The 283,468-nt window shown below is 47.4% G+C and overlaps 16 protein-coding genes and 2 long non-coding RNA genes across 31 annotated transcripts; 7 read left to right on the forward strand and 11 right to left on the reverse strand.

The window, feature by feature from the left end:
• Positions 1 to 1,401: 1,401 nt before the first annotated feature.
• On the reverse strand, positions 1,402 to 26,713 carry Uvrag (UV-resistance associated gene). 3 transcript variants are annotated; one of them, XM_089543899.1, is made up of 14 exons: positions 26,327 to 26,713; positions 25,977 to 26,091; positions 25,830 to 25,864; positions 25,663 to 25,726; positions 22,492 to 22,595; positions 18,653 to 18,742; positions 16,060 to 16,157; positions 13,656 to 13,888; positions 11,240 to 11,412; positions 9,120 to 9,183; positions 7,409 to 7,574; positions 6,883 to 6,961; positions 5,551 to 5,639; positions 1,402 to 2,922 (listed from the first exon to the last, which is right to left on the reverse strand). In XM_089543899.1, exons 1-14 carry the CDS (start codon positions 26,393 to 26,395, stop codon positions 2,307 to 2,309), a joined length of 1,995 nt encoding a protein of 664 aa, XP_089400025.1. In that variant the 5' UTR covers positions 26,396 to 26,713; the 3' UTR covers positions 1,402 to 2,306. The 3 variants fall into 3 exon arrangements, with proteins under 3 accessions (XP_089400025.1, XP_089400024.1, XP_089400027.1); XM_089543898.1 differs by having other exon boundaries at positions 16,060 to 16,160; positions 26,327 to 26,712; XM_089543901.1 differs by lacking the exon at positions 22,492 to 22,595 and having other exon boundaries at positions 16,060 to 16,160; positions 25,616 to 25,726.
• Positions 26,714 to 26,867: 154 nt separating this feature from the next.
• On the forward strand, positions 26,868 to 30,314 carry Lamtor4 (Late endosomal/lysosomal adaptor, MAPK and MTOR activator 4). The gene is made up of 3 exons (XM_089543902.1): positions 26,868 to 27,086; positions 27,466 to 27,586; positions 30,139 to 30,314. Exons 1-3 carry the CDS (start codon positions 27,009 to 27,011, stop codon positions 30,234 to 30,236), a joined length of 297 nt encoding a protein of 98 aa, XP_089400028.1. The 5' UTR covers positions 26,868 to 27,008; the 3' UTR covers positions 30,237 to 30,314.
• A 4,801-nt stretch (positions 30,315 to 35,115) lies between these two features.
• On the reverse strand, positions 35,116 to 60,928 carry drongo (Arf GTPase activating protein drongo). 4 transcript variants are annotated; one of them, XM_089543904.1, is made up of 8 exons: positions 55,965 to 56,150; positions 52,724 to 52,817; positions 45,976 to 46,311; positions 43,552 to 43,708; positions 43,313 to 43,384; positions 40,899 to 41,240; positions 38,216 to 38,640; positions 35,116 to 36,517 (listed from the first exon to the last, which is right to left on the reverse strand). In XM_089543904.1, exons 1-8 carry the CDS (start codon positions 56,126 to 56,128, stop codon positions 36,473 to 36,475), a joined length of 1,635 nt encoding a protein of 544 aa, XP_089400030.1. In that variant the 5' UTR covers positions 56,129 to 56,150; the 3' UTR covers positions 35,116 to 36,472. The 4 variants fall into 4 exon arrangements, with proteins under 4 accessions (XP_089400030.1, XP_089400029.1, XP_089400032.1 ...); XM_089543903.1 differs by having other exon boundaries at positions 38,216 to 38,643; positions 55,965 to 56,149; XM_089543906.1 differs by lacking the exons at positions 52,724 to 52,817; positions 55,965 to 56,150 and adding an exon at positions 60,823 to 60,928 and having other exon boundaries at positions 38,216 to 38,643.
• A 4,247-nt stretch (positions 60,929 to 65,175) lies between these two features.
• LOC149341740 (uncharacterized) lies at positions 65,176 to 70,294 on the forward strand. Its single transcript, XM_089543907.1, has 2 exons — positions 65,176 to 66,915; positions 68,222 to 70,294. The coding sequence occupies exons 1-2, from the start codon at positions 65,680 to 65,682 to the stop codon at positions 68,756 to 68,758; spliced, it is 1,773 nt and encodes a 590-aa protein (XP_089400033.1). The 5' UTR covers positions 65,176 to 65,679; the 3' UTR covers positions 68,759 to 70,294.
• Positions 70,295 to 70,913: 619 nt separating this feature from the next.
• Positions 70,914 to 76,024, forward strand: LOC149341741 (uncharacterized). The gene is made up of 3 exons (XM_089546696.1): positions 70,914 to 71,156; positions 74,837 to 75,030; positions 75,646 to 76,024. Exons 1-3 carry the CDS (start codon positions 70,914 to 70,916, stop codon positions 76,022 to 76,024), a joined length of 816 nt encoding a protein of 271 aa, XP_089402822.1.
• Positions 76,025 to 78,049: 2,025 nt separating this feature from the next.
• Positions 78,050 to 80,905, reverse strand: LOC149341742 (uncharacterized). Its single transcript, XM_089542018.1, has 4 exons — positions 80,771 to 80,905; positions 79,949 to 80,339; positions 79,211 to 79,471; positions 78,050 to 78,328 (listed from the first exon to the last, which is right to left on the reverse strand). Exons 2-4 carry the CDS (start codon positions 80,321 to 80,323, stop codon positions 78,173 to 78,175), a joined length of 792 nt encoding a protein of 263 aa, XP_089398144.1. The 5' UTR covers positions 80,324 to 80,339; positions 80,771 to 80,905; the 3' UTR covers positions 78,050 to 78,172.
• Positions 80,906 to 85,433: 4,528 nt separating this feature from the next.
• On the reverse strand, positions 85,434 to 91,851 carry LOC149341743 (uncharacterized). 2 transcript variants are annotated; one of them, XM_089542019.1, is made up of 3 exons: positions 91,591 to 91,851; positions 86,587 to 87,052; positions 85,434 to 85,963 (listed from the first exon to the last, which is right to left on the reverse strand). In XM_089542019.1, exons 1-3 carry the CDS (start codon positions 91,748 to 91,750, stop codon positions 85,666 to 85,668), a joined length of 924 nt encoding a protein of 307 aa, XP_089398145.1. In that variant the 5' UTR covers positions 91,751 to 91,851; the 3' UTR covers positions 85,434 to 85,665. The 2 variants fall into 2 exon arrangements, with proteins under 2 accessions (XP_089398145.1, XP_089398147.1); XM_089542021.1 differs by having other exon boundaries at positions 86,587 to 87,047; positions 91,591 to 91,690.
• Positions 91,852 to 97,066: 5,215 nt separating this feature from the next.
• Positions 97,067 to 99,739, forward strand: LOC149341744 (uncharacterized). The gene is made up of 2 exons (XM_089546697.1): positions 97,067 to 97,541; positions 99,503 to 99,739. Exons 1-2 carry the CDS (start codon positions 97,067 to 97,069, stop codon positions 99,724 to 99,726), a joined length of 699 nt encoding a protein of 232 aa, XP_089402823.1. The 3' UTR covers positions 99,727 to 99,739.
• Positions 99,740 to 100,409: 670 nt separating this feature from the next.
• Positions 100,410 to 107,436, reverse strand: LOC149341745 (uncharacterized). Its single transcript, XM_089542022.1, has 3 exons — positions 107,339 to 107,436; positions 103,802 to 104,022; positions 100,410 to 102,244 (listed from the first exon to the last, which is right to left on the reverse strand). The coding sequence occupies exons 2-3, from the start codon at positions 103,928 to 103,930 to the stop codon at positions 101,831 to 101,833; spliced, it is 543 nt and encodes a 180-aa protein (XP_089398148.1). The 5' UTR covers positions 103,931 to 104,022; positions 107,339 to 107,436; the 3' UTR covers positions 100,410 to 101,830.
• Positions 107,437 to 109,385: 1,949 nt separating this feature from the next.
• On the reverse strand, positions 109,386 to 117,472 carry LOC149341746 (uncharacterized). Its single transcript, XM_089543908.1, has 2 exons — positions 117,097 to 117,472; positions 109,386 to 113,254 (listed from the first exon to the last, which is right to left on the reverse strand). Exons 1-2 carry the CDS (start codon positions 117,168 to 117,170, stop codon positions 112,489 to 112,491), a joined length of 840 nt encoding a protein of 279 aa, XP_089400034.1. The 5' UTR covers positions 117,171 to 117,472; the 3' UTR covers positions 109,386 to 112,488.
• Positions 117,473 to 121,449: 3,977 nt separating this feature from the next.
• LOC149341747 (uncharacterized) lies at positions 121,450 to 138,886 on the forward strand. The gene is made up of 2 exons (XR_016282960.1): positions 121,450 to 121,593; positions 138,311 to 138,886. It is a non-coding gene; the product is annotated as an uncharacterized LOC149341747 (long non-coding RNA).
• LOC149341748 (uncharacterized) lies at positions 123,955 to 131,028 on the reverse strand. Its single transcript, XM_089543921.1, has 2 exons — positions 130,865 to 131,028; positions 123,955 to 127,438 (listed from the first exon to the last, which is right to left on the reverse strand). The coding sequence occupies exon 2, from the start codon at positions 127,423 to 127,425 to the stop codon at positions 126,727 to 126,729; it is 699 nt and encodes a 232-aa protein (XP_089400047.1). The 5' UTR covers positions 127,426 to 127,438; positions 130,865 to 131,028; the 3' UTR covers positions 123,955 to 126,726.
• LOC149341749 ((3R)-3-hydroxyacyl-CoA dehydrogenase-like) lies at positions 132,905 to 153,578 on the reverse strand. 4 transcript variants are annotated; one of them, XM_089543914.1, is made up of 5 exons: positions 153,455 to 153,578; positions 138,351 to 138,527; positions 137,386 to 137,582; positions 136,701 to 136,858; positions 132,905 to 133,452 (listed from the first exon to the last, which is right to left on the reverse strand). In XM_089543914.1, the coding sequence occupies exons 2-5, from the start codon at positions 138,517 to 138,519 to the stop codon at positions 133,212 to 133,214; spliced, it is 765 nt and encodes a 254-aa protein (XP_089400040.1). In that variant the 5' UTR covers positions 138,520 to 138,527; positions 153,455 to 153,578; the 3' UTR covers positions 132,905 to 133,211. The 4 variants fall into 4 exon arrangements, with proteins under 4 accessions (XP_089400040.1, XP_089400041.1, XP_089400038.1 ...); XM_089543915.1 differs by lacking the exon at positions 153,455 to 153,578 and adding an exon at positions 149,696 to 149,756; XM_089543912.1 differs by lacking the exon at positions 153,455 to 153,578 and adding an exon at positions 147,368 to 149,063.
• Positions 153,496 to 157,524, reverse strand: LOC149341750 (uncharacterized). The gene is made up of 3 exons (XM_089546698.1): positions 156,673 to 157,524; positions 153,796 to 153,802; positions 153,496 to 153,710 (listed from the first exon to the last, which is right to left on the reverse strand). The coding sequence occupies exons 1-3, from the start codon at positions 157,153 to 157,155 to the stop codon at positions 153,496 to 153,498; spliced, it is 705 nt and encodes a 234-aa protein (XP_089402824.1). The 5' UTR covers positions 157,156 to 157,524.
• Positions 157,525 to 171,348: 13,824 nt separating this feature from the next.
• On the forward strand, positions 171,349 to 178,216 carry LOC149341751 (uncharacterized). Of its 2 annotated transcripts, none has more exons than XM_089543910.1 (3): positions 171,349 to 171,762; positions 175,584 to 176,044; positions 176,666 to 178,216. In XM_089543910.1, exons 1-3 carry the CDS (start codon positions 171,733 to 171,735, stop codon positions 176,955 to 176,957), a joined length of 783 nt encoding a protein of 260 aa, XP_089400036.1. In that variant the 5' UTR covers positions 171,349 to 171,732; the 3' UTR covers positions 176,958 to 178,216. The 2 variants fall into 2 exon arrangements, with proteins under 2 accessions (XP_089400036.1, XP_089400035.1); XM_089543909.1 differs by having other exon boundaries at positions 171,352 to 171,762; positions 175,579 to 176,044; positions 176,666 to 178,213.
• Positions 178,217 to 181,263: 3,047 nt separating this feature from the next.
• Positions 181,264 to 189,676, forward strand: LOC149341752 (uncharacterized). Its single transcript, XR_016282959.1, has 2 exons — positions 181,264 to 181,817; positions 186,796 to 189,676. It is a non-coding gene; the product is annotated as an uncharacterized LOC149341752 (long non-coding RNA).
• Positions 189,677 to 193,094: 3,418 nt separating this feature from the next.
• On the reverse strand, positions 193,095 to 205,765 carry LOC149341753 (uncharacterized). Its single transcript, XM_089543920.1, has 2 exons — positions 205,451 to 205,765; positions 193,095 to 194,533 (listed from the first exon to the last, which is right to left on the reverse strand). Exons 1-2 carry the CDS (start codon positions 205,522 to 205,524, stop codon positions 193,768 to 193,770), a joined length of 840 nt encoding a protein of 279 aa, XP_089400046.1. The 5' UTR covers positions 205,525 to 205,765; the 3' UTR covers positions 193,095 to 193,767.
• A 15,742-nt stretch (positions 205,766 to 221,507) lies between these two features.
• Positions 221,508 to 247,406, reverse strand: LOC149341754 ((3R)-3-hydroxyacyl-CoA dehydrogenase-like). Of its 4 annotated transcripts, XM_089543917.1 has the most exons (6): positions 247,209 to 247,406; positions 240,010 to 240,186; positions 239,044 to 239,240; positions 238,358 to 238,515; positions 235,143 to 235,433; positions 223,281 to 223,407 (listed from the first exon to the last, which is right to left on the reverse strand). In XM_089543917.1, the coding sequence occupies exons 2-5, from the start codon at positions 240,176 to 240,178 to the stop codon at positions 235,193 to 235,195; spliced, it is 765 nt and encodes a 254-aa protein (XP_089400043.1). In that variant the 5' UTR covers positions 240,179 to 240,186; positions 247,209 to 247,406; the 3' UTR covers positions 223,281 to 223,407; positions 235,143 to 235,192. The 4 variants fall into 4 exon arrangements, with proteins under 4 accessions (XP_089400045.1, XP_089400044.1, XP_089400043.1 ...); XM_089543916.1 differs by lacking the exon at positions 247,209 to 247,406 and having other exon boundaries at positions 240,010 to 240,289; XM_089543919.1 differs by lacking the exons at positions 235,143 to 235,433; positions 238,358 to 238,515; positions 239,044 to 239,240; positions 240,010 to 240,186; positions 247,209 to 247,406 and adding an exon at positions 232,199 to 232,377 and having other exon boundaries at positions 221,508 to 223,407.
• Positions 247,407 to 283,468: the final 36,062 nt, after the last annotated feature.

Raw genomic sequence — 283,468 nt, forward strand, 5'->3', positions numbered from 1 at the left:
GTTGCCATGCATCACCCTCGATGCAACCTCGCTGCAGCTAAGCGAAACGCACGTGTGTTCTTTTACTGAACACGACGGAGGTGTGCGCGCGATGTTTAGCGGTTGCTGTCACAACGTGCATAATGCTGCACGCACGTGTGTACTTTTTAGTTAACCGGCTTCAAGTATTGTTATAACTTTATTAGTCCAAAGGAAAGACGCCGGTGAAGGACCCGTCAAGAGCACGGTGGTCGAGAGATGCAAAGTACGTGCCAGCGAGGGCCGCCGTCCCCACGCTAGTCGCCACCTCGGGTGGCCAATCACTTTCCATCAGAGTCGGGCCCGTGCGGGGCATCGTTCTCATCGACGAGTGGAATAATTTGAGTATCTCCGCCGTTTACCGCAAAGCGCAAGCCATCGTCGCGCAAGCCGTCGTCTGCTTGCATGGCGGCTGCAGCTGCACCATTTCGGCACCGAGGAGATGCACAGTTTTTTTTAACTTTCCTGAACTAGACCTGCACAACGTCTGCACTTTTTTCAAAAGAATGACGTCGTGTATACGGCGGCATCTTGCACCGCTGGAACGAATGGCGAAGTGCAGAACCTCGAAAAAAAAAAAAAGCAGTTCACGTAATGCAGGAGAATCGAACGGACCTCATATCTCGGATCGCGAAAGTGCACTCATGTAGAAAAAAATTCAGAGAGCGGACAGTCTACGAAATCTCGCCCTAGAAACTGCGTAGAGAGGTCCGTTGGTAACCCCTCTTTTTAGTGGCGCTACCAGCGTTAGCGCGTATGCGCAGCTAATCTCTAATGCAGTTCCTGGGCCGATATCCTGCAGAGCGTCCGTTCTGTATAAATTTTTCTTTATGAGTAAACTCTTCCTCAAAGTCGGGCTACACAGTACCAATATTCGTGTAAAATTTGTGGGCCAACCGTTTGTGCAGCAAGTTCCGGATGCTGTCATACAATCCAGCTTTTCGTGCAGCATAAACCTACTAGCTAAGTTACAGCCTAGCTCATGACTGGGATTCAAAACGGTGACCTACGTACCCCCAATTCTATGTCTTTACAAATCTTCATATGAACATTGTGGCTCAACCGTTTATCCCAGAGTGTTCGTGGTGGCATACATTAGTTAAGTAGTCTAGCTCACGGCAGGGATTTGAACCAGCGACCTATGTTAGGTGTGTTAACACTCGATATTCGATTGATGCCTTAGCATCGGCTTATTTCTTTTACATCTGATGCCTCTATGCTTCCGTGATTCCAAGACAGTCACAGAAGTTAGTTCTTCGGTATTTTCATGCTACAATACATACATGTTGCAAAGGACCATAACAGCAGATTTTGGGGCTGCCGAAAGGCACACCCTCACTGGCATAAGTAAAAAGAGATGAACGATGAACTTAGACACAGGCGGCATAGTTTGTCCACTTTTAATTTCAACTTCACAAGCAACCAAAGTCAATGCAAGTATGTTTATTTTTATGACTAGTATGAGCGATTACTTTGTTTCAGTTTACCTGCAATGTTCTTGTGCCCAAGCACTCATTAAAGAAAAAAATATATCACAATAACTCTACCTCGTATGGGGGCAAATGCCCTAATTAGCGAACAAATGTTGCCGCATTATGCACTGTCATGACGCCTAGCAACAACATGGCAGTCCACATGAAACACTTTATCAATGGAATCACAGTTGAATCTAGTGTGTCCGCACATGTCCTGCCAATTAGTGCAAAATTAACAAGCGATGAGCCAATAAACATCTCGCAGAAGGGGCCCACTCATAACCAAATAACACATCTGCAGAATATGCTAGTAAAAGCTTATATCACAAATCCTCAAACTTACTATAACTGGCACTCTTCTATGTGAATTTACAATGAGTGTGAACAGGCCATAATCTTTATATCTGCAAGTAACAGGCACATTTGGTGTCACTACTGGTATGACTCGGGCCACAGGAGACCATTCATTATCAAAAGAAAAAGGTGCCTGCACATGCAACTGTTATAGCATCTATGCTCATGTGAAGGCAGGCAAGCAAGGCAGATTACACCTTAAGGTTCCTTGACGACGAAGTCATATTGAAGGCATATATAACAAATAGCTCTGTGCACTCATAATATTTGCATATAGCCTAAGCATTCAACTGGAAACGAAAATAAAGAACAAGAAAGCTGCCCGCAACAGCATCTGGTATTCCTTTTGCACCAACACAGAAAAAACAATACACTGTTCCAAATGAAATGCGAGTTCTATGTGGTGGCTTTCACAACTCAAAACTATAACCAGTTCGTTTTTAAATCAGCAATGATACGCTAAGGCTTGGGGCTTGGTCCATTAGATGATGACACAGATGAGTATGTCCGAAAGCTGCGCACCACACTGGCCAGCTGCTCCGTCCTTGCTGTGAGGTCTGCGTCGAACAACGTGTCCACGGCCACTTCCACGACGCCGTCGCCACTGTTAAGTGACCCACTCTCTTCTGTTGCATCATACACGATGGGTGGCACGGGTAGCAGATCGTCGGCCGCCACCTGCCTCTCCTTGAGTGTTGAGCGCGCCTCGAATGCTCTCAGGTTTGGCTCACTGAGGCGGTAGCTGCTCTGCAGGCTTGGGAATTTGACGGGAAGCACCGCGTTCCTCTTGTCCTCGCACTCAGCGCCTGCACTCTGGAGGCTGTCTAGCCCTTTGTCCAGGGAGCTGCTCAGCTTCTGTGGGGCAGCAGCTGTGCTCAGCTCTTCCTCGATCGTTGGCTCTTCCTCGCACTTGAAAATATGTTCCATGTCAGGGCCTTTCATTGTGGGTGGTGAGAGCACCTCTTCTGACGATGGGTGTTCCAGTCCAGAGCCAATATTGTTGTTGTTGTTTTTGATGGGCACAGGTAAAGAGGAAGCCGGCACAGGTACTGGTGCACTGCTCGGCTGGTTGTTCCTTCGAGTAAGGAAAAGAAAGCAAGCAAGCAATAAGCGGCTGCAAATCAACTCACTGCACGAAGCTAGGAGCTTTGCCATGTACAGTGACTAGCAAAGATGAGCAAAGAAACAGCTCTGCTAGATTTAAGTGTAGCAACCAGCGATGTCAGCAGCAAACAACACCAATGCTTTTGTTGGATGTAGTAAAAATTAAAGGCACACTGAGGACAAGTCCACTGAGTTATTCTTACCAGTAGAAAATTGATTCTCAGGCTCCTTCTGGGCATGGTAATGTCTGTCTGGCAGCAGAGACACATTTATGTCTGAGAAGGTTGAATTCGAAAATTTTCCTGTCATTCCATTCAAACTCTTGGCGTCTACACCAAGTAGGGCGAGTATCTAGGTACCATTTTGAAGTGAATGGCACTGTAGCATAGCCTCTGGGATTCACACCCCAAATTCATTGTACTAGATGCAAAATTTTTTCTTGCAAAATTGGCCAGAGATGACAACACCAGCATTTAATTTTTTGGTCTTTTCTAGCTCATAAAAGCTCCATTTCCGGTGAGAGTAGTCTTTTTAGATTTAGAATGCCGCAGTCTATTGATACAGGTCAACTTCAATTTGTCCTCAATGTCCTTTTATACTCATTTCAGCATGCATGTTGCTAGAATTTACTGCATATGCTTGCTCCACTAAAAAGGGCACAAAACAGCATTCAAGTGCAAGCCTTCAGCATTTGGTTTACATCTGGAGGAAGGTAATGCCGAGCTAAGCAAACCTCCAACTGTGGTGAACAAATTGAATGTGAACTGAATTTCCTCGACTAGGCAACTTTACTCAGCAATAAGTAGGCACTTGACAAAGTAAACAGGCAGCAGAAGCAAGAGCAGGTAGCAGAGAGTGAACAACAAATGACTAAACTGTCACTAAAAGCAAAATGGAAAGTGAGACAACCAATGCATGTTGAACTTAGAAAAGCGCAATAAAAAGACAGGGACAAGAGGAAGAAGAAGCACGCAGGACAAACGCTTGACATCAACTAGTTCTTTACTCGGGAAAAAACACATATATACAGATACATAGAGGGCGGAAACAAATTATTAACCAAACAATGAATCGGCTTTATCACAAGTGTGTTTAGCGTGAACAGGTATCAAGGTAGGCAATTTCCTTGCGTGATAAGGTCAGGGAAGGAGTGCTGACACAATTTTCAGCTTTCTTTACAATACGATAGGCCTCTATAATTTCTCTGTGAAGCCTTTCTTTTCCTTTACCGCACGTGCGTGTGGCATTGAACTGCGGCTCATTTGCTTTGCATTTTTTACAAGACTTGCAGTGTTCTGCTAGGTGTCCATCCGTTGCTACAGCTTGCACAGCACGACGGTGTTCCCTCAACCTATCGTTCAGGCACCTGCCTGTCTGGCCAATGTACGATTTCTTGCACGAGAGCGGAATCTTGTAGACCACCCCTGTGACGCAGGTTGTGAAACGGGTGGCATGCTTCGTTGTGCACCCAGGATGGTCATTCACCTCGTTGACAGCTCGACACATTTGTGAGAGCTTATTGGGCGCTGAAAACACGACGGATACCCCGCACTTCTCGGCCACTTTTTTAAGCCGGTGCGACACGTTGTGTATGTAGGGTATCACCGCCGGACGCCTAGTCTGGGGTGCCTTTTCTTTTCGCTTCCCAGAGTTTAGCTCCTTCACTAGGCTTTCAACCACAGAGGCGATGATTTCTTGTGGGAAACCAGCCCTTTTCAGGCGCTGTGACTGCATCTGCTGGTTTCCCACAAGAAATCATCGCCTCTGTGGTTGAAAGCCTAGTGAAGGAGCTAAACTCTGGGAAGCGAAAAGAAAAGGCACCCCAGACTAGGCGTCCGGCGGTGATACCCTACATACACAACGTGTCGCACCGGCTTAAAAAAGTGGCCGAGAAGTGCGGGGTATCCGTCGTGTTTTCAGCGCCCAATAAGCTCTCACAAATGTGTCGAGCTGTCAACGAGGTGAATGACCATCCTGGGTGCACAACGAAGCATGCCCCCCGTTTCACAACCTGCGTCACAGGGGTGGTCTACAAGATTCCGCTCTCGTGCAAGAAATCGTACATTGGCCAGACAGGCAGGTGCCTGAACGATAGGTTGAGGGAACACCGTCGTGCTGTGCAAGCTGTAGCAACGGATGGACACCTAGCAGAACACTGCAAGTCTTGTAAAAAATGCAAAGCAAATGAGCCGCAGTTCAATGCCACACGCACGTGCGGTAAAGGAAAAGAAAGGCTTCACAGAGAAATTATAGAGGCCTATCGTATTGTAAAGAAAGCTGAAAATTGTGTCAGCACTCCTTCCCTGACCTTATCACGCAAGGAAATTGCCTACCTTGATACCTGTTCACGCTAAACACACTTGTGATAAAGCCGATTCATTGTTTGGTTAATAATTTGTTTCCGCCCTCTATGTATCTGTATATATGTGTTTTTTCCCGAGTAAAGAACTAGTTGATGTCAAGCGTTTGTCCTGCGTGCTTCTTCTTCCTCTTGTCCCTGTCTTTTTATTGCGCTTTTCTAAGTTCAACATGTATTACCAACTCGCCCAACTTTCTGCATTGCTTGACAACCAATGCAGCAACACCAGGCATTACTCACTGCTTTATGCTGTAATACTCGTAGAGCCCGTAAAGATTGTGCAGGGTAGCCCGAAGGTCTTTGGTGACCATGTTGCAATGGCACCTCAGCTTCAGCAAAAAAGGCAAGGAGAATGCAACACACTTAGGCAAACAGAAGGACATGGATTACAGCAGGCAGTTTTACAACTGGCAAACTTTGATGTGCTGCCGACTAGGGAACAAAATGTTGCGGACAGAACAGCTACCACTGATGGCACAGCACTAGATGTGAGCAACTGTCCAGCACACTTATTTGTAGCCAGGTTGCACTTGGTCAGCTGCAAGTGTGTACCAGAAGGGCAGCTAATCTAATTCACACATGTATGCATATGCACACGCATAAGCACTGTGTTTTGAACTCTTGTTAAAATGGCCAACCAGCTCTCAAGTGGCAGAATTTTAATATTCAAAGCTCAAGAACATAAAAGCATCAGTTACTGGGAGACCCCCCCAAAAAACAAAAGAAAGCACAAAAAGACAGATGGACAGCCTGCAACGTGATGTGACAAATCTGCATTATACGAGGATTGGCTTTGCATTTTCACTTTCACGAAAATTGCCTTCGCGGCATCTTTGAATTTAATTTCGCCAACGGTTTTTCATTAAGCTGCTATGTGGGCTTATGGTGGGCAAAGGCCTTGTGGAGGGTGGTGGTGGGTGGGCGGAGGCTTGTAGGTGGGAGACGCACTTTAACCGAAGAGTGGTTCACAAACTACAAGGTGGAGGGCCCCCTCTTTCTCTCTCTCTCTCACACACACACACGCGGGCACACACACACAAATAAAGAGGGGCATAGAAGACCAAATGTCGGCAAAGGTCAGTGTTTACCACAACACCATTCTGAGCAAGACCATAATAAGTTGTGCCAAACAAGACACAAGAGGTCTTCAACAAAGTGTAAACAGAACGGAAATCTCAAACTCTCTACATCACTGTCTCCTTCACGAAAGGCACACTTTAGTGAAGCATCCCTTCGCAGAACATACGCCACAAGCTTGTGCTCCGGAGAAAGGCTGCTCCAAGCGTGAACTCGGCGCTGTGTGACCGATATTACATTGTCAACAATGCACCAGAAACATCTTAAAGAAAGCAGCCTTTTGCAACCTAGGAGGTGTTTAAAACATGCTCAATGCTGGATGCATGCTTTCATTCGGTGCCACCTGTTACACACTCTCTTAAATTGTTAAGCAAATGTTTTTTCAGGCATGCTTAATTCACTGCTATTAACAAATACTGTCCAGCTTTTGGCACCACTCTATGAACTGCATCATGCAGTTATTGCTAACAGCAGGCATTGACCAACGTCCAATACCTGGGCAATGTTGCGGTTGAGGAGGTAGACACTGTAGTTGAACATCATACGTTCCTTTCCTTTCATATATAGTGGAAACCTGTAATTTTCACAGAAGAGAACAAGCAAAGCACACGTTAATCGAAAACTTCCAAGCTCAATGCAGACTGTAACAACAACTTCAAAGAACTGGAGTAACCAGCCATGCCACATTGGCTGAGGCCAACTTGCCTTCCCTTCTTACAAACTGCCATGTTTGCTAGTATAATGAATGCACTATAACATAGATGCAGTGAGCACATCTGCTTTATTTTTGTTGTCAAGAGATACTTTTCAGATGCTCGTAAATATTGGGAAAAAATAAAGAGCATTTATGGTGAAAAATATGTTCTCTCTCTCTCTACTCTGGTAAGCACAGTTATGAGAGCTCAGCTGCATGCTACTAAAAATTCTGCAGAGCCCCCGACATATACAAAATCCTAGAGTTAGCAGTCATTATGAAGGCATGCGACACAATAGGAAATGAATAACAGCACAAGAAGCTCACTCGCGCTCTTTGTCCGAAAAGTGTTCTATGAGGTTGTCTCGCACAGAGGACATTGACCCGAGGTGAATAAGGGGATAACGCAGTGGCACATCCAGGAAGTGGGCCATCATCAGCAGTGTGTGCGTGACGTAGCCAAGGGCAACGGATATCATCTGGTCTTCTCGATCTAGGGAAAGGAAAAAGCCACAGCTTGGTGCAAAACCACTGCAAGCTGCCTTCACATTCATTCTTTCGCTCAGTTAAGCACACCCTGGGTAGGCATAGGGCCTCAAATAATGCGATAAGAAAAGAAAATAACTGCAACTAGTGTACACCTGAGCATTCCCGTACAGCCAGAACAAAAGCTGCACGGCTTTTTGAAACTGTTGTGGTTGAAGAAAAATTGCCCAGATCTAGGGATTCAACTTGCCAGACTAGGACTGTCACTGCCAACTCAGTTAACCAGTGTGGCTAATTGATGGCAGGATGGAGTTGAATTTAGCAAAGACTCAGGGGCATTTACAGAGTTCCTTAATGTAGAATAACTTCCTTGCAAAAGCAGTCTTTGTTAGAAGCTTACTTCATATTAGGAGGCTCCCACAACCCCATTGAACTAATATTAAGAGAGAACAGAAGGGCAGCCATTCAATAGCACTTCTTTAAATCTATAAATTCGTTCATTTCACCAAAAGAACACATCAAGCCATTTATAAAAAAAAATTCTGCTGGTATAATTCTTGGTTGCTTAGTGCTAGTACAACACTACTGATGAAAAAAAAGACAGACTCACACAAACTAAGTGCAAACTCACACTTGTTTATTAGACGTGTGTTTCATGCATGATATATATTTTTTGAAACATGCTCTGTCCCGTTTTATTATTTTCCTGATGATGCACCTGTAGCTGCCTCTCTCTTTATCCCTTTATTCCCCTTCTGATTACTTATAATTCAGTTTCCGTTACGCCAATGGAAGGGTCAACAACGCAGTTTTCAGAAACAACTTCGAAAACTGCATAATCTCTCTTTCTGTCGTTTCACTGCCACATCCTACTATACTGGTATGTATCGTAAAAGACTGGATGATACTAGTGTGGAGCACAATTTGTTGCCGGATTTCCTGGGTGCGTAGTCTCTCCATCATTCCTAGAATATTTGCTTATTCTTTTATTGATACACCTTCCTGACAGGCCAATGTAATATTTGTTGGATGAGATCATAATTTTATAAATGATCCATGAAGTTTGCATTCTACACATTTCTTTCTCTGGGCAATGTTGTACCTACATCGTTGGAATAATAATAATAAAACCGGATAATGCACGCACTGGGAAATCCATGCCATTCAAGAAATACATGTCTAATGAAAAATTGCGAGTTCACGCTTCGTTTGGGCAAAGCTTTTTTCTTGTTTTGTCAGTAGTGTTGTAGTGTTGCAGTGCACAGTAACAAAACTGCAGAACCAACTGGCTGCTGTCTCAGCACTGGCACGCACATTCAGCGATGCTGCCCAGTGTTCTAGGTTGCCTTTTGTTGGCTGGATTAACCTTCAGGTCACCTTCATTCGCAAACACAGCTGTTGTCAGCAATGTGTTAGGGCTAGTATGGGTTCAATATACCAAAAGTAATTTTATGAACACAATCACTACAAGGAAGCACAATAGGTTTGGCAAAACCAGTATTTTTTTTTTTTTTCAGTAAAAGGAACAAAGTTACCAAATAAACACACTTACCAATGAAGTCCTCGCTGTTCGGAAGATGAACAAGGCAGATAGTGTAGCCTTTTTTGTCTGGAAGCTAAAAAAAAAACAGGGCATTCAATAAAACTGTAAACATGAAAAAGCAAATGTAGCTAACTACGCTATGAGATCCAACATTCACTTTGGTTTGATTCTCCTCACGTGTTAATGTCAAAGATGGATGCATGCTTAGGTTATGAAAACCCTTACATAGATTGCAGGCGGTTGCAACAGCTCTGTTCCACCCACATCACTTATGTTCATCAGCTCTGCTCAGTGCACTTAAGAACACCATGAAAATGCAAACCACATTTTCTGCTCCGGACAATCAACTGCTGGCACTCTGCAAGGCAGTGGTATAATACTAGTAGGAGTGGCAGCGGGCAGCCATCAGCACCGTTTCTTATATTACTACAGTCATCAACTCGCTGTTCAGACGTGGCAGGACCCAAAAAATTGCCTGAATAATAAAAAGTCCAAAATATCCTTGAACTTAAAAAAAAAAAAAGAAAGATCACTTTGCTCAGAAAAAAAACGGCTTAAACAAATGAAACTTTCACCATTTCTCACGTACCAGTGGCAAGCGATAACACCTCTTGTATATGAGCTGGATTCATGTTTTCATTATGTCAGCAATACCCTTGTTTGCACTACACCTCACATCACCAATGCCAAAATGTGTGCCATGGTCACGGGTAATGCATGAACTATGCCACGAGGCAATTCTGTGCTAGCCCGCCACAGTGCACACAGCGCAACGAATGCATGAGCCAAGAGCAGAGTTCGTTTCCCTAGGCAGTCACAGTCGCGCAGACTGAAGGTCACAAGAAGTGAATGCCTCTGACTGCAAACAGCCACCACTAACACCACCCCCGCACAACAAGAATCAAAAACAGAGCCACAGTTGTTTCCTGCACATCTTGCTCATCACATTCAGTTTCCCGCAACTTACTTCAATTCTCCAAACTGAAGCCAAAGGCCAAGAGCCAGGGGCATGGCATGATTCTGGTGACTAGTTTGAGGACAATGACAACCCAGAGGCAGAAGAGAGGATTCTGTATAGGTCGCAATGCAAGTTTTGAAAATTCCGGGCCAATCTTGGCAGCAGTAAACCTACACTTTCCTAGTTGATTCCCTTGACAATGAAAACTGCCTTCAAAAGTAATTAGGGCTCTTCCCAAGGAACCTCACATATGAGAACTTCCATCATACCATAGAATCTCTCAAGCTAGGCAACTGTGCACAGCCATAGCTGACATTCTCAATAATTAAGGCGTGACAACAGGATAAAGTGCCAGCAACTGACAACAGCCATACCTGACATTCTTGATTACTGAGACGTGAAAACAGGACAAAATATGAAGGTAGACAACAGGATGAAGCACCTCTACGGCACTTCGTCCAGTTGTCTTCATAATCAAGAATGTCAGGTATGGCTGTGTTCAGTTGGCTAGCTTGAGAGAATCTATGGAATAATGAAGGTTCCCATATGTGAAGTTCCTTAAACAAAAATTAACCAAAACCAACTAGCCCAACAGCAAGTTCTTTAATACCTGACATGCTCCTAAGGCTGTTGCACTAAATGGTATATGCTATCTGTATCCCTCTATCTGCTCCCCTCTTCAATCACTTCGACAACAAGGCCCTTCAACAACTTATGAATTTACCACTGTAAAAGCCAGAATTCGTACAACCAATCTTATTTTTGTGCAACCTATAGAAATACACAAATGACCACCAGTGCATAGCAAAGCTCATGAAAGGTCACAACACTTTTTTTGAAAGACAGAAAAGGCCTTTGTGCCTGTAACAGATCCAGAGCTAGTGGGATATGAAAGAAGCAGCAGCCTCTGGAACAGAAGAGAGCATAAAGAAATGCTTCTATAATTGCTCGCTTTTTCGTATGAAGGCAGCAACTAATTGAGCAATCAATTTAGGAAAAGAAAACATGCTGATTACTCAATTACTGTAGTCCTCAAAAAAAAAAAAGAAAGCAATATTTCCCTATGCTTTCAAAACCTGTTCATTTCCTTTGGACATACCCTAGCAAGCTACTTACCTCCAAATTCACATTTATTCACTCCTAGTACAACGAGAGAGAAAGCAGCACTTACAGGCACCACAGGGTAGATAAAGGCCAACTCAGTAATAAGCTCCTTCTGCCTAAACAGCAACCGCGAAGAAGTCTTCAGGAGGCTCTCCCGAACTTCGAAGTAGTGCCTCCGCCGTTCCACAAGCATGTTCCGCTTCTCCACAAGTTCAGCTGCCATGCTTGCCAGCTGTCGCTCTATGTGGAAAATCAAGCATATTTTGGCTTTACCCAAAAAGGAATACACAAAAGTGTTGAAGCCATTGTCTCCTTGTTAGTAAAACATGAAATCACCAATTTTGAATTGCTACACAGAATCTTTTCAAAAGCGAAGAGTAATTTAAAAGCACTCTTTGTCTACAATGTTGCTTCATTTTTATTCAGATATTTATTCAGAGTACCCGTGAAGGCTCTCAATGTAAGGGTATTACATTGGGGAGAAGCATGAGCGCAAAAATAGCTGCATTAAAAATATGCGATGAATGGAAGCAAGTTCACAGAAAAGTTTATTCAGTGTAAACAACAAACAAAATGTAAGAACAAACGACGTAGAGCCCAAGTGATGTAGTAAAAAGTTAACAAAAAGTAGTAAACAAACAAACGAGTCAGGTCTAAACAAATCAGCAAGGTACAAAACAAGGCAGAGAGCAAAATAAAAGGGGATCGTGTTAACACCTCGTGTGGCTTTTTCCAAGCTTTCAGACCTACAGCTAACAATACGACCGATGCCAAATGGGGAATGCACAAGTGCAATTATGACATTTTGTGTACTTATGCGTGTAATTATGAAATTAATGACACCTACAGTTTTTCTGCAAGCAGCAATCTCACTGACAGTCCTTCCGCAGTCACTGTCCATAAGGCAATGCGGTGTCCTCTTCTCAAAGTATACTACTGACTGCATAAGCATCATGTGCTTGGATTACATATTACACTAGTGAACTTCAATTTAGGGCTTAGTTTCCTATTCCAGCTGAGCTTACACGTGACATGCTACAGCCAAGAGCAAAAGCAATGCTTTGATTAGGTATGTGTAATCAAAGAAGAATCGGTAAGCACGCTAAACAAGGAAAAAGGAGGACAGCCTCTGTGCAAGTGAAAGCACTTATGATAATATAGTGCTTACTGAAATGAAACTGCCTCATTCCCGACTAATTTCAAAGTTACAGGCTGTGCACTGCAAGAGAGTTCCATCCCCGACAATCCCATGTCAGCTCGCCATAACAGCTTTTAGCTCTGCGTAGCAGAATTATTGCTGTACAGATATGACTGCTTCAGAAGTTAGAAACTTATGACAGAAAGGATATAAAGAATAGCACTTACACAGTAAATCGAAGGCAGAGGTAAAATACGAGGGGGTACCCAAAAGAAACCGGACTAAATTTTTTGGTCGGCAAAGCGTCTGTGGTACCGCGTTTTGCCACTAGGAGCGCATAGAACGAACATTCCAGAGTCAGTAAGCCGAGTGCCGTCGTTGAAGGAGGTCAGACTAGTTTAGGCAGAGTTTTAGAGTGACGACTGTTTTGTGTGAATGTCGCTTTTGCAATGGCTGATTTTCGTGAATAGCGTGCGCCGGTGAAATTCTGATTTTTGCTCGGAAAAAGTTGAATAGAAACTCTTTAAATATTAACAAAGACGTACAAGGACGATGCTATGGGGACAACTCAAGTGTTCCTGAATCGAATCCTGAAAGCGACAATCATGCCAATGGAAAACTTCAAATTCACCTCGCCTCAAGAAAGCTCGTCAGATGAAACCAAACCTCAAAACAATGCCGATTTGTTTTTTCGACGTGAGAGGAGTCGTCCATTGAGAATTTGTCCCGCAGGGTCAGACAGTTAGCCAGGCTTTCTACTTGGATGTTTTGAAAAGATTGGGCAACAGTGTGCGGTGGAAGCGGCCAGATTTGTGGCGGTCGGGTGACTGGTTTTTCAATCATTGCAATGCCCCTGCTCACACAGCCCTGTCTCTACGACAGTTTTGGACCAAAAATGGCATGACCCCTATTCCTCAAACCTCATACTCTCCTGACCTTGCCCCGTGCTACTTTCTTTGTTACGTAGAATGAAAAAATAGGTGAATGGAAAGCGTTTCGCTGATGTTGCTAAGGTGAAGAAAAAAAACAACGGAGGCACTGTCAAGCATCACAAAAGATGAATTTAAACAATGTTTTGAAAAATGGAATGAAAGATTCGACAAGCGTATCAATGCAAGTGGGGAATACTTTGAAGGAGATTGAAGGTCTGTGCTTAAAATGTGAACAAATAAGTTCAAACAAAAATAAGTCCGATTTCTTTTGGGTACCCCCTCGTATATATAAAAAAACAGTCACCAACACGACTGCCTCACTGCAGGCGACAGACAGGAATATAAAATATGTTGTAGCGACAAACTAGCGGAAAGAAACGACAACAAAAAAAAAAGAGAAAAAGTAAGGGTACCTTTGTCGGCTAGCTCCTGAGCCTTGGCCTGGCAAACTAGCCGCTCTTTGTCCAGCTGCCTTGTTCTCTCCTCAGTGACTTCCTTCAGAAGACCGATGCGTAGCCGCACCTTCTCCTGCTTGGCAAGACACTCGTGAAGCTGCAGCCGCTGCTGAAGCCGCTTCTCAATGGCTCGGCGGACACGCGACACTGATGCCTGCGTCTGCTTGATGGCTCGCTCAGTCATCATCATCCTGCAGTTAACCAGCGGTGGAAATATTTAGTTGCGGATGCTAACGGGTGCTGCCCTCCTTTATTCTACCATGCCCTAGACCATTCTGGTTAAAACTAATTAGTGATAGAAAATTTATAACCAGTCAGTGCCTTTTAATACACCACTACTCAGTAAATTAGTTCACCTGACATGGCATGAGCCAACAAAATATTGCAAACACGCAAATGATAAGCACAGACAAAAAAAAAAGAGAGACCAAATGCTATTTCAAAATATTTTTGAGTGTGCTCTGATCAGTACATATGAAATTTCATGCAATCCTGAAGCTTTCCCTCCATTTCTTTTTGACACTTCTTTTTCCCTTTCCTTGCATAAACACAGTTGTCCTTTTTGACACTTCTTTTTTCCTTTCCTTGCATAAACACAGTTGTCCTGTTACCAGTGCTCATCTCATTCTCACCCAAACTTGATCTATGGAAGTGTTATATATAGCATTATTTTCATCTTATCCAGTGTGTTTGTGAGCTTTGTAAGCATACAGCTATAATTTGTGGAAAACAAATTACAAATCCAATTGTGCAAATGAACCAGTGTTAGGAAGTGCAACAAACTATGGGCACTTCATCAGTGATGCAAGAGACTCCCTACCTCTGAGACCGCTGAGAAGCCTGCTGTAGTGGTGTATGGTTTAGGTTTATAGGGTTTAACTTCCCAAAGCGACTCACTCAGGCTATGAGGGATGCCGTAGTGAAGGACTCTGGAAATTTCGACCACCTGGGGTTCTTTAACGTGCCCTGACATCACACAATATGGCCCTTAAAATTGCACCTCCATCGAAATTCGGTCGCCACGGCCGGGATCGAACCCACGTCTTTTGGGTCAGCAACCGAGCGCCATAACCACTGAACCACCGCGGCGGCGTAGTGGTATATGTAACATGCACACTGGAAAACAGTGGTTACCTCTTTGATATGTCCCAAAGAGGCTCTAAATCCTTAACATTCTAAACGCTTCCGGGAACTGTACCTAAGGTGCATCTGTAGGGCACATATTAATGTGCACAAGACAAAAAATGTAAGCATACATAAAGGTCATGCAATTATTCTAGTGCAGCCTTTGTCCCACACCACCTGCATCATCATTTTATGCCTAGTAATATTACTCTCGGGCACAGAACAAGCATCCCAATTGATTCTACTCCTTACTGCTCTCATTCTTGTGTGCCATCTATTGCCGCCGCGGTGGCTCAGTGGCTATGGTGCTCGGCTGCTGTCCTGAAAGACGCGGGTTCGATCCCGGCCGCGGCGGTTGAATTTCTTTGGGGGAGAAATTCGAGGCCCGTGTACTTTACGATGTCAGTGCACGTTAAAGAACCCCAGGTGGTCGAAATTTCCGGAGCCCTCCACTACAGCGTCTCTCATAGCCTTAGTCGCTTTGGGACGTTAAACCCCATGAACCAACCAACCTATTCTTCCGTGTCAAGGCCTTTTTCTTGGCAGCATGGCATTAGCAATGCACACACACATGCGCGCAGGAAAAAGCTTTTTATATTACATGCTCTGACATATGAACGATGGCAATGGCATGATTTAAATGGCTAGCACACCCAGTGCAAGCATTCCGTCCACCATCTCTGCTGATGTAGCTGTCTGCTGTCTTGTAACATGGTAACATAGCTACACGGCATTGGGCAACCACCCCGTTCTTTTTCCTCTGCTTTCATGACAACTTGGATGGCACTGTTTTCTGTATTCTTCCTCTTCATCTTTTGCACCCACCTGGATAACCATGTCACACAGCACGAAAAAGACCAACGACCAACTCGCCCAGCTTTCTGTTCTCACCTGGATAACACTGCGTACTGTCGAGGTTACACTAGATATCCCGAAACCCCAAAGGTTGGCACCATGACCACTGAGCGTTTAAAGCCCAAAACAAAGAAACAGAACATGAGCACAAGAAAGCGATGCAAGTTTCATTGGGAGAGCCCGTTTACATGTGCACATTTTAATAAGGTTAAAGAAGTCAACAGAAAGACATGTTACATAAACGGCAGATCTTGCATTTTATGCACCTCAAACCTAGGTAAGGTGCACCGCAGGCGTTTGTTTATGATGGTATGACCAGTACCGCCTACCGTAATGGCAGTGAAATGGCACTTAAGGATGGCTGCACACCTGCGCAACTTACCGCTTTAAGCTGTTCACAGAACAGGAATTCCTTATCACTGTTGGGTCTGAATACAGAACTTCATACACACTATGCCCGGAATGGTCAGCCTTTGGTCCCTGCTGAAATATGAAATAGGAAATGACTGTGAGTGACCACGGCCATTAGTGCCTCCAATGACAATGACAATGTGAATGTGCGCTCTGTCACGTTATGCAGTTGACAAAACCAATGCTAGTGGCTCCAGCAGCACTCATGGCGCTTTCTCCGCATGAGACATCATCCTTATCGCAGAGAAAAATCTACTTTATGAAAGTACTGCCCTTTCATAACAACAAAAATATCCATCAACTGCCTTGCAAAACCGGGAGAATAACGTGGCAGCAGCCAAAATGAGCAGCATTGAGAGATAGTGACTAAAGTGTACACATAAACTCCATTATCACATAAATTCCATTACTTATCACACAGTCAAAAAGTACCATTCCTGCTCCTGGTAAGAAAGCTTGGACAGTAAAAGATGCTCCAAGCAATCAAGAGCGTGAGATGTACTCTCTAAAGGAGCAACGTCACGAGATCATGCAGTCAACACGTCTACATTGTGCAATTTCTAGGTATACATACACTTTCTACAATGTAAAAATAGTAAATATAGCTCATGATATACCTTAATCTAATTTTATTGACTGTGGGCACAACCATCTCGTAAGTGCAGTGCCTCGCAACAAGGACACAAGGGTGATGTAACAGGTTTGCTTTACTTAGCATACACCCTGCAAGGTCTCGTGATGTTAGGTAAGGAGTGTCAATATCAGGGATCTCCTGTCGGTTAGTGAGGACTATTCAACAAGCGCTAGGAAGAAATGATTATCATCATCATCAGCCTAACTATGTTCACTGCAGGACAACGGCTTCTCCCATATCTCTCCAATTAACCCTATCCTGTGCCAGCTTCGGCCACCCTATCCCCGCAAACTGCTTAATCTCGATCACCCAAATCACTTTCTGCCGCCCCGGCTACGGATGCCTTCTCTGGGAATACAGAAAATTACCCCTAACAACCAATGCTTACCTTGCCTTCATATTACACAGCCTGCCCAAGCACATTTCTTCCTCATAATTAACCCACGTTAGTTCCCTGACCCACTCTGCCCACTTATGTTTCTCTCCATAGCTCGCTGCACTGTCCTCAACTAAGCTGAACCCTCTTCATTAGCCCCCACATTTCTGCCCCCTAGGCGAGTACCGGTAATATACAGCTGTTATACACTTTTCTCTCAAGGGATACTGGTAAACGGACATTCATGATCTGAGATTCCTGCCCATTGCACCCCATGCTATTCTTTCTCTTCTGGTTGTTTCACTCTCGCGATCTGGGTCTGCGGTCATTACCTGACCCAAGTAGACAGATTCCCTTACCGCTTCCAGCACCCGGATACCAACAGAAATGATATCCCATGCCTTAACCTGTAGCCAGTATCTCATACTCAAAGCAAAAAAAAAGTGAAAAAAATTCCCTACCAGTACTTGTCTAAGAGCTCAAACATAATATTTGTCACAGAGATGTCACAAAATATACCCAACGCATAAAATGGGTTCACGAAGGAGGCTCAAAAAACAGAATTGAAAATTTCAAAATTTTAAAAATAAAAAAAAATTCAAATACTGCGCCAAATGAAAAGGTGGGAGGTTGACATCGTCAGGAATATATATGCTTTGAAGCCCTCTGGGGAACTGAACGATGTTCGCTGAACAACAATTTGACACGATCTGATTTGTTTTGATTCCACCTTAGCTCCTTGGGATACCTTCGCTACATTACTGCAGGGACAACACTATGCGAGAACATTTGATGGCAAACCTCATCTGGGCACATACTGATATATAGTTCTTTGTGCCATTTTTCAGCCGTTCTCTGCTCCTTATCTAGTTAACCAGTACAAGCGTACAGTTACAGAAATAAGCTGCTGACTTGGACATACTCGTTATTTTTTTCATGATCCATACTGGTTTAGAAAAGACTGCATAATAAATTACCTAGCCCGTATAAATTAGGGACAGCCCAGCCAGAAAGTCTAAAGGAGTCAAACCAGTTTGGGTCCCGAAACACTATTCCAATCATTTCATGCTACCCAGTAAGAATTAAATATAATTGTGTTAAGCAACATTAATTAGGAAGAGTGAATTTTTTTTTTGCTGAAAAGCTTAGGTAAAGAATACATGTGAACTTTTTCACTCCAAAGTAGATGACAAAAATGTCACTCACAATGTATAAGTGAACGTAAAAAGTCAGAGATGGGAAGCTGAGCCCGTGGTACACAGCAGAATCAAAATGGGCAGAACAGCACTACAGCAAGTTTCTCACATAGCTTTTTTCTCTTTGTCCCGACATGGCAAAAAGAAATAAAACAAGATGGAGCCTGAATAATTTACTTAGGCCCATTGCTTTATCAGCCGAAGGACACTGCAGCTGCACCAAGGTGTGTAATAGCACTCTGGCACAATGGATTGCTTTAGAGTCAACCAATTAAAAGCCTTTTATTATATTTTCGTTTCTTTTTCTTTTTGGGAGGGGAGGGGGGGGGGGGGGGGGGGTGCTCAGCATGTCTCATACCTGCACAATGCTGTCAGCAGGTCCGTAAATTCCTTCCGACATGGCAAAAAGAAGAGTGTTGGGGAGGAACTTTCGTCCATCCTTCGGTACCTTTCAAGGAAAAGAAATTGGCATAAAAAATCCCTGTCCAATTTTGGCAATACAGTAAGCTGCAATAACTGTTACCATGCAACAAAACTGACTGCTTTTATGGGGTTACAAAAAAAACGAAAAACAACGGCTCGAATATCAATTGGCATTTTATTGATGAACACATGAAAGGCAAGAAAAGCTGCTTGGTTCAGCACACCAACCAGTACATGCCAAACATACAGAAAGCCACGTGTACACGGGACAGACTGGCCATTGCATGAATGTGCAGTTGAGAGAGCACTTGCCTTCTTCAAACAAACATCAGACTTCATATTTAGCTGCCCACTGTCAGAAGTGTAGGCGCAAACTGTCACCCGAGTGCCAAAGATGAATTGTTCACACATGAAAAATAAACTGTTGGAGAAATACCAGATCCGTGTGATATTCTGAAGCAGGGGAGCACATGTGTGAGACAAGGTTTGCTTGCATTGCACCAGAAAGAGGTGGCACCTTTTCAGAATGGGCGAGCACTCACCGATCAGAGTATGGGTGATAAGGTGCTATTTTATTTTATTTTTATTTTTAACCACCTGCTAGCGGTATGCATTCATGTGCTCTTTAACATAATGCTAGTTGATAGCCCTGAGGTCATTTGTTGTTCTTCTCCATTTCTGGCTTTCATAGCAAATTTCAACTTGCCTCTCAGAGTATTATATAAAGGACTGGGAACTCATGACTTAGTCACGAGATGAAGGTAAACCACAAAGCAGATCCACATTTGAATTTGTCTTCCTTCTTGAACAACTATAGCGTATATATCAGAACATGAATTTACTTTCAAAGATTATAGCCCTTGTAGAATTATTTTTATTTCATCCATTATTTTTCTTTTCTTCTTCACCTCGTGCACCTTTCTGGGACTTGTCGCTCCCTCCCTTACCTCTTACCCTCACAAGAGGAACTTGTCACATGTTCTAATCAAGTTGATTAAAATCTTTGCTCTTCAATAAAGACCTTTCGCTCTTTCTCTGACTTGTGGTCTATGGTGGTTTAACGTCCCAAAGCAACTCAGGCTATGAGGGATGCCGTAGTGAAGGGCTCCGAAAATTTCCACCACCTGGGGTTTTTTAACATGCACTGACATCGCACAGTACACAGGCCTTTAGCATTTCACCTCCATCAAAATGTGACCGCCACGGCAGGGATCAAACCCTCATCTTTCGGGTCAGCAGCTGAGCATCATAGCCACTGAGCCACCACAGCAGCCCTCCTCTGCCTTATGATTGTATACAGATTAGTTATCCTTCATCAGTAAACTTGCTCAGGCATGTCAGCATCAGCAGTGATGTGTACGTTGCATTAAGCTAACAGGTACAACGCAGCACTTGCAACATGCAAAAGGTTTGTGATGGATCGACAACAGCGACACACACTAATCTGCACTATTGCCGCCGCGGTGGCGCAGTGGTTATGGTGCTCGGCTGCTGACCCGAAAGACACGGGTTCGACCCCGGCCGCGGCGGTTGAATTTCTTTGGAGGAGAAATTCTAGAGGCCCGTGTACTGTGCGATGTCAGTGCACGTTAAAGAACCCCAGGTGGTCGAAATTTCCGGAGCCCTCCACTACGGCGTCTCTCATAGCCTTAGTCGCTTTGGGACGTTAAACCCCATAAAACCAAACCTAATCTGCACTCTTCTTTTTTAACCTAAATTTATATGACGATCCCTCTTCTACTTCATATCCCCTACAAAGCTCTTTAATATACCTTTTGCGAAACTCCGGAAGTCAGCTTTCCTGCACACCAAAAACCCCTTTACCATGGCAATGTCGTAGGGGTAGGAGGCGAGTGCAGCTCTTAAGACTTCCTATTCCACACCTTACCATGCTGTGCAGGAACTGATGAACAGTACCGTAACACAGCTGTCTTCTATTCTTCCTTTGTGACTACAGCAGGGAGGGCGTATTGTACATGCAAAGCAATGGCTTGGGAACTTAATCCCTTTATGTCAGCAGCAACAAAAGGCACAGGCATGCAGGAAAGGGGTGCAGCATTAATCGGACAATGCATATCTCTTACAGCCACTGGCAAAAGCTTCTAATGACTCTAAGGTCTCCAGCGCTGCTCCCTATTTCTGACCCAAAAACTAGTTTGGCTGCCATGGTGAAGAGGTTTGCACTATGTCGAGAAGAAGACGTTCAGAGTTTTGTAAAGGGTCCATTAGGTTGCACTTTGCGACATTTTAATGACTGTTTACCTCTTTCATTCGTTCACAAAACAAGTCTCATTCCTTGTATATTCCACTGGCTCACTGCCGCATAAATGGAAGTCCTCTATGTGCTGGAACTGCCCTTTACTTGGTATAAAAGCACAGTGTCATCTGCATAAAGTCATATAACCGCAAATGCCGACTCTTGTGTTGCTTGGTTTCAGTTCCGAACTGTGCTGTGAATTTGCACTGCCTGTCTCTGTTAAGTCTTTGTTTCATAGGTATCTGTCCCTGTTAAGGGGGGACACTGGTCTTGAAAAGAAAATTTTATTAATTTAGTCATAGCTATGAAATTTTAAGGGCACATGTATTTTTGTGCGCTGATTCTAGATATGTCATTTAATTTCATGTAAAACAATTCCTTGAGCACTTATGCACTTTTTATGCAAGTATTTTGCGGAGAGTTTTGAAGAAAATTTGCTGCAGGAAATTCGCTGAAATGTATGCCATTGGGTTCTCTTGACACCAAGGAATACAATAAGGGTAAAATTATCATCCTGGCTCTCATAGAACTTGAGTAATAGGTTACTGAAGCTGCCACTTCAGAAACAGGAATACACACTTTCCTTCTCATTTCAGAAGCGCCAACTTCAAAACTCTATAATAAAAATTTTTTTTTCAAGACCAGTGTCCCCCCTTAAAGGGCAACGGAAGAGTTTATAGAATTCGATGATTTTAGCCGAGCCGAATGCTTGAAGCTTGAAAGGTAAAGCATGCGAAGTCTTTTTGCGCTAGGATTTGAAATGGTGATGTTATCGCCGACTAAAGGGGCATCGGCGTTCAGGCTTCTCTGCATTGCACAGCGACAGGCAGAGGCCCCAGTGATGACGTCACGTATGGTGGAGCTGAGTTTCCAGCGAAGAAGTGGTAGTTTCAAGGATGAAAAAGAATGCCGCCGAAGGTTGAGCTTATGAAGCATTGCTTGGCGGCATCGGAAGACGCATGGCAGCATGTAGACGAAGGCAGTGGACATCTGAAATTTCGCCAGTTTTGAAGTCACCACGAGTTTCCCCGCAGTTATCCAATGCAGTGAGGAGAAGCCTGAAAATCGTCGTGGTTTTAATCGGTGTTTACGTCACCATTTTAAATGCTAGCGCAAAACTACTTTGCACGCATTACCAAGAAGCTTCATAGATTCGAATTCTCAAATAACCTCGAACTGTCAAAAAACCATTTCACCTTCCCTTTAAGCCTTTGTTTCATTGGTATTTTCTTCGCCTAATCATCCGTGCATATCGTGTGATCCCCACCCTATATATATAGAAGCCCCGCTGTCAAATAAGCACCTTCAGTCATCATCCAGGCCACAGTGAGTCTTGGCAGCTCTCTACATGCCTCAGGTCACCACACTTAGCGCACGAACCACACTGTGACCAATGCATGTGACCCTACTCACATTCAACCAACTAGATAATCATGTGTATGACAGTACACCTATAAAGTAAATTTAAGAATGCCTCAAACTAAACCAATCTCTAGAGCTAAAAATACAAAGACTACCTGCTCTCCAAGAAAAGACAGCCCATGAAGATTGACATCCCATTCTATCACACAGGTGGCGCAAGGGTCATTCTTCTTTGTCAGCCAGACTCGCACCACCAATGCTGGGTTGCATGACAGCCAGTCAAAGAAGCAATGTGCACTGAGAGCACAGATTATGCAATCACAAAAGAGTAGCTTATATAAGCTAATGCAGAAATCAAAATGGCAAGCACCTGTCACATCATGTAGGCTGATTCCCATGAACTTCTATCAATGGCACATAAGAAAACTATATATACAATGCAGCACAATGTACAAAGTACACCCAATGCAAAGGTTTTACACATTCCCTGAATGAACTGAATCACTCCTCAACCGACACTAGCACAGAATGCCTTCTCTGACCAAGATGGTTTGCTGTTTGGCTAGCTAATCGAAAGTCATGCTGGTTTAATGACTCAGGATGAGACCTAACATGATGCGTACGTCCTGATGTCTTCGTATTATGTCTAGTCCAAATGCCTTTTAACCACCTGCAAAACTATCATCGTTCCTGAACCCTGTGTTCTCTCACTAATAGCAGTCAATTGCCAAGGCAAAAGAAGTTTCCCTGACAGCTGAATACAAGATTTCCACCTGTCCTAACCATTGTGATGCATCACATCTTGTACTGTGAACTGCATGTAAACAAGGAAGCTAAAACCTAAATGAGCTAAATAAAAAAAATTTGCCAGACACAACTCAGTGTGACCTGTTTGTCACTGATTTTGTTGGTATTTGTTTTCTTTGACCAATGTGAGAGGAAACTGTTGAAACATGAGAGGAAATGGAGTGACTGTTGTGTCATGCGACTGCGCAGAGATTCTCATCCTATGTCACGTGACTAAACTAGATGAGGCAATGCTATCCAGTGACTAAATGTCCTAGAAACAATGCTCACTGTAAAAGAAAAGGGACAATACTTGTAGAGCTCACACATCTACCTATTAACATAAAAAAAAAAGGCTAGCTCATTAGGGCAGCAAAAAATTCTTAGCAAATCGAGCTTTAATAGGGGAGATGTAAATGTTTTGTGTACCCTTGTCCAAATGTGCAATAGTAAATGTAATGCAAACTTAGCAAAAAAAAAACCAAAAACCTTTATACAAATAACATATACAAATAAGAGACTTATCTCTTTCAATTTAAAAAAGCAAGGCATTAATTGGGTGCAGTAAGGTACAGCCCAACAGTAAGATAAGGCCCAAGAACAGAGCAGCAAAGGCTCCTCCAAAGATGTCGCTGTCAGTTGCTTTGTCCCTGCTAGCCACCAGCAATGATGACGGTGATGGTGGCTATACCCTTTTTAATGGGTGCGCCGTGAAGTCTATCGCACGGCCAAGTGAAAAAAAAAGCAAAGAAAAAAACAAACTAGTGAATGCAAGGTGGCTAACCCCAACATTATGACAAGTGGATGAAATTGGTTAGACAGCCTCCTCCGAGGCAGATTCACCGCTTCGGTCATGAGTTGTATCCAACAAGTCACGAATGGGCTCTACGTTTACGATTATTTTCTTTCTGCCATTAACCTGAGTTTATAATCGCATAAATGTAGCAATAGCTCAGAAGCTTCTTTTCTGTGCCAGCAACTAAATTCTAGCAATATACCGTACTGTGCGTTTTTATCGTAAAGACTTTCAAAAATTTTCCCGCCTCAACCGCTCGCTCGTTTGCGGTGAAACTGCGCACAGAGCTTGCACAATATGGTAACTTTTGTATCGTAGCAAGTTTTACAACGGTACTTACTTAGTTGAGCCGTGCATAATGCGAAATCGTAGTTGTCTGCGTAGGGATCGTCGAACCAAAAACCCTCAGACGCCGTTTTTTCGCTGAAAGGCGGCAGTGGCGCCATCTGTTTTCAGCAGTGAAAAGCGTCACGACAAGGTGCCGAGGTAGCCGAGGTGAGCGTTGCATGAAGCGTGTGCCTACACTGTATGCGTGCCCTTTGAATATGCCGTTTTTTTCGGCTAACTGAGCGAAAAGAAATATCAGAACAACTGATTTAACGAGGCTTTACCTTTCAGATGATATTATTTGCAAAATCGCCGCGGCACCTTGTCGTGACGCTTTTCACTGCTGAAAACAGATGGCGCCACTGCCGCCTTTCAGCGAAAACACGGCGTCTGCGGGTTTTGGTTCGACGATCTCTACGCAGACAACTACGATTTCGTATCATGCACAGCTCAACTAAGTAAGTACCGTTGTAAAACTTGCTACGATACAAAAATTACCGTATTGTGCAAGCTCTGTGTGCAGTTTCACCGCAAACGATCGAGCGGTTGAGGCAGGAAAATTTTTGCAAGTCTTTACGATAAAAACGCACAATACGGTATAAATTGTTCCTGAGCAAAAAAGCAGACCTGATGAGCCAGCAAAATTTTCATGATGGGAACACGAAATAGAAATTTAGTGCCTCAATAACACCAGGCTAGAATGAGTTTCAATGACATCTTTGACACCATGCATTCTTCGTGCTTTACTGATCAATGTAATCCAAAAGTAAGCTCCAAAAAATTCATTCAATGTTCACTACAACTCAGATGGTATTAAAAACCGCAAGACTAGCACACAGATTTATATCAACTAGGGAACACATGACGAAGCAGAAAGCAGTAACTGAGCAATTGTAAGGAGCAATTAAAAGGATAAAAATATGTTAGAAGTTAGCTTAAACCAGCCAAGAGGCAGTATGTGCCTTGGGCAACATGCATTCAAATGCTAAGTTTGAAGTATATCAAAAGCAGCTGATGAACAGAAAATCTTAAGATAAACTATATCACTGGAATATTTTCGGTTTAGTAGTGAACATTAACAAAGTACTTCTACTGTTACCAACTTGCCGTGATCTAAATATTACTGCACCACAACAAAAGCAGTGGGTACCAAGAAATAATGCTGTTGAATGAACAAGCAGCATCTTACACAATGACAGTATGCCATAAACAAGTCAGAGCGAAACAAAACTGCGCGAAGAAGACGGGACAAAAGAAAGGCACGAATACACACACACAAAGTGTATTCGTGCCTTTCTTTTGTCCCGTCTTCTTCGAGCAGTTTTGTTTCGCTCTAACCATGAACCGACTAGCCCAACATCATGTCTTACTTCGATAAACAAGTCATCAGAGCAGAATCCACCAGTTAGAAGGATACATTTGGAAGAATTGTTCCTCAGGTTATTGAACTTCGCCATTTGCAGCTGCTGCCACATCGGATTCTGCAAAAGAGAGAGAGAGGGGGGAAAAGCATTGTCTTGAGTCAAATACCTGAAGCAATCTTTTTAAACTGAATTCCCCGCGTGTATAATAGCGATTACTTACCAAATTGTTCTCGGACACTTCACTTGTGTAAATTGCTGGAGAAACAACATCGCGACATTTTGTCAGGTCAAACGACAAGAATCAGGTTCCTCGATAACACTGACAAAACAAGAGCAAGCTTAGTAAAAAGCAGACTGCTCCACTCACCAGCTTCATCTCTGGTAAGGTGAATAGTGTAGAAAAGGCCAAAATATTCTGTCTCTGATATTTCCGGCGCGACAACGTTACGCGCAAATACTGCGGTAAGGTGCCTCAGTCGCCTCTGAAAAGAAAAACACAGATGCTCATTTAGGGAAAAAAAAAAAAAAACAAAGGCACACAAAACCGACAACATGAAATCATGAATGCGCTGCTAACAAGTGGCCAGTGAGGTAAAGCTACGATCAAAAAAAGAAGCAGAATTTTGAAAACGCTGGAGGTGCGCTAGAGGCCACCCGAGTCGGCAGAAACGTAAACTTAAATACGAAGCAGACACGGAAACGTGAACATCATTTTACCTGGTGGCTTAGCAAAGGAATGTGCCTTCTCCGTATGCGTGTGTCGAACGTGTAGTCAGTCAGCTCCATCCTGTTTCGTTTACGGTGCTCCACTTACGCATCTCCACACATCACAGGGAAATGTAAACAGCGGGCGTACACGGCCACTTTCCGTTGCGCGCAAGATCACTTGGCCTCTCGTTGGGCCACGCGTCCCAGGCCAGCGCCCGCTGTTCAAAGCACAAGTTGACTCCCGCTTTCACGCAGTGCGCCGTGGACTTAGCGTGACAGAAGGAGTATCAATCAACTTTCTGAAACACTTTCCTGATTGTGCCATCAGGTTCCTCGCAGACCAACGATGCCAAACACAGCACACCTCCATGAACACCGGAACCGGATGCCACAACTGTAGACTGTAGCCCTGCAGCAGGCAAACAACAGCTTCAATAGCCACAACTTTAGCACTAAATTGCACCAAAAATTGCATTTTCAGTTCTTTGCGTTGAAATTTGAAGTACTTTAACGGCCCTGGTTTGTTTTTTGCCCGAGGTGATAACGGAACACCAAAGCACTTCCTGTCATGCTGGTTCCGGTTGTTGTCGTCTATGCATTCGGTTTGTCGAATTTACGCAAAAAAGCGTTTCTCTGAAGGTCGCTGGATAATTAAGGTCTTGTTTTCGCGTCATCCCGACATACAGTTGAAATGATGCTGTCGTGGATGGAAAAAGTTCCGGACCAAGTTGGCTTCTTGGTGCTAAATGTGGACGGTGGTGTTGTCAGCGTGAGTGCGTCGTTTGTTTACTCCATTCCACGCCCCTTCTCGTTGATAGTTCAGCTGTTCTGTCTTTCTGATCGGCAGGCATGCGTCAGTCAACCAAAATCAAACAAGCCTCCATCAAGATTTAGGCTTTATACTGATAGGCAAAACTCCTTCTCTTTCTATATCAAAACAGTGGTATTTAAACACGAGCCGGTCGTAATGAAGTTTCGTTACATGGTCGTTAGTTCTAGCGTAGTTAATTAAGTAATAATAGTGAGGCATGCCACTCTTATAAGTACAGGAAGGCTAGTAGCCTAGTTATCAAAACGCGTCTACCTTGAGTTGAATGTTATCCACCGCTTGTTGTATACATTCGTGTTTTTCGCTTTCTCGTATGCAGTCGGGAGGTGAGCTTGAAAACGAAGAACGCATTGGTGAGATCATCCGCAGAATGGTCTACTGTGCAGACAAGCGTGACCTGCTGCCTGCAGACAACAGTGACTCCATTAACCGCATGTCAAGTGAGCACTTTTGTGTTGTGTCCCTTCAATTTTGTGCGCTATGGATCCTCATGTTGACTACCCACTGGCCCGAACCCTGACCCTTATGAGCACTCTTCTTTGGTTCACCTTATTTTAGTTTCTTTTGGAAATCAAACGAACTTATTAGTCATATTTCCCGTGGCATGGGCACAACCGCCATTTCGCGCGGAACACAAGCGATCTTTCTGTAGTTTAATAAGAGCAAAAAGTGAGATTTGTGTTTGCTAGTATATTTATCTTCAAAGCATGGTTGCCTTTGTGTTGAACTCGTGCAATTCTTCACTAATGTATAGAGGTAAGGAACACTTGGTACAAGGACAGAAATCGCCAGCACTGGCCTTTGGTGGTCACCAGTTGGCAACGCCATCTGTGACTTGCCACTTCTGTCTCGTTTTGCAATTGATTGATTGAATGGCGTTTATTTTGAGAGAAAGGCAAAAGGCTGCTGCAGGGGGTGGGGGGAATGGGGATAGAATGTTATTCACATGTCGAGGCCCGGGTCAGTGTACTGTTCATTTTTCTATGGCTGGACCCGATCAGAAGGGCTTTAGTCAGCACCCTTACTTCGCCCTGATCAGGCTGCTTTGGCTCTTATGTGCAGCAAATAGGAGTTGTGTTACGGTAATATGTGTGCTCCCGGGAGGGACTGTATGGCCGTGCTCCTGGTTTCGAATACAGTACATCGCCTGAGTAAATGGGCAAGGTCTGCACGGCAGTGGAGCCTTCAGTATGAGCATATTACCACGGTGATGTTGGGCCGTCACCATTTCACCAGAGTATATGGGGTATATGCCGAGTCAGCATAAATCTGATTGATGAAGACCTCTTTGGAATGTGTAAGGCAGGTCTTGCATGAAAAGAGGACCAGTGGAGTTAGTTCTTTGATGCGGGAACAACCTGAAGCACTTAGAGACACACTGGTGTGCATGATAGCTACTGAGGAGGTTGTGTAGCATGCAATATCATACGGGTTTGCCCTGAGGGGTGGGGTAATGAAAAATTGATCATCCCACTTGCTGTAGCAGCAGCAGCGTGTGCCGCCATATTGCCCATGGGCACACCCAGTGTCCATTTGATTTCGATCTGATTACGTGCCTGGGCATGCCTGCGGAGGATGCACTGGATAGCCGTGGAATCCTCCGAGGCAGGGTGAAGACTTTCTGAGTATGCCGCGTATGATTCAGTGAATACTCTGACTGGCTTGATACCAGCGTGTGGGCGGGCGGCAATGGCTCCCCAGATTGTGAGCTGCTCAGTGTGGAGTGGGTACTGGAAGGAACATGGAAGGAAAGTCCCAAGCCAGGACGAGGTGGCCTTGTAGGGTATTTTCCAAGCGAATGTGATGCCGGATGTTGGCCTCGCAGATGATGCCCCGCAGTGGTGACAAGGCAGCAGCGCGATCAAGTGCAGACACCTTGGTGTGCTTAGGGAGCCCAGTGATAGGTCGTGCAGACTTGTGAAGATGTTTGAGATTCTTGATGTCAGTGGGAGAGAATATATATGGGCACTCCATATAAGATCTTTCCCACGCCAACAGCCATAGCTAGGGTGCAACAGGCATGTTGTCTTGCTCCGCCAGACTTGTTAAAGAGGCGATTACTGTGTGTAGCATGGTCAGCCATGCCTGTTGTAATTTGTGCATCTACTTTTGGGGGTTGTTACAAGTGGCATTAGGCAAACCAAGTACTGTCGGTTTCGTTGGGATGTCTTGATTGGTCCGATGTTTACCATCTATTCTAATTAGTTCCGTTTTCTGAAGCGAAAATCACAGGCCTATTTCGGTAAGAGTGGTCTCCAGACTGAGGAGAGCTGCCTGTAATTCGACCTGCATCTTTATCAGTGTAATCTGCCGTTTCAGTCGAGGTAATGACGTCATCAGCTTAGATAGTGAATTGTGCTGCCATGTCACATTGGGGGCCCCCTGCTGCACTGCACATGGCCAAGTTAAACAGCATGGGCCTCAAAATAGAACCCTGGGGGAACTCCCCTATCCAAGTAATAGGTGCTGGAGGTCTGTCCGGGTGCCATGCCCTTTAAACATACTGGACGGGCTTCAAGGAAATTGAGGGGTATTTGAAATTTCGTTCTCGAGTTCTATCTTACTACAGTGCTAAAAAGCAAATGTAGAGGGGAATTGTCACTTGTTATTGCATGAAAATTACTGTGCTGTGTAATTAAATAATGTAATCAATATATGCTGTTTATAATATTTACGCCTATGAATCTGCATTCCACATAAGTGTTACTGCTAATCCTACATAGGAATCAGCTTGTTTTTCACTTTATATTATCCTGTCTTTATCTGATACCCCACTGAGGGTCGTTTAGGTAATGAAATGAAAGCCACTTTGTCACTGCAAGAACAGCTAAAGCAGTTGCATGGGAGATTGGCATTAGGGCTTTGGAACGATTAACTTGCTATCAACTTTGACAAGACAGTGCTTGCGCATTTTTAGTTGCCCATAATTTTGTCATGAAACAACGCCAGTCACACCATTTATTGACACATACCATGGACTTCTTTTTTTCAGTTTACCTTGGAAAATACTACTACGTTGTGACATTGTCTAACCAGAGGATCTACATATCCAAGAGGGAGTACCTGCCTGCTGAGCCTATTGTCGTCTAAGTTATGTTGTACACTAGCTCAGGAGACCTGTATAGAAGACTACAAATTGTGTGAATAAAACCTCATTTTGCTTCTCTACTTGTATACTGCTGTGGAACTTTGAACAAAGGTGCCTGTGTCACAATCCCCATCCACTACATTAAGTGGTGGAAAAATCTGAGAGAACAGTACAAGTTCATAGTAAAGTATTGTGTATTTAAGCTACCTCTGTGCACAGAGCTGTGACATATTAGATTTTTATTCAAAGCAGACCTTTTTGTTTGTTGGTGAAAGAACTGACAAGTAGTTTAGGATGTCCAGCAATGCATGTCGCCTCGAGCGCATGCATATACCCAGGTGTTCTAGTTGCAGCAGAAGCCAGTGCCTTCAAGTGAAGTTATGCGGACTTCGAAGCATGTAGGCAGCCTCGTGTTGCACCGAAAATCTAATCTCTGGAACAATCTTGGCCGATAATGTGTGGCAGCTGGCAGTTGTTTGCGTAGTGTCCGGTGTTGCTCACAGCGATGCTCTGAACTCTGCTTTCACGCAAAATTAAAGCGCTACAAGCCGAGCCAAAGGGCAGACCAGCACTTTCTTTCCCTGTAACCACCGCCTCCTCGGTGCTCAGTAGTGACCAACATGTGGAGGCGGAGGGACCTGGGTTCAATCCCGGCCACATTTCCATGTAGGCGAAACACAAAAGGCGCCATTGTTGACCAATGTTTTGGGGAATCCTTTAAGGTGGAGTGGTTCGTAATAAAGGGGTAATTACTTATTGTCATTCACTAAAGCTGCAGCCGTACGGCTACAAAGGAAAGCTATAGATGACAGTCAATGAGGGCTCCCTTATTGTAAAAGTCTGCTGCGGTGGCGCAGTGCTTATGGCGCTCGGCTGCTGACTTGAAAGATGCAGGTTTGATCCCATCCGCGGCGGTCGAATTTCGATGGAAGCGAAATTCTAGAGGCTGATGCATTGTGCAATGTCAGTGCATGTTAAAGAACCCGAGGTGGCCGAAATTTCCGGAGCCCTTCACTACAGCGTCCCTGATAGCTTTTTGGTACATTAAACCTCCATCAACTATCAATCTGATTGCAAAAGGCGCCAGGTGTGTTGTGTGATATGTCAGTGCACGTTAATTCCAGGTGGTTGAAATCTGGAACCCTCCATTACAGCACCTTTCTGTTCTCATCCCTCACAGGGTAGTTAAGGTGCCCACCGAGAAGTGGAACTGTTACTGCAGGCTACTGAGCCCGGGTATGCGGGTTCGTACCCAGCTGCTTTTAGATGGAGGCGAAACGCAAAAGCCGCCTGTTTGCTATGCGATGTCAGAGTGCATTAGAGATCTCCAGGTGGTAGACCTAATCCTGAAACCCTCCATTACGGCACCTCTTTCCCTTTCTTCCACTCCTTTCTCATCACTTTCCTCATGGCACAGTTGAGGTGTCCACGGAAAAGTGAGACGGTTATTGCGCCAAGTGCTACCACCGCCTTCCATTTTGTATTCGCACACCCTTGCCAGGATTAAGCAGTGGACATGATGAAATCGTAGTGTATACCACGGATACGTTAGACTTTCCTTAGTGCCCCTTTAACCCACTCCTGTTCTGTGAGCGTAAAGCATGACGGTGCAGCGGCTTGCTAAGGCCCTGCAGCGAGCGGCGGTGTGCCGATAAATATAGCAACTGATCTTATTACTGCCTTGAGCGCGCTGTTATCGTGGTGTCTGCAGTGAAGCTGCGCCCACAAGCTGGACTGCCGAAACAGAATTACCGTTGTTGAAGCTCCTCGTGTCACCTAAACAAGGAGTTAATCACGAGACGAAATTGTAAGCCCAAGAATTTCTGCGCCCCTGCCTTGATTGATGGTAAAACATTAAAAAAATTAGGAGAGGTAAGCTTAGCGCATTAATCGGCAAAAGCTGGTTGAAATTTACGGCATTTCTGGCAGGTAAGCAAGGGAACAGCGGTTTGCAATAGGTAGCGAGGTGCTGGAAGTATTAAGAGAATATGTCTACTTAGGGCAGGTAGTGACCGCTGATCCGGATCATGAGAGGGAAATAACTATATTAACAATGGGGTAGAGCGCATATAGCAGGTTTTCTCAGATCATGAATGGCAGCTTACCAATATCCCTCAAGAGAAAAGTATACCACAGTTGTATCGTACTGGTACCCACCTATGGGGCAGAAACGTGGAGGCTAACAAAGAGGGTTCAGCTTAAGGACAACACAGCGAGCTATGGAAAGAAGATTGATAGGTGTAATGTTGAGATCTGAAGCGGGCGGAGTGGATGAGGGGACAAACGCGGGTCAGTGGCATCCAAGTCGAAATCAAGAGGAAGAAATGGGCTTGGGCAGGGCATGTAATGCAAAGGCAAGATAACTGCTTGTCCTTAAAGGTATCGGAGTGGATTCCAAGAGCAGGCAAGCGTAGCAGGGGGCGGCAGAGAGAGAGAAAAGGACGGAAAGGCAGGGAGGTTAACCAGGCGTTGCCCAGTTGGCTACCCTACACTTGGGGAGGGGAACAAAGGGGAAAAAAGGAAAAAGAGCGGCAAGGAAATGAGTCTACTAAGTGACCAGCGACCACTATGTCACAGGGACAGAGGGCGCGCACATAAAGTTAGCTGGGTGGATGAGATTAATTAAGAAGTTTGCGGGGATATGGTGGCGCAACTGGCAAAGGACAGGGTTAATTGGAGAAACATGGGAAAGGTGTTTGCCCTGCAGTGGGCGTAGTCAGGCTGATGATGATGATGATGGTCGGTCTGCCACGTGCATGCAACAAGTCGCTGCAGCGCTGGCACAAGCATATTTAGACATCTTATGCATGTGAGCCAACCTAGCTGACACACAAATAGTAACTTGGCTTTGCTTTTCTGTTTCATGAACGTTTCACTACTTGGCTTCGCCTCTTTTCGAGCACGTTTAGTTTTTTGCCGTTTTTGGCTTTTAATATGGGTGCCTTCACGAGGGCAGCCCCGCAGGCCTTCATGAGGGTGTCCTTACCTTCACCTCAAGGGATTGTCCCCGAGGTGAGGATGAGGGATGGTTAGCGCAGAAAAATTTGATTGAAACACACACGTGGGCGACGCATGATCTGGTTCCACCATATAGAAGTGGTTCCACAAGGAGCCAGCTGCACCCGCGAAGTGGCAAGTGTGTTCGTGCGTGTGCTTGATGGCTGCTGCCATCTGTCGCACGCACTTGTCATTAACATGAACTGCCCGTGTGCTGTAGGGCCAGGCGGTTTCACTTTCAACCAGTCGAGCTGGGGGAGAACGATCACGCATGCGCAGAGCAGCCTTGTGTGCTTTGGTTTATTGGTTTCTTGGGGTTTAACGTCCCAAAGCAACACATGCTATGAGGGACGCCGTACTGAAGGTCTCCGGAAATTTCGACCACCTGGGGTTCTTTAACGTGCACTGACATTGCACAGCACACGGGCCTCAGGGAATTTCGCCTTCATCGAAATTCAGCCGCCGCGGCCGGGATCGAACCTGGGTCTTTCGGGTCAGCAGCCGAGCGCCGTAACCACTGAGCCACTGCGGCGGGGCTGCAGCCTTGTGTGAAGATGCCGGACTGTGTACAAAGCAAACTCTCTTTCTGAAAGTAGGCTGCACTTGGCAGTGATTTTTGTTACAGATGAATTTCGCGGCTTTCATTTTACAAGTAAGCCGATTTTTTAATGCCATATAGCGAATGCAGTAAATAATATTTTGTGAAACGGTGACCTGGGTAGCTAGTCTTTCACCATGCAGACATTTTGCTATCAGTAGTAACATTTTTTTTTCTTGCAATTTCAATCGTAGTGTGCGCCTTCGAAATATGCATTATTTCTACACTCCTACGGGTGTTCACTTGACAAGTTGCTGCATTTTGATGTTGCCATTTTCAACAATTGTGGCATTTGTACGAAATTTTGCATATTCCTGCAAAAATCAATCGCTAGCATTATGCACTGGAAAATTAACACTTTGTCTTTCTTAAGGCCTGAATACACTAGCAATTAGGTGGAAAAAGTTTTCATTTCGATGGAACCAAGAAATGGCACATCAAAGAATTAAATAGCACGCCAAGTTCGTTGAACTCATCTGTACAGTCTCTCTGTGCCCTGGATGCGAGTGGGAGGCATATGGCTATGCAGGGACGGCAAGCGGAAGAAATTGGTGATGGAGCACGTACCCGCTAGAAAATCTATCACAGCCCTTACTTTTCTATCATTGTCCTGATATTAATCGGGATTTTGATGACAGACATTTGTCTAGGCAAAACACATACTATGCACTAGTCGCCACATAATGTATGCAATGACATCAATTCAGAGGTTGGCTTTGGACTCTACGAAGGCTGATGGAGTGCTTTCCCTTGGTGTTGGGCAGTGCTGCTTTCTAATCTTTATCTAAATCTTCAACCTCTTGTTTTGGGCCCTTTGTATGGCAGGTGCAGCACAGCTCCCACAGCGTAGGGTTCGCTTTCGACTCTGCTCCAGCCACCATCCTCTTCAATAAACGTTTACTCACTCACTGTCCCATCCCGCGCGTTCGTCTGCGACGTGCTGACAGCAGTGCAGCCATCGACTGCCGATCATCACTCATCGCCACTCGTCTGAATATATGACGAGTCAAGTGAAGCCTCAGAATGTTCATAAAACTATTGACCTTTTCCTCCACCATACTGGCATTTAGAAGTTGAAGTGATTTTCTTTTTTTGACGAAATTTGATTTTTCAAAATGCCCAATTCATCATACGTTTTCCTGTCCCTGGTGTCCGAAAAATGGGTTGGTGACTCGTACACGTAATCCAATATACTGACCGCGCTGTAGGTCTAAACAACACTGACAAAATGAAGCACACATTAGCATCACATTCCTTCTTGCAGAGGAAAAACAAGCATGAGGCCATTTCTATGAAAGCATGCTATGCTATTTATTGCAGACAAAAAATTGCAATAAAGCATTCTCATGATTCCAGTACTTCCAACAGATATGATACAGAATCTTTTAAAACAAATCTCCAATATGTACATGAAGAAACCGGATGCTCTGAATAGCTTTCAACAAGCCTGGCATCTGCTACTACAGCTTAAATCACTGGGTTCATTTGCATCCTTCAAGGTGGCTGTGTCTGGATGTGCAAAATGTACAGTTTTGCACCACACTTGCACGAGGCCCCTCATAAGACGTGCAGTAAAGGTCGGTGGGCCAGACGATCCCCCTCTGAGAACTTTGCATTCCAATGTTAACTAATCTCTGTCTGCAAAGGCCTTTTGATGAAACTTTGGCTTCGCTGGCTGTAAACAGCAACATGCATGCCACATTCAATATGAAATATATCACACAAGGTACTAAACAAAGAAAAGAACGCAAGAGAATGACTTCAGTGGCCGCTGAAGAGAGCTTCTGTAATTTAATATACCCATCTAATTTCTGTGCCATTGGCGAGGTGGACAGCCTATATAGGAAGCACGGTGAAGAAAACTGTCCACCCATGTAAAGTCACACCTTCCAGAAGTTGCACATGGTTGTGAACATAAGACAAGCCTTGAAGAAAAGAAAAATATAGTTTCTACTGCAGTTCACAACCAACTTGACTTTTTTTCTTTGCACTATCCATTCACTCTTTCTCTCCCCCTTCCCTCACAACTTCTGTAACAAAATGCTCGTAAAGCAGCAGCAGGTAGCTTTCAACTATGTAAAGTCCTAGGAAACAGGAGAGGGAGACGTGTAACAAACATTCACATAACACAGCAGTAAGGCGGCAAAAAAAAAAAATTATGGTTAGACACAACTATATAATGCTTCTCTCCAACATTCGATGCCCACAATGATAAAAAAAGGGAGGAAGAAGAACGCCCTGGACGTTTTTTTTTTCTTTCTTTACTTTCCTCTCTCTCTCTTCCTACCTGCATCTTGTGCACTGACTGTGCTTCTCTCTCTCTCTCAGTGTGGCAAAAAAATTAGACTAGAAGAAGTTGCTGCGTGGCACTCTGTAAAAAAAAAAAAAGCAAAAAAGTAGAATAAACACAGGCAGAGCAGCTGGAGAAGGCATAATCGTTACTCGCCAACGCGGAAACAAGTCCACTTTGTCCAGCGAGAAGATACACAGCTATGTGCAACCTAGGCAAAAGAAGGGGCACTATGTGTAAAAAAAAAAAGTAGGAGAGATGGCGCCGCTTTTCCTTCTTCCTAGTAGCGTGTTGTTCCTGGTCAGTGTCCCTCTTCAAGATGGATGGTTCCAGCTCAGGTTGCAAGCCTGCTATCAGAGGAACGGGTTGCTGGAATTGGCCCTTGGCATGGGACCACTCTGCAATGGGACAGTGTGGAAGCATGCAGGGTAAACGTAAAGGCAGTCCGTTTTTTGCCCCTCTCCCCAGCACATGCGCACACATTGCTCAAAGACACTGCTCAGGAATTACCGAATGAAAATCATGCAAGACAAAATGCACACTCCACAAGTCTAGAAGAGCAAAAAAAGAAAAGAGAAAACACTTCTTCTTGGCATAATGCAATAAGGGGGAAGCCTCAGGTAGCTTAGTTAATGTTTCGACAAGTGGACTTGTGTTTGGGGAGTTCAGTATGCACAGAGTGTTTCAATGCCCCCCCCCCCCCCCCCCCTCCCAAAGTTAAATTAAGCACTGTTGATCTTGCAATAAAGAGCAGCCTAGCATTGCCCACATCATACACTTCAACAGGCATGCCATCAGCTACTGAGTGAGCATTCCACCTAACACACGATATAACACGACATTAAGCCCCATGCCAAAGGTACAGTAGAATCTCGATAATACAATCCCGGTTGATACAAATTCGTAAAATGCTCTCGCCAGAGTGCATCGTGTGCAATGGGCAAAATTTCAGATAAAAACGCGTGAGCAGTAGCTCCACCTTTGAGCACCAAGTACTCGCTCGCTGCCCATTTTTCGAAAGTGCTAAAAAAAAAAACACGCACAAAGAAGGAACAGACAGGGACTAGTGCTCGTCCCTGTCTGTTCCTTCTTTGTGCGTGTTGCTTTACTGCTTTCGAAAAATGTCAGACGTGCGCCAACTAGCCCGATCCACCACTCCTCTGAACTTCGCTGTCCATACATCGCCGACGTTGTGATCAGGGCCCAACGTCGCAGATGCTGTCACCATCAGTCATGCGGTGTGAACACCGCCAGCCAAAAAGAGAGCTGCGTAAATTCTGCACACGAATTTTGCTCATTTCGGATGACACGATTATTTTTCGTGACCCCGTGAGATCTGTATGATCGAGATTTTAGTGTATCCTCATTACCATTACAATGTGGGACTTGATTGACTTTATGCCTTTCTTAGCTGCACTGGCATTACACACCCAAAATCCAAGGGAAAGATAGAGTGAAGACATAATAGAATGGCAGCAAATTTAACCATAGAGATTCTGGCTGACTACCCAGCACCGAGATAAAGAGGAACGAGGGGCAATGCAGGAGCAAAGCAGCAATGAAAAGCATCTAGCAATAAGGCCATTCCTGCACTGCTACCACTTCTGTAATCTGGGACATTGCGCCACTCAGCGGTAACCAAGAGCATATAAAAAGTGCAAGACAGCAGAGAGACGCATTCACTAGCAGCAATATGTGCAGCAACTCATGCTGTATAAAACTACGACAGACAGCAGCATCTAGCATGGTTATTATTTTGTATACATAACTAAGACATACAAGGCAATTCAGAACTGTTTCAAACAAATTTGACGTTGCAGCAATGCAAATAAAGCATCTTCACAGAACAGTTCAGACACCAGGGGTCAAACTTTGTAATGATTACTTTCACAATGCTTTCGGCTTCTTTGCCCCGCTTTGATACTGGAGCTGGCAACTGATTGCTTGTTTCACTATCACTCAAGACATCACAGGCCACAACTACAAAAAGGTAGAATTACCCTTCTACCATTTGGGAAGACTGTAGCAAAATATAGCTCCAGGCTTCTGTTAAGGCAGACTATGGCACTCAAAAAGCCGAGGTGCTTTGTTCTCACCAGAAAAGGATTGGCCGTCGCTGCAGATCCCATCTGCGACCAATCTGCAGCCATGGGCCCTGCTGCCTTGCCCACGGCAGGCCAAGGCGTGGAAGCCGCTGTCGGTGCAACCATGGCCCCGGGTCCTGCTGCCAGTCCACCACTGCCCCACCCCACGTAGCCCACGCCCTTCTGCTGGACCAGGGGCGGAGTGCCGGCCAAGGCAAATCCATTGGGGGAGCCCCCAAACATGGACGCATTCGCTGCCACACCCATGCCGCCTGCCATTCCGTCCAGGCCTCCAAAGAGGCCTCCCGCAGTCGGGGCCACGGCCTCAAAGGGATTTGGCGTCACAAAGGCTGATGCTGTGCTGCTGGGCTGTGCGGGGGCTGCCATGTTCCACACTGGAGCGGCAGCCGCAAACGGGTTGGAGGGAGTGGCGGCAGCTGCTGCGCAAAGTGAACAACAGGGGAGAGGCGATTCCCCAAGTGGCTCAACAGTTTGGCCTCAGAGATCCCTGCTCCCCTTTCAATAACTGCCCTTGGACCTGTCTCAAGGGATGCCATATCAGTAACTGTACTTGGCACAAATACATGCGCAAGGCTCCATTGGGTCTTGTAAGCCTTAATTACAGCAGCCACAGCCTTGGGAATCCTGTTAATGTTTTCAAGAACATGAAAAAGTTCCAGGACACCCATTTGAAAACCACGGGAATACCCAGTCTCATGACCGAAGCACGCAGCTCAGAATGAATGCCTCCAATATAAGCCTACAAAGCAAATTTTGCTTTGAATCACAAGAGGCACAGCAGCATTCATTTCGGTTCTAGAAACAACAGCCTAACAAAAGGCAGAGCTACAAGTGGGCATTCTGAAAGAATAAAGAGCTATGTGTGACAGGCACACCAAACCAGTGATCAGAAATAAAACCAAACAGGCATATGTGAGAAATATAGAAATGCAGCCTGTTCAAAAAGTACAGCCTGATGGTCATGAACAGTTTTTATGTCGTAGCAAAGTACCAAAATGCCTTCACATGCTAAGTGCAGCATTAGAGCCGGAACTACCTTCTAAAGAGCATCATTTTGCCCACAACACTGAAACAAATATTTGAAATCCCGAAAAATTTCGAAAAAATTGATTTACTGATACCTGTTGTATCCTCTTGTATGCTTCGCTTCATATGCTGAGACGAAGTTTCACTGCTGATATTGACCGAGAAGTACTCTTACTAAATTATTTCCTGAACCATGGCATTTGTTCATTGCGGGGAAATATTTCCAGACCGTATTTATCGATTGTAACGCACACCAGATTTTCATTTTTCCCATATAAAAAGCGAATGGCATGAACAAGCGAGCACAGTTTTGGTGCAATGGAAGAACCATGCGGATGGAAGAGAGAAAAACGCGCAGAGACGTTGGCCAGCATCCTAAATGGCATGCAGCTGTAATTTGGTTGGCTGGCAGATGCACAGCCAATGGCCAGTGTTGCCAAGGGCTGGCGCATAGCTCCGGAAAGTGAAACCAAGCAGTCACGACAGTTCTTAGAGGCTGGGACCGTCCATATTTCGTCACACCTTCCATTGCGCGCAAGTCAGAGGTGCATGCAATTCTGCAGCATGCAATTCATGTTTGAGTACGGTGATTTAAAAATTGCTTGCCATGTCAATCATACCTGGATGCGGTCTCCCTTCATGATGCTGTTCGAATTAACCGATGTGAGAAGCACAGTGTCCGAATTAGCAAGCGTCCAACGTCGTATATTTACATTGGCACCGGCTGTTCGAATTATCTGGATTTCAAGATTAGCTGCAGTCAACAAGCTTTTTACTGTATCAACGCACAAAAAGTACCAAGCCGCCAATTTGTGATGCTGATGAGAATAGGGTGTTGCTGGTGTCGACACACTTTTGTACTCAATTCTAACATGCATGTCGTTTTTAGACGAGTTTTTTCCGGTAAAATGGTGCACGTTAGAATCAAGTAAATAAGGTACTCACCTTGTTAAGCAGATTTTTTCAGGACTATTTAATTAATTTTGACCCTGTTTGTTTCCTTGCATTCCTAGGGCCATACTGTAGGTTAAAACTGTTTGTTTCTCAGATTTATAAATTTTAAATTTCTTGTCAACCTTTCTTCTCACTCTAGGTACATCAATGGACAATGCATTGCATCACTAATATTCAAGAAGTTTTTGCTTTGCAAAGAAAAATTCAAGAATGTCTTGACCTGTAGCATGCCAGTAGGAATGCAATATTGTTGAACCAGCCTTCTGCCACATTTTGTTAACTCTGCAGCGTCTTCACAAGATTCAGTCAAAATATGTACCATTGTTTTATACCCACAGAGGCGGCTTGTGTACAGTAACTGTCATGTTTGCCGGGTGCTAACTGCATTAAACATTTACTATTCATTAGCGTTAGAAGCCTTTGTGTACCATGTAGCCATTTGAGCAGCTACAAAGCTTCTGATCGAACACTGCCTATTTGTCAGAATTTTGCAAACTCACTCCTTCAATCACATTTATTGGGGGGGCTTCTCTCTCCATTCCCCTAGAAGAGGAGAAGGAGAATTCCCTATCTCCACCTGCTCTCCTTACAAATGGCGACACCGGCGGATGCTCAATATGCGGCTTCTAATGCAGCACATCAAAACACGCATTTTCGGGTTCAGTGGCCCTCTCTTCCTGATGCGTGAACCCACCTTGAGGCACTGCAAATGCAGGGGGGGCTGGTGCAGCGTAGGCAGGTGGTGGCTGTGGCTGCTGCAGCGATGGCGGTGGCTGTGGGCTCTCCTGGTGGAACAGGTTGTCCAGGTCAGCCAGGGCTGCGTACCGATCTGCCGGAGGCACCTTGGTCTGTGGCTCCCCTCCGCCGGCTGCCGCAGCCAGGGTCACACTTGACGGCGTGCTCGTTGCAGCCAACGGACTGGACATTGGTGGGAAGGAGGCCACAAATCCACCGCCACTTGTGTCCCCAACATGGTTGCTGTTGATGCTGTTCGTCACTACTGTGGGTGCCACGGCAGATGTTGGCTCTCGGTTTCCTGAAAGATCACAGTGTGTCACACCACACGCATTACAACACAACTATACTCCGTCTCATACATGAGGTGCAACACTGTGGAAGGTACGGAAGTAGCCTAAAAAGGGGGGGGGGGTGACATTTGTTTTCTGGCCAAGCAGTAAAGGCACCAGAAAGAGACAGCACACAGTCGGCAATAAGAGCACATTTACTCCAGCTTGCAACAAATGTATCATGTAAAAAGCCTGCAGGCAACGCATTTACTGTTTCTCACCACAAGAAACACATCACTTTTTTATCGTGGATATAGGCAACACAAACAAGAGCGCTAGCCTTGACAGCGCTGTATGTGACGCATGAAATGGAGTAAAACTCCGCTTGCTGACTCCAGTTAACATTCCAGTCCATCAAGTGCAGCTCTAGCAAAACCAAAATGATCCATTCCGAGACTTTCATTATAAAAATTAAAATAATGGGGTTCTCATTTACAGATGTTTACCAATGCAAACACTAGACTACCTGTAAATTTCAAGATAAGAAACTTGATTCACACTAAAAGATGTCGAAATCAAAATGAGCACCCGGCCCACCACAGACTGCGATAGCATGAATGCACACCAATAATAGTTTAATTTATTGGTTCAAATCTCTCGCCATTTTGTGTGGTTTGCAGCATGGTCTGCCCACTGCAAGATTTCCATCGCTGCCTAGAACTGTGCCTTACGCTCAAACTTTTCAGCCTCATGCCTTTCACACTTTGCCTCTGCTTCCCGTAAGCAGTTCAGTCCCGCCTTTCGCTTCTGTCGCATGTACTCGCCATTCTTCCCAATCAGTGTCGGATCATACTGTCACTTATGCAGACGCGCCACTGCTTTGTGCTCATGAATGCCTGCATTCTGGCAAGACCGCCACTTCAGCTCAGCAGCCGCGGCGCGCTTCTCCGCTGCTGTCAGTTCCCGCAAAGGCTCTGGCTCCATCGCATAGCTCCGAATGGCCCAGCACGAATGAGATTGTTCGGTGCTCAGCTGTAACTAAGATGCAGGTGCCAGAAGCCCATGAGCGGGAATGCACGCAGACATGATCTTCATCAAGAATGTACATGAGCGGCAAAAATATTCCGCACACAATGCAAGAACGATGGGCATTGCATCGACAGAAAGCTGGGAAAAAATCCTCCATGCGAGCCCAGCACTGCCACCTCACAGGACACTGCGAGGCTACTGAGTCGGGTGTGAATCTCACGGGATGGATGCGGAGTGAATCGACACACTAATGTGCTGGTAATGTTTCTTGTCCAAAGACGACATTCTGGTAGATGTGATGCACCGCCTACGCTGAGATCACCATATCTGCATGCGTGAATTATACCACCCAATTATATCTACATCGCAATTAAACGCGACCTTCAATCATTTGACTCACACTAGGCCTAATCAGCCGGCCAGTTGGAACCATGCCAATGAAAGGTAAATTCTAGACGTGCAAGCCTGAGAGGATGTCAACTGGCCTCCATCTCGACACGTGTACTGCTCGAGTTGTTTGCTGCAGAGTGTACACAGGCTTTGGGTGCTGCGGCCTTTGTCAGGCAAGAATATTGCCTTTTGCTGCAGCACTCGAAACAGTTGTATATTTCAAAGTCAAATAAATAAATCCTAAAAACATGCCAAACAATCATGCCATGAACCGTTTAATGACCCACAGTGCAATGGTGCATATGCAGCCTATGTCACCACGTGCCGAATGCCGCTGGATACATGTACTTTGTTTTTTATGGCATGTTGTGCCCAAAAGCTCCATAAGGTCACTTCAGGCATTTAATATACAGTAGTGGCATCACTGAGTTTTCAGTTACGATACAGTACGTCAACACAAAATGTCTACAGTGGACAACAGCCATGTCATGAACTCTGAAGGAAGCTTCTCGTACAGTAATAGCTGAAAGAAACTCTGACAAACATGAAGCTTTATAATTTTTCATAATACAAGAAAAAAACACCTTACAGGCCCAACAGTCTCTTCTATGGACCATGACTTACGCATGCAGACTCAAGAAGTGAAGAGGGTTAAGAGAGGGATGGGAAATACTGCACTCACCAGGTGATGAAAAAACTGTGTCGAAATTGGCAAAGTTCCCATTTGCAGAAAAAGCTGAAGGTTTCGCTGGAACTACATAGGGCCAAAAGGGAGTGAAAAAACAAAAAACAAACATGAACCCAGGTTTAATGCTGTGGTCACTTGGCACGGATCGCACACACATAATCAGCCTAGCAACAACAAATTGTGACCATGGCAACCAAGAATGAAAACACGAGGAAGCAGCCAGCTTTGCTAACCTGTGGGTGTAGAGTTGACCGAGGCCGGGCTGAATGGGTCACTATTGAAAGCACCAAAGATGTCGACATTTGACTTGAACATGGGCTGGCTGGTTGTCGTCGTGGCCACAGCTGATGAAATGGGTGTTGGCCAAGTTGCAGAACTAGGTGTTGTGGGCTGCAAAAACAGGAGCAGATGAAAAAAAAAGAAAAAATGTGATCTCAATAAGGCTAAACAACACCAGCATAACGATACAATACTAAACACAGTGAGATATGACAAGCTTCAATAGTACCATTCTCCAGGTTGCTAACAGAAGTGGCCCTTTATTTTCTTTTCTTGGCCTATCCCCGTGCAAAGGAACCTATGCTCCCGTTTATACACCTTGTAGAAAACCAAGGACTCAATTTTCAGGAAAAAAAAAAATGTAAATTGTAGAATAAACTGAGCGAGCTCATTATAAGACGAGTACTACGTCACCAACATGACATACACAGAAGACTTAAGGGTAAAAATGCTGCACAAGACAGAAAATGAAACAATATTTCTAAATGATCAAAATGATCATAAGTTAATCTCCATAGCAAGAAGCATGCATTCCCTTCGTCTGAGGTTGAACAACAAAGTTTACTTTGATAACTTCCTTCAAGCAAATACCTCATATATGCAACATTAAAGGGCAACTGAAGCGGTTTTAGAATTCGATGAGTTTAAGGTTGCCGAATGTGCAAAATGTGGAGGTAACGCCTGCGAAATCGTTTTGCTCTAGCATTTGAAATGGTGGCGTGATCGCCGAATAAATTCGTCGTCGGCGTTCAGCTTTTCTGAAGTGCACAGCGACGGGCAGAGGTGCCGATAATGACATCACGGAAGACAGCACTACGTTTCCAGCGGAGAAACGGTTATTCCATGGATGAAAACCGACGCCATCGAAGGGGAAGCTCACAATGCATTGTTTGGCGCCATCTGACGACGCACAGCAGCATACAGGCGTAGGCAACGGACATCTGAAATTTCGGCAACAATGACGTCACTGACGAGTTTCCTCGCACTCCTCCAACATAGTGAGGAGAAGCTGAAACATCGTCGCGGTTTTAATCGTGATTATGTCACCATTTTAAATGCTAGTGCAAAAATACTTTGCATGCTGTACCTAGAAGCTTGATAGATTCGAATTCTTGAATAACCTCGAATTCTCAAAAAATCGTTTCAGCTTCCCTTTAAAGTATGAAATGATTGGGTATGCAGTGCTTAGTCTAAGTCAGGGTTTCTCCAACTCTTTAACCTCTGGGAACTCCAATGGTGTGCATAACGTGCTGAGGAACCCAGTCTGTCTTGACTCCCATCCCTTCCTGACTAACATGCATGCAAAAAAGAGCATGCAGATGCACTGCACCTCTTGAACGCTGTTAATGATGACTGGCTGCAAAGTGAAACAGTGTTAGTATAAGCAACTACACCATGATTAGTCCCAAAATAAACTGGGTAAAGGGAAGGTTGAGGGCTGGGACGCAAGGATGTACAAGGTGTTTTAGGGAAGCCCACACTAAGTTTTCAAAATAAGGCTTTTGAGGAAAGAGAGGCATTCTAAGATATTGTAATACCAGTGTTGACAAACAAAAAAACCAGACAATCCCATTAACTAGCAATGTATTTGTCTAAACTCTAATATTTAACATTTCAACTGTATTACTGATAGGCGTCTGATTTCAATCAGATTTTCAGCCATACATTATTAACAGCCATATCCTTTTTTTTTTTTAGAATTTCAGGAACTCGATTACCCTCACCGCTGTGGCTTCAACAAATTCAGGCCATTTTTCATGCCAATATAAAATTGTGCGCCTACGAGGAGTGTAAAGTGACATCCATCAAATCCCGAACTTCTCTGGCAATATACCATGTGGCAGAGGAGTGACTGTCTTGTGGCATGCTGCCACAGAGAGAGGCAATTTGATGGATGTCACTCTGCACTCCCTGCAGGCTTGCGGTTTTCTACCAGCTAAAGACATGGTCCAAATCTGTTGAGCCACAATGATGACACTAACTGCACCTTCGAAATTATAAGAACTGTTATAGCTATTACTAAGGGCCGGCTACAAATCTCTAATTGCAATCAGGTGCCTGTCGGCAATTGTTAAAAAGTAAACTATATTCGATTAAGTCAACCACTTTAATCGTTAAACATCATTCACCTGTTTTTTGATGTTCTCCGACACTGGCATTACTATGCTGCAAAAAGCTTGTCTTTACATCAAAAACCCATTAAAAAAATTAGAGGCGGGCTTCTCTGAAACACCTGGTAAATGCACCTTAGGGAACCAAATAAGCACTCCAGAATCCAGTTCCCGAACTCCTGGTCAATGGCACATATATAGATTAGTTTCTCTCAATGGCACTCGTACAGTACAAACTGCTCAGTGGAATCAAGAGGCTCAGCCCACCTGCGACTTGTGAATGACTAGAGGGAGGCTGTTCTTCCCGAGCAGACTGGAGAGCGGCTTGGTGTCGGGCATGACGGCAGAGTTGGAATGCGGCACATGGTTGGTCTGCTGCTGCTGCTGCTGCGGAGGTGGCGCTGGCTGGGGCTGTTGTGCGGCTGCTCTCCCCTGCTGCTGCTGGTCAGCGTGCATTCTCTGCAGGGCTATTTCCGGGTCCACGTACCAGCGCTTGCGTTCATACTTCTCGATCATCAGGTCCCGCGTCCGCTGCTCGTCCCTGGAGTCCGGCTCCATTGGGCAGCGCGAGTCGTACAAGCCCAGCCACACGTACTTGCAATACTGCACAACACAAACAGGCAGATGAGAAAAATCAGTCACTGATGCAAGGACATTTCTCTCAGATCAGCCAGGCGAGAACCTGAGAGAGTTTGCACAGTAGAACCCCACTGTTACATTTCCAAGTGCTGCGTCTTCCCAGCTGCCAAGCTGTGGGCAAGTCTCGCTTTAACTCCTGTAGGAACCCACGCAACAACAACTTGGTCGTTTCATCGAAATTGTGGCAGCACTCCAGCTTTGCACGTCACATATGTCACATCATGCCTTAGTGCTTTACCCCGTGCTAGAATTTTTGACACCATACACTTAGCTCATGTGGTACACTGGCCAAAATAGGGGTCTCTACACTGCTCTACAGCCCGTCAGCACTTGACTGCCTCGGCATTGGTAGCTTCCCGCATGCTGCATCGATGCCGACTGCACTGACGCCCTGCATGCTTACAGGGAGTGAATTTTGTTGCTGCTGCTGGTGCTGTTCCACTGCCACTGCGGCGCGAGCACAAACAACCAAGGGCTCAAAAACAGAACTATGCTAAGAGAGACTGCGCGCAAGCAGCGCTGTACGAGATATGCTTGCATGGACTAGCTCCAAAGATTTTTTTTTCTGCTGTCTTCATTTTTGCTTGTCCACTGCAACTTAAAGAGGCTCAGTTTCTAGAATCCAAAAGATGAGGATTATGTAGAAGTTAAGTGGTCACCGCAAGAACAGCGTGGAAGCTGACGTGTGCTGCAATTTAGCCCAATCTCAGCGTGCTCTCCCCTTGCCACAGAGATGCTCGAGCAGATGGAGAACCATCGCGTTTTGGGCGTTCTGTGCAAAACAATCACAAGAGCAACAAAGCCTGGCAAATTTCAGAGAGGCATGTTACTCTTAAGAGAAATAAAGATAAGTGGCAGATAATGACATGCTATTTTTCAAGTGCTGTATTTGGCCGCTATGTTTCCTCGCTGGTACATATTTTTTCTGTAGTCCCGCTAAAAACTTGACACTGAGGTTCTAAAAAGATTCTAAAATTCTAAAAAGATGGTATAGTACAGTATGTAGGGTTCAATGTCCGAAAGCTGCCCATGGGGGCTACGGGTAATGCCTTAGAGGAGGGTTTTGGATTAATTTAGCTACCTGGGGATCTTTAACATGCACTGATATCACACAGTACATGGATGTTTTTCGCATTTCACCTCCATCGAAACGCGGCTGCTGCAGCATGACAGCAAAAGAAAAGCAAGACCAGGACAAAGAAAAGGACGATGCAAGAGCCAACTCTCACATGTATTTTTTCTGGAAAAACGATCATAAATGGCGATTAAAGAGGCTAAAATGAAAGGAACAACATGTGCAAGTTTAACATGGCCAGCTTGTACTTATAAACACTGTATAGAAAACAAAAAAAGAAACAACACAAGTTATGATCACAGATGAAGCTATATGGTGTTTCTCCACTGGAAATGCATTTAAGAGTCAACGCCTGTGTCCCCTTTCGAAGTCCTGTCATTCCACGCACATTTTTTTTCTTGCAATGCAACTTACTCAGACCAAAATCAAGATATTCAAACATGTCACAGGATTGAACAAAAGGCCAAGATTCAGATTTTCCTTCACCTTTACATATCCCTCAACCGCAATGGAGCATTTTATACAGCCAAGCCCAATATGATCACCTTCAAATCATTTTAGACATGCAGTGACCTGACACACAAAAACAGATACTGTACCTTCGAAGACCAGTGTGATGACAATTGACGATATCCATCAAGAACCACAGTGCAGAATTTAACAGTTATATAGCTAGAATGCATCCTAGAAAATGCTATGAAGACTATAAAGACAGAAGTAATTAAGAAAAAATATATTGCTGATAACCTCAGGTAAGGTTTTTACTCTAGTAAAAAAAGGCAGGTTTAGACAATTTACAAAAATGGCGTCAGTATGATCGATTAAAATACATGCACTTGCTGTTTCATGATAAACTAGGTATGAGAAAACACAATTACATAGAGCCTGTACACCGATGAACCACCCGATCGCATCATAGCAAAAAACTTAGATTATTCCTGCCACACTCAAACCTTCGCTAACTCTTTTTTTTCCAAAAACTGTCCGTGAGTGGAACCGGCTTCCGGCCAGCATTGTAGAATGCCCTACTACTGAAGCATTTATGAATGCTGTCAGAATGCGGTCGGATAGTAATTGATGATTACGGAGTGTTCTTGAGATTTTTTTGGGTTTCTGCACGCAACTTTCCTTCATCTATTTTTGCTCGTGAGTGCATCTCATTTGTTGAAGGCAGCGTGTTGTGCCTTGATTTGTTTTGCGCATGTCACTTATGTTTTTTTTTTCTTCTCCCGCTCCTGCTTACAGCCTCACCTAGAGGCTAGCAGTACTGTGTAAATAAATAAATAAGGTGTGTACAGTCGTGTCCCATTAAAGGGGCTCTGAAGGGACTCTATAAAGCTATGGTACGATAGGGATGGTAAAGGACACCGCTTCACGAATATCCTCCAGCAATAATTTTTTTGACGTGCTTGTAGAAGCTAAGTTATCTGCAGTCAAAATTTGAGTTTCAGCGTCTTCGCGCCTTTCCCCCTCCTCTCGTCACTTTTTGCACACTGGAAGGGCGGCAATCCTCCGCCGGCCCCACCTCCGGGAACAGAGCTGCCCGACATCTGAAACAATTGAACCAACAGCCGCCTCTCAACTTGTATATGCTGCTGTGAGCGACGGAGGAGGATGCGAGCGTGAAAAAGCCACCAGGGAGGGCTTGCCAACTTCCGCGCGTGATTGCGGGTCCTCTGCTGCGTGTGGAAGTGTATTATTTGGCTCAGGCTTTCATGACAACACAATGCAGTGATTGAGCGACTTGATGTGCTCTCCTTGGAAGGTGTTTCAGAGCCCTTTTAATATGACACTCATTAAAGGTGCACTGAAGAGGAATCTGAACTCGTCTTTTTGCAGCGGGAACTCAATCTACACGTTCCAAGCATTCTTAGAAACTTCGATTTATTGCCCTGTGTGGCCGATTTTCGCAATTAAATCAAATTAACGCCCGGCTCCCGCCTTTTTTTTTAATTCTGCCTCGTACAGTGGGCGGAGTCGACCAACGCGGGGAATGCCCTTCACCCAGTCCCGTGGCGGCTTGCCGCTCTGCCATCGGCGGAGTAATACGTAGTAGTCCGTAGAAGCAAATAGTCCGCGCGTATTTTTATTTCTGCGGGCTTATTTTGCGGTTATATTATCTGCAAATGAAACTATTTATTCACGGAAACCTAAAAAACAAAATGAAGCGAAAGCAAAGCCTCCTCGGAGCTAGCTGAAAGGCACTACCCGCGTTGGTAGACTCCGCCCACCGTACGAGGCAGAATTAAAAAAAAAGGCGGGAGCCGGGCGTTAATTCGATTTAATCAGGGAAATCGGCCACACAGGGCAATAAGTTGCAGTTTCTAAGAATGCTAGGAACGTGTAGATCGAGTTCCCGCGGCAAAAAGACGAGTTCTGATTCCTCTTCAGTGCACCTTTAACAACGAACAACTCGAATTATGAACAATTTTCCCAAGGGGGCAGGACTTTCTGAATTAATATTAGCTTCTTTAATATGGAAATTCACAGTTCGGACAGTTGACAGGGTGAAAATGCATAGAGTCCAATTGGGTCCCGGTGTATTTTTGTTGCGTTTTTATTGGCAACGATCTGAACAAACGCTCAAGTACCTCAACCACACGGTTCCTTCCCTCTGTTTTAAGGGCAGTGAAAAGAAGTGAGAATGTGCAGATGCCTTAGTCATGGCCTTTTTTTGCTTCAGGGTTTCGCACATTACACTGGTAAGGCGCCTGGTCGATGCGTCATTCCATTTGCCGCATTACAGAGTAGGCACGAAGGAAGCTTCAGCAGCTTCAATTATGAAATGGGTTCAGAACCTGTCAGCCGACTGAGTACGGATCTGTACTGTTGTGTTGTGTTGGGTTTAATGGCGCATAAGCGGCTAAGACTATCATGCGCCAAGCACAAGGCATAGAAAATTGTTTTTTATAGGATGTGTACCGATCTGCACTAACAATTCACAAGATATGAACAGTCATAGTAGGAGACATGTCAGCACACCATACGACATAATCATGCAACTCACGAAGCTGGTTCTAACTATGCTGCTTTAAAATAATCGCAACCAAAATAATTTGGATTTCGGTTCACAGTGCACCACAATGTATAGAAGCAGACCTTATTCACAAAGTATTTGTTCCAAGTTTTTTTTTTCCTTTCATGATTCGCTATTATGGACGATTCTCTTTATGGACAGTTTTGGTTGGTTGGTTTATGGGGTTTAACGTCCCAAAGCGACTAAGGCTATGAGAGACGCCGTAGAGGAGGGCTCCAGAAATTTCGACCACCTAGGGTTCTTTAACGTGCACTGACATCGCACAGCACACGGGCCTCTAGAATTTCTCCTCCAAAGAAATTCAACCGCCGCGGCCGGGATCGAACCCACGTCTTTCGGGTCAGCAGCCGAGGACCATAACCACTGAGCCACCGCGGCGGCGGACAGTTTTACTAGTAAACTAAAGTGTCTATACTAATGAGGCATGACTGCAAACTCACACTCGTTGCACATTTGTTGCATGAAAGTTCAACTACAAGAACTTAAATTAGAAGAGGCACTACAACAATATTTTAGACTTACCAGGAATGAAGAGTCCAGGCTCAAGTAAGATAAGTAGCCCAGCAACATATATTTACATAGCCCATATATACTCGTTACCATTTTTTCTCAATTGTAAGTCGACCTATTTTAAAATTTGAAAACCAAGACTGGGGGGAGGTCAACTTACAATCGAAACCAAAGCATGGCGCTATAAACAAAGGCGAGACAAACTAGTTATTAGGGATGCTACAGCGTGGTTGCAATTTTATATCTTCTCTATGGCTCAACCCAGAAGCATGCTGTCATTTTGCATAGTTGTTTGGAAGGATTTTTTTTTTTTTTTACTTTTAGCTGTGCACTCGGCACTCATAGGAGTGTCGCAAGTTGATGGAAAGGCCGCTGTTCTAAGAGTGGCAGCACCACCACTTGGAACAGCAGTGCTTCTTATGGTGTCAGCAGCTGATGGGAGAGCCAACGCCGCTTATGCATAGTTTCTCTTAGGCTCTGTTCGACAAACTTTACTTGACTGCCAACCACATTTTATATGTAGTGCTTCGTCAATCACCATTTATGCTCCAGGGCAGTTAACGTTCGGCGCTCGTTCACACCTACATTCAAGATGGCTGTCATTCTTTATGACAAAGAAACGAACAACTGTGCACTGGGCGGCAAGTTCAATGTTTTGGAATGGGTGATACAGGGGTGAAGGCTGCAGCGAGACAAAATTTTCAGCTGTTCCACGCCATATCGTCGTGCGGTTGTTTGCCAAGTGTGGAATTTCATGGGCAATGAAGTGTTGTGGTTGTTTGCGAAGTGGAGTTTCACTGGACGACAACGTTAGGACAACATGCTGTGGGACTGCAGCAGTGACGACAGCGGCAGCGCTAGTAAGGACGATGGCGCAAGTGTGGACAAGTAGTCAAGTGACTAATACATTTTCGTTTCGGAATATGCCCACGGGCTCATCCTTCTTTTTGTTTTTCCTGACATGCGATATGGGGGGGCTGACATTCAAGCCGGCTTACAATTGCGTAAACATGGATTTGATTTGATTTCATTTATGGGGGTTTTACGTCTCAAAGTGACTCAGGCTATGAGAGATGCCGTAGTGAAGGGCTCCGGAGATTTCGGCCACCTGGGGTTTAGTAAACATGGTATGTCATTATGTTCGCCAGAATAATCTTTTACAAAGTGCTGCAACAAAGCCACGACTACAATGTGCCAGAGGGTGTTTTGTACAGAACAATGATAATGGGGCACTGGACAAGCCACGAGCCAAGCCAAGCCACAAGCAGCAGCTGTGCTACACAAAACATGGCCATGTAGGAGTAATCCACATACATTGGTTTTGAGGTATGCTGTGATACTCAGGTCTCAGGAACAGCTACATGTAGCACACAGCTTATTCCAGTGCCAGAATTGAACTATGCCCACCAAAAAGGGGTGAGATGTCTTAACAGAAGAGTTATCAGCTCTACCCATCCAGTAGAAAATGACAGCAAGCCCTTTACCCTTTTTCAAAGCCATACAATGGCAATACACTGAATCCACAGAGAAATGGGCTCCTCAGATCAACACTTTAGCAGGCCCAGCACTACAATCATTTCATCATTTGAAAACGCATGCGAGACTCATTTTTTTTTGTCCAGCCCTCCCCCCACTCCCGACCACTGTCATTCATTCCTTTGCTATCATAAAATATTACAACATTCTTGGCTAACCACAAACATGGCTGTGGGTATGTACACTATTTTACAGGTACCTACTACGGATTTGCTCACCTCGTTCCCTTTGTTTTTTATTTGCTCTATTTCTTCAGGTGTGAAAGTTGTCATGGTGATGGATTTTACTCGGTGTGGAGGGTTTAAACCTCGGCTGAAATGAAAACAGCAAGGAGGAAATAAATGAGCACTGTGACACCTGAAGAAGGGGAAATAAGTGTAGAAAAACTGAACACCAACAGCTGTGCAGCGCAGCCAGGTGAAGCACAGCACAGATGTCAACCTCAAGGTTGACCTTTTAGGTCAACAGAGCGACGGAAGAGCGAAAATAATTCTCTCTACCACACTATGTGCTCTGTGCTCGTGGAGCAACAACTTTTTCTTTCCTTTCTACTTTCTAAAACAAGGTTCAGATTTGAAATTTCAGTGCTCAAGAAAGGGTATGGTTAATTTCCTCAGCATACAGAAATGCTATCCAGCAAGTTTCCATAGAAAGCTTTCAGAGAAATGTCATTTATCATGGTTTTCAATATTGGCTGGTGACAACCTTTGACATTTCAACTCGCACGGCAATGGACATCGAGCAACATGCAATCCGAGAAAGCAAGAAACCAAGACATCTCTGCATCTGTCTGTCAGAAACTGGTGATGCGAACCTAAGAGGCTGCTTGCTCTCATATGCGGTGGAGGCGCACACAAACTTCTCCAGACTGAAACCAAAACTGATAGCATAAAATTGGCTAGCAACTGATTAGCCACACTGCGCTCTATTTATTTTCGAGCTTACAATGCCAATGTCAAGCAAGGCAAAAACATCGTTATGCGAGAACTTTGTGCCTATGCCCTAGAAACATGGCATGCACATGCACCATCATAAACGGGTCGTAAAGGTTATTATGACTTCCCAGGTGTGGACTACAACCACACAACCCAATTGAAGTTTGCTGCAAAGCTGCTGCTATAGCACTACAGTGGTGGTCAGAACCCAAGAGTAAGCAGAGTGCCCTGTGCTTCAAAGGCATTCATAGCACCCCACAAAAGTTGGACAGTATACAACACGTGGCCAAAATTCCAAATCGCCTGATAAACGAGGGCCAAAGACACAACAGACACCACACAGCGCCGTATTTCAACTATGTATTCACTCACGCAATCGTAAAACATACAAAATGCCTGTCAAACAAGAACTGTGTAGTGTGCGTTCAGAAAAGGAGCTGGCCTATAGTTGCAATTACCAGTTTACCAAGCAACTCCATAGCCCTTTTTAAGGTACTTTTTTACTTTTCTTTCACAGTTTGCAAGTCAGAAGAACACGTGGGGAAGGACTGTTGCGATACCGGCATAGCTCAACACGGTCAGTAGACGTCCATCATACGTAAATGGATAGCCAGCTGAAAGTCAGTACTGTGCAGTGTTTACCGCCTACTTTATCCACATTTACTATGCTGTTCTGCAACGCAGCCACATACCAACTAGCCCAAATATCGACATTATTACTTACTACACACTACGGAACTAAAAAAAGTTAATTGGACAATACAATCCTTCAGAAGTCTCTGTGAACATAAAATACTCACCATTGATTTTAAATAAACTATCCACGCGCTGTCACTGGGTAGTACGGCAAGCATTCATAGCTTATGCACAGGCTGATGCCCTGTTTCAGTTTATGCTAAGGCCACGCAAGTTCATCCCATAGATACCTCCTGACCACTACACTGCCTCATAGCTGCTTTGTACATTCAAGTCATTTTCATGTGCAAGCAGTGTTTTTTTTAACAGCCACAGTGATTCATTTTAGTAATATTTATAAGTACAGTTACTTCCCCCAGAGCTCACAGAGCCTGTGAATGGGCAGTCAGTTTAGCAGTTACAGAGAAACTTTCATTTCCTTTGCATTCACTTTAGTGTTCTGTGTTTGGACACCTCACAGGTCTGATAATAAATTTAAACATCACATACTACACATCAAAAGAAGAAAGCATCATGAACCAAAAGCTTGTAAGGTTAAAAAGTGAACATGTTCTAAGAAAAAAAAAAGGAATGAAAGAAAAGCTAAGGTGGTTCTTCAAAGAGGTTTTGGCCTTACTAATAGAATCTAAAGCTAGCACAAGCAGTTTGGAGGCAAGCTGAAATGTCACCTTCAAACAGCAGGGCAAGGCCCTCTCTTTACAGATGGCCTGTCTCCGCTGTGCGGTCTTTCACGAGTTTGGAAGCATTAGCAGTCAACAGAAACAAAGCAGCACAGCTGCTGTTTCGCGTGCTGTACAATACATATCAGTCAAAACCTGAACGATTCTTCCATTTTTTTCCTTTATATTGCAATTAACCGAGTAATTTTAGAGGGGAACTGTTTTCTTTGTGAACGTCATGACAATGTTATCACACCAGCAGCTCTCTAGATATCAGTCAGTAACTCATGGTGATGCATGATTCCAGGTGCAAATTTTAAGCTGGGACCGCTCATAGAAAAATTTCCAAGAGAAGGCATTTGGCTAATTTTAGTTCCTGCTGGTCCCATACTTTGGTCAGTGAATTAGGAATTTTACCTGAACAGTCCCGACCTGTTGGTCACAGCCAGTCAATCTAACAAGGAAGTCTTAATCGAGCTTCCAATTTGAAGCAGTTTCGCTTGAGGGATTTCGCGAGAATACGAAATAAAACAACTGAAGACGCAACTTTCTGTTCACGTCAGTCACTTTTGTGGCCATGTAACAATCTCAATCTCAAAACATTTTAACGAAGAAAACGCACTGTCACCAATAACCGAGCGTACAAGAAAAACACTGACACGGAGGAATGCAGTGACTACGACGGGAAGCGCACGGTTGGGAATTCACAAATTATCGGTTCGACCTCCTGCTCGCTGACAGCGCCAATACCAACCGATAATTTTGAGCACGGATGAACACCCATCCCGCGTCGAGACCGGTCTCTTTCGAAGCTCAAGAGCCCGCCCGATCCTACGCCAAACGACCGAAGGTCACATACACAAATGTCATTTACAGCTACACTAAAACCCCAGTAACATCCCGTATGATTAGTCAACCCCAAATACATCATCCGGCGAGGATATAGCTTGCCAAATGGACGATACACCTACATGGCTACAAGGCAGACTCGCCCATGGTACCGACATCCCCAATTAGTACAGGTTAAGGACCCGTTACAGCCGCCTCCCGAGCACGCGGACACGCACTCGAAAGGAAAATGAATGAAGGGCACACAGTGGCAGACAGAACGTGTAGCCCTAACTACGCATACTTCGAGAGCGATGTTGGCGAGAAGAAAAATCACTTACAGGATTCCGCTGCAAGACGTACAGACAAATGATCCGATAGTCATGTTTATATAAGTTGGCCCCCGCTGATGACAGTCGAAACATTGCTTATTTGCGGGTAATGCAGCGAGTTCTCGAAGAGTTTTTAAATTTTTCTCCTCTTGCGTTCTCTTTCTGGCGGCCATTTTGAATCGCCAGCCGGAAGTTTCTGCGCGCCAGCGATGGCCACGCCAGTAGCGGTTGTTTTCGCTCAAACGGATGTTGGTATTCATCGTCAGACCGCTTTATTTTTCAATAATGTACCTTGAATCACTGACCTAGGCTTTTAATTTGTTGCGTTGGCGCGTTAGATGGCATAACAATGACAGGTTCAATGACATCAGCTGTCTTGCGTGTTTTGGCGGGATTTTCAGAAGCTGCTCTTGGATGAAACAGATGAACGCGCTTGGCGGAGTATCAGGAGTACTTTGAAGCCAGGAAGAAGCAAAAGTTAAAAATATTTGGCACTTCGTAAGAATGTATATTATGTTGGCAAGCCCTTTCGCAGTGCCTGTAGCCTTTGCCGTCGTCCTAGCTGCGTATCTGTACCCGATGTTACTCATGAAAGCTCTCGCTCCTCGAGTGAGCAAGTGTGAGCTTTCGAACGTCTTGAACAAGTGCATCAGCGCATCCGCAGGAGCTGGCCTCGCTCACTGGTTCATCAGGATGGCACCATTGGCAAACGCAATGGTCGAAAAATCCGCTGTCACCTTTCATATACCCGTCGCTGACTACATGACTGCAGCGGGAGTTCTGTTCGCGCATGTCATGAACACTGTCTTCCTTTCCATCAACAAGGACGTGCAAGTGCAGGCAGCGTGCAGACGGACTGTGGAGCGGTTCGTCTTGGGAAACAGGGCATTTACGTACGACGTGAGACCTCTGGCAAGCGTTATCTATATTAAGCTTGCACTTCTGGCCAGCATTCATTTCTTTGTCGAGGGTTTCAATATCGGCGGCACCGTGTACGGTGCTGCGCGTTTATACCTCTCGACTGTGACCAGCCAGACTGTCGTCGCCGTGGTAATGGGCACTATGGGTCTTCGGACGGGGTGTGGCATTTGGAAGACATTGAAAGTCGCGCTCTTATACGCTTCCGCGACACCACTGGGCATCATGTGCGGCCTGGCCGCAGAGGAGAGCGCCGAGTGGATGTCTTTTATGACTCTGGCCATGATTTCTTCCTTGATCGCAGGCTGCTTCTTGGTGGTCTTCATGGAGAATGTAGCTCTACAAGAGATCAACCTCATCTCCAACGGCAAAGGAAACCGTAGCCTGTTCTTCTCCACAGCGGTACTGTTTGTGCTGTGTCTTTATGCACTGTGCGAACTGTGACCTTGTTTTCTCTTCGGGGTGGACTAAACGAGAGAAAAAACGGAAACTCGAGTGACAGTTGGGAGAGTCCTACAGAAGCGATAAAAGGTAGCAACTAGAAATATCAAAGCCGCTTTTTTCCGGGTCACTACTCTGATCAAATGCAGTGGGTTATGTCATTTGTAATAGGCAGCCAAGGTAAACGTTTCCCTTTATCAGAAGACGACACAGATTAGCACAATAAAAAAAAAACTGACAGGACACTTAAGTCTGCTTACGTGCTATGAATGCGAAGGCATTTCGCACTACTGCTGTTTCCGTTGGTGCGTTTGTGGTTTGTGTAACATAGTACGCGTTGGTCACCACCAAATCGCACACAATTCGGAGCTCCGTCGGTTTAGTGCCCACATATGCAGAATTGGTCATTCTCTACGTAACATTCATAGATGGCGGCGAGTCTTCGTGCCTCTACCAGCGCAGTCACTGCACTAGCATGTGGCTGTTCCTGCCACAGCCAGCCAGTAGGGACTTTGCGACCCATGTTATAGTGCCTAGAATATACCAGAGCAACCTCTCGCGCAGCTGGCGCGGCGCCCCTCCGAACTTACCCGAGTTACTACCCGAACTTATCCGAGCTTCCTCCCATTGGCTGCAGCTTGCGCGGCGTTCCTCCGAGCTTAACCGAGTTGCTACCGAGTAACTAGGGTAAGCTCGGGCAGGTGTCCACATCTTCTGTTAACATTTTCTGTTAACACCACGCATTCTGGTGAAAATTTGAAGGAGGACCACGCAACAGATAAGGCTGACGCAGCACGACCCTAAAACCCACTTGTTCCCTGATTGTCAGACAGAAACTCCAAAAACTGCAAAAATGTTCTGCTTTCATAAGTATATGCACGCCGTAAAATGTGGCCGGTGTATAATGCTGATCATTTTTGCCTCAATTCATTAATGAAGTGCCCGCGCCGACAGCTTCGTTTGATTGTACGCCATTGTAAACGATCGCTGTTAGCTCATTGTTTTCGTCTTGTCTCTCCATTGTTCTATCTTCTTTATTTTCCGCTTAGAGGCCATTCGCTCGCTTTGGCGCCTGTATTGCGCTCAATATCTTATCTGCTTTTACTGTGATGCAACCTTAGGTGAATGATTTGTCCGCTTACTCGTTGCTATCGTGGTAACAATTTTATCAGTTATCTCACAAGCGCTCCGAGTATGCGACCTTCATGTGTGGAACTGAGCAGTGTGTACGCGACAGCTGCGTAATGCTATCAGAGGGACACATAAGCAATAAAAAAGAAACACAAATAATGGCCCATTTACTCATTATCATTCACTTGAGTGTTGCTATACGGCTACAGAGGAAAGCTATGCAGCTTTCTCAGAAACTTCATGTTAAAGAAAACTTCGTCCTGGTCCGGGGCTAATTCAATTTTAATTAACAGAAATAATTACTCATGAGTGATTGCTGCATTGATTGAAATCTACTCCTTCTTAGGAACCTTCCTTAATTGCATCGGGAAAAGCAACTCGTTTGTTTATACTTGTAAAAATTTATAGCGGCGATGTATATCTGAGTAAGCAACTCCGGTTAAACACCCAAAACAAAGCGCCGCACATACGGCTTTTCTTCAACTTCAAAGAAGTATTTTGAAAGGTCATCGTACCAGCATTCCGCATACAAATGACACGAATCGTTCGTGCGCGCATAAGGAAACAAAAATCAAAATGTCTCTCAGGTGGAAGCAGATGTTGCACAAAAAGATTACGCCCTGCCTTTGTTCTTTTAAAGGCCGATTCACACGACGGTCCGTTCGGCCGCGGCCCGCGCATCACGTGTTCTTACGGCACTAAAAACTGGCCTGCGATCTGATGACGTCAAGCGGATGCGACAGACCAAAAGAGCAGACGACGCGCTGGGTGTACCACAGCTGCCAGATTATTTTAGTGTTTGACAACGCTGACCGAACTGGTTTTTCCTCCCCACCCATGACTGTGCGACTGAATGGAAGAAAAACTTTATTGAACTGCGGGGGAAGTACTGCGGTGCGGGTGTGACCCTTTGTCCAATTCCCCAATGGCCTGGGCCGTCTTGCTGCCCCAGTTGCCAGAGCTAGCGCACGCATCTTCGCGGGCCGCCGCACCTGAGCCAAAGCCTTCCTTGTCTGACCAGTCCGCGGGCCGACAGCGCGCCTCTCAGTGTGGTGACAAACGAACACGTAGTGCGCGGGCCGCGGGCGAACGGACAGTCGTGTGAATCGGCCTCCGCACTGAGCCCTCCGCAGTTGTAATTTCCGGTATGTCCTTTAGTTGTTATCTCTGATACGCGTGGCTGACAAGCGGTGTGCCAGAGTAAATAGCCAGAGCAGTAAAACGTAATCGGGGACGGCGGGAAGCCTCGCCGAGGGAAGAGTATGGGAAATATGCTTGATTGACGTGCATACATGCAGCGAGCGCTAACACAAGTAATTGCAGGTTATCATGAGCGGCCTTTGTTCGGCCCTGAAGCCTAAGCGTCTGATTATGATGACGATGGTTGTTATCAGCAGGTCAAAGCTTCGGCGCCTCCTTCATTGAAACTCCTGCTGCAAAATGCACGCCCACATATTGCAATACAAGATAAACCACGTACGGGCACTTTTTTTAATTTTTTTCTTAAAAATAGCCACTAATAAAAACAAAAACCGATTCAAATTTCGAACCTGCGCGTGAAGGCATGATCGTAAAACCCAGGCGAATTCTCACTCCCCCCCCATCGGCCTTGCGTTCGTATTGCTGGGAGAGCTGGGCCGCTTCTCCTGCTGCTCTTCGCCCAACACAGCGGGCACTTCCGGTGGCCCACATAACCCCTACACCGCGTCGAGCTGCACCCTCAACCCTCCCACTTGAGCCCCGCCGCGGTGGCTCAGTGGTTACGGCACTTGGCTGCTGGCCCGAAAGACGCGGGTTGTTGGATCCCGGTCGCGGCGGCTGAATTTCGATGGAGGCGAAATTCTAGAGGGCCGTGTACTGTGCGATGTCTGTGCACGTCAAAGAACCCCAGGTGGTCGAAATTTCCGGAGCCCTTCACTACGGCGTCTCTCATAGTCTGAGTCGCTTTGGGACGTTAAACCCCAATAAACCAAACCAAACCTCCCACTTCAGAACCGACCTGCACCTGAGGCGCAAAATAAAGTTTTATCTCCCTCTCGTCCAACGAACTCCGACAACGCTTATGTTCTGATTCTGCGTATGGCGTGTGATTAATGGCTGCAGAAGGCGCGACTTCTGCCTAACAGGTGCGGCGCTAGGAAGCGTTGCACCAATTCTAAGAGAGAAAAAAAAATGTGCATTCAGTGCAGGCGTGCGGGGCCGATTAGACTGTGGTCAATGCGGGGGCGCCGATGCAGGAAAAAAAAAAAACGATTAAGCACCGGGGGATCAAGTCGGACACAGTTTCCCGCGCACACGAGGCGGCTGCTACTATAACCATCGCTGAAACCAAGACAGAAAAGACCAAGACAGAAAAGAATGCAAAAGAACGGATCACCTCACAATCCGGCGTTCCTGGCGGAAGATTGGCCGAAGCAACCGTACTTCTGAACTAATGTTACTCCCCACAACATCCTCTCCTTGCCACTGGTTGCGAAGCTTTCATTCCTTCCCCCTCCCCCTAGCAATGAGAGAGAGAGAGTGAAGGAGAGAGAGAGAAGGACCATACGTGTTGCGGATGCTGAAGCGCCGCAAGGCGGTATTTGCTGTTCTTGCATGCAAGGCAAGGAAACGATGGTGTACATTGTAACATAGCATAAGACACTTCACTCTCCCTCCCTTTATAGAACACGCTGCGCTTCTCCAATACACGAGTGCACGTATCCGGGATGTTCTGGGATTTAAAAACAGCCAGGGTGTAGTTATTTTTCAAAAAACGGGAGCTGTGCGAGGAGAACGAGGGTGGTATAGGTAAGCCAGCGAGGGAAATGAATTAATTCACCATCTCAGGACACGTTTGTGGTTATTAGCAAGATGACCACTGTCACTGCATCGATTTAAAAAAGAAACTACGATTCGTCTGAACCTTGGCACGTTATCTCGTAACACAACGTTGACTTGAGACCATAACAACCGTCCTTAGTTTTCGAGCCCACCAAATCGCCCGAACGCCTCCAGCAGACGCAAACATATTTCCAAGCTTACGGCTGCCCGCGCTTCGGACACGACAGCTGGCGTCTTTCTTCGCTGGATTGTGACCTCAGCTGTTCGCTGCGACCGCGCATTGCGCAATGCCTGCGTCCCAGACTCCGCGTCGCGCACATCTGATCTCTCCCGTGGGCAGCTGCTCAGCTTACGGTGGCGAGCACGTCGCAATCCGAGCGCGTGAGCTGTTCGCTCGCGTTCGTGGCGTGCGAGGGCATCGACGCAGAGGCATTTGACGCCACTGGCCACGGCCGGCTGTTTTCGTGTTCGTGTGCGACCAAGAGCTGATGCGCACGCTCTATGCCAACTTGAAAAAAAAGAAAACACGCTTTGTGAACATATTTCACGCATACTAAAGGAAAGTTACGATTAGGGACGTCCAACGTCCCGGAGCTACACGTGACCGATGAGATATGCAAGAAAGTGAATGACTCCGGATTAATTGCCAGTATCTGCAGTTCTTGAGTAAACAATTGTTAAAGAAATGTTAAAGTGTGGTCACTGTCGAGAGCTTAGTTTTTCGAAGAATGGTAAACGCCCGCAGAGTTGACTCAATTGGTTCGGCGTTGGGCTGCTAAGCCTAACCTAACAACCTAACAACCATACCATATAAAAACGTACACATACTACGAAACATGTTGCGGTCGGGGTAGGGTTGCCTGTATGAGGTCATGTTAAATGTTGATATGGCTACAGAAAACTTTTATTTTAGAAATTTTCTCGAACAGTAAGAGCCTCGCAGGAATGATCAAATATTTTATACCTGAGCGAAAACATCACCCCCCTTCCCACTTGCAGAAAACATCAGGGCGACTCTCGGAGTGGGGGGGATGCAAGACTGAGTGTTTGTTCTGCTATTTATTTATTGAATGTTTTATTTATAAAACATTCTTTTTGTCTGTATTTATTTCATGCTGTTCAGCGGTGCATTTGTTAATGGATATACACCTGAATTTAAATAGGAAGCTTTAAAAAGAAGTACACACGAGGAGAGATTGACTGCACTATAAAAGTTTGCGCAGTCTTTTTCAATTCTGCTAACCATGGTCTTACTACATTACAAAAGTATGCGCGCAGTCTTTTTCAATTCGGCAAACCATGGTCATTAACAGAGGTTGTCAGTCAACGATTTCTGCTGGGACAGCATTGATTTAAGTTACTGAAACTAAATGCTTTGCGACTTGCTACGAAGCCAGTTAACAAGCTCGGCCCCACTGCGCTTTGCATTAATCCTCCTAGAATTGAAGGGTTTGTCAGAAATCTCGTCTGAGTGCAAGCTGTTGGAGTCTGGGAAGGTGGGTTTAAGGAAGAATGTTGGGTGGTCGAACCCCCCCCCCCCCCCCCCCCCCCTCTGTTTTGCTGTCCCTGGCAATTCTGTATAAGAGGTGCACGGGGCTCGAGTATTAGCGTGGTTTCATGTGTTTTCATCTTGCTGCTGTTAGTTGGTATCTAGAAAAAGAAACACGAAAAAGACGCCCTACGCGCGATCGTGTTGAACGTCTCTTACGTACACATCGCATCTGGCTGCTCTTCGGCTTCTTTCTAAACGTCAACGTGCTTCAGTAACTAGCCCGCGACTAAGCGCTGCATGAGTACGCTTTGCCTGTACTGCATCGAAGCGAGTTTTCTCCATCTGTTTCAGCAACTTCGTTAGTGACGCATGTGTTGGCATGAGAAAGAGCGCTGAGTGCCTCTACACATAGGAACCTCGTGTAAAGTGGAAATGCTCGTGTCTGGTTGTGGAGAGCCCGTCGTGGCTATGAAAACGCAACTCAGAGACGGACGACGATCGCCAACAAAAAAGCGGCTCGCGATAGTACATATATCTCCTGCTTTTTGACATGTTATTTCAGCGCGGCGCGTGGTCGAGCCGTTTAATGATGTTCGGATGCACAATTAAGTAATCGCTCCATATTTTATGCAACAGCTACTGCTGCATGACTGTCTTTGGGCCACCACAGCACCGAGGTATCCATACAGTATACGCATTGGAAGTATTGGAAGCATACAGTATAACGCACTGGAAGAATGTACCATTACCTTCAATATTTACGTAACTGTACCTTACAACATTGCAATTCAAAATTTTTATTCAAAAAAGCTGGGCATGGTTCCGCGTTAACCGTAGCGTCAAAAAATTTAATTTGCAGCGCCAGTCCTTAGCCTTTTCTGCCGCATGTGCGTTGCCTGGCGTCGCATAGATATATATGTTCGGAGAAACAAATTGCGTCTGAGCGGGAAATTTAATCCCGGAACGGGAGCCTCAGGCGCCACCCTTCGCCCATCGATGTAATAGGAAGCGGACGAATGTTCGCGCGCTATTGCTCCCCGTTTGCGCCATTCTAGGTCACGCTCTCGTACGCAGTGCACGCTTCGTAGTATAACGCACAGCGGGTGTAGAACGTTTCTCTTGAGTCCCCTAGAGCCCATCGTGCAGTTTTTCTCGCAGGAGGAGGTGTCAAAGGCTGTTGGGATGTTCAGAGCTTAGAACGCCTTCGGAAGATACCAGACAAGGCCACTTTTATTGCTTTCTGTTGAGCTGGGTTCGCCATTGAGCAAATCGTTAGGAAACTCATTGCACTCATCAGCGGTAGAGTCCTCACAGATAGTACGACAGGCTAGCTCACTACTTCATTCATAGTTTACCCTTTACCGAATCTGCTGTCCCTTACTTTGGAAGTACAGGTGCCGTCAAAAGTAAATGGAAGGTAAAATTAACGAAAAAATTTTAATCATAGCCCCCTGAATTAATGCATCCTTGAATATATATGTGCAGCCTAATTGTGATTGTGCGAATTGCAGTGTGCACCAGCAAACATGGACCATTAAGGTTTAGATTTAAAGAAATTAAATTTTTTTGACAAAGTCGCCTTCCATGTACTTTTGACGGCGAGTGTATATAACGTGTGCTATGTAATCGACCAACGAGTGCACTTTCTGGAAGATACACGATACCCAAAGCAACGAATCTCTTACATGAGAACTAGAAACAGTTGTCGAAGAAACGCCCTTTCTGTGCACGTGCGACCGCACTTTTAGACTGCCGCTCTTAATATCGCTATCCTGTCATCCACATGCGAAGTTATCAAACTGTTGCAGGCAGCAGATACACTTTCTAATGGTAACTGCGCTAATTCCACCTAAAGCCCATTCTTCATGGAAACGACCTCATTTCTGCGTATATAAAGTGGTCTTTGCCTAAGAAGCCAGAAAAAAAAAAAAAACTAGAGTGATGCTCACAATAAGATAAACAGCCTCCCCTTTAGAAACTCTGTAACTTGAGTACAAAGCCAGCCTGACACAATTCTACACGGAGAAGAGCATATATGAGTCATCGCCTCATCACTCGCGATCGCGGCCGGCGTATAGGCTTGCACACGCATGGTATTCACGAGCCTACAGGGGGCCTCGGCCCGTCCCATTCAGCCTCTTGACACTAGACGTTTACCGCGAACGGCTTGCAAGAGACGAAGCCTTCGCCTCCTCGCCAGTGCACGGGCATATATGCAGCGGCGGTGGCGGCGGGGGGCGCGCGCGAGCTCCTTTCTTGTCACCCGAGAATTCTCCCACGGACGCGAACCCCTTGGGCGGGGCTGGAAATTTGCCAGGGTCGGCCTCGCACTCCGCGCGCTTTGAACTGCGGGAGCGGTTGCATCACGCGTCTTTCTTTCTTGGCCTTTTCATCGTTCCGGGGGTTCGGGCCTTGACGCCCTTTCGCAGAAGCCCCGAAACGACTCTACAGTCGCGGCCCGCACAGTTGCCGCCCGTCGAAGAGGCGCGCGCTCTTGGTCTGAGCCCGGGCAATCCCTTCCGGGCGTCACCACCGCATTCCGCGAAGCGACTGGCTCAATCCCAGACGCACCACGGGCTTAAGTGGAGCGCTCGGCCGAAAACAACCCCGCTGCGGCTGCGTGTATAACGCGTCTTCCCAGTTATCTATTGCGGCTAACGGAAGAGCCTCTCGTCACCAGCCGGCCGTCTGTCCTCTCCGACGTAGCAGTGAGGCGCACTCGACCGCGCGTCAGCACGGGGCCCACTCCACATCGGAGCCTAGCGGTTATCAGCTCAGTTTTGACAGCGCCAAGTCCGTGAATCGCCGGGACTTTCCTTCTTGCTTATTCCGCTTCTCGAGTGTCTTGGGAGATATATACGCGGGGTCTCAGTCGCTGGCGCGAGCAGACGGCCGTCACTGAACGTCGCAACAGCAGCGATGGCTTCTTCAATGCACAGTTTCCCGCTTCTACTGTCCGTTCTCACAGCCATATGCGCGATGTGTGCTGGTCAGAACAGAGTGTACGCCCGGCTTGACAACCTCGAGAAGCTCATCACCGAAGTGAGGGACCAGTTACACGTGGAGAACAATTTGCGCACCACGCAGACGGTGCACTTTCAGATGGGGCTCGAGAAAGTCCAGAAGCAGCTGGAAGACATGTCTGCAAAGATCGGCAGCTCGGGAGGTGGCGGCGGCAGTGGCGGCGGAGGTTCCGTCGAGGTCAACAGCCGTCTGAGGAGCCTCGAGTCCGCCTTCAACAGCCTCCAAGGTGACGTGGGTGGAAAGGTGGACACGAGCATCGCCAAGCTGACCGAGGTCGAGACCAGGACAGCGCGCATGAAGGACGACATGGACAGCAAACTGAAGAAGGTCATGAACGGCATCAACACGATTTACGACATGAACAAAGAAATGAAGAACACCATGACAAGTTCGCGAGCCGTCGCCGAGTCAACAGCTCCGAGGAGCGATGGTTCCCGGTACGGTGGAACGTCTGACACCTCCCTGTCGTTTCTTGAGGACACCATTGACGATGCTCAGCGAAAGATGCACGAAAAGTTGGACGTGCTCAAGAAGCAGATAAGTACGAAGCTGGAGGGACTCGAAGTGCTCACAAACAACCTGGCCGATCAGAGCAATACCCTGTTGAACGAACTGGAGGCTCTCAGGGACCAATGTCCAGGCACAGGAAGCAACGCGCGCACGTTGGACGCCCCGCCTCCGCCCCCGAGAGCTCCCCGCAATGGAACCGGAAGTTCCGACGTAGCAAACAGGATGTTGCTGGAGATTAAGGTGAGCCAGCTGGAAATGAAGAACGACTTCAGCAAGATGATGAAGGATGTTGAGAACAGCTTGAGCGACTTCAAACAGTGCCGAGAATCCGACAGGACACCCGGAAACAGGTTCGAAGCCAGATCTCCGAAAGGCATCGACGACACTGAGGACAGCCTGGCAGCCTCGGAGAGCATCACGACGTCACGGCGCGCTCCGACTCCTAGTGCGCAGTCCGTGGGCGAGAAATGCGTCACGGCGTCCCACATGATGAGCCCTCGGAACTGCGCAGACCTGCGCACCGGCGGTGCGACGTGCGACGGCGTCTACATTGTATACACGCAGGGCGTGAGGGCGGTGAGGGTCTACTGCGACATGACAACCGACGGAGGAGGATGGACGGTGAGAGCACTCATTTATGATGATTTGGGAAAACATGCGTACGCGGCGCTCACTCGCGTAGAGAATTTTATAGGCGTAGGTAACTTCGTAGAGAGGCGCACTCAGACACACGTTTGCCTACTCACGTGGTAGAACAGCGTCTTCATGCCTCTACAGTGAACTAATCAACTATCCCGACAACAGTTTTCACTATAGGGTGCCGTGACTGAAAATTTAAATGGGGTTCGCGTCTCTGAGTTGCTGCCTGATGTCTCGAACTTATTGTTTTATTTTATGATTTTGTTCTCATCAAATACTTTTCTTTCAACAGAAATTTTCGTTCCTTTCTTAGCCTGATATGTTCGAGCTGGCTAAAGAAACCAAAATAATTTTCGTCAAGGTATTCCTCCTAAATAACCACATTTGGGCGCCTAATTGCGCACAGCCAGTTACTTCATAAAGTATCGCCAAGTATAACAAAGAAAAGGGAAAGGATAGTGTATGGAGTTGCAGCTACGGGCACACACTTATGCGAAGAAAACGCTGGGCCGAGTCACAGACGCTCCTGCATGCCGGCGGCGATAAAATGAAAACGTCTCTGCACTGAAGCTGCCCCTTCCGCTTGGGAAATATTTAAACCATTGGTTCCCAGCATAATGAAGATAAATAGTAATACTTGTCAATAAGACGTTGTAAGAAGTGAGAATAAACGAAGTTTTCCCATCGAGTTTTGGCCGAAAAGTTATCAAACAGAATGTAGTAGCCATGTGCACGCAGGACTGGTAATCTTTGGCATGAGCCATGTGCACGCAGGACTGGTAATCTTTGCTTGACCGCACACACTTAGAAGAATACGCATTTTTTTGCACAAGAGGAAAGCGGGGTTGCGGTTTGGAAGGATGGCGATTGTACCGATGCATGAAAACAAGTCGATACTTTTGTATATTGCTTTTGCAGGCAGATCTAAATGCCCGTTATTCACTTAAATGTCTTGTATACGTTCTCCTTACGCTTCGCTTTTCAGTACGTTGTGGTCGGTGCACTGAGGTTATAGCAGCAGAGATGTCATTTGACCGAGACAGTGATGTTAACCATTTCTGCACTCGACATGAACATGAAATATGCGGTATAGTATGCTTTCAAACTGAGTTCAAAATGTATTGATAACTATGACTGATATTGGGAATGAATGAAGCGAAAAGAGTAATGAGGAAGAAACGAGGCGGACCACAGGCCACTCTGTTCCGTAAGGATGCGAAGCGTTCCGGTGAGCCAAGGAGTGCTCCAATAACTGTTTTCCTCCCCTCCCTCTTCTCCCCATCAACAGGTGCTGATGCGTCGGGGCAACTACACCCAGTGGCCGCTGACCTTCGAGACCGACTGGAACAGCTACAAGCACGGATTCGGCGACGTCGAACGCGAGTTCTGGCTGGGCAACGACCTGATGCACATGCTCTCCACCGAGCACGACATGATGCTGCGCGTCACGCTCGAGTCGTTCGAGGGCGAGCGCATCGACCTGGACTACGACGCGTTCGTCGTGGGCTCCGAGAACGACCACTACCGGCTACGCGTCGGCTCGTACGTGGGGCCGCACCCGCGCGTCGGCAACTCGCTGAGGCGCCACAGCGACCAGCTGTTCAGCACCGCCGAGAGGGACGCCGCCCGTCGCCGCAACAACTGCGCGCACACCCACAAGGCCGGCTGGTGGTTCCACAGCTGCTACAGCGTCCTCCTCACGGGGGAGTACGCGCACGAGCGCAGTGCGCCCACCACCAAGGGCATCCGCTGGCCGGCATGGAAGACAGTGCCCCTCAAGGCGGTCGAGATGAAGATCCGGCCCAAGAACTTCCGCCTGCCCTGAGCACAGAGATCGTCCCGGTGCACGCTTCGTAGAGGAGTCGGACATGCAAGAACTGAGCTACAGTGCCTGACTATACATGTCGCGTTAAAGCTCGAGCAAGACTGTCGCTGAAGAGCAGCCCTGGAGGCAGTGTTCTGTGTTCGTTTTTTTTTTTTCTGATTGCAGCGAACGATGCAGAGCTGAGATACAGCTGCAATGGCTCCATGCGTACGGAGTCGTTTTGAATTGCAGGGGTCTGTGCCGCTTGTCTTTAGAATATAGAGTTCTTCATTTTTAAGGATCTTCTGTAAACTACGCAGTCAAGGAATCTTACTGAATTTTCAGTCATCTGAAGTCATTCGCTCGTAAACAGGTCCAGGATCCTTGGACATCAATTTTAATTGTGAGGCAACTGTAGAAGAGTGTAAGGTACTGTTATGGAAATATTGATCGTAATGGCTCATTCTTCTGATGCGTTGGAAAGTCTTTCTTTTAAAGTTTGTCCATCGATCGCATAGACTAGTTAAGACTGCCACAGGAAACAAATATGGAACGTTTTTGACGACAGCAAAAACGTCATTTGCAAAAAAAATCCAAGCCTGCCGACGGGAGATCTGTGGATGAGTATTGTTATAGCAGAACCTCACGATATATGAGAAAATTGCGTTCATCAACAATTGCCCGTTTATACATCCGCTTGTCCAGAACCTCTATTTCTGGGTATGACTCCATCCGTTGTGTGTGAAAGAGAAATCAGACCATCGGAGTTGATTATTGGTGCATTCTAGCAAGGACGTGAGGGGAGGGGAGATGAGTGAGGGTTGTGAAAACTTTGGAAAACTGAAAAAGAAAGTGGGCAAGTTGTTCGCTTCAACACTGTGCTCTGTGTAGATTAAACACAGGGTGGTGGCCCTGCGCCCATAAAGAACAACCCAAGAGAAGCGAGGACTCGCGAAGCGCGGTTAGCCACCTCCATTAAAGCGAAATCTTTGGATGCTTGGGCAGCAATACCTATTTGATTGGGAACGAAAACCATTGGCCGATATAACGTCATCGCCAGAGTAGCTTTGGAAGGTGTGGCAACCGTCGCACCTTAGTTGGCAGTAAGTAGTGCACGAGCTTCGCACTGATACGTCAACACGTCAAATTGTGTACCGATGAAGTGCTGTATATCCCTGTGCGATAAAAAAGAACCAGCAGCTAGGCCTTATTTTTGTCTGCTGGTAATACCTAGCACGAATTTCGTTATCAGTTGATTTTGTGACTATTAGATCTATTCACTTTGGGCGAAAAACAAGTTTTAAGCAACACACCTCGTTAAATAAACCTTGATATAAGTTGAAAACTGAACATGTATTACCTTGGCAGACAGGCTTATTTGGGATCTGCTATTTCGATGCCTGAGTTTTTTTTTTTTTAATGATGTGTTTCCACTGTTGACTTGTAACTTATTTTTTACTAAGCCCTCGACTATAGCCTTTTGTGCTGTTGGCTGAACTGGAGTTGTACAAGTTTTTGATGTATGATTTAATAAAGCTGTTCTTTCCTTACCTTGAATTGTCCCGAACTTGTCTCCGGTTACTGACCCGCTGTTTTTACGATGCGCGCAATATTGTGATCGGCGTCACTGCTGCGTCTGTATCTACATCTTCATAAGTTCATTGTAAACTCTCTTACTGGTTTGATTCTTGATAAAACCTAGCACGTCGTTGAGCATCCTCCCGCTTGATGCTCTAGAGCCAGTGTTCTTGGCCTGAGCGTTGGCAATGCCTTCATAAATAAAGCGTGCCAGTAGCCCAATTCTGGTAACCGTCACGCTCGACTCCTTGAAGGAGTTAGCGAAGTGCCGTCTTTTAAACAACCCAATTGATGCGTGAATAACGTATCTTCTCAATTACTCGGCGCTAACGGAGGACCCTTTCGCCGCCAGCCAGCCGCCTACTCACCCTCCAATGAGGCACAGTGGGAATGAGGCAGACTGGATTTCGCCCAAGCGTCAACTCACGTCTCCTCGAGACAGAGAGGATATATGTGCATCTCACTTGCAACTGCGCGCTGTTTGTGAGCAACCGGGCCTTTCCTCGTTGCTTGGTGTCCCTCTTGAACTTCTAAAGAGACCTAAACGCGTGGTCGCAGCCATTCTGAGAAATTGGAGATGAGCCTCGCGACGGCAGCGATGGCTCCGTCTGCACACTATGGCCTGCTGCTGCTGTTCGTTTCCACCGCAGTTATCGGGGTTTGCAATGGCCGGAGCCTGGATCACAATCGGTTGGACGGTATCAAGGACATCACCTCCGAATTGCGAGGCCAACTGCGGGTTGAGAACGATTTTCGGACTGCGAAAATGACGAAGTTTCAGACGGCGCTTGAGGAAGTTCAGGAACAGCTGGAAGACATGTCTGCCAGGATCGCCAGCCCGGTGAGTGGCTCTGTGAAGTTTACCAGTAGCCCGAGGACAGCCTTCAGGGTCACGTAAGCAGCAACTTGCTCACGGGAATCGTCAAGCTGACAGAGGCCGGGACTAGTACAGCGCGCATGAAGGACGACCTGAGCAGCGCGATGGAGGTCATGGGGGCCGTATAAGTATAGGACACCCTTTTTTGCAGTTTCTGCTTTTGTGCCACAGGTATATCAAGTGGCCGAGTTCAAAATCCGAATTGAGGCCAGGCTTTGTGCAATTTTATCTCCTTTTTCCTGTCTGTTCTGTACGGAATTTTCCTTGCAAGGATCGTTCACCAGCTGGCCCAACAGTCTGCAATACTCAGTCCCACTGACTGATGTCGCCCGCTTTCCTCTTCCTCTCTTCTCTCTTTCTCTCGCTTGATCTGAGTTGGGTAATTAACATGAACCTTCAGCTCTCCTGAAATATCATATGATTGGTGCAGTTTTCATGGTATTTCATTCCTCGCTATGTGCGGGAAAAAAAATGACGGACCGTTTAGCGTGGTTAGGCCAGATTCGAATGATGTGCGCTAGCAATTCTCACTTCGGTTTCGGCTTTGGTTCGGGGCTCGGGATTCAAGGTCAGACAGGCTTCAGACAAAGTCTTTAGATCTTTAGCAGACATGCGCTGAGTAGAAGGAACAAGACGATACAGGACTGAACGAAGCGCAAAGACAGCTCACGACGTTTCCTCAAGATAAGGTTCTCACGCATGCTCCTTGATGGTTTCCTTCCTGCTTTATATGTCTATTTTTTGCATATTAAATTCAGTCGAAAGTTGCGCTTCGTCCAGTACTGTATCGTCTTGTGTTTTCTACTCAGCGCATTTCTGCTACAGATCTAAAAATGAAACACCAACTAGCCCCACTTGTCGCATTGTTAGTTCAGACAAAGATCGGCGAAATCGGTGAGTGGGTGGCCACTACTACTAGTGCACTCAAACTGGACACTTAAGCTCCACCGGGATAGCTTTAATGGTTATGTCCATATATGCGGACATGGTTATTCACTAGATTACATAGATCGCTGGAAGTCCTCATACAAGACCTGGCACACCGGTGCAGCAGTTAAGTGATGCGCCGTTGCCCTGTGATGGCAGGTGCGGCCACTGGTGGGGCTTGTGAGAACCAGGTTGCTCTTGCCGAGCAACCCCGCATCGCCTGACAGACATATATGCGAAATGGGTGGGTCGGGGCCTTAGCGCAAGTGCGCTAAAAAATAAGTGGACATCATAGCAACGCAGCTAATTTCGGTGCACTTTGAGCTTGTGTTCGAAGGAAATAGGTAATTGTTTGCGTTGCCGTACGCGTTCCACATATCGCAGCCGGAGCCCTGAAATTTGCATACTGACAAAGGCAGCTGCCCCCACAAGGCCGCCGCCATTCGTCTCGCGGTACGAGACGCTTTGCCTAATGGCTCGCTGAGTTATTTAGCGGCAATTAATACAGGCAGACCGCTTTTTTTTTCTTCTGACGGCTGTCTTTCGGCAAAACGTGACATACTCAGAGCCTGGGATTGGAGGAAGTCGAGCAGCTAGGAGCCAAATACGCCAGCCTGGAGATACTAGCGTACGTTCGCAGTAAGGGAACGGAACGAGACATGCTTTTAAGGGGGGCTTTAACTGTTATTCTCGTGTGCACCCAAATGGTCATTGTAAATGGTAAGAAAAACCCGACCTTTCATTTATTGTAATGAATAGAGATAATGTGTTCATTCCGTCATTCAGTTCTGAGTTTCTTCATTGGGAAATGGAATGAGAACTTAACTGTAAAAGCGAACATCAGCGTAACTAGACATAAACAAAGCATAAAAATGTGCCGCGTGCCGTGCCACATAGAAACGAGAAGCTTCGATAATACCCGGGACATTCCAGCGCACCAATGTGTTGAATACTTACGATTTTGTTACTATAGTTTTGATTACCCTGACAATGCCCTTGAAGTCATTCTTAGAAATCGCAAACCCGAAATTGGCAGAGCAGTAAGAGAAAGGTATGCGTTAGCATAGCGATTCCGGTTGTATAAACGATTTGCGTTGATGAAATGAATTCACTTGCGTTTTTGCGACCGGGTTTGAGGAGACGAGGAGTGCAGTCGTCCAACGGTCACAAAGCAAATGTCCCCCAAAGCAGCTTTTAGCAAGACGATAAAAAAATAAGGCAACAAAAATGACGATTGCAGTAGAATGGTGACAACACAACAGATCAATTGCAAAGCTATAATTAAGGACTTGAAGGGTCAGTAACCGTGGAGTATTACGCGATTATTTAGGGCGACAACTGAGACAGGGAGTTTGCTCAGGACTGAATGGCTACAAGTTATGCCGAGGAAGAAACGAAGCTGTGCGCTCGAGTAGGTGAGAAACATTGCTAAAGTTAACGGTTCTAGCAGAAATACGGGTTGGAGTAAACCAAAAGAGGCGCTTTTGGTAATAAACCAAATATTACGAAATATTTATTACGGTTGGATATTACGAAATATTTTGTGAAAAGTATTTCACTTTACATTACGTCTATCAAACGCATGATAAATAGATAAGGTTCGTCTGATGTTCGGATGTAATCGTATAGAGTGTAGTGGGCAGGGGCGGGTCTACGGGTGATTTTTCCGGGGGGCGGTTTCGGGAGGGGGAGGGGATTTTTTTGCGGAGTTCATGTTCCTATTCGGAAAAATAGTTTTTCGCGTGGGTTTCTCATTGAAAATCAAAAGCTATGCTAAAATTCTCTACACTTTTCGCATTTTATATGAACAGGACAGCCGCTTTTTCCAGGCGACATAGGCTATTCTACCAGGTATGGAAATCGCGAACTAGTGGTGCCGAGATTAATTGGTTAATGCGCTTTTATGTGTCCAGCTAGTCAATAAGGCACGCCGCCTAATGAAACGCTCCAGATTTCTCGCCGACCGGGCGCCCTTTAGTGTAGACCAAACTCTCAGCAAACCGGAGTTCTGGCACCAAAGAGTGGCAGCTGGAACTTTCGCGCCAGTTCTGAAAGACGGATTTTTTTGTTGGCATGCCCAGAAATTCTGTACAAGCGCATTTTTCAACGGGGAACAGTGTATGAATACAACTTTTTCATACATCGTAAGATTTCACTGTAACAATCAATGTATCCGCAGATCTGCCTTCGACAGGCTTGTATTTTTTTTTTTTTTTGCTATTAACGTGTTCGCTATCGTCAGAAAACGGTCTCCGTTGGTTATATGTGACAGTCTTAACTACTCGAAACGATGAATGCAGAAACTTTAAAAGAAGGAATTTGCTATACCTCGGAAGAATGGACCATTAGTTTCAATATTTCCATAAAAGTACCTTACAGTCTTCCGCAGTTGCTTTACAGTTAAGCCTGATGTTCAAGAATCCTGGACTTGCGCACTATGCATGCAGTACGTCAGATCGCCTGCGTGTATTACTACTGGCGCACAGGAATTGTAGGCAGGCTTTGGCACCTATATATAGCCTTTTAGAAACAGAACCGATAGAGGAGGATACACTATATATATATAAAAAAAGTATTGCAAAGAAACAACATGGAAAGTTAACAAGCCAGCCACGAAGATCGAGCAATTTTTCTCTTAGAACTCAATACGGATGCTTAACGTCGCCCGCGCTCCGATATAAAGATGAACTTTTGTTTCATGTTTCTCCCCAGCTCAGTCCAACATAATCTGCCTGGGCTCGGAAAGCTTCACCGCGGTGTTTGGCAGCATCCTCGATGCGTACCGACCGACTCTGGAGAGGAACGACCCGCTTTTCATAGGAGACGGAGATCGCTTGGGACTCGTCGACCTGCGTCGCGGGAGAGTGCACGGGCTGAACGGGACCTACTTCAGGGACACCCTGACGGCAAGGTCCCCACTGTCGTCAAGATGCGCGCCTTTTCCGTCAAGCTTAGCTGGTATCAAACAGAAGGTTACGGCGCAAGTTACGACCGACTCAGATGGTCGTTCTAGCGTACGCGCCTGCGCATTGCTTACATGGCGTGATTGGTGAGAGCGCGCGTTTGTATTATTTAGCAAACAACTCCGAGCGTTTCATCCATGCAAAACATCCTTACTAACCAGCAGTTAAATGCGGAAGATAAACAGCGAAAGCATCGAAGCCGACTCACTTTGCCCGGGAGAAAGCCTCACGTGAAGCTATAACTCTGCAGAAAAAGAAAAACCTTCCAGTTGTTTTTAATGTGAAAGCGCAGAGAAGAAGAAATCCTTACGATATGACTGGAAAATTCCTTTAGAGATAGAGGGGGCTAGAGAAAGAGGGTGGCTTGATAGCGATAGCCGCTCGCACGAACCAACCAAGAGATTTGGCAAGCGTTTTTTTTTTTTTTTTTTGCGGACTTGACATTTGATGCCAGGCGGCGATGATATATATATAACATCTGCTTGTTAGTTCGTCTCTTGAAGGGTCTGTTGTGGTGCCGCTGTTGATTTTTTTTTCAACTATTTTTTTTCTTGTTCCAACAGGTGCAACGAATCGCACATGGATCTGTTATTTCCACTCAGAGTGGAAAGACCTCGGATCGTCTATGACGTGCGACACGCGATTCGCGAGTTGCCGCTCAGGGGTGAGGTACACATCAGCATGGACCTCATCGAGCTCGACATTGGTCTCCTAGCCTCTAAGAAGAAGGGGCAGAGTCGCCCTCTGGTGTCGCGTCTGGACATCTCTAAGCTGAACGAGTTCGGAATTACCTTCCACCGAATGGGTGTGTTGGGCGCGATGCTCAACCTGGCCGTCGAGACGGCACACAGTGTGTACGGACAGCCGCTCGAGGACTTTTTCGAGATTCTCCTATGGAGAGCGCTGCAGCGATACGCTGACAACAATCCACTACCTATTTAAATTCTTTGCCGGAAGTATATTTTACTAGTAACTGCTGACAAGTTTAAAAACTAGCTTTCGCGAAGAACGCCGGCTAAAATTGGACCCTGCCTGGAGCTTGCATGGCCGCAATGCGACACACTGTGCCACGTCACTGAATCACTTTTCCAGATCCTTGGGAGGAGGAGGTGGAAAAAACAAAATTATCAACAGCACCCCGAAGAAGGGCGACGGGGATGGGTGGAACTGGTGCTGCATATTCATCTTCCTGAACTGGGCCCCCATTCCAGGGCTCCGTTGGCCGCCATGATCCGACAGGCGCGTGCGGTCAGCCGTCGCTGGTCTATCGGCTTAGTGCGAACAGGATAGCCTCCCAAGAAAAGGAGGCGGGTCGGAGACATGGGTCGGGATATTGGGAATCGGTGGGAAGGGGGAGGCTGTTGCTGTGGAGACCGAGTGGTCTCCCTGCTTCAATAGTCCTCAGAATCTTAAGCGCGATTTTGACTTGGACACACACAGCATTGATAGGGGGCGGGGAGGGGGGAGGGGGGTATTGACGACACAAGGATCGTATGGATCATTGACGCGCAGGATCATATGGTAAGTTGAGGTTATGAAATTGTCTGGTGCATGGGGTTTCCGTTGCAGTGGTATAATCGGAGACTACAGGAAGACCGGCATCTTTCCTGCAGTGGATAAACTCGTCGCGGGGTGGATCGTTATATTAGGGACAGATTTCTTGGTAAGTGCAGTAATGAGCTGCGTGAGGTTGGTGTACCTGTTTGGGTGCTCTTTGGCCATAATTATTGCAACATTCACCTTGGGGAAGGCAGTTTTCGAAAGTCATCCAATACACAATTCTGGCTTGATATTATTTGTCTTATGTATACTTAACTCCTCATTACATACTGACTGAAAACTACCACGAAACAATCCGTACAAATAAACACTGTTATCTTCTAACGGTTTTTGTTTGAGCTTTGTCACGTGCCTTTTTTATCACTTCTGAACAACATCGACGAATCGACGAAGAAGCAGCGCGCACTACAATGTTCTTGCTCACACATCGCTAATACACGAAAGCATCGTACTTTGCTTCCGGTTATTTCAAACCCCTTCTGAGGCATTTCGTCGCGTTAGTATTTCTACCTGTTTCCACAAAGGCGAATAAATAAGAGAGCAGCAAACGAGACACATTCCATCGCTGGTATACAGGACACGGTTGCCGGTCACTTTTACCTATAGGCTTCACGATTGCTCGTATGCCTTGATTTGAACATCACGGCTATTGTTGGCCCGGACATGTAGAAGCCGGGCGTTATTTGAACTACACAGGGCCACCGGACCCATCCACGGACCTGTCACCGCCAGAATTAAGCTCAGTTCTCAAAAGAACTTAAAATCCGCTGTAAATCAGCTTAGCTTCAGTGTGCAGGGAAGTGCAGGGCACTGAACTCATCGTAAGAACATGTTCGTGTCGAAGTCGGAGCAGGAGTGAGGAAACTATAGGTGCAATACGCTACCTATCATTGAGTTCGCATTACATATTGCGAAGAAGCTCCCGACTGCTTTTTGCTCAAGCGTAGCGTCCAACGATCTCGCACAAAATAAATTTTTGAGATATGTGTTCGTGATTATCACAGTGAAAGTCCGGGGGATATCATTCTTGTGGTTCTCTAGCTTGGTGCCGGAAGCACAGCCATCCCCAAAATGTGAGCAGAAAGAGTTGGAACATGTACCCGCCTTGTAGCAAGAACCGCGTTCTCAAAATTATATGGCAGCAGGGAAGCAGATATCCAACGTGCTACGAAATCTGCGCACGAACAACGGGTACATCCGAAGATACTTATTACTCTCAGGGATATGTTCTCTGATACGTGGAGCAAGAATGCCGTTTCAAGCGTACTTCGAGGCTGATTCCCAAAAGCTGTAATTCATGCGTGAACCAGCGCATGTTTCCAGGCACAGTCACTTTTCCGCCTAACCAAAGACATCGATGAGTAACAGTGTAGGCTGGATCGCCAACCTCAGGGCGAGAGGCTAGTGTTTGCAATGCAATGGAAGTGCAGAACTGTATTTGCTATCTATCTTACAGGCCTCCTTTCAAACCAAAAAGTGTCCTTGTCGTCATGAGCGCCCATGAGCAGGCCATGTGCGCGTCCATCTTGCTCAGAAGGGCAGTGGTGCCGTCTCGAGGAACTGCTGCATCACACGTATCATGAGCACCCTGAAGAACTCCATCAGTGGCATGGGCATAAGCTGGTAGACCAGGCTGAGAGCGGTAGTCAACGCTGACGTCACTGGGCCCATTCCGGTCAGCTCCATCTGCAGTGGACGCACACAGCCTTATGAGAGTGATCATCTTACACTGACTGGCCACGAAAAGAGGACATTTCTAGCCGGCCACAAAATACGAAGGGCAAGCTTGTATGTTAGCTAGGCTTTGTTGTAAGCAAAACAAGCATTATGGAGAGAAACGAATGACCCATATAACTAACGCATAGCTCGAGGTGCATTTTATATGCTCTCACGGTAATCTTATGCTATGCTATGAGCCCAAGGCTAGGAACGCTGAACTCCGTACTTCTTTAGTATCTGAATGCGAATGAAAGCAGTAGGTAAGTTTTCTATGAGGAAATATATATTTTCAAAAGGGAAGTCACTACAGCGCCTGAAAACATCATCGAGCACAAGCGCATCGGAACGACTACGCTATAGACGTAACTCCAGCGGTGATAATTAAGGTAATAGTTACTCGTTCGAATCCACGTGAGCGCAGCCGTACATACACAGGGCTTCACATTTGGACTTCGGTTAGGTTTGTGGCTTGTTTTTTTTTTGTTTTTTTCTGGGGGGGGAGGGGGGTTACGTCCCAAAGCGACTCAGGCTATGAGAGACGCCGTAGTGAAGGGTTCCGGAAATTTCGACCACCTGGGGTTCCTTAACGTGCCCTGACATCACACAGTACACGGGCCCCTAGAATTTCGCCGCCCGTGATCGAATTCGCGTCTCACATTTGGATTTCATCGGTGTTGAAGGACATTGTCTCATATAGCTACTATACGAGGCCATCGTATCGCGCTGTCGCTTGCACGTTATTGTAATTTATGGAGTTTCGTCCCAATTTTAATCGGTAGCCAAGGGTCTGGATGACCGCCACACAGGCCTGCATTCCACGGCCGTGACAGCTGCCGCGCAGCACCGCACCTTGAATCCCTGCGTGGACCAGAAGTTGACGTCGGCGATGTACGGCTTCACGGTCTCGTTGCGCACTTTGGGCAGCCGCAGGACCACGTTGGCGCCGAAGAGCTCGAAGCGCGCCTTCATCTCGCCTGACATGAGCCCGCCCGGCAGCTCGTAGTCGAACACGACGTCCGGTTTGCGGATGCCCACGGGGAATGTGATGGTGATCCAGAATGGATCCGTGCAGTCCACATTGATTTCTCCGTTGAAGAATGCCGTGTGCACCTGCACTTTAGGAATAAATAAAAATCGTCAAGCCGTGACATTATTTGTTTCTGGGACTAGACTGATCCCCTTTGGCGCTTAAATTCGGTGATGGTCAAATGTTCTGGGGGATCCCCCAGGGTAAGTAGATTTGTAATAAGGGAGTAATTACAATTTCGCATCCACCCAAGCGCAGCCATACGGCTACAAAAGAAAGCTGTACAGCTTGCATAAAAAGGCCGTAGTTGAAAAAAAAAGAAAGAGAGAAAAAAAGAAAGAGAGAAAAAAAAAGGAAGAGAGAAAAAAGGAAGAGAAAGAGAAAGAAAGAAAGAGAGAGAGAAAGAAAGAAAGAAAGAAAGAAAGAAAGAAAGAAAGAAAGAAAGAAAGAAAGAAAGAAAGAAAGAAAGAAAGAAAGAAAGAAAGAAAGAAAGAAAGAAAGAAAGAAAGAAAGAAAGAAAGAAAGAAAGGAAGAACTAGCGCACTTGCGCTGCTGCTCACGTTCACTCCCCGACCATTCTTGAGCACGATGACACCCAGGTTCTGCTTTCCGCCAATGTAGATGGGTTCGTTCTCCTTGATTCTGTCGCGGTTCTTCTCGAGGAGCGTGCCGACAAGCGTGGTGACCACAGCGTTGCCCAGACACAGCAGCCTGCCCTGGCGTCGCTGCCTCGACAGCGGGGCGCCGCCATGTTGGACGCCCAAGCCATGCTCTGGATTGTGACGACGATGACGATGCGGGTGGTGGGTTCCGCGCAACTCATCGGTGCCGCTGAGGCCGCTGTCGAAGGGTCCGCCAATAGACGCCCCTCCAACCGCCGTCGACACGGAGGCGATCGCGAGCAGCGCCAAGCGAAGAAGGCTTGCGCTAGACATAGAGCTTGCTTGCTTTCTGCAGAGTGCATGTCATCCATATGACTAGTGCACCTTTCTGCTAAAGACCATCACCGTTTACAAGACTTCCAGTACACCCTCTGGTACCCTTGCATTTCTAAGCATTGGGTCTCCCAGCTCTCTTCCTATTAAACGCGCTTCATCCCTGCCAAGACAAAACATACTCGAGTTTACGTTCACTGATTAAGCTTAGCTAATCCCTGTGGCTGCAGATAGCGCGGTGCTGAGAGGCGCAAATTACGATGCTCATTTTTTCTGCTTTGCATCTTGTACGCATCAGTTTTTAGATCTTGTACATTCTATTTTCGTACTCTTTGTTTATGTTTTTTTAGCGCACTTTATGCGGTGTACCAAAAGCAGAGTATATAGGCACTTTAGGGCAGCGTCTTACGAAATGTGTGCGGAAACGACAAAGGCAAAGACACTTACTTGCAGGTCGCCGACTGAGGTGAAGGCGACAAAGGTGTCGTCTGCCGCGGATGTCTCAGTGACAAGATAACAATCAAAGCAACAGGACATCAGGGCATCCTGGGATCAGCGTTCAGCCAAGCTAGACCTCTTGCGCTCGAGGAGCTCGAAAGTAAAGGGACAAAAATGCCAGAAAGAATAGAAATATGGGAGACAGTACAGGAAGGGGCGGAGGAATTATAAACTAAATAAATAGAACTGGTAAATCGATGCTGTGTGCCAATCGACCATGACGAGTGTAAATATATTCCTGTGGATTCAGGCGAACCCCTCTTGTAGACTCAGAAGTGTATTGAATACTGATGAAAAATGCAGACTCGTCGCCAATGGGGACCCTGCGTAATAGGTTGCACTATTTGGCAGCCTGAACAAACTTATCCAGCCCAGCCTGAGCACGTTACTAGGGCATTGGAGAAAATTTCGCCGAAGTGAAGTGTCTTTCTCTCTTCTGTTCTTTCCTTCTTTCTTTTTTTTTTCTTTCTTTCGCTCAAGGACCAGCGGATAAAATACGTCGTCTGTTGTCTAGAGTAGTTCACGCCAGCTTTGATGGTGCCGCTTGAGGTTTGCACTATTTTTGATCTTCAGAAACAAATAGGAGTATGTATTACAGCCGAATGCTATAGTGCTGAGTAGCAACATTCAACCACTTTCATTTTAAGGGGACACTGCCCAACAAACACAAAGCCTCCTCAATATGTCCCCAAAATAGACTATCACGACATTTGGAAACTCCCTATGAAGTACTCATTATTTCCTGAACAGATCCTGAAAACGGGAAGGCATCAAAAGGTTACCTCGCAACTTCGCAGTTCTGGTTTTACACAATGCGTTCTTTCTCACATCTCTCATTACCAAATGATTTTTTTTTCTCTCGTAGTTATGTTCACAAAGTCGGTTGTTTTTTTCTGTTTCACGTACCACTTGTACTGTTTGTTCTGGCCCTTATGTATGAGGAGGTGCGAGCTCCCCAAGCTGCCCTCAAGGCAGCTTTTTTCTCTCGCCCCCTCATGCGCTTAAGTCCGTGGAATAAATGAAATGGAATTAAATGAAATATGAGGGTGTCGAACCGCCAGTGTCTGAAATATTTCTTGCTCCAAGCAAAACTGCACCAATAGTTTTCTGTTCTTAAGGTATACAGTGAGCTGAAATGGAGACAAGCAGCAGACACAAGTATGCACTACGTAATACACAATGCAGTTCTGCGGGGTCTGCATATAAGGATAGCTACTTCATCCCAATGGCGTTACTCCAGTTCTAAGAAATCTGAAAAATGTAGGAGGAATAGAGAGAGAGCAAAAACATAACACAGGTGGAAAGTTAGGACACCTTGAGCAAACATTCCTAGAGCTGTAAAAGGCTTCACATAAGAGTAAAATCATCGAAATTGCCACTTTGGACACCAAAAGAAAAGATATGACGGGCGTACACTGCACATAAGCGGTATCAGGACATCACGTGTCCTGTAAACCGCGCGTATACCGCATTTTTACACCGCGTGAAAAAAATGCGTGTCCTGACACCGCTTATTTGCAGTGTACGCCCCAATTGAAGTCTCATTCGATGCTAAAATCAGAAAATAATGTCAAAATAAAGTGGAATGAGAAATAACTTGTTGATGCTTAGCAGGTGAAGGCTATTTTTCATTCCACTTTGTTTTTGTCATTATTTTCTGATTTTAGCAAAGAATGAGACTCCGATCGGGGCATACACTGCAAATAAATGGTGACAGGAAACGCATTTTTAAAGCTTTAAACTGTATGCGATATGTTAGCAACAAAGAAAAAATATAATGATTTTAGTTCTGTATGCACCTAAAGCAACACACCTTGACGACGTTACCAACAGAAACCAAGGAATGAGACAGAAGGCTACAGCCGTGAGTTTCACTAAGCCTTCTGTCCTATGTTTTTAGTGCATGACGACTTGCCACTCTCTCTGGAAAGGGCCACCGAAGCGATACAATAGAAAACTTTAAAGGATTAAAGCGACGCTTTGCTGAACTTTCGCATGCAGTTAAGGAACATTTACAATATGGCATAGCATTTTTGTGACTCCTAATTCATTTATTTCCTTTGTTCCGCTCTGAGAAACGTCAAACAATACAAGCCACACATTACAACCATACTGTCACTCCGCTAGCAAATCAAGTAGTTGACTGACGCGTACTAAATAAAACGCTGAACAAGAAAGCGGCGATTGAAGGTCAAGTTCCATAAGGAGCCCTTGAAAAAACGGCTGAAAGGCTGTACGTCGCGCAAAGAAAATGATTGTCTGTGGAAAAGAACGAGACGGTGGTCCACGTCTTCCCTTGGCTCCTTCTGCTGCCGATATTCGACGCCCATTGGAGAGCAACCAAAGTGCTCAGCCACTGACATCGGCAGCCGTTCTTTTTTGAAAGGTTTAGGTTTATGTGGGTGTAACGTCCCAAAACGACTCAGGCTATGAGGGACGCCGTAGTGAGGGGCTCCGGAAATTTCCACCACCTGGGGTTCTTTGAAAGGCATGCTTCCGGTGTGACGTCTCGAGCACCATACCACGCGCATTGCTTGATTTGCCTTCTTGCTCAAAGCAAGTCCAGTTCCGGTTGGACAAGACGTTCGAAACTTTCTTGGTAAAGGAGTGTCAAAGGAGTTGCGACCATCACAGTCAGCCGACCTCAGACATTTTACTGTCGTATTATTACGAAACTCTCGACCAGATGAACACCTGAAGGAACTCCGGGAGAACTTCCAGAGCGAGATCAATGTCTTGTTCTTTCAACTTCTTACTGGCGCCTTTAGAAACCTAAATCGTCAGGTTCAACTGCATTTGGACGTCCAGGGAGGCCACTTTAAGTGCAGATTCCTCTGATCCTTTCACTCACACAGTCTTTCCTGCTTTTCATTTCATTTAGGACTGTATTGGCCAAAACGACGTGCGCGGCACTAAGTTTACATCTAACACTGGCTTAAGAAAGCGCTATTGATGAGTCTTTGTTCAATAGCGGATGGTTCAAATGTATTTGTGAAATTTATAATTGGTGTTGTGTGGCTACTAAATGAGGATATTTTTATCTTTTCGGATGAATCCAACAGCAATGTTTAGAGGTACAGTGTGTGCAATTTGTCATGAAAATAAAACGTATGTACTTGTACTCACCCAAACACTTGCCACTCTTTCATTCTAAGCTGCATTCTTTGTACGTGTGCTATACATAAGTACTCAGAAGTACTTGTATTTGGGCGTGTTGGTTCATAACTTTTCAGGAGGACACAGGGGCGCAATAAAAGACACGGACATAGAAGTAGACAGGCTATCGCTTTACAATGTATTTCGTCTGCACTAACGAAGTCCTTTCCTCACGCTGTGCACGCTGGCTTCTTGTCACAGGTCTCAAGGCTGGAAAAGGCAGGCTTCCCTGATTCCCTCATTCTTGCTGTGACGCAGTCCTTGGTCAAAAAATTGAAGGGCAGCAAGCGGAGCAATGCGAAAGACCCAACGAAGTGTTCAAGGCCGGAGGTGGTACCATACGTACATAGAACTTCCCACAACATCAAGAAGGTGGCCAAGAAGTACGGAGTAGAAGTAGTTTTTTCTGCTCCGCAAAAGTTGTCCGGTCTGTGCGCACGCATAAGAAGAAAAGAAAAACGACAAGAGTGTGGCGTAAAACACCGTAAGCCCCACGTAACCTGCAAAAAAAAGAGTTGTATATGAGTTCCCGCTCACTTTCGGGAAGGTTTACGTTGGGCAAACTGGGCGTTGCCTCAACCAGCGCCTTCTGGAGCACAAGAACTCTTTAAAGAAGACAGGCTCCCATCTCCCAGACCATTGCCAAGAATGCACTAAGAAGACTAAGGTCGCCTGTTTTCCACGCTTATCGGACTGTAGAGTATTGTTGAGAAGCCGCGATCAGATTGAACGGGAACTGGTGGAAGCCTATTACATCAGAAAAAAAGGAGATAACTGCATCAGTGATACATCTGTGATACTTCACCGATCTGAAATGGTTTTCTTGGATAGATTTCTGTAATCGCCTAACTTTGGATTTCTTTTGGTGTTATCTGGTACCCACGTGCTTGTGATTCGCACAGTGGCGCTTGGGTAAAGCGAAGGTATATTAACGGTCCACGTCGAAAAAAGCCTGTTGATAGTAAGCGCTCGTCCCTGTCTACTTCTATGTCCGTGTCTTTTATTGCGCCCCTGTGTCCTCCTGAAATGCAATACATAATATGCATGAAAGTCTTGTACATAATACTTATTTCCTCGGCCTCTGAACTGCTATATCTGCAGTGAACATTCTGGGCAGAAGCTATACACAGATGCATGTGCATGTACTACTGAAAGTACTATCGAGAGCAAAAATAACAGACCCCTGCCAGCGCGTGCCGATTTGTGCCAAACTTCATGCAAGCGCCGCTTGACGAAGCACTCCAGATGCTGATACGAGCGCAGTGGCACGCAATGCGTAGCGCTCCTCGAGATGGGCGCACGTCACTGCGCTGGTCTCGGCACTAGGAGCGCTTCGTCAGGCGGTGCTCGCATGCAGTTTGGCGCGGATCGGCACGCGCTGGCAGGTATCTGTTATTTTTGCTCTCGATAGTACATAATTACAATGCAGATTATTTCTGTTCTAGATCAGATGACTTCCAAGTGAACAGAGGAAGTATGCATACACATTACGGGACCTTTAATAAGAACACAACAGAAGCATTCGGTGCAAAAAAAAAAAAAAAAAAAAAAACGATTTCATTCTTGTGCGTAACTTTCCGTTACCAAGAATGTCACAATCGTCGGACGGAGTCGCTGTATTCATGTTGCGGAAAACCCGCCGGCAACGCTTTACCAGCGGATTTCTCTGTACTGTGGAGCATTTTTTTTTACAGTGGCACGGGTACCACGAACTGCCTCCTGTAATCACACGTAGCCGGCTCTTCTCTGCGGTAAAGAATGTTCACGTATGGAACGGTCTCCAGAGCCATCTTGTGGTCGATGCCGCGTCCTTCCCCGGCGCCGGCCAGCAGCAGACCCGTGACGCCCTTCTTGTGGAAGGGGTCGAACAATTCGAGCAGGTGGTACACGATGCCTTCGGCGATGACCTCCTCGTCCGCGTACACAATCCGCAGGAGGGCACGGCCACTGATGTCCGTGCTCACCACTCCATAGCCCACGATAGCTCTGCGAAGAAAAAAAAAAGACAAAGAAGGACACTAAGTCGGAGCATGTTTAACACTTCAGCACGTTCTAGTTACCTGCACGGCACACATGGGGCGTTAAGAGCGCCCTCGAATTGACCTAAACAAAGTTGAAGGAAGGTGCGACGTAGCTGTATAGCACTCGGTATTGAGGAAGTATACAGCGCTCGGCGCGGAGTAGCGCAATCTCGCGTGGTGGATTCGAACTGCTCGCTGCATACATTCGGCTCTACATTTCAACTGATCGTATACAGGTACGCTTTACCACTAGGCCATGTTTACTGTACATTAACGATAATTAATGACTCTACTCGATCGTTATATTAAATATTGATCAGATAGTGATAGTTGAAGGCACGGGATACTTTTAAAACAGTTTTGTGCCATTTCAATTTACTACGTCCCGTTATCTTTTTTAATTACAAATAAGGAGAGGTATTTCACTTTTGGGAATAAATGTTTTTACGAGTTCAACTCAAAACCAGCAGTAGTTTCATGCTACGTGAGACTCGAGGACAAAGCAGGTCTAAGATGCCCACTCGTCTTAATAAATCTTCAATTTTCAGTGAATAACCAATTAAAAAAAAATCAGACAGGTTCACTCACCCGCTGTCATCACCGCGTCGAGCAACCACTACGGCATTCCCCTTCTCGGCCAAGAGCAGCCTTAGGAACTGCTCCCTTCTGAAGCCGAACACGGCCGCGTCGTAGTCGACGATAGCAGAGACCGTGGCACCGTGGTCTTCGGGGAACGGCTGCTCCAGCAGCCGCGTCAGCTGCACGCCATCCACGCTCCGGGGCAGCGAAGACACGTCTGCGGACCCGGGCCGGATGTAGTGGAGGCGCTCTGCCGACACGGCCTCGAAGCCGAAGCGCCGGTAGTACATGGCCACGTGGAATCCGCCGCAGATGAGGAAGGCGTTCCTGTCGTCTCCCAGACGCCGCTCGACGGCCTCCCGCCAGAGCCTCGTGGCCAGTCCGGACTTCTGGTGCTCGGCGCGAACCGCGAACAGCACCACGCACGCAAGCTCCGGGTGCAAATCAATGGCAGCGCAGCTTCCGTGCACCTGGCCTGGAGGGCAAAGCGACGCCCACCAACGCTTTTTAAGGCATAAGTCTTACTTGCCGAGCTGTGCGAAAACCCGTCTGTGTGTGTGTTAACACTCGATGGTACGGTGGTGTGTTAACGCTCCGTGCAGAGGTAGAGTTGCCAGCTGCGTGGAATCGGATTACATAAAGCCGCAGCGCGCTCCGACTGCGTTCATAAAGTAAACGCCTTCGCACACAGAAGCAGTCTTAGGTGTCTCTGCCGACTTCTTTTTTCTTTTTTTGCTGAAAGCGATAGGGACTTTTTGCGGGGCATATGACGCTGTGAGATAGGCGTAACGCACGCGTGGCTCATGTATGTCGTACTTCCAATTAGAATGAGACATCTTTGGTCACGTGATCGATTTCAGCCGGAACATGTGGGATGTGAGAATCGTGGGGTGAGACATTTCGAGGCAGTCTTCTGTCCAACAGTGGCAATTTGGGCTAGTTGGTTCATCACGGAAAACCAAAGCAGCGCAAACAAAACGATGGCGACAGAGAAAGAAAGAGGAAAACACGCGCTGACTGTTTTTGTCTTTCTTTCTCTGCCGCCATCGTTTTGCTTGCGCTGATTTGGCTTTCAGTGTTCTGTAGCTGTCACTGTTCTTCCATCGCCTCCGTGCGGAGCGAAAAGACAAATATATTTATTTTTATTCTAAAATAGTTTGAAAATAATTTGCATATATGTTGTGTTCATGGTTTCATCACGACATATCTATACATCTTCGACATGTAAAATTTTAAACTTTTAATTCGAAAGCATTACTAGTCCCATTAGGAGAAAAGCCGGCGGCGTGTGTTAGTGTGTGTACTCGCAGGTTGTACAGAAAATGCCAGCGATGGTGTGAAAAATAAGGTGAAGTCATCAAGCGGCCGTAAGGCGCGCACAGAGAGCCGAGTACCGCCATTTCAGACAATCATATACATGTCGTACATTTATATACACCCCCCATTGTCTGACCTCAATGGGGCCCCAGTTTTCCCGACTACATTCACACCAAAATTGTGAGCAACCATTTGTTGTACTGCGTTCCGGGTGGTGTCATGCGATTTCTCATTGCATATAGTTGGAGGCAAGCTTGGGGCAGTGATTCGAAGCTACGAAATATGCACCTTCGATTGTATGCTCCCACAGACTCTTTCCCTCTTGTGAGATACCTAGATGTGAGACAGTTGCTACGCCAATTTCTTTCCTTAAAAAAAAAATTCATATGAAAATTGTGATGCAGCCGTTCGTTGTACAGCGTGCCGGATGGTGTCATACGCGCGTGTGTCTGTGTGGATGGTGTGTGTATGGGTGAGTACCAATCCACCAAGGAATAGTAATGCCAGTGGGATAATAATTTTTTGTGCATTATAGTTATCGTAACCAGCATCCGTTACCAATGACAACTAATGCTTCCTTGATGTGCTTGTTTTTTAAAACTGTATAAACTCTTGTGTTGCCTCCCTGTCAATAATTAGGATTGTAGACTCGTCAAGCTGCCCAAGGGCAGCTTTTTTCTACGATTCCTCCATCTGTAGTGCTAGATGGGAAATAAACTTTGATTTGATTTGATAGTATTTGACCTGCGTTATTTGCACACAGAATATTTTGGTTTCCGAATTTAATAGTATTTACTTATTGTTATTATTCCGAATTTCAGTGTTCTAACTACTATGGGCTAATGCTATGTCATTTGTCTAAGTAGTACAAGCCTAGTCGAGCAAAGTTTTTACAGCATTTTGTGTGCACTCGCACCAGCTGTACATGTTATAAGATAGCTTGAAATAACATTTTGAATAGCTTCCCAGAGATTTACGAACCACCCGAAGTGCTTACAAGCCTGACTGTCTAAGTGGCGGCATAACTCGAGCAAATGCGTTGATCAAGTGACTTTGCAGTTGTGAATTCAGTGCTGCCTGTGCTCGCAATACTGTCATTTAGTGGCGTTTCCCGGCAGGCTGAGCCCACAATAACGTGATTATACGCAAGCATTCAGAGTGAGGCCTTCCTTTGCAAACAGCTCTATGAGGTGCAAGACGAGCCACAGTTGCCACAGCTTTCGGGCACACTGAACCACTGAATCATTTTCGGCTACACCAACCGCATGAATGAGGTTTTCATCACACCATTGCATTGGCAGTAGTAAAATGTTAATTGCGACTGCGATATACTGCGACAGAAAGAGATCGAAAACGACGCCAAATCAAACGAGTACAGGATGAACCAAACGCGAATGGCAGAGGATCAAATACGCGCATATCTCACGGAGTAGAAATGCAGACGCTGCTCGTTATCACTTGTCAAAAGCGGCCATCGCACTTTACAGGATATTAAATAAGCGAAGATTTGATCTCTCTTAACTACAATGGTCTCATCCTGTTTGGGGTTCATTTAACGCCGATAGTAATCTTTTTTAAAGCCTACATTTGCCAAACGCAGTTCCGGAGCTAACGTGCTGACGATCAGTGTTTCAGCCAGGAGTTCAAAAAAAAAACGATAACAGATACATCAAAGTTCCCTTGGTCCATGGCATTTGTCCTTGCAGTACAACCGAAAACATTGCTATCGATGCTAGAGCTTGAGGCACGGGTCGCTCGTGCAACGGGGTGCAGTAGAAGTGGCTTTCTTTCCAGAGCAAACAGGCAGGTGTGCAATGTGTGGTCTAAACAAACGCTTCTTTTCAAACCACAGAGGCCATGAGGCGAGCTAAGGCAGTGGGTTTTGAATGCACTGATAAGAAGAACAATGGCTGAAGATCAGCGATCACTTTCAACCGAAAGCACTTGCGAGCGAAACGCAACGTTGCGCTCGGACCTGCAATTACAACATATGCACGCGTTCAAACTAAGGCCTCGAAGTTCTCATTTTAACAATATTGTGCTACAAAATAAACATAATGCAACGTGCCTCATGTGTTCGGCTAGATGGCTGGCCTTCACCGAAAAGACATCGCGTAACGTAGAAATAAACAAATAACACAGACAACACCCGTTTCGATCTGTATATTTGTAAAAGTTCGTATAACTTCTCCCCAGGTGTGTTTAGTTAGTTTATGTACACCCTCCCGCTTTTTTAACCTGAACGCACGAGCGTCGACTGCCCGGTGCAGCGGTGCCGAGCCGAAGCATGCGCGCTGATCATGCCTGTGTAGCTAGCGTCGTCTGCTCGGCTGTTCCGTTTCGTGCGAAGCAACCCCTGCGAAGCAAGTTTTTTGGCAGAGTTCTGCGATTTTGTTACGCGTTCTATCTGCTGTGTGTTGTGGCTCCGGGCTGGTGGAAACGCGTAGAGTTCCAAGCATGTCTCCAGGCCCTGGCTGCATTTGCCGGTAGCGCCTCGAGAGCGTTTGCTTTAGCGAAATTAACGCGGCTGAAGCGAGGATCCCCTTCAGTCAGTTTTTTGTATGTAACGATTGAAACTGGTTTTTTGGAATGCTAGGCTGTCCCCAAACGTATGCTCTTTTCAGAATCACCCACGCTATAGGCAGCAGTTAAAAACAATTGCTCTCAGCTGCTTAGGGCGCCGATGCTTAACAGCCGATGATGGGAAGGGGTTGCGTCGCATTAATCAGAATAGCCTAGCAGACGACCCTTAGTGCAGCAGCATGAATTGTGGGCGTGCCGTTTCCCTCGCTCGCTTTCTCCTCTCGTTCTTCTTCCGGTGCCGCAGCGCCGGACAGTCGACGCTCGCGCGTTCAGGTTAAAAAAGTGGGAGGGTGTACGTAAAGGATAAAGATTGCGTCGAAAATATAGTGGTTTACCATTCTTACCATTTGCTGATATAGATGGATGCCACCCTTTGCAAAATTGCAAAATTGTTTGCACTCGCACGTTTATATGAACCTGCTTGTGAGATTGTAAACCACCAGAAAGGATTTTGTTAATGCGTATTCGTTATCACTAAATCTCCTGCGGTTCACACGGATCCTAAAATCTTAGTGGTTAGTTTTAAAGGGATTCTAGAAGTGTTATAAGACGCGTAACTTAGTAGATTTTAGTGTTGAGTGTTCTCGCTCTCATCTATTTCATCAAAGATGGTTTCACTTTAAACAAAGTACTTCTTACGCACGAATTGCGAGTTCTCTGCACGCTGTGCAACATGCGACTGTTATGCTCAGATGGCGCGGGCAACGGAGCATCACAGCGAAGCCAGCGAGGAATGAAAATGAGCAAAACATGATGTCACCCACATTACATTCCGCGATGTTGCTGAAATAGCGTGCGGTACGCGACGTACCCCTAGCAACTGCACAGGATGCCTCTCACGTGCTGTCTGGCACAAACAGACGTGCCAGCTGGCAGGTTCTGCTCTTTTACTGCTAGCGATTAGATGCGCGGTTCAAGCTGATTGAGCCCTTAGTGGCAATACGCGGCCTTTTAATACGAAATTCCAGTAAGCTATAGGACCACCACAAACGTCTCAACGGCCGGCGCTATGGGAGCGAACCGGAACTTACCGGGATTACCGGAAGCGTGTCATGTAAAACTATGTTCATGAATAGACAATGAGGACGCCGTGACAAAACACGTGACTCTTACCATCATCGTCAACAGCTACGTAGATGCCATCCGGGTCGAACTTCATCAGCGTATCCAGCGCTTCGATGCCCATTTGCAGACCGTAACTCCTGCGAAGCTCAATCACGCCTTTTTTGTCCTGCTCGCGCATTGGGCGAATCGTAAACTTTTCGTCTGCCATTCTAGTCTCCTGAGTCGAGAGCGCCCGTATTAACGCACGGACTTCGGAAAAGTCGAGGCAGCAGAAGTTTCTACAGTGGCCTTTCAGCTCTTCTGCCCCTTCGAAAAGATCGACGCTTGCCAAGGGCGACGCTTTCTTTCGCCCAGACGGGCGATACCACGCGCAAGCGAAATCAGCGCGGGGAGGAGAAAATCTGAAGCGCGCGTGGCGGACTCGAAAAGCCAGCTCACGATCTTCAAGCAATCCTAACGCCTTATTGCGCAAAGAGCAAGTCGAAGCTTTATCTGGCACCCTGCTTGCCCAGCGAGGTACTTACATCCGTTATGAGGAAACCGCGATAGACAAGCCACCGCGGGCTGGGTGCTAATAGCCCGATGATTTCATCTGTCGGCACTGTCCGGCCGGAAGATTGTCTCATGACCGCTATAAATTGGCGACGGTAACGTGGCGCGCTTTCATCGTCTCCGCTGGCCGCGCTTGCTTTGCTCCGTCTAAAGCTCATACAGGGAATTTAGGTGCTAACTACACAGAGGTATCGATAGCGCCCGATAAAGAGTTCTTCGAGAGTGAGATTACAGGTCACAAATGCCTACCTGTTGTTTTGATCAATTTGTACTATAAGAAACAGTGGCGGCCAGTGCTTCTACATATGTTGTTATTGCCGTCCGTGGACATCACTGTTTGCGGCCCATGTGTTACACAGGAAAGGGCCTCGAACGCACGGAGGATAAAATGATGTTTCCATTTAGGAAGAAAACGTATGACCTAACTGGTCTACTAGTGCATATGTACGAAACACATTTAAACCTTTTTTTTTTTGCTGTTGTTGTTTTTGCACAGTAAGGGTTGTGTTTGCGAAAGAGAGGATTGTGTTTCGACTTAATCTATGCTACGCCTGGACAACTACACTGCGGGAATGCACGCGTTCTGCGCCGTCTTTTGTTGCCATGCCAAGGGTTACCCAGCGTTGTCAGTGAACGCACCGGTATTTCCCAGTTACGCTACAGTTGTCTTTTATGCAGTCGCCCGTGAAGGCGAGTAATGGCGTGCGATAACTGACATACGACACGTAATTCATGTTTTCCGCATCTACGTGTCGTGCGAAGATGTAGTCGATGCAGCTGGAAGCGTTAGTGTGTGCTTTCCTATAGGCGCTGCGTCTGTCTTGGTGTTTCTGCAAATAAGGCAATGTCCGGGTATCCATTTGAAGACTACATCCGCAACAAGGTTTTACCACCTGAACTCCGCCGCTTGTTCGGAGGCCACCTACCATCACAAGGCCATGGCATCAGGATGTGCAAAATTATGAGGTCGGAATGGCAGGAGCTTAACCGCCTTCATAGAGATGATTTGCACCTTCAACTACAAGCAGTGTGTGGTCAGCGCCTGTTTGTGCGTCTCTTCCTGGTGTCCGTGTCTTTTTTGCGCTGTTTTAGAATGAATACACTGTGCTGCTTTTTGGTAGCCTTGAAAAATTATTCGAGTACTTCGTATACAAGCCTAGCATTCCAAGGTATTGGACTAGCGTTGGGGAAGGATTTCAGTGCGGACTAGTAGTCTCTAAAGGCTACCTGCGCACGCGAACCTCACACCGATAAGGTTAATTGGAGGGCCAAATGAATAGCGCAAATCTCAGCAGTTGTTGACATTGTTCAGTGCGTCAATTTAAATGCTCTAACGAAAAAAACGAGCGGAAGGACATAGACACAGAGAGGGACACAGGACGTGGCTCATTCAGCTATGGAATCCCAAATGAGGACGTAGATTAATTCTTAAGACTGGAGCCATCTCCATTTACATGATTGTAGCTAGGACACCGCACATATATCCGGTAAAGTGCTAACTCTTGAGCAGCAAATAACATGTCGCAATTTCTAATTATTCACTCTAGAATGAACTTTATTGCAAGATAAATAGAAGCCGTGGTGGATTTGCTGCGTCTCTTTTACAAAGTTTATAACTGGGAAGAGGTTGGAGGTGGTGTAGGGAACACACGATGTATATGGCTTCCATTTCGTTCCAGCAGCGCAGAAACTAATTTTTGCCTTTTATTCTGTGACATCAAACGTAAAATCTGCATTCAAGTCTCTCTTGCTCGCAACGCTACAAACGGAGGCTGTCGTGCCTCTGCTATGACGAGAGCGCTGGAAGTTGCTTGAGGAACTCCCAAACACAGAGGGAGTACAATAGCTAACAGTCATTGCAAGGCGTTCCTCCAAAGTTCGCGAGAGTCTGCGTGTAGTCTGGCGTCCACGAACTTCTTCACCACTTTTCATACGCAGCTCGTCGGGCTCACTAGAGGAAAGGAATCGAAAAGCAGAGGGGATTTACAGGTTTTCAAGATAGGAGGGACGCAAACAATCTTTCATGCTTGCGGAATAGACTCCATGACCCAAACGTCTTTAAATACCTGCAAAAGTACAACGGAGCCTTTATAACCGAAATTCTAAAGCATTCCTCAACTGATGACTTCAAAGCCAGCGGAGGACTTTGGACGGACCGACGCAAATGCATATTTAAATTCGGTTATGACGAACTCACTCACACACAAAAAAACACGCGTGCTGCGCACTGAACCAAACACTAACTTTTTGCTACGTTTTATGCAGGTTATTTCTTAAATTTGTCGCTGTCTAACGAAGGGCCAGCACTAGAAATAAGTTGACAGAACACATCAGTAAGCTCTGTTTTCTGCAGATCCCCGTCCCATTGCAAGTACTCGAAATGTGTTAATCTTAGTGATGGGTCAAATTCAAGAGCGGACTATCCTCCAGACCCTTGGTACTCGAGTATGAGGGATCAATGTACCGCGGAAGTCGTGGAATTTCTGCAGACATTTACGCATTGCAGAATGCATCCTTTGAACCTCATGATATGATTCTAAAGACACGGATCGACAATAAGCCCTTTGCGCTCTTCTTCGATGTGTCCTCAGTCGCTCATACTCGCCATTAATACTTGTGAATTCGTCAGGTATGGGGACTTCCTTGGTGCAACAGCTAAAGTTATCTAGAAGCAGTAACGTGAATCCGCCAATACCAATGTCCATGCCACATTACCTGTTCATGTTGTAGCACAAAACTTTTAAATTGGTAGGTTTGGCTTTGCGTCGAACTCCATTACAGCGTAAGGGAGTTAGATGATGATTATGCATATAAAGCTTGCCCAAGAGTGGAAGCTAAGCCACTAAATGCTCTATAGACAGCACAGCCTTCACATAAGGGAGCTTTTTTTTTCTTGCAAAGTGGCTCACAGAATGGCTCGAACTGCTTTGAACAGTACAGGTAGAATGAGCTGCACCACTGAGAGGGAATCTAGAACGTGCTACTTCTTCAGGTAACACGGGGCAAGCCGGAGAAAAGGAGGTTGAAGTGACAGAAGTGGGGGATGCGAGACAGGACCTTGCACTTGGCTATCAGACCGCTGCCGAAGCGGCTTCTTCAATGCAGAAGCATGCGACACAGCTGAAGGATCACAAGAAAGATTCTGCACTTGAGTGCTTGAATTTCGCCTAACAGACTTGCTTAGCGCAGGCACATATGTTAGAAATTTCAAAGCCCCGTTTCTCTTTCTTGTATGATGCCTTTATACCAAGGAATCCCCGCTTATCTGCGCTATTTGTAGACAGCTATGTTTGGGGAGTTTACGCTTCTAACAACCGGCACATCCTCGCTGCGACGGATTTAAAGCGCCATACTCGCTTACGGTTGCACACCTAGGCGGCCTAGGCTCGAAATGCGATGGGAGCTGGGGTTTATTTATTTATTATTCTTTTTTTTTTGGGGGGGGGGATGAAGGGGCTTTTCAAAAGAACGACGAATTATTCATTGAATGGGGAACTCGAGCGGTTGCATTGCCATGGATACCCTTTGCATGTTCTATCCTGCCAAATGGAAAGAAAAAATATTGGAGGGGACTCTTAACTCTGTCTTAACGACACAACCCGATAGCGGTAATGAGTTGATGCCCGTATATTCCGAATTAGTCATTCTGAACTTTACATTCATATGTCCCCGGGAGCCCTCATACTGCTCCTTGCGCAATGGTGCAGTAGTTAAGCGATGCGCCACTGCCCTGCGATGGCAGATGCTGCCACCTGGTGGGTCGTATGCGACCGAAATTACTCTTTCGGAGCAACCTCTCGCAATCAGCCATTAAGCGCCACTTACCAGTGAGGTTAGTTTTCTCACATTCAGGTGGGGAGGTTGTGATGTCCCTACAAGGTCACATGATCTATAGTTGCCCACCCAGGTTGCCCACCCTACGCCGCCCTAGTTATCGCTCACAATGCCGACAACGCCGACGCCGGATTTTCTGCTTAACGGGGACCTTAACGCTGCCGCGTTAAAAAACATAGGGTAAATAGCGCGAAGGAGAGGGGCTGGTGGATGAAAATGGAGAGAAACATTACAAACGAGTTCTGAGTGCCCTGAATGATGTAATTATCAGAGGTAAAGTTTTTTTTTCCTAGGTAAAGATACAATACGAGACGCTAAAACGGCAACAAGATAAGAAAAATATAGAAGGAAGGAAACGCTGACTTTTTCTTTATAGATACTGTCACCATAGAAAGAAAAAAAAACTAATGAAACTAGAAGTATCTGGCATATTACAGCACACAAACGACATTGTGAAGCAATAGCATTATACCGTCGGCAGTTATTACTTTTGCTTCTTACTTTTGCTCAAGCTGCGCACACATGGCTTCCGTGCAATTGAGCCCCTGCGCTAAGCGGTTCGTGGCCTATATTTTTGTTTCATTGCATTCCTTTGTGAGACAAAAACAAAAATACGTGCTTTGATAGCCGCAGCACCTCCTATTTTTTGAACAGGGCAGAGTAATGAGAAGCAAAAGCAGTATGATCGGGTAAGAGCAGAGCCCGAAAAGAAATTATGCTCACTGGATCATTAAAGGACGGGGAGCGGGAGGGGTGCGCTGTTTTTTTTTTTCACGGTTCTTATTCCTTCTTTCCTAGGCTGACTTTCGTAATGCCTCTATCTCCTCTTTGCTATCATATCCTGAGGCGCCTGTTTGGACCCACGACGATATGCCTGTCACACAGCGGATACGGACGCTAGTGCTTTAAATCTGCTCAGACGCATCTTCAACCTAGACAACCTACCATTGAGTCCAGTTAGGAAAGGAGAATCGGTGACAGGAAGATCAGGAGTTGGTGCGAACTTCTAGATATATCGTGATATGAAGCAGCAAAGGCTATAAGTAGCATTGGTGTTGGACTAATTATCAATGGCGTTTTCCTCCCCAGCGTTCACCTTTGCTCACCTCTAGTCTCCTACCCTCAAATGAGCCCCAATATGAAACGCAGTGTTCTGATCCACTCGAGAACAAATAAACTCGTGGGTCTTTTCATTCTGGTTATCGGACTTCAAGCGCCCGTCCCCGTCGCCACAGGCTCGCGCGTGCGCCGCCAAGAAGGGTTCTTCTGCAGCGGGAACAAGTTCGCCACGGGCCTCCTGCGGACCATCATCAGCGCCAACGTGGAGGTCATTCGGAGAGCGGAGCCCATCCGTCTGGGCGACGCCGACCACTTGGGATTGCTGCGGCTCAAGAACGGCCGGGCTTACAACGTGCACACGGTGCAGCCGTTCGGGCTCATCGACAGCGACTGCACTAGCGAAGAACTGTGGATCAGGGCGGTGATTCCGCTGGCGCTGGACGCGCCAGAGTTCCACTTCGACTGGGAGTTGCCCGGTGGACTGGCCGGTGGTCTGTTCGTGCTTTCTTACGAAAAGGTCGCAGCCAACGTCACCATCGAGGTCCCCAAGGTACGTTGTTGTCAAAAGTAAAGGGACGACAACGCTTTTAGGGACGTCGGGCTGGTTTGCGTGGCTGCTGTAGCTTTTGTTGCGTTTGAAGCTCTTGGGGAGCGAGCACTGCCCATCTTTTTCCCTGGAACGTCGGAGCACCTGGGATGCTACAAAAGCGCCACCGCATAATTCTCGTTCAGCTTTGGTCAAGAGCGCAAAGTGAACTTTTTGCTTCTGACAAATATTGTTGAGAGAACGCAGTCAGGCACGTCAGTAGTGAAAGTTTAGACACACCGGTAACTGGTGATAACGTTCCTAACGGAAATGAGCAAGACACGCCGCCGGCTGAAGCACACGCAGCAGTGTAGATGGCCTTAATACTTTAAGAGGAGACTGGGGACAAAGAGAAGTTATAATTGCAAAGAGACCACTCTTACCGAAAACGGAACTTCTTTGAGCTAGAAAAGATCACAAAATGAAATACAGGTGTCGCCATCACCGGCCGATTTCGCAAGTAAAATGCCTGCGTCGACAACGAATTGCTACGCGGATTCCAGAGGCCACGCTATACCGCCATTCACTTCGAAACGGCGGCAACCCGACCTTTTCGGTAAAAAAATTCACTAGTTTGAACCGGCAGGCAAGAAGATTTTAAAATCAAATTTTTGGGCAATATACGCATATTTTGCTGTTGAATGAACGTAAGCGTAACTAGAAAGAGGCAGAGAATCAATTTTTACTGAGAACACTATCTCTACGGAGTTGCCAGTGTCCCTTTAAAGTAAACATATACACAGGATGCATGTATGTTCGCGTATGTTTTCCAAACAAACGCATGCATACAATGTGACTGCTCGGGAACTTAAATTGAACACATGACGCGGCTCCATCGACCTGCGCAGCGTTACGCGAAATACAAGGTTTTTAGTGTGGAAGAAAGCTGCTCCGGGTAGCTCCTGCATGTATAACCATGGGCCTCGAAAACTCAAAACTTCGTCCGAAGGAGAAAAGAAAAAGGCTCTAAAGCTTGTCCTCGTCAACAGTGCTGCAAGTGTCTCAGCAGCCGGGTTTAAAGAGTGCTACTCACAGTCATAAATTCGATTTTCCATTGTCCATTCCACTCTAAACAGTGTGCATGGTACCGACCTAATAACAAGCATTGCTGTATTCCTGCAGTTCAACACAAGGCAAAGGGCTGTGATGGCACCCGAATGCAATCTGTTCCCTTTTATGCTGGACTGGAATGCTGCTGCAGAACTCACGTGACTTACTAATAACGTTTGGATGAAACGAATGGAATAGAAATCGTTAGCTGAAACATGCGGTTCCATCTTCAGTAGTCGATAAACCGTGCATTTCACGAAGCGAGGTTGCGGGAAAAAATATGTTCCGTCCGGCATTCTGAGTGATGTAATTGTCAGCATCCTCCACAATCTGTGTGTAATGTTTAACGAACGAATGTCGCTATCTTGGTGCACGATGGCCGATTTTGTAGCGAAAGCTACATTGGCCACGAAGTTGCGATTTCGCTGTGGCGGTGCTCCGAGGAGGCACAGAGACCGCCGACCTTGAGCTGTTGCCTAACAACTGCCGCAGCTGGCGGGCGCCGCGCCATCTGGCATGGCGTCCCACCACACGCCTCGCCGCACAGCCACCGCCGCTGTTTGGTATGACGTCACACCGCTTGCCTCGTCGTTGTGCTCACCTCCGCTCGCTTCGCCAGCTGTGTCGCATGCCTGCTTTCGCTACGTATATCCTGGCATAGCCGAGCTAGCCACTGCCAATTTTTTTCCATACTTTCCGTCGCCCGCGACGGAACTGAAATAGAACTGCAATGTTCGCATTGCTCGCAGGTAAGTGTCTTTAGTGCCCCCGGTCATTCTTCTACTGCAGTGGAGTGAACCGGTTTATTAAAAACGCGTTTCCCCTCCTGTGTGTCCCATTTTCATCTGTGCGTATACTTGTTTCTCTCATTGCAGCAAGTGCTGCGGGGCAAGGAGCGCTCGCGCATAGTCGGCTACCGGACAGTGGCCAGCCAGGGCCTGGCCTTCGGCAAGGAGGGCGTCACCAGCGGCATCTCGGGTCTGCTGGCGACAATCTTCACAGCGCTCAACATCGTCTCGCCCAACGTGGTGGCCGACTTGCTTGACATCCTGATACGCCGGCTACTGCAGAGGTACATCCAGACCGTGGCCCTGCCCTTCTAGCGGCCCTGGTGTCTGGCTGGACCCTCCCCTGGATTTGGACGGTTCGTGCGAGCTTTTTTTTCTCCCGAGTTGCGAAAAAAAGTAAAGTGCGTGTATGTACAAGGTTCCCTTAACCTTAAAGTGGATTAAAGCTTTATGGGTATACCCCACTACATGGCTGAAAAGAAAACCGTGTCTCTTGAAGAATATTGCCAGAGGCTGTATCAGTGCTTGTGTGTGCATACGCGGATACAAAGTGCGGTGTTGCTGCTTCATATCGGGCATTTTTAGGAAGTATGCGTAGCAGTCTACGTCCCGGCACCGAGCTCCGCCGTCGCATGTCGTGGCCCTCATCCGCTCTTCGATTTAGACCTTCACGGACTGCCCGTGGTATACACCCATTATACTCCTGGCAGCACTTGCATAACACGCGCTAAACACGCGCTAAACAAGCGGCCAGGTGGGGCAGGTGTAAAATACTTCTGATTGCGGAAAATATCCTTAAAGGAGGATGTGAAATATCCTTATTGCCGATCCTACAATTTCTCTTTTACGTGCCAGACAGCCTGTCTCTACATCTGGGAAAAATTTAAATCCTGTAAGTCGCATGCGGCATAATGAAATAAAAAAAAAGAATGGGAAATAAAATTTTGTCCAGAATTGCTGCACTTGGGCTTTCTGGAGTTATTGCCGCTGTAATTAGGGCCTAGATACAAAAGTACGGGTATGTTTAAACTAAAATAACAAATGCGTTTTCTGGTCTCAGTATGTCGAGGCAACGGATTATATAGCCAGAATGGATTCTTACTGTCGCCCATTTCACAGGGCTCCATTCCTTCGTTGTATATATACATTCAGGCTCGTCAGTCAGGACTGCATGGTTCTTTATTTCCGCTTTACATGATTCCATTGCGGCGTTTTGTGAGCAAACAAGCAAAAACACGTGCGTCATTCTCAAATATTGAATGTGCAAATATTTTCACGTTCATGAGCTTACGTAGCTTCCCTCTGACATCTGAGGACGACTGCCCGCGTTCCTTTAACTGTTTGTCAGGTATGAAATTTTATTACGCGCAAACACGTGCTTTTTTTTCTTAGGCTTTTTTTTAGCTGTTATAAACCCTTGAACCTCGTAGTAGCAGTGCTACAACAAGGCTGGCCGTTATTCGCCTCACTTTCACCCGCAGGTGCCTACTCCGAAACGAGTTTCTCATCACTTGTGTATTTGCATTCATCTTCGCTCAGCTCTGTATTGTCAGATAATTCAAACAAAATGTCCACATCCTGCTCTTGTGCAAGGTATCGGTTCGAAAAGTGCGCACTACCTAGATTACGCTCAAAAACATCCACATCTTTCGCAAGCACTACATACTGAGGCTGATAATGCGAGCTAGTCGCTTAGGGAGAGCGGCGTCAGGCAAAATCTAACTTTACAACTGTTTAATCAAAAACACTGCGCCCTCAAAGGCCAAATAAACGTGTCTATAATTGGAATTAATTAACTAAGGATTGTTTTGAAACGAGTGAATTTATACATTATTTGGCATCGGGAATATATCTTTTCCTATGGGCCTGCAAACACAAACAGTACATCAATGACACCTGCTAGCGAAAAATAAAAATATGCCGCATAGTCTGATATCTCGATACATGGCAGAACACAGAAAAGTGCTTCATGGGTGCACCATTGTTTGTTTTCGCGCAAGAAAAGTACGTGTACCACTGATCGAGCTCAATGCTTCCTTCATCGCAGCAAGTCCACATTTTAAGCGGACAACATTGAAAATATCACTGGATATCTATTTTTCAGCTTTTCGTGCACCAAAGTTATTGCAATGCACTAATCACCACTTCATCGTGCGACAAATTATGTCGGCAACCTCCGGCGCGACATAATTTTGCCAGCACTAACGCCGACTATGATAACTCCCGACGAACTGCGCCGGTGACACCATAAGTGCGGAGCTGGTAATCAAAAAGAAGCTCTACTTTGATGTGCGCTACATTTTGTCACGTCGAGGATGCCCCGCCACGGTGTATTAGACGGTATGCAATTGTAGCCTCCAAGCTCCCGGATACACAAGTGGCGCTTTGTTTTCGAGCCCATGGTCAGAACTCCCGAAGCTCAAAAAGCCAGCGGCGTGGTGGCGACGTAGTTCTTCAGTATGCGAAACAGGATTATCTCGAAGAGCCGCGTCTGCACGGACGGCACCAGGCGTTGGACCAGAGCCAGCACAGAGGTCAGCGCCGTCGTAGCCGGAGGCATGCCTGTGAACTCCAGCCGCAGGTTGTGCGCCCTGCGAACTTCGGCGAAGGGAACCTGCGCCTCGACACCACCTGCGCTGCCTTTGACCTTGGGCGTGATGAGGCCTATGTCGACGTCCAAGGAGTCCACGCTGACCGTGAGCCGGCTGCCGGCGAGCATGCCACCGCCAAATGGCGACGACAGGTCGAACACGATGTACGGCTTCTCGAGGCTAAGCCTGAACACGAGGTTCATGGTCGTCTCGTTGCATTCCCTGCGAAATGTGTCACGTACCTGCACGCGCAGCATAAGTTCTTGTTGGAAGACACGGCATGAAGGCTACTATCTTAATTCTTGCTCCGGACTGCGACTGTTTCGCTGAATATACCCTCACAGAGGCACCTGTCATTTTATATGCCCACAAATAACATTTCTATGCGCCTCGCTTTCGGGCTCAAAACAACCAGGCCCATCGGCGTATGTTTATTTTTTTAACTTTTTTGCTGCCTGTTTTTACTCGCGAGCATCCTTGAGTAAGAGAAAAGTATACAACAGGTGTATCCTACCGGTACTCACCTATGGGGCAGAAACGTGGAGGCTAACTAAGAGGGTTCAGCTTAAGTTAAGGACAACGCAGCGAGCCATGGTAAGAAAATTGATAGGTGTAACGTTAAGAGATCGGAAGCGGGCGGAGTGGGTAAGAGACGAAACGCGCGTTAATGATATCCTAGTTGAAATCAAGAGGAAGAAGTGGGCTTGGGCAGGGCATGTAATGCGAAGGCCAGATAACCGCTGGTCCTTAAGGGTAACGGAGTGGATTCCAAGAGAAGGCAAGCGTAGCAGGGGGCGGCGGAAAATTAGGTGGGCGGATGAGATTAAGATATTTGCGGGAATATGGTGGCCGCGGCTGGCGAAGGACAGCGTGAATTGGAGAGACATGGGAGACGCCTTTGCCCTGCAGTGGGCGTAGTCAGGCTTATGATGATGATGATCCTTGAGTAGACGTTATTTCTCTTATTTACGACACTTGAACGTAAAACCTGCTCGCTACACAAATACTGTGACAGCTCTTTCAGCCCACGCAATGCTTAGATTGACACTTCTTCGTCACATTGAAGCATTACCCTCTATACTATCATTGCGCTTCAGTGGGATGTACCTTCTGTTAGTTTATATATTTATTATTTGGCATTTTGACATTCAGTTGCAATACACTTTGAATTAGACGCAAGGTTGTTTGAAATCAACGAAAAGGCATGACCACAGTGAAGCAAAAGCTTTTCCCTGAGTGTTTGGTGGCGTATTTACGTTGACATACATATTACCAAACAGCCGACCTTATAGAACTTGTAGCCTTAGTTTCTCGTGAGGAACACCTACACATGGCGCGCGGAACACGCTTGTTTCTCGCAAAATCAGGTCACTACAACCGTGGCTGCCCGTACATTAGGAGGCATACGGTTTGAACCCGCTGAAACCGATCCACACGTTTTCTCAATGAGCATAACCGTCGCCCGGCCAGTTTCTCTGTTTGCCAAGGCCTCTCTCGACGAATTCAAATTAATGTACCCATCCTGAATAAACGAAGCAGTTGGATAGGAGACCATTACTGCAATTAGGAGACAATGCTGGTATTCATCGGCACCGGAGCTCGAACCCAGTACGTGCCGATAGCGAGGAGAATGTTTTGCTATTAGTGTATTTGTTTAGGTGCAGTCGCTGCATCCACAATGTTTTCTTAAAGAAGTGTACGGTTCACATGAGAAGTTTATGGCACCTCTCCTACTTTGCTCTCACGGCGTTAGTCTACTGCGTCCCCCAGCAAATGGTCAAGGGAAGAGAGATAGCGACCCTGATGGTGTGCAGGTTGTAGACTCGTCCGTTCCTCAGCCACACGAGGCCCAGGTTCTCGCTGTCTCCCACGCGCAGCGGCTCCGTGCTCTGCAGCAGCTTGCGGTTGGCCTCCATTACGCTGCGCATCAGCTGCGTGAAGCTGTCGTCGCTGCGGCAGATGAAGCGCCACTGGCGACGTACGCGTCGCTTCGGGGTCGGCTCCGCCGGCACCGCCACGCCTTGGGGAAAAGAAAAGGCCGCGTTGTTTTTTTCCTGCCTGCTCGCTGCCATATCATCATCCTGTAGCAAGGGCGATTGCTAAAGCATCCAGTCGCGCTAGGTTCGACGTCATACCGACGATATCTGTGCCGTCGGCACTACCTTTACTGCACGTTCAGTCATGATGGCTTTGGGGTTAGACAAACACTGTATGGGTGCTGCAGCCTTCTATAAACGACCTACTTAAATATACATTCTTTTCAACTACTCTTATTGCACTAGTATAACCGATTTAAAATTTCAGCTTATATCCGCACCTTAGCTTCCAGCGGTAAACTAACACGTCGTTGACTCTAACACACGTTTTTTAATACTTTGGCGTTGGACAACATCTTCATGCTTCCAGACAATCGTTTATCCCGCCACAGCCGTCATAAAGCCCATTATGCAACATTTCAGCAGTCACTTCTGTGCGCACAGCCGGGGCTGGAACCACTTTCCCACCCACATCGCCTCGTTGGCAAACCATCACGAATTCAAAACCGCCATCGAAAATCTTCTTTAACCGTCACCGCCGTACTTCGCGCCCATTCCTCATGTAATAATACCCCATTACGGGGCATTTGAGGAATAACCTAAGTAAATAATAAGTACATTCTTTCCAATTATCGAACCGCAACAGCTGGAGAACAGAGCGGATGAAACATTAGGGCATTCTGGGCATTATTACCGCTTCCCGGGCTCAGCGAGGCGTATAGCCGGTGGTTTAATAGGCAGTTTCTAATCCATGGAGCATGTACTTCTATCGCTAGTTGCTCAACTGGTTAGGAAGCGAACCAGGAAGAATGTGCGTTCTGGTTAATGCAAAGGATGCGTCATTCGTAATGGCCCCATATAATGCATAAAGCATTCGCCCCACGATAGCGACCTTCCGAAAGAACTCATGAAGATATCACTTGGCGATGTTTTGCCGAAGCTTCTGCGCTCGCGGGCGGTTTGACGCAGTCTCCTGAAATGCGAAGAGCAAATCTGTGTGTGTGCTACACCCCGTGCTCGGTAAGAAACTCTCCCTCGAGTACCTCTGTCTCTGTAATGACAGGTATTATTACGGAATGCGAGTATGGAGATATGGTGGTTTGTTATCCATGGAAAGTGGGGTGCAAGGGCTGATGTGATGAGTTCATTCGAGTTCCATTTAATTCTGATTCTTTTTGCACTTGGTTATTGCCCAACGCCCTCGCTGTTACTGGAGTCAGTCAGTCAGATGGACGGATGATAATAATCGAAAAGAATCGAGCAAAAGAATCGTGCCATAGTGGCCTTACACTATTTATGTGCCTTTGTTTATTTATTTTATCTGGGTTTTACGTCCTAAAGCGACTCAGGCTATGAGGGACGCCGTAGTGGGGGGCTCCGGAAAGTTCGACCACCTGGGGTTCTTCAACGTGCACTGACATCGCACAGCACACGGACTTCTGCAATTTCGCCTCCATCGAAATTCGGCCGCCGCGGCCGGGATCGAACCCGTGTCTTTCGGGTCAGCAGCCCAGCGCCGTAACCACTGAGCCACCGCGGAGGGGCCTTTACGTGCCTTTCATCAGCCGCTCAAAAAGTGAGGGTAAAGGCGCTGCTAACTGCTCTGAGAAAAGAGAGCGCGATAAAAGCGACCTCGTTTTGTCTCTTTCCACCTCTACACACTGTTAGAAACATATATTCATGTTAAAGGCAGCACGTGGTAAATAGAATTTTTGAAACGCAAAAGCGTGGACCTTTATCAGTTAAAACTCAAGCGACAGTGAGTGGCTGACTTTTCTAGCTTCATTTCTGCACAAAAAGCATGTCATTCGCTAGGTATAGCTTACCTACAATGCTAAATGCAGAAAGTTACACTTATAGTTTTGCCATTCACCCGTTGCACAATTGTTTTCGTCGTTGACGTCACAGATTCTCTCCGCTTACACGTCGGCTGTTTTCGAATTTTCGAATGCCCGACAACGATTCCTTCCTTGCCTCTCTATACTCCCTTACACCCTCCAGCAACGAAAAAGTGGCTCACACGAGGTTGTCACCATCGACAAACAAATGCGAGTTTTTTTGCTACGTTTTAAAACAAAAATGGTACTACTTAGGCTGCCCTCAGGAGGAGTCCTTGTGATGCGCTTTCATCACGCGTCAAGCAGACGTTTCCGCATTTAGTCTCTATCAAAATGCAGCCACCGCGGCAGGGATTCGATCCTTGATCTTGAGCTCTGCATCTGAATGGCATAGCAAGTCACCGCAAGTGTATATAGTAAAAGAGTAAATAATAAACTGGAAAACTGTACTTGTTTCATCGAGTACTTTACAGGCATCAAACTGTAGTTCATCTTGAGACATTTTAAGCGACAAAAATAAATCTGGAACGATTCATTAGGGTCTACCTCATAGCTCACACAATTTTTTGGTCCGTATAAATAGGATCAACGATTAGCTGACGTCGCCAAGGCATGAAGTACCTATGCGCGCAGCAAGGAGAATCGAGATTATTGTTTGCACTCACCAGCACTGCAGTTTCCAAACAACAACAGCATTGAGAACACAATCAGTAATTGATCAAGCTCGCGATACATAATACAGCTTTCATCCTTATCACCTAGAGTTCCGAGCGGCATAAGGAACAGGATCGCGCGAAGTGCGGCAGATGGAGACCCTGTGCTGTAAGCCTACCCGTGAGGGGTTTCCGCGAAATTATAGCGACGAAAGTTTTGCCAATCTAGAATTTACACTTGGAATACATCAATATTCAGTCTGATTCGCATTTAATTTCTAGAAAAAGAATATCAGGAAGTAGAGTGGAGGCCCGAATACTGGAGTTTGCTCAGGCGTCCTTTAATTTGATTCTAATTCAAAGCGACTGTTGCCCACTTCTGCGGTCAGAGGACTACCGATGTGAGAATTGCTTAAAGATCGGAAAGCCCATTTAGTATCCACAGCTGTGGCCACATGCAGCAGACAGCATATAACAGCATTTAGTCAGATAGAGAGAGAGAGAAAGGGAAAGGGGAAGAAGGAAGAAAGGCAGAGATGCTAAGCAGAAGGGCATAGCGGCTGGCTACCCTGCACGGGGGAAGAGGTATGATGGAACTGAGAAGAGAAAGAGATAAGGAGCGAGGGGTATCGTTACAATTGCTCCTCAAGCCACTCGCTTTGAGGAAGCACAACAATGCCTTGTAGGCCTTGAGGGCAGCCGACTACTGTGATCACAGTCCGAGTATCTTATCCTCTGTTAAAGGGCGAGGATAGAGGCCGTTCAGAGCACAACGCAGAAGCTTTCGGTCGCAAAAGCAGGGCACTCACACAGGAAATGTACGATTGTCTCGTCGCAGCCACATCTTTCACAAGCAGGGCTGTCGGCCTTCCCAATCTGGAATGTGTATTGCTCTGCAAAATCAACACGGAGCCATAGACGTAGCAGCAATGTTGCTTCGTGGCGTGTTATATTATGGGGAAGATGAAGGCTCTGTCCAGGGTCCAATGCCCCAAGGCGAAGGTTTGAAAACTCGCCCGTGTTCCACGCAAAAAGTGTGAGCTCCAGCGCCAACCTGCGAAGCCTACACGCTGCGTCAACTCTTGATACAGGAATATTTACCTGAAGTCCGTCGTTGTGGGCAGATCGGGCAGCCACATTTGCATGGTGGATTGAAAAATCTTATCTTGAGTCATGACATTTCGATATCGCGCAGTGGTACACCTCGCAAATCTGCAACGAGTTGTTCATGCGGCCCGCGTTTAGTGCAACTTGCAGGTCTTGAAGGGCTGCTTTGGAATCTGTGGAAACTGGCCATTAATGAGGAGGTTCTTGGCTGATGAACTCAAGAGCAGCCCTTGGGATGCTCCTTGAGTTTATCGGGAGGAAGTTGAGGAAGTGTGGTAGGTCGTCTTCACCTTCATCAAGATGGACGTCACCGGGTCACCACAGACCCCGTGGAACTGGTTTAGTTAACTGAGCCATCTGTGTGGACATGTAGTCGCAGACATTAAGTGTTTTCGAGAACATTCAAATTCTGCCAAGTTAGGAAGCTCGGAAAGGATGCAAAACGTATCCTCCATGGCTTCTAATGACTCCAACGATCGAGTTGTCGATCGAAGGAGCAGTTGGAAAACCGATATGATGAAATTTGCCGCTCAGCGGTTTACTTTCTAGATGTACTGTATTTACGCTTGTGAGGAAACTTCCATGGAAGAATATCAGCCTTGCAGTCACTACCAGCCCGGTTAATTTTAACGCGACAGCGTTAAGGGTTCCGTTCAACGGCAGAACCGGCGTATACCCATAGGGAGGGCTTGTAATGTGAATCAAACGTTTGCGCATGTCTCAACCGACGGACGGAACTTTATAAAGTTATTGATTCCATGCAAATAAAATCTTCCATAACTTTTACTCGTGATTCGAACGCACAACGCTTAGGTTGCCACCCAGGCACGCTACCACCTAGGCCACGTGGGCCCGATGACTTGGCTTGGGTGCAAAAGGAGGATGTGTGTGTGCTGTCGGCTTAATTTGAAGCTTATAGCAATGGGGTAATTAGTGGTGTGAACTGGAGACGCGCTAGTTAGTGAGATACTGACTAGAGTGACATAATTTGCGTGAATTGCTGTGAGGAAGAGTTGAAAGAGAAGAATGTGGAAATGTGTTCTGATAATTGTGGTAAATGTGTGCATGTGAACAAACAACAGTGACTGTCTGTGAAGAGAAGCCGCTGAAGGGAGCCACTAACGCAGCTGCGTCATACCTTCAAAGACGGAACTGAAGTGTCCCCTTAATATTAGCATAATAAAATTTGTAAAAATTCAATTCAATTCAATTTATTGTCATTCGAAGGTATATCTTCTAATATACAAAGTTAAGCGGATTCATAGCCGAAGGGTAGTTTCGGACGCAAACTACGTACGTGTGAATAGTGGCGCATGAATAGTGCACGCACGAACTCAACAACATAAACAAGGAAAAAAAATTATTGCACATCTCATGCAACCAATAAAAATTAAAAAATGATTTTTTCATACCATAATCAATATTGCATAATTAACGCTATTATGCAAACACCTGAATTGATCTACTGTCTACAGCTTGTGTCAGAATTCAGTTGCGGTGATTAGGCCTCGTGCAAACAACGGAACCCAAACAATGCACTATCAAATCATGTTTCTGTGTAATGCATGTCATTTTATAACTGATGCTGCAAACAATAGCCTCACGCGGAGTGATTTAAACGAGTCTGTTGTGCAATGTACAATTTTAGGAATCCTAGTAACACACTTTTAAGAGCAAGAACAATAATATCGAAATACAGTATATGATATACATTGCACACCTGTTAACCAATGTGTATAGACAGCCTACTACCAGATACATTTATTTTATTTATTACATCACAGCACCATGGTCCAGAAATCTGCGCCTAAAATATTTTTTCAATGCTATTGTTTCATCTATAAAAAGTAGGAGGAACGGCCTGGGGAAGTTGTTCCATTGTTTCACACCTGTGTACCTCAGACGCCGCTGGCCATATTTACTATAAGAGGGTGGTATTAAGTCCAATGTAAAGAACACAGTCTCATATAATACCTTAAAAAGCATCTACGAACTGTGTATGTTTATTTCTAACGAAATAATAACTATGACAACTTTCTTAACACACACCTGAATTGATCTACTGTCTACAGCTTGTGTCAGAATTCAGTTGCGGTGATTAGGCCTCGTGCAAACAACGGAACCCAAACAATGCACTATCTAATCATGTATCTGTGTAATGCATCATTTTATAATTGGTGCTGCAAACAATAGCCTTACGCTCCGCGTAAGGCTATTCTGCAAGTCTGTGCACAATATTGTGCGAGTCTGTTGTGCAATGTACCGTACATGGCACAATGTGTATTGCTCGTTCTGTTCGAAGCGCTGCAATGTTTTACGATTAGAGGAAAAACTTTTTTCGTATTGAATAGTGTACATGAATTTCTCTGTTGCAGTATACATTACTGCACGTGTTTGTATTTCTCTAGCAGTGCTGCAAGTTGACTTTGTTTCTGCTGCGTTAAATTGTGTTGTAATTAATGTTCCCGTTTGTAAACTGCAAGACCGCCCCTGCTGCTGCACCCATGCGAGGATAAGAACCAGTCAGGAGGTCAATCACCTCCTTTTGTCTCCCCTCGTGGGCATTAGCGGTATATTGCCTGAAGGATCAAATAAATAAAATAAAAATTCTTACGCGATGAAAACGTTCGCATAATGATCGCACCTCCGAGTTTCACTGTAACAAAGTAGTTTTTATCCCTGGCGTAATAGATGAACACGTTTCTTTTAGCGCACTGTGTGCAGCTGGTAATAGTGAATACTAGAAGGCGCCTTTTTTTTTGAACGCCGAAGCAGCTACGCGATGCTATAAAAGCGCCATCTCTTGAATGTCAACACTACTATATTCCTAACAATAGGGGATGGGCGGCGTATAATAATGTGCAGCGAGGAATCCGAGAACCAGTGTAAAACACGCTTGAACACACAGGGTTTCTCTCTTCGATATGCCTTGTTAAGGATTGCAGCAACTCGTTGCAGTTGGGCTTCGTGCTGTATGCTGTGATTCGACTAGAGTGAACTCTAGCTGGGCTCTCTTCAAACACATTCTGAACACTCTTTGAAAGCGTTATTGGTCGCCACGCTTTGGCATTGCAAATCATATGGTTGGTACGAGATACGCGTATGCGGGTAAGTTTCAGCGACTTACAGACCGCATTAAGACCCCCAGATAGCGCTCTTTCAATGTCCCGTAACAACAGTTTTTGCATGCGATGTACTTAAAGCAGTTTCGAAGACTACCACAGAGAATCACATTGTTGTCTTCCAGTGGATACCCAGACATTGCCTAACTCCTGCAAACATCCAGGCACAAGCAGCGGCTAGTCGACCTCATACCAATACTACTACTTCTGTCTTTCCATTGTCGGGATGTGGAGTGCACCGTCTTCTGCAGTGCACACTTGTTGGTATGAGCGAAATGATATGGTTTGAGCTAAAGCGTACGAGTCCTGACCTATATTTCATCGATCCAATGTGTTTGGTTTAGAGTTCCTCTGTCTCTCAACAAAGGCGTGGAAACTCTCATTCGCCGGTTTCTGTTGGGAACAGCCTGCACGAAACTCTTTTTACATGGAATTTGCCGCACAGACAGGCCACGATGTATGTGTTGCCTTGAGAGTGAGAGTGTAACCCACCTTTCTTTGGAATGACCAATACGCGGCAATTTTAGGGCGCGATTGAACGGGGGCTTGAACGCCCTTGACAAAAAAAACCATTTCAGATCGATGGAAGACACCTGCGCTGGAAAAATGAGCAGTCATGGCGCTGAAAGGTTCCCTCGAGGACAGCGACATACCTGGTAATTACTACAGTCGGGTACAACACAAGAACGAAGCGGCAAATGCCCCTCAAAGGAGGGCTTCCGGCCTATTTTCACGCCGTCGTGATTAATCCGTTCTTAATCATCTGCCACACTAGTCTCTGTGGCTAATCCACTAGCACAAAAGCTTACAGGTGGGGAAAGGGTAGCAGGTGCAAGGAGATTAACCTCGAAGTCATGAGAGCTGATCGGCGCCTTTGGCTGGAGGGCCTTTTTTGAGGGGCATCTGCCTCTTTGTTCTTCAGTTGTATTCGTCTTTAGTTCATTGCTGCAGCATTTATCCGACAACCAGTTTTCCATATTACCTTCGTAAGTCTGTGATTGTTATCTCATTGTTACGTCCTTATGTCCTTCCTTATTATTTATTTTTCATTTAGTGCATATAGATTGTTTACTCTACAGTTATTATGATTATGCTTACTTACTGCTTAGTGTTCATTTTGCATTTACTGTTAGCCTTTATGGCGTGCGCTTTGTTTTGCAGCTTTCTTTCCTCGAGCATCCTGTGGTCAGTTTTAGTGTGATTTGTTTCCTTACGCGAAAAGGAATAGCTGGGGCCTTTGTCAGACCACAAACCTCTCCTTGCATGCCCATGTAAAAAAAAAAAAAGATTGTTGATCAGACGACTGTATCGACTATTCTCACGCATTTCTATTCGCTTTGGCTTTTCTTTATGAGTGCCAATTGTAGAGCCAATAAAACTTGGAATTATGCGTCAGTGCTTCCAACAAACCCTGGATGAGTCTATTGCTGTGAACAGTTTGTGTGTGTGTGCGTGAGCGTGTGTTTCCATCGGACTAACCCACTTGTGTTAGCTAAGGATTGTGGCATTACATCTCACCATACGCCTGCACGAATCAGACACCCCTGCCAGAAACTGCGATATTTGTGAAAGACGCATTTTTCGTTCGTGCGATATTTCTGTGCCGAAAGGTAGAAGCGAAGGTGGTGACTTTAGGCTCTTTTGGGGCTGTTAATACACTGTTTTTCTACATAAACCTGTGACGAGGACTGACGCCTCTTCACTGGTTACATAAATTAACAAGCGTTTTATTACCCTAACTTGAACCCTCCGCGATCAATCATCCTCTGCAAGCCGGCGTGGATTATGGGCTTGAGTATCGCTAGCTTCAAGCTCGTCGGCGGGCGCTCGAAAAACAAGGTGATGGGCCTGCCCGTGATGGGCCCGAACGTCTTCACTTCGACCTCGACCGATTCCACGTACACGATGTCGAGCGACGTGATCGTCACGTGGCGGTCCGGGTCTGTCCGGTCCACTTGCACGACCACGTCCATCTCGAGTCCGCTGAGAGTATACGAGACGTTCTTCTCCGTGTTGGGCGCGTACAGGAGCGATCGCCTGCGGTGCAGGACGATCGAAGGCGACAGCCTGAGCGGCAGGAAAGCCTCGGCGACGCTCTCGTTGCAGAAGGTCTCCGGCTTCCCTCGCAGCGACAGGGTGTCCAGGTCGTTCAGCGTGACGTTGAGACCCAGGTCTTCACCGACCTTCAGCGGCCTCGGGTCTTCGAGTACCTTCTTGCCGAACGTCAGCAGGAGGTTGACGGTGTTGGTAAACTTCTGAGTGCCCTTGCAGATGTGCTTGGCGATACCCTTTTCACGCGGCTTTGAGGGCGGCCGCGCCCTGGTAGTGGCTGGGGTCGTGGCCGCAGTGTCTTCCTGCGCGGCTGCTTGTTTGGGCAGCAGGAGCGCCAAGTACAGCCCAGCCAGAAAGAGTGTCAAGGTCAGGGCACGCATTGGCGATCGCACGGCTGCCGCTTTTGCAGAGCGCCGATACGTGAGCAGAGGAGGAGGAGGAGACCTGCGAGAGAGAGAGAGAGAGAGAGAGAGAAGTTGAGCTCTGCATAGATTTCGATCGCGACTTCCTGTATCGCGGCTGACGCAGGAGGAAAAACAGAAACCAAAGGCGCGGAGGCGGCTGCGTAAACGAACCATCACGGCGTGATCGCGGCTGCCGTAGCGTTGTTTAGTATGCGTCGCTCGAAGCGCTCTTTGAGGTGAGGCAATGAGGAAAAGGGCACGAGGCACATGCGTGCGACCACTTTTCATGGCTGCCAGTCTGGACGTTATTTAATCCTCGTGGTGTGTTATTTAAGTCATTACGCACGTCGGCACCCGGATGGCTTCAATTTTTTTTTTTTTTTTTGGCGGAGCGGCGAGTCAAAAGAACAGCAGCGTTATTATGTCGATACGTACGCCTTAGTATATACTTGCGTAAAAAATAAATGAACTGGACTGCCGAAGAACCTGTTTTGCATAAATTTCCGAGTTGCCGCAGTCTAGCCAGGCGTGCGTAGGGATTGTAGCTTTTGCATCAGTGCCCAGTGAAAGGTAACGATTTTGCCAGGGCTGTGGCGATGTCGTTTCTTAGTGTTCCTTATCCGATACCCTTGGTAGCCCCTTAATGAAGCCAACGTACCAGGCGGATAATAAGAGCTCTCTAATGACGCGACATTGACCTGGTGTCGTCGACTTATATCTGACTGCATTTGCAGGCTTCGCTTGTTCTATTCGTTTCTGAGCGGCACAAATACACCGGACGATTAGTTTCAGTAAAGAAAAAAAATATTAGGAGTCAACACGGATAAACTGTCTCATCTGCTTTAGTTTTGATCGCAGTATTTCGCTTAGTCCTCCAGCAACAGCATGTAGTTCACAATGCCTAGATCTGTAAAGCATGGTTAGGATAGAGGCACCAGAGGAAAATATGGCCAGAAATGTAGAAACTTGCGACTCTCCAGCATACCGCCATCGATTGCCACTCTCTAAAGCAACAGCGTTGTCCATTCTCTCTTTGCCTCCCTCAAATGTGCTCAGTGTATTGCGTCCACCGCGAGAAAAAATGGCCTTCTCGACTTAAAAGGAATCCGTGGAAGTTGAGGATCTAGAACCAGGAGTTAGGTGCAAGAAACCGCTCGTAAGCGTAGTGCATCCGGTCCATGAACGGCCAGAGGTTCGGTCCTCTCTGGGCAATTGGATTAAGCGACACTGGTTCACCTACAAATGGCTTCGATAATCCTCCCAGGCGTTCATGAATATTTTCGTACACTTATGACGGCGCCATTACTGGTTGCCACCTTGAATTTAGGCTTATTGGCGGATGTTATTACCACCGCACTGGTACCAGCCTATCCCTAACTAAACTTTCGTATACCAATGGCTTTGTGAAGCACGCCAAATGTTCATGACTGTGCAATGTTTGTGCGCAGCTAAACATTGCGGCATCATTGTTCATAAGAAGAGAAAATGAAAAGGGGAAGAAATAATTTTAGTTGAAACTTTCAACGTTACTGCAAAGTCACAATTCTGTGCACGTATAAAGTGAACATTGCACATTTCAGCAGCTCCCGAAGGTTTTCAGCTTCTGTTTACAACACAGTGTCATTTTTAGAGGTTCCTGGTTTAAAAAAGATTCCGTGAAAACCGCCACCGACAGCTAATAAGTTGCTTGCAGACTATGCATATGATATGCAAAAATCGCTCCAGCAGTAAATCAAAGCTTTAATCAAATAGAAACAAAATTCCGCGGAAGTGCGACGTCGGGAGATGTGTTTTGGTCACACAGATTAACACTTCAAGCTATAAATTCGGAAATTATTCGACATTTTGCGAATATTCTTTTTCGTCCCAAGATGACATCGTTTGCTCCCAATTACACGTCACGAGAAAATAAATTTAATGGTTTACTAACGAGTATCAAGTAACACTGAGCCTTTGTTCTTAATACTGCGGTCCTTTCATTCTTATATTTCACCTCTAATACCCGCAATAGCAATTACGATTAATAAAGAAGTTCTTAAGCAGTTCATCTGGACACTATTCATTCAGCTGAATATCACCTTTAGAGAGCAAAAAGTGGCATAGCATAGGAAAAACACGCACTATCGAGCAGCTTGTTTTTTGTATGCGCGATTCACACAGAAATCCGAGTGATACCCTGAGAGAAGAAATCAAGGAAGCAGGAACATTTCTTCCGCGCAAACTGAGAGATTTTGCGAAAAACTTCGGGGCCCTGCGCAATGCATGCAGCGGTTTATATGCGTTGAAAATCGCAACTTCGTATTGCAGGCAGCACCGACAGAGTACAACGACAGTTCAAAAATTATGCTTCCAATGCTTAGCGTCGAGAATTAATTAAACAAAGTAACGCGCTAAAGAAGAAGCTACTTCATTGATATCGACTACTGAATCCGTTTTTGGAATTTTTATTGCACCTCCTATGGCGGTGTATTTAAAGGCGTTCTGCTTTTGAGCACAAGGTCGCCGAGATAATATTCCGGCTACGCGGATCGCATTCAAATGAGGGGCAATGCAATACCTTCGGTGTGCTATGCTATACCAGTGCACGTTTAAGAACCGTGAATAATGTAAAGCAGTCCAGAGTCCTAGATTACGACGCCTCTCACCTACAGCTTCAGCTCGCTTAACTGTATACATTTAACATGAGTGTAATCACCCCCCCCCCCCCCCCCAAAAAAAAAAAAAGTTATTGGCAACCCTATCTTTTGTTCTGTTCCCAACCAAGTACATCAAGTCGTTGAACTGCGCAATTTTTTCCTAATTACTTTACAAATAACTGATTGCTGGAGAAGCATCATCATCATCAGCCTTACTACGCCTACTGCAGGATAAATGCCTCTCCCATATCTCTCCAATGAACCCTATCCCCTGCCAGCTGCGGCCACCCTGTTCCCGCAAACTTCTTAATCTCATCCGCCAACCTAACTTTCTGCCACTCCCTGCTACGCTTCCCTTCTCTTGGAAGCATATAAGCTGTCAACCAAATAAAAAGTAAAGAGGTAAACGTCAAGAAGAAAAATGTTATAAATCACTAATACATCACAAGAAAGAACAAAATTACAGATGCGCCATGGCCCCGCTACTTTAGTTCTTGAGAGAACCGCTTCTAAGGCTAGCCCAAACCTGTGCAAAGTGCAATTACTTTCTTCTTGAGCACCTCATAGACGAACTGCAGCTGTTCGCTTATTTTGCCATATAGGGGCGAAATTCTTCGTCTTAAGAGAGAAAAAAAAACGTCTTTTTTGGGAAAGGACGCATTAAGGTTGGAATTAAGGTAGAGAGCATCATAATTTGGTCCTTGGCCACGACATTACTCTTTTCTGCGATTTCTGAACTTCTCTATAACCTGAAACCGTACATGCTCCCTATTCTGAAGACTTCATGGTTGCTTCTAATTTGCTTTCGGAAAGATTCTGGTGCATGTTCTGTGTTGAGAGTTGCTGAGGCCCAGTAACCACTACAACAGATTGAATAATAACACACACCAGGAAGCTAAAACCATTCGAATTTTTATGCAGGCGTAGCCGCTATGCACAGGAACAAATAATAACGAGGAGTGAGGAAAATAACCGACGTCAGAGCTAAACGAAGGTGAAAATAAAAGCAGCGCTCAAAGCTTAAATATTATTACACCCTAAAGCAAAACGTGCAGTAAAACATCGGTGTGCAGGGAGCAAAAAAGAAACAAGAAGAAAGCCCAAAATCGGCGTCCCCTGAGCTGGCAAGGTGAGCATGGTTTGAAAAGTATCGGGTTGCCTCCGTCCCACAAGAATAAGAACTGGTCATGCGTGCAATTCCATTGAAGTAGCGGCGATTGCATGCTTGCGAGCATTTCCCACTCACCCGACGTTGTTGCTATCACCGCTGCTGCTGGCGCTGTCGCCGTGGTGCTGTTGAGAGTTGTAGTTCTTCCCCATAAGGTCATCTATTCCGCGAACACGCTGCTCGTTCAAAACACGTTAAACGTGCACATAACTGCCACTCACTGGTACATCGCTTCCAACAGCCTTTGGACCCCGGAGGAGGAGTATCTCTGGCAGCAGAGGCCTCAGAACGAAGACCGTTCCACTCTCGGCACACTGTACGCCGGCGACGATTCTCTTGGCCGGTTTTGATTAAGCGTCGCTCATCAATGCGGCGTGTCCGCGTCGTGGCGAAACCACGGCTTCTGCTTCGACTTTCCGGCACGCGCCACTGAAAGACGACGGGGGAGAGAGGGCTGTGTGTGTGTGTGTGTGTGGGCCGGACAACAACGGGACGCATTCAAAGCCGCCGTGCTAACCTTTCGCCCCCTGTGCCCCCCTCCTTTCTTGATGGTTGGCTCTGGCCACCTTGACTGAGTGCCATTTGCCCCGGGGGCGGAAGGAGGGAGATTGGGTTACCCGTTCCGCGAGGACGTCGCAGCACGTGCGACACGTAAGCAGCAAGAGTGCGAATTGCGCGCGCAGATTGTCTATGTATCTGGACTGGATGGAACTGCGGCGGCAGCAGCGAGGCTGGTGATTCAAATGATTTGGCAGAGAACACCGAATAGCTTCGGTCGGAAGCAAGGTCCGAACGAAGGTTGTAACGGGAGTAACAGGATCGCAGATGGAAACAGATAATGGGTGGATGTAGTGTCTACAGCGATCCTCCTCACCTTGGGGGGGGGGGGGGGGGGGGGGGGGGGGGGGTGTTTGCAGCGCGATTTGTGGCACCGGAGAGACCTCAGTAAGTCTTTGCACCGAACATTCTTGGTGTTCATTCATGCCGTTGTGAGCGCAAGAGGGAGGGGGGGGGGGGGGGGGGGTATAAGTTGGAATAAATCGTTATCGAGCGCGAGCGATGTTTTTATGCGAAAAAAAACAGGCACATTTTCTGTATCATTGGGAATGGGGGAACTACAAGTAGATAAAAGTGTGTGGCTAAAAGCAGCAAAGAATGTATAAGGAACGAAGCTGTGGCCCATTTAGCCTCAGACGAACGCGGAGGAAGGAGAACGTTCATGCGGGCTAGTTGTTTCATGGCAGAAAAAGGTTAGTACTGCGGGAATGGGACAGGAGAGGAGTTGGAACAGTTGAAACTCTGCGCCTGGGTTGTCGTTTGTGTTCCTCGTTCTCCTGTCCTTTCCCATTCACGCTGTACTAACTTTTTTTTCTGTGGAGGAAGGACTTCTTTGTAGGCGCAGCCACAGCTTTGGGAGATCCGATGACCGCACAGGTAGACTTTACCCAAGTAGGCAGACGTTTATTTATGTTCTATCTTTATGTTACTTCACAGGACTAATGAAAACTTATGCATGGCAGGAGATTGTGCGCTACATATTCATTGCCACCCCGGAAGCTTATATGTAGGACAGCAGATGTCCTGGGTTTATATCGCGAATGTACTGATGCGGAAGAGTCTGCTCCACACCTTTAGCAAGATTGACTGCTGACGTATTCGGAGAGACTCCTTATTCTCAGTAAGCTCACACAGCCATCGCTTACGTATCGATTGGAAATGAACCCAGAAAGCTAGTGAAAGCGCCGGTGCGAAATGTCAGCGCACTGACCAGAACACACGTCTCTTACGGATTCTGTGTTCGTTGCTATCTGCTACGCAGACTCGCAACTGAATTTTTATGTGTGCCATCTTGCGCTCTTCTCGGCTTTTCTTTTTCGTTCCTTCTTCGTCATTCATCAACCGGCTGTCACGGCAGTGTCTTTTTACGCAACTCATAGAGTGACACGCTGATATCGGGATATTTAAAAGCGCGCTGGTTCATCAGGAAGTCGTCGGTCGCCGGCGCAGAGCCTCAGGCTGCGTTCAGTCAACTCCGCGCAGCACATTTCGAGCAGTGAACTCTGACACGCTAGGCGTTATCGTGTCTGGTGCGAACAAGCAGTTTCCTCTCATGTGTTACGGGATATCGCGTAATACAGACTACCTATGGTTCCTTCTTTTTCAATTTTCGTTCCCAAACAGCTAAAAGAACATGCATATTTCAGAATACTCTAGTGCAGTAAAAAGTATTAAAAAAATCGAGCTTTTGGTTTGATTATCAACTTTCTTTTTTTGCAAAATTTTCCTGTAAACAATTTCTAACAGCGACAGGGCTTGTACCCTGGAGTGCATCTTATCTTATGTCCACCGAATAGCTTCGAAAATTAAGAAATCATTCAGAAAATATTGAAAACATCTCTCTTGAAATTTGTGATCAGTTCTAAAACCCTTATGGGCAACGTTTCCTTTAATGGAAGAAAACAGACTATTCACTGCCAGTACGTTGGCCATAAATGTATGCACTCAGTTCGGCATGCTAAGCAAGACATTTACGCTGTCGCTTAACTATGCAGTGTAATGTCAGTCAGTTTAATGTTCCTCACAAAAATAAACTAGAAAGTGTCTGAAGGAGGCTTGAGCATTACCACATTTTCACGATGAAAGCAACAATGAAACAACGTTCTGAAAACCATGTTTTACAGTGAGACCAACTCCCGAACTGACCTGTACTGAACTTCATTCGTATTAAGTGTAAACTTACTTGATCTTCAAAGGCTGAAGGTAAAAGCTGTCATTAGCGAATGATGCACAGAACCACAGGCTGTATGCACTGACAAGAGTGACAATAAGGTTTCAAAATTTGCCTCCTTTGATAAAATAAGGGGGGATTGTGACCTTTGGGAAAAGATATTTACAAAGTCTCCCTTTCCTGGTCACATTATGCAAAGGGCGAGGCGTGGGACGAAGACAAGGGTCTCCTCGCAAGAAGGGGCAGAAAGTTCGCCTTCTTTCAAGATATATTTGCATTTCTTGCTTTCTTAGTCCTGCAACCCATGTTTTTTCTTTCTCTGTCCGCATTCGCTTCATCGTTACTTCTCTTGCCCCACATCAGCGTACAAGCCATGTGCATGAATAAAATATCAGGCTCTTTGCAGTCTCCCTACATGGTCCTGTTTCATACGACCGTCGTTAGGTAAGTACAAAGCCAAACGGAATAAATGAACGGCCTCCTTAGCACCCTTCATGGTATTGCTAGAACACACGAATTTCACCACTCTGAAAGAAAAGTCGTAACATCGCTGGCGTGTTCGTAGCACACCATACTCGTTCACTTCACGAGCTGTTATCTTCTTATTCGCGAGTACGCATTGCATCGGGTCAGAGCCAGCTTATACGAGCAAGAAACGCCGCGCAATGTTGCGCGACTACGCGCAATGGGAAATTTCGCCAGCGTGTACAGCCGCCGGGCTTGAAGGGAGACCGTGGAGTTCGTGGAACGATCGAGCTTCGAGGCATCGCGGTCGTTAAGCGTGAGCACTGAGCCGAGGCTTTATCCTCGACGCACAAACGCGGGAGAATGCACAAGAAATGAGGAGTGTTCGTGGATCGAAGAGAAACAAGAAAACAGAAAAAGCAGCACACTTTAGTTCGGGTCTGTTGACTCGTACGAAACTTGTTGCTCCCAAACGTATGCGGACCTCTGTGCGACGTACAGTTGCGTCGCTGTCAAAAGAGAAATTAAACGGCCAGCTCTTGCCATCTTAATGTATTACGTTACCTACCCGGACTGTACTCTACGCGAGACGACTGTGCACTCTGTCGACATCTGCTTTGTCTGGCTTTTCCGTTGCATCATTAGTTTACCCGAAACAAGTGCTCGGTGAGGCATAAAGTCCGGCTGTACAGGCATGCTATGATTGTTTGTGTCCCATATTAACTACAGTCATTTATGGGCATCTAGACGTATACGAAAGTTTAACCCTAAAGTGTTAAGAAACAGGCGAGAAAGGCCGGTGTCAGCGTTGATGACCATGAGCGAAAAATTCGCGAAAAAATCGCCAGAGGAGCAACCTAGGTTGGCCACCTAATTGGCCCACCTAGGGCACGTGACCTTTCGGCGCCATCACAACCAGCCTACCGGAATGTGAGCAAATCGCCCGCCGTGGCAGGCAACAGTTAAATTAATGACCGGTCCCAAGAGGTTGCTCGGGACGAGCAGCCTGAATCGCACAAGCCCCACCGATGGCAGCACCTGCCATCGCAGGGCAGAGGCGCACCGCTTAGCCGCTGCGCCGCTGAACCAGGAGAGGTACGAGGAGTCCAAGCGAGCGATGCATGTAAAATAGAGAACGACCAATTCCGCATACGCATATTTACCCATAAACGCTATCACGTCATATCCGGAGAGGAGAATAAACCTGACAATAACAAAAATAAAAACCTTACCGGAAGGTTTCCTCAGACGAAGAGCCCCCTTACCTTCCCCTCCAACTTAGCACGGTCAATAAGCTTGCGTTGCTCACCAGCTCGGGTGGCCAGAAGGGCGGTCTTCCAGGAGGTCGGGATGGATGCTTGAATGGACGGGACGCAAATGAGGTATGTGCATTCCCATATGTAGTGATATAGTGTGGAGGGGCTGGCGCTGCAGGCGGCACAGTATTAAGGGAAGTGGGTGGGGTGGAACAAGCGTACAAACTGGAAGGATGGGAATGAGTTCGTTTGACATCGCCGATGTAAGCGTTGTAAAAGGTCCAGCTCAAAGTAAGAATCCTGGAGGGTGTGTTATGCGGCTTTGCCTGTAGTCCTGTATGGCAGTGGGATAGCCAGGGGGCTCGCATTGGGTGTGAGCGTATGGTTGTGGGTTGGGGAGGCCATCCACCGGCGCCCGGACGCTAAGTTCGCGGGCAAAACGCATGAACGCGTTCATTTCCGTGATGCCCTCTTGCCCAAGACTCCATGTAATGGTGATTGTTGCTGTGGTTCTGATAGCGTAGATAGTACGTGGGCTGAAGATTAAGGAACGTTGACTTTACGGAAGAGTCGCTATGCTGATTGGGATTGTGTACAGATGGTCGTGTGGTCCATGAGCAGGGTGCAGATGTGTGCTATAGTTCTAGATATGGCCAGGAATTCTTCCTCTGTGGTGACGCGAAACGCAAAAGACGCTCGTGTGCTGTGCGATATCAATGCTGGTCGAAATTATTCCGTAGCCTACCACTACGATACCTCTATCTCCATTTCTTATTTCACTCTCTCATTTATAAGTTTACTCAATGCGCAGTTGAGGTGTCCAGAGAAAAATAAAGTTACTGTGCTTTTCTTTCTCCTCCTCCTACTGCGCTTTTCATTTTCTCAAAGCCAATTTTTATATAGAGCCCGCAGCGTAGCATGTGACGTTGCATATAACTTGATTCCACACCACTGATGTGAGTGAGGCGAATGGGAAAGCGCCCCCATTCGACGCGCCTCGGCAGTACAGTGCCGCATGTTCCGTGCCTGCCGTAGCAAACGACGGCTGGCACGCTATAGAAGAAGACGCTTTTTAGGCGGTTTTTCTGGTGGAATTTTTCTTTTCTTCGTGAGTAAGTATCTATGCACAAAAAAAACATGTTTCTGTTGGAAAGTAAAGACGCAGTAAAGAGCTCATTTCTCGGAGAACACCTCCCCCACGTCGTGAGGGAAGGAATGAAGGAAGGAGTTAGAGAAGGAAGAGAGAATGAAGTGCCGTAGTAGAGGCCTCCGGAATCATTTCAACCACCTGGGATTCTTAAACGCGCACTGACATCGCACAGCACACGGGCGTCTTTTGCATTTAGCCTCCACCCAAATGCGGCTGCCGCGGGCGGCACTGAACGTGTTGGAATAGTGCGAATAAAAGGTAGGTAAGGATGAGTTCCTCACGGAGTAAAATGTCTGCATATTGTTCGTCACTTGCATACAAATGGTGGTGAATATGCCGAATTAGCCGTTTCAAGTCTTCATTGCGTGGAAAGGGTATCGAAGTTTCCCTGACCCAGGCAGCCAATTATGTGCCGTTCCTTTCCTCAGAGCCAACGGAGTCTAGGTGGTGGGGGTAAAAATGCTTTACTGACACTTTTAGGAGGTCTTGACAGGCAGGATCCTTATTCTGGGGCTCCGAAGGCGTAGACTGCTGCCCTGGCTCTTGGGACGGGGTCCTTCTGGTCGATACCGTCGGAGCTGCACAGAGCTGCCTCGGATACCTCCTGCGTTGACTTTTCTATGGTGTCTATGCAGCTGTTTCCCTGACTGGCCCATGTCATGTGGTATAAGTCTGTCTTCTCCCTGCAAAACTTACATTTCGAGCCGAATGACTCCCGGTCCATGGCGTGTAGCCTATATGGTGTATTAAAGGTGTTGTTCTGACTTTTACGAAGTGAGATCTCTTCTATTTTATCTAAAGTTTTGTCCGCCGGAGGGTATACCCTGCGGTGCAGCCTGATGTGCTGAAGTATGTCTGTGAAGCTTAGCAGTGGGGTAGGGGGTTCACGGCAACCCGGCAGATTGTCCGGGGAAGAAATGCTCGCGCTTAGGCGCGTGCTCTCTCGTTCCCTGTGGTGACCTGGTCGCCTGGTACTGAACAAGATGCACCCCACTGTATACGCCGACAGGTGTCCATAGTGCAAGGCAAACCCCATCTTATATCCCATTTCATGGTTTATGGCTTTCAGGGTTTAACGCCCCAAAAGTAACTCAGGCTATGAGGGACGCCGTAGTGAAGGGCTCCGGAAATTTCGAACACCTGGTGATCTTTAACGTGCACTGACATCGCACAGTACACGGGCCTCTCGAATTTCGCCTCCATCGAAATGCGGCCGCCGCGGCCGGGATCGAACCCGCGGGGTCAGCAACCGAGCACAATAACCACTAAACTCTCCCCCTTCCCCTCCCCCCCCCCCCCCCCAGCCCCCACGTCGTATATCACATTACATGGGAACGTAGCGACATTGACTTAGTCCTAAAGATTTGAAACTTGAGCGCGCAGCAAAGGGAAGCACTGCTGGCCAGCGACCGCTGCGAGGACCAAATAGGTCTGGTGCAGAGCGCTCAAAAACCGATCTCTTTTGGCGGTTAAAAAGACCGAAGATCTGAAGAATTCTGAAGAAGGTCTGAAGAATTTTTTAGAGCTGAATAAATGTTTCTCCAACCCAAAAGTCTACCAAGAGAGCGATTGCTGCACACCAGACCGAACAACGCAGCAGCAGTTGTAACCAGGGCGATCGACTACAACGAGAACGTACGCGAGGAGGTTAAACTTGCCTACTTGCTGTAGTTAATGCGGAATTCTAGTTGCACAAGAAGCGAGTAATACCTCCGATTGCGGTGCAGTTACGCCGCGCAAGTTTATTCGGAGAGCTGCGGTAATTGACCAGCTTGTCACACGAAACCTTTTACGTGCCTGCTTCAGGGACGTGTAGAATTACAGCCTCCTGTCTCGACTCCAGTCGCTTGTCGCATCGTGTGTCTCCTGGGCAACAAGAGAACACTGTACATTTGACAATGGCTGTGTACAGCCATTGTCAAAAATATACAACCCACCGAGTTTGGTTCCTGTCACGGTTTGGTTCACGTTTCTCAACGGTGAAATGAACACTCGTACTCGCTGCTCCGAAGCCTGAAATTCCAGCCTTGCCGGAGAGTTTCACTACATGACTTTGAAGCAAACCCATAGGGCTGTGTATTTTTGGCAGAGGCTGTAACCAAAACTTTAGGTTTTCATTACACTGTGGCACGGGGATCCGTTATATTGCTCCATGCCGCATAAGCCACGATAATTAGGTCAGTTCAACCACAGTCGTGTGTGTGCGGGTGTCCTATACCTGGCGGGACAAGGTAAACGGTGAACACCGCTAGAGGAATATGGCTTAACAGAAGCTGCAAAGGGGCAAGATGGTTTATAGTTCTGGGAAGTGCTATTAAAGAGTGACGGCGGCACGCAATAATCAAAGCATTGCGTCCACTTTAAAAAGTTTGAGCCATATTTTTATGAGATGAAGGTCCTGGGCAGGTGTTGTGATACAGCTTTAGAAGAAGTGTTGGAATCTTATAATACAAAAAATAGATAAAGTGAATGTATCGACGATATATAAATCTGGAGTGTTCATTAAGTATGGTGCACTTTGAATGGTTTGCGAGAATGTGCGTTGTTTACTGGAATTCATCCTGCATATGTCTTGTTGTTTTGCTTATATTGGCTGGCCCGGTAAGGAACTGAAGCCAGATAGGAATATCATTCTTCCCCCTTTGTGCATGTCCTGTCAGTGCGCTACGCATCTTCCTGAAATGGCTAGAAAAGCATTCAACGACGACAACGACGACCACGCGCGACTTCCTCTGGTCATGTCCGCAACGGTGCTATGCACAAGTAGCAGTGTTTGATAAACAAGCAATTTGTAAAGGCTAAATTTAGATGTGGGTTGTGCAAACTCCGCCTAATTTTGGCATAAGTACTCCTCGCATGCAAAAAGTCAATCTTGCGGCATGCACTGCGTAACTTTATGTGTTCTAGAAACTCAACAGATTCAGTCTGCACTGATTCGTGCGCAAAGTGAGTATATATGTGTTACCAAACTAGGATCGAAAATTTCCGCCCTTTTTTGAAGCGTTTTCCGGAAAAGAAAACTTTCAAGAAGTGGATTCAGAGGCCATGAGAATCATAAGACATCATTTTTTTCATACGCAGCCAGCAGACTGCAAAATTTGTGTGCCGTTTCAGTTCAGAGACCAGCGGGGAGACAAGTGGAAATGGCTCAACGTGCATGAGACGCATACTTGGACCCGTGAATGGGCAGTAACTTAGTATGAGTTTCATGTCATGAAACAGTGAAGTGTGCGTAAAGATGAAACGCTCCTAAAAACTTTTACCTCAGGTCCTTGCGTGCGGTGGGGCTTCATATGCGAGTCAACAATGTGGTATGCATGTATATGGACATTTCCCATTGAATTTTTCATTTTGTTAGGAGACACTTCGTATTATTGACAACATTCAGCTGAATGCACACATGAGCAGGGATCAAGATTTAAAAAAACAAAGCGCAGCATGTGCTTAACAAAGGCAACGATGTCCGTGGTATTAGAAGCATGTAAGATAAGCCACAACAGTGTGAATTAACAAAATACCAACAGACTTGTAGGTTTAAACAGGCGAGCCATGGGTAAATGGATAAATGGCGTATGTTTTGTAATGTTTTGCTCCTAGGGTGAATGAGAATGAACCACTATGTTTGTGCGTCGCTCGAATAGAGCACACATCAACCTGCCCAGGGTAGGGCATGTGATCTCCGTAGAACAGCGCTGCACTGTATGTGGTTGAGCTTGCCAGTCCCAATATATATACAGCAAGAAAATAATCATTGGCCTCTTCGGATTAAGGCCATAAATAAATGCGGTTTTAATTAACTACAAAGAATAAAAGGTTGCACGCAGGCAAGTGATGCTCAGCTGAAACTAAAGGCCCGTTTTTTTTTTTTTCGAGTTTGCTGCAATCCAGGAACTCAGTTTGTAATTATTTATATGAACAGCTTAGTACTCATATAAAAATAGCTCAGAAACCAGCCTATGAACCCACCCTAACCTATTATGCATATGTTCGAAAAGAATGGAATGAAGGACAACTGAGCACAACTGCTAAGGTTCAAAATGGTGACTGAAATCCATGACCCTGGTTGATGAAAGCATCACACGTCAAAACCCCACGAGATGCCTACATCATTACAAAGGTAACTCTCCACTGTCGAGGAACCTCTGCAAGGCGGCTTGGATTATTCGTTGGAGCAACGCGATCTTCCAAGGCATGGCGGGCATTTCGAAAAACGTGGCGAAGGGCGTGCCCGAGAGCGACACGAACGACGTCACCTCCACGTCGATGCCGTCCAGGTTGAGGATGTTGAGCGACGCGATCACCACGCGGCGACTCGGGTCGTTCCGATGCACTCGCACGACAACGTCCAGCTCGAGTCCCCTGAGCGTACCGGAGATGTCCTTCCCTACGTGCGGTAGGAGAGGGCTCCTGAAAGAAGCCACGATCGAAGGCGATAGCCTAAGCGGAAGCCAGGCCTGCGCCACGCTCTCGTTGCAGAACGTCTCCGGCGTTGTCCGCAGCGAAAGCGTGTCGAGACCGCGCAGGGTCACATTGAGACCGAACTTTTCGCCGACGCCGAGAGGGCGGGGCTGCGCCAGCGTACGCCGGCCGAACGTCAGGAGGAGGTTGATGGTGGTGGTAAAGGCCTGCGTACCCAGGCAGATTTGCCTGACCAGAATGGACTCCTGACGTTCGAACGTTTCCACGGCCTCCGCTAGGCCTCTTTCGGGAACCAGGAGTGCCAAGCGGATAAGCAGTGCGAGCGGAAGTGCCAAGGGCAGGACGGGCACCGGCAGGTTTACTGCGGCGTCCCCAGGGCTCCGCCTCATGAGAGGAGGCTCGCTGCAAAGAGAGTAAGCAAAGGCACCACTCCGTATTTTAGAGGACTGACATTTTTGCTAGCAGACATATTGGACCGTCAGTATAGACATACGGACTTTCCAACTAACACACTCGACCACCTTGCACCCACACATTTATCACCCGGCAGACTTAGTGGACCATCCGACGACAGCACGCAGACGTAGAGATTCAAATAGCAGGCTTATTCTCCGACGTCTCTATGTCGTCGTTGGGCTGCATCTGCAAAGATACAGCTCAATTTTTTTTTCGGTCACATCTTCACAGATTGCAAAGTTCGCCAGTATTGGCTTGTTACCAGAGCGCTTTCTGACACTAATGCACACATCGCGATTCAAAGTGCACGCGTATATGGCGTGCCGAACGAGCCATACAATGAGGGAGAACATGTAATATTCTTACTTGAGTATCGAGCGAAAACGCTGCGCATTGTGTGACTGGTGCAGTGAACTTCCGTACACTGGCTGCTCAGTGTTTTGTAATGGCTTCTGGCCGGTTGTCCCCCAAACAAATCGTTTACGGTAGCTGTCGTTCAAAACAGAAAGGGGCAGCTGTTCAAAGGAAGCTGTGCCGCGCGCTCAAGGATGCGATCGTATGATTTGATGCGCGGTGTCCTCAGCGCCGATGTGTTTACATCAGGACTTTCTTTGTGTTCCTCTTGCTTTCGGAATTCTGGGCGAGCATCATTCGGTTTTATACCTACAGGCGTTACGGAAAATAGAAGTACTGTAAGGGGCTTGCCTCTCATACAAGGGCATTTCAAGTTTCAGTTCAAGGCAACATGACCGGGGTGAAAGAATTTGGTAAATGCTTCTTTAAAGAACCCTTCCTATCTGTCGATTTCTGTCGCGCACAGGAGGCTCGGTAACTAAGACATTTAGTTAGGCAAAGCAGAAAATAAAGAGAAAATTGAAAGAAGGTCGCCGTGCTGATACAGGAGGGCTGTTCGTTGATTTATTTTGGATTGGTCTGGTGGTGCAGTTGGTGGTGCAGTTGGTGGTGCAACTAACAATGTTTCGAATGAAACGGCTGTTATATATAACAAGTCCTTTAAGGAAGGAAGATGGGCAAGTTTGCATTTATATAGAGTGTGTGTTGTCTCTTTTCCTTGCGGTTTTGAGCTAGTACTATGTCCTCTCTATATATAACAATCATTTTAAGAATCTTTATTGCTATTCGCTTGATACGAAATATTGTCCTCGTTTTCTCGAGGTAAATGCGCGAAATTCATTCGGCTCATGCCGTTAACTCCTAATCTTCTGCTGTGCTTGACCAGGGGTTCTGGTACTTCGTTCAGAATACGGATGGCACTGTACTCAGCCATTAGGAAAGTTCATATTTTGGCTTCATATTTTGGCGGGAATCATTCGCACCGAAGTGCAGTCAGGTAACTGATTTCTTGTAAACTTTATTTATGCCTGCGTGTCGGATACTAAAAAAAAAGAAAATACGTACAAAGCCCCATCTCATCTTAAACATCTCATCCTCGTTCAGAGCACAAAATATTGTGCACCAAGTTGCGATCCGTGTGAGTGATTTTTCTCTTCCATGAGAGACCTCTCTTCCGACCGCAGGCTGCCATGCTAGCCTCCGCCGTTCGGAAGCATAAAATGTAGCCATCTTACATCTTCGTAAAGGAGGTGCTTTACCAATTTCTTAAGAGGCCGCGGCTTTCACGGTGCGTGTTTCACGGTGCCGTGACAATGATAGGTGAAAAATGACGGAGAGCATTGGAACGACTCTGAGATGACAGCGATGGCAATGACGCCAGCACGACAATGTCTCTGTTTTAGTTGGAAAGGCTGTTTGGGCTATGATGTAAACAAATACGTTCAAGACACTAATCCTTGGAGCGTCCTTTTCTTGTGGTAGGCACAGCCCTACTTTCATACTTCTTTACCTAGCTCCTTGACATGAAAGCGTGCTTCAGGGCAAAACCACTCGCTCTGGGCTTGCACAGTAGGAATTCTGACGCGGCTGCAGCGACGCTGAGTTGACAATGGCAGAGTGAGTAGTAGCTGCTGCCGCTGTACTGTAAACAATGTGACGTTGCCGCAAAAGGCATGTTTTTCTGCCAAGACATCTAGAGCACTGACACAATGCTCGCAAAATGCAAAACGAGCACACATGGACGCGCGTATACGTCGAAAGAAATTCGTTATACATGTATGCTTGCTTTTTTTTTTTTTCAAATTTAGACAAATATACAAGGTCTGTTCTGAAAGTAGTAGGACTGGTTTTTTCCTGGGCGAACGGGCGGACGAGAGGCTGTCTGCGCGTGCAGGATCATTGAAGGGGGATATTGGGAATGCTGGGGAAAATCGGCAGTAGGCTCTCGGCCGTTGAAGAGAGGAGGTCGCTTGTACTGTGAATCCCTGTCGAAACGTCTCGTCACGCAGAATCGTCGAGCATTTACTGGATCAGCGATACGCGATAAAATTTTGAGTAAATCTTGGTAAAACGGGCAAAGAGGCTCACAACATGATTAAGGAGGCCTACGGTGACGCTTCCATGGGTAGATCAGGTGTTTTTTGAGTGGCACAAGCTTTTCCGAGAAGGTAAGGAAAGAGTGGAGGAAGACGACCGCTCCAGACGCCCTTCGACCAGCAAGACCAACGAAAACGTGTAGCGAGTGAAACATTTACTTAACAGTGATCGTAGAATGAGTATCAGAATGATATATAGCTGATGACTTGAGCATTCCTCAAACCCAAGTTTTTGAGATCGTGACAGAAAACTTATCCATGAGGAAAGCGTGCGTGAAGTTGGTGCCGGGAGTGTTGTCAGAGGAGGAAAAGGCCAACCGGTAGGATCTTCTTCATCATGTGAATGAGGACCCCGATTTTTTGCCCAGCACAAGGCGGCAACACTGCCTGAGCACCCCTACAGCCTCGACTTGGCCCCGCCAGACTTTTTTCTATTCCCGAGAATAAAATCGACGCTCGAGGGGAAACATCGCGGATCGGTAGAGGTGGTTCAACAGGCCGTGACGAGGGAGCTAAACAGCATTCCTTTCCAGGCGTTCCTGGAGGCGTACGAAAACTGTAAAACTCATTGGCAGACACGTGCAGGTGCGGAAGTGTGCTACCTTGAAAAATTGTAATCGTTTGTACTATTCTCTAGAGTAATTTTTGTTTAAAAAAATGAGTCCTACTACTTTCAGAACAGACCATGTATACTTTTGTGATAAGCCTATATTCTCGACACCAGGCGCATACAAGCGCCTCCTCTTCTCTCTCCTTACCCGAGGAGCGGTTAAGGACGGTTCGAAAATTAGATGCCTCCCTTCAACGCTTTCTTGAGTTAAGGAAGCATGGAGGGTTCCTCATTTGAGGTAAGGAAACCATATAAGCTACGAATTTGGCCCTTACTGGCGCAGCCCGTGTAGGCTCTCCGTCCCCCGCTCACCTGGCGCGCCCCTGCTGCGGTGTCGCTCGTCTCGGGAGCCGCTCCTCTCGGCCTGCGCATCAATCGTGGGCTGCGCGCGGCTGACTGCTCGCTCTCTTCTGCCGCCGCATGCGCACAATGCGAATTTTGGACCAGACGGGGTTCCGCACACCGAAGGCCTTGGCGGCGATCGAGCGGCCCTTCAAATGGTTCTCCGTCCTCTTCCCGATTTCATAACCGGCGAGCCATCAATGTCGCCTCCCCGCCTCGTCGAGTCGGAGCAAAGCGAAAACACGCGCCACTGAGACGGAGGAGGGGGGTACGAGTCAGAGCGGAGGGCAGCGGTGATGCCGGAGGTACGCAGACTAATCATCTCGGGCGATTACATCGAAGTAAGAATACGCGATATACAATACAAGGGCGAGTCGCATGCCTTGGGCTTTGCAGGTGAAGTGCATACTAGCAATTTAAACGCTACTCTACTATAGCTGCTAATTACGAATATATTTGAAACAATTCTTAATGTCCGCCATGCCTGATAATAAAGCTGTAAAAAACTAAAAAAAAATCCAAATTCTTTATTTCTGCCTTGTAAAGATACAGACAGCGCAGGCGCAGAAAAAGCTGCGAGAGACTGTGGGCTGTGTGAGAGCTGTGTAAAGGCGGAAATAATGCAGACAGACCGTCTTCTGGTTTTTTTAATCGCCAAAAAACGCGCGTTATTTATTCAGATAGCATAGATGACCCGATGTATTTGTATTGCTGTTGCTGCAAAGGCAAAAATGTAATGGGCGTCCTTCGATGTAGCATGAAGCCTTTATATGAGAAAACTGGTTACATCAACTGGACATTTCATCAGCTGCAGGTCATATCACATAGCATTAGTTTGCAGTCTCTTTATCCTTCAAACGCCGGGAGAAATAAATGCGAAATCGTACCATTTCCGGGCGCCTTTGGCTACTTCGTGGCAGCGTTATCCTAAGGTGCGCTGTTGTAAGGCAAACGAGCACATTCTATGTACTCGTGTGCTCGTGGATGTAGACTCAACGGATGGTAGACAGTCTACCAACTTGCCCACGCTTCTACTTTGGTAGCCAGAGGTTCAGAGGGGCAGAAGTTTGAATCAGTTGATCACACATGTTGAAGGAAGGGAGACGCGACTATAGACAAAGAAGCAACGGCCACCGATGCGCCAAGTGCTCAAGGCTGCGCAAGGATGCGGGGAAGAAGAAATCAAGTATAATAGAACGCTTTCCGAATACGTTCGTTCCTGCGTAAGCCAACGGACGGGCTAAAGCAGATGCACGTGCTTGTGTTTCTCTGTTGTTTCTATTCGTTGCCCTTCAACTATCGCTTTGTGCATCCTCCGCATAAACCATCAACTCGATGATGCGTGCGCGTTAGAGAGCTCGCCCTTCTTTCTGCCTGCAGAAGTCATCTGTAATACATCACGTGTCGATGCCAGTGGTCAGTCGCTGCTAATGTGCCATACACTGCGTTTTCGGCTTCGTGCACTCTTGACTTTTCCTTGTGAGCCTTTTCGCCTGATTGTTTCGTACTACAGACACTGACATCCTCGTTTTCCCTCGATCTAGACAGCGCTGTCAGGCGTAGCATTCACCGACTCTTGGTTTCAGTCCTGCATTACAAACAACAAAATTCCCGCAGCAGTGGCATCATAGTGACCAAATCTGGTAGGCTGACATTATGTTTCACTTAGCGTTGTAAGGACACAAAAAGAAGTCACACCCGCTGATGAAATTGACTTTAAGGAACCATAACCCCTGCTACCTTGGCATCCACCGGCTCCATACGGTCCCCGTTTGTTTGCTTCGCAGATTTTTACTGCGTGTCTCAAGACTGCAGCAGTAGAAAACCGTAATGAGATGCTCTTCAGACCGGAAAGCAGGAAATCCATTTAAGGTAGTAGTGAAAACCATGCGGGTGACCCAACAAAGCAGCAAGGCAAGCAAGGATTCTTTAAGCGCACGAACGTACTGGTGTCCCCTTATAGCAATATAATAATCTAATAAATGTAAATGACATCATCACACATCCAGGTCACATGACCCATCGTCGTCAGGTTTATTATTGCTCATAACGAGCACCTTCATCTCTCCCACAGCCCGCACATTCCTATCCGCGCGCCTTATTAAAAAACTCCTGACGCTGAAGCTCGACGTGTAACATTACGGGAACGCCAATAACACTTTTTGTTTATTCTTCCAGCTCTCTCAAAAATACGCGCAATTTTCAGCCCGAACAAAAAGGACCCACTCTAACAAAATGAACAGTGGTCAATAAAAAGTTGCCCGAACTGATACGTCGGTTCTCTTGGCGTGGGCCGCCCACGCCAATCGCAGCGCCGCTACACCCCGCCGTTGACGTCCACCGTGGTGCCGGTGACGAAGGCGCTGTCGGCTCCGCAGAGGAAAGCCACGACCGAGGCCACTTCCTCGGGCCGCGCCGCTCGGCCCAGGGGGATGCCCGCGCTGAACTGCGCCATCTGCGTCTCGCTGAATCCCTTGGACGCCATGGGCGTGTCCGTCAGGCAGGGAGCCACGGCATTGACGCGGATGCCCGTGCCGGCCACGTCCGCCGCTGCGCACCTGGCGGCAAAGCAGAGAGCAGTTGCTGCGAATCAGCGTGGCTATGCGCGGCGAAAGGAAGGGGACAACACAGACGCCTTATCGGCCCGCTTCCCCACAAGACACTCACAAGACATAAGGCAACTACATGGACACGGCTACAAACAAACTGATACCCAAGTCCCTACATATACAGTAAGATTTGTCCTACGCAATACACTCCAGAATGCGTGTGGTGCGGATAGACAGCCGCTCTCTACCACTCCACATGGGGCTGTCGGGCGAGCCCGAGAGAGCCCAAAATTAGAAACCCGTCAGTCAAGCAGTGGGAGAAGCTTCTGTCCTGCTCCGATCCGCAAGATCAGCTTGCGCTGGTTGAGCGGGCCGAGGAGGCAGCAAGAACCAATGGGATCCTGTACCTAGGAACACCACCTGCTGCTCAAGACCCCAACCCCTAAACCCCGTCCCATTCTTCGGAATAAATTTTTGTACTACTACTACTACTCCTACTACTACTACTACTATTACTACTACTACTACTACTACTACTACTACTACTACTACTACTACTACTTTTATTGGTTTATTGGTTTATTGGGGTTTAACGTCCCAAAGCGACTCAGGCTATGAGAGACGCCGTAGTGGAGGGCTTCAGAAATTTCGACCACCTGGGGTTCTTTAACGTGCACTGACATCGCACAGTACACGGGCCTCTAGAATTTCTCCTCCAAAGAAATTCCAGCCGCCGCGGCCGGGATCGAACCCGCGTCTTTTGGGTAAGCAGCCGAGCACCATAACCACTGAGCCACCGCGGCGGCTACTACTACTACTACTACTACTACTACTACTACTACTACTACTACTACTACTACTACTACTACTACTACTACTACTACTACTACTACTACTACTACTACTGCTGCTACTACTACTACTACTACTACTACTACTACTACTACTACTACTACTACTACTACTACTACTACTACTACTACTACTACTACTACTTATCGGGCGAGGAGAGCGCAATATTGCAGCGGAGACAGTAGTTCGTTGGTTCTGCCGTTTGGCTGCTGAGTCCTAAGTCGCGGGATCAGATACCGGCTGCTGCGACCGCATTTCAGTGGAGGCGAAATGCAAAGTAGAATCCTTGTCAAAAATATACAACGCAAGGGGCTTGCTTCCAAGTCGTGTAGTGAGCCTCTTTGGCACATTCGACAGTCCTAAGCTTGGGAGGGTCGAGGACTTAAGTTCTTCCCGCCTTCGTGAGATTAGGGTCCCAGAGTATGCAAGAGGAGCCGCGCTGCAGGGCTCAGAAGCCAACCCCTTGGGTTGTTTACTTTTGACAAAGACTGTACGCCCTTGTTTTGTGCGATGTAACCGTGCGTTAAAAGACCCCAGGTGGCCGAAATTATTCCGGAGCAATTCACTACACCCTCCCCTATAACCAATGTGCAGCATTCGGACGTTAAACTCTACATACCACACCATACAGCACCACATGTACAGCGTACCATTCAGCACTAGCACCAGTCCCAATTTTCTCGACACGACCACGCCAACTATGGCGTTTCTTCCGCTGAACGGGATCCTTAAGGCTCTCACGTTAAAAGCCACTGTCACAAAATACACAACACGCAACGCGCTCGTGTGCTCTTCATTACCGAGGCATCGTTCATTTGCTTCGTTTAAAGCACGATCGCATCGCTATAGGCTCTTTCAGACCAACGGTTTGTGGATTACTCACTACAGCTCAGTAAAAAAACGTCTACACTATTGAGCTTAGGAAGATATGTTTTAAAAAAACTTTTAGCACTTTTATTCTTTGTTCTTTTCCTTCCAGCTTTTAATGAAGAATGTTCAACTTCAAACGTCTGTTAAACACAGTGCTGGGGAAATAATTGTTCGGCTTTCCCAAGTGCATGGAGCTTGCACCTCGATAAGCAGAGGGCAAAGGCAGGTGCAACCGGTAAATACTGCAGTAACAATCTAAGAGCATCAGAAAAGTTTATAAGTTTATTCGTAATTAGTCACGGGCTCAGAGGCTGGTCCGCATGAAGATCATTAGCTTTAAAAAGAATTTTTGAAGCTGGGTATGGAATTGATCGTAAAAACTTCACCGGGGCTTCATTCCAATGCTAAAGTTTTAAAGAGACCAGCTGCGCCGACAATGGAGCTTAAAGGTGCACTGAAGAGGAATCTGAACTCTTCTTTTTACCGCGGGAACTCGATCTACACGTTACGAGCATTCTTAGAAACTTCGAATTATTGTCCTATGAGGCCGATTTCCCGAGTTTGAATTGGATTAAACGTCCCGGCTCCCGCCTTTTTTTGAACTCACCGCAGACGGTAGGAGGAGTCAACCAATGCGTGGAGTGCCTTTCAGGCAGTCGCGTGGCGGCTTCGCTTTCTATTTTATTTTGCCTCTAGGTTTCCGTGAATAAATAGATCCAGTCAGAGACAACACAGCTGCAAATTAATCCCACAGAAATAAAAATACGCGTGGACTCTGTTTTCGCCGATCGCTACGTATCACTCCGCCGATGGCAGAGCAGCAGGTAAGTTCATTTCTGACCGCAGGTAAGGACGTCACCGATTTCGCCATCAATAAGAGTTAAAGCGAAGGCGCCGAGCTCGCCAGTAGTGCCATCGGTCATCGCCCTCACTTTCACAGCCGCCACGTCATATGGCAGGATTGAATTGAATTGAACAAAACTCCCTTTGGAGAAGAAGACCCGAAGCCATTGGTTGGGCAAATGGGATAGGTGTATCGGGCATTTGTGATGCATGGGTAGTTCCGGGTCTTACGGGGTTTATATCATGAGATCGAGTTTACATATGTACATGAAGCTGCACAGAGTTGTGAGTGTGCTGGCGGAGTCATGCGAGATAGAGCCATTTGCACGCTTCTGTAAAAATAAGAACCCGGGGCGAATTTGGAAAACTCTTTGAGGTCGTAGTTAGAGGGTCCTAATTAAAGAATGCATTCACTGCAATTCACTCGTCCAAGACACGAGGGCCAATGCGGTCTTCCTAGAGAAAACTCTCCCCCACCACCCTTAAAACTCACTCCTGCCGAGAACGCGCACAAACGAAATTTACGCTACGACTTTACAGTGCATGTGTGTCGCACTATTATTTGTGCCGAAGTTTAGTGTTCTGTGTTGAGTACACAAACATGCTAGGCAACTACGCATGCGCAGTCAAGTCCTATGCTAGCGAACGTGAAGTCCTTTGCTTCTCTTGTGCAACTGAATCAATGAATATACCTCGTAAAGGTTGACACGGCAGATTTGGAGGCAGAGTATGCGCTGAAACCCGGGTGGTTCTTCCTGGCTGCTGCGCTGGCGATGTTCACTATGCATCCGTCGGCGACCTTTGTTCGCAGCATAGACTGTGCCGCCGCTTGTGTGACCAAGAAGGTGCCCTGCGGTTATCCCCACAGAAGACAATGGGAACTGCTTGTATACTGCGAGCGCCGCTCTTCGGCATGCAAACGCAACGTCAATACAACACTGCCTTCTTCAAACTAATGACAAAGAGGTTGTTTAGGATTGCATGTGCGCCTTTGCCGCATGTTTTCTTCAAACCCACATCTTTTCTGACTAACTGAATATGAAGGCCAAATTATTTACAGGTCACTGTTGCAGCCCCATACAGTACGTGCTGTCGCTTCGCACAAATGTGGCTGCAGCTCGCTGAACCATGAAGATGACGTGTCATATTCTTAAACTTGATGCAACCACGACAACGAAAAGAGAAGCCTGCAGAAGTACTTAATCTCCAGCTCTCGTGCTGCGCATAAATTAGCTCGTTAGCTTACCACACCGGGCATGTCAAAGAAGGCGTTGTGTTATGATCTTTACAAAATTATGAGGCGCAGTACGGGATGATGCAGTTGCATACAAGGAATAACAGGGCAGAGCAAAAGTTCTGAGCTTCGAATTCCCTTACACGGAGGTTGACTCTCATGATTCGGTCGAACTCGTCTACGTCAAGATCCAGGAAGCTCTTTAGAGATCCCAGTATGCCGGCACAATGAACCACAATGGACACCGGCTGATTCTGGATGCTGTCGAAGACCGCCTTCACCGAATTGGGACAGCCGACGTCAACCTGCATCGCCGCATGCTCAGCCGGTCCTGTTGTAGCTAGAAAGAGCGAGAAGATTGTCAATAATATTCTGCAGTACCAGGCCGCACAACTGCAGAGTATAAATGTAACAGTGAGGGCTCGACAAGTGTACGGTCTTATCCCGTGAATAACGCCATAATGCATGCTGCTCAGATGCTTCGTTTGGCATCACATCTAGAACAGGCTAACCACAAAGTCCAAGCGCAAAGGGAAGCATGGAGCAAACATTCGGAGAGCTAGTTTAGACGAACTCGTTTCGATACTTTAGAAACAACATCAACATCCTCTTAACGCTTGCTACACTACGGCGCCTGAAATTGCTTGAAAGAGTGGTACAAAACACAAGGCACTATGAACTTAAGGAGGCAATGCATGCGGAATCGCGTCGCTGGCAACAAGCAAAAAGAGAAAAACATAACGACGAGCATTGTCACACAAATACGTACTCGTGAAGAGACGTTTGCTTCTAAGCTGAATGGTGGAACAACCGATTTTCCGACAAACATGTGCTGCTGAAAATCTCATAAAACAGACGGAAGCAAGACGTAACAAGGCTGAGCATCTATTAGCCGATGAATACACGCATAGGCCTCAGCGTACTAGAATAAAAGTCTGGCTACGCCGTTCCATCTGAATCGATATGTGTTCTGCATTCTCTTCGGGACAAAAGTTTTGCAGCCTCAGTTCACGTAGTGAGATGTGGCCTGATTAAACATCAGTTGGAACTGACTTTCTTTCCCTACAGACTCATACGCGGTTTGTCGCCGAAGGAGCTCCCAGTTTACCTCGCAGAGCAGCCAGCGTCGCATTGGCCGCATCCAGGTCGATGTCCGCCACAACCACCCGAGCTCCCCTCTGGGCCAGGGTGAAGCAGACGGCGCGGCCGATGCCGCTGCCTCCGCCTGTGACCAGCGCCCGACGGCCGCAGAAAGCGTCCGAAGCGGTCCCGTTCATCGCAGCAGCTGCACAGTCCGTCAGATCGTACGATCTGTCAGCTCCGGCTTGGATCCGGCGCACACTTATACCAGAGGTCAGATGCGCAAACAGCAGTCGAGAGCGCATTCAGTCCCGGCGCCACTAAGATATGCGTTTCACGGGCGTGCCAGCTCCGTCCACATCGCATATCAGACGGGTCAGGGATATGTACCTCGCAAAACACCTGTTGCGTTCTTTGGCCTTGCTTCTCGTTAAAGCTGCTCTACATGTCGATCTTTGTGTTTTTGAGAAGACAACTGAACAGTTGTGGCGGCAGTTAATTTGCTTTGTAAAACACAATGGCAGCTGTGAATAAAGAGCCCTTGACAAGCGCACTGCTCCCCGACGTCCTTGGTCTTTCACTCCACTGTCACTAAACTTTCGTTAATTATGTGCATAGCTGAAACGTATGTGTTAAGGCGCAAAGCCCCCAAATACACATGTGTATGCAACCTTAGTCAAAAGTGATACGGTTGCAGTGCTTGCTGCCCCCCTACACGGCTCAAAAACAAGCCGTGTGTTCTGTAGGCGTTGCAGAGCCCCAGTGTTGATGGAATGAATACTTATCATTTAATATACGACGTTTCTCAAACTGAACGTTATCAGTGCAGCCTTCGAACGTAAGTAAGAGTACTTCCTTTATTTATGTTCTTTTTAAAATGCGGGTACGTTCGGCAGTGCCTTCCAGCCGACCAGTGCCGGCCCTGCAGTCCAACTGCTGCCAAGATACGGACACGAAACAAGGCCAAAGCAGAGATAGTGGGCACATACAAAGCAGTTGTTTTTTCAAGAGTGTCCGCGCTCAGAAGTGCGCGTCTGCCAAAGCGAAACTAAAATCAACCACTACATATTTGCCCCGCTCAATGAAAAAGCACCAGTTGAATAACGCTGGACCGGTGATTCTATATACAGGCGGCAAGCCACTGACTTCGTGAACAAAATGAAAGATAATTCTGTTTGTATAAAGCTCACACTTTATTGTTCTAGAATCCTTGATGAAAATGACCCAAAATTTTTTTAGAATTCTTGCTTAAGATGTCCCTGGAGAACTCCCACACTATTCGGCCCGGCGTCGCACAGTGTCTGAATGTTGCAAAGCGGATGGTATTATAACGCTGGGATTCATAAGCTATGAAGCACTTATATGCTGAACAACCAGTCTAAAGAAGAATACTTCGGCAGCAGAGGCCTTGGATCCGCAGTAAGAAAGAGATTCAAAGCTTAGCCGCTCTAACAGAGTTGACAGCAATGCTATTGGCGCGGCCCGAGGAAAGCAAGGAGTAAGATGCCTTTCGAGACCAAGGAAACGTGGACAATGAGGTAGTTTCTCCTCAGCCAAATCACGCGGTTGCTGACGAGTTTCTTTCTGATCATTTTGCACCCTGTTTGCAGGTAACAACATTCGAAACTACTTTGTGGCAGCGGGCTGCGCGGCTCTCCATGGAGTAGAGTGGCCACTGAGGGCTGCTTTACTTTTGCGCTACAGGAGAGAGAGAAGAAAAAAAAAAACACGTGCAGCCTTTTTAAGCGAGATTTGCTAAATCTGAATTCCAGTAACGGTGTGCATTCCCACAGGTGCAAAGCAGAGGTGCGACGAACATAAAATTCTGGCGCAAACCAGATGGGGACCGAAATTCGTAACTTTAAGAAGAGCTGCAATTAAACACGAACACAGAAAGATACAAGGACGAGTGCTCGCTGTTGTCTTTCTCTTTCTGTGTCCGTGTTGAATTACAGCGCTTCCGAAAATGACGTATATGCACCAAATGCAAAGTCGCTTTGGGACGTTAAACCTCGAACACGATACAAAACGTTTGGAAAAGGCAGTACACACTCACACAGCATTCTTTCAGTACACATCTGTTTAGCGCTCGGACTTGATGGTCAGTATGCTGCACTAGAACGCTTAGTTTTCTACTCTTAGGAGAGGGGCGCCTAAGCAGGCTGTTTAAGGCCAGTTTTGACGGTGGCTGTCCAAAAAATCCAAGGTGGTTTTATCAAGGAAAAAGAAGAAAGAAAACAAAAGAGCTACTCGGGCTCAGCAGGGGCAACTAAGTGAAGCGATAACTGCACAAAGAAGATGATGCACTGCGCAAAAACTACAATGAAAATCTCCGAGTACTTGCTGTGGTACGTCCTCACGGTGGCTTGCAGAACAAAGAAAAGACGAGCTTCTCGCGGATTGTAAGACGAATTCTTTATACTGGCCTATGACACTGAGGGAGAAAAAGTTATCTTGTTTAGCAGAGATAAAACAAAGAAAAAATGCTGCCATATTGCCCCTCATCACCACAAGTCCAAGGAACAAAGAAGTACTGGCGTTATCTCGGAAAAGAGCGGGCGGAAGATCAGTCTTAGTCAACCCTTCAACGCAAGAGCAGCAAATAACCGGGGCACTGCCCTTAGGAGAAAATTTATCTTCAAGATAAGAATTTGGGGCGATCATCTTGAAGCTGCAGTCATCCCTTTTTGTTATCTCAGGACGCCCGCCCGTGTCACGTACATGAGATGTCTGCTGGTCAGCTTTTCAGAGTGTCGTGTATGAAGGCCTAAGTACATTAGCAGTAAAAAAATGTCAGTCGATTTGGGTAATTAAGCCAAATGCGGTATGTGCGCTAGCGTGACGTGAATTATGGGCTGTAGATACTAACCACTACGGGGTACCTTTCTACCACCTAACTACCAAGCCAACTTCTTCCGTTTAGCTACTGTGCAAGCATCATTCGAATCACTTCTCCTCCTAACCCATGCTGCTCATTCCGCTTAGCTCGGTGCGCTTAGTGGCGGTTCCCGTCTAATTAGCGCCCCAGGTTCTCGCCTGGTTACCTCCAGTTAAAACTTGTCAAGTAAACCACCTGTAGGGCAGGTGAGAGGTGGCGCAGTGGCACAGGGCAGGTGCTATGGCAGATGTTGCCATCGGTGGTACTTGGGTTGGGTTGCAACCCAGGTTGCTCTTCTCAAGCAGCATCTCATGATTGAATGAGCTGCCGCCTGACACGATGAGCAGGTCACCCACCACCTGGTGAGCAGGCGAGCAGCCTTCCACAAAACCGGCTTCAGACAAACAAACACTCAACGCCCAAATGCGAGGAATGACCACTATAAGTGCGGTAGCAGTTACAGTGGAGCTCAGCACACAAAGGCACACACACTGACACCACACACAAGAGTACGCAGAAACCGGTAACTAAACAATCGCATCATATCACTCCCGTGAAAGAACGATTATTGGGGATACATGAGCCCGCACGAGTTATCTTCCTTCCTTTCCCTCTCACCATGCACCACCGCGGCACAGTGTCTATCGTGTTCAGCTGCTGAACACGATACCGCTGGTTTGCTCTAACTGGCAGCGAAGGCAGCGTTCTGATGCAGGTGATCACACTTAATCCCTAGCATTTATAGGGAGCGGTTGGGGGACTACAAATTATCTCTAGTCTACGCTAGCAAACCTTTAATACAGCATGCTTCGTGCCAAATTGTGCAGCTCTGGAACGTAAAAATCAACCATTCATTCAATCAGCTGAAAAAACTGATCGTCCAGCCTCTCCCATACGTTTGAATTTTAGGATCTCGTGGATGATTTCATGAAAAGGTTTGGCGTAAAGCCCCCTTAGACTGGTCGTGCATAACCTGTCATATCACGCTTTCAAAATGCATAGTCCAGTGCCATCCTGTGCAGTAGAGGCGCCATCTAACCTTATTGAATAGCGACAAATTGAGCAATGAAATTTCCCGTACTGACAGTTGGAGGTCAGGTCGGCCGCGTCTACTTCATGATGTCTATGCGGACACTTCTGTCTGTTCTTTCTATATGCAAAAACAGCGAGAAATGAGCTAGGCCTATTACCACACACATACGCTCACGCGCATGCTCGCACATACTCACGGAAACATGCACGCACACAAATGTACATAATGCGTGTCGTCGCGACATTGTCTCAGATTATAGGCCGGTATCACGAATTTCATTTGCCTTCACGGAGTAAGATAAACAGGACCGCCGACTCCGCCGATAAGAGGGCATCTATTTTTCTACACAAAGAAAGCTTGCTAGAATCATCGTACATGACGGAAGCCAAACGTCACCGAAATGTAGAAAGAAGTATAGGGGAAGTTTTGTTTTTTGAAGCGAAAAGCTTCACTACGAGGGTCGGAGCTGAGCTTTGCGCATGCCTTATGCCGCGACCGAATGACGTCACGCGCAACGCAGCCGCGCTCTACTGCGCATGTGCGCCGCCTTCTCACCGCCGCCACTACTGCGCGCGCTCCTCTCCTCCCTGACGTTTGACCTTTCGTTGTAGCCGCGTGTTTACCACGGTTACTGCGCATGCGCGAGGACGGCTATATAATGCGCTCGCCAGAGAATAGGCGTGCGCATTCACCATGGAAGGAGAAGACAGTGAGGCTGCTGCTAGACGACGCAGAAAAGCTGGGAGTTCGACCGATCCAGAAGAGCTAGCTCGGGAGTTGGCTGAAAAGCAGCGAAGAAATGAAAAGCTCAAAGCTAGAAGAGCGGCCGAAAAGGCCGTAGAGCGGACGCCCGAAGCTTTTCGCTTCTGATATGCAGGCTTAACTGAGCTAAGCCACTGCCAGTTTTTTCCTTTAATTTTTGGTGTTCATCAGTGGGTGATTATCATCATCATCATCAGCCCGACTACGCCGACTGCAGGGCAAAGGCCTCCCTCATGTCTCTCCAATTAACCCTGTTCTTTGCCAGTCGCGGCCACCGTATAGGTGATTAATAAGGTAATTATTTCAAAGATAATTGATAAGAAAAGCAGAAGAAAAAACAACCACATACCGCCGGTGGGATCCGAAAGCACAACCTCCAAATTTCGCGTCCGGCGCTTTGCCAACTGAGCTGTGTCGACGGCTGTCCAATCTTCTGCTTTCGGTGGTATTCATGTCTAGTGTAAACGAATTTTGAGAGAATCGCCGCCGCGGTGGCTCAGTGGTTATGGTGCTCAGCTGCTGACCCGAAATACGCGAGTTCGATCCCGGCCGCGGCGGTTGAATTTCTTTGGAGGAGAAATTCTAGAGGCCCGTGTACTGTGCGATGTCAGTGCACGTTAAAGAACCCCAGGTGGTCTAAATTTCCGGAGCCCTCCACTACGGCGTCTCTCATAGCCTTAGTCGCTTTGGGACGTTAAACCCCATAAACCAACCAACCAACCAAACCAATTTTGAGAGACTTCACCGGCCCCACCCTCATCCGTAGCGGCAGACGTAGTACGTACTTCTTTTTCACTTCTCCCAAACGTGCATCCCTAAAGGAAGCCGAGCGCCAGGCCGGGGGACGCTTGTACCCTTTTGACCGGTGGGTGCCCGGCGGTGGGTTGGTTTCGAACCACCCACCTCCCGCAGCCGAGACGGGCGCTCAAACCACTAGGCAAAGCAACCTGAGCAGCACAAGGCCCACCGCTGGGAGCACCTGCCACAGCAGGGCAGTGGCGCATCGCTTAACCGCTGCAGCACTGCGCCAGGTGAGGTATGAGGACTCTCGGGGATATATGAATGTAAAGTAGATAATGACCTTCTGCATATATGGGAATCAAACCATTACGCTACCGTGTCACACCCTTAGCTTAAGTGTCCCTCTTATTTTTCAGTGCACTAGGTACACGGGCCGCAAGCGTGTGTACTCTTTCAAGAAGGTTTTCGCTTAGTCATGAAGCTTCTCTTGCACCACTTCCTGTGAGTCTAGGTTCGTGGAAAATAGACGACGTCGCAGATTTCTGACTGACGCATAGAGATGAAAGTCGGAAGGAGCGAGATCTGGACTTCAGGGAAAATGTTCCAGTACTCATGACCCAACTTGTTAATTGTTTCAACGGTGTGGGGAGTCATGTAACGCTTTCCTTAGCAATAGACCTCTGTGTTAATGCGAGCTGCTGGCTTCAGCATGTTGACCGGCAATTCACTGAACAGCGCTGTTAATGCTTGTCCCCCTTTCCTTGTAGTCGTCCCGTGTAGGCCTTTTTGCGTACCACAAAACGGAAAGCATAACCCGTCCTACCGATGGATCAGTCTTGCATTATTTTCATCTTAGATGCCGGCTTCATACTCTGGCATTTCGATTACGGCACATATTGATGAGTACAGGTATTCACAGTAATCCAAAACACAAATATTTTCTACATCACAGCTCTGTTGCACAAAAAAGAACCTTTCACAACAGAATTCAGGTTTATATTTGTGTGCCGTCATTGTCCATTAAATACTCTTTCCTTGGTCGGTTCGGATCCCTTGAGGTGCCACTCCGCCATATTATTTGTCACGATAGAGGAAATACTCTTTCCATTGTTTTCTAGACGCACTAGCGTACACATATGTATTTCGCAGGTATGGTGCACAGTATGCACCCCTTTTAAACCGAGATTGATTCGAGATAATGCCAAATTCAGTACTTTTCTTACCTTACGCTATGGGGCAGTTGTAATGATTTTTCGAGGTTGCACATCTGAAGAAAATATTCGTTTGTTTCTTTTAAACTGCATTTTTAATTTATATTGAAATTAAATGCATATCCATGCATAACAGAAAGCATTGACTGAAACAAATTTCGCCGCATAGGCGTCGTATGGGACATCTCTAATATGGCAAACAACAGGAAAACATTGGTTTGAAAAGCGTCTGGAATTCTTCGTTACACGTGAATGTGTGCCGACGATAAAATCCCTGTGTCTTGATATCTTCAGCGAAGTGATCTTTATGAACAAGGCTGCCTGCCCATTTATCTGCGCTGTAACATAAACGCGGCAGACAGACATGATTGTGTGTGAGGGCAATAGGTCCCTGCTGAGTTGCATGAAGATTTTAAACGATTTAGGGTACATCTCAGTGGGCTTTTTTTTTGTTTTGAAGTATTCTTCTACACTTAGTCAGGTTCAGCCTGTGCTATTTAGTGAGCCTTTATTGATCGAACGAAGGATCCATTATGGTTATAGTGAACGAGGCCTACGCTCCTTTTGTGTTTTTTATTTAATGCCTGCATCGCCTTGGTGGCAAAAAAAACATACCTGCACACATTGCTAAATTAAGCACTTAAAGAGTGGAAAATGCATTGTTTGATGCGATTGAGACAATTTCAGGAGATAAAGCATTCCATCCATGAACAGTTCGAACAAAAAAAACGAAGGGCCTGAAGCACAACTCCTAAACGAAAACTCCTTGGCAAAGACGTGGTCCCTTCTCTGTGATATAGTATATGTGGATGGTTTCATATACTGATCTCGAGTTATACCTGTTTGGCAGTGGTAAGCACTATGAAAGAACTTGTGGCAAAGATATTCCCGACGATCCTATAAATCAGGCCGCCCGATTACCAGTTTAGTATTATAGTAGGATACAACTTAAATAATTGAGAAACGATCACGATTGCTGGCAATGCGAAATTTGAGCGCAGCTCTTCATGGCTGGCAGTTGGCGTTCTACGCTGTTAGCCACCCTCCAGGATCTTCCCGGCGCTGCCACGTTCCAGGTGGCGTTTTGCTCTGCTACTTGCACAACCGGTTACGCCGACTACTGCAATGCGGAAGCCAGGAACGGGCGTATAAGAGCTGTGTTCTAAGAAACAGCAGTCGGTAACAGTGAGACATGGTCCGCGACGTCCTGTGTTACTACGCCGACCAATCACAATAGTAAACGGAATCAAATTTTTAATGTTTGGCTGTGTTAAAACAGCCAGACGCATAAAAATTATTGAGCTTATAATTTAGTCGTGCGTTAGCTTCTTGTTTAGGTAACAAGAAAAGTTCTAACAAAAGGACAACTTTTTATATTTTTGTCTTGGAAGAATTCTGTGCGACCGTCCTGAATGTGGGCGGAGCTTCACTTCAGGCTTGAGTTGTATAGGGCTATAGTCATGTTTAGGCGCATGTCATAATTACTAGTTATAAGCCTAACAGCCTTATTTTGAAGTTTTTCCAGGATACTAATTAGGTCCTTTGTGTGTGGGTCCCAGGAAACGCAGGCATTCAAGCATTGATTGCACGTATGTAAAGAATAACTGCTCTTTCATGTCCCTTAGGAAGTGTTTGAAATTGCGCCGTAGGAAGCATTGTATAGATGTTGCCTTATCCCCCCCCCCCCCCCCCAAAAAAAAAAATAAAAAAATAGGTGTCTTGTCCAACGAAATCTGCGGTGAGAAATGCACCTAAATATTTAATCTCTGCGGCTTTGCCTGGAACAACATTACTCACCGTGTATTCAGTACGTTGACGGGTTTTATCTCACGTAAACGTATTTGTTAAGACTAATCGCCATTCCGGAACGTGTACACCAAGTCTACCAAGATGAATGAGGCAGTTGGGGTGTCGATCACCGGCACTGGACAAGAGAACCTTGTCCTAGAAGGGATTGACGGGATCAATCAGAGAAAACTAACGCCACCTCACAACAACAAATGTAAGTTTTCTAACCCAGGCGCATCCATGCATTCTTTAACTTGAATCATGCTTCTGACTCATATTCTACCTAACAGATTTTGTGGCATCTCTAAAAAATTAAAGTTCGATTGTATGAAAAGGTGTTACCTGTATTATCATGCTTTTTAGTACGGGCTCAGCAAGCAGCGCGTAATTGTGACAGCAATTCATTTCAACACTGCTGTTTCAAATCTCGGAGGCCACAAACGATGCGTAGTGGTTAGCTTGAATGTTTTTAGATGGCGCTGCGCTCGCGTACCTGACAACCAGGAAAAAAAAAAGGAAAGCCAGGAAACCGTTTCGACCAGAGAGGAAAGTCTGCTGACCTACAAGCACGCGACGCGAGCATTCACGCATGAACAAACGCCGCCTCCGAGGTCATCGAGGAAACCACTTACCGCACAATGGCCAGCAGACCTTGAGATTGAGTTGTGTCATTTAGCGGCTGTCATCCCGCGTAGGGTTGGTGCCCGTCGTGACCGAGGATGCCAAGAATCGGTGATGTGGCTTATCATTGCAATAAAACAGTGATGGCGGGCAACTTAACTTCTCTCTCATGTAAACATCCAGATTCTCAAAAATGACCGGCGTGGAAAGTTTCACACATTCCGAAACTATAAATAGCCCTTTTTGTCGATCGACCGCAGTTTAATTTAACGCAGAAAGTTCTCCACGCTTATTTCACTTGGTCCCTGTCCGTGTAACCTAAACTGCAACGGTTAGCTAAAGAAATGGTGGCTTGTAGCCAACAGAATGTGTGTAAGTGTCTTCACGTGAACTGTGTATTATACGAAAAAAAAAAAATCATGCGCTTTGCAAAAAGCGCACGCGACAGCAACTTCCAACCATATAGTATTGTAATCTCAAGTTGAAGTGGTTCCAGGTACTTTAAAAATATTCTAGAGCGATATCAGCATATGGTGCATCCTAAAAATTGAAGGCATCTCGGCAAATGCATGGTAAACCGGATGCTTTACCCGCCGCGGTGGCTCAGTGGTTAAAGCGCTCCTCTACTGAGCCGGAGTACCCAGGTTCGAACCCGACCGTGGCGGCCGCGTTTCGATGGAGGCGAAACGCGAAAAAGGCGCCCGTGTGGTTTTGGTTCGCACAACGCTCTTAAGCCTGGCCCGCATGGAGCGTTTTTTACCCGCGAAATCGCGTCGCGCGCCCAACGCCCGCGCCGGCGTCGACGAATTCACTCCCGCATGTTCAGCAGCCGAGCGGCGCGCGCTACGGCCGCGTACGTTGACAAGATGGCTGCGCCCTGCTCGCCCACTTCGGAATGAATACATGTCACCGCTGTATTCTTCGACGCGATAGCTCGCTCAAAAGGTAGCGGTTCGCTTTTACTTCGCACAGCTCGCCCACGCGTAGAGGTATAAGCGATAACTAGCCCTTGTTTTTCAGATAATTTGGCGATTTTCAAGCTCCTAGGCCTAACTAAATACAGTGTGTTTACCTCGCAAGAACGACACCTGGTGAAGCAGTTGTCTAGCTTTTAGTCACTTGCTACATTTTCATCTATTTGCAGTTTTTCTTCTTGGAACGAAAAAAGGCTCGCAATGCACCCATCGTAGTTATCAGTAATTACGGATAAAAAATTTCTTCAACACAGCGTTGATGTGCTTGGCGTCTTTTCACTAGATGGCGCTACCGTTTACGCGGCGCGGCCAGCTAAAAGCGACTCCTCCGAAAGACAACACGCTCCTCGGCCGTTTCGGCCGAGAAACCCCAAGCCCAAGCCTCGGTACTATTGTGAACTAGAACTCGGTACCCTCGGAGCGCCAAATGCCCGTCTTTCCGGGAAGCACGACGCAGTTTTGGTGGTCAAACTACAGTGCCAGAGTACGGCCGCGCATCGAGCGGCCGTGGTCAGAGAGAGCTCACGAGCGCGTCTCTCTCGGCCGGCGTGGCCCCGTCCAGAGTCACGTGACGCCCGCTCCGGCTCTCATTGGCCCTCTGTCGCTGCCCTCTCCCGGCGTCGGCGCGGCGTCGACGTTTTTTTCTGTTTCGACAGAACCCGACGATTTGGCGAAAACGCCCTCTCCGGCGGCAAAAAAACGCTCCGGTGCCGTCGACGCCGACGAATCGCCCGGAAAAACGCTCCATGCGGGCCAGGCTTTAGAAGCTCGTTGCCTCAACCGCCAGCGCGCCCGCCCGCCTTTCAACCATTTCGGCTCCGAAGCACCCTCTGGTACAACTCTTGCTCCATTGGTTGTGACTAGGGCTGTGCGAATATCAAATTTTTCGAATACGAATGGAATACGAATACTTGGTTCCGAATATCGAATCGAATATCGAATAATCAAGGACAGACGCATTTAACCACTACAAAATATGTATTTGAGCACCTAAGAACATCACAGTTCAACTATCAGTGCTGAAATGAGCACAAAAGGTGTGTGTGGCTGCGCAAAAAGTATCGAAGTCTCGAACATTGTTCTTAGAAGAGTGGAAATAGAGAAGATGGCTAGTACACAGCATTGATCAAGGCTAGCTTGCCATAAGCACAAAAGCACGTTGCTGGGATGAAGATAAAAGGTTGTCGTGAAGGAAAACCGGCTCCTCCACATGGTCAGCCAGAAGTAGTTCCCTTCTAGCTGAAACGACTTCTCCAGCCACGGAAAATGCCCTCTCAATTGGCACTGAACTGGCACGTATTGCGAGGTACTTCGTGCACAGCTCTGACTATACCAGCTCGCAGATATAGCCACAAAGAAGCTCACCAGCGCAGTCAGCTACTGCATGGCCCAACGTTACGCATTGCTACGGGCGCCGCCATGTTGTTATGTCTCTGTCGATAAGACTTGCGGACCGCAATGAACGCCAGTACTCGCAATAGAATATTCGGCCAGATACGAATATTCGCGTCGTGTCGAATATTCGAAACAACACGAATACGTGGATTTCGAATCGAATACGAATACTAAAAATATAATATTCGAATTGTATTCGATAATTTGGAATATTCGCACACCCCTAGTTTTGACAAATCGCTTACATTGCCTCACTCGATAGCCGCCGACCGTCTTGCTATCGCCGCTCTCAGCCGCCTTGCGGTTGGTAGCGAATGAGGTATACTTGTTGGAGGGGACGCTCGCATTCACAAACAACCGCATATTCGTCCACACGCTTATCTCTATAACCAGCCTCTGACTCTTTGGAACGTAAAGTTCATTAGCCATAACGTTGGCCATGAGCTCGAGACAGCTTGTTGATGAGCGTGTGATGTGTGTGCTTGCTTGCTTGCTTGCTTTTGCGTCCCACTGGTCACCAGTTACTGTGAGCTCCGTTCACTCCCGTAGAAAGTTTCTAGAGAAACGCCCTACCAGCTTCACGCAAACGCAGGTTGCGCGCATCGTGACACGGCATGCATTGCTCGTCGCTGGTCATTATTCGCTGGTCACTAGGAGCAGCGCCTCAGGCAGTGAACGGAGCGCACAGCGGCTAGAATAACGGGGTAGCACACTCAGGAAGCGCTCAAAGATAAGATCTTCAGAGACAAGCGCTCTACAAACAGGCGCTCGAAACACGAGTGTGTGAACCTCTGCGCGTTGTTTATACGCTGCCAAGCGCTCGTGGGAGGCCTGAACTGAGTTAACCAGAAACTAAGTGTACTCAAATCTATAAACTTAGGGTGGTTTTGGCACTCGGTCCCATCCCGTTAGTTATGCATCGTCTGGCACGCGTTACTATCTGTATACGTGTGTAAGCAGGAGCAATGGGCGACAGTAAGAATCCATTCTGGCTATATAATCCGTTGTCTCGACATACTGAGACCAGGAAACACATTTGTTATTTTTGTTTAAACATACCCGTACTTTTGTATCTAGGCCCTAATTACAGCGGCAATAACTCCAGAAAGCCCAAGTGCAGCAATTCTGGACAAAATTATATTTCCCATTCTTTTTTTATTTCATTATGCCGCATGCGACTTACAGGGTTTAAATTTTTCCCAGATGTAGAGACAGGCTGTCTGGCACGTAAAAGAGAAATTGCAGGATCGGCAATAAGGATATTTCACATCCTCCTTTAAGGATATTTTCCGCAATCAGAAGTATTTTACACCTGCTCCACCTGGCCGCTTTATATGAACTGATCAGGAAAGCGTGACCCCAAAACAACAACGTGCCCACATTCAGCTCGTCGCTTGCGGTCCGATTCCCTTTTCTTGAGGTCTACATGTTCTGCTCTCTGTGCGCTTCGCAACTCTCGCTCTTTCCCCCTCGTCTCATGTCCCCTCCCGAAGACTCCCCTCCTGTCCGCTTTATTATTACTTTTTATTAGTGTCCTCCTTCTACTGGAATCCCTCCGTCTCCTCTATGCCGTGACCACACCGCGCGTCGGACAACGGACAACAAACGTCTCTCAGGATTCTACAAAGGGTCAGCCACATGAACGTTAAGTATCTAAAAATGACGGAGGGCGCTTAAGACTGCTTGCGTGCTGTGAATGCGAAAGCATTTGTGTGTCATCGTGGGCTACTGGTTAACTATATTTTTTAATAGTTAGTATACTAATGTCTCAAAAGAAAAAAAGCTCTCGGGGTGGAGGCCTTTAGGAAAGACCACATGACATACGCGTACATCCCCTGTCAAAAGTATACGGACCAAGAGGTTTAATAACACAATCTGGCGGGCTAGTTGGTGGGAATCCATACGATTTCAGCAGCGCGAACACGGTTAGGAAAAAACAGACAGAAAGGGGGATAGGACAGAGCGCTGAACTATCAACTTTATTTCAAGAATGACCAAGACCCCGCTCTTAAATACACACGCCACGGAAACGCCCACCTGGGGGATCTATCTAATCACAACACAATCAGAGCGCGAACGAGTATATTATCACTTTTTCCCGGGTTATCAAGGATACAAAGAGCATGAGTGCTAACAAAGAAAAGACTAAAAACCGGTGAAAGACATGTAAAAAGCATGGAACAACAGGACTGAGGGTGCATGAAGGTCTGAAGAAAACACAAGCAAAAAGGCTAAAAGCACAGGAATGGCATTGCTACAACACGATGGGATAACACCAACATCGTACCAAGAGGTTTGCTTGTGAGGCCTGCTGCATGCCTCATTATGCGCCCTCAGCGACCGTAATCTCTCGGAAGAGGAATGGTTTCGCGTACTAAATCCTCATAAGCTTTGGACTGCTAAATGTGCTAGGGAGCTTCGCTAAACAACCGAGAAGCAAACCGCTTGGGCTGTACACTTTTTACGGGGTTACATATAAAGCGCCGCTTTAACCAAGCCACCAAGTCACATCCGGGTTCTCACTACAGGTCTGATGATGACATCACTTCTCGTTTGGCAGACGTTACTTGCTGTCCGATGACGTAACTTCTGGTTCCGGGACCACAGTGGCGACACATTTAATTTTCGTCACCACTTTTGGGGTCAACAACGCCGGGCATCCTTGCTGACAAACCATATAAGGCCTTCGCCTTAAAAGGCGAGCGTTTTTCATCACACGAGGCAAATCACAAATGTTGGCAGCAAACAGGCACTGGAATGCAAGTGAAGGCAAGTGAAGTGGTTCAAAAGCAGCTGTATGAAAGCATTCTTGTAATACACTGCAACTGGTGAATGCCTTCCAGACGCTACACACAGCAAGGTAGCTAGGATATGATGATAAACCACAGATATTTAAATATTTTAAATTACTGAGTATTTTAATAATTTACCAGACATTATCATACATGAGATCCCATTCATTTGCACGGGGTGAGGGGGCTGCCACACATAGTACAAGATGGTGACAGGGGACGCGCGTCTTGCATCGCCATATGTGTGTCCCTGTCCGTGGGAGTAAGTTTCGACCAGGTTGTTCTTACCTATAAGTTGCCAATTAAGTAAAAAACGTTTGCTTTCTGCCTTAACCGTCTGCTATTTGCACGAATCAAGGAAAATCCTAGGGATCCTCTTTAGGTACCATGTTTGCCAAAAGTAACCAGGCAGCGGTGTTTTCTTCGCAGCCGTAAAGTGGAGCCCTTACGGCACCCGTAAAGACCAAAACGTCTAGAAAGATAAGTATAAGGGTTGCCTTTACATTGCACACAGATCTAGAGAAACAGCATCCCGAAGGGCTGCGAAAACCATCACCTGTTTAGCGTGTGTTATGCAAGTGCTGCGAGGAGTATAATGGGTGTATACCACGGGCAGTCCGTGAAGGTCTAAATCGAAGAGCGGATGAGGGCCACGACATGCGACGGCGGAGCTCAGTGCCGGGACGTAGACTGCTACGCATACTCCCTAAAAATGCCCGATATGAAGCAACAACGCCGCACTTTGTATCCGCGTATGCACACACAAGCACTCATACAGCCTCTGGCAATATTCTTCAAGAGACACGGTTTTCTTTTCAGCCATGTAGTGGGGTATACCCATAAAGGTTTAATCCCCTGTAAGGTTAAGGGAACCTTGTACGTACACACACTTTACTTCTTTTTGCGCAACTCGGGAGGAAAAAAGGCTGGAACGCACCGTCCAAACCCAGGGGAGGGTAAAGCCAGACACCAGGGCCGCTAGAAGGGCAGGGCCACGGTCTGGATGTACCTCTGCAGCAGCCGGCGTATCAGGATGTCCAGCAAGTCGGCCACCACGTTGGGCGAGACGATGTTGAGCGCTGTGAAGATTGTCGCCAGCAGACCCGAGATGCCGCTGGTGACGCCAGCGGCCAGGCCCTGGCTGGCCACTGTCCGGTAGCCGACTATGCGCGAGGGCTCCTTGCCCCGCAGCACTTGTTGCAATGAGAGAAACAAGTATACGCACAGATAAAAATGGGCCACACGGGAGGGGGAAATGTGTTTTTAATAAACCGGTACACTGTTGCTGTAGAAGAATGACCGGGGGCACTTAAGAGACTTACCTGCGAGCAGTGCGAGAACATTGAAGTTTTATTTCAATTGCGTTCCAATAGTGTTGCAATTCTATTCCAGTTATATTTATATTCTATTCCTTTGTAGTTGCTTCTGTTTTAATTACTAGCACTAACTACTACTGGTTAACATTTCGTATTTTCCTGCCTTTGATAACGTCACACCGTACCGACCAATCATGAGTCGATGAGCCATCTAATGCTTTCGCATTAATGAAGTCTGTAGCAACGGAGCCCTGACGATGCCCTCCATGGAGCTGAACAAGTGCTTGGCTGCGCAAGTCAAGACCAGCCGAAAATTTCTTTCGCTGATTCGGAAAGAGTCATGTGGCAAAATGGCCCAAAAGTTTAAAAACGACTGCATCCTGAAGCCATTTTTGTTTAATTTGATATCTCAGAAAATAAATAATACAATGCACATTGTTTCTTTATGAAAGGTGGCATTGCTGTGGCAGTAATTAAGTCTTAGTCGCATTCCCATTCCGAGAGGGACCTCCTTACTTGTTTTCTTGTTTGTGCCTCTCTGTACACACACTTTTTTGTAATCGACGCAAGCGCATTCGCTCAAAAGTATTTTGTCGCAAAGATAGCGCTACTAAGCACTGCTTTAAAAACGAAACAGTACTGCCGTCTCCTAAGCAGCAGAGCAAAAACAATATGTAAAGCGTACAATGCGTATACAGCAAACTATAGTCAACCTGCAGTTCCCAAGCAGCGCTGAAATCCTTCTCCTGAGCGCCTAAACACTACTGCTATGAGAGGCCCCAGTTTGGCTGGAAAGTTGTAACAATGCTTGCCTTGGCGTTGTCGACGAAACCCAGTTAGCTGACGCGATGGCCACATGGAGCTTCGACTTAAAAACGTAGGCAGGTGGCGTGGAAAAGCCCTGCGAGTGCGTTTAAAAAATGCTTGATCCTTGCTATAGGCTGTGCGTTGAGGTGCTGCTATCGGCACGGTTAACTTCAGTGCAGGTTGCATATAACTTCGAGGCGTGCTTTGTTAAGTAACCCAAACGTTATGCGTGAATGGCAAGTCGCGGGTGGCGGAAAACACGGAAAAAAAAATTGACAGCGGCTTAGGTCGGCTATGCCAGGATATACGTAGTGAAAGCAGGCATGCGACACAGCTGGCGAAGCGAGCGGAGGTGAGCACAACGACGAGGCAAGCGGTGTGACGTCATACCAAACGGCGGCGGCGGCTACGCGGCGAGGCGCGCGGTGTGACGTCATGCCAAATGGCGCGGCGTCCGCCAGCTGCGGCGGTTGTTACGCAACAGCTCAAGGTCGGCGGTCTCTGTGCCTCATCGGAGCACCGCCACAGCGAAATCGCAAGTTCGTGGCCAATGTAGCTTTCGCTACAAAATCGGCCATCGTGCACGAAGATAGCAACATTCGTTCGTAACACAATACACACAGATTGTGGAGGATGCTGGCAATTACATCACTCTCAGAATGCCGGACGGAAGATATTTTTTTCCCTCAACCTCGCATTGTGAAATGCACGGTTTATCGACTGCTGAAGGTGGACCCGCATGTTTCAGCTAACGATTTCTATTCCATTCGTTTCCTCCAAAAGTAAGTCACGTGAGTTCTGCAGCAGCACCCCAGTCCAGCATAAAAGGGAATAGATTGCATTCGGGAGCCCTAACAGCCTTTTGCGCTGTGTTGAACTACAGAAATACAGCAATGCTTGTTATTCGGTCGGTACTACACTGTTTAGAGAGGAATGGACAATGGAAAATCGAATTTATGTCTCTGAGTAGTACTCTCTCATATTAAACCCGACTGGTGAGACACTTGGAGTACTGTTGACGAGGACAAGCTTTAGAGCATTTTTTTTTCTCCTTCGGACGAATTTTTGAGTTTTCGAGCGCCATGGTCATACATGCAGGAGTTTCCCGGAGCAGCTTTCTTCCACACTAAAAACCTTGTATTTTGCGTAACACTGAGCATGTCGATGGAGCCGCGTCATGTGTTCGATTTAAGTTCTCACACTGCGTGCATGCGTTTGTTTGGAAAGCATACGCGAACATACATGCACCCTGTGTATATGTTTATTTAAAGGGACACTGACGACAACTCTGTAGAGATAGTGTTCCAGTAAAAATTTATTCTATACCGCTTTCTAGTTACGCTGACGTTCGTTCAGCAACAAAAGGCACGTATATCGTCCAAAAATTTGATTTAAAAATCTTCTTGCCTGCCGATTCAAACTAGTGAATTTTTTTACCGAAAAGGTCGAGTTGCCGCCGTTTCGAAGTGAATGGCGGTATAGCGTGGCCTCTGGGATCCGCGTTGCAATTCGTTGTCGACGCAGGCATTTTACTTGCGAAATCGGCCGGTGATGGCGACACCTGTATTTCGTTTTGTGACCTTTCCTAGCTCATAGAAGTTCCGTTTACGGTGAGAGCGGTCTCTTTGCAGTTAGAACTTCTCTGTGTCCCCGGTATTCCCTTAAGGTATTAAGGCCGGCTACGCTGCTGCGTGTGCTTCAGCCGGCGGCGTGTCTCGCTCATTTCCGTTAGGAACGTTACCACCAATTACCGGTGTGTCCAAACTTTCACTACTGACGTGCCTGACTGCGTTCTCTCAACAGTATTTGTCAGAAGCAAAAAGTTCACTTTGCGCTCGTGACCAAAGCTGAAGGAGAATTGTGCGGTAGCGCTTTTGTAGCACCCCAGGTGCTCCGACGTTCCAGAGATAAAGACGGGCAGTGTTCGCTCCCCAAGAGCTTCAAACGCGACAAAAGCTACACCAGCCACGCAAACCAGCCCGACATCCCTAAAAGCGTTGTCTTCCCTTTGCATTTCACAACAATAACGTACCTTGGGGACCTCGATGGTGACGTTGGCTGCGACCTTTTCGTAAGACAGCACAAATAGACCACCGGCCAGTCCACCAGGCAACTCCCAGTCGAAGCGGAACTCTGGCGCGTCCAGCGCCAGCGGAATCACCGCCCTGATCCGCAGTTCTTCGCTTGTGCAGTCGCTGTCGATGAGCCCGAACGGCTGCACCGTGTGCACGTTGTAAGCCCGGCCATTCTTGAGCCGCAGCAATCCCAAGTGGTCGGCGTCGCCCAGACGGATGGGCTCCGCTCTGCGGATGACCTCCACGTTGGCGCTGATGATGGTCCGCAGGAGACCCGTGGCGAACTTGTTCCCGCTGCAGAAGAACCCTTCTTGGCGGCGCACGCGCGAGCCTGTGGCGACGGGGACGGGTGGTTGAAGTCCGATAACGATAGTGAAAAGTCTCACTAGTTTATTTGTTGTCGAGTGAATCAGGGCACTGCGTTTCATATTGGTGCTCATTTGAGGGGATGAGACTAGATGTGAGTAAAGGTGAACGCTGGGGAGGAAAACACCACTGATAATTCGTCCAACACCGATACTTATAGCCTTTGCTGCTTCATATCACGATATATCTAGAAGTTCGCACCAACTGCTAGTCTTTATGTCACCGATTCTCCTTTCCGAACTCGACTCAATGGTAGGTTGTCTAAGTTGAAGATGCGTCTGAGCAGATTTAAAGCACCAGCGTCCGTATCCGCTGTGTGACAGGCATATCGTCGTGGGTCCTAACAGGCGCCTCAGGATATGCTAGGAAAGAGGAGATAGAGGCATTACGAAAGTCAGCCTGGGAAAGAGGGAATAAGAACCGTGAAAAAAAAAAAAGTGAACCACCCCCGCCCCCCTTTAATGATCCAGGGAGCATAGTTTCTTTTCGAGCTCTGCTCTCACTCGATCACATTACTTTTGCTTCTCATTATTCTACCCTGTTCAAAAAATAGGACGTGCTGCGGCTGTCAACCACGCGTTTTTGTTTTTGTCTCGCAAAGGAATGCAATGATACAAATATGTAGGCCACGAACCGTTTAGCGCAGGGGCTCAATTGCACGGAAACCATGTGTGCGCAGCTTGAGCAAAGTAAGAAGCAAAAGTAATAGCTGCCGAGGGTATAATGCGATTGCTTCACAATGTCGTTTGTGTGCTGTAATATGCCAGATGTACTTCTAGTTTCATTAGTTTTTTTTCCTGTCTATGACGACCGTATCTATAGAGAAAAACTCAGCGTTTCTATGTTTGTTTATCTAGTTGCCGTTTTAGCGTCTCGTATTGTATCTTTACCAAGAAAAAAAAGTTACCTCTGATAATTACATCATTCAGGGCAGTCAGAACTCGATTGTAATGTTTCTCTCCACATTCATCCACCAGCCCGTTACCTTCCCGCTATTTACCCTATGTTTTTTTTTTAACGCGGCAGCTTTAAAGTCCCCGTTAAGCAGAGAATCCGGCGTCGGTGTTGTCGGCATTGTGAGCGATAACTAGGGCGGCGTAGGGTGGGCAACCTGGGTGGGCAACTATAGATCACGTGACCTTGTGGAGCCATTTCAACCTACCCACCGTGTCGTGAGAAAACTAACCTCACTGGTAAGTGGCACTTAACTCTTTCGCTACCGCGCCCCAGGACATCGTTCGCATATGATCGATTTAAATCGCCCGCGCAAAAACGCTCCTTTTGGAGCGGCGTGGACGTGCTGCGCCATCTAGTTAGCAAGATCAACAACTGCTCTTTCGATTGCAGCCTTGGTTTCAGTGTTTTGTCATAAGGGGGCGCCGTGAAAAATAAAACTTTGAACGGCTTTCCTTTCCTTCCTCCATGGAACGGCCCCAGGTCCACGGTGGAAGAAACAGACTTGGTGTCTGAACGCGGGGCTGCCGCGCCGGCGACTTTTTTGATCGTAGTTTACGCCTCTCTCGGCAGATGGCGTGGATCGTCCCGCGAAGAGTCCACGACATACGACCAGTACGTGACTGTACTGCGTAGCATCATGGCAAGGCATGAGACTGTGGCTCGCTCAAGAGGAGGACGGTCCAGAAAAAAGTGGTGGGATGATGAGGTGAAAGCTGCCTATAAAGCGCGAAGGCTTGCAAACCGCCATCACCGCTATGCTCTGAAGATGCTGACCACAGATGCGGCACTTGCAGCCTGGGGCACCTACCTCGAACGCAAGCACGAAATGCAAGCCATGGTGCAGCGTAAGATTGCCGAGGCAGATCGGCAGACGCTCGGAGAAATTAAGTCTGCTGGTAAAAATGCAGCAGCTAAATTTTGGTCGTACGTAGCGTCTATGGACGGCAGAACACCAGACCCGCTGATCAGAGATGAAGCAACGGGAAAGACGGGCGACCTCCACCGCGTACTGACAGACCACATGAGGCAACTGTACGCAACTGACGGCATGCCATACGTCTTCGAAGGCGTGGAAACACCCGCACGACCTCCGGACGACAGACAGTGGTCGGTTTCGAGTGGAGCGATCGACAGAGCCATTGGCAAAATCAGCGCGCGTACAGCCTGCGGTTTGGATGGCATCCCCGCTGGCCTCGTCAAGTGTCTCGGAGCACAGTCAAGATACCAAATGGCAAATATCTTCGGTGGCATACTGGAAGGTGAACTGATACCAGCAGACTGGCTTCGTGCACGAGTGACACTGATTCCCAAGAGAGGTGGGGACAGCGGCCTTCTGCGGGACTACCGGCCTCTGACAGTGACAAGCGTAATGTACAGAGTATTTACGCAGGTGTTAAAAGTGTGGATGAGTGGCTGGGCGGAGCACAATGGGCATCTGACGGAGCTCCAAAATGGTTTTCGTCGAGACCGGCGGCTGGAAGATAATATTTTTGTCCTCACCCAGTGTACTGAGGTTGCAAGAAGGGAAGCTCGTGGGCTGACCTGCTGTTTTATGGACGTCGCGAAGACGTATGACAGCGTACCGCATGAGCCTCTAATGCAACGCTTAGAGTCATTGGAAATGCCCTCCGCCTGGATCGACGTGCTTCGTCGCCTCTATGCACGCTGCACAGTGGTGGCCACAGTGTGCGGCGTCAGCTCGGAGCCAGTGGTCGTACAGAAGGGGTTGAGGCAGGGCTGCCCGTTGTCCCCTCTTTTGTATATGTTGTACGCTGCAGGGGTGGAGCGCAAGCTGTTGGATGCGCAGTTGGGGTTCACTCTAAGCTACATCAGCGGTGGTGTAAAGGACCGATGGATATTGCCAGGCCTAGTCTTTGCCGATGATGTAGTATTAATGGACCAATGCGGACCTCCAGGCTCTATCAACATATGCGCTGAAACCATGGCACCACTTGGCCTGAGCTTCAACTCAAAGAAGTCGGCGGTGCTGTGTTTTTCAGCGCCGCTGGACGCCGAGCAACCGGTCCACTTACCTAACGGGGACGTCCTCGAGATGGCAACAGAATACCGTTACCTCGGCATTAGGTTCAGCACGCAGCCAGCATATGCAGCAAGACATGAGGAGCACTTGAAGCAAGCTTCGCAGCGAGCGGGAAACATACTGCGAAGGCGGTGCCTATGGGGCTGCAATCGGTTTGTTATGGTCCGCGAGCTGTGGAAAGCAGTGCATGTGCCCGCATTGTCATTTGCGAACGCAGTTATCTGCGTGACATCGCCCACAAGGGAATGGCTTGAGCGTGGTCAACGAGCGGTGGGACGCCTGGCGCCGGGGTGCCATGGGCGGGTGGCTAATGAGGCTGTGCAGGGAGAGCTCGGTTGGTCTACCTTCGAGGCTCGCGAGGCAAGAAGCAAAATAGCCTACGACGGCAGGCTGCGCCTGATGCACAAAAACAGGTGGGCGCGCAGAGTCTTTGACTATGCAAGTCAAAACTGCCTGCGGTCCACATGGGTGAAACGGCTCCAACACCTTCGTCGCAAGTTCGGCTTCTTCAGAAATGAAGTACAAGCCGACAGCGCGAGGAAATGGGCCAAAGCAGTTGATGCCCAAGTGCGTGCGCAGGAGCGAGAGGCGTGGAGGACTGCCATGGAGGGGAAGTCGACGCTGGAAGTGTACCGGGCAGCCAAGCAGGACATCTGCGCCGAGAGCTTCTACGACAACAGTGTAGGCAGCCGCCTGTTGTTTGAGGCACGCGCGGGCGCCATGCCAACGCTTGTGTATCGCAAGCGCTTCGACAATACGGTCGAATGCACCCAGTGCAGAGCCTGCGGAGAGCACGACGAAACAACGGAGCACATCGTCCTACTCTGCGAGAAGCTGCCAACGCCACCGCACGAGGGCGCTACGCTTCCGCAGGCGTTGGGTTTCCGTTCTGCGAACGAGGGCTGCACGGCGGATGCGGCAAACCAGGCGGCGGTTGCAGCGACGAAGCGCCGATTGACAGAGTGGTGGACGCTGGTGCGACACTAGAACAGTACTGTTTCGTCGGTATTTGCGTGTGTTTGCCGCTTCGCGTTTGATAGTGGTGTTTTTATGTGTGTGTATATCCAGCCGGGGCACCTTTGGTAGGCGCCCACCCGTTACAAAGGGAAGGCTACATCATCATCATCATCAACCGTAGCACCCGACGCGGCGCGCGGACCTCCACAAACATTCGCACGCGCGTAAGAATGACAAGTAAATTGCCCGATATATGTCTGTATACTAGACTAAACGTCCGGCAAGCATTTGGAAGCAAGCTTAGGTATATGCTCATGATTATTTCAGCTTAGAAATGCTATTCATACCTAAGCGTGCTTTGATAGTCGTAAACGTCCATATATAGACCACAGTGGAATCGCCCGCGTGTTTATTAGTGCTCAGCTTGTACAAACGCAAAACAATCTGCCTTGTGCGGAATGCAGAATTCTTAGAAAGAAATTTCCAAATACGCGCTATTAAGATGTCAAGAAATCCTAGTCACGCATGTCAAATACGCTAGCTCCCGATAACGGAGGGGGATCGTTGGTTCCCGCTTGGTTTTGTGTCGGGCATTATTGCTCACATAGGTGCTCGCTTTCCAATTCCATATCTGCGCGAAAATAGAGGCCCCACGCAAACTGCGGGCTGCCGCGTGTTCCCGAAATGCACTGTCTCCACTTCTGCTTTGCCGCCACAAGTGTACAGGCACGTGAAGTAAAGTTTGAAGGCCGTGCTCTCGAAATGTCTCATAAAACAACCGGATACACAACAAGACGGATTTTATTTTTCACATTCATGCAGACGTCGCCAACACAATATCACATCGGCGGCCGAATTTCGATGAAGGCGAAATTCTAGAGGCACGTGTGCTGTGCGATGTCACTGCACGTTAAAGAACCCCAGGTGGTCGAAATTTCCGGAGCCCTTCACTACGGCGTCCCTCGTAGCCTGAGTTGCTTTGGGACGTTAAACCCCAATAAACCAAACAAAACCTAAATTCAGGACTGCAGTGCTTTTCAAGGTGTTTGGCATTCTATACACGCTTTGAAAGCTTCCTAAGATGTTGCATTTTCACTTTCGGGTCAATTTTTGTCTGTTTGCAGACCTGCGTCACTCGCATAGAAATGTAATAGTGCAACAAATTTGCCATCATATCTTCTTTATGCTTCTTACATGGGAACGAGAATGTATGCTTTGCTAGCATATAGCTTCAACTGTTACCTCATACGCATTCATGTGTGTGGCATTTTGCTGAAATTCTTTTTCAGCGATCTGCAGCAAAGAAAAAATCCTGAGATTTGGGTGCAGTAGCCCACCTCTTGTCTTACATTGCACAAGTGTGCTTTCAGGCTGAGCATGGACCTCAGTTTCTTCAACAAGGCTCTGTCGGCATGTGGGGCAGGTTGAGCCCTTCAACATTTTTCTGCGCATAAACCCAGCCAGGTAATACACAATGCAGTCAGCAGCCTCTGGCTCTGCACATACCTCACCAAACGCTTCATCGCACTCAACCTCCGCTGCAACCAATCCGTCCAGTTTGCATTTTAGCTGCTGAAGACGAGTCTCCTGTTTTCTGTCCGTTTGGAACGCAAGCTTTAAATCAGCCAACGTAAGCATATGGGTTTCCCGAGCTTCCTCTACCTCGCAGTTCCCAAGCTTGGGTGGTTTGATCAGGCTGTTATATGTTATATAGCATGTTATATAGCTGAAGAAATGTGGGCAAGGAGGGATGGTCTCATTCTGACCGCCTGCTTAGCGGATTGTCCCAAAAAAACGCTCTAATACATCCTGGTTAAATTTTCCAGTCAGTACGTATTGAAGCCACACTGTTTGAGCAAATATCTTGTCAGCTCTAAAGCTGACAAAACTGTGACACGCAAGCCTGCTACAGTCTGCTGTGTCAGAAAATGATCGCGAGATATCCTTCCGGCCACCACTTCCCCCTCCCCCTTGTTGAGCCAGTACAAGGAGGCGAGAACTCTGAGATCTTTGCTGCCTGCACTGATGCCGTCTTTGGGATGATTGCGATTGAGTGCGTCAAACAGATCGTTAAATTTCAAGGTCAATTCTACCGTGCCTTTAACATTCTCCAGTCCCACTGTTTTCCTTTGCGAGTAAAACTCCAGCCCGCTGGCCACACATCGACTGAACAGCTGCGTAGCTAGTTTTACGCGCATCTTCTCCGTGTTCGACGGATTAATATGGGCATATGTGAGCTTGTGGCAAACACGCAAGTGTCCCGGCTGCTTTTGGTCTTGAACAAAAAGCTTATCATAGTGTGCCCATTAGACACGGCCACCAGGAAAGTTTAGAACCTTTTGGGAATGCAGACGGTTGCGCACACACTTCATAAGATGTGGAGCATCCGAAAAGACAAATATGCTACACTTGTCATCAACAGAGAGGAACGAAACAGCTTTTACCCATCACACAATATTTGTATGACGGAAAATATAATGGGCAAAAAAAGACACGTGGCACAAAAACAAGCGCAGCGATCACTACTTCTCCTCCAATTGCAGTCGCCGGCACACACGCCGCCCGCACGCCCGCTGACCCCCTTAAAACCCCTAAATAAACTAAAAGTAGCGACATCTCCTCCCTCCTCCTCCTATGCCGGCGCTCCTTCGCTCGGCGCCGGGCGCCGGGCGCCGACGGTGGCGGCACCTAGGCCGGGAGCAGCTAGCAGACGCTCCCAACCGTCGCCTTTTGGCGCCCGGCAGACCGCGCGCCGAAATGAACTTTGTGTTGCGTTTTGTGACTTGGCTTCGGTCAAAATGACATGATGAAATGAGAGATTGAAAAATCAGTTACTGTAATAACTGCCCAGACCAACGTTGGATTGTTTTATAGAAACTTCTTGTTCTTCGATCGCTTTGACTGCGGAGCACACGTTGGTAGTGGCGCGCGCGAGCGAGCTCGCGACACTACAGTGACTACCATCGCTCGACGGGTAGCTTTCTCGTCGCTCGCGCTTTGGTGCCGCTGCGCCCGCATTATTTTTGTTGCATTTTCTGCCTCCGATTCAGCCGCATTGATATTGTGGCGTGGGAGATACAAGGCACGAAAAAAATATAGAGCGTGACCTTTCATAACTGAAAAAAGAATACACAAGTGTTAACACGTCACCACTCCGCATTAAAAGCCATGAGGAGCTTTTCCGATGTCGAACTTTGGAAATGGTCTGGATCATTGCGCACGCCCCTACGTTAGTGATTCAGTTGACACCACCTATCCACGTTACATAGCTCCACGCAGCGTGATTTTCGCAGGAATTCGCGGCAGCGACGACGGCCTCAACCAAAAATGTCTGAAACTATGTTTTACAGAGGTCCTTGCTTGCATTCTCAAGTATTATCCACGCAGATATCGAGTATTCAAGCGACAGGTGCGTTAATGTGCCTAGGCACAGTAACGTCCGATTTCGGTTTAGAACCCTGCTTGAAAAATACGTTCAGCAATGCGCGCCAACATGAAAGCTAGACATTAATCGCAAGCAGCATGAGCAGCAGGAGCTTCAACAGCAAGTACCACACCTTTGGTGTCGAGTTCGTGAGCGAAGGAGTGCAACTGCAACATAACAAATACGTCTAGCGATGCGTTCAACATGAAAGCAAGACCTGCACCGCGAGCAGCATGAGCAGCGTAGGCTCAAACAGCGAGTACCGCCCCTTTAGTATCGAGTTCGTGAGCCCAGGAGTCCAGCTGCAGCAACACAAATACGGCAAGCAATGCGCGCAACATCAAGCCTGGACCTGCATAGCGAGCAACGTAAACGGCGGGGCTCAAACAACATGCGAACGAGCCTGACTGAAACCAAGCCGACACGCCGCGCAATGCGAGCAACATTAAACCTGCACTTCAGCACGGCTTTCGTACCCGCTAGCGAACGAGTCTATTTAAAATCATGCCAAACGCATTTAGTGCGAAGAAAGACTGCAGCCGCTGGCGCTTCACACCAAATCATCCGAAAAAACACGACTGACAACTGAAAAACGACCACTTATCTCACAAATACACGGATCCACAACATTATCGAAGTTTGCCCGGCCGATCCTGTGCTGCCAAACCTTTCGGCGAGCCGCGTTGCTTTTTCTGGAAGAAATTACGAAAAATCTTTTGCCACTGCCACCTCGGTTGTTGCATCTATACGTGCAACAGAAGCTCGGCATCGCCGCAACACGTAGACACCGTCAAAGATGGAAAAAAAACGCTTCCCGCCAAAACTGTTGCACAGAAAGAAAATGAAGCGCGATTCCCAGCCCCGGCAATGGCGCCGGCGTCTGCTGCGGAGCCAAAAAGCGCGCGCTAACACGTGACTACGGTGCCTCGGCCAATGGGAGGCTCGATTCTCCGGCGGCGCTCCAGGAGAGGAGGAGTGTCGGAAAGTTCAAAGCATTTCGCTACTTTTGTTTCATTGAGGGGCTATAGACCCCCTAATCTGCTAGCGCCATCTCACGACGCTCCCAGAAAACACGAGCCGACGGTCGTCAACATCGCCTGCTGGAAAGGCGTTGTCGTTCAGACACCTAGTATATTCTTCCACCGTGCCCAGGTCCCAGCACATGTCCCAGCAGCATCAGCCGGAGAAAATGGCGTCCACGTCGCCGCGCGCTCCTCGAAAGCCAAAGCTGACACCGAGCACGTCGGCCGGTTTCGGTTTCGTTTTTTGCGACGAAAGCAGCGGTTATTAGTCGGGCAACAATGTACAAACGTCGGATTTTGGTTTCGACAGCGAGACTTCGCCTCGGGAGCCTGGAACGCCAACGCGTACTTGCATGTAAGTTCAGTTTTCGTTCGCTGTGTGCTTTCTGCGGTGCATACAGTTTTTAATTGATGACAGTGGTTTATTTTTGTGCTTCAGGGTCTTGACAACGTATGGAGAAGACAGTTTGCCAAATGCTCAAGGTCGCGTCGCGTTTTTCAACCAAGACGACAGCTAGGTGTCCATATCGGCACATCGCTGCGGAGCGGCGCTCGGAGATTCGCTCGACTTCTCGACTTTTTTTTTATGCTCTTCACGGCGGAAATGATGAAGACCGTGTACCGTGTGCGGAAACACTAATATGTATGCATGGATGAAGATTTTCAGCAAATTCGGCGTGACGGCTCATGGGAAGACGTGAATCTGTTGGATATTCTGATGTTCATTGGAATCATCATATACATTGGAATTGTTGACCTGCCACGACTGTATCTCTACTGAAATACCAGAATAATCTATTCTGGCCCTCTGCCATAAAAAATCTCAAAATTGGTTTTTCGCTTTTTTGTTTGTTTTGTTTGCACGTAACGGACCCGGATGATTCAGTGGCGGCAGCTTCTATTGGCAAGACTTGGAAAGTGCCCTGGCTTTTGAACCACATCGATAAAACTTATTTCATCGATCCTGATGTTTCAGAGCTTGCCTAAAATACCAAATTTGATCAGCTGGCTTTCAGGGAGCAGCTCATTCAACAAATCTTCGGGCATGAGGATGTAAAAGAAGTCCACGCCCCCAATCCTCCCATCCAATCCATTCAAAACCAACCAAAAAGAATGAAAAAAAGAAGAAACTGCAAGCTCGGCTATCAGAGAACAAGGGAGGAACAAAGATAAAACCTTATGTGAAGCACTTGTCAGTCTACCTCTGCTTCACATCTTCACCCCTGATTGCTTTTCACAGTGGCACCACAGTCATGACCCCTGACTTGACAAGCCATGGAAAGTGCAGTAAATTTTTCTCATAGCTGAAACTGTGAATAATGACAGCTATAAACATGTGCAACAGTTTGTATACTCCAGTTTTCCTCTAATCAAGTTCGGGCTTAGTGCAGTCGGTAATTTTTGCTTTTGCTATATACTTTTTTGTATTTTTAGCAAACTTCACAAATAAATGTTCATTTACTCTTGAACACACAAACTCTTCTGTTTGTTTCATTCAGAAGTGTAACAAATAGGCTACAATTTCGTGCATTGCAATATGTGCTGGGTGTATTAGCTCTTGTGAAAAAAATTTTTCTTTCAGCACACTCCAAATTGTGCATTTTTCCGTGGTGCGCACTGAACCAAGCACACATGGTTTCGGTTTTGCTACGTTCTATGCAGGTTACTTTTAAAATTTCTCGCGGTCTAACGAAGGGCCAGGACTAGAAATAAGTTGACTGAACTCATCAGTAAGCTCTGCTTTCTGCAGCTCCTCGTCCCATTGCAAGAATTCGGAATGTGTTAATCTTAGTGATGGGTCCAATTAAAGAGCGGACTATCCTCCAGATCCTTGGTACTCGGGTATGAGGGATCAGTGTACCGCAGAAGTCGTGGAATTTATTCGTACATTTACACATTACTGAATGCATCCTTTGAACCTCATGATATGATTCTAAAGACACAGATCGACGATAAGCCCTTTGCGATCTTCTTCGATGTGCCCTCAGTCGCTCATACTCGCCATTAATACTTGTGAATTCGTCAGGTATGGGGACTTCCTTTGTGCAAGAGACATGGTTATCTGGAAGCAGTGACGTGAATCCGCCAATGTCAATGTCCATGCCACATTACCTGTTTATGTTGCAGCAAAAACTTTTAAATTGGTAGGTTTGGCTTGGCGTCGAACTCCCTTACAGCGTAAGGGAGTTAGATGATGATCATGCATATAAAGCTTGCCCAGGAGTGGAAGCTAAGCCAGTAAATGCTCTACAGACAGCAGAGCCTTCACTTTAGAATGGCTTTTTTTTTTCTTGCGGAATGGCTGACAGAAGGGCTCGAACTGCTTTGAACAGTATAGGTAGAAAGAGCTGCACCACTGAGAGAAAGTCTAGAATGTGGTACTTTTTCAGGTACCTCGGGGGTAAGCCGGAGAGAATGAGGCTGTAATTACACAACTTTGGGATGCGAGACAGGACCTTGAACATGACTATCAGACCGCTGCCGAACAGGCTTCTTCAATGCAGAAGTATGCGACGCAGCTGAAGGATCACAAGCAAGATTCTACACTTAACTGCACGAATTTCGCCGAGCAGACTTGTTTAGCGCGGACACATATGTTGGAGATTTCAAGGCTCCGTTTCTCTTTCTTGCATGATACCTTTCTACCAAGGGATCCCCGCTTATCTGCGCTCTTTGTAGACAGCTGTGTTTTGGGAGTTTGCACTTCCAGCAACCGGCACATCCTCGCTGCGGCAGATTCAAAGCGCCATACTCGCTTCCGGTTGCACACCTAGGCGGCCTAGGCTCAAAACGCGATGGTAGGTGGGGTTTATTTATTTATTATTTCTGTTTGGGGGGTGGGGGGTGGGGGGGGGGGGGAGGATGGAGGATGGAGGGACTTTTAAAAAAAACGACGAATTATTCATTGAATATTGAACTCGAGCGGTTGTATTGCCATGGATACCCTGTGCATGTCATGTCCTGCCAAATGGCAAGAAAAAAAATTGAAGGGGCACCTAACTCCATCTTAACGATATAACGCGATAGCGGTAATGAGTTAATGGCCATATACACAAATTACTCATTCTGAACATTACATTCATATGTCCCTTGGAGCGCTCGTACTGCTCCTTGCACAATGGTGCAGAGTTTAATGGATGCGCCCCAGCCCTGCGATGGCAGGTGCGATGAACCGGTGGGTCCTGTGCGACCGAAATTATTGTTTCTGAGCAACCACTTCTAGTCCTGGCCCTTCGTTAGACCGCGAGAAATTTTAAAAGTAAGCTGCATAAAACGTAGCAAAAACCGAATGCTTGGTTCAGTGCGCAACACGCATATTTTTTTGTGTGTGAGTGAGTTCGTCATAGCCGAATTTAAATATGCATTTGCGTCGGTCCGTCCAAAGACCTCCGCTGGCTTTGAAGTCATCAGTTGTGGCATGCTTTAGAATTTCGGTTATAAAGGCTCCGTTGCACTTTTGCAGGTATTTAAAGACGTTTGGGTCATGGAGTCTATTCCGCAGGCATGAAAAATGGCTGAAGCTTAGCTTAGGTTAAGCCTGGTCAGATGCGAAGCATATTGTCGCCGAGTTGCATATCGAGCACGCCGCTTGGCTAGACGTTCTTCACGCTCTTCATCAGTCTCTGTAGCACGCCGCAACTTTTGCTTCTCATTCCAACGAGCAGCCCTGTCTCCAGGAGGCATCTCTATCCCGTGTACGCCTAGCAGAGGCAGGCGCACCCCCTTGTATACCGCCGCTCCAGCATCACGTGCTCACTACAGCGCACCTAGTGGCAGAAGCAGGAAACACATTGTTCGCGACGCCTCGCGCGACGGCGCGAGCTGGGCCCCGTTTCTCCTATGTCGTTACGTCACGCATCACGTGGTCCTCCTTGGTCGCGACGCCTCGCGCGACGGCGCGAGCTGGGCCCCCATTTCTCATCTGGTGTGACGTCACGCACCACGTGGTCATTCTTGGTCACGACGCCTCGCGCGACGGCGCGAGTTGGGCCCCCGTTTTTCATCTGCTGTGACGTCACGCATCACGTGGTATGACATGGAGGTCACGAAAGGTCAATGGTAACGACACCGCCGCGCTCGAGGAGCTGGGTTGGGCTATTTTAGTATGCTTCGCATAAAAGATTGTTTGCGTCACTCCTATCTTGAAAACCTGTAAATCCTCTCTGCTTTTCGATTCCTTTCCTCTAGTGAGCCCGACGAGCTGCGTATGAAAAGTGGTGAAGAAGTTCGTGGACGCCAGACTACACGCAGACTCTCGCGAACTTTGGAGGAACGCCTTGCAATGACTGTTAGCTATTGTACTCCCTCTGTGTTTGGGAGTTCCTCAAGCAACTTCCAGCGCTCTCTTTATTGCAGCGGCACGACAGCCTCCGTTTGTAGTGTTAGGAACAAGAGAGACTTGAAGGCACATTTTACGTTTGATGTCCCAGAATAAAAGGCAACAATTAGTTTCTGCGCTGCTTAAACGAAATGGAAGCCATGTAAATCATGTGTTTCTGCACCACCGCCAACCTGTTCCCAGTTATTAATTTTGTAAAAGAGACGCAGAAAATCCACCGCGGCTTCTATTTATCCGGCAGTAAAGTTCTTTCTAGAATGAATAATTAGGAATTGCGACATGCTCAATAATTAGAATTTTACCGGATATACATGCGGTGTCCTAACCTATCATGCCTATAGAGATGGCTCCAGTCTTAAAAATTAATCCACGTCCGCATTTGTGATTGCACAGCTGAATGAGCCACGGCCTGTGTCCCTCTCTGTGTCTGCTTCCTTCCGCTGGTTTTTTTCGTTAGAGCATTTATATTGACCCACTGAACAGTGTCAACAACTGCTGAGATTTGCGCTGTTCATTTGTGTGTAGGTAATCTTTAGAGACTCCCAGTACGCACTGAAGTACCTCCCTACCGCTAGTCAGATACCTTGCAACGCTAGGCTTGTATACGAAGTACATGAATTTTTTTCCAAGGCTACCAAAAAGCAGTACAGTGTAGTCTTCAAATGGGTAACCCGGACATGGCCTTATTTCCAGAAACACCAAGGCAGACGCAGCGGCTATAGGAAAGCACACACTAATGCTTCCAGCTGCATCGACTACATCTTCGCACGACACGTAGGTGTGGAAAGCATGAATTACTTGTCGTATGTCAGTTATCGCACGCCATTACTCGCCTTCCTGGGCGACTGCACAAAAGACAACTGCAGCGTAACTGGAAAATGTAGGTGCGTTCATGGACAACGCTTGGCAACCTTTGGCATGGCAACAAAAGACGGCGCAGAGCGCGTGCATTCCCGCAGTGTAGTTGTCCATGGCGTAGCATCGATTACGTCCAAACGTAATTGCTGCGTCAAGAACTTCCTCTCTTTCGCAAACACAACCCTTACTGTGCAAAAACAACAACAGCAAAAAAAAAGGTTTAAATGTGTTTCGTACATATGCACTAGTAGAGCAGTTAGGTCATATGTTTTCTTCCTAAATGGAAACATCATTTTATCTTCCGTGCGTTCGAGGCCCTTTCCTGTGTAACACATGGGCCGCAAACAGTGATGTCCACGGACGGCAATAACAACATATGTAGAAGCACTGGCCGCCACTGTTTCTTATAGTACAAATTGATCAAAACAACAAGTAGGCATTTGTGAACTGTAATCTCACTCTCGAAGAACTCTTTATCGGGCGCTATCGATACCTTTGTGTAGTTAGCACCCAACCCGCTGTGGCTTGTCTATCGCGGTTTCCTGATAATGGATGCAAGTACCTTGCTGGGCAAGCAGGGTTCCAGATAAAGATTAGACTTGCTCTTTGCGCGATAAGGCTTTAAGATTGCTTGAAGAGCGACGGCGTGTGCCGCCTTTTCGTGTCCGCCACGCGCACTTCAGATTTTCCCCTCCCCGCGCTGATCTCGCTTGCTCGTGGTATCGTCCGTCTGGGCGAAACCGTCCAATCTCGACGTTAGTAAACTTTCCTTCGCATGCTGGCGATTGCAAGCGTCGCCCTTGGCAAGCCTCGATCTTTTCAGGGGGTGAGAAGAGCTGAGAGGCCGCTGTAGAAACTTCTCCTGTCTTGACTTTTTCGAAATCCGGGCGTTAATAAGGGCGCTTTCGACTCAGGAGACTAGAATGGCAGACGAAAAGTTTACGATTCGCCCAATGCGCGAGCAAGACAAAGAAGGTGTGATTGAGCTTCGCAGGAGTTACGGTCAGCACATGGGTATCGGAGCGCTGGATACCCTGATGAAGTGCGACCCGGATGGCATCTACGTCGCTGTTGACGATGATGGTAAGAGTCACGTGTTTTGTCACGGCGTCCTCATTGTCTGTTCATGAACATAGTCTGACATGATACGCTTTGGGTAGTAGTAGTGGTGGTGGTTATTTATTGGTGCATTTAATATGGAAGATAAAAGAATGTTTGCTGCCCCGGCATCCCGGTTTGAGAAGTGGTGAAATGAATGCTAATGTTCCAGATCGCTCCCATACCACCGGCCGGTGAGGCGTTTGTGGTGGTCCTAGCTTACCGGAATTTCGTATTAAAAGGCCGCGTATTGCCACTAAGGGCTCAATCAGCTTGAACTGCGCATCTAATCGCTAGCAGTAAAAGAGCAGAACCTGCCAGCTGGCACGTCTGTTTGTACCAGACAGCACGTGAGAGGCAGCCTGTGCAGTTGCTAGGGGTACGTCGCGTACCGCACGCTATTTCAGAAACATCGCGGAATGTAATGTGGGTGACATCATGTTTTGCTCATTTTCATTCCTCGCTGGCTTCGCTGTGATGCTCCGTTACAAGCGTCATCTGAGCATAACAGTCGCATGTTTGCACAGCGTGCAGACTACTCGCAATTCGTGCGTAAGAAGTACTTTGTTTAAAGTGAAACCATCTTTGATGAAATAGATGAGAGCGAGACACTCAACACTAAAATCTACTAAGTTACGCGTCTTATAACACTCCTAGAATCCCTCTAAAACTAACCACTAAGATTTTAGGATGCGTGTGAATCGCATGAGATTTAGTGATAACGAATACGCATTGGCAAAATCCTTTCTGGTGGTTTACAATCTCACAAGCAGGTTCATATAAACGTGCGAGTGCAAACGATTTTGCAATTTTGCAAAGGGTGGCATCCATCTATATCAGCAAATTGTAAGAGTGGTAAACCCTCTATATTTTCGACGCACTCTTTATCCTTTACGTACATAAACTAACTAAACACACCTGGGGAGAAGTTATACGAACTTTTACAAATATACAGATGGAAACGGGTGTTGCCTGTATTTGTTTATTTCTACGTTACGCGATGTCTTTTCAGCGAAGGCCAGCCATCTAGCCGAACACATGAGGCACGCTGCATTATGTTTATTTTGTAGCACAATATTGTTAAAGTGAGAACTTCGAGGCCTTAGTTTGAACGCGTGCATATGTTGTAATTGCAGGTCCGAGCGCAACGTTGCGTTTCGCTCGCAAGTGCTTTCGGTTGAAAGTGATCGCTGATCTTCAGCCATTGTTCTTGTTATCAGTGCATTCAAAACCCACTGCCTTAGCTCCCCTCGTGGCCTCTGTGGTTTGAAAAGAAGCGTTTGTTTAGACCACACATTGCACACCTGCCTGTTTGCTCTGGAAAGAAAGCCACTTCTACTGCACCCCGTTGCACGAGCGACCCGTGCCTAAAGCTCTAGCATCGATAGCATTGTTTTCGGTTGTACTGCAAGGGCAATGCCATGGGCCATGAGGACTTTCCTGTCTCTGTTATCGTGTTTTTGAACTCCTGGCTGAAACACTGATCGTCATCACGTTAGCTCCGGAACTGCGTTTGGCAAATGTAGGCTTTAAACAAAATACTATCAGCGTTAAATGAAACCCAAACAGGATGAGACCATTGTAGTTACGGGATATCAAATCTTCGCTTATTTAATTTCCTGTAAAGTGCGATGGCCGCTTTTGGCAAGTGATAACGAGCAGCGTCTGCATTTCTACTCCGTGAGATATGCGCGTATTTGATCCTCTGCCATTCGCGTTTGGTTCATCCTGTACCCGTTTGATTTGGCGTCGTTTGTGGTACATGTGTTCCATTTTCGACCTCTTTCTGTTGCAGTATATCGCAGTCACAATTAACGCTTTACTACTGCCAGTGCAATGGTGTGATGAAAAGCCTCCTTCATGCGGTTGGTGTAGCCGAAAATGATTCAGTGGTTCAGTGTGCCCGAAAACTGTGGCAGCTGTGGCTCGTCTTGCACCTCATAGAGATGTTTGCAAAGGAAGACCTCACTCTGAATGCTTGCGTATAATCAGGTTATTGTGGGCTCAGCCTGCTGGGAAACGCCACTAAATGACAGTATTGCGAGCACAGGCAGCACTGAATTCACAACTGCAGTCACTGGATCAACGCATTTGCTCTAGTTATGCCGCCACTTAGACATTCAGGCTTGTAAGCACTTCGGGTGGGTCGTAAATATCTGGGAAGCTATTCAAAAATGTTTTTTCAAGTTATCTTATAACATGTACAGCTAATGCGAGTGCATACAAAATGCTGTAAAAATTCTGCTCGACTAGGTTCGTACTACTTAGAAAAATGGCATAGCATTAGCTCATAGTAGTTACTTAAGTTCGGAATAATAACAATGAGTAAATACTATTAAATGCGAACACCAAAATATTCTGTGCGCAAATAACGCAGGTCAAATACTATTAGTTGTCATTGGTAACGGATGCTGGTTACTATAACTATAATACACAAAAAATTACTATCCCGTTAGCGTTACTATTCCTTGGTGGATTGGTACTCACCCATACACACACCATCTACACAGACACACGCGTGTATGACACCATCCAGAACGATGTACAACGAACGGCGGAATCACAATTTTCATATGAAATTGTTTTTTAGGAAAGAAATTGGCGTAGCAACTATCTCACATCTCGGTGTCTCACAAGAGTTAAAGAGTCTGTGAAAGCATAAAATCTAAGGTGCATATTTCGTCGGTTCGAATCCCTGTCGCACGCTAGTCTCCAACTATACGCAAGAGAAATCGCATGACGCCCCCCGGAACGCTGTACTACAAATGGTTGCTCACAATTTTGGTATGAATGTAGTCGGGAAAACTGGGGCCAAAAAGAGGTCAGCCAGTGGGGGGTGTATACAGATGAACGACATGTATATGATTGCCTGAAGTGGCGGTACTCGGCTTGCTGTGTGCGTCTTACGGCCGCTTGATGACTTCACCTTATTTTTCATACCATCGCTGGGATTTTCTGTACAACCTGAGAGTACACACACTAACACACGCCGCCGGCTTTTCTCGGAATGGGACTATTAATGCTTTCGCATTAAAAGTTTAAAATTTTACATGTCGAAGATGTATAGACATGTCGTGATGAAACCATGAACACAACATATATGCAAATTATTTTCAAACTATTTTAGATTAAAAATAACTACATTTGTGTTTTTTCGCTCCGCACGGAGGCGATGGAAGAACAGTGACAACTATAGAACACTGAAAGCCAAATCAGCGCAAACAAAACGATGGCGGCAGAGAAAGAAAGACAAAAACAGTCAGCGCGTGTTTTTCTCTTTCTTTCTCTGTCGCCATCGTTTTGTTTGCGCTGCTTTTGTTTGCCGTGATGAACCAACTAGCCCAAATTGCCGCTCTTGAATAGAGCACTGCCTCGAAATGTCTCACCCCACGATTCTCACATCGCACATGTTCCGGCTGAAATAGATCACGTGACCAAAGATGTCTCACTCTAATAGGAAGTACGACATACATGAGCCACACGTGCGTTACGCCTATCTCACAGCGTCATATGCCCCGCAAAAAGTCCCTATCACTTTCAGCAAAAAAAGAAAAAAGAAGTCGGCAGAGACACCTAAGACTCCTTCCGTGTGAGAAGGCGGTTACTTTATGAACGCAGTCGGAGCGCGCTCCGGCTTTATGCAATCCGATTCCCCGCAGCTGGCAATTCTACCTCTGCATCGAGCATTAACACACCATCGTACGATCGAGTGTTAACACATCCACAGACGGGTTTTCGCACAATGCGGCAAGTAAGACATATGCATTAAAAAGCGTTGGTGGGCGTCGCTTTGCCCCCCAGGCCAGGTGCACGGAAGCTGCGCTGCCATTGATTTGCACCCGGAGCTTGCGTGCGTGATGCTGCACTCAGTTCGCGCCGAGCACCAGAAGTCCGGACTGGCCACGAGGCTCTGGCGGGAGGCCGTCGAGCGGCGTCTGGGAGACGACAGGAACGCCTTCCTCATCTGCGGCGGATTCCACGTGGCCATGTACTACCGGCGCTTCGGCTTCGAGGCCGTGTCGGCAGAGCGCATCCACTACATCCGGCCCGGGTCCGCAGACGTGTCTTCGCTGCCCCGGAGCGTGGATGGCGTGCAGCTGACGCGGCTGCTGGAGCAGCCGTTCCCCGAAGACCACGGTGCCACGGTCTCTGCTATCGTCGACTACGACGCGGCCGTGTTCGGCTTCAGGAGGGAGCAGTTCCTAAAGCTGCTCTTGGCCGAGAAGGGGAATGCCGTAGTGGTTGCTCGACGTGGTGATGACAGCGGGTAAGCAAACTGTTTTAATTTTTTGAATTGTTTATTCATTGAAAATTGAAGATTTATTAAGGCGACTGGACATCTTAGACCTACCTGCTTTGTCCTCGAGTCCCACGTGACATGAAACTACTGCTGGTTTTGAGTTGAACTCGTAAAAACATTCCTTCCCGAAAGTGAAATACCTCTTCGTCTTTGTAATTAAAAAGGTAAAGGGACGTAACAAGTTGAAATGGCATAAAATTGCTTCAAAAGTATCCCGTGCTTTCAACTATTGCTATCTGATTATTATTTAATATAACGATCGAGTAGAGTCATTAATTATCGTTAATGTACAGTAAACATGGCCCAGTGGTAAAGCGTACCTGTATACGTTCAGTTGAAATGTAGAGCCGAATGTATGCAGCGAGCAGTTCGAATCCACCACGCAAGATTGTGCTAATCCGCGCCGAGCGCTGTATACTTCCTCAATACCGAGTGCTACAGCTACGTCGCACCTTCTTTCAACTTTGTTTGGGTCAGTTCAAGGGCGCTCTTAACGCCCCGTGTGTGCCGTGCAGGTAACTAGAACGTGCTGAAGTGTTAAACATGCTCCAACTTAGTGTCCTTCTTTGTCTTTTTTTTTCTTCGCAGAGCTATCGTGGGCTATGGAGTGGTGAGCACGGACATCAGTGGCCGTGCCCTCCTTCGGATTGTGTACGCGGACGAGGAGGTCATCGCCGAAGGCATCGTGTACCACCTGCTCGAATCGTTCGACCCCTTCCACAAGAAGGGCCTCACGGGTCTGCTGCTGGCAGGCGCCGGTGAAGGACGCGGCATCGACCACAAGATGGCTCTGGAGACTGTTCCATACGTGAACATTCTTTACCGCAGAGAAGAGCCGACTACGTGTGATTACAGGAGGCAGTTCGTGGTGCCCGTGTAGTGAGTCAAGAAAGACACATCAATAGTGCCTTCTTAAGCCAGTGTTAGATGTAAACTTAGTGCCGTGCACGTCATTTTACACGTCGTTTTGGCCAATACAGTCCTAAATGAAATGAAAGGCAGAAAAGACTGTGTGAGTGAAAGGATCACAGGTACCTGCACTTGAAGTGACCTTCCTGGACGTCCAAATACAGTTGAACCTGACGCTTTAGGTTTCTAAAGGAGCCAGTAAGAAGTTGAAAGAAAAAGGCATTGATCTCGCTCTGGAAGTTCGCCCGGAGTTCCTTCAGGTGTTCATCTGGTCGCAAGTTTCATAATAATACGACAGTAAAATGTCTGAGGTCGGCTGACTGTGATGGTCGCAACTCCTTTGACAGTCTTTTACCAAGAAAGGTTCGAACGACCTGAACAGGCCTTGCTTTGAGCAAGAAGGCAAATCAAGCAATGCGCGCGGCATGGTGCTCGAGACGTCACACTGGAAGCATACCTTTCAATGAACCCAAGGTGGTCGAAATTTCCAGAGCCCTTCACTACGGCGTCCCTTATAGCCTGAGTCGCTTTGGGACATTACACCCACATAAAGTAAAATAAACTAAACTAAACTAAACTAAACCTTTCAAAAAAAGAACAGTTGCCGATGTCAGTGGCTGCGCACTTTGGTTGCTCACCAATGGGCGTCGAATATCAGCAGCAGAAAGAGCCAAGGGAAGACGTGGGCTACCGTCTCGTTCTCTTGCGCAGACTGCCATTTTATTTGAACAGCGTACAGCCTTTCAGCCGTTTTTTCAAGGGCTCCTTATGGAATTTGACCTTCAATCGCCGCTTTCTTGTTGAGCCTTTTATCTAGTACGCATCAATCAACTATGTGATTTGCTAGTGGAGTGACAGTCTGGTTGTAATGTGTGGATTGTATTGTTTGACATTTCCGAGAGCGGAACAAAGGAAATAAATGATTTAGAAATCACAAAAATGCTATGCCATGCTATAAATGTTCATTAACTGCATGCGCAAGTTCAGCAAAGCGTCGCTTTAATCCTTTCAAGTTTTCTGTTGTATCGCTCTGGTGGCCCTGTCCAGAGAGAGTGGCAAGTCGCCACGCACTGAAAGCGTAGAACAGAATGCTTAATGGAACTCACGGCTGTAGCCTTATGTCTCATTTCTTGGTTTCCGTTGGTAACGTCGTCAAGGTGTGTTGCTTTAGGTGTATGCAGAACTAAAATAACTTTTTTTCTTTTTTTGCTAACATATCGCATAAGGTTTAAAGCTTTAAAATGCGTGTCCTGACACCACTTATCCGCATTGTATGCCCAAGTCGGAGCCTCATTCCTTGCTAAAATAAAAAAAATAATGGCAAAAAATAAAGTGTAATGAGAAATAGCCTGCATCTGCTAAGCATCAACAGGCTATTTCTCATTCCACTTTATTTTGACATTATTTTCTCATTTTAGCATTGAATGAGACTTCGATTGGGGCGTACACTGCAAATAAGTGGTCAGGACATGCATTTTTACACGCTGTGTAAAAATGTGGTATACGCGCGGTTTACAGAAGACGCGGTGTCCTGACACCGCTTATTTACAGTGTACGCCCGTCATATCTTTTCTTTTGGTGTCCAAAGTGGCAATTTGGATGATTTTACTCTTATGTGAAGCCTTTTACAGTTCTTAGAATGTTTGCCCAAGGTGTCCTAACTTTCAACCTGTGTCATATTTTTCCTCCTCTATTTTTCAAATTTCTTAGAACTGGAGTAACGCTATTGGGATGAAGTGGCTATCCTTATATGAGGACCCCGCAGAGCTGCATTGTGTATTACGTGGTGCATACATGTGTCTGCTGCTTGCCTTCATTTCAGTTCACTGTATAGATTAAGAACAGGAAACTATCGGAGCAGTTGTGCTTGGAGCAAGAAATATTTCGGGCACTACCGAATCGACGCCCTGATATTTCATTCCATTTCATTTATTCCACGGACTTAAGCGCATGAGGGGGCAGGAGAAAAAAGCTGCCTTGAGGGCAGCTTGAGGAGCTCGCACCTCCTCATACATAAGGGCCAGAACAAACAGTACAAGTGGTACGTGAAACAGAAAAAAACAACCAAATTTGTGAACACAACTAACAGAGAAAAAAAATAATTTGGTATTGAGAGATGTGACAAAGAACGCACTGTGTCAAACCAGAGCTGCGAAGTTACGAGGTAACCTTTTGATGTCTTCGCGTTTTCAGGATGTGTTCAGGAAATAATGAGTACTTCATAAGGAGTTTCCAAATGTCGTGATGGGCTATTTTGGGGACATTTTGAGGAGGCTTTGTGTTTGTTGGGCAGTGTCCCCTTAAAATGAAAGTTGTTGAATGTTGCTACTCAGCACTATTACAGCATTCGGCTGTAATACATACTCCTATTTGTTTCTGAAGATCAAAAATAGAGCAAACCTCAGGCGACACCATCAAAGCTGGCGTGAACTACTCTAGACAACAGACGACGTGTTTTATCCGCTGTTCCTTGAGCGAGAGAAAGAAAAACAAAGAAAGAAGGAAAGAACAGAAGAGAGAAATACACTTCACTTCGGCGAAATTTTCTACAGTGCCCTAGTAACGTGCTCAGGCTGGGCTGGATAAGTTTGTTCAGGCTGCCAAATAGTGCAACCTATTACGCAGGGTCCCCATTGGCGACGAGTCTGCATTTTTCATCAGTATTCAATACACTTCTGAGTCTACAAGACGGGTTCGCCTGAATCCACAGGAATATATTTACACTCGTCATGGTCGATTGGCACACAGCATCGAATTACCAGTTCTATTTATTTAATTCATAATTCCTCCGTCCCCTCCCGTACTGTCTCCCATATTTCTATTCTTTCTGGCATTTTTGTCCCTTTACTTTCGAGCCCCTCGAGCGCAAGAGGGCTAGCTTGTCTGAACGCTGATACCAGGATTCTCTGATGTCCTGTTGCTTTGATTGTTATCTTGTCACTGAGACATCCGCGGCAGACGACACCTTTGTCGCCTTCACCTCAGTGGGCGACCTGCAAGTAAGTGTCTTTGCCTTTGTCGTTTCCGCACACATTTCGTAAGACGCTGCCCTAAAGTGCCTATATACTCTGCTTTTGGTACACCGCATAAAGTGCGCCCAAAAAAAACATAAACAAAGAGTACGAAAATAGAATGTACAAGATCTAAAAACTGATGCGTACAAGATGCAAAGCAGAAAAAATGAGCATCGTAATTTGCGGCTCTTAGCACCGCGCTAACTGCAGTCACAGGGATTAGCTAGGTTTAATCAGTGAACGTAAACTCGAGTATGTTTTGTCTTGGCAGGGATGAAGCGCGTTTAATAGGAAGAGAGCTGGGAGACCCAATGCTTAGAAATGCAAGGGTACCAGAGGGTGTACTGGAAGTCTTGTAAACGGTGATGGTCTTTAGCAGAAAGGTGCACTAGTCATATGGATGACATGCACTCTGCAGAAAGTTTTTTATTTATTCCTTTCTTTCTTTCCTTCTTTCTTTCTTTCTTTCTTTCTTTCTTTCTTTCTTTCTTTCTTTCTCTCTTTCTTTTCTTCTTTCCTTCTTTCTTTCTTTCTTTTTTTCTCTCCTTTTTTTCTTGCCTTCTTTTTTCCTTTTCTTCTTTCTTTCTTTCTTTCTTTCTTTCTTCCTTTCTTTCTTTCCTTCTTTCTTTCTTTCCTTCTCTCTTCCTTTCTTTCTTTGTCTCTTTCCCTCTTTCTCTGTTTCTTTCCCTCTTTCTTTCTCTCTATGTTCCTTTCTTTCTCTTTCTCTCTTTCTTTCTCTCTTTCTGTTTCTTTCCCTCTTTCTTTCTCTCTTTCTTCCTTTCTTTCTCTCTTCCTCTCTTTCTTTCTTTCTCTCTCTCTTTCTCTCTCTCTCTCTTTCTTTTCTCCCTCTTTCTCTCTCTCTCTTTCTTTTCTCCCTCTTTTTCTCTCTCTTTCTAGCCGCCGCGGTGGCTCAGTGGTTATGGTGCACGGCTGCTGACCCAAAAGACGCGGGTTCGATCCCGGCTGCGGCGGCTGGAATTTGGAGGCGAAATTCTAGAGGCCCGTGTACTGTGCGATGTCAGTGCACGTTAAAGAACCCCAGGTGGTCGAAATTTCCGGAGCCCTCCACTACGGCGTCTCTCATAGCCTTAGTCGCTTTGGGACGTTAAACCCCATAAACCAACCAACCAACCAACCTCTCTCTCTTTCTTTCTTTCTTTCTTTCTTTCTTTCTTTCTTTCTTTCTTTCTTTCTTTCTTTCTTTCTTTCTTTCTTTCTTTCTTTCTTTCTTTCTTTCTTTCTTTCTTTCTTTCTTTCTTTTTTCTCTCTTCCTTTCTTTCTTTTTCCTCTCTTTCCTTCTTTCCTTTTTTCTCTCTTTCTTTTTTTCTTCAGCTACGGCATTTTTATGCAAGCTGTACAGTTTTCTTTTGTAGCCGTATGGCTGCGCTTGGGTGGATGCGAAAGTTTAATTACTCCCTTATTACAAGTCTACTTACCCTGGGGGATCCTCCAGAACATTTGACCATCATCGAATTTAAGCGCCAAAGGGGATCAGTCTAGTCCCAGAAACAAATAATGTCGCGGCTTGACGATTTTTATTTATTCCTAAAGTGCAGGTGCACACGGCATTATTCAACGGAGAAATCAATGTGGACTGCACGGATCCATTCTGGATCACCATCACATTCCCCGTGTGCATCCGCAACCCGGACGTCCTGTTCGACTACGAGCTGCCGGGCGGGCTCATGTCCGGCGAGATGAAGGCGCGCTTCGAGCTCTTCGGCGCCAACGTGGTCCTGCGGCTGCCCAAAGTGCGCAACGAGACCGTCAAGCCGTACATCGCCAACGTCAACTTCTGGTCCACGCAGGGATTCAAGGTGCGATGCTGCGCCGCACCAGTCACGGCCGTGGAATGCAGGCTTGTGTGGCGGTCAATACAGACCCCTCGCTACCATTTAAAATTTACTACGAATCCCCTTAAATTACGAGAATGTGCAAGCGACAGCGCGATGCGATTGTCTCGTATAGTAGCGATATGAGGAAATGTCCTCCAACACCGATGAAGTCCAAATATAAGACGCGGATTCGATCCTGGCCGCGGCGGTCGAATTTTGATGGAGGCGTAATTCTAGGGGCCCGTGTACTGTGCGATGTCAGTAAACGTTAAAGAACCCCAGGAGGTTGAAGTTTCCGGAACCCTTCACTACGGCCTCCCACGTAACCTGAGTCGCTTTGGTGTGTTAAAACCCCAAAACCAAACCTCAAACCAGACCAAAGACCAAATGTGGAGCGCTGTATATGTACGGCTGCACTGAGGTGGATTTGAACGAGTCACTATTGCCTTAACACCGCTGGAGCTACATCTATAGCGCAGTGGTTCCAATTCGGATGACTATCTTTTCAGGAGCCGTACTGACTTCACTTGCGAACAAGGGCGTCCGCAGAATTTTTTGCAGGGGGGGGGCCTCATTGGTTGTTGGCGCCGGAGGGGGGGGGGGGGGGGGGTATGTTCGTAGCAAGAAGGCACTATTTGCGGAGTAAATTTATTTATTTATATACAAATAAAATAAATAAGTAAAATACACACATGAAAGAAAAATTACAAACAGCAAATTAAAGCGAGGCTAGGAGAGATACATTGGAGTTTATCAACGAAGAAACAATTAAAATTAATAAAAATGCAAAAAGATACTATCACTTCGTGGAGAAGAGTGCTCAGTCTTGCTGCATACGGGTTCTCGACACACCCGGATTGATGACCAGCACACAGCACAATATGTTCACAAACACGCAACGACAGTCACTCAGTCAGTCTTCCTTGAACAGAAACTGTAGACGCCTCGGATTTTTCTGGGCGAATTTCGTGATGACACTGGTGACAAATTCATTTCTGTGCTTCATTACACGCTCTCGGTGCACACTCATCATACAAAGGCCGTCCAGTCTGTCGTTTGTCATCGTTGAGCGTAGCCACGTTTTCACTCTCCTCATTGTACTGAAGGAGCGTTCGACCGTACAGGTAGCAACTGGCAAAGCCAGAGCCACCTCAATGGCTTTTGCAACACCAGGGAAGAATGTCTTGGCCTGATGTAGAAGCTCGCAGTAAGTTATTTCTGATGGGTCCCCAGTTTTGTTGCACCACATCTCGTATCAAGAGATGGCCTCTTCCTTGAAGTTGTCGATGCCGTAAAAGCACTGGAGTTCTTCGGCGAGAACAGCGAACTCAACACGGCTCAAGTGCTCATTTTTGATGGATGCAGCTGGAGAAGTTTGAAGCTCCTCTCATTGCTTTCAGAAAAGCGCCGAGCTAAAGAAGCAGTGAGGGAGTCCAAGTACGGCACATATATTGCCACACGGTAGTATTCCTCTGGCGACTGAATCCCGTAGTTGTCTCGGTGGGCCTGACGAGAGACTTGTCTTGGTACAGATATCACCACATTTAAGTGATTGGCTGCCTCCCTTGCTGCATTCATGATGTTAGAGAACTCCTCTACAGCGTTTGTCCGGTGGCCGCGAAAAATACGTTGTAGCTCAGTGATGTGGCCATGCACAGAATGGAAGTCCATGGATACACCTTGCAGAATGTTCGTAGCTGGTTCGAGCCGAGCGCTGTACTTCGCTACAATATGCAAGCAGACGATGAAAGATGAGCTTGTTGTTGCGCAGTAGAGGATGTGAGCTCGTTGTCTAGTTGCAGCGTTCGAGCATGATTCCGTGGACGCGAGCTGCTCGAGTGCTTCGACTATGGCCACGTAATGCTGAGAGAAGATCCTAATAGACTTGTACTTTGCAGACCATCTTGTCTCACACAGCATCGGAATGTTGGGCACCAATTTTCTCCGGAGCACGCTCTCGCGGAAGAAGTTTATGGTTTGTTTGATTATCCCAATTCTGTTTCGAATTTCAGAGACGTCGTTCAAATCGTTGATGACGAGATTTAGTTTGTGACTTGCACAGTGGAAAAATAGTGCCTTCGGGAACTGTTTTTGTATAATTTTGTTCACTCCAGCTTCTTTTCCAGCCATTGTAGAGCATCCATCGTACCCCTGTCCAACGAGGTTCGAAAGAATCAGTCCGACATTCGTCAAAAGCTTCAAGATTGCCGCGGCGATGCAAGCGGAGTTTAATTGCTCCAGCTCTACAAATCCCAAAAACTGCTCTCGAACGCACACTTCGACTTCCGCCTTGTCAATAAAGCGAACGCCTATAGACATCTGCTCTTTTCCTGAAATATCTGCAGTTTCGTCAGCAAGAACGGAAAAAGCAAACGCTTTGTTAGTTTCGGTAACTATCTGCTCTCTCAGGATGTCGCCACAGATTGTGATGATCTCGTTCTGGACGCGGACAGAAGTGTACTTGGCATTGCCAGCAGAAGAAGCGAAGTGCTCCTGAAGTAGAGTATCTCCAGCTTCTACACGAAAGTCAAGCAGATCATTGAAGACTCCACTATCGGACTGCTTGCCGCGAATCGGCAAGTCATGCGTCGCGCAAAAGACAATGGTGGAAACTATTGGAAATAGTTTCCCACGGTTCCTTTCAACTTGCGCGTGCAGTGCTCTGTTCAGCTGCTGTACAACGGGTAGCTGCTTGCCTTTCATCACATCCATAAAGTTCTGTGAGGCCGTCATTGCCTCCTGGTGCCATTGGGATTTTACGTGATCCCTGCACGCCTCGTGCATTTTTCTGTAGTTACTGAAAGCGCGCACGATAAAACTACCTTGAGTACCCCGGTGAACACGCGGAGGAAAAATGACGCAAAAACGACAAAAGGCGCCTTTCGCTGTCGCTGAGTACGCAAGCCAGGGGGCGTAATCTCCCAGCCACTGATGTCGAAAAGGCCTCTTTCCAGGTGTTACATCCTTCTTAAAGTCATATGTGACATTTGGCGACCATGGCTTAGTAAGAAGACGTAACTTCAAAAAGTCCGGTATGCCAGTGAGTTTAGCTTTGCCTAGAAACTCTCCTAAGTCATATTCTTGAGGCAAGTTATTTGTTTTCTTGATGTTGTCTCCGGACTTCGATCCCAAGCAAGGAGAAAGGGAATCGTTTCGGCTTACTGCGTGACCGGAGCTCGCTGGTGGAGTTCCTTCCATGGAGACGACGACGCCGGCTACTGTCCGGTGATGAAAGGTTGCATCGCTCTGGTCAAATCCGGACTTGAATCCCAAGAAAGGAGAAATGGAATCATCTCGGCCTGCTGCATCACCTGAACTCACTGTTGACAGAGTCCCTTCCATGGAGTCGACTACATCAGCTACTGTCCGGTGATAAAAGCTTGCATCACTCTGTTCAAATGCTACACCGTTGTCACATGTCACACCAGAATCTGCAGGGGCGCATTTGGATAATGCTTCGTCAGACAACCGCTGACGCTTGAAGAAGCGTCGAATATCCATCATTCGGGACCGCGCGAGACAAAGCTGGCTATGGAGTTCCTCGGGGTTGGTAGTGTTAAAAATATATACACATTGATTGGAAAAACGGTTGAATGCGTACGTTGAAAACAAAAAATGACTATGTATGCAGCGAAAACTTATTTACAAGATAAATGCACGCTCGCAGCTTCATATACCTCGCTCCATCTTGCTCGCGCAACCGCACAGTCGAGTATTTGCACACACACTACTCGCCGCTCGTCGTTTTCTCGTCCGCTGTCTTGGTTGTTCTCAGCTTCGTTGACAACCGGCCACTAAAAACACCGAAGCACAAACAAAGAGGCGCGCACACGCAAGGAACGCCGCGCGACTTCCGAGGGGAAGGGACACTCGCCACTCCGGTCGGAAAATTTTTTTTGTGTGTTTTTATGAGGTTCAGAGCCCCAAAACGACTCAGGCTATGAGGGACGGACGGTATCTTTACCATGCACTGACATCGCACAGTACATGGGCGCTGTTGGGATTTGAGGCCCAGCCAGAGGTGACAGGCGAGCCAGGCAGGCGCCATCGGGCTGCCTTGACCAAAGGCGCTGGTTTCCGGAGAAGACGCAAGGAACGCTGGTGTGGGGGCGCCTCTGGAGACTGCGTCGCCGTGAACAAAAGCAGCTAATCCCCTTTGCCGAAAATTCTGAAAGCGGCGCTTGTACCGAACTGCGCTCTCCCGTGGATCGGAGGAGACAGCGAGCGGCGGCGGCGCCAACTCATCGCCCGCTTGCCCCTGAGCAGTCCGACAAAGCGGGGATGGACACGGCTGATTTGTCCCTCCCTCCTGAAGAATTCATCGGTGGCCGGGGTGTGCACTGTCTGCCTCCGTGTCGCTATCTCTCTAGAGATCAAAGAAACAGGCACACATCTCAAGACGGCTCGAAACACATGCTCGCCGGTGCCGCTGTATGTCTGCAACGACGCGTCCCCGGACGCGGCACTTTGCAGATGTGACCCAAAGCGTGGACGCAGGGCCGCTTTTACTCTTTTGGCTGAGCGCACCGCCGCCCCTGACGTGCGGCCATCACTCACGGTTCGAGTGAGTGATTTTCCAGGGGGGTGCAGCCGCCCCCCCTTGCCCCCCCCCTCCGGACGCCCATGCTTGCGAAGTATATATTTTCTCATAGAAAACTTACATACTGCTTTTATTCGCATTCAGATACCAAAGAAGTACGGAATTGAGCGTTCCTAGCCTTGGGCTCATAGCATAGCATAAGATTACCGTGGACGTTCATAGCATATAAAATACTCCTCGAGTTAGGCATTGGTTATATGCGATCGTTCGTTTCTATCCCGAGTGCTTGCTTTGCTCGAAAACAAAACCTAGCCAACATGCAGGCCTGCCCCTCGTATTTTGAGGCCGGCTATAAATGTCCTGTTTCCGTGTCCAGTTAGTGTAAGATGGTCACATCTCATCTTTGTGCGTCTACTGCAGATGGAGCTGACCGGAATGGGCCCCGTGACGTCTGCGTTGACTACCGCTCTCAGCCTGGTCTGCCAGCTTATGCCCATGCCACTGATGGAGTTCTTCAGTGTGCTCATGATACGCGTGATGCAGCAGTTCCTCGAGACGGCACCGCTGCCCTTCTGAGCGAGATGGATGCGGACATGGCCTGCTCATGGGCGCGCATGACGACAAGGACACTTTTTGGTTTGAAAGGAGGCCTGTAAGATATATAGCAAATACAGTTCTGCACTTCCACTGCATTGCAAACGCTAGCCTCTCGCCCACAGGTTGGAGATCCAGCTCACACGTACTGTTCGTCATCCATGTTTTTGGTTAGGCGGAAAAGTTATTGTGCCTGGAAACGTGCGCTGGTTCACGCATGAATTACAGCTTTTGGGAATCAGCTTCGAAGTACGCTTGAAACGGCATTCTTGCTCCACGTATCAGGGAACATATCCCTGAGAGCAATAAGTATCTTCGGATGTACCCGTTGTTCGTGCGCAGATTTCGTAGCACGTTGGATATCTGCTTCCCTGCTGCCATATAATTTTGAGAACGCGGTTCTTGCTGCAAGGCGGGCCAGAGTACATGTTCCAACTCTTTCTGCTCACATGTTGGGGATGGCTGTGCTTCCGGCACCAAGCTAGAGAACCACAAGAACGATATCCCCAGGACTTTCACTGTGAGAATCCCAAACACATATCTCAAAAATTTATTTGTGCGAGATCGTTGGACGCTACACCTGAGCAAAAAGCAGTCGGGAGCTTCTTCGCAATATGTAATGCGAACTCTACGATAGGTAGCGTCCTGCACGTATAGTTTCCTCACTCCTGCTCCGACTTCGACATGAATATCTTCTTACGATGAGTTCAGTGCCCTGCACTTCCCTGCACACTGAAGCTAAGCTGATTTACAGCGGATTTTCGGTTCTTTTGCGAACTGAGCTTAATTCTGGCGGTGCCCGGTCCGTGGATGGGCGGGCGAGGTGTGTATTATTTCTTAATTTCTCGCTCGTTTGCATTTGGTGGGCTCTGTGTAGTTCAAATAACGCCCGGCTTCCACATGTTCGGGCCAACAATAGCAGTGATGTTAAAATCAAGGCATACGAGCAATCGTGAAGCCTATAGGTAAAAGTGACCGGCAACCGTGTCCTGTATACCAGCGATGGAATGTGTCTGCTTTGCTGCTCTATTATTTATTCGTCTCTGTAGAAACAAATAGAAATACTAACGCGACGAAATGCCTCAGAAGGGCTTTGAAATAACCGGAAGCAAAATACGATGCTTTCGTGTATTAGCGATGTGTGAGCAAGAACATTGTAGTGCGCGCTGCTTCTTCGTCGATTCGTCGATGTTGTTCAGAAGTGATAAAAAAGGCACGTGACAAAGCTAAAACAAAAACCGGTAGAGGATAACAGTATTTGTTTGTACGGATTGTTTCGTGCTAGTTTTCAAAGTGAATATGCAATGAGGAGTTAAGTGTACATAAGACAAAAAATATCAAGCCAGAATTGTGTATTGGGTGACTTTCAAAAGCTGATTTCCCCAAGGCGAATGTTGCAACAATTGTGGCCAAAGAGCACCCAACCAGGTACACCATCTTTACGCAATACTTTAACTAACAGGGGAGGGCGCTCGCGTCGCAGCGACACCAGCGCCACGGATGGCGTTTTGCTGTGCGCTCGCGGGGGAGAGCCGGTTCTCTTTTGCTGGGGACCGGGAAGCGTGTGGGCGTTCACGCGCAAAGCTCCGCTCTTCGCCCCGGGCGACCTCGTAAAGGAAACATGTTCCCCTCAGCTCGTCCCGTCTGGCCTTGGAGCTTCCCTCTTGTTATACCATGGCCGAACGTTCGCTCGTAACCGTGCTTGTGAGTCGGACATCCTCGATTCCTCAGTGTATTTTGTTGCTAGCTGGCGTTATTGTTATTATAGCAATAAATGCCTTGTTTGTGTCAGCCAGTGTGTCGTTCCTTTGTTCCCGCAGAGCAAGGCCCGCCGTGGTCGCCGTGCGCTCGGTAGCGCTCGCGACCACGGGGTGGGGTCCGCGCAGCTTTGAACTGTGTCAGCCGCGGTTAAACGGGGAGAACGGATTTATCTCCCCTATTTTAAACCCCTTAAAAGTTATTCATTCCATGCAAATAAAATCTTCCATAACTTTTTTGTCGGGATTTGAACGCACAACTCTTAGGTTGCCACGCAGGCACGCTACCACCCAGGCCACGTGGGCCCGATGACTTGGCTTGGGTGCAAGAGGAGGATGTGTGTGTGGTGTCGGCTTAATTTGAAGCTTATAGCAATGTGGTAATTAGTGGTGTGAACTGGAGACGCGCTAGTTAGTGAGATACTGACTAGAGTGACATAATTTGCGTAAATTGCTGTGAGGAAGAGTTGAAAGAGAAGAATGAGGAAATGTGTTCTGATAATTGTGGTAAATGTGTGCATGTGAATAAACAACAGTGACTGTCTGTGAAGGGAAACAGCTGAAGGGAGCCACTGACGCTGCCGCGTCATACCTTCAAAGACGGAACTGAAGTGTCCCCCTAATATTTGCATAATAAAATTTGTAAAAATTCAATTCAATTCAATTTATTGTCATTCGAAGGTATATCTTCTAATATACAAAGTTAATCGGATTCATAGCCGAAGGCTAGTTTCGGACGCAAACTACGTAAGTATGTGTGAATAGTGGCGCATGAATAGTGCACGCACGAACTCAACAACACAAACAAGGAAAAAAAAATTATTGCACATCCCATGCAACCAATAAAAATTAAGAAATGCAACCAGCGTCTTTTTTCATAGCATAGTCAATATTGCATAATTAACGCTATTATGCAAACAAAAGTCTCACAATTTTAAGGAATCCTAGTAACACACTTTTTAGAGCAAAAAAAAATATCATACGGGATATGATATACACTGCACACGTTTTAACCAATGTGTTAAGGTAACCTACTACCAGATACATTTATTTTATTAATTACATCATAGCACCATGGTCAAGAAATCTGGGTGAAAAAGATTTTTTCAATGCTATTGTTTCATCTATAAAAAGAAGGAGGAACGCCCTGGGGAAGTTGTTCCATGGTTACACACCTGTGTACCTCAGACGCCGCGGGCCATAGTCACTATAAGAGGGTGGTATTATGTCCAATGTAAAGAACACAGTTTCATATAAGCAATTAAAAAGCATCTATGAACTATGTATGTTTATTTCTAACGAAATAATAACTATGACAACTTTCTTAAAGTACACCTCAATTGATCTATCTAGAGCTTGTGTCAGACTTCAATTGCGGTGATTAGGCCTCGTGCAAGCAATGGAACCCAAACAAAGCACTACTAAATCATGTTTCTGTGTAATGCATGTCATTTTATAATTGATGCTACAAACAATAGCCTTATGCGGAGCGGTTTAAGCGAGTCTGTTGTGCAATGTACCGTACATGGCACAATGTGTATTGCTTGCTCTGTTCGAGGTGCTGCAATGTTTTACGATTAGGGGAAAAACTTTTTCCGTATTGAATTGTGTACAGGACTTTTTTCTGTTTGAGTATGCATTACTGCACGCGCTTATATTTCTTTAGCAGTGCTTCAAGTTGACTTTGTTGCTGCTAAGTGAAATTGTGTTGTAATTAATGTTCACGTTTGTAAACTGCAAGACCACTCCTGCTGCTGCACTAATGCGAGGATAAGAACCAGTTAGGAGGTCAATCCCCTCCTTTTGTCTCCTCTCGTGGGCAATAGCTGCACATTGCGTGAAGGAGGAAATAAATAAATAAAAAAGAAAGTTGGAGGCTTATCAAGGTTAAGCCCCGTGGATGCGAAGCAGCCTTCGTTTTGCATTCTTTTTATTAACGTCCTTAGCGTTTGGAGGCATCTTGACCGCATACACGCCCGGCGTAAAATGGCGTAAAGACGCTGGCGCGGTTACAGTGAACTAGCGCGGTTGCGGGCACAGAGACTGACGCGACGGCGGGCGCGCGCCGCTTCATCCCTGGCGTGACGTCACATATCACGTGATGCAGCGATGGTGGCGCCACCGCCGCGTCGCGCGCGACGGCGCGAACCGAAGCGTGGAGGTCTACGCCGGGCGACGTCCGACGGCGCGATATGAGGCCCCATCTGCAGCCGGTGTGACGTCATCACGTGACGTCACATCGTGTGATCTCACTTCAAGGTCAATGGTGGCCACCGCCGGGCGTCGCGCGAAGGCCCGAAACTACGTTAATATGCTTCGCATAAAATACTTGCTCGCTAACGCGCTCGCATAATGATCGCACCTCCTGGCTCCACTGTAACAAAGTAGTCTTTATCCCTCGCGTAATAGATGAACCCGATTTTTTTTTGTGTGTGCTCTGTGTACAGCTTCTAATAGTGAATACTAGCAGGCGCCTTTTTTTTAACGCCGAAGCAGCCACGCGATGCTAAAAAGCGCCGTCTCTGGAATGTCAACACTGCTATATACCTAACAATACGGGACGGGCGGCGAATAAGAATGTGCAGCGAGGAATCCGAGAACCAATATGTTGTATCGTCTGAGTTTCGGTTTCGCTTCCACTTTGTCCGTACCGTGGCGCTAGTGTCTTGTGTATAAAATGCTTTTGTGAATGTTATTAAAGGACAGTTCGCCTGAGACAACAGCAGCCTCCTGTCTCTCTGCGGCGCCCTCCCGGGCCCGCCAGACAAAGAAGCCCGAACACTACACAATAGAAAACACGCTTGAACACACAGGGTTTCTCTCTTCGGTATGCTTTGTTAAGGATTGTAGCAACTCGTTGCGGTTGGGCTTCGTGCTGCATGCTGTGATTCGACTGGAGTGAACTCTAGTTGGGCTCTCTTCAAACACATTCTGAACTCTCTTTGAACAGCATCATGGGTCGCCACGCTTTGGCACTGCAAATTATATCATTGGTACGAAATACCCGTATGCGGGTAAGTTTCAGCGACTTACAGACCGCATTAGGACCCCCAGACAGCGCTCTTTCAATACCGCGTAACAACAGTTTTTGCATGCGATGTACTTAAAGAAGTTTCGAAGACTACCACAGAGAATCACATTGTAGTCTTCCAGTGGATACCCGGACATTGCCTGTCTACTGCAAACACCCAGGCCGAAGCCGCGGCTAGTCAATCTCGTGCCAATACTACTACTGGCTTTCCATCCTCGGGATGTGGAGTACGCCGTCTTCTGAAGTGCACGCTTGTTGGTATGAGCGAAATGATATGGTTTGAGCCAAACTGTAGGAGTCCTGACCAATATTTCATCAATCCAGTGTGTTCGGTTTATAGTACTTCTGTCTCTCAACAAAGGGGTAGAAACTCCCATTCACCGATTTCTATTGGGAGCACCCTGCACGAAACCTCTTTATATGGAATTTGCCGCACAGACAGGCCACGATGCGTGTTGCCGTGAGAGTGAGGATGTAACTCACCTTTCTTTGGAATGACCAATACGTGGCAATTTTAGGGCGCGATTGAACGGGGGCTTGACCGCCCTTGATAAAAAAAAAAAAAACATTTTAGGTTGATGGCAGACACCTGCGCTGGAAAAATGAGCAGTCATGGAGCTGAAAGGTTCTCTCGAGGACAGCGACATACCTGGTAATTAGTACAGTCGCGTACAAGACAAGAACGAAGCGGCAAATGCCCCTCAAAGGAGGGCTTCCAGCCTATTTTCACGACGTCGTGATTAATCCGTTCTTAATCATCTGCCACACTAGTCTCTGTGGCTAATCCACTAGCACAAGAGCGTACAGGTGGGGAAAGGGTAGCAGGTGCAAGGGGATTAACCTCGCAGTCATGAGAGCTGGTCGGCGCGTTTGGCTGGAGGGTCTTTTTTGAGGGGCATCTGCCTCATCGTTCTTGAGTTGTATTCGTCTATAGTTCATAGCTGCAGCATTTATCTGACAACCAGTTTTGCATATTACCTTCCTAAGTCTGTGATTGTTATCTTATTGTTACGTCGTTATGTCCTTCCGTAATATGTATTTTTCATTTAGTTCATATGGATTGTTTACAGTTATCATGATTATGCTTGCCTACTGCTTAGTGTTTATTTTGCATTTACTGTTAGCATTTCTGGTGTGTGCTTTGTGTTTTCTGTTTTGTGTACGCGTTTTGTGTTGTAGCTGTGTTTTCTTGCGCATCCTATCGTCAGATTTAGTGTGATTTCACTCCTTATGCGAAAAGGAATAGCTGGGGAATTTGTCAGACCACAAACCTCTCCTTGAATGTCCATGTAAATAAAAAGATTGTTGATCCGACGTACACCACATCGACGACTGTATCAACTATTCTCACGCATTTCTATTCGCTTTGTCCTTTTCTTATGAGCGCGGATTGTAGAGCCAATAAAACTTGGAAATGGTTATGGTTTTGGTTTATGGGGTTTAACGTCCCAAAGCGACTAAGGCTATCAGAGACGCCGTAGTGGAGGGCTCCAGAAATTTCGACCACCTGGGGTTCTTTAACGTGCACTGACAACGCACAGTACACGGGTCTCTAGAATTTCTCCTCCAAAGAAATTCAACCGCCGCGGCCGGGATAGAACTCGCGTCTTTCGGGTCAGCAGCCGAGCACCATAACCACTGAGCCACCGCGGCGGCAAAGCTTGGAATTATGCGTCAGTGCTACCAACCAACCCTGAATGAGCCACTTGCTGTGAACAGTTTGGTGTGTGTGCGTGTGCTGTGTTTACAACGGACTAACCCACTTGAGTTAGCTAAAGACTGTGGCCCCGCATCTCAGCATACGCCTGCACGAATCAGGCACTCCTGCAAGAAACTGCGACATTTCTGAAAGACGCATTTTTCGCATGTACGATATTTCTGTCTCTAAATATAGAAGCAAAGGTGGTGACTTTAGGCTCTTTTGGGGCTGTCAATACACTGTTTTTCTACATAAACCTGTGACGAGGGTTGACGCCTCTTTACTGGTTACACAAAGCAACAAGCGTTTTATTACCCTAACTCGAACCCTCCGCGATCAATCATCCTCTGCAAGCCAGCGTGGATTATGGGCTTGAGTATCGCTAGCTTCACGCTCGTCGGCGGGCGCTCGAAAAACAAGGTGATGGGCCTGCCCGTGATAGGCCCGAACGTCTTCACTTCGACCTCGACCGAATCCACGTACACGATGTCGAGCGACGTGATCGTCACGTGGCGGTCCGGGTCTGTCCGGTCCACTTGCACGACCACGTCCATCTCGAGTCCGCTGAGAGTATACGAGACGTTCTTCTCCGTGTTGGGCGCGTACAGGAGCGATCGCCTGCGGTGCAGGACGATCGAAGGCGACACCCTGAGCGGCAGGAAAGCCTCGGCGACGCTCTCGTTGCAGAAGGTCTTCGGCCTCCCTCGCAGCGATAGGGTGTCCAGGTCGTTCAGCGTGACGTTGAGACCCAGGTCTTCAACGACCTTGAGCGGCCTCGGGTCTTCAAGTAACTTCTTGCCGATCAGCAGCAGGAGGCTGACGGTATTGGTAAACTTCTGAGTGCCCTTGCAGATGTGTTTGGCGATACCCTTTTCACGCGGCTTTGAGGGCGGCCGCGCCGTGGTAGTGGCTGGGGTCGTGGCCGCAGTGTCTTCCTGCGCGGCTGCTTGTTTGGGCAGCAAGATCGCCAAGTACAGCCCAGCCAGAAAGAATGTCAAGGTCAGGGCACGCATTGGCGATCGCACGGCTGCCGCTTTTGCAGAGCGCCGATACGTGAGCAGAGGAGGAGGAGGAGACCTGCGAGAGAGAGAGAGAAGTTGAGCTCTGCATAGATTTCGATCGAAACTTCCTGTATCGCGGCTGACGCAGGAGGAAAAACATAGAAACCAAAGGCGCGGAGGCGGCTGCGTAAACGAACCATCGCGGCGTGATCGCGGCTGTCGTAGTGTTGTTTAGTATGCGTCGCTCGAAGCGCTTTTTGAGGTGAGGCGATGAGGAAAAGGGCACGAGGCACGTGCGTGCGCCCACTTTTTATGGCTGCGAGTCTGGACGTTATTTAATCCTCGTGGTGTGTTATTTAAGCCATTGCGCGCATTGGCACCCGGATATCTTCATTATATATATATATATATATGTTGTTTTTTTTTTTTTTGCGGAGCGGCGAATCAAGAGAACAGCAGCATTATTATGTCGATACGTACGCGTTAGTATATGATTTCGTAAAAAATAAATGAACTGGACCGGCGAAGAACCTGTTTTGCATAAATTTCCGAGTTGACGCAGTCTAGCCACGCGCGCGTAGGGATTGTAGCTTTTGCATCAGAGCCCAGTGAAAGGTAACGATTTTGCCGGGGCTGTGGCGAAGTCGTTTCTTAGTGTGGCTTATCCGATGCTCTTTGTAGCCCCTTAATGAAGAAAACGTACCAGGCGGATAATAAGAGCTCTCTAATGACGCGACATTGACCTGGTGTCGTCGACTTATATGTAGGGTTATTCGTTTTCGGGTTTTATATTTTTTCAAATTCGGGGGGGGGGGGGGGGGGGGGGGTAAAAATCGGGCTTTATTTTTTGGCTTTATAATAGGGGAGAAATCGGGTTTTTCGTGGAAAAACTCCGAAATTCGGGTTTTATCGGGTTAAATTTGCAAACCAATAATTTATTCGATTTGCTCTATCCGGTGGGTAACAATTAGGGCAATATTTTGGGCTGCTTTCAAGAAATATTGCAAAATATGGCATTTCTTTGGTAATTAATTATTACTCGCAGTGAGAGGCAACGGTCAGTTTTGGGAAAAGAAACATTTTATTCACGAGGGCTGGTCATCGACGTTCTACACGTCCTTATTAACGTACATAATCATCTGCATGCGTAACATCTCGGTTTCCATCCGAGACATGTGTGGTCTCTGCAGGTACCTTAACTGAGAGAACGTTCGCTCAACGTCACAGGTGACATTAGCTAGGCACAACAATGACAACGCTGCATTTGCTAGCCATGGGAAACGCACAGTTGCGTCATTCCAATAGTCCATCACTTCAACACCTTCATTTGTGGGGCTTGCTTCCAGCAAGTACTGGTTAAACTCCTCGCGAAGCGAGCCTACATCGTCCATCATGGAAATAAAGAGAGGTCGGTAGTCATCAAACGACTGACTCAGCAGCCGATTCTGGAACGGATCGAGTATGGCTCCCAGTTTCCACAATGTCAACTGGTTTTCTACTTTGTCTAAGACGTTCCGTTTCAAAGTCCAGTCTCATTTTGTGGAGATTGTGGCGCAAACCTCCTCACAACAATTTTTTACTAATATGGCACTGCTCTTAGGTAACACAGACAAAACACGTTTCGCCCGATCACTTTTACTAATTATTTCACAAATCGGGAAAAATCGGGTTTTACCCGATATTTTAGAAACACGCTCGGGGTGCAAAAATTGGGTAAAATTGGGCTTTACCCGGAAACGAACAACCCTACTTATATGTGACTGCGTTCGCAGGCTTCGCTTGTTCGATCCGTTTCTGAGCGGCGCAAATACACCGGACGATTAGTTTCAGTAAAGAAAAAAAATATTAGAAGTCAACACGGATAAACTGTCTCATCTGCTTTAGTTTTGATCGCAGTATTTCGCTTAGTCCTTCAGCAACAGCATGTAGTTCACAATGCCTAGATCTGTAAAGCATGGTTAGGATAGAGGCACCAGAAGAAAATATGGCCAGAAATGTGGAAACTTGCGACTCTCCAGCATATCGCCATCGATTGCCACGCTCTAAAGCAACAGCGTTGTCTGTTCTCTCTTTGCCTCCCTAAAATGTGCTCAGTGTATTGCGTCCACCGCGAGAAAAGATGGCCTTCTCGACTTAAAAGGAATCCGTGAACTTTGAGGATCTAGAACCAGGAGTTAGGCGCAGGAAACCGCTCGTAAGCGTACATCCGGTCCATGAACGGCCAGAGGTTCGGTCCTCTCTGGGCAATTGGATTAAGCGACACTTGTTCACCTACAAATGGCTTCGAGAATCCGCCCAGGCATTCATGAATACTTTCGTACACTTATGACGGCGCCATTACTGGTTGCCACCTTGAATTTAGGCTTATTGGCGGTTGTGATTACCACCGCACTGGTAAGGGCCCATCCCTAATTAAACTTTCGTATACCAATGGCTTTGTGAAGCACGCCAAATGTTCATGACTGTGCAATGTTTGTGCGCAGCTAAACATTGCGGCATCGTTGTTCATAAGAAGATAAAATGAAGACGGGAAGAAATGACTTTAGTTGAAACTTTTAACGTTACTGCAAAGTAATAATTCTGTGCGCGTACAAAGTCAATATTGGACATTTCAGCAGCTCCCAAAGGTTTTCAGCTTCTGTTTACAACACAGTGTCCTTTTTAGAGGTTCCTCGTTTAAAAAATATTCCGTGAAAACCGCCACCGATAGCTAACAAGTTGCTTGCAGACTATGCATATAATATGCAAAAATCGCTCCAGCAGTAAATCAAAGCTTTAATCAAATAGAAACAAAATTCCGGGGAAGTGCGACTTCGGGAGATGTGTTTTGGTCACACAAATCAACACTTCAAGCTATAAATTCGGAAATTGTTCGACATTTTGCGAATATTCTTTTTCGACCCAAGATGACATCGTTTGCTGTGAATTCAATATCACGAGATACTAAATTTTAAGGTTTACTAACGAATATCCAGTAACACTGAGCCTTTTTTCTTAATATTTCGGTCCTTTTTATTCTTAAATTTCACGTGCAATACGCTCAGTAGCTATTTTGATTAATATAGTGTAGTGTGCCAACTGTGACAGGTTCCGCTACCGCCATGCGCCGACACTGCGCTGCGCCCGACGACGACGAAGTTGTGCGCCGACACTACGCTGCGCCTGACGACGACCAAGTCGCCCCGCTCTCTTGGTGCTGGCTACGCCCGTCTACGCTGCCAGATCCTGCACGGCGGTATAAAGGCGGTATAATAAACGCACCCCTACAATTGGTGGAGGTGCTGGGAACATCCCCTACCAACCTGGAACTCCGGAGCCGTACGCTGCCGCCTGTGTCAACCATGCCAGATGAGACTGCCCCAACACCGGCGGCCAGTTCAACCACCGTCATTTGTTCTGGCGCCATCCGGCAGCGTGACCCTGCCCTCTTCAGTGGGACTGCCGACCAAGATGTTGACGACTGGTTGTCATCGTATGAGCGAGTGAGCAGCTATAACAAGTGGGATGACACTATCAAGCTGAGTAACGTCATCTTCTATCTCACGGACGTGGCGAACCTCTGGTTTCGAAACCATGAGGCGGACCTACCCACTTGGCCCGTATTTAAGAAGAGCTTTGCGGAAGTGTTCGGCCGCCCTGCGGTGCGCAAGCTCCGTGCCGAACAGCGCTTACGGGACTGCGCTCAACACACCGACGAAACCTTCACAAGTTACATTGAGGACATCGCTGACCTCTGCAAACGTGTCAACGCCGCCATGCCAGAAGCGGACAAGATCCACCATATCCTCAAAGGCATCGCTGACGACGCATTTCAGATGCTCCTCGCGAAAAATCCAACCACCGTCAGTGAGGTTATTAAGCTTTGCCAGAGTTACGACTAGCTCCGCAAGCAGCGCGCTTCTATACACGGCGTGCCGGTGTCTGCGACGAAGCCCTCTCCACACTGGCCCTGGGCGGTACTACTCCTGAGGACTCCCCTCTCATCAACCAAATCAAAGCCTTCGTTCGTGAAGAGGTCGCTCGCCAGCTGTCCCTCATATCCCATTTCCAAGACCCCGCCCGCCAAGTTCCTGACTCGACCCCATCTTTGGCTCCTACCATTCGCCGTGTCGTACAAGACCAAGTCGCTGATCTGCTACCGTCCAGCCCTGTGCCCGCGCCTGTGACAGCACCCCTGATGTACGCCCAAGCGGTGGCCAGGCCACGACATACGCCGGCACCCGATTCCCACCAGGCCGCCCCTTCTTTCCGTCCTCCGCCGCCGTCTGAGCCCCCGTCTCAAGCTCCGTTCTCAAGGGTTCGCCCACATCCTACCAATCCCTGGCGTACTGCGGACAACCGACCCATTTGTTGCGCCTGTGGTCTGCCCGGCCATGTCGCGCGGCTTTGCCGCCAGCGCGTTCCGCCTTCTCGACCTGATCTGCGCTCCTACCCGTACGATGCCGAACTATCCTCTCCGAGAAGGCCACCTGGCCCCCCCTTTGTTTCCCCTGATCGCCAAATTTACACCACTCGCCGATCGCCTTCCCCTCGACGCCGTTCCCCTTCCCCGATGCTGCGACGTTCTAGCTCCGCGCTTGAGGGAAACTAACAGCCGCAGTTCCGGGGGCAAGAACTGCGCTTGTTTCGAACTCCTCAAGTCCTCCGTGTCGTCCCGCTAATGTAATCGTAGTGTTCGTGGAAGGTGCCAAGGTTCTCGCCCTCGTCGACACGGGCGCTGCAGTATCTGTCATAAGTGAAGCTCTCTGCCGCCGACTCCGCAAAGGGACTACCCCACTTTCTGACTTTTCGCTTCGCACCGCCTCATCACAGCGCATTCATCCCTCAGCCGCATGTACGGCCCGTGTCCTCATTCAAGATGTTTTGTACACCATCGAGTTTATTGTGCTGTCTCACTGCTCACACGACATCATCCTGGGATGTGACTTCCTTTCGACTCATCGTGCCGTTATTGACTGCGCTCGAGCTGAAATCGCCTTCTTCTCCGCTGTGTGACGCTCCCTTTTGCGACGTACAGTCTTTGTCAAAAGTTTAGAGCCCAGGGGTTTTGCTTCTAAGCCTCGCAGTGGGACTCCTGTTACATTCGTGGTAGTCCTACCCATTGGAGGAGGCAGGACCAGAAATTTTTTTACCTTGAGCAAATTTGGAGCGCTAGAGATGCATTACGAACCAGACAGTGTGCATCAGAAGCAAACCCCCTGGGCTCCAAACTTTTTACAAAGGCTGTACCTACGCAGTCTGCCAAACTTGTGGTCGCGACTGATACCGACATTCCTCCGTTTTCTGCTGCCCTCGTGCCGCTCTCCTGTGTCGGCGTCCCTCATTCAACTGTTTTCTTCACGCCTTCCGAAACCGCTTCCCGCCATCCCTGCCTCCTGCTTCCCTTTGCTGTTCTGACGATCGACCATGGACAAAGTGCAATTTACGTCTCGAACCCATCTTCGTGCCCGTCAGCAGTGCTCCGAGGTGAATGCCTCGGGCGTGTTGAAGAACTTGATTCCTGCCTTCCCTACGCTATTCTTGATACCACCGCTTCCTTCGATGTCGATGTGCTCAGCTCTTGTGATGTTAAGAATGATCCACCGCCCTCCGACGTCTTCCACCGTGCCATTGACGCCGACCTTCCACCCGCGCTACGTGATCAACTCGTCGCCCTCCTCCAGCGCTTCAGTTCTTCTTTCGATCTTCCTCAGACTGCCTTGGGCCGTACGTCTGTCGTTGCGCACACCATCGACACCGGTACACACGCCCCTCTTCGCCAGCGCCCCTATCGTGTCTCGGCTTCTGAGCGCCGCGTCATTTCTGATCACGTGGACGACATGCTCCGTCGGGGTGTCATACAGCCCTCCCACAGTCCCTGGGCGTCTCCTGTTGTGTTGGTAAAAAAGAAAGATGGTTCCATCAGGTTCTGTATTGATTACCGCCGGCTCAACATCACACGCAAGGACGTATATCCCCTGCCACGAATCGATGACGCCCTGGACTGCTTGCAGGGAGCTGAGTATTTCTCCTCGCTGGATTTGAGGTCAGGCTACTGGCAGGTGCCCATGGCTGACGCTGATCGCTCAAAAACTGCCTTCATGACACCTGACGGCTTATATGAGTTCAACGTCATGCCGTTTGGCCTTTGCAACGCCCCGGCAACTTTCGAACGCCTGATGGACACTATCCTGAGTGGACTCAAGTGGAAGAGTTGTCTTTGCTATCTCGATGACATCGTCGTCTTTTCTGCGGACTTTTCTTCTCATCTCATCCGCCTCGAGCGCGTTCTGACTTGTCTTACTGACGCTGGGCTCCAGATGAATTTGAAAAAGTGCCGCTTTGCTGCCCGACAACTCACCATTTTAGGACATGTAGTCTCTAAAGACGGCATTCTTCCGGACCCCGCCAAACTTCGTGCAGTTGCCGAATTTCCGAAGCCCACCTCACTGAAGCAGCTCCGTAGCTTCGTTGGCCTTTGCTCTTACTTCCGTCGCTTCATCTTGAATTTCGCCACGATCATCGCTCCTCTGACCCAGCTACTCGCAGGCAGCTCCAACCTCTCCGCTTGGACGCCTGCTTGCGATGACGCCTTCGACACCTTGCGCCGCCTTTTGGTTTCGCCTCCCATCGTGCGCCACTTTGACCCGACTGCGCCTACTGAGATCCACACTGACGCCAGCGGTATTGGACTGGGTGCCGTTCTCACTCAACGCAAACCTGGCTTCCGTGAATATGTGGTCGCCTACGCCAGTCGGACCTTGAGCAAAGCGGAGGCCAACTATTCTGTTACCGAATGAGAATGTTTGGCCATCATTTGGGCCATTGGAAAATTTCGTCCCTATGTCTACGGTCGCCCGTTCTGTATAGTAACCGACCACCATGCTCTGTGCTGGCTGGCCTCTCTCAAAGACCCGTCAGGCCGCCTAGCTCGCTGGGCTCTGCGATTGCAGGAGTATGACATTCATGTCATTTACCGCTCTGGCCTCAAGCATAATGACGCGGACCCTCTTTCCCGCTCGCCGCTACCTAGTGCTTCATCGCCTGCTCCTGTGTCTCCTTACGACTTGTCCTCGCTTGCCACTGCCGACATGTCCACCGAGCAGCGGAAAGACCCTTGGATCGCCACTCTTATTAACTTCCTTTCGAGTCCTACGACTGATAATTCGTCCCGTTCCCTCTTACGTCAAGCCCGTCACTTTTCTATTCGGGACGGTCTCCTCTATCGTCGCAATTACCTGTTCGACGGACGCAAATGGCTCCTAGTGATCCCCCGCCATCTACGCACCGACATTTGCGCCGCTTTTCATGCGGACCCCCAGTGTGCCCACGGCGGCGTGTTGAAAACCTATACGCGTCTGCGTCTCCGATTCTACTGGCGTGGCATGTACCGCTTTGTTCGCCACTTTGTGCGATCTTGCCCATCCTGTCAACGGCGTAAATGTCCGCCTCACACCTCGCCTGCTCCACTGCAGCCGTTACCCTGCCCTGCCCGCCCGTTTGACCGCGTTGGCATAGACCTCTACGGCCCCCTCCCTCCCACTCCCGCTGGTCACCGCTGGATTATCGTGGCCGTGGATCATCTCACACGTTATGCTGAAACGTCTCCATTACCATCTGCCTCCGCCCGTGACGTGGCTTCCTTTCTTCTAAAGAACCTGATTCTTCGCCATGGTGCTCCTCAAGAACTGCTCAGCGACCGTGGACGCGTATTCCTGTCTGACGCTCTTGAGGCCCTCCTCAAGGAATGCCGCATTATCCATCGAACCGCTTCGTCTTAACACCCTCAGATCAACGGCCTGACCGAGCGTTTCAACCGAACCCTCAGTGACATGCTGTCCATGTACGTCGACGCCAACCACTCCAACTGGGACCAAGTTCTTCCCTTCGTCACCTACGCATATAACACTGCGACACAAACCACCACTGGATTCTCTCCCTTCTTTCTTCTGTACGGCCGCGAGCCCCCCCTGCACGATGGATACTCTTCTTCGCTACCGACCCGACATTTCCGAGTCCACGCCACTGTCCGACGCTGCCAGGCATGCCGAAGAATGCCGCCAGCTTGCTCGCTCGTTTACCACGCAGACCCAGTGGCAGCAAAAACATGACCGCGACACTTCCACGGCCTCTACCTCCTACCCTGCCGACTTCCTTGTGTGGCTCTGGGTGCCTCCCACAACTCCCGGCCTTTCGCGGAAACTGCTGCGTCGGCATCATGGTCCCTACCGGGTTCTCAAGCAAACATCTCCGGTCAATTATATTGTTGAGCCTGTTGCACCCGCTGCGGACTTGCGTCGCCGTGGCCGCGAAACCGTCCACGTCGACCGACTGAAGCCGTACTACGACCCATCTGTTCTTCCTTCCCCTTAAGACGCCAGGATGGCTCCTTTTCATCCGGGGGAAACTGTAGTGTGCCAACTGTGACAGGTTCCGCTACCGCCATGCGCCCACACTGCGCTGCGCCTGACGACGACGAAGTTATGCGCCGACACTACGCTGCGCCTGACGACGACCAAGTTGCCCCGCTCTCTTGGTGCTGGCTACGCCCGTCTACGCTGCCAGATCCTGCAAGGCGGTATAATAAACGCACCCCTACAATAGAAGTTCTTAAGCAGTCCACCTGTGAGCTATTGACCCAGCTGAATATCACCTTTAGCGAGCAAAAATCGCTACAGTATAGGGAAAATACGCACTATCGAGAAGCTTGCTTTTTTGTATGCGCGATTCACACACAAAAATCCGAGTGATACTCTGAGGGAAGGTATGAAGGAAGCAGAAACATTTCTTCCGCAGAAGCTGGGAGATTTTACGAAAACTTTGGGGCCCTGCGCAGTGCATGCAGCAGTTTATATGCGTTGAAACTCTCAACTCCGTATTGCAGGGAGCACCTGCACAGTACAACGACAGTTCAAAAATTGTTCCCGCAACACTTTGCGTCAAGAAGTAATTCAAGGGAATAACGCGCTAAAGAAGGAACTACTTCACTGATACCGACAGCTAAATCTGTTTTTGAAATTTTTATTGCACCTGCCATGGCGGCCTATTTAAAGGCGTTCTGCTCTTGAGCACAAGGTTGCCGAGATAATATTCCGGCTACTGTGGTCGTATTTAAATGAGGGGAAATGCAACACCTTCGGTGTGCTGCGCAATATCAGTGCACGTTAAAGAACCGTGAATAACGTTAATCAGTCCACAGTCTTCTACTACGACGTCTCTCATAGTGCACCTACAGCTTCTGCCCAATTACTGTATATATTTACCACGAGTGTAATCACCCCCTCCCCCCCCCGCCCCCCCCCCCCCCCCCCAAAAAAAAAAAGTATTGCAAGTTCTAACTTCTGTTTTCACTTCCCAAGCAATTACTTCAAGTCGTTGAACTGCGCGATGGTTTCCTCATTATTTCAGAGTACTGAACCGAATAAGTTTTTTCCCTCCTTATTGATGATACGAGTAAACAAAAGAAAACCTCTGTACAAGTATTATGAACCTTAATAGAAATAATTTTAATTTACAAATAACGACCAGAAAAGCATCATCGCCATCAGCCTGACTATGCCCACTGCAGGACAAAGGCCTCTCCCATAACTCTCTAATCAAGCCTATCCTGTGCCAGTTGCGGCCACCCTATCCCCAAAAACCTTTTAACCTTATCCACCCACCATACTTTCTGCCACTCCCTGCTACGCTTCCCTTCTCTTGAAAGCATGTAAGCTGTTAACCAAATAAAAAAGTAAAGAGGTAAGGGTCAAGAAGAAAAATACGGTAGAAATAAATTTTCCCTAACACATCATAAGAATGAACAAAATAGCAGATGTGCCAGGGCTCCGCTATTGTAGTTTTTCACAGAACCACTTCTAAGGCTAGCCCAAACCTGTGCAAAGTAAATACCTTCTTCCTGAGCACCTCATAGACGAACTGCAGCTGTTCGCTTATTTTGTCCTATAGGGGCGAAACTCTTCGTCTCAAGAGCGAAAAAAACATTCCTTTTGTAAAATTAAGGTAGAGAGCATCACAATTTTATGGTTTATGGGGGTTTAACATCCCAAAGCCACTAAGGCTATGAGGGATACCGTACTGAATGGCTCCGAAGGTTATGAGGGACACCGTAGTGAAGGGTTTCTGAAGTGTCGAAAGAATGACCATTCTTTCAAGTTTGCGCATGCGTGTCTTTGCTCGAGAAGGGATGTGTCTTTCGTTGATCGATTTCATTCAGTTGTAAGTTGTAGCCCCGTCCTGTCCTCATCTTTCTGTGCCCTGTTTCAACGCTACGCTTTTTCGTTCAGATTATGTATGACCAACTGGCCCCACAGTGTACTCTGTTAAACTTCTTTAACGTGCACTGACATCGCACAGTACATGGACCTCTACAATTTCGCCTCCAATGAAATTCGACCACCGTGGCCGGGATCGAACCCACGTCTTTCGGGTCAGCCATATAACCACAGAGCCACCGCTGAGGCCGCATCGTAATTTTGTCCTTAGCTACGACATTAATCTTTTCTGTAATTTCTGAACTTCTCTAAAACCTGAAACCGTACATGCTCCCTATTCTGAAGACTTCATGAAGGCTTCTAATTTGCTCCCGGAAAGCTTCTACTGCATATTCTGTGTTGAGAGTTGCTAGGACCCCATAACCATAAAACAGATTGAGTAACACACACTAGGAAGCTAAAAACCGGTCAAATTTTTATGCAGGCGTAGCCGCTCTGCACAGGAACAAATAATAACGAGGAGTGTCAGAAATAGCCGACGTCAGAGCTAAATTAAGGGGAAAATAAAAGCAGCACTCAAAGCTTTACACCCTAAAGCGAAACATGCAGTATAACATCGTTGTGCAGGGAGCAAAAAAGAAACAAGAAGAAGGCCCAAAATCGGCTTCCCCTGAGCAGACAGGGAGAGTATGGTTTGAAAAGTATCGGGTTGCCTGCGTCCCACAAGAATAAGAACTGGTCATGCGTGCAATTCTATTGAAGTAGCGGCGGTTGCATGCTTGCAAGAATTTCCCACTCACCCGACGTTGTTGCTATCACCGTTGCTGCCGGCGCTGTCGCCGTGGTGCCGTTGAGAGTTGTAGTTCTTCCCCATCAGGTCATCTATTCCGCGAACACGTTGCTTGTTCAAAGCACGCTAACCGCGCACACAACTGCCACTCACTGGTGCATAGCTTTCAGCAGCCTTTGGACCCCGGAGGAGGAGTATCTCTGGCAGCAGAGGCCTCAGAACGAAGACCGTTCCACTCTCGGCACACTGTACGCCGGCGACGATTCTCTTGGCCGGTTTTGATTAAGAGTCGCTCATCAATGCGGCGTGTCCGCGTCGTGGCGAAACCACGGCTTCTGCTTCGACTTTCCGGCACGCGCCACTGAAAGACGACAGGGGAGAGGGGGCTGTGTGTGTGTGTGTGTGTGGGCCGGACAACAACGGGACGCATTCAAAGCCGCCGTGCTAACCCTTTCGCCCACTGTACCCCCCTTCTTTCTTGATGGTCGCCTCTGGCCACCTTGTCTGAGTGCCATTTGCCCGGGGGCGGAAGGAGGGAGATTGGGTTACTTGTTCCGCGAGGACGTCGCAGCACGTGCGATACTTAAGCAACAAGAGTGCGAATTCCGCGCGCAGATTGTGTATGTATCTGGACTGGATGTATTTGCGGCGGCAGCAGCGAGGCTGGTGATTCAAATGATTTGGCAGAGAACACCGAATAGCTTCGGTCGGAAGCAAGGTCCGAACGAAGGCTGTCACGGGAGTAACAGAATCGCAGATGGAAACAGATAATCGATGGATTTAGTGTCTACAGCGATCCTCTTCACCTTGGGGGGCCGTGTTTGCATCGCGATTTCTGGCACCGGAGAGGCCTCAGCAAGACTTTGCACCGAACATTCTTAGTGTTCATTCATGCCGTTGTGAGCGCAAGGTGGGGGTATATAAGCTGGAATAAATCGTTATCGAGCGCGAGCGATGTCTTTATGCGAAAAAAACAGGCACATTTTCTGTATCATTTGGAATGAAGGAACTACAAGTAAATAAAAGTGTGTGGCTAAACGCAGCAAAGAATGTATAAGGAACGAAGCTGTGGCCCATTTAGCCTCAGACGAACGTGAAGGAAGGAGAACGTTCTTGCGGGCTAGTTGTTTCATTGCAGAAAAAAGGTTAGTACTGCGCGAATGGGACAAGACAGGAGTTGGAAACAGTTCGAAGTCTGCGCCTGTGTTGTCGTTTGCAATACATGTGTTCCTCGTTCTGCTGTCCTGTCCCATTCACGCAGTACTAACCTTTATTCTGTGGAGGAAGGACTTCAGTGTAGGCGCAGCCACAGCTTTGGGACATTCGATGAACGCACAGGTAGACTTTACAAAAGTAGGCAGATATTTATTTATGTTCTATCTTTATGTTACTTCACAAGACTAATGAAAACTTCCTCATGGCAGAAGATTGTGCGCGACATATTCATTACCACCCCGGAAGCTTATATGTAGGAAAGCAGATGTCCTGGGTTTATATCGCGAATGTACTGATGCGGAAGTGTCTGCTCCACACCTTTAGCAAGATTGACTGCTGACGTAGGAGAGACTCCTTATTCTCAGTAAGTTCACACAGCCATCGCTTACGTATCGATGGGAAATGAACCCAGAAAGCTAGTGAAAGCGCCGGTGCGAAATGTCAGCGCACTGACCGGAACAGATGTCACTTACGGAATCTGTGTTCGTTGCTATCTGCTATGCAGACTCGCGACTGAATTTTTATGTGCGCCACTTGCGGTCTTCTCGGCTTTTCTTTTTTTCTCTCTCTCGTTCCTTCTTCGTCATTCATCAACCGGATGTCACGGCAGTGCCTTTGTACGCAACTCATAGAGTGACACGCTGACATCGGGATCTTTAAAAGCGCGCTGGTTCATCAGGAAGTCGTCGGTCGCCAGCGCAGAGCCCCAGGCTGCGTTCAGTCAACTCCGCGCAGCACATTTCGAGCAATGAACTCTGACACGCTGGGCGTTGGCGTGTCTGGTGCGAACAAGCACTGTTTCCTCTCATGTGTTACGGGATATCGTGTAATGCAGCCTACCTATGGTTCCTTCTTTTTCAATTTTCGTTCCCAAACAGCTAAAAGAACAATCATATTTCAGAAGAGCCTAGTGCAGTAAAAAGTATTAAAAAAATCGAGCTTTTGGTTTCATTATCAACTGTCTTTTTTTTTTTGCAAAATTTTCCTGTGAACAATTGCTAACAGCGACAGGGCTTGTACCCTGGAGTGCATCTTATCTTATGTCCACCGAATAGCTTCGAAACAGCTCCCTTGAAATTTGTGATCAGTTCTAAAACTGTTCTGGGCAACGTTTCCGTTAATGAAAGAAAACAGACTATCCAACGCCAGTACGTTGGCCATAAATGTATGCACTCATTTCGGCATGCTAAGCAAGACATTTACGCTGTCGCATAACTATGCAGTGTGTCAGTCAGTTTAGTGTTCCTTACAAAAATACAAAAATAAACTAGAAAGTGTCTGAAGCAGGATTGAACATTAACACATTTTCACGACGAAAGCAACAAGTGAAACAACGTTATGAGAACCATATTTTACAGTGAGATCAACTCCCGAACTGACCTGTACTGAACTTCATTCCTATTAAGTGTAAACTTACATGATCATCAAAGACTGAAGGTAAAAGCTGTCATTAGCGAATGATGCACAGAACCGCAGGCTGTATTCACTGACAAGAGTGACATAAGGGGTTGAAAATCTGCCTCCTCTGATAAAAAAGAGGGGGGGGGGGGGGGGGGATGATGACCTATTGGGACCTTTTTGAAAAACGTCCTGATATTTACGAAGTCTCCCTTTCCAAGTCACATTATGCGAAGGGCAAGGAGTGGGATGAAGAAAAGGGTCTCCTCGTAAGAAGGGGCAGAAAGTTCGCCTTCCTTCAAGATATATTTGCATTTTTTGCTTTCTTAGTCCTGCAATCCCATAATTTTTCTTTCTCTGTCCGCATTCGCTTCGTCGTTACTTCTCTTGCCCCACATCAGCGTACATGCCATGTGCATGAATAAAATATCAGGCTCTTTGCAGTCTCCCTACATGGTCCTGTTTGATACGACCGTCGTTTGGTAAGTACAAAGCCAAACGGAATAAATGAACGGTCTCCTTAGCACCCTTCATGGTATTGCTAGAACACACGAATTTCACCACTCTGAAAGAAAAGTCGTAACATCGGTGGCGCGTTCGTAGCACACCATACTCGTTCACTTCACGAGCTGTTATCTTCTTATTCGCGAGTACGCATTGCATCGGGTCAGAGCCAGCTTATACGAGCAAACGCCGCGCAATGTTGCGCCACTTCGCGCGATGGGAAATTTCGCCCGCATGAACAGCCGCCGGGCTTGAAGGGAGACCGTGGAGTTCGTGGAACGATCGAGCTTTGAGGGATTGCGGTCGTTAAGCGTGAGCACTGAGCCGAGCCTTTATTCTCGACGCACAAACGCGGGAGAATGCACAAGAAATTAGGAGTGTTCGTAGACCGAAGAGAAACCAGAAAACAGGAAAAGCAGAGCACTTTAGTTAGGGTCTGTTGACTCATACGAAACTTGTTGCTCGCAAACTTATGCGGACCTCTGTGCGACGTACAGCTGCGTTGCTGTCAAAATCGAAATTAAACAGCCAGCTGTTGCCATCTGCATGTATTACGTTATCTACCCGGACTGTACTCTACGCGAGACGACTGTGCACTCTGTCGACATCTGCTTTGTCTGGCTTTTCCGTTGCATCATTAGTTTACCCGAAACAAGTGCTCGGTGAGGCATAAACGTCCGGCTGTACAGGTATGCTATGATTTTTTGTGTCCCAATAACTACAGTCATTTATGGGCATCTAGACGTATACGAAATCTTAACCCTAAAGTGTTAAGAAACAGGCGAGAAAAGCCGGAGTCGGCGTTGCTGACCGTGAACGAAACATCTGCGAAAAAATCCCCAGAGAAGCAACCTAGGTTGGCCACCTAATTGGCCCACCTAGGGCACGTGAATTTGCGGCGCCATCACAACCAGCCTACCGGAATGTGAGCAAAGGGCCCACCGTGGCAGGCGACAGTTAATTTAATGAGCGGTCGCAAGAGGTTGCTCGGGACGAGCAGCCTGAATCGCACAAGCCCTACCGATGACAGCACCTGCCATCGCAGGGCAGTGGCGCACCACTTAGCCGCTGCGCCACTGCGCCACTGAACCAGGAGGGGTACGAGGACTCCATGCGATCTATGCATACAAAGTAGAAAGCGACCAATTCCGCATATATGCTCATTTACCTATTAACGCCATCATGTCATATCCGCAAGGCGGAGCCTAAGTGCCACCCCCCCCCCCCCCCATTTTTTTCTGATAATTTATGGGATGATGACAAATTGTATAGGAGCTTCACTTTTCGTACAAGTTACAAACACCTAATTGTGCGCTTTGCGAAGGCAAAATATTGCACTTTCTAGGTCAGGACGGTGTCGGGAATTTGGCATCAATATAATTAAGTGACAATGGCCTCAGATGTGCGTTGAGCAAGGGTAGTAGCGCATACTGTATTCGTCAGCAGGTTGCGGTATGCAAAACATTTATGAACGAAAATAATAAAGATAAAAAGCTTCCCGGAACTCTAGGCTCCTAAGTCGAAGAGCCCTCTGGCGTTCCCCTCCAGCCTAGCCCGGTAAATCAGCTTGCGCTGCTCACCAGCTCGTGTGGCCAGAAGGGTGGACTCCCAAGAGGTCGGGGTGCGTGTGTGTGTATGGGCGGGGCCCAGATGGGATGTTGGCACTCCCATAAGTAGTGGTATAGTGTGGAGGGTCTGGCTCGGCAGGCGGTACAGTATAAAGAGAAGTGGTTGGGGTGGGACAAGTGTGCATACTGAGGGGATGGGAATGAGTTCATGTGAAGTTGTCTCCAATGTACGCTTTGTAAGCATACATTGCTTTGTAGCATGGAGCGGGAGGAAGGTATGTGATGCGGCTTTGCCTGTAGTGCTGTATGACAGTGTGGTAGCCAAGGGGCTCGTTTTGGGTTTGAGCGCATGGTTGTGGATTGGGGTCCACCATCGCCCGGACGCTAAGTTCGCGGGCAAATGTATGAACGTGCTCTTTTCCCAGGATGCATTCATGTCCAGGGCTCCATATATTGGTGATTTGTTGCTGTGGTGCTGGTGGCGTAGACAGTATGTGGGCTGAAGAGGAAGGAAAGGTGTCTTTACTGAAAAGTTTCTATGCTGCTTGGGCGTCTGTACAGGTGGCCGTGTGGTCTCTGAGCAGGGTGCAGATGTGTGCTATAGATAAAGATATGGTCAGGCCTTCTACCTCTGTGGTGGCGCGTAACGCTAAAGGCTGCCGTGTGCTGTGCGAAGTCAGTGCTGGTCGAAATTATTCCGGAGCCTTCCACTACGGTGCCTCTGTCTTCCTTTGTTATTTCATTCCCTCCTTCATCCGTTTACTCACGTCACGGTTAGGGTGTCTACCGAGAAAAATGAAGTTACTGCACCTTTTGCTTCCCCTCCTCCTACTGCACCTTTCAGTTTCTCAAAGCCAATTTTTTTTTATATATAGAGCCTACAGCGCAGCATGTGACGTTGCATATAACATGATTCCACACCAATCATGCGAGCTAGGCGAGTGGGAAAGCGCCTCCACTCGGCGCGCCTCGGAGTGAGTGAGTGAGTGAGTGAGTGAGTGAGTGAGTGAGTGAGTGAGTGAGTGAGTGAGTGAGTGAGTGAGTGAGTGAGTGAGTGAGTGAGTGAGTGAGTGAGTGAGTGAGTGAGTGAGTGAGTGAGTGAGTGAGTGAGTGAGTGAGTGAGTGAGTGAGTGAGTGAGTGAGTGAGTGAGTGAGTGAGTGAGTGAGTGAGTGAAAAACATTTATTGCTCCAAAAATCAGGTTTTAGCGGTGGGCCGATGTCTTCATGTCTTCGGCCTCTTCACAAGGTCGGCGCCCCTATTCCAGGGTACCGCAGAGTCTTGCTGCTTCGCAGGCGTGCTGCACCAGTGCCCTTTGGGCCGTGAGCTCGCTGCTGGTCAGCAGGCCCTCCCATTGTTCCGCACTCGGGTCATTTAGCTTGTGAAATGCTCTGTTACGTTCGCATTCCCATGTGATGTGATATAGCGTGGGGGTTGCTCCGCACCACGGACATGTGTCCCTGTATTGTGTAGGGAACATCTTGTGTAGTATGTATAAATTGTGGAAAGTCCCTGCTTGCAGTCTCCGCCAGCAGACCACCTCGTGCTGTGTTAATGATGTGTGGGGTGGTGGGTATTTGAATCTCCGCCCTCTGTGGTAGTTTAATATTTCTGCATACGTTGGTTCCACCGTCATGGGGTCCTCCAGGGTTTCTGACTGCCCTGCTCGGCTCGTGATCTCGCAAATAGGCTGTCTACCCTCGAGCCACCCTCTATCCCGGTGTGTGCCGGTATCCAGAAAATCCTGTGTCTTAAGGTCTTATTTCGAAGCTTTGCTTCGAGGAGGATGCTCAGCGCTTCCTTGCTTATTTTGCCCTGTATGTAGTTCCTGCATGCTGCTATGGAGTCTGTTAGGATTATCAAAGACTTGTTCCTACGGTAACCTTCGGCCGCCGCTAGAGCTACGGCAGCTTCCTCCCCCTCCGTTACCGTACAGTTTCTTAATGTCGCGCTGCTAATTGGTTCCCCCATGTGGTCTACCACTGCGGCCGCGACTCGGAACTTTCTGGTCGTGTGGTCCCATGGATAGAGGGCCGCGTCTGTGTATACTGTGTTTTCCATTGTGACTAGGTTTCGCTGCACATAGTCTGCCCTGGCCTGCCTTCTAGCGGCATGGAGGTTGGGATCCATGTTTCTCGGCAGAGGGCTGATGTCCAATGTCTGGCGGACCTCGTCTGGAATGGTAGCTGTTCTATCTACGATCCCTTCTACGTTGTGCCCTAATCTCTTTAGGAGCTTGCGGCCGGTGGCTGTCTGCTGGAGCCTGGCTATTTGCGCACTTAGCTGGGCTTCCGTTAGTTCTTCGAATGTGTTGTTTAGGCCCATTTGTTGCAGCTTTTCATTTGATGTGTTTCTTGGCAGGTGGAGTGCCGTCTTGTACGCCATTCTTAGCAGCGCCTCCGTCTGTTCTTTGTCTTTCTTGGTCATGCGGTGGTATGGCAACGAGTACGTGACTCTGCTGACTATCAGGCTTCTGACGAGCTTGATCGTGTCGCTTTCTTTCATCCCGCTTCTGTTCTGTGATACCCACTTTATCATGCGGCTTATTTGCTCTGTTGACTTCTTGAGTAGGCTAATTGTGTAGGTACATCTCCTGCTTCCTTGGATCCACATGCCCAGGATGCTTATCATGTCCCTTTCTGGTATATTTTGGCCTTCTAACTTTACTGCCAGTTCCTCCTTGGTAGGGTTGGACCCTACCCTAAGAAGTTCCGAACGCCGGGCCCGCCCTTGGAGCAGCATAAACAACAACCACAGAGCTTAGAAAGCAAATTAGAGAGCTTTATGAGTATGATGCAAAATCAAATGACGCAACTGCAAACGCAGATGCAAAACCAAATGACACAGATGCAGCAGAAAGTAGCGCTGCAAAATCAGAACTTTCGAACATACGTCAAAAGCCAAAACATACTAAAAACCACAAATGACGCCAGAGACAGGCTTTTTAATGAAAGAAGATTCGGAGCAGAAAACCAAAGTGGAAAAAGTAGTGACGCAACATGGCAGGACAGAACCAACTAGACATATGGCAGTGGAACTGCAGGGGATACCGGCGCAAGCAGGGACTCCTCCAGCAGTTCATTAACACTAGACACACACCACCACACATCATCATGTTACAGGAGACAAACAAAACACCCACCCTGAGGGGCTATACATGCCAGCAAAGCGGACGCACCGCCACCCTCATCAGCAACAAGCTGGTCAACATAGCACACAAGGAGACTGAGGGCACACAGATAGAACATGTAGTAACAGAGATTATACGCAAAAAGAAACACAAGGCCACAAGCACTTTCATAGTTAACCTTTACAGCCCCCCCCCCCCCCCCCCCCCCAGACAAAGGGATGGCGATTTTAGCAAGCTTTTTTCGGAGGCGAATAAGCTAGCCAAGACGGACACCTGAATAATCGCGGGTGACTTTAACGCAAGGAGCTCGAGCTGGGGATACCAAAAAACCGAGAAAAAGGGGCAGCAGATATGCGTAGCGGCGGAAAACATAGACTGCGACCTCCTAACGGATGAAAACCAACCAACTAGGCGAGGTAACAGTGTGAGTCCAGATACTTGCCCTGACCTCACCTTTATTAAGGGAGCAAAGCAGGCCGAGTGGGAAAATGTGCTGGTAGACCTAGGCAGTGACCACTACATTCTAAGAACGGCAATCGAAGCCTACAACGTAAAGAAGAAGATCGGAACGGCCCACCTTACCAACTGGGACGCCTTCCGCAAGCACAGCGAACGGCTAAAAGGGGAAATCACTTCCATAGAGGAGTGGAGCCAACAGCTGAAACAAATACAAGAACTCTATACAAAGGAAAGAGATAGAACAGAACAAGCACCGGAGGTGGACAGGCGGCTACTCGGGCGCGCCTCGGATATAGCGCCACATGTCCCGCGCCTGTCGTAGCAAACGACCGCCGACACGCTATTAGAGGAGAAGACACGTGGGTAGCTTTGCTGGATCCTCGCTAACCGGTTTTCTAGGCAGGATTTTTCTTTTTGAGTAAGTATCTATAAAAAAATTGGTTCTCTTGGAAAGTACAGACGCAGTAAAAAGCCCACTTCTCCATGGACACCTCAACCACGTCGGGAGGGAAGGATTGAGGGAGGGAGTTAGAGATGGAAGAGAAAACGAGGGGTCGTAGTAGAGGCCCCCGGAATAATCTCAACCACCTGGGGATCTTTAACGTGCACTGATATCGCATAGCACACCGGTGCCTTTTGCGTTTAGCCGCCATCGAAACGCGGCTGCCGCGGGCGGCACTGAACGTATCGGGATAGTGCAAAAAAAGGTGAAGAGTAAAGCGTCTGGAGTAAAGCGTCTGCATAATGTGCGTCACCTGCATTTAGCCGTTTCAAGTCTTTACTGTATGAAAAGGGTATCGAAGTTTCCCTGACCCAGGGAGCCAGTTATGTGCCTCTCCTTTCCTCAGAACCAACGTAGTCTAGGTGGTGATGGTATAAATGCGTTACTGACACTTTTTGGAGGTCTTGACGCTCGGGATCTTTATTCTGGAGCGCCGCTGGGGTAGGCTGCTGCCCTGGCTCTTGTGACGGGGTCGTGCTGGCCCGTAACGTCGCAGCTGGACAGAGCTGCCTCGGATCCGTCGTGCGTTGACTTTTCTATGGTGTCTATGCAGATGTTTTCCTGACTGGCCCATGTCATGTGATAAAAGTCTGTCTTCTCCCTGCAAAACTTACATTTCGAGTCGAACGACTTCCCGGTCCACTGCGTGTAGCCTATATGATGTATTAAAGGTATTCTTCTGACTTTTACGAATAGAGATCTCTTCTATTTTATCTAAAGTTTTGTTCGATGAAGGATATACCCTGCGGTACAGCCTGATGTGCTGAAGTATGTCTGTGAAGGTTAGTAGTGGGGCAGGGGGTTCACGGAATGCCTGCAGATTGCAGGGGAAAGAAATGCTCGTGCTTAGGCGTGTGCTCTCTCGCTCCGTAAAGTGTCCTGGTGGCCTGGTACTGAACAAGATGCACCCCACTGTATACGCCGACAGATGTCCATTGCGCAAGGCAAAACCCACCTTATATCACATTACATGGTTTATGGCTTATATATGGTTTAACGTCCCAAATCGACTAAAGCTATGGGGGACGCCGTAGTGAAGGGCTGCGGATGTTTCGACCACCTGGGGTTATTTAACGTGCACTAACATCGCACAGTACACGGGCCTCTCGAATTTCGCCTCCATCGAAATGCGACCGCCGCGGCCGGGATCGAACCCGCGTCTTTCGGGTCAGCAGCCGAGCACAATAACCACTAAGCCCCCAGTAATACACTTCCCTGGGGTACTCCCGATAACACCGTTTTTAAGCTGTACCTGTACATATCGATTTATACATACAGCTGGCGGTTCTGTAGGCACGAGGTGAACCATTTATCGAGGTTGAGATTATTGAACACTGTATTGATTTTTAGCAAAAGTTTGGGATGTGAAACCTTATCAAAGGCTCAGAACGCTGACGCCGACAGCGGATTTTCCGGTGAACGGGGCCTCCAACGCTATCGCCTTAAAGGCCAACTGAAGCGGTTTTAGAATTCGATGAGTTTAAGGTTGCCGAACGTGCGAAATGTGCACGTAAAGCCTGCGAAATCGGTTTGCTCTAGCATTTGAAATGGTGGCGTAATCGCCGAATGAAATCTTCGTCGGCGTTCAGGCTTCTCTGAAGTGCACAGCGACTGGCAGAGGCCCCAATAATGACGTCACGTATGACGCCACTGTGTTTCCAGCGAAGAAACGGTTATTCCATGGAATAAAAATCGACGCCATCGAAGGTGAAGCTTACGATGCATTGTTTGGCTCCATCTGACGACGCAAAGCAGCATGCAAACGTAAGCAGCGGACATTGAAATTTCGACAACAATGACGTCACTGCCGAGTTTTCTCGCGCTCCTCCAACGTAGCGAGGAGAAGCCTAAACATCGTCGTGGTTTTAATCCACAATTATGTCACCATTTTAAATCCTAGTGCAAAAATACTTTGCATGGTTTATCTAGAAGCTTGATAGATTCGAATTCTTGAATAACCTCGAATTCTCAAAAAACCGTTTCAGCTTCCCTTTAAAAGAGCGGAGGCTGGAAAATGATGTACAGCCGGCCAAATCTTCAGCTAGTGCGCGCGATGGCCGCTGTTTCTGCGCTCCTGCGCTTTTCGATGAAAAAAACTTGCGGAAAGCTCAATGTTAAGTACGGAATATTTTCGCAAGTTTGGTCCCACATAAGGTGCAGGAGCACGGAAAACGCGGCCGTCGCGAAAGCCAGCTAAAGATTTGGCCGACTGTACAAGTTCTACCATGAGTACTGAGGCGGGGTCTTTAGTCTGCTATGCGCGACGCGGGCACAGTTTATAAACTATAGTATTGTGGCACATAAGGACAAATAAAAAATTATGTAGACTTTTTGTTCTAAAATTCATTTGTACAAAGGTACATGTCCAACATGTATACCATTTTGCTACGTAGTCTGCTCCCGTTTGAGTGTGCCTTCTACCGTCCAGAATCCCATCTTCCTGTCCTCTCTATACCGTGGACGTGCAACCACGGAGTATTAAGGAAGCCAACCGTCACCGGAACCAAAGAAAGCAAGCGGGATTTTTTTTGTAATTTATAGTCTTGATGAACGGGACACTGGCAGTGTAATCACTTTTTTCTCCACCTGGGATTCTTAACGTTCAATAACCACTCCCTGTGCACGGGCCTCTAGCATTCAGGGCTCCATCGAAGTGCGACCGCCGTGACCAGTATCGAACCCGCGTCTTTCGGGTTAGCAGCCGAGCAGCACAACCACTGAGCCACTGCGGCGGCTAAGCAACAAATGGCAGCAGTGTTCCCACCAAAAGTCACCTTTATCATTGAAAAATGACCTTCCCGCCTTTTGCTACTCACCTGTCTCGACTACTACTACTACTCAACAATCACATACTCATTCGCTTGCAAAACATAATCGCTCTTATTAAACATCAGTATTAAAAATCCGTACCAGTATCCACCAGCACTATCCACAGAATACCTGTGGTCATTGATGATTGATTCGAAAGGAGAAGAAAAAATAACCACATGCCACCGGTATTGTCCGAACCAACGGCCTTCGAATTGTGCGAACGTGGGTTCGGATCCTATTGTCGGCATGTGGTTGTTTTTTATTCTGCTTTTTAATCAGTTATCTTTAAAATAATAACCTTATTAATCTCCCATTGATGAACACCATAAATTAAGAGGAAAAAAATCCCCTATCCTCCTTGGTTTCAGTGACTGTTGGCTTCCGTCATGTTCGTCATAACGAGTCCCTCATTTCCCTTCCCTTGTCTGCTCAATAGCTAACGAGGGCCTCGATTCTGGCAGTGTTGATGCGGAATGTAGCATAAGAGGGTTCTAGCTTCTACCTTCAACGTTCAATCACTTTATTAGGTGGCACTCGCGGTAATACAGTACGTACTACGCCCGCCGCTATGCACGAGGGTGGCGCTGGCGAACACTCTCAAAATTCGTTTACACTAGACATGAATGCCACCGAAAGCAGAACAATGGACAGCCGTTGACGCAGCTCATTTGGCAAAGCACCGGACGCGAAATTCATAGGTTGTGGGTTCGAATCCCACCCGCGGCATGTGGTTGTTTCTTCTTCTGCTTTCTAATCGATTATCTTTGAAATAATTACCTTATTAATCAATCATGTGGTGGCCACGACCGGCGAAGGACAGGGTTAATTGGAGAGACATGGGAGAGGCCTTTTCCCTGCAGTGAGCGTAGTCGGGCTGCTGCTTCTGATGATGATGATGATGATAATCACCCACTGATGAACACCACAAATTAAAAGAAGAAAACAAAACATCCCCTATGCTACCACATTTCGGTGACTGTTGGCTTCCGTCATGTACGATGATTCTAGCAAGCTTTCTTTGTGTAGAAAAATAGATGCCCTCTTAAAAGCGGAGTCGGCGGTCCAGTTTACCTTACTCCGCGCATGCAAATTAAGTTCGTGATAAAGGCCTATAATCTGAGACAATGTCGCGACGGCACACATTATGTGTATTTGTGTGCGTGCATGTTTCCGTGAGTATGTGCGTGCATGCGTGTGAGTGTATGTGCGTGGTAATAAGCCTGGCTCGTTTTCTCTCTGTTTTTGCACGTAGAAAGAACAGACACAAGTGTCCGCGTAGACATCATGAAGTAGACGCGGCCGACCTGACCTCCAACTGTCAGTATGGGAAATTTCATTGCTCAGTTTGTCGCGATTCAGTAAGGCTAGACGGCGCCTCCACTGCTCGCAGGATGGCCTTGGACTCTGCATTTTGGATGCGTGATATGACAGGTTATGCACGATCAGTCCAAGGTTGCGTTACCCCAAACCTCTGGATAAAATCATCTACAGAGGCCCTAACAATTCAAACGCATGGGAGAGGTTGATTGATTGGTTTCTTGGCTGATTGAACTAATGCCACCTCACGTCTAGGTGGCTTAGTTGTCAAGTTTCAACTGTAGGTAACCAGGCGAGAACCTGGGGCGCTAATTAGGCGGGAACCACCCCTAAGCGCACCGAGCTAAGCGGAATGAGCAGCAGTTAGCAGGAGAACGTGATTCGAATGATGCTTGCACAGTAGCTAAATGGAAGAAGTGGGCTTGGTAATTAGGTGGTAGCCAGGTACCCCGTAGTGGTTAGTAGCTCCAACCCACAATTCACGTCACGCTAGCGCACGTACCCGCATTTGGCCTAATTACCCAAATCAACTGACATTTTTTACTGCTCATGTCCTTCCCCTTCGTACGCGGCGCGCTGAAAAGCTGACCAGCAGACACGTGTACGTGATAAGGGCGGACATCCTGAGATAGCGAAAAGCGATGACTGTAGCTTCAAGATGATCGCCCCAAATGCTTATCTTGAAGATAATTTTTCTTTTCAGGGCAGTGTCCCGGTATTTGCTGCTCTTGCGTTGGAGCGCTGGCTAGGACTGATCTTTCTGCTGCTCTTTTCCGAGATAACGCCAGTGCCTCTTTGTTCTTTGGACTTGTGGTGATGAGGGGCAATATGGCAGCGTTTTTTCTCTTTGTTTTAGCACTAACAAGATAACTTTTTCTACCTCAGTGTCATAGGCCAGTATACATATAATTCGCCTTACGTTCCGCGAGAAGCTCGTCCTCTCTTTGTTCTGCAAGCCACCGTGAGTGCGAACCACAGCAAGTACTCGGATATTTTGTAGTTTTTGCGCAGTGCGTCATCTTCTTTATGCAGTTATCGCTTCACTTAGTTGCGCCTGCTGAGCCCGAGTAGCTCTTTTGTTTTCTTTCTTTTTTTTTCCTTGATAAAACCACCCTGGATTTTTTGGGCAGCCGTCGTCAAAACTAGCCTTAAACAGCCTGCTTAGGCGCCCCTCTCCTAAGAGAGTAAAAAATTAAGCGTTCTAGTGCAGCACACTGATCATCAAGTCCAAGCGCTAAACAGATGTGTACTGAAAGAATGCTGTGTGTGTGTGTACTGTCTTTTCCAAACGTTTGGTTTCGTGTTTAGGGTTTAACGTCCCAAAGCGACTGAGGCTATGAGAGACGCCGTAGTGTAGGGCTCCGGAAATTCCACCACCTGGGGTTCTTTAACGTGCACTGACATCGCACAGTACACGTGCCTCTCGAATTTCGCCTCCATCGAAATGCGACCGCCGCGGCCGGGATCGAACCCGCGTCTTTCGGGTCAGCAGCCGAGCACAATAACCACTAAGCCCCCACTCCCCCCCCCCCCCCCCCCCTCCCCCAACCCCCGCGGCGTATATCACATTACATGGGAATGTCGGGACAATGACTTTGTCCCAGAGATTTGAAACCCGAGCGTGGAAATCACTGCTGGCCAGCGACCGCTGCGAGGACCAAATAGGTCTGGTGCAGCGCGCTCATAAGTCAGCAAAGGCTAAAGGCAGGCTACCGCTGCTTGAACCGATCTCGATTGGCGGTTGAAAAGACTGAAGATCTGAAGAATTCTGAAGAAGGTCTGAAGAATTTTTTAGAGCTCAATAAATGTTTCTCCAATCCAAACGTCTACCAAGAGAGCCATTGCTGCACACCAGACCGAACAACGCAGCAGCAGTTGTAACCAGGGCGATCGACTACAAAGAGAACGTACGCGAGGAGGTTAAACTTGCCTACTTGCTGTAGTTAATGCGGAATTATAGTTGCACAAGAAGCGAGTAATACCTCCGATTGCGGTGCAGTTACGCCGCGCAAGTTTATTCGGACAGCTGCGGTACGTGACCAGCTTGTCATACGAAACCCTTTACGTGCCTGCTTCAGGGACGTGTAGAATTACAGCCTCCTGTCTCGACTCCAGTCGCTTGTCGCATCGTGTGTCTCCTGGGCAACAACAGAACGCTGTGCATTTGACAATGGCTGTACACAGCCATTGTCAAAAATATACAACCCACCGAGTTTGGTTCTGGGCAATGCAGTCAGACACGTTTCTCAACAGTGAAATGAACACTCGTACTCGCTGCACCGAAGCCTGAAATTTCTAGCCTTGCCTGAGAGCTTCACTACATGACTCTGAAGCAAACCCATCGGGCTACGTATTTCTGACAGAGGCTTTAACCAAAACTTTATGTTACGGGGACATGTTATATGGCCCCATGCCGCATAAGTCACGATAATTAGGTCAGTTCAACCACAGTCGTGTGTGTGCGGGTGTCCTATACCTGGAGGGACAATGTAAACCGTGAAAACCCCTAGAGAAATGTGGCTTAACAGAATCTGCAAAGGGGCAAGATGGTTTGTAGTTCTTTGAAGTATCATTCAAGAATGAAGGAGGCATGCATTAATCAGAGCATTGCGTCCACTTTAAAAGGTGTGAGCTATATATTCGTGAGATGAAGATCCTGGGCAGGTGTTGTGATACAGCTGCACAAGAAGTGTTGGAATCTTACAATACAAAAAGTAGAGGAAGTGAATGTATCAATGATATCTCTGGGGTGTTTATTAAGTATGGTGCACTTTGAATGGTTTGCGGGAATATGCGTTGTTTACTGGAATTCATAGTGCGCATGTCTTGTTCTTTTGCTTATATTTGCTGGCCCGGTCCGAAAATAAACCCAGATAGAAATATCCTTCTTCCGCCTTTGTGTCTGTCTTGTCAATGCGCTGCGCTTCTTCCTGAAATGTCTGGAAAAGCATTCAACGACGACAACGACGACGACACGTGACTTTCTCTGGTCACGTCCGCAACGGTGCTACGCAAAAGTAGCAGTGTGTGCTGAACAAGCAATTTGTAAATGCTTAATTTAGACGTGGGTTGTGCAAACTCCGCCTAATCTTGGCATAAGTACTCCTTGCATGCAAAAAGTCAATCTTGTGGCATGCACTGCGTTACTTTATATGTGTTCTAGAAACTCAATAGAGACAGCACTGATTCGTGGGCAAAGTGAGTATATTTGTGTTACCAAACTAGGATCGAAAACTGCCGGCCTTTTTGGAAGCGTGTCCCTGAAAAAGAACAGTTGCACTAAGTGGATTCAGAGGCCATAAGCCTTGCAAGACGGCATATTTTCGTACGCAACCAGAAGACTGTAAGTTTGTTTCTGTGTCGCTTCTGTTCAGAGACCAGGAGGGGAGGAGAAAAATGTAAATCGCTCGACGTGCATGCGACGCATACTTGGACATGTGAATGTGCAGTAACCTCGTATGAGTTGCATGGGATGAAATATTCAAAGGTGCGTAAAGACGACACGTTCCTAAAAACTTTTTCATCGGTACTTCCATGCGGTGGTGCTTTGTATGCTCGTCAGCAATGAGATCTGCATGAATAAGGGTAGTTCAGAATTACTTGAATTTTTCATTAAATTTTGAGGTGCTGCGTATTATTTACAACAAGGGTCACGATTAAAAAAAAGCGCAGCACGTCCTTAACAAAGACAACGATGTCTGCGGCATTAAAAGTGTAGTAAGAAACGCCAGAACGGCGTGAATTAACAAAAATATCAACAGGCTTGTGATGTTTAAACAGATGAGGCATGGGAAAATGAGTAAGTGGCGTATGTTTTTTTTTATGTTTTGCTCTCAAAGTAACTGCAAATGAACAACCATAATTGCGTGTCGCTCAGAGCACACATCAACCTGCCCAGAGTAGAGCATGTGACCTCCGTAGAGCAGCGCTGCACTGCATGTGGCTGAGCTTGCCAGTCCCAATACATACACAGCAAGAAACGAATCCTTGGTCTTTTCGAAATTAGACCAGAAATAGATGCGGTCTTAATTTACTACAAAAGAATGAAAGGTCGCAGGCTGGCAAGTGATGCGCAAGTGAAACTAAAGGTCCGTCATTTTTCTCCGAGTTTGCTGTAATCCAGGAACTCAGTTTGTAAAATATAAATGAACAGCTTAGTACTGAGATATAAATAGCTCAGAAACCAGCCTATGAATCCACCCTAAACTATGCGTATGTTCGAAAAGTATGGAATGAAGGACAACTGAGACTATATTCGAGCACAACTGCTAAGGTTCAAAATGGTGACTGAAATTCATGACCCTGGTTGATGAAAGCATCACACGTCCAAACCCCACGAAATGCCTACGTGATTACAAAGGTAACTCTCCACTGTCGAGGAACCTTTGCAAGGCGGCTTGGATTATTCGTTGGAGCAACGCGATCTTCCAAGGCATGGCGGGCAGTTCGAAAAACGTGGCGAAGGGCGTGCCCGAGAGCGACACGAACGACGTCACCTCCACGTCGATGCCGTCCAGGTTGAGGATGTTGAGCGACGCGATCACTACGCGGCGACTCGGGTCGTTCCGATGCACTCGCACGACAACGTCCAGCTCGAGTCCCCTGAGCGTACCGGAGATGTCCTTCCCTACGTACGGTACGAGCGGGCTCCTGAAAGAAGCCACGATCGAAGGCGATAGCCTGAGCGGAAGCCAGGCCTGCGCCACGCTCTCGTTGCAGAACGTCTCCGGCGTTGTCCGCAGCGAAAGCGTGTCGAGACCGCGCAGGGTCAGGTTGAGACCGAACTTTTCGCCGACGCCGAGAGGGCGGGGCTGTGCCAGCGTACGCCGTCCGAACGACAGCAGGAGGTTGATGGTGGTGGTGAAGGCCTGCGTACCCAGGCAGATTTGCCTGACCAGAATGGACTCCTGACGTTCGAACGTTTCCACGGCCTCCGCTAGGCCTCTTTCGGGAACCAGGAGAGCCAAGCGGATAAGCAGTGCGAGCGGAAGTGCCAAGGGCAGGACGGGCACCGGCAGGTTTACTGCGGCGTCCCCAGGGCTCCGCCTCATGAGAGGAGGCTCGCTGCAAAGAGAGTAAGAAAAGGCACGACTCCGTATTTAAGAGGGCTGACATTTTTGCAGTAGACGTATGGGACCTTCACTGTAGACATGCGGACCTTCCAACTGACACACTCGACCACTTGGTAAACGTGCAGGGTTGGTCAAAAGCTACCAGGCCACACGGTCTACTTTTCTTCGGTATATTCTGGCACTTAAGGTCCCGATAAAGCTATCAAGGTTGTAAGAGGTTAGAAAAATGCTTCTTCTACCCTGTGAAGGTATTTTATGCTTCGCGGGTGTCGTATTTGCCTGACTATAAGGCTCAAAAGCAGACCATGGCGCCTGGGAACTTTTGTACGGCCCTGTACATTTACCATCCGGCAGACATAGGGCACCATCCGACGTCGGCATGCAGACGTAGAGATTCAAATAGAAGGTATAATCTCCGACGTCTCTATGTCGTCGTTGGTCTGAATCCGCAAAGATGCAGCTCAAATTTGTTTCCGGTCACATCTTCCCAGATTGCGAAGTTCGCCATTCCTGGCTTGATACTGCCATCTGAAACCCAGAGCGCCTTCCGACACTGCTGCACACATCGCGGTGCAAAGTGGACGAGCATATGGCGTGCCGAACGAGTCATCCAAGGAGTGAGAATATGTAATATTCTTACTTGAGCACCGAGCGTAAACGCTGCGCATTGTGTGACCGGTGCAGTAAACTTCCGTATACCGACTGCTCAGCGTCTTGTAATGGCTGCCGGCCGGTTGTCCCCCAAACAAATCGTTTACAGCAGCTGTCATTCAAAACAGAGAAAGGAAGCTGCGCAAACGAAGCCGTGCCGCCCGCTCAAGGATGCGATCGTATGGTTTGATGCGCGGCGTCCTCAGCGCCGATGTGTTTATATCAGTGTTTTCTTTGTGTTCCTCTTGCTTTCGGAATTCTAGGCGTGCCTCATTCGATTTTATACCTACAGGCGTTACGGAAAAGAGAAATACTGCAAGGGGCTTGCTTCTCATACAAGGTCATTTTAAGCTCCAGTTCAAGGCAATATGACCGGGGTGAAATGCCGTTAGAATTTGGTAAATGCTTCTTTAAAGAACCCTCCCTATGTGTCGATTTCTGTCACGCACAGGCGGCTCGTTAACTAAGACATTTAGTTAGGCAAAGCAGAAAATAAAGAGAAAATTGAAAGAAGGTCGCCGTGCTGAAACAGGAGTGCTGTTCGTTGATTTATCTTAGATTGGTCTGGTGGTGCATTTGGTGCAGTTGGTGGTACAGTTGGTGGTGCAACTAACAATGTTTCGAATGAAACGGCTGTTATATATATGTTGTGTCCCCTTATTGCTTTTGTGTGTGTGCGCCCCCGCATCCTCCTCCTAACGACCACTCGCATCCTCCTCCTAACGACCACTCGCATCCTCCTCCTAACGACCACTTGCCCCTCGTCGCACGCTGTCGCCAGATGCCCCCCCATGGTGCGCCCCCGCATCCTCCTCCTGTTTTGGGAAGCCACTCCCTCCCGTGGACGCTTCTCCGCTCCCCCCTTTCTTCGGGCGGCCAGTTCGGCTCCTGCCTCGGTCGACGCTGGTCGCACCCTCATCGGCTTTAAATAAACGAAGTCTTAAAGTACCGTGTGCGTCTTTCGCTGCATTCAACACAGCGACCGGACACGACAGTGGCGACGAGAAAGTGGATTCGACCCGCGCTACGCAACGCTATTGACAAGCCATGGCTACGCGAGGGTTTCCCAATCAGATACCAGAGTTCAACGGCTCATCGTGGTCATCGTGGGTTGGACGCCTTCAGTTCTACTTTGAAGCTAACAACATCACAGACCCAGCCTTGAAGAGGGCCAACCTGCTGACGCTGTGCGGGGAGCAGACCTACGATACTGTCTGCGCCCTTATTCAGCCAAGCACACCAGCGGCAGTGTCTTACGACGACATCGTAAAAGCGCTGCAAAAGCACTACGACCCAAGGCCATCCGAGGTCTACAGCCGGGCTCGCTTCCAACGACGAGATCAACTGGGAGGAGAAACTGTGAGCGCCTACGTAGCCGCGCTCAAGAAGCTCGCTGCCGACTGCAATTTTGGAACGCTGTCGACAACAGCTACCGGGCAGGAGGGAGACGCAGCTTCTTCTGCTAACACCACCATGCTTCCCTTGGACGTGATGTTACGCGACAGATTTGTGTGCGGACTGAGTGACGAGTCACTGCAGCAGCGCCTGTTCGCTGAGAAGGACCTCACATTCAGCAAAGCTTACGACATCGCCGTTCGAGCGGAGAGCGCCGGTCACCAGCAGAGAGGGATTCGCCGGAACACCGAGCCGGTACACCAGACAAGCAACCAGGTGCGCAAGCCTTCTGTTGTTGTAAAATCGGTCAAAAAGGCACAACGCTGCTGGCGGTGTGACGACCAACACAACCCCCAGGGATGTCGATTCCAGTCAGCCACGTGTAATTTTTGCCACAAGCGAGGGCATATCGAAAGAGCATGCATTACGAAACGGAGACTTGCCAAGATAAAGTCACCTTCCCAGCCTAATCACAGCGTCAACGCCTCAGAGAATACGCCGCTATCTGATCTCCATGGAACAACATCAGCAACACCATCTGTGTTGTACGACCTGAACACCATGAATCTCGGCACGCGACCGAAGATTTTTACAGAAGTAAGCGTACATCACCAGCTGATTAAGTTCGAGGTGGACTCCGACGCAGCCTGTACTCTGATCAGTGAGGACACGTTCCGAACTTCATGGCCATCTGACGCACCCGCCCTGCAACAAGACGACACGCACCTGCGAACGTGGTCAGGACAGAATCTGCCACTATTGGGCTCTGCCAACGTGCAGGTTAACTACAACGGCCAGACCCATACGCTACCTCTGCTTGTTGTGAAGGGCACAGGATCAAGCCTTCTAGGGAGAAATTGGTTTTCTCCACTAGGCGTGATGATATGCGGCATACACCAGACGCCGAGCCAGAACATGGTTGAGCAACTGCAAGAGAAATACGAAAGAGTATTCTCGGAAGAGATTCCAGGAAACGAAGGGCCCCCGGTCACACTGGAGTTGTTGGACAACGCGCAACCCAAATTTCTGAAGGCCAGGCCGGTGCCGTTTGCTCTCCGAGATTCAGTTGAAAAAGAGTTGGACAAACTGGAGCAGCAAGGTGTCATCGAGCCGACGCAGCATTCAGAATGGGCCACACCACTTGTCGTAGTTCGCAAGAAGAACGGAACCATACGCCTCTGCGGAGACTACCGGAGCACCGTCAATCTTGCGACTAAAGCGTCATCTTACCCGCTACCGACACCTGAAGAAGTATTCAGTGTACTACGTGGCGCAAGAGTCTTCAGCACATTGGACCTCACCCAGGCGTATCAGCAGCTGAAGGTGAGCGAGTCAACTGCTGAATTATTGACAATTAACACACTGAAAGGCTTGTACAAAGTCAAGCGACTGCCTTTTGGCGTAGCTGCAGCCCCGGCCATATTTCAAAAATTCATGGAGACAGTGCTTCAGGGCATCCCAGGAGTTTGTGTCTACCTTGACGATGTCATCATCAGTGGCACTTCCACTGAAGAGCATGCAGTGCGCCTAGAGCTCGTTCTCGAAAGGCTAGCAAACGCTAATTTGTGCATAAGCAAATCGAAGTGCTGTTTTGCGGTGCCAGAGGTGCAATTTCTGGGACACCGAATTGATGCGGAAGGCATTCACCCTACCGAGGACAAAGTGCGAGCGATCACAGAAGCACGAGCTCCAACAAACAAGCAGGAGCTACAGGCTTTTCTCGGACTCTTGACGTTCTACGACCGGTTCTTGGAACAAAGAGCTACCGTGGCCAATGACTTATACCAACTCCTTCGGAAAGATGTGACATGGACATGGTCGCCACGCCATCAGCAGTCATTCGATGCCCTGAAAGACCTGATTCGAAGATGTACAGTCCTCCGCCACTACGACGAAAGGAAGCCTCTGCTTTTGGCTTGCGACGCATCACCGTACGGAGTCGGCGCGGTTCTATCGCAAACTGACGAGCAAGGAAGGGAAGCTCCCATCGCCTTCGCCTCACGTACGTTGTCGCAAGCAGAACGCAACTACGCGCAACTTGACAAAGAAGGGCTAGCCATCGTCTACGCGGCGACACATTTTCACCAGTACATTGCCGGCCGGAAGGTGACCTTTATAACCGATCACCGACCGCTATTGGGCATTCTGGGACCACAAAGGCCTATGCCACCAACTTTGTCTCCGCGAATGACACGTTGGTGCATCAAACTCTCAGCGTACGACTACGCTCTGGTCTACCGCAATGGGAGTAAACATCAAAACGCCGATGCGCTAAGCCGTCTGCCACTAGACGCAACTGTTGACGAACCATTTCCACCAGGAGACGTTCTGATGTTCGAAGCACTGCCAGAACCTCCGCTTACAGCAGGCACAGTTGCAGCATCTACGCAGAAGTGCGCAGCTCTCCGGCTAGTTTACACAGCTGTTCAACAAGGCAACGTGCATAAACTCAAAGGGGACAACTTCGACGCTTACCGCAGGCGAGCTACAGAGTTGAGCACCCATCGCGGCTGCATCATATTTGGGTCCCGAGTTGTGATGCCGAGAGAACTACGCGCACAAGCTATGTCTCTCATCTACGCCGGACATCGGGGCATCGTTGCAATGAAAAAGTGTGCCAGAAGCTACATGTGGTGGCCTGGCATTGACAACGACATCGAAACAGTGGTGCGAGAATGCAAGCCTTGCCAGAGCAGCCGGAGCGCCCCGCCGAAAGCTCCTGTCCCAGAATGGGAAAAGCCAGACACACCATGGCACACACTGCACATTGATTTTGCAGGACCAATTGAGGGCTGCACTTTCCTTGTGGTCGTAGATGCCTACACAAAGTGGCTTGAGATAAGGCAAATGGGACAGACGACTTCAGCAGCAGTCATTGACAACCTCCGATCACTATTTGCAACGTTCGGCCTGCCACGCAAGGTAGTATCTGACAACGGAACACCGTTTGTGTCTGCGGAGATTCTCAAGTTTTATCGCGACAACGGGATCTCCTCAGTTACATCGGCCCCCTACCACCCAGCGACAAACGGACAAGCCGAGCGCTACGTAGCCGAGCTAAAACGCGCCCTTGAAAGAGATCAGACAGGCTCGCTGCAGCGCCGCCTTGCGCGCTTTCTCTTCAAGCAGCACACGACGGTTCAGAGCACAACAGGCGAGACCCCCTCGAAAATGATGTTCGAGCGTGAAATGCGAACCCAGCTCACAGCCATCCTCCCCGAGCCAAAGGCAGAGACGTTCCGGGAAGAAAAAGCAATTCCGCGCTGCGGCACGCTTAATGAGGGGCAGCGCGTCCTCGCCCGACAGTTTCTGAAAAAGCCACGCTGGGAGGAAGCTACAATTGTCAGACGCATAGGCCTGCGCTCTTGGCTCGTCAACATACATGGCACAGTACCACGCCGACATCTCAACCAGCTGCGTAGATTTACGACGCCGTCTGAGAGCTGTCCGCCAGCGGAGAGAACACGTGCACCATCTTCCCACATAGCCTGGCACCTCTTCCCGGAAGAAGAGACTTCGCCCAGGACAGACCTAGGAGACACAGCGAACAACAGCCAGCCTACAAGTGTTTCTCCCCCGAGCGCACAAAGCCAGCGCGCCTCCACGCGTGAGCGCCGACCCCCTGCACGATACCAGGCAACTTTCTAAGGGGGAAGGAAGTGTTGTGTCCCCTTATTGCTTTTGTGTGTGTGCGCCCCCGCATCCTCCTCCTAACGACCACTCGCATCCTCCTCCTAACGACCACTCGCATCCTCCTCCTAACGACCACTTGCCCCTCGTCGCACGCTGTCGCCAGATGCCCCCCCATGGTGCGCCCCCGCATCCTCCTCCTGTTTTGGGAAGCCACTCCCTCCCGTGGACGCTTCTCCGCTCCCCCCTTTCTTCGGGCGGCCAGTTCGGCTCCTGCCTCGGTCGACGCTGGTCGCACCCTCATCGGCTTTAAATAAACGAAGTCTTAAAGTACCGTGTGCGTCTTTCGCTGCATTCAACACAGCGACCGGACACGACAATATAACAAGTACTTTTAGGGAGGAAGCTCGGCAAGTTTTCGTTTGTATAGAGTGCGTGTTGTCTCTTTTCCTAGTGGTTTAGAGCTAGTACTATGTCCTGTCTATAACAAAGTGTAGATCGAGGCCCAATAAATGAATAAGAAAATGAGCCTCTCCCCCACCACTAATGTATCGCGGGTTCAAGCCTATCAAAATAAACGAATTGGCCCGTAGGCAATTGTAATTTCACCACCCGAAGGTGGAAAAAAATCAATAAGGGAATGCTACTAGAGCGACCCACAGCCGGGGGAGCGGGCCCGGGGAGACTCTCATGATCTCCCCTGGGAAGTAGCGGGAAGGGAAAATGGGACATAGGGGGGGAATGGGGACAGCGAGTTTATGTTAAGATCCTTCTATTCACTCGACTCCATTTCTGGCCTGCCTGGCCAGGGCAGGGAGAGCGTTGTGATTGTCCATATATGCGGCCCCACTCACGGGATGGCGACCACCCACCATACGCAATGGGCTCCGACCGCCGGAGACAGGAAGACCTAACACGGGGTCAGCAGCTACTTAGGGGCCCCTCCACGACTGGGTTTGTTTCCAGCATGCCGGCTACCAACCGACGAGTGCTTTTCACGGTTTTTCAGACTCCGGAAGTATGTGTGATGGGTCCGGCCAGTAGAGGCCCCAGATCGTCGACCTACACGGCACCACCGGCCCTCGGCCTCGGACCTGACACCCCCGGGGGGGCCCATCTGTGCTTCCCCATCCATGCACTTATTTCCTCCCCTAGCTTGCTCGTCTCCTACTGAGGAGCGAGTGTTCAAGGCCGGGCGACCGGGCCACAAACCAAGAACCGGGCTTAGGGTGAGAGGACCGGGCCTACTCCGCCGTTACTCCAGAACATCGCCGGAGTCACCGGACTGACAGTCGTACTCCGCCCCCGTTCCTCGGCGTCCCGCAAAGTCCATGACAGCCCTGCGGCCGGCCGTGAGGCCGCTTCCCCGAGGTGTCGTTTCAGAGCCTGGCTACTGTAAACCCCCGCGCGGACCTGGTTTCTCCGTAACCAGAAACCGGCGCCTCGGTAGCCAGACTTGCACGCCCCCGCGTGCGGAGGGAAGTAGCATGTATTTGAAACCTTTCGCTGTTTTGACATGCCTTCCGGGCCGGATTTCGTGGGTCCAACTTGAGTATAAACCCAGGCCTGCCTCCGCTCAGGCATCGGACCTAGCGCGCGCGACTGGCCCTCACAGTCGCCTGGGAGTCGCTGCCACTCCCATGGGGTTTTGCATCCCCAGAGGATGGGTCCCGGCCGTCCCATCCCCACTGCTGGCATTGCACCGGAACGAAGCCAAGTAGCCGAAACTACACCGGCCCGTATCCAGTGGCGGGGGGGGGGGGGGGGCACGAGCAGGCTGAACAGTCAGATTCCCCCCCCCCCCCCCACCTCCACCCCTGTCTATAACAATAATTGTAAGTACCTTTTATTGCTATTCGCTTGATATGAAATATTGTTCTCGTTTTCTCGAGGTAAATGCGCAAAATTCATTCAGCTCATGTCGTGAACTTCTAATCTTCTGCAGTGCATGAACAGGGGTTCTGGTACTTCGTTCGGAATACGGATGACACTGTACTCGGTCATTAGGAAAGTTCATATTTTGACGGGAATCATTCGCGCCGAAGTGCAGTCAGGTAACTGATTTCTTGGAAACTTTATTTATGCCGGCGTGTCGGATACTAAAAAAAAGGAAAGACGTACAAAGCCTCATCTCATCCTAAACATTTGGAGCGTAGAGTCTAAGCTTGTGTCATCGTTCAGAGCACAAAATATTGTGCACCAAGTTGCGATCCGTGTGAGTGATTTTCTCTTCCATGAGCGACCGCTCTTCCGACCGCAGGCTGTCATGCTAGCCCCCGCCGTTCGGAAGTGTCAGATGTAGCCATCTTACAGCTTCGTAAGGGAGGTGCTTTAAAATTTTTTGAAGAAGTCGCGGTTTTCGCGGTGCCGTGTAAATGATAGGTGAAAAATGACGGAGAACATTGGAATGACTCTGAGATGGCAGCGATGGCAATGAGGCCAGCAAGACAATGTCTCTGTTTTAGTTGCAAAGGCTGGTTGGGCCACGATGTAACCAAATACGTTCAAGACACTAATCCTTGGAGCGTCCTTTTCTTGTGGTAGGCACAGCCCTACTTTCATACTTCTTTACCTAGCTCCTTGACATGAAAGCATGCTTCAGTGCACAACCACTTGCTCCGGGCTTGCACAGTAGGAATTCTTACGCGCCTGCGGCGACGCTGAGTTGACAATAGCAGAGTGAGTATTAGCTGCTGCCGCTGTACTGTAAACAATGAGACGTTGCTCGCTCTGCCAAGATGTCTAGAGCCCTGATAAAATGCTCGAAAAATGCAAAACGAGCGTGCATGGACGCACGTACCTCGAAAGAAATTCGTTATAGATGTATGCTCGTTTTTTTTGTTTTTTTTTTTCAAAATTTGGACAAATATATATATACATTTGTAATAAGCCTATATCCTCGACACCAGGCGCATACAAGCGGCGCCACTTCTCTCTCCTTACCCGAGGAGCGGTTAAGGACGGTTCGAAAATTAGATGCCTCCCTTCAACGCTTTCTTGAGTTAAGGAAGCATGGAGGGCTCCTCATTTGAGGTAAGGAAACCGTATAAGCTACGAATTTGGCCCTAACTGGCGCAGCCCGTGTAGGCTCTCCGTCCCCCGCTCACCTGGCGCGCCCCTGCTGCGGTGTCGCTCGTCTCGGGAGCCGTTCCTCTCGGCCTGCGCATCAATCGTGGGCTGCGCGTGGCTGACTGCTCGCTCTCTTCTGCCGCCGCATGCGCACGATGCGAATTTTGGACCAGACGGAGTTCCGCACACCGAAGGCCTTGGCGGCGATCGAGCGGCCCTTCAAATGGTTCTCCGTCCTCTTCCCGATTTGATAACCGGCGAGCCATCAATGTCGCCTCCCCGCCTCGTCGAGTCGGAGCAAAGCGAAAACACGCGCCACTGAGACGGAGGACCGGGGGGGGGGGGGGGGGTACGAGTCAGAGCGGAGGGCAGCGGTGATGTCGGAGGTACGCAGACTAATCATCTAGGGCGATTTACATCGAAGTAAGAACACGCGATATACAATACAAGGGCGAGTCGCATGCCTTGGGCTTTGCAGGTGAAGTGCATACTAGCAAGTTAAACGCTACTCTACTATAGCTGCTAATTACGAATATATTTGAAACAATTTTTAATGCCCGCCATGCCAGATAATAAAGCTGTAAAGGCGGAAATAATGCTGATAGACCCTCTTCTCGTTTTTTTTTTATATCACCTAAAAACATGCGTTATTTATTCAGGTAGCGTAGACGATCCGATGTCATTGTGTAGTTATTGCAGCAAAGGCAAAAATGGGATGGGCGTCCTTCGATGTAGCATGAAGCCGTTGGATGAGAAAACTGGTTGCATCAACTGGAGGTTTCATCAGCTGCAGGTCATAACACATAGCATTAGTTTGCAGTCTCTTTATCCTTCAAACGCCGGGAGAAATAAATGCGAAATCATACCATTTCCGGGCGCCTTTGGCTACTTCGTGGCAGCGTTATCCCATGGTGCGCTGTTGTAAGGCAAACGAGCACATTCTATGTACTCGTGTGCTCGTGGATGTAGACTCAACGGATGGTAGACATTCTGCCAACTTGCCCAAGCTTCTACTTTGGTAGCCAGAGGTTCAGAGGGGCAGAAGTTTGAATCAGTTGATCACACATGTTGAAGGAAGGGAGACGCGACTATAGACAAAGCTGTGCGATTTATATTTGGAAAATATAGAAGAAACAATTCCCCATCTACGCTTATGAAGCAACACAACATTCACACCCTAGAATCCCGAAGGAAGGTTAGTCGCCTCATCTTGCTTCATCACTGCCTGCAAGGAAAAATAAAAAAGAAGTTGCCTAATTGCGTCAAAGCTCATTGTACGAGAAGAACCAGACATACGCAGGAACACTCACTGGCACCAATTTTCGCCCGCACAAACACATTTAAATATAGTTACTTCCCTAGAACTGCATCCTAATAGAATGCATTACCTTCTCATATTTTTCTGTCCAGCAATTTTGTAGCAGAGTTGGAATGTCATCTCTTTATTTCATGAGTTTTGTTTGTTTTGTGTTGCGATGCCTGTCTATATATTCAATTCTGATTGATTGTCTGAATTATTTTTTTTTTCTATACATATGCTTGTCATTTTTTGTATTGAAAAATGTTTGAATGTGCCCCTCCTGCTAGGACCATGCATGGTCCGCAGTACTTCAAATTAAAAAAAATAAGAAGCAACGGCCAGCGATGCGCTTAGCGCTCATGGCTGCACAAGGATGCGAGGAAAGAGGAACCAAGTATAGTAGCACGCTTTCCGAATACGTTTGTTCTTGTGTAAGTCAAGAGACGGGCTAAAGCAGATGCACGTGCTGTGTTTCTTTGTTGTTTCTATTCGTTTTCCTCCAACTATCGCTTTGTGCATCCTCCGCAAAACCATCAACTCGTTGATGCGTGCGCGTTAGAGAGCTCGTCCTTCTTTCTGCCTGCAGAAGTCATCTGTAATACATCACGTGTCGATGACAATGGTCAGTCGCTGCTAATGTGCCATACACTGCGTTTCCGGCTTCGTGCACTCTTGTCTTTTCCTTGTGAGCCTTTTCGCATGATTGTTTCATGGAGGTGCCCGCGAAAGTTTTCGGAACGCCGATATCACGAAAAACATCAATTTCCTCGCCGACCAGAAGCGCAGCCTGGCATTGAGAGGTGCGTTCTGGTCGACACTACAAAGCACACACTTACATCATGACTGCATGCTTAGGGTATCCATAAATTAGTCTTTGTTGGAATTTTCGTGTTCCGAAAACTTTTGTGGGCCCCTGTACAGACACTGACATCCTCGTCTTCTCTTGATCTAGACAGCGCTACCAGGCGTAGCATTCACCCACCCTGGGTATCAGTCCCGTATTACAAACAACGCAATTCCTATAGCAGTTACATCATAGTGGCAAAATATGGTAGGCTGACATTATGTTTCACTTAGCTCTGTAATGACAAAAAAAGAAGTCACACCCACAGATGAAATTGACTTTAGCCAGCCGTAACTTCTGCTACCTTGGCATCCACCGGCTCCACAGACCCGGCTTGTTTGCTTCGCAGAATTTTACAGCGTGTTTCACGTTTGAGGCAGTAGAAAACCGTAAGGAGGCGCTCTTCAGACCGGAAAGCAGGAAATCCATTTAAGGTAGTGGTGAAAACCATGCGGATGACCCAACAAAGCAGCATGGCAAGCAAGGATTCTTTAAGCGCACGAGCATACTGGCGTCCCCTTATAGCAATATAATAATCTAATAAATGTAAATGACATCATCACATATCCAGGTCACATGACCCATCGTCGTCGGATTCATTATTGCTCATAAATGTGAGCACATTCATCTCTCCCACCGGCCGCACATTCCTATCCGCGCGCCTTATTAAAAAACTCCTGACGCTGAAGCTCGACGTGTAGCATTACTTGAACGCCAATACAACTTTTTTTTATTTTTATTTTCCCGCCTCTCTTAAAAAATACGCGCAACTTTCAGCCCGAACAAAAAGGACCCACTCTAACAAAATGAACAGTGGTCAAAAAAAAGTTGCCCGAACTGATATGTCGGTTCTCTTGGCGTGGGCCGCCCACGCCAATCGCAGCGCCGCTACACCCCGCCGTTGACGTCCACCGTGGTGCCGGTGACGAAGGCGCTGTCGGCTCCGCAGAGGAAAGCCACGACCGAGGCCACTTCCTCGGGCCGCGCCGCTCGGCCCAGGGGGATGCCCGCGCTGAACTGCGCCATCTGCGTCTCGCTGAATCCCTTGGACGCCATGGGCGTGTCCGTCAGGCAGGGAGCCACGGCATTGACGCGGATGCCCGTGCCGGCCACGTCCGCCGCTGCGCACCTGGCGGCAAAGCAGAGAGCAGTCGCTGCGAATCAGCGTGGCTATGGGCGGCGAAAGGAAGGGGGACACATACGCCTTATCGGGCGAGGAGAGTGCAATATTGCATTACAAAAGGTACTTCGTAGCGGAGACAGTGGTTCATTGCTTTTGCCGTTTGGCTGCTGAGACCAAAGTCGCGGGATCGAATCCCGGCTGCATTTCAGGGGAGGCGAAATGCAAAGAAGAGTTTTTCTCAAAAAATGGCTGAGGCTTAGCTAAGCTTAAGCCTAGTCAGATGCGAAGCATATTGATGGCTAGGCTTGGTAATACATGGCTTTCCTTGGTTGACGTTCATCCCGCTCTTCATCGGTCTCTGTGGCACGCTGAAGCTTTCGCTTCTCGTTCAAATCAGCCCTGCTTCTAGGCGGCATCCCAACACCTGGCCGCCTCGTAAGTGCCCGGAGAGCGAGGCAAGCTCAGCTTTATACCGCTGCTGTAGCGTCACGTGGTCAGCTGCAGCGCCTCTGATGTGGAGCCTCCACCGCCGCGGCCGACCGCGCGAGCCGGCAGCCCATCTCTCCTCTGCTGTGACGTCATGTTGTCACGTGGTGTCACGTGGTCACGCTAAAGGTCAATGGTAGCTCCACCGCCGCGCTCGACGGGCTGTAGTGTAGCTCTAGTAATATGCTTCGCATAAAATGTACAACCTAAGGGGCTTGCTTCCAAGCCGTGTAGTGGGCCTCTATATCACATTTGACAGTACTAAGCTTAGGAGGGTCGAGGACTTAAGTTCCTCCCGCCTTCGTGAGATTAGGGTCCCTGAGTATGCAAGAGGAGCCGCGCTGCAAGGCTCAGAAGCCGACCCCTTGGTCTGATTACTTTTTACAAAGACTGTACGCCCTTGTTTTGTGCGATGTAACCGTGCATTAAAAGGCCCCAGGTGGACGAAATTATTCCGGAGCAATTCACTACGGCGTCCCCCATAACCAATGTGCAGCATTCGGACGTTAATCTCTACATACCTCACCGCACAGCACCACATGTACAGCATACCAGACAGCACTAGCACTAGCACCAGTCCCGATTTTCTCGACACGCCCACGCCAACTACTGCGTTTCTTCCGCTGAACGGGTCCTTAAAGCTCTAGCGTTAAAAGCCACCGTCAAAAAATACACAACACGCAACGCGCTCGTGTGCTTTTCTATACCGAAGCTTCGTTCATTTGCTTCGTTTAAAGCCCGGCCGCATCGCTATAGGCTCTTTCGGACCGACGGTTTGTGGGTTACTTACTACAGCTAAGTAAAAAAACCTCTACACAACTGAGCTTAGGAAGATATGCTTTGCCTAAAAAAACTTTGTCTTTTTGTTCTTTGTTCTTTTCCTTCTAGCTTTTAATGAACAATGTTCAACTTCAAACGTCTGTTAAACACAGTGCTGGGGAATTAACTGTTCGGCTTTCCCAAGTGCATGGAGCTTGCACCCCTGTAAGCAGTGGGCGAAGGCAGGTGCAACCGGTAAATACTGCAGTAACAATCGGAAAGTATCATAAAAGTTTAAAAGTTTACTCGTGGTTAGTCACGAGCTCAGAGGCTGGTTCGCATGAAGATCATTAGCTCTAAGAAGAATTTTTCAAGCTGGTTATGGAATTGATCGTAAAAACTTCACCGGGGCTTCATTCCAATGCTAAAGTTTTAAAGAAACCAGCTGCGCCGACAATGGAGCTTAAAGGTGCACTGAAGAGGAATCTGAACTCTTCTTTTTACCGCGGGAACTCGATCTACAGGTTACGAGCATTCTTAGAAACTCCGCATTATTGTCCTATGTGGACGATTTTCCGAACTTAAATCGGATTAAACGTCCCGGCTCCCGCCTTTTTTTGAACTCACCGCTGACGGTAGCAGGATCGGTCCAACTGACGCGTGGAGTGCCTTTCAGGCAGTCGCGTGGCGGCTGCGCTTTCTCTTTTATTTTGCCTCTAGGTTTCCGTGAATAAATAGATCCAGTCAGAGACAACATAGCTGCAAATTAGGCCCACAGAAATAAATATACGCGTGGACTCTTTGCTTTCGCCGATCGCTACGTATCCCTCCACCGGTGGAAGAGCAGCAGGTAAGTTCATTCCCGACCGCAGGTAAGGACGTCAGCGATTTTGCCATCAAGCAGAGTGAAAGCGAAGGCGCCGAGCTCGCCGGCGGTGCCATCGGTCATCGCCTCATCGACCTCACTTTCACAGTTGCCGCGTCGCATGGCGATACTGAATTGAAGGCAAGAAACTCTTTTAAAGAACTATTATTTGTGCCGAATGCAGCGCTCGTCCCGTTCCCTTACTCGTCCGTGCTGCCGTTTTGCACTTTCATGTCTTTCACGAATACGCACCAAGAAGCCCAGCTTCAAGTATCTCTTAGAAAAGAAGGCCCGAAACCGTAGGCTGGGCCAATGGGATAAGTGTATGGGACATTTGTGATGCATCGGTAGTTCCAGGTCTTACGGGGTTTAGATCATGAGATTGAGCTTATATTTAAAGCTGCACAGAGTTGTGAGTGTGCTGGCGTGGTCATACGAGATAGAGCCATTTTCTCGCTTCTGCAAAACCAAGAACCAGGGGCAATTTTTGGAAAACTCTGTGAGGTCGTAGTTAGAGGGTCCTCTTTAAAGAATGTATTCACTGTAATTCGCTCGTCCAAGACACGAGGGCCAATGCGGTCTTCCTAGAGAAAGCTCTCCCCCACCACCCCTAAAATCCACTCCTGCCGAGAACGCGCACAAACGAAATATACAATACGACTTTACAGTGCCTGTGTGTCGCACTATTATTTGTGCCGAAGTTTAGTGTTCTTCGTTGAGTACACAAACATGCTAGGCAGCTACGCATGCGCAGTCAAGTCCTCTGCTAGTGAACGTGAAGTCATTTGCTTCTCTTGTGCAATTGAATCAATGAATATACCTCGTAAAGGTTGACACGGCAGATTTGGAGGCAGAGTATGCGCTGAAACCCGGGTGGTTCTTCCTGGCTGCTGCGCTGGCGATGTTCACTATGCATCCGTCGGCCACCTTTGTTCGCAGCATAGATTTAGCGGCCGCTTGTGTGACCAAGAAGGTGCCCTGCGGTTATCCCCACAGAAGAAAATGGGAAATGCTTGTAAACTGCGAGCGCCGCTCTTCGGCATGCAAACGCAACGTCAATACACCACTGCCTTCTTCATGCAGAAAGTAACAAACTAACGACAGAGAACCGCATGTGCGCCTTTGCCGCACGTTTTCTTTAAACACACCTTTTCTGACTAACTGAATATGAAGGCCAAATTATTTACAGGTCACTGTTGCAGCCCCATACAGTACGTGCTGTCGCTTCGCACAAATGTGGCTGCAGCTCGCTGAACCATGAAGATGACGTGTCATATTCTTAAACGTGATGCAACCACAACAACGAAAAAAGAATCCTGGAGAAGTACTTAATCCTCAGCGCTCGTGCTGCGCATAAATCAACTCCATAGCTTTCCTCACCGGGCATGTCGAAGAAGGCGTTGTGTTATGATTTTTATAAAATTATGAGGCATAGTACGGGATGATGCAGTTGCAGAGCAGGAATAACAGGGCAGAGAGAAAGTTCTGACCACCAAATTCCCTTACACGCAGGTTGACTCTCATTATTCGGTCGAACTCGTCTACGTCAAGATCCAGGAAGCTCCTTAGAGATCCCAGTATGCCGGCGCAATGAACCACAATGGACACTGGCTCCTTCTGGATGCTGTCGAAGACCGCCTTCACCGAATTGGGACAGCCGACGTCAATCTGCATCGCCGCATGCTCAGCTGGTCCTGCTGTAGCTAGAAAGAGAGGGAAGATTCTCAGTAATATTCTGCGGTACCAGGCCGCACAATTGCAGAGAAGATATGCAACAATGAGGGCTCAAGAACGGTCTTATCCTATGAATAACGTCATAATGCATGCTGCTCAGATGCTACGTTCGGCATCGCATCTAGAATACATGTAGGCTAACACCACAAGGCCCAAGCGCAGAGTCAAGCATAGATCAAGTATTGGGCAAGCTAGTTGAGGCGAACTCGCTTCGATACTTTGAAACAATATCAACATCCTCTTAATGTTTGCTACACTACGGCGCCTGAAATCGCTTGAAAGATTAGTACGAAACACTAGGCACTATGAACTATATAAGGAGGCAATGCATGCGAAACGGCGTTGCTGTCAACAAGCAAAAAGAGTAAAACATAACGACGAGCATTGTCACACGAATACGGACTCGTGAAGAGACGTTTGCTTCTGATCTGAATGATGGAACAACCGATTTTCTGAAAAAAGCGCTGCTGAAAATCTCATAAAACAGACAGAAGCAAGACGTAACAAGGCTGAGCATCTATTAGCCGAAGAATACACGTATACGCATCAGCATACTAGAATAAAAACATCCCTACGCCTTTCCATCTGAATCGATATGTCTACTGCATTCTCTTCGGGACAAAAGTTCTGCAGCCTCAGTTCATAGTGAGATGTGGCCTGATTGAACATCTGTGGGAACTGGCTTTCTTTCCCGACAGGCATATGCACGGCTTATCGCCGAAGGAACTCCCAGTTTACCTCGCAGAGCAGCCAGCGTCGCATTGGCCGCATCGAGGTCGATGTCCGCCACAACCACTCGAGCTCCCCTCTGGGCCAGGGTGAAGCAGACGGCGCGGCCGATGCCGCTGCCTCCGCCTGTGACCAGCGCCCGACGGCCGCAGAAAGCGTGCGAAGCGGTCCCGTTCATCGCAGCAGCTGCACAGTCCGTCAGATCGTACGATCTGTCAGCTCCGGCTTGGATCCGGCGCACACTTTTACCAGAGGGCAGATGCGCAAACAGCAGTCGAGAGCGCATTCAGTCCCGGCGCCACTAAGATATGCGTTTCACGGGCGTGCCAGCTACGTCCACACCGCATATCAGACGGGTCAGGGATATGTACCTCGCAAAACACCTGTTGCGTTCTTTGGCCTTGCTTCTCGTTAAAGCTGCTCTACATGTCGATCTTTGTCTTTTTGAGAAGACAGCTGAACAGTTGTGGCGGCAGTTAATTTGCTTTGTAAAACACAATGGCAGCTGTGAATAAAGGGCCCTTGACAAGCGCACTGTTCCCCGACGTCCTTGGTCTTTCACTCCACTGTCACTAAACTTTCGTTAATTATATGCATAGCTGAAACGTATGTGTTAGGGCGCAAAGCCCCCAAATACACATGTGTATGCAACCTTAGTCAAAAGTGATACGGTCGCAGTGCTTGCTGCCCCCCCCCCCCCCCCCCCCCCCGTACACGGCTCAAAAACAAACCGTGTGTTCTGTAGGCGTTGCAGAACCCCAGTGTTGATGGAATGAATACTTATCATTTAATATACGACGTTTCTCAAACTGAACGTCATCAGTGCAGCCTTCGAACGTAAGCAAGAGTACTTCCTTTATTTATGTTCTTTTTAAAATGCGGGTACGTTCTGCAGTGCCTTCCAGCCGACCAGTGCCGGCCCTGCAGTCCAACTGCTGCCAAGATACGGACACGAAACAGGGCCAAAGCACCGATAGTGGGCACATATAAAACAGTTATCTTTTCAAGAGTGTCCGCGCTCAGAAGTGCGCGTCTGCCAAAGCGAAACTAAAATCAACCACTAGGCCTACATATTTGCCCTGCTCAATGAAAAAGCACCAACTGAATAAAGTTGGACCGGTGGTTCTATATATAGGGGGCAAGCCACTGACTTCGTGAACAAAATGAAAGACAATTCTGTTCGTATAGAGCTTGTGGGAATCCTGGCTTTGCGCCGTCGCCTTTGCGCGGCTGTGCCGGCCGCCCGCGTTGTTTCTCCTCTTTCCCTTGCTCCCGCCTCAGGCGGTGGAGAGGCGGCTGGGTGACTAATCACTGTCATTTAGCCACAGCTCCGCCCCGGCTCCCCAAGGGCCTTTGCCATTGGCGCCTTTTGGCGGGAATTCGGGACCCCGCTTTGGGCGGCCGCGCGCCGCGCGACCGTCCGAGCGGGGCCCAGAGAGAGAGATCCCTCCGAGACAGCGAAAGGTGCGTACGTTACTGTTTGTCCCTGCCGGCCTTTGCCGCTCGGACCAGTGCTTACTCGAGCTCGCCCGCACGTGTCCTCTGACCTGCAGCGGCTCGAGCCTGTCCAGCGGGGTCCAGCGACCTCAGACAGGCGTACCTTGCGTTGATTGCCCACTCTCTCTCGCAACCGGCCCAACGGTCGACACGAGAGAGAGATCACAGCACTGCCGCGGGGACATTCTCCTGCAGCGGCGTGCTAGCGGTGCATATTGCTCGAGTCGCTTCGTGCGCGCAGCGGAGCCTTGCTCCTCGCGCGCCCCCGGGACGGGGTGACGATTGAGTGTGTGTGTACTGCTGAAGGACGACGTGAATAAACGTCTCCTTTGTGAACTTGGAGGCCTATTTCTTTGCGGCGAATCGCTCTCCTCCCAGCGGAGGGTGAGTGCACCGCATCGGTGTCCCAGTGTGTGTGTGGTGACGGCTGATCGGGGCCCTTGGCTCGCGCGAAGCTCGAACCCGCGGTGGGTGGTGGCCTGTGTCCACTTAGAAACCCACAACTGGCGCCCAACGTGCTAAGTCATTGGCGCTTACGCCTTTGATGGCACATTAGCCGAGCAGGTCGCCTTGACGATCACGCTTGCGCACCATGTCTAACACCCCCAGCGGGGCACTCGGCAGCTACATGTCGGCTCCCTACGGAGTTGTAGCGTCGTTTTATCCGCTGGCTGCTGTTCCTACGAATAGCTAGACACCGTGGTTGGCCGCGGCCCCCATTGGGGTTTACGGCGACACAACCCAAAATGTCGACCACGCGGCTCCCATTGGAGCTGTACCCGGAGCACCCTGCGGTGCATCCGCTGGTCACATGCCTCAGCTGTGCACGCTTTCCGCCCAGTGCGAAAGCAGTTCGTGTCACGCTGCCGCAACCGGCAGTTTCGAACAGCAGCAGCCGTGCCCCGCGAGCAGTCAATTCTGCTCTGGGAACGGCGAGGCGCTGGCCCGGTTCCCTGTGGAAACCACGCCGCTCATCGAACTAGGAGCCTTGCCTCCCTCGTTCGTGTAGCCCGCCCAAGCCTCCACTGAGGCAGGGGTGCAGTGCGCTCAGTTGGCTGATGCGGCTCCGCGAGCCTGCGGGTCGGCTGGCGCGCTGGGCTCTCCTGATACAGCATTACGACTTTTCCGTGCAGTGTCGAAAGGGGAGCACAAACGTGGTAGCTGACGCGCTATCCCGTGCCCCACTCGCCAGCGGCGCCTTGACGCCTGTAGGCGGAGGGGGCGAAACAGCGGACGAGCCGCCGGGCGGCAAGGAGGGGGAACCCGCAAACGGGTAAACCCATTCCGCTAACCAGGCGAGCAGCGCTTCGCAAAGCGGACGAGAGGCAAAGCTCTTCGTGAGCGCCTCGGAGGTGCCGACGCGAACGGAAATTTTGGCTGCAAACCTGAGTGGGGACGAGACCAGGCTCCCCTCTGGGATGACTGGAATCGTTTTCAGCCCTAAAGAGCTACTGAAAGCCCAGCAAAATGACCCGTTTTGTCGCGAGGTGAGCGACGGTCTCAGGGAGACGGAGCGCCGTGACGCTACTTGTATTGTAGCGGGCGCAGGGGGGCAGAAACCAGCGTGTGTCGCGGCGAACCCCGGGGAGTCATATTTGCTGGACCATGACGGGCTCGTGCTGAAGTACATAGCCACCGATGACGAGTCCATCGACCCGTTCTAGGTGGTTATCCCCAAAAGTCTAAGAGGCGCACTTTTGCGATTCTCTCATGACGAACCACTGGCCGGTCATCTGAGTGACTCCAAAGTTTTTGCAAAACTGAGTCATTCGGTGACGTGGCCCGGCATGAAGCGTGACATTATCCGCTATTGCCGTTCCTGCCATGTCTGTCAAGCGGTGAAGTCACGGGGTGGCAAGCCGCCTGGAATGATGAAACCGATTGACAGTGTGCGTCCGTGGCAGATGGCCACCTGCGATTTGATGGGGCCTTTCCCCAGGAGCAAGCAGGGGTTCATTGACCTGAAGGCCTACGCGTCACGGTCTGACGAGCTTGCGCCGGTACCCATTGGTATCAAAGGCAAGCGCAAAGGCACAACTGGTGCTGCGGAACGCAAGCGTACGGAGCACCGGTACAATCTGAGGCGACGGTCACCGGTGTGATTAATGCCGGACGGCGGACTTTTCCGCAACCGAAGGCACGCAGCCTCAGCTAGCTGGCGAGCTTTCTCGTCAGGCCCTACCCAGGCGAAGCACGGTGTGTTATTATTTTTTTTTTTTGGCAGCAGGATCAGTTCCAGCCTTGTGTGTTTTCAGTTTATTTATTTATTTGTTTTGTTCGAGTCAGTTTCTAGCCACTTTCGTTTTCCTGCTTGTACGTCTGTTTTCGTTCTAACGTACCGAGATTGTACATAAGCAACATGCGTCAGCATTGGCGTTCAGTTCTTTTTTACCAGACTTGTACATATGTATACTTCAGCCGCTCTCTCTTGCGCTTATCTTTTGAAGCGCAGAGTTTGCCTGTCGTTTGTACGGCGCCTTTTCTCATTTCCGGCCCGACTGTGGGAGCCGTGTGTCGCGGTGCGAGTTTTGTGCGGCCCGTATGGAGGGGAAGTTGGCGGGGCGTTTGGGGCGATGGGGGGGCGGAAAGTGCACCCTTTGACCCTCGCCGCGGCGCCTCTGGACGCTTCTGATGAGGGGGATCGTTGTCGCCGACCAGCGTCCGCGTACGTGCCGGTCTATGCGTGGTTGTGGCTGTGACTGTGTGCGCGCGTAACCATGAACCAAGGCGACGCCTGTGAGTTGTGCCGTTGTGTCCTTCTGCGTGAGCACGAGGATGAGAAGGACCCCTCGCTGTGGACAAGGTTACACATCTGGACGCCGCCGAACGTCCTCGCCCGTTTCAGCCGGCGTGAAAGGGGTGCACTAACTCTCTTGTGCCGAACGTGATGTCGTGTCCAAGGGCGCGAGGTCAGTGCTCTGCCGCGGCCCCGTCGTCATCAACGCACCCTACATCAACGGAAAGAAGACCGCCATCAGTCGTCGGCCCTCCCAACCTGTTCAACTTGAAGTCTGCGAGCGGTGAGTCGCCGACAGGCCAACTGGGCCGCGCCACCGAACTTTGAGGCTGGCATCCACCTGTAACATAGTTGTACAGTTGTATTCACATCTTCTTGTGTACCGTGTATATAATCTGCAAGCTGTTTTGATTTACTGAAGCGTATGCAAGTGTTGTTCGCCTTGTTTTCCTTTGTTTTTTTACATTGTTCTGGCTGGAACTGAAGTGTAGCTAGTTTTTTTTTGTGTATTCATTTCTTTATTTTGGAACTGAAGTGTAGTTTTTTTTGTGTATTGATTTCTTTATTTTTGGCCGCGTGCTTTGCCGATGGGTAGGAGGGCATTTAAGGAGAGGGGGATGTGGGAATCCTGGCTTTGCGCCGTCGCCTTTGCGTGGCTGTGCCGGCCGCCCGCGTTGTTTCTCCTCTTTCCCTTGCTCCCGCCTCAGGCGGTGGAGAGGCGGCTGGGTGACTAATCACTGTCATTTAGCCACAGCTCCGCCCCGGCTCCCCAAGGGCCTTTGCCATTGGCGCCTTTTGGCGGGAATTCGGGACCCCGCTTTGGGCGGCCGCGCGCCGCGCGACCGTCCGAGCGGGGCCCAGAGAGAGAGATCCCTCCGAGACAGCGAAAGGTGCGTACGTTACTGTTTGTCCCTGCCGGCCTTTGCCGCTCGGACCAGTGCTTACTCGAGCTCGCCCGCACGTGTCCTCTGACCTGCAGCGGCTCGAGCCTGTCCAGCGGGGTCCAGCGACCTCAGACAGGCGTACCTTGCGTTGATTGCCCACTCTCTCTCGCAACCGGCCCAACGGTCGACACGAGAGAGAGATCACAGCACTGCCGCGGGGACATTCTCCTGCAGCGGCGTGCTAGCGGTGCATATTGCTCGAGTCGCTTCGTGCGCGCAGCGGAGCCTTGCTCCTCGCGCGCCCCCGGGACGGGGTGACGATTGAGTGTGTGTGTACTGCTGAAGGACGACGTGAATAAACGTCTCCTTTGTGAACTTGGAGGCCTATTTCTTTGCGGCGAATCGCTCTCCTCCCAGCGGAGGGTGAGTGCACCGCATCGGTGTCCCAGTGTGTGTGTGGTGACGGCTGATCGGGGCCCTTGGCTCGCGCGAAGCTCGAACCCGCGGTGGGTGGTGGCCTGTGTCCACTTAGAAACCCACAAGCTCACACTTTATTGTTTTATAATTCTTGATGAAAATGACCAAAAATTATTTTCGAATTCTTGCTTAAGATGTCCTTGGAGAACTGCCACACTATTCGGCCCGGCGTCGCACAGTGTCTCAATGTTGCAAAGCGGATGGTATTATAACGCTGGGATTCATAAGCTATGAAGCACTTATATGCTGAACAACCAGTCTAAAGAAGAATACTTCGGCAGCAGAGGCCTTGGATGCGCAGTAAGAAAGAGATTCAAAGCCTAGCCACTCTAACAGAGTTGACAGCAGTGCTATTGGCGCGGCCCGAGGAAAGCAAGGAGTAAGAGGCCTTTCGAGACCGAGGAAACGTGGACAATGAGGTAGTTTCTCCTCAGCCAAATCACGCGGTTGCTGACGAGTTTATTTCTGATAATTTTGCACCCTGTTTGCAGGTAACAACATTCGAAACTACTTTGTGGCAGCGGGCTGCGCGGCTCTTCATTGAGTAGAGTGGCCACTGAGGGCTGCTTTACATTTGCGCTGCAGGAGAGAGAGATAAACAAAAACACGTGCAGCCTTTTCAAGCGAGATTTGTTAAATCTGAATTGCAGTAGCGGTGTGCATTCCCGTAGGTGCAAAGCAGAGGTGCGATGAACATAAAATTCTAGCGCAAACAAGATGGGGATCGAAATTCGTAATTTTAAGAAGAGCTGCGATTAAACACGAACACAAAGAGGGGCAAGAACTAGTGCTCGTTGTTGTCTGTCTCTTTCTGTGTCCGTGTTGAATTACAGCGCTTCCGGAAATGACGTATATGCACCAACTAGACCGATCCGTCACTCTTCTGGTGATTCAGAGACGCTGTGTGCGTCTACCATCGTCTCTGCCAAAAGTAACCAGGCAACGGGGTTTGCTCCTCAGCCGTACAGAGGATCCCTTACACCGTCCCTGAAAACCAAAGGGTCTCCAAAGGTGAGTACAAGGGTACTCCTTAAGTGCCCCACATACGACTGAGAAGCCAACCATGTTGGCTGGTTGGTTTCCCGATCTCCGAGATTTCCCGCGGGTTCAATACCAGCCGCGGCGGTCGTATTTCGATGGAGGTGAACTTCTAGAGGCGCGTGTACTGTGCGATGTCAGTGCACGTTAAAGAACCCCAGGTGGTCGAATTTCCGGAGCCCTACACTACGGCGTCTCTCATAGCCTGAGTCGCTTTGGGATGTTAAACCCTAAACACGAAACCAAACGTTTGGAAAAGGCAGTACACACACACACACAGCATTCTTTCGGTACACATCTGTTTAACGCCTGGACTTGATGATCAGTGTGCTGCACTAGAACGCTTAATTTTCTACTCTCTTAGGAGAGGGGCGTAAGAAGGCTGTTTAAGGCTAATTTTGACGACGGCTGCCCAAAAAATCCAGGGTGGTTCTATCAAGGTTAAAAAGAAAGAAAACAAAAGAGCTACTCGGGCTCAGCAGGGGCAACTAAGTGCAGCGATAACTGCACAAAGAAGATGATGCACTGCGCAAAAACTACAAAATATCCGAGTACTTGCTGCGGTTCGTCTTCACGGTGGCTTGCAGAACAAAGAGAGGACGAGCTTCTCGCGGAACGTAAGGCGAATTCTATATACTGGCCTATGACACTGCGGTAGAAAAAGTTATCCTGTTTAGCAGTGCTAAAACAAAGAGAAAAAACGCTGCCATATTGCCCCTCATCACCACAAGTCCAAAGAACAAAGAGGCACTGGCGTTATCTCGGAAAAGAGCAGCAGAAAGATCAGTCCTAGCCAGCGCTCCAACGCAAGAGCAGCAAATACCAGGACACTGCCCTGAAGAGAAAAATTATCTTCAAGATAAGCATTTGGGGCGATCATCTTGAAGCTACAGTCATCGCTTTTCGTTATCTCAGGATGTCCGCCCTTATCACGTACACGTGCCTGCTGGTCAGCTTTTCAGAGCGCCGCGTGCGAAGGGAAAGGACATGAGCAGTAAAAAATGTCAGTTGATTTGAGTAATTAGGCCAAATGCGGGTACGTGCGCTAGCGTGACGTGAATTATGGGCTCTAGATACTAACTACTACGGCGTACCTTTCTGCCACCTAATTACCAAGCCAACTTCTTCCGTTTAGCTACTGTGCAAGCATCATTCGAATCACTTCTCCTAACCCGTGCTGCTCATTCCGCTTAGCTCGGTGCACTTAGGCAGCTGTGTAGGGGTGGTTCCCGCCTAATTAGCGCCCCAGGTTCTCGCCTGGTTACCTACAGTTGAAACTTGACAAGTAAGCCACCTAGACGTGAGGTGGCATTAGTTCAATCAGCCAAGAAACCAATAAATCAACCTCTCCCATGCGTTTGAATTGTTAGGGCCTCTGTAGATGATTTTATCCAGAGGTTTGGGGTAACGCAACCTTGGACTGATCGTGCATAACCTGTCATATCACGCATCCAAAATGCAGAGTCCAAGGCCATCCTGCGAGCAGTGGAGGCGCCGTCTAGCCTTACTGAATCGCGACAAACTGAGCAATGAAATTTCCAATACTGACAGTTGGAGGTCAGGTCGGCCGCGTCTACTTCATGATGTCTACGCGGACACTTGTGTCTTTTCTTTCTACATGCAAAAACAGCGAGCAAATGAGCCAGGCTTATTACCACGCACATACACTCACACGCATGTACGCACATACTCACGGAAACATGCACGCACACAAATACACAGAATGTGTGTCGTCGCGACATTGTCTCAGATTATAGGCCGGTATCACAAACTTCATTTGCATGCGCGGAGTAAGGTAAACAGGACCGCCGACTCCGCTGATAAGAGGTCATCTATTTTGCTACACAAAGAAAGCTTGCTAGGATCATCGTACATGACGGAAGCCAACAGTCACCGAAATGTAGTAGCATAGGGGATGTTTTGTTTTCTTCTTTTAATTTGTGGTGTTCATCAGTGGGTGATTATCATCATCATCATCAGAAGCAGCAGCCCGACTACGCTCACTGCAGGGAAAAGGCCTCTCCCATGTTTCTCCAATTAACCCTGTCCTTTGCCGGTCGTGGCCACCACATGATTGATTAATAAGGTAATTATTTCAAAGATAATCGATTAGAAAGCAGAAGAAAAAACAACCACATGCCGCCGGTGGGATTCGAACCCACAACCTCCGAATTTCGCGTCCGGTGCTTTGCCAACTGAGCTGCGTCGACGGCTGTCCAATGTTCTGCTTTCGGTGGCATTCATGTCTAGTGTAAACGAATTTTGAGAGTGTTCGCCAGCGCCACCCTCGTGCATAGAGGCCGGCGTAGTACGTACTGTATTACCGCGAGTGCCACCTAATAAAGTGATCGAACGTTGAAGGCAGAAGCGAGAACCCTCTTATGCTACCTTCCGCATCAACACTGCCAGAATGGAGTCCCTCGTTAGCTATTGTGCAGACAAGGCAAGGGAAAAGAGGGGCTCGTTATGACGTGTACATGGCGGAAGCCAAGAGCCACCGAAACCAAGAAACATAGGGGATCTTTTTCCTTTTAATTTGTGGCGTTCATCAATGGGAGATTAATAAAGTTATTATTTTAAAGATAATTGATTAGGATGCAGAAGAAAAAACAACCACATGCCGACAGTAGGATCCGAACGCACGTCCGCACAATTCGGAGGCCGTTGGTTCGGGTAATACCGGCGGCATGTGGTTATTTTTTCTTCTGCTTTCTAATCAAATATCAATGACCACAGGCGTTCTGTGGATAGTGCTGGTGGATACTGGTACGGACTTTTAATACTGAGGTTTAATAAGAGCGATTATGTTTTGCAAGCGAATGCGTATGTGATTGTTGAGTAGTAGTAGTCGCGACTGGTGAGTAGCAAAAGGCGGGAAGGTCATTTTTGAATGATAAAGGCGGCTTTGCACTTTGGTGGGAACACTGCTGCCATTTGTTTATTAGCCGCCGCAGTGGCTCAGTGGTTGTGCTCGGCTGCTAACCCGAAAGACGCAGGTTCAATACTGGTCACGGCGGTCGCACTTCGATGGAGCCCTGAATGCTAGAGGCCCGTGCACAGGGAGTTGTTATTGAACGTTAAGAATCCCAGGTGGACAAAAAAATGATTACACTGCCAGTTTCCCGCTCATCAACACTATAAATTACAAAAAAAAAATCCCTCTTGCTTTCTTTGGTTTCGGTGACGATTGGCTTCCTTAATACTCCGTGGTTGCACGTCCACGGTACAGAGAGGACAGGAAGCTGGGATTCTTGACGGTACAAGGCACACTCAAACGGGAGCAGACTACGTAGCAAAATGGTATACATGTTGCACATGTACCTTTGTACAAATGAATTTTAGAACGGAAAGTCTACATAATTTTTTATGTGTCCTTATGTGCCGCAATACTATAGTTTACAAACTGTGCCCGCGTCGCGCATAGCAGGCTAAGGACCCCCCCTCAGTACTCATGGTAAAACTTGTACAGTCGGCCAAATCTTTAGCTGGCTTGCGCGACGGCCGCGTTTTCCGTGTTCGTGCACCTTATGTGGGACCAAACTTGCGAAAATATTCCGTGCTTAACATTGAGCTTTCCGCAAGTTTTCTTCATCGAAAAGCGCAGGTGCGCAGGAACAGCGGCCATCGCGCGCACTAGCTGAAGATTTGGCCGGCTGTACATCATTTTCCAGCCTTAAGGCGATAGTGTTGGAGGCCCCGTTCACCAGAAAATCCGCTGTCGGCGTCAGCGTTTTGAGCCTTTGATAAGGTTTCACATCCCAAACTTTTGCTAAAAATCAATACAGTGTTCAATAATCTCAACCTCGATAAATGGCTCACCCCGTGCCTAAAGAACCGCCAGCAATATGTAGAAATCGAAATGTACAGGTACAGCTTACGAACGGTGTTAACGGGGGTACCCCAGGGAAGTGTCCTTGGGCCTCTATTATTTTTTATTTTTATTACCTGCCTAACCTCGCTTCTGTTCCATTAAGATTATTTGCCAACGACTGCATTGTTTACAATAAGATTGAATCTCTCAGTGACCAAATAAAATTGCAGAACAGCCTAGAAAACATTATCAAATGGTGCGATGACTATAGCAAATGGTGATCAATCCCATAAAATCCGTATGCATGTCCATTCCTAGGAAAAAGAAGATCCTGAAATTTTCGTATTGTATGCATGAGAACGAGCTTGGAAGGGTAGAGAAGCACAAATATCTTGGTTTAATATTTAGAAGCGACTTGAGATGAATTAGACACATAGAGAAAATATGAAATAAGGCTAACAAAGCTCTTTGGAGCTCAATTTAAAGAGTGTATCAACTGAAACCAGAAATTTGGCTTATAGGACACTGGTGAGGCCTATAATTGAGTACGCGAAAATTGTCTGGGATTTTTACACAGAGAAAAACCGTAACAAACTGGAAAGGATACAGAAGTTGGCTTCATGGTTTATCTTCAACAAATATGGTCGAAATCACTCCCCTTCAAACTGATGTCAGCTTGCAAACCTTCCCAGTTTAGAAATAAGGACCAAACATGACAGGCTGAAATTTCTGTTTCTTATCATAAACAACGCAACAAAAATCAACAGGGACAACTATTTTGATATTCTTACTAATGAAACCTCTAGACGCCGTCATAGCATGCACATTCCGCCTCCAGTAACCCGTAACGATGCATTTAAGTATAGCTTCTTTCCTAGAACTAAAAAGAATGGAACATGCTTCCCGATTCGCTAGTTAAGTCTGATTCCCTCAATGCTTTCTTGAATAATTTAGACAGTGTTATATATTCCGGAAGTGCAGTCATCATCATCAGCCTGACTACGCCCACTGCAGGGCAAAGGCCTCTCCCATTTCTCTCCAATTAACCCTGTCCTTCGCAAGTTGCGGCCACCGTATTCCTGCAAATTTCTTAATCTCATCCGCCAATCTAACTTTCTGCCGCCCCCTACTACGCTCGCCTTCTCTTGGAATCAACTCCGTTACCATTAAGGACCAGAGGTTATCTTGCCTTCGCATTACATTCCCTGCCCAAGCCCATTTCTTCCTCTTGATTTCAACTAGGATGTCATTAACCCGCGTTTGTTCTCTCACCCACTCCGCCCGCTTCCGATCTCTTAACGTTACACCTATCATTTCTTTTTTTCAATAGCTCGTTGCGTTGTCCTTAACTTAAGCTGAACCCTCTTTGTTAGCCTCCACGTTTCTGCCCAATAGTGCAGTGTTTACGTTTCACTTGCTTGTCTGTGTTTAGCATTGTCCTTCAAATATCTATAAGGGCGCTTGAGTTTCGCAATTGTTTTTATTTTTGTGTGTCTGCGTGTGCCATAATGTGCTGTATGCATTACATGCATTGCTGCTGTTCTTTGTATTCAGTGTTAATTCATACGTGTAGCCGCATACTTTGCGCGCTACCCTTATTTGATTTGTTGGAATTGCTTTTCTTTTCTTTTGTTTGTGGTTTCCACTCCTGTAATAGCCCTTCAACAGGGCTACAGTACCAGTAAAGAAGAAAAAAAAGAAATCATGGGCATGGCTCTGGCAGGTGGTCCCCAGAGAGCAACCTGGGAGACAGATGGGCCCCCTAGGTCATGTGACCTTGCGGCGTCATCGCAACCTGCCGACCGGATAGTGAGAAAACTGCCCACCGTGACAGGTGCCAGCCAAATTAATCATTGGGCACTCGGGAAGAGCAACCTGGGCCGCACAAGGCCCACCGCTGGGAGCACCTGCCGTCGCAGTGAAGTGGCGCATCACTTAACCACTGCGCCAGGAGGGGTGTGAGGACTCCCAGGGATCTACGAATGTTAAGTGGAGAATGACCTCCAGCTTATATGGGAATTAACCCATTACGCTATTGCGTCATACCTTTAAGGTGGAGCTTAAGTGTCCCCTCCAATTCTTTAATGTCCTTGGTACACGGGCCGCAAGCTTGCGCATTCCTCCAATAAGGTTTTAGGTTGGTCGTGAAGCTTCTTTTGCACCGCTTCCTGTGCGTCCAGGTTTGTAGAAAATCGACGATGTCTCAGATTCTTGAGTGACCCATAGAGATGAAAGCCGGAGGGAGCGAGATCTGGACTTCAGAGAGAATGTTCCATTATACTCGTGACCCAACTTGTTAATTCTTTCAGCGGTGTGGGGAGTCATGTAACGCTTTCTTTTGAGAATAGACCTCTGTGTTAATGCGAGCTGCTGGCTTCAGCATGTTGACCGACAATTCACTGTGCCTCGCGCTGTTGATGGTTGTCCCCCTTTCCTTGTAGTCGTCCCGTGTAGGCCTTTTTGCGAACAACAAAACGGAAAGCATAACCCTTCCTGCCGATGGCTCAGTGTTGCATTATTTTCATCTTAGATCCCGCCTTCATACTCTGGCATTTCTATTACGGCACATATTGATGAGTGCAGGCATTCACAGTGATCCAAAACACAGATATTTTCTACATCACTGCTGTGTTGCACAAAAAGAACCTTTCACAACAAAATTCACGTTTTTTGAAGTTGAAGTTGAAGTTTATTTTCATTTCAGTAAGAAATGAGGGACCCGAGACAAAAAGTGAACGTTAATTCACTTGACGGCGCTCGGGCCAGCTATATGGCGAATAGCCTTTTTTTGTAGTGCATATATTCGATTTAAATTTGTTTGTGTAGTTGTACCCCATACAAGGAAGCAATCGTTTAGTTGAGACAAGAAAAACGAGTTATAGTTTACCAGATATTGTAGCTCTTACTACACATAGTTCATTTTTGTGTGTGTGTGTGTTAAGGGTAGAGGCACATTGTGAATAATAAACATGTTCAGCGAGTAGCAGCAATTGGGCATAGCAAGAAACCCACATAAATACAAAAACACAGGAGGAACACATTGCAGGAAACCATAAAAAAATTAGATTTGCGAGAGAAAGAATGAATGTATTGTTTTCTTATTAACATTTTCAATGTTAACTTTATTTTGGCGAAAATAGTTTAACTGAGTGGGCGAGTATGGGCGAGCATTTGCTGGACAAACGTCGTTCGTACGAAAGGAACCGTCCAGTTATGAGCAGAACGCTAAGGATATGCTCGTGTAAGTGTCTTTAAATTGGCGATAAAAAAAGCATTGTACTCTCAAAGGTAGTTATGTGCTTTTTGTAGCGAACGGCTGAGTTATATGAATAGAGATAGTGTATTTACATTATTTTTAAATTCCTAAAAAGCGGCGCGGTATGAGTGTAGTAGTCCTTTCTAGCTATATGGCGAATAGCCTTTTTTTGTAGTGCATATATTCGATTTAAATTTGTTTGTGTAGTTTTACCCCATACAAGGAAACAATAGTTTAGTTGAGACAAGAATAACGAGTTATAGATATGTAGCTTAATTTTCGACGGTAGGAAAAAATGGTGTTTTGCTAAAATACCTACTGTTTTTGCCAGACGTGAAACTATTTAATTTATGTGCCTATCCCAGAACATATTTTTGTTGAAATAAACACCTAGTGTTTTCATTTCAACTTCAATAGGAGCGTGGCCAAAAATTAGATTATTATTTGAGGGCATGATAGGCATCGGAGGCTGCCTTTTTGAAAAAAGCACGGCTTTTGTTTTTGTTCCGTATATCTCCTGTGAATTCAATTTTCACTAAGCGTCTAAATTATCCAATGATTGATTTATGTTATTTACAAGCTGGCTGTGATCACTGTTTCGAAATAAAAGAGTTGTTATCAGCGTATATTATATATTCTGGCCTTGTACTAATGTTTACAATGTCATTGACATAAAAATTATACAATAGGGGCCCTAGCATGCTTCCTTGAGGCACACTTGCAGTAACACGCTTAGAAGAAGAAAGATTTTCGCCTATTACAACTCTTTGTGTGCGATGCTCTAGGTACGAACATATTAAGTCTAACGGTATACCTCGAATTCCATACAGCCGCCGCGGTGGCTCAGTGGCTATGGTGCCCGGCTGCTGACCCAAAAGACGCGGGTTCGATCCCGGCCGCGGCGGCTAGAATTTCTTTGGAGGAGAAATCCTAGAGGCCCGTGTACTGTGCGATGTCAGTGCACGTTAAAGAACCCCAGGTGGTCGAAATTTCCGGGGCCCTTCACTACGACGTCCCTCATAGCCTGAGCCGCTTTGGGACGTTAAACCCCACAAAAGCAAACCAAACCAATCGAATTCCATACGTTTCTAACTTTTTTAGTAGAGTCTGATGATTGAAACGCTCGAATGCTTTGGAGCAGTCAATGTATAGACCAGCGACCATCTCTTTATTTTCAAAGCCTTCCACGATAAATTCTTTCTGTGCCAGGAGGGCCAGTTCAGAGGATCGGCCTCTACGAAAACCATATTGTGCGGAATTAATTAGATTACATTTGTCTGCAAATTTAATGATTCTAGATTGTATTAATTTTCCTAAGCCCTTAGGAAAAACAGGTAGTATAGATATCAGACGGCAGTTTGAGAAGTTATTTTTTCGCCCCCCTTGTACAGTGCGACTACTTTTGATGCCTGCATTTTGTGAGGAAAGTTTCCTGTGGAAAGAACCAAATTATATATAAATGAAGGAGGTGGTAAGATTAGATCTGAAACATATTTCACCGGCTTAATTTGTATATCATCGATATCACGAACCGTGCTAATGTTCAAAGAAATGAATGCTGTATGAATCTCACCCTAATCTGTGGGACCCAAGTTCAAACTCTCACTGTTCCTATTGATTCCAATTATAGCCTCAGGATGATATGAACTCGAAACTAAATTTACAAAATGATTATTGAAAGCCTCCGCCAACTCAATGCCAGAAACCAGGGAGTTGTGTATGGTGTGACCTCTGGCTAATGACACTAAACGCTAAAAAATGCAAACTCGTCTCATTTCACCGTCAACGCAACCCCCTTATTTTCTTCTATACAGCTGCCAACTCATCTATAGAAAGCGTCCAATCGTTCAAGTACCTCGGTGTAACACTCTGTAGCGATCTTTCTTGGCGAACACACATTACCACAATCATATCATCTGCTAACAGATCTCTAGGATTCCTAAAACGTCATCTTCGTCATGCACCGCAACACATGAAACTTCTAGCTTACAAAACCCTTATTAGACCTAAACTCGAATACGCCAGTCCCATCTGGAATCCACACCAAATATACCTAACAAATGCACTCGAATCAGTTCAAAACCGCGCCATTCGCTTCGTTCATTCCGCATATTCATATACGATCAGCGTTTCATCCCTAAAGAATAATTCCGGTCTCGAAAGCCTTGAAACTCGCCGTCGCGTCGCCTGCATGTGTTTGCTCCACAAATTTTTTCATAGCACTCTGAATCAAACACCTTACATTTCTCATCCGACCCGCATATCTCACCGCACTGCACACCCGTTTCAGATCGCCCGGCCTCTATCGCGCACTGCAACTTTTTCAGGTTCCTTTTTTCCCCGCACCATTGTTGACTGGAATGCCCTCCCCGCCGATGTAGCCGCCATCACGTGCCCATCTTCATTCTTATCCGCTGTAACCACTTGTATCATACTGCAATGACATGTATTTATTATTGTTGAATATATTAACCCACCCCTTATGTAATACCCCCCGAAGGGGGTCTTTAAGGTGAATAAAGTGAAGTGAAGTGAAGTTGTTTACGGTTAATTCACTAACGCTGTGATCTGTAATAAAACGGTGTAGGATCTTATTTATGTTTTTCCAGAGAATGTCCAGTTTAGAGTTGCACTCTGGCTGAAAAAATTGTAAAGGTATTCTCGCTTCTTATTCCGTATAAAAGCATTTGTTTTGTTTCTATGGCGTTTAGATATCTCCCAGTCATTCGTGTCTCGTGTGGTTATGAACTTCTTGAACAATTTATCTTTCCTTCGTATCATTTTAAGGCATTTTCTTGATATCCAAGGTTTCTGAGATCTTGTTGGTTATATTTGTATGCCGTCATTGCCCATTAAATACTTCCCATGGTCGGTCCGGATTCCTTGAGGGGCCACTCCACCATGTTCTTTGTCACGATATAGGAAATATTCTTTCCATTGTTTTCTAGACGCACTAGTGTACACATATGTATTTGGCAGGTATGGTGCACGGTATGCACCCCTTTTAAACCGAGATTGGTTCGAGATAATGCCAATTTCAGTACTTTTCTTACCTTACGCTATGGTGCAGTTGTAATGATTTTAGGAGGTTGCGTTTGAAGAAAATATTCATTTGTTTCTTTTAAGCTGCATTTTTACTTCATATTGAAATTAAATACATATCCATGCATAACAGAAAGCATATCAAGTGATTGAAACAAATTCCGCGCGTAGGCGTCGTATGGGACGTCTCTAATATGGCAAACAGCAGGAAAACATTGGTTTCAAAAGCGTCTGGAATTCTTCGTCGTTACACGTGAATGTGTGCTGATGATAAAAATCCTGTGTCTTGATATCTTCTGCAAAGTGATCTTTATGAACAAGGCTGCCTGCCCACTTATCTGCGCTGTAACACAAACATGGCAGACAGACATGATTGTGTGTGAGGGCAATAGGTCCCTGCTGAGTTGCATGAAGATTTTAAACGATTTAGAGTGCATCTCAGTGGGCTTTTTTTTTTTCGAAATATTCTTCTACACGCAGTCAGGTTCAGCCTGTGCTATTTAGTGAATCTTTATTGATCGAACGAAGGATCCATCATGGTTATAGTGCACGAGGCCTGTGCTCATTCTGTTTTTTTTTATGCGAAGCATACTAAAATAGCCCAACCCAGCTCCTCGAGCGCGGCGGTGTCGTTACCATTGACCTTTCGTGACCTCCATGTCATACCACGTGATGCGTGACGTCACAGCAGATGCAAAACGGGGGCCCACTCGCCGTCGAGCGAGGCGTCGTGACCAAGGGTGACCACGTGGTGCGTGACGTCACAGCAGATGAGAAACGGGGGCCGAGGCTGTTGGCCCAGCTCGCGCCGTCGCGCGAGGCGTCGCGACCAATGTGTTTCCTGCTTCTGCCGCTGGTGCGCTGTAGTGAACACGTGATGCTGGAGCGGCGGTATACAAGGGGGTGCGCCTGCCTCTGCTAGGCGTACACGGGATAGAGATGCCTCCTGGAGACAGGGCTGCTCGTTGGAATGAGAAGCAGAAGTTGCGGCGTGCTACAGAGACTGATGAAGAGCGTGAAGAACGTCTAGCCAAGCGGCGTGCTCGATATGCAACTCGGCGACAATATGCTTCGCATCGGACTAGGCTTAACCTAAGCTAAGCCTCAGCCATTTTTTTGTTTAATGCCTGCATCGCCTTGATGGCAAAAAAAACATACCTGCACACATTGCTAAATTAAGCACTTAAAGAGTGGGAAATGCATTGTTTGATGCGACTGAGACTTTTTCAGGAGATAAAGCATTCCATTCATGAACAGGTCGAACAAAAAAAAACGAAGGGCCTCAAGTATAACTCCTAAACGAAAACTCCTCGGCAAAGACGTGGTACCTTCTTTGTGATATATGTGGATGGGTTCATATACTGATCTCGACCTATACCTGTTTGGCAGTGGTAAACGCTATGAAAGAACTTGTGGCAAATATGTTACCGACGATCCTGTAAATCAGGTCACCCGATTACCCGCTCAGTGTTATAGTAGGATGCAACATAAAGAACTCAGAAACGATTACGATAGCTTGCAATACAAAATTTGAGCGCAGTTCTTCACGGCTGGCAGTTGGCGTTCTACGCTGCTAGCCACCCTTCGGTATCTTCCTGGGACAGCCACCTTCCAGGTGGTGTTTCGTTCTGAAAACTTGGATAACCGGTTACGCCTACGCCGACTACTACGATGCGGAAGCCAGGAACAGGCGTATAACAGCTGTGCTCTAAGAAACACCAGTTGGTAACAGTGATCCGTGGTCCGCGACGTCCTGTGTTACTCCGCTGACCAATCAGTAAACGGAACCAACTTTTTAATGTTTGGCTGAGTTAAACCAGCCAGACGCATCAAAATTATTGAGCTTAAAATTTAGACTTGCGGTTAGCTTCTTGTTTAAGTAACAAGAAAAGTTCTAACAAAGGACAACTTTTTATTTATTTTTTTTTTTTTTTGTCGTGGAAGAATTCTGTGCGGCCGTCCTGAATGTGGGCGGAGCTTCACTGCAGACTTAAGTTGTATAGGGCTATAGTCATGTTTAGGCGCATGTCATAATTATCAGTTATAACCTAACAGCCTTATTTTGAAGTTTCTCCAGGATACTAATTTGCTCCTTTGTGTGTGGGTCCCAGCAAACGCAGGCATTCAAGCACTGATTGCACGTATGTAAAGAATAACTTCTCTTTCATGTCCCTTAGGAAGTGTTTGAAATTGCGCCGTAGGAAGCATTGTATAGATCTCGCCTTAATTGAAAAAAAAGGGTGTCTTGTCCAATGAAATCTGCGGTGAGAAATGCGCCTAAATATTTAATCTCTGTGGCTTTGCCTGGAACAACATTACTCACCGTGTATTCAGTATGTTGACTGGTTTTATCCCACGTAAACGTATTTATTAAGATTAATCGTCATTGCTCAACGTGTCCACCAAGTCTACCAAGATGACTGAGGCAGTTGAGATGTCGATCACCGGCGCTGGACAACAGAGCCTTGTCCTAGAATGTATTGACGGGATCAATCAGAGAAAACTAACGCCACCTCACTATCACAAATGTAAGTTTTCTAACATCCCAGGCCCATCCATTCTTTAAATTGAATCATGCTTCTGACTCATATTCTACCTAACATATTTTGTGGCATCTTTAAAAAATTTAAGTTCTATTCTATGAAAACGTGTTACCTGTATTATCATGCTTTTTAGTACGGGCTCAGCAAGCAGCACGTGATTGGGACAGCAATTCATTTCAACACTGCCGTTTAGAATCTCAGAGGCCACAAACGATGCAGAGTGGTTGGCTTGAATGTTTTTAGATGGCGCGGCGATCGCGTACCCGACAACCAGGAAAAAAAAAGGAAAGCGAGGAAACCGTTTCGACCAGAGAGGAAAGTCTGCTGACCTACAAGCACGCGGTGCGAGCATTCAGGCATGAACAAACGCCGCCTCCGAGGTCATCGAGGAAACCACTTACCGCACAATGGCCAGAAGACCTTGAGATTGAGTTGTGTCATTTTGCGGCTGTCATACCGCGGAGGGTTGGTGCCCGTCGTGACCGATGATGCCAAGAATTTAGGCTGTGCCGTATCATTGAAATAAAACAATGATGGCAGGCAACATAACTTTCATGTAAAGAGCCAGATTCTCACAAATGACCTGCGTGGAAAGTTATACACATTCCGAAACTATAAACAGCCCAGCTTTTCTATCGACCGCAGTTTAAGGAAACGTAGAAAGTTCGCCACATGGCTTGTAGCCAACAGCATGAGTATAAGTGCCTTCAAGTGAACTGTGTATTATACGAAAAAAAAATCATGCGCTTTGCAAAAAGCTCACATGACAGCATTGTTCAAGACGTGGTTCCATATACTTTAAAAATATTTTAGAGTGATATCTGCACAGGGTACATCCTAAAAATTGAAGGCAGCTCGGCAGTGCATGGTGAGCGAATGCTTTACCCGCCGCGGTGGCTCAGTGGTAAAAGTGCACGTCTATTGAGCCGGGGAACCTAGGTTCGAACCCGACCGCGGCGGCCGCGTTTCGATGGAGGCGAAACGCGAAAAAGGCGTCCGTGTGCTTTTGATCCACACAGCGCTCCTCTTTGAAGCTCGTTACCTCGCCCGCCCACGGCGCCCGCCCGCCTTTCAACCATGTCGGCTCCGACGCACCGTCGGGTACAACTCTTGCTCTATTGGTTTTGACAAATCGCTTACATCCCCTCACTCGACTGCCGCCGACCGTCTTGCTACCGCTGCTCACAGCCGCCTTGCGGTTCGTGACGAATGAGGTATATGTTGAAGGGCACGCTCGCATTCACAAACAACAGCACATTCGTCCACAAGCTAATCTCTATAACCAGCCTCTGACTCTTTGGAACGTAAAGTTCATTAGCCATAACGCTGGCCGTGAGCTCGAGAAAGCTTGTTGCTGAGCGTGTGCTGTCTGTGGTTGCTTGCTTGCTTTTGCGTCCCACCGGTCATCAGTTGCTGTGCGCTCCGTTGACTCCCGTAGGAAGTTTCTAGAGAAACGCCCTACCAGCTTCACGCAAACGCATGTTGCGCGCACCGTGACAAGGCATGCATTGCTAGTCGCTGGTCATTATTGGCTGGTCATTATTCGCTGGTCACTAGGAGCAGCGCCTCAGGCAGTGAACGGAGCGCACAGCGGCTAGAATAACGAGGTAGCACACTCAGGAAGCGCTCAAAAATAAGATCTCTAGGGACAAGCGCTCTACAAACAGGCGCTAGAAAGACGAGTGTGTGAATCTCTGCACGTTGTTTATACGCTCCCAAGCTCTCGTGGGAGGCTTGAATTGAGTTAACCGGAAACGGTACTGAGATCTATAAGCTTACGGTGGTTTTGGCACCTGTCCCATCCCGTTAGTTCTGCATCGTCTGACACGCGTTACTATCTATATACGTGTGTAAGCAAGTGTAGTGAGTGCTGAAGAGCCTGCCCTATCCGTCTCCCACCGCTGTACCCGCACTAAATACAAAGTCGCAATCTTTTTTTATAAGATAAGATAAGAATTTATTGTGTACAAATTGGTTACATAAATTCAGTATACAGGCGAGGGTCCCAAAGTCAAGCGACTGTCACGGGACCCCCGGTAGATTACTACTAACTTGAATAAAAACATGCAGCATCACAGACAGGTACAATTAGCAGTAATAACGATGGTATTTCAAATAAGTAACATTTATATAATGAGAATGAATTAGATTAGCAGGGCAAAAACAAACAGACAAGCAAAACAAGAATAACAACCCACTATAAATAATATTGTGCAAAATACAGCGTTGTGAAAAGACATATAAAGAAACAATTGAGAATACAAGGAAACAAAAAACAAGGCAGAAATTTCTAGCAAATAATTAAGGACAAGAATTTTCGAAAGTGAATAGAAGCAGTTCACTCCATATTTTGCTGCAAAAGAAAACTTTTTAAATTCGATTAAAACACAGACAAAAACATAGGCGATTTTAAACTCAGGGGTAAGTTATTCCACAGGGAAATGCATGGAAAAGGAGAATGACGTTTTCCATAATTAGTAAAAACTGGGGGAAGCAAGAAATTTTTTTGAGCTGCAAATCTCGTAGGGTTACAATTTTTAAAAAAACATTTGTCAATAAATTCAAAAGAAAGTGCGTTGTTCATTAATCTAAAAAAATATGATGGCTAGGTTGTAATCAAATAAATTTCTAACGGATATGATATTATATTGACGAAGCAAAGGGATAGCAGTAACAAGGTATGAACTGCGGGTAATGATACAAATAGCCTGATTTTGAATGTGCTGGATAGAGTGCAAATGACAGTTGTAAGTGTTCCCCCATACTACAATGCCGTAATTAATGTGAGTGTGAATAAAAGCAAAGTGATAAGAGTGCTGATGATGGAAAAAAATGACGAGCCTTTATTAATGCACGAATTCCAAATGCAGTTTTTTTCTTCACATGGTCCAAATGATGATGAAATTTCAGTTGAGAATCGAGTTGAATACCCAGGAAAGTCACGTTGTCGCAAGGGGAAATAGAAGTATGACCAAGCGATAATGAAGGCAAGTGTGCTGTGATTTTTTGTTTTGCTCGAAAAAGCAGAAACTTCGTTTTAACAGGGTTTATAATTAGGTGATTATCATGGCACCAGGACATAATGCTAACCAAAGAGGCGTTTAATTTGGCAGATAGCGAGGTTATACATTTATCACAAGAAGAAATTGTAGTGTCATCCGCGTATAATACACAATGAGTGTCAGTAAGTGCGTCAGGAAGATCATTAATGCAGATTAAAAAGAGCAAAGGGCCAAGAATCGATCCCTGTGGGACACCTATGTTAGTAAATTAAAATCAGAAAATGCATTAGCCACGAACATCACGTTATGTCTATCTAATAAATAAGTTTTTTAAAAGGCTAGGGCGGGACCAGTTTTGCCATAAGCTTCAAGTTTGGTAAATAAAATATTGTGATTAATCGTATCGAAAGCTTTAGTGAAGTCTAAAAATACTGTGCCAACAAGTTTAACACTGTCCAGTGATTGTTTAATATAGTCAGTTAGGCAAAGCAACGCAAGACTGGTAGAACTTCCCGATCGAAAACCGAATTGACAACTTTTTAGTAAGTTACTTACTTAAGTAATTATTTATTCTAAGGGTAAACAACTTTTCAATAACTTTACTAAGCGATGAGAGTATAGAGATGGGTCGATAATTATTTACAAGCTCTTTGTCACCTTTTTTTAAACAGTGGAATGATTTTTGCTTTTTTGAGAATATCAGGAAAAATTCCAGTCTTGAAGACCAGGTTGATTATATAGCTGATTACATTAGATAGAAGGGGAGCTGCTAATTTCAAATGGCGCCCACAAATGCCGTCCAAGCCAGGGCACGTATTTTTTAGTTCAGAAATATTGCGGTGTACTTCTTCAGGGGTAACTGGCAAGAGATGGAATGAATGCGGTGTACGGGTCACGCTTATCTCTGAAGTTGGGTGTGGATGATTGTAGGATGATAAAAAGTGATTGCAGAAAGCATTAGCAATATCTTTAGGTTGGTTGTATGATATGCCATTGAAAGTAATTTTAGATATAGGGGCATTCCGAGAACGCCTGTTTAAAAATTCGTTGAATAGTTTCCACTGTTTCTTGGAATCCTTTTTGTTTGAGTTGAACGCTCGCTCATAATAACGTTTTTTTGCAAGGCTTAATAGAGAGTTCAAAATGTTGCGGTATTTTCTATAGCGGGCTGCAAGCGCAAGGTTAAAAGGCAAGGTTAATTGAACCCATTAAAGTCATGCTTAGCTCGCCCATATACTGTGGCCGTGAACACCACTCACGAAGGGTTCCATAAGCTGCTCTTTTAGATCTTGACGGAGGCTGCATAGCCCAGAGGGTCTCCAGCTTAGTTCTCCTGTGCTTTTGTGAAGCCGCCTCACTCTGGCCCATGTTTAAAAAAGGCGCTGATGCGCACCATCTGGGTCCAGTTGTCATCCTCAGTTTAATAATGTGGTTTGTCGTTACAACGAGGAAGCAAATAAAATTGCAGCCGAACCACCAATGAAGCGGATAATTTTTAGTTAGCTAGCACTGTAACCTCCCCCCCCCCCCCCCCCCCCTTAAAAAAAAAATCTCAGCTTTCGCCGATGTTTGTGTGAAGCCTCTCTCCCCGGGACCTTGAGGTTGCTCGGGAAGAGCAACCTCGGTCCCACAAGGCCCACCGCTGGGAGCACCAGCCATCGCAGAGCAGTGGCTCATCGCTTAACCGCTGCACCACTGCGCCAGGAGTGGAATGAGGATTGCCGGGTATTTATGAATGTAAGTAGAGAATGACCAATTCCGCATATGTGTCATTGAACCATAGGACTCTGGAGGGTGGATGGATGTGTATTTAAGTGTGCGGCATGGCACTTCTCGGTCTTCTTGCTACTGGTTCCTTTTAGAGAGCTGATGAAAGCAGTTTGCTCCTATATTTTTCTGGTTTGGTCCTGGTTCGTTAGTAGACGTTGCAGTGTAAGTTGCACGTATATTTAATTGTTTCTTGAACGTTTAAAGTACATTTAGCAAACCTATACCTGTACGCTTCTGAGCGAATCCCGGCCACCGTGGCACTTCTTTCTCTCCTTCTTTCACTCCCTCCTTCATCCCTTTCTTCCGGTGCAGTTAAGGTGTCCACCGAGAAATGAGACAATTATACTGCATTTTTCATTTGACTAAAAGCATTTTTTTTCTCAGTAATGTTTCAGAAACGCTGAAAAAGACATTAGCTACTTTCGATAACGTCCTTATAACGTTTCCTTGCGACCTAGGAAGGCAGAATCCCTGCGTAATAGGAGTAGCTTGATCATTATTTTGAAGACGCAAGATATGATTGTTTTACGAGTACCCCTGTCATGGGATTATTGAGTACATTTATTGCTAAGTATACGCCATAGAGGTTTGCATATTTAATAGCACACTCAATAGAGAAAGATGAATGCAAAGGCAGGGAGGTTAACTAAGCGACGCACAGTACACTACCCTACACGTGGAAAGTGAACGCAGGGAGAGATTGAAAGGGGAGAGAGGAAAGGGAGATCAGTTTGTTATGTGTCCGCAGGTGATTACCAACCCTTAGGTCAAGGGTTGAGTCAATGCAATCAGTGGAATAAAATCAATAAATCAGTAAAATCTCAATAGGGTCACTAGTTGGCAGGTCACATGACAGACCGCAGTACGGCCTAAGGGCAGAATTTAAGCAACCTATTCTATGTGTATCATTATGCTTAGTAGAAGAGGCGCACACTGGTTCGACGAGCACACTGACCGCCGCAGAGTCAGCGGTCGAAGGCGGTACATAACAGCTGTTCACCGTGAGAGCCCGCTGAATGCATTTTTTTGCCGCATATGTACAAATGTAAAGAAGGGAAAGAACGCGACGGAAAGTTTTTATGGAATGCAATTTCATTGTTGAATTCAGTAGAAAGATGTAAAACAGAGTTTGCCTGTAAAACATTTGTAGCGAGAGCTACACTACGCTACCCAGGGAGCATTTCGCCGTAAGCCTGCCAGGCCGATAGTGCGCATGCGCGAAACTAAAGAGGAGCAGCAGGTGGAAGGCGCATGACGTCAGAATTCGCCACTGCCGCCGCGCGACGAGCCGCGCTGGCCCGACCACCGGCGCCGCGCGTGAATGCGCATGCGCGGCAACCATAGAAGGGCGGAAGGTGCGCGGCGCTGAAGCCATAGGCCGTCGGCGTTCATTGTGTTATTGACGTTGGCGTTCGAGAACGTTTTACACTCCGATCATTTTAAGGAAAGGAAGTGCGCATAACTGGCTCCCTGGTCAGTGGACGCCTGAATCGCGCTTTGAGGTACGTGGGGTGATGGTTCACCGAATACTTCTTTAATGCTTAACATTATAGTCACAACAACCAGCTCGACAACATGCGTAACCAGGGGGAAACTGTAGCTCTCGCTACGTATATACTGGCATAGCTGAGCTAAGCCACTGCCAATTTTTATTTACGCAGTCTCTTTTGCGCTGCGTAGTGCGATTATTTATATTCAAAAGTGTCTCCAAGCTGAGCGTACGCAATTACCGGCCTTCATTATTTCCTATGTTAATTGAAGACGCCATTCGCTACATTCTGTGGCAGCTGTCATCTTACAAGATCACTGCACTTAAGAGCAAAGAACAATCGCAACAAAATTCACAGGGACGCGTAATTACATCAAGCATTGGCAATGCGACAGCATACGAAGCTATTGATACCTTTGCCAAGTGTGACTTCCTGTCTGACATGACTTCCGGTTTGTGACGTCACTCTCCTCCAGCCAATGGGTATTCACCGGTCTGATGAAACCATTCCTCTCCAGCAATGGGATATATCCGTTCCGGTGACGTCAGTGCCAGCCTAATGACGTCACGTTCATGCAGTCGGTCTGATGACTATTGATGACGTCCAGTTCCGCCACCCAATCAGCGATTTATATGACAGGCGAAGCCGAATTTTTTCTCCGATGAGGCTTTTAATTCTGTCACATTAAAATAATCCATGTTTACATTTCTACTATTTCACGATAAAAGGCTCTAAGAAGTGGTCTGCAAATGATCGCACTAAAGGCACGAAATAAGCTGGAGAAAAACCGAGAGATCTGAGATCCGACATACGTCAGTCATAGGTCACAAATACCACTTCCCTCAGTGAGAACATCCTCGGTCGTAAAGACAGCGGCTAAATATGGCGTTCAGGAATGTCAATATCTACACGAAGTCCTAGTTACCGTGGCCGACAGACATCTTTTCTGAACTTCGGGTTATTAATTTCTAATGAACCTCTACAACTACCACCAGCGGCCGCAGTTTTCAATAAGACTAGCAAAAAAATATCAGTCGGCAGTAAGGGTTCTGGGGATTACTACTAGACCTCTGTGTTGTTACTCCCTGTCCATGAACAGGAAGTGTTAAAATGATTAGACTGGGACGAATTAGGTTCAACTATTTTTGTATTATTACTTTAAGCAACCCTCATATATTCAAGGAAACGCTAAACGTACTACTGCACGTGCCAACAAATACTAACACCCGTGTGTAACCCAGCTGTATACCGAGTTCCAAATCCTGCATGTGATGAAATGCAACAGCCCTTTTACAGGTTTCGCTACAATAAAAGTATCTGCAGAATTTGCTACAACTACCTGTGTAAACTGTGCATTATGAGTCTTTTTTGCGAACTGACTCATTTTTATAATACCGGGCTTCACTTTATTCCATCAAGCTTTTCCTTCTAAAAGCCGCGAAATAAACGCCGCTGTGTGCTCTGTGCAAGCGAATTGTACGGCAAGGAGCTCACATGATGTAAGACATTTAAAATATAAAAGTAATATTTTTTTTAATTTTTGGCTTTCAGGCAAAACGTGTTCAATGAGAAATTGAAAGGCGCTAAATGAACAGCACTACTGAACGCTGTTCTTTCTGGGCAGGATACCACATCAATTGGGCGTCGATACTGTGCAATGGGTATGCTATAAAAATCATATATGGTATTTTACTAGTTCCGCTGAAGCGCTATTAATACTTATCAAGCACGACAGTTACGTCAACCGCAACGCGCTCAAACCGGCTGGCGCCAGCGAGCACTGAAGTGGCGACAAGAAGCTCGAACGAGGCCGGGGTGAAAAGGATTTATTAGCAATTCTTGTGAAAGATACCGCGCTAGAAAGCACAAGAGATCGTTTCTTTTTTTAGAGTCACACAACACGTGCGACAGGAGGTCAAGGCGATGGCGCACACTGGTTCGACGAGCACACTGACCGCCGCAGAGTCAGCGGTCGAAGGCGGTGCATAACAGCTGTTCACCGTGAGAGCCCGCTGAATGCAGACATTCCAAATGGAGCAGGATAAGGCCGCAGGTGCTTCAGGCCCAGCACGATGCTCGCCAGGAACAGAGAGGAGTTTTCAACGAGGCCGGCTCACACTGCTGGGCCGGATGTCAGCACGAAAGACGCCACGCAGGAACTCGGCGTTGGCTGACTGGGGCTCTGCATTGGCTATGAAGGCCGGGAGCAGCAGGTCACCACGTCGGTGACCCAGAGGTTATGACTTGGGGGCTCTCGTGGCGTTGACGGGAAGCAGCAGTCTGAGAAGCCGGTGGTGTCCACGCGCAGACAGTAGGACACGGCGAAGCCCGCTTTCTAGGCTGCACCTCCGATGATTAGAGCCTTCGGCACCTGTGCCACGTCGTTGTTGTGCCACGTCTGCTTTTTCCTTTAACAATCATTGATTCCATGAAAACATGGAGACTCACATACAAACAGATATATACAGGTGAATCAGCCAAAGAAACAAGAAATGCAGGTAACGAAGAAGCCAAGTGAACAAATGGAGATTATAGTATGTTAAAATGGAAAGCAACCTTGCGCACCACAAAAGAGCCGGACTGACGCCCACCTTGCTTGGTCAAGAGGCCCCCTTGAAGGTATGCAAAGGTGTAATTGGTTTGGTTTTGTGGGGTTTAACGTCCCAAAGCGACTAAGGCTATGAGAGACGCCGTAGTGAAGGGCTCCGAAAATTTAGACCACCTGGGGTTCTTTAACGTGCACTGACATCGCACAGTACACGGGCCTCTAGAATTTCTCCTCCAAAGAAATTCTAGCCGCCGCGGCCGGGATCGAACCCGCGTCTTTTGGGTCAGCAGCCGAGCACCATAGCTACTGAGCCACCGCGGCGGCAGGTGTAATTAACGCAAGTAATGCGGGTGATAAGGAATGACTACTGACGAGGACTATCTTTAATTGGCCAAGGGAAATTTAATTTTACGTATTGTAATAAAGCAACAAATGCAATAATTTGCAATTTGCTGAAATGGATGCACAGTTTGTAAAGTAGCATCAAACGTCTGAGCATTCCCAGCAACGCATGCGCAATGATGGCAGGTGAAACTATGAAAATGAAATGGAAATCGCCAATAAAACTTGCAATATTGAGAGGTTTTTGAGTATTTGTGTAATCAAAGAGTAATGCTTGCCGTCTGAATTATGTAACCATAAGCCACTCCAATGTCCATGCAATATTTTAAAATGAGCACGAATTTGCAGAGTAAATAAACTTCGTGTGTTCATAAATAAATGTACCAGCTGCACCTTAATCAGCAAGACTGTTCCCTAAAGGTCGCTAATGTCTTGTAATGAGGAAAAGCTGCGAGTGCGAGAGACCATGAAGGTTTTGTGCGTCATAACTGTTGTGTTATTAGTTTTAACAGATGAGAAGGAAGCAGCGTAAGGAAAAGCAAATAGATGAACACGTCTGCTCTAGGTGTGGAAAAGAAGTGAATTACAGATTATAAAAATGGTGTAAGCTGCTGAGTTGTAGTTGCATAATGGAATGAACAACTGGTTGATGTGCAAGATTGTTTGGTTGAAATCAAAATGCAACAAAGGCTACACCTCAACTATAATGGGTGAAAGCAAATCCGTGTAAACAACAAGTAGCAACAAAGCCAAGAGAGAGAGAGACAGGAGCGAAAAAAACTACAGTTGAATGAAGGCTGAGCATGCCAAGAGTTAAAAAACTTGTAATGTTGAGAGGCTTTTGTGTATTTGTGTAATCAATGAGGAATGCTTGGCGTCTGAATTATGTGATCATAACTGACTCCAAAGTCAGCGCGATATATTTAAGATGGGTACGATTTCGGTGAAGTGTAAACAAACTGTGTCCATAAATATGTGTACCAGCTGCATCTGAGTAGGCAAGACTGTTCCCTAAAAGTCGCTAATATTCTTGTAATGTGGAAAAAAAACAATGCGAGTGTGAGAGACCATAAAGGTTTTGCGCATCACAACTGTTGAGTTGTTAGTTTTAACAGATGAGAACGAAGGAGTGTATGGCAAAGCAAATAGATGAACACATCTGCTCTAGGTGTGGAAGAGATGCGAAGTACAGATTCTAAAAATGGTGTATGCTGCGGAAAGTTGTAGTTGCAGAATGGAATGAAAACCGTCGAATGTGCAAGATTGTTCGGTTGGGACAAAACTGCAACAAAGACTACACCTCAGCTATATTGGGCGAGAGACTAAGCGAGAGACCGAGACAAGGGTGAAATATATATATATTTAAATGAAAATAACATGCCATGAGTTAGGTGGGCCTTCAAGTAGACTCTTAGGAGACTTGTAAGTATAGATAAAGCGCTTGCGGCAAAAGGCCGCACCATACGTGAGGAAGGAAGAAGATATCTTGTCCGGTGGCACGATTGTCGGGCCGGGGCTGGAGACCGCAGCTCGGGCATGCTGAGCCAGCACCGGAACCTTAAGTCGTGGTATCTGCAAAGACAAATGGAAAACATTCAGTAAACAAAGCCAACAAACGAAGGGAAGCAAGTTGCGTTCACGCTATACAGAGGCGTCCGACGGTCACGCTGTGCACTTTTCGCACTGTCGGGAGCAAATGTGGCGTCTACCACATCACCTTCGACTAAGCTGCAACCTCTGCCCCCTTACAGCCACCACTGGAGTCGATACATCCTCAGGGGCCACCGCTTTCATCTGCAGCCTTGTCAGTTTTCTCGCTTCGATAATCCTCGGTCCTGCTTATCGAAAACGCAGAAAACTTGACGCTGCGTTGCAGTGTAATCGAAGTTCCCGACAGTACAGTGCTTGCTGCATGAAGAAGTGGCAGGGCGCACGAAAAGAACCCTTCGCGGTCCGTAACTGCCATACTGGGCCGCATCTGCAAAGAAAAGAAAAAGATAGGCGACCTGCTGTAGATATGCAAACATATCGCAGTTGTGCATACTCACCGTGGCGGAAAAGTTCACGCGGTGGTTCCCCGAGAAATCGGGGCGCGTGATGCCTGAAGCCGTAGAGCTGAAAATAACAAGGAAAGCTGACTACCCACCTTGGCTGCAGCGGAAAACGATGTGCCGCAGACCGCAGGCAGCGTCCGTTCTTCGAGTTGCTGGAAGATGATGGCGAGAATTTCCGAGCGCCGTGTACGACAACAAAGCACATGTCATTCAAGAGCACATCCGCGCCTGGGCGTTCGGTGGCATGACATAGTGGCTTGGTCGCAACGTCGTTCGGAACAGATTTCTATTCCGTGACACAAACGGCAGCGGGCTCGCTTATCTAAGTCCCCTTGAGGCAGCGAGCAACGCGCAGCTTCCTCGCTGGCTCAATACCTACAGCTGACCTGCCTATCGTGCCAGCTAAGCCTAAAGCTGTGTGCGCCGCGGATCCTAGCTCACCGCGCTTCTGTCACGGAAAAGAAATCCGATGGCGACAGTCCATGAAACCTTTTCGCACTGCGTGTCGCTTTTTTGCTGTTATCGAATGCTCGCGGAAACAACGCGAGTAAACGTGAATTTCTCACTAATAGCCAATTGTAGGTTTCACGGACATACGCCGCCCACGCCGCGAGGCTTGGCCCCGCACTCACCTTCGATGCCGGCGGCCTGGCTCGGAGATATATTCCTCGGCAGTCGTCCATCGGTCGTGAGTGTATACCTAGGCGTCTTCGGGGGACGGCGAACACGACGAAAACCCACTGGCAACAGGCACAAAGTCACGTCCACAAGCCTTGCCGCTAATTCAGAGAAAAATGTGTTCCCGTGGGCCGCCGCGCAAAAGCACCACAGGAACTGTGACATGCGGCTACCTATGCTGCCGCGCTGCTACTGACGCATTTTCCGCGAAGCGCAGAGCGCGAAGCTCGGTCGCTTGCGCATGCGCGTTAATGTCACTGAGAGGGTTTATCTTCGGCGATCTGCGCGGTTGAGACCATTGGCGACCGATTACGTCCACTGGGCTCAGATGCCGGGAACAGTGACTGTGCTTCGCTGCGCCGCTGCTTCTCTGTCTCGCTGCGGTAGCTGCGGCCAGTCTTTTTTTTTTTTTTACTTTAGTTCTGCGTCTGTGGGACAGCACCATTATGTGGTAACAAGACCTTGCCTTAGACACGCAAGTTTCATCGTGTGTATACGTGCTTCAATTTGCTTTTAATTTATATTACCTCGTGTCTCCTGCACTTATAAAAAAAGAACAGACTGAAAGCTTAGGACGGATGAAACAATAAAGTTATTCTGAATGAACTGAAGTGAAAGCTTGGGCCTTTAGGGATCATTTTCGTATCCCTTGTTCCTGCTTGAATTTGGGCGATGCTTGTCATCGCTCGCTCCAAACACAGGCTCCAAACAGAAGGCTCCAAACACATGCTAGAAATGGAAAACAGTTTTCGATCACGTGTGACTGCTCGAGAACTTTTCCACTATTCTCATGGTTTCTTAATAAATTTCTAAAAGCAAATGAAACAAAGAAAAAAATCTCTAAAAGAGTTCACGGATGCCGTTCGGCTCCAACAAGACGGGCTCGCAGCTGTGGCCCCCCAGAAGTCAAATACACCGCAAGAGTTAAAAAAAAAAAAAAGCGGCGCCGCCGAGCTAAAGTTTCTAAAAACACATTTTTTCGAAGACGTGCGAAGGCTCAGGTTATCGACTCGTGATCGCGGAGAAGAAAGCTTTGGCGTCATTCTGACCCCGCACAGACAAAGGGGCTCAACGGAGGACGATGGGTGGTCAAGATGTCTCCCGAACAAGACAGCAGTTTATCTGCATTTTCCAACCTCAGTTTGCCGCGCGTACTCAAAGACTACAAAGCCGCGTCTTCCAGCGATCCCCTCCCCCTCCCCCTCCCCCCCCCCCTCCCCCTCCCCCCTCAAAAAAAAAAATTGGCTGTGGTTTAGCTCTGGTTAAGCCTGGAGTGCTGCGATAGCTACAGCTGACCTAGTGGAACTCGCTCAGTGGAATTGCAAAGGCAGTCTTTCGCCGCTCCGTTTCGCTGGGCGTTCCTTCTTCATCTTCGTCCCTGGACGTGGATTCACTCTTCCTTCTGCTTCCTTTTCTTCTAAGCTGACCTGGGCAAAATTTTAAACCTATCCCCTGTACCGGAGAAGATGGGCCTGCATAACATTTGGAGAAAACTGTCTGAAGGGGTTAGAACATCGCAAATCGAAAGGCTAACATCCACACCCGCAGGAAGGAAATACCTAGAGCTAGCGAAATGGGTAATCGAAGATAACACAGTGAACACTAGAACAGATCTGGGAAGAGAAAGAAGAGAGCATTTTATTATCGCTCCCATACCCAGAAACATGCATTCCATCCACAGCACAGGCAGAAGGAAAAGCAGGGTCGCACAGTTGGCTGCTAAGCTAGGCAAGATGCCACTGGAAACTGTGGCCTACACTGATGCCGCGGTAGGCACGCTAGGAGACACCGTCTCCGTAGCCGTCGGAGACACAGGCAGAACGTTGGGCGTTGTAAGACACCTATAGACTTAAAACCGGTTGCGGCGGAAGAGGTTGCGATAGCGATCGCTCTTACTCAGCCAGGTACCAAATACGTAGTAAGCGACTGCGAATCCGCAATTAGAAATTACAGCAAGGGACGCATCCACGAAATGGCGGTTAAATATCTAAGAGACTTCATCCCAGCTCACAATATTATAATCATCTGGACCCCAGCCCACTCGGGTCTGGTTGGAAACGAGGCCGCCCACAGGCTCACCCGGTCCTCTTTTCTTCGGGGAGCCGTGGACATCTCATATGAATTCTGCACTACAGAGGAAACCAACACCTTTAATAGCATCACAGACAATCATAAAAAAGAGAAAAAGGATCTATCCTCCTCCGGATAGCTCGCTTATCTCGGCTGAGGCCTATGACTCGAGAAGACTCCATGCTAGAAACTTCGCATCCCCGCTCTGGAGAAGCTGCGCAGGAGGTGACACGATGGAGGATGTGGAGTTCTGCGAGTTCTGCGGGCATACCGCTACACTCGAACACATAATATGGAGATGCCCCAGTGCCCCAGGACATGGCAAAATTGATAATGCAGAGGAATGGGAGACCATAATCAGAAGTGCCGACCTTAGTATACGCTACCCGCCTGGCAGCAGAAGCTGCGCGACTATATCGTTGCTAGTCTTCTAGCTGCGACGCTGCCACTCCCCGGACGCCTGCGTGCGGACCCGGAGGGGCATGGGTCTTCTTCTGGAGGAAATAAAGTTTCTTCACCTCACCGCCCCTATCTTTTCAGCCATGTATGCAGCGTGCGCCGTGCATGGCATGTACTACATATAATGTATGCTAACAAAGACAAGGGTGGCATATTGTTTGCCAGAGCCAGTTCTGGTGTGCGTGAACAATCGCGTGTACTTTTATGCCCTCAAAGCGTGCGAAACCTCTCCGGCCGTTCCTCTCTCTCTTGAATATCGCAGCCTTTGCGTGCTGAATTTGAGACTCTTGCGTACCACGCATCGTTCGGAAACTGCATCTTTTACTGAAACTACGCGCGCTTTCACGTTTTCTGCGCCAAAGAGACAACGCAGTGGGTTGTCGAGTTTTACGTTCAGTCACAGCTTTTGCATATGGTTCAGTCTGAAACAGAGACGATCGTTTGGTACCGAGATTGTGTAAAAGGGAGCGTGTAGTCTGCATCTGCGAATGTCGTCGCCTCCTTACTGTGGCCAACATCAAACTGTTGCGATTGCTCGATCGAAACAGGAAAGCGTTGATGCGCAGTTTGCTTTCAGGTAAAACCTACTGTCAAGTTAAACCTAACCTATGTGGGAGAGCTTAGAGCAAACAATGTAGTCAAAAAGATACGGTAGCGGTTTTGGGCGTCTCAGCAATTTTGCAGCTATCTTTATGACCAATTGCTTAAATTTCGTCCTTTTTGTTTCGCATATAGAGCTTTACCATCTTCTGGTTAAGGTCTTAATTGCCGTGTGGAAAATCTAATTTTAGTGGTTCCCTGTTATTCTGACGACCTTCCTTTCAACGCTTTTCACAAATGACCGGCTCATGTCATGGTCGACTGATCCAGAATCCCAGCATAAAACGTTGGCTGTCACATAATGGTTTGGATATGGCCAACTCGGTAACGCGAAATAACTGATAACTTATTTCAGTATTTATACACTGGTGGATTGTGAAGCACAGTGCGTTGACATTTTGCTGTACGCTGAAACACACGGGTTATACGTCAAAGCCCTCACCATTGAAACGCTTCCTGAAGCCCGTCTATTGCTCCCACACGTTAAACCCGGCGCCTATTTTTTAATTCTCAACATACATAAATTTTCTTTTTTCTTCAGTCCATTATTTCTGCTCGACGCCATTCAGTCATCTCTTTTCTAAGAAAATAAAAATAAAATGAACCGACGTCAGTAACAAGCCATGACAGCATGTAAAGCAATAAAGAAAACAAACATAAGTAGAAGAGTGTCTACGGCCGCAACATAGCACAAAGTTATTAGAAAATGGAGAGGTGCCGAACAAGATTTGGTGCCTTCCAAAGTTTAGATTTCTGTGTCGTGTGCCTGCGAGATTAAGGAAAACAACAAAGAAGAGAGGCGGAGAGGTCAGCTAAGGAATGAACATATTTTTTTGCTAACCAGCTCTTGGGTTAAAAGACGAGGAGGTAAAAATTCGGCGTCTTCTTCATAGCGCGGCATCGCACCACTCGTTGCGTCGTCCAATCTGTCAGCCTATACCCTATTAATACTCCTTTTCCTCTAAAACTCTTAATCATTCAAACAGTTCACCGCCTGTGTCTTGGCCACTCCCCCGTAGTGGGTATGTGCCATTCTACTTGAGGCCAACCAACCAACCACTCCAGTTAAATACTGGACTCTTGTCTGTAATTCAACCGTCCCACTCACCACTGTGGAAGTTGTTGCGTTTATAAACACTCATACGATAACCCCAACGCTCAGCGATACGCAGCGTCCCGCTCAGTCCTGACTTACGTGCCAGCTAACCACAACGAGTACAGGGTAATATAACCCACGTGAGCGACGCATATCCTTGTACACAAATGAGCCCCGTCGGCTCGTCAAGAACGCTCTGCAAGAAAAGCGGGGCGAACAACAACGTAATGGATATTCAGGCTTGTAGCTTCGACTTCTTTTTTTCTTTGTTCATTGGGAAATTAGGAGCGGGCTAGGAAGCAAAACACGCATCACACTGAAGTCTCCAAGCGTAGGCTCGGCAAAAAACCACCAACACGCTTGGAATGCAAGGTACCGCATACAATATTGAAGCAGGTGCGCGCGTAGGCATCGCGCGCTATGAAAACGTGCCGCGATTGCTTTCGATGAGCATGTCTCCGCACATCGACGAAGCCAGAAAGAGTCCGACAAACAACGCCCTCTCTTGTGTCCATATATTTATTTATTTATTTACTAAAAGTACAGTTTAAGGCCCTCTTTCGAAGGTACTACATAATGGGGGGTGGGCAATAGAAAGGAAACTTACAATATGACGTGAAAAAAGCACACAATAAAACAAATTATTATACGCAGTCATGCAAAAAAAATTCAAATACGAAGCAGAAATATACCGAGTGCAATAACAACAAGAGGTGAATTACTAAATCTAAATACGTAACATGCCCATCATAACATATGGGATGGCAAAGAATGGCACTACTAGAACTGTCGATGTCGTTAGATGGTATCCAAAGCGGAGATCAGTTCTTGAAATTTAGATGTGTTAAATTCGGTAGCGATATTAGATGGTAAGTGGTTCCATTCGATGATCGTGCGTGGTATGAACGATTTTGCAAAAAGGGATGTGCGGCATGGCGTGCGCTTCACGTTAAAAGCATGATCACGGCGTGGAAAATTGGCGGCAGGTTCCTGAAAGAAATCTTCATGCAGCGATGGGTGATAATAACGTTTATGAAAAAGTGGCAGACGGGAAAGTTTATGGCGGAAAGCAAGTTCTTTTAATTGAGCGCGTGCTTTTAAAGCTGTGACACTGGTATTTCGTGAATGGTCTGAATAAATGAAACGTACCGCATGGTTTTGCAAGGCTTCTATATTATTTATGACGTAAGTTTGGTCGGGGTCCCAGATGGCAGATGCGTATTCTATTTTAGGGCGGATTGAGGTGGTGAAGGCAAGTTTGCGCAAGGGGACAGGAGCGTGTTGAAGGTTGCGTTTAAGAAGGCCCAGTGAGTAGTTAGCAGAGGAAAGGGTGATATTGATGTGGTGATGCAAAGATAAGTCTGACTTTAAGTGGAGTCCAAGATATTCATATGTATTTGTAAGTTAGATTGTTTCATTGCTAATCTTACAAGAACTTTGGAACCGGGTTACATGATTGGTGAAGGACATGGTTTTGGTTTTCGAGAGATTTAAAAGCATTAACCAAGAAGAGCACCATTCACCTATTGCATTTAGATCGGATTGTAAAGCGAAGCTGTCAGTGTCACTGGAGATGTTACGATAAAGAACAAAGTCATCAGCAAATAATGAACTGCACTGCGTTGTGCGAGCGCTCAACTAAATCAGTGAACGTTGTTTTTTTCCATGTAGAGTAATTAGGGAATTTTTTTCACTGTTAACCGAGAAATTTGTGCGCATAAAATAATCAATACTAACCTCTTCTTAAAGCCATAGCTTTAAGGTTCACATTCATCGGAGAATGCAATGTCCTGTCGGCTTCGTTCGGCGTTGTGTCGCGAATCTCCGCATTGATCCTCGACGGCGGCCATTTCAGCTGTGATTACGAGGTGAAGCACGCGGTCGGATCATAACTGCGCCGCACTGACAAGGCTGTCTACGCTGCTGGCATCGGAGATCCGGTGAAACGCCAAGGAAAGTGTATCAGTGTAGCTGGGAACTATACAGTGAGAAATAAAAGCCAGTTCTCGTATCAAATAACGTTTTACTGCTGCGAAAGACGAAATGTCCCGGTTTGAAATCAACACCCCTCCCGCAGAAGTCTCAGCTGTCGGAGTGGCAAGCACGAGAGTTCTTCTCGCCTTCCAGAAGTTAGATACGCTGACGATTCCTAGCAAGCTGCACAGAATGGCCCACAAGGAAACTCCTTGGTCTCTTTATTTTTGACGGAGGCTGTAGGTGTCCATGCATTTTGCATAGAGAGATCAGAGCACGATTTGTAGTTAGTCGCTATTGCAGGGGGTGGAACAAGTGCGTCAGATGAACCGTACTAACTAATAAGGTAAGATGGCGAGTAACTGGTCTCAAATATGCACTTCTGGTTTTACCAAAATAGAAATGGACTCCGAGTCTTCGAGTTATCCAAGCTTCGAACTGCTTTAGTCCATCCCTTTCTTTAACGGCTTATGACAAAGGCCTCTTATGGAACTCATCATCCGATACTTACGGATTCTTGCATGCTATTTGACCACACCTAAAATAAACTTCAGCCCCAAGCAGGGATGGAACGATTTTCGATGGCGGTACCCGTAAACCTTAAAAATTGTTTTTCCGATACCGATACGAGATACCGAACGAAAACTGATTTTCGATACATATGCTCGATACAGTGTCGTCAATACTTCGATACACCACTGAGATAGCCAATATTAATAAAGCAGGTAATAATTTTCTAAGTCAAGAAATGTATACGTGGCTCCTTGAACTTTTTGTGTATTTGATATAGCGCACTACGTTTAAAGGACATAACCGAGTCCGGCCGCACGAATTTCTTTAAGCTCCAATTTCTTTGAGCTCCACTGTCGGCTCAGCTAGTATCGTTACAGCTTTAGCATTGGAATGAAGCCGAAGTGACGTTTAAACGATCACTTCCATAAGGAGCCTCGCAAAATCTTTTCTTAAAGCTATAATGTTCTTCATGTGAACCAGTCTCTGAGCACTTGACTGAATACTAATAAACTTGAAACTCTGATGCTCTTCTTTGGTTGCTGGAGTATTGATCGGTTGCCTCTGCGTTTGCTCTGTGCTAAAAGGTGCACGCTCCGTGCGCTTGGGAAAGCCGAACAGTCATTTCCCCAGCGCTATTTTTAACAGACGTTTGAAGCTGAACATTCTTCGTTAGAGGCTAAAAAATGCGTCAGCTGAAGCATTTGCCGCTGCCGGAGTAGATGACCCCTTTGACCCAAGTGTGGAAGACTGCGTGACCTTTATCGTGCTTACAAAGTAAACAACAAATGTTCTGTAACCCCCAGAGCATGAAAGCAAGTCTCCCATTTCTATTGGACAGCCACCACAACTTGAAATAGAGTTGAAGGGATTTTGTTTCTGTCAGTACGGTGAGCCTGTCTCCTCGTGCCTTCTCTCACCGAGTGTGCAGAAGCGCAGCATATATATATATATATATATATATATATATATATATATATATATATATATATATATATATATATATATATATATATATATATATATATATATATATTGTATTCAGTAGGGGTTCCAATGGCCCAGTTTACTAGTTTAGGTACAGTATTACGACAAACGCGACTGTTCTTTTAACGTTTATTTTGCCAACAGTTTCGGGAATGGGCCCTGACGAAGGGAATACCATTCCCGAAACTGTTGGCAACATAAACGTTAAAAGAACAGTCGCGTTTGTGGTAATACTGTACCTATATATATATATATATATATATATTCTATCCGTCAAACAACGAACGTAGGAAAGAAGACGGGCCAACGGCATTGGCATCTTCTTTTTCTCATAATTCTTCCCTTTTCAGCGCGCTACCACCTGATCGAGCGCCACCGGCCCACATTCTGGCTCGCAACAACCTCAAAGTCTGCGGTACACTTCTTTTTTCGAGTAACGAGTATCGTTGAATACACGATACACTAAAAATGTATTCTCGACACCGATACTCCGAACTTTCATTTTTCTCAAGCGATATCTAATACCAAGGACTCTGCAAATGACGACGCACAAATTTTATCAAAATACAGTATGAAGATACATACGTGTATCTTCATACTGCCCATGCCTGGCACCTGCTTCGTCCGATCGGTGCCTTTGAGAAAACTATCGATACAGCTTGACATATATCACCAGCTGTGGCTCAGTTGAAACTGTGGAGCACATTCTTCGGGATGCCTGTCCTAAATAGAAGAGAGAAAAAAAAATTACGGACGATTTAGCGTGGTCAGGCCAAATGCGAATTAGGGGCGCTAGCACTAGGGTTGTCACTGCTGTTTGGGTTTCAGTTCGAGGCTCGGTTTTCAAGGTCAAGCAGGCTTTGGTCAAAAACACTCTCTACCCCTCTCGGAGCGAGCCTCATCTCCTTCCGTTCCCTCCTCGAGATTTTTCTCTCCCGCTCTTCGTCGAGTAGGTTCGGCAAGGCAAAATCACCCCTTCTTTCTCCGATGTTAGCCGGAGGCGTGGTGTCTGTGGAGTGCGTCACACGTCTACGTCATGGCCCCGCCTTCATTAGAATTCTTTTCTTGGTTTTTGCTACTGGGTCTATTAGAGCGGAGGGGGGGGGGGGGGCACTGTGGGTTTCCTAACACCCTCTCTGTTTTGCTCTTTGGGTCTCCTCACGGTGTTTCGCCGCTAGACTTGTTAGCGAGCGCATCCTTTCATACATCTGTTTGTCATTCTCAGTTAGCGAGCCACCTTTTCATTTTTTTTTAGGCCTCCCCACCGTTTCACGAACGGAGGGGCAGAAGTCGGTTGTGTTCGAAACACACGGCGAAGCGCGGACCCGGCAACCGCTCGTTTGCTTTTCTCCATGCGTGTTTGTGTTCTGTGTGTTTGTGTCTTTTCTCCGCTCCAAAGCCTATGTCATTCATTGGAGTCAAGGCGTACGCAAGATGCACGAAGGATAAGCGGTGTGTGTGCGGAGCGGTCAAGTCGGCGAGCGAGGGAAAGGCTCTGCTGCACTAGTAATTAAAACCTTATTTTGGGGGGCTTGCATGGAAGAAAAAAAACTGAGAAGGGAGCGCGCACACAGAGCGTCTCGTGACGTGATCACGGTGGGGGGGGGGGGGGATTAACTCACTCAGTTTTACTATTTTTTACTTTTTATGGCTAGGGTTCAAGGCTGTCGCCGTACGCTCCCTCCGCAGTTTTTGTTGTTGTTGTTGTTGTTGTTGTTGTTGTTGTTGTTGTTGTTGTTGTTGTTGTTGTTGTTGTTGTTGTTGTTGTTGTTGTTGTTGTTGTTGTTGTTGTTGTTGTTGTTGTTGTTGTTGTTGTTGTTGTTGTTGTTGTTGTTGTTGTTGTTGTTGTTGTTCCTTCATGCCGGTTTGTAAGCATGTGGCAAAACAGAAGGCGCTGCGGAAAGCGTTGTGCAGACGACACGACGCCAAGGCTACGCCCAACCTTCTCCCGTCAGTCAGAACGATGCACCAATGCACCGATGCTCCATTGGTGCATCGTTCTGACTGACGGGAGAAGGTTGGGCGTAGCCTTGGCGTCGCGTCGTCTGCCTTTAGCGAAAGTAACCACCATGACGTCAAGGGGGTTCAGAGTAGTAGGGCGGGGACGTTTTTGTTGAAGGAAAGAACGAGCGGGCTTTGATTTGAATTTTTGTAGCTTTTCGGGGCGCGCATGGCTCTAGTATTTTGCAGAGGTTATCTTCGATGCCTCAACTTTGCAGTGGGCTTGTTTTTCAAAAATGTCCGGACCCTGGTCAGTGGCCCTTTAAGCTCCTCCGTAGTGCTAGCTCCTCCTAGCACACAAAAAATTTGGGGACACTTAATTTCATTACGTGTGTGATTCGATAGCAGAGCGCCGCTTGGCGCCTGGGCGCGACCAAATTTCAGTCCGGTGACGTCACTTCTGGTTTAGTTCACGTCACTTCCGATATAGTGTCGTCAGCCCCGGTTCGGTTGGCGCCATTTTCTATCTGATGACGTCAATTCCGGGTTAGTTGGAGTCACTTCTGCCTGTTTACGTCGCTTCAAGTCTATTTCATGAGGTATCACTGCTCATGGGACTCAAGCACACCTACACAGTTGCCACACGCGGCATCACGGCACTGTTATATACAAAACGGCCACTGCATACTGCTTAGGCTGAAGTGTTACACCACGGCGTCAAAGCAAAATGGCCCGACCAGATCGTTATGCTATCGCTTGATATGTTACACGTTTTAATGAAGGCTCGTACTCCAACGTTTCAAGTAGTGACTTGTATATAAGGACATTTTCGCTGCCTCTTGTTGCAACACTGTGCAATGGGCTGTTTGTTTGCCTTTATTCTAGACAGAATACTTTAAAAAAAAGTCCTCTGAATATTTTCTATCAGCAGTTCGCGTGCACGTACATACACAAATCTGGGGAGAACATATCGTTTTTCTTCTCCTTTACATCTAGTATTTTATTCGTTCTCCTTCCGCCTGCCCTCTTAATCCTCCGATCCCCACCCCCTACCCCATACGGGCGATTTAAACCGGTTGACCAAAATATCTTTTGCACAAAAGAGCTCTCCCTCTCTGTTGATGTAGGCCCCTCGCATGCAACTACGCTGTCGGATTACTGTAACAGTTCTTAATGCTAAGCCGGGCGTGACGGCTTGAATCTCGCGAAAGAGTAAAAGAGAACAGTCATTTGCAACGCGTGGACTAACGTTCACTGAATTCCTTATCACCTGATCGAAGTCTAGCAGGACACCATCTAAGCAGGTGGTAGAATTGGGAGGCATGAAGAAACGGTAAGTAAATGTCAAAGAAGCCCCTTTTAACTATGCGCAGCAGGTTCCTGCCCAGGTATCCCCGCACTGGTCTAACTTAAATTAGTATGCAACACCTTCGTCTCAGGCGTCTGCTAGACGGTTTCCTTAGAATGGCAGCAATATCTGAGTATTCTGCACCACATATAGCGTTTATCGCTTTCCGTCCGCCCTCCCTCTCCCTTTTGTTGCAAATTAGCGAGAAATAGCCTGAGTGCACACAGTAATTTTCCCGACCTTGCCTCTCTGCGTGCTCAGACGCTGCTTTAGCCCCTGCGAACGGGCCCGTCACGTAAGCCGCACTTCGATGAAAAGATTTCTCGCTATACCTAGCCAGACGAGACCGGCTCGAATTTCAGGCGCACTTTTTTTTTTTCTTGAAGTGATTTCAGTACCAGAGTATCAGCAAATATAAGTACTGAAATGTTATCCCCCCCCCCCTCTTTTTTTTCCTGACGGCTGCTGCCTCCCCTCGCTGGCGCCGGCATGCTCCGAATATTTGGGGGCACCTAAATTTGTATACATGTATTGGTAACGCAATCCGCTGCCGGAACCTGCTTCGTAAGCAGCACGCGTTTATAATGTTTATTTATCAAGCAAGAGTACACTTTACGGCCTGCAGGGTTCTGAGCGGCAGTTCTGTGCAGTTGGAGACATCGGAATTGAATACAATGACGTAACTCCGTAACTACACTAATGTACAAACAACTCAACGCACAGATCAAGAAGCACCAGACAAAGTTTTGGAATTTCAACAGCCGTATTATTAGTAAGAGCGGTACTGGTAAGGAGCGCTAAAAAGAGAACAAGGAGTTGTGACATTGGCCTGACAATAAAAGGAAATCATCATATGAGCTTGTTTTCTGTTTTCATCTGCAATGGAATAAACTTCATTTCGTAGAAATCTCCCAGCCGTTATTTTCTGCAATCGTTAACTGTGTTTTATTGCGTTAGCACTTACAGTGGCCATTCCCCGCATTTCCCCGTTGTTTGTATGTATGTATGTATGTATGTATGTATGTATGTATGTATGTATGTATGTATGTATGTATGTATGTATGTATGTATGTATGTATGTATGTATGTATGTATGTATGTATGTATGTATGTATGCATGCATGCATGCATGCATGCATGCATGCTTGGTTTATGGGGTTTAACGTCCCAAAGCGACTAAGGCTGTGAGAGACGCCGTAGTGGAGGGCTCCGGAAATTTCGACCACCTGGGGTTCTTTAACGTGCACTGACATCGCACAGTACACGGGCCTCTAGAATTTGTCCTCCAAAGAAATTCCAGCCGCCGCGGCCGGG

This window comes from Amblyomma mixtum, chromosome 5 (assembly GCF_055824585.1).
Source record: "Amblyomma mixtum isolate Tamu chromosome 5, ASM5582458v1, whole genome shotgun sequence".
Classification (NCBI taxonomy): domain Eukaryota; kingdom Metazoa; phylum Arthropoda; class Arachnida; order Ixodida; family Ixodidae; genus Amblyomma; species Amblyomma mixtum.

Coding starts and splice junctions, on each gene's coding strand:
- Uvrag (XM_089543898.1), bottom strand. CDS start 26,395: ATGGAGCTGACTGACTACACGTTCGACACACGCATACGGAGAAGGCAC. Junction 26,092..26,326: donor TTCCTTTGCTAAGCCACCAG/GTAAAATGATGT, acceptor TTTTCTTTTCAG/AGGCGACTGAGGCACCTTAC. Junction 25,865..25,976: donor CCTTACCAGAGATGAAGCTG/GTGAGTGGAGCA, acceptor TTGTTTCTCCAG/CAATTTACACAAGTGAAGTG.
- Lamtor4 (XM_089543902.1), top strand. CDS start 27,009: ATGATGCTGTCGTGGATGGAAAAAGTTCCGGACCAAGTTGGCTTCTTG. Junction 27,087..27,465: donor TGGACGGTGGTGTTGTCAGC/GTGAGTGCGTCG, acceptor TCTCGTATGCAG/TCGGGAGGTGAGCTTGAAAA. Junction 27,587..30,138: donor CTCCATTAACCGCATGTCAA/GTGAGCACTTTT, acceptor TCTTTTTTTCAG/TTTACCTTGGAAAATACTAC.
- drongo (XM_089543903.1), bottom strand. CDS start 56,128: ATGGCCGCCAGAAAGAGAACGCAAGAGGAGAAAAATTTAAAAACTCTT. Junction 52,818..55,964: donor ACGTCTTGCAGCGGAATCCT/GTAAGTGATTTT, acceptor TTTTCATTTCAG/CCGAGGTTTAAACCCTCCAC. Junction 41,241..43,312: donor CACAGTTTTTTCATCACCTG/GTGAGTGCAGTA, acceptor GTGATCTTTCAG/GAAACCGAGAGCCAACATCT.
- LOC149341740 (XM_089543907.1), top strand. CDS start 65,680: ATGGCTTCTTCAATGCACAGTTTCCCGCTTCTACTGTCCGTTCTCACA. Junction 66,916..68,221: donor CCGACGGAGGAGGATGGACG/GTGAGAGCACTC, acceptor CCCCATCAACAG/GTGCTGATGCGTCGGGGCAA.
- LOC149341741 (XM_089546696.1), top strand. CDS start 70,914: ATGGCTCCGTCTGCACACTATGGCCTGCTGCTGCTGTTCGTTTCCACC. Junction 71,157..74,836: donor CTGCCAGGATCGCCAGCCCG/GTGAGTGGCTCT, acceptor TCCCCAGCTCAG/TCCAACATAATCTGCCTGGG. Junction 75,031..75,645: donor AGGGACACCCTGACGGCAAG/GTCCCCACTGTC, acceptor TTGTTCCAACAG/GTGCAACGAATCGCACATGG.
- LOC149341742 (XM_089542018.1), bottom strand. CDS start 80,323: ATGTCTAGCGCAAGCCTTCTTCGCTTGGCGCTGCTCGCGATCGCCTCC. Junction 79,472..79,948: donor AGAATGGTCGGGGAGTGAAC/GTGAGCAGCAGC, acceptor CCTAAAGTGCAG/GTGCACACGGCATTCTTCAA. Junction 78,329..79,210: donor GGTCCACGCAGGGATTCAAG/GTGCGGTGCTGC, acceptor CGTCCACTGCAG/ATGGAGCTGACCGGAATGGG.
- LOC149341743 (XM_089542019.1), bottom strand. CDS start 91,750: ATGGCAGACGAAAAGTTTACGATTCGCCCAATGCGCGAGCAGGACAAA. Junction 87,053..91,590: donor CGTAGCTGTTGACGATGATG/GTAAGAGTCACG, acceptor TTTGCCCTCCAG/GCCAGGTGCACGGAAGCTGC. Junction 85,964..86,586: donor CGACGCGGTGATGACAGCGG/GTGAGTGAACCT, acceptor TTTTCTTCGCAG/AGCTATCGTGGGCTATGGAG.
- LOC149341744 (XM_089546697.1), top strand. CDS start 97,067: ATGAAACGCAGTGTTCTGATCCACTCGAGAACAAATAAACTCGTGGGT. Junction 97,542..99,502: donor CATCGAGGTCCCCAAGGTAC/GTTGTTGTCAAA, acceptor CATTGCAGCAAG/TGCTGCGGGGCAAGGAGCGC.
- LOC149341745 (XM_089542022.1), bottom strand. CDS start 103,930: ATGCGCAGCGTAATGGAGGCCAACCGCAAGCTGCTGCAGAGCACGGAG. Junction 102,245..103,801: donor ACAACCTGCACACCATCAGG/GTCGCTATCTCT, acceptor CTGCGCGTGCAG/GTACGTGACACATTTCGCAG.
- LOC149341746 (XM_089543908.1), bottom strand. CDS start 117,170: ATGGGGAAGAACTACAACTCTCAACAGCACCACGGCGACAGCGCCAGC. Junction 113,255..117,096: donor GGTGATAGCAACAACGTCGG/GTGAGTGGGAAA, acceptor TCTCTCTCGCAG/GTCTCCTCCTCCTCCTCTGC.
- LOC149341748 (XM_089543921.1), bottom strand. CDS start 127,425: ATGAGGCGGAGCCCTGGGGACGCCGCAGTAAACCTGCCGGTGCCCGTC.
- LOC149341749 (XM_089543911.1), bottom strand. CDS start 138,627: ATGCGCTCTCGACTGCTGTTTGCGCATCTGACCTCTGGTATAAGTGTG. Junction 137,583..138,350: donor GACGCTGGCTGCTCTGCGAG/GTAAACTGGGAG, acceptor CGCTCTTTCTAG/CTACAACAGGACCGGCTGAG. Junction 136,859..137,385: donor TCATGAGAGTCAACCTCCGT/GTAAGGGAATTC, acceptor GGATAACCGCAG/GGCACCTTCTTGGTCACACA.
- LOC149341750 (XM_089546698.1), bottom strand. CDS start 157,155: ATGAGCACCAATATGAAACGCAGTGCCCTGATTCACTCGACAACAAAT.
- LOC149341751 (XM_089543909.1), top strand. CDS start 171,603: ATGGCAGACGAAAAGTTTACGATTCGCCCAATGCGCGAGCAAGACAAA. Junction 171,763..175,578: donor CGTCGCTGTTGACGATGATG/GTAAGAGTCACG, acceptor TTTGCCCCCCAG/GCCAGGTGCACGGAAGCTGC. Junction 176,045..176,665: donor CGACGTGGTGATGACAGCGG/GTAAGCAAACTG, acceptor TTTTCTTCGCAG/AGCTATCGTGGGCTATGGAG.
- LOC149341753 (XM_089543920.1), bottom strand. CDS start 205,524: ATGGGGAAGAACTACAACTCTCAACGGCACCACGGCGACAGCGCCGGC. Junction 194,534..205,450: donor GGTGATAGCAACAACGTCGG/GTGAGTGGGAAA, acceptor TCTCTCTCGCAG/GTCTCCTCCTCCTCCTCTGC.
- LOC149341754 (XM_089543916.1), bottom strand. CDS start 240,286: ATGCGCTCTCGACTGCTGTTTGCGCATCTGCCCTCTGGTAAAAGTGTG. Junction 238,516..239,043: donor TAATGAGAGTCAACCTGCGT/GTAAGGGAATTT, acceptor GGATAACCGCAG/GGCACCTTCTTGGTCACACA. Junction 235,434..238,357: donor GCCGTGTCAACCTTTACGAG/GTATATTCATTG, acceptor CTTTGCCGCCAG/GTGCGCAGCGGCGGACGTGG.